This window comes from Maylandia zebra, linkage group LG23 (genome assembly GCF_041146795.1).
Source record: "Maylandia zebra isolate NMK-2024a linkage group LG23, Mzebra_GT3a, whole genome shotgun sequence".
In the NCBI taxonomy this organism is placed as follows: domain Eukaryota; kingdom Metazoa; phylum Chordata; class Actinopteri; order Cichliformes; family Cichlidae; genus Maylandia; species Maylandia zebra.
The window spans coordinates 40,703,742-40,977,431 of record NC_135188.1 but is presented as its reverse complement, the minus strand read 5'-3'; the positions used below and the strand labels follow the sequence as shown (position 1 = coordinate 40,977,431).

The 273,690-nt window shown below is 42.0% G+C and overlaps 12 protein-coding genes across 23 annotated transcripts; 4 read left to right on the top strand and 8 right to left on the bottom strand.

Annotated features, from left to right (window-relative positions):
- Positions 1-87,575: 87,575 nt before the first annotated feature.
- On the bottom strand, positions 87,576-91,835 carry cpb2 (carboxypeptidase B2 (plasma)). The gene is made up of 11 exons (XM_004552681.6): positions 91,708-91,835; positions 91,391-91,466; positions 91,182-91,306; positions 90,983-91,091; positions 90,114-90,215; positions 89,557-89,661; positions 88,808-88,918; positions 88,629-88,725; positions 88,322-88,524; positions 88,140-88,224; positions 87,576-88,055 (listed from the first exon to the last, which is right to left on the bottom strand). The coding sequence occupies exons 1-11, from the start codon at positions 91,782-91,784 to the stop codon at positions 87,844-87,846; spliced, it is 1,302 nt and encodes a 433-aa protein (XP_004552738.2). The 5' UTR covers positions 91,785-91,835; the 3' UTR covers positions 87,576-87,843.
- Positions 91,836-92,098: 263 nt separating this feature from the next.
- On the top strand, positions 92,099-96,299 carry alg11 (ALG11 alpha-1,2-mannosyltransferase). Its single transcript, XM_004552680.3, has 5 exons — positions 92,099-92,255; positions 93,802-94,023; positions 94,107-94,478; positions 94,587-95,152; positions 95,241-96,299. The coding sequence occupies exons 1-5, from the start codon at positions 92,209-92,211 to the stop codon at positions 95,522-95,524; spliced, it is 1,491 nt and encodes a 496-aa protein (XP_004552737.1). The 5' UTR covers positions 92,099-92,208; the 3' UTR covers positions 95,525-96,299.
- Positions 96,300-96,882: 583 nt separating this feature from the next.
- Positions 96,883-98,467, top strand: spp2 (secreted phosphoprotein 2). The gene is made up of 6 exons (XM_024799182.2): positions 96,883-97,220; positions 97,303-97,430; positions 97,507-97,629; positions 97,929-98,042; positions 98,136-98,184; positions 98,298-98,467. Exons 1-6 carry the CDS (start codon positions 97,169-97,171, stop codon positions 98,399-98,401), a joined length of 570 nt encoding a protein of 189 aa, XP_024654950.2. The 5' UTR covers positions 96,883-97,168; the 3' UTR covers positions 98,402-98,467.
- A 5,211-nt stretch (positions 98,468-103,678) lies between these two features.
- raph1b (Ras association (RalGDS/AF-6) and pleckstrin homology domains 1b) lies at positions 103,679-143,333 on the bottom strand. 7 transcript variants are annotated; one of them, XM_076879822.1, is made up of 18 exons: positions 143,046-143,333; positions 130,911-130,979; positions 120,417-120,536; positions 120,001-120,106; positions 119,724-119,918; positions 118,165-118,589; positions 117,583-117,669; positions 117,077-117,151; positions 113,314-113,391; positions 111,421-111,580; positions 111,093-111,214; positions 110,699-110,764; positions 110,449-110,592; positions 109,759-109,869; positions 109,036-109,134; positions 108,815-108,935; positions 108,220-108,356; positions 103,679-108,130 (listed from the first exon to the last, which is right to left on the bottom strand). In XM_076879822.1, the coding sequence occupies exons 3-18, from the start codon at positions 120,534-120,536 to the stop codon at positions 105,494-105,496; spliced, it is 4,683 nt and encodes a 1,560-aa protein (XP_076735937.1). In that variant the 5' UTR covers positions 130,911-130,979; positions 143,046-143,333; the 3' UTR covers positions 103,679-105,493. The 7 variants fall into 7 exon arrangements, with proteins under 7 accessions (XP_076735937.1, XP_076735938.1, XP_076735940.1 ...); XM_076879823.1 differs by lacking the exon at positions 143,046-143,333 and adding an exon at positions 142,528-142,687; XM_076879825.1 differs by lacking the exon at positions 143,046-143,333 and adding an exon at positions 139,324-139,342.
- A 1,422-nt stretch (positions 143,334-144,755) lies between these two features.
- On the top strand, positions 144,756-147,577 carry LOC101482322 (T-cell-specific surface glycoprotein CD28). The gene is made up of 4 exons (XM_004552672.2): positions 144,756-145,019; positions 145,827-146,126; positions 146,211-146,353; positions 147,245-147,577. Exons 1-4 carry the CDS (start codon positions 144,929-144,931, stop codon positions 147,353-147,355), a joined length of 645 nt encoding a protein of 214 aa, XP_004552729.2. The 5' UTR covers positions 144,756-144,928; the 3' UTR covers positions 147,356-147,577.
- An 802-nt stretch (positions 147,578-148,379) lies between these two features.
- fastkd2 (FAST kinase domains 2) lies at positions 148,380-158,259 on the bottom strand. The gene is made up of 12 exons (XM_004552671.3): positions 158,070-158,259; positions 157,205-157,854; positions 157,004-157,107; positions 156,797-156,905; positions 156,455-156,578; positions 154,964-155,103; positions 154,671-154,843; positions 154,233-154,390; positions 153,922-154,158; positions 150,817-150,913; positions 149,204-149,318; positions 148,380-148,803 (listed from the first exon to the last, which is right to left on the bottom strand). The coding sequence occupies exons 2-12, from the start codon at positions 157,823-157,825 to the stop codon at positions 148,678-148,680; spliced, it is 2,004 nt and encodes a 667-aa protein (XP_004552728.2). The 5' UTR covers positions 157,826-157,854; positions 158,070-158,259; the 3' UTR covers positions 148,380-148,677.
- Positions 158,260-158,553: 294 nt separating this feature from the next.
- Positions 158,554-161,233, top strand: mdh1b (malate dehydrogenase 1B, NAD (soluble)). 3 transcript variants are annotated; one of them, XM_076880237.1, is made up of 10 exons: positions 158,554-158,692; positions 158,782-158,894; positions 158,976-159,110; positions 159,195-159,337; positions 159,497-159,587; positions 159,662-160,004; positions 160,104-160,245; positions 160,567-160,739; positions 160,851-160,990; positions 161,111-161,233. In XM_076880237.1, the coding sequence occupies exons 1-10, from the start codon at positions 158,671-158,673 to the stop codon at positions 161,147-161,149; spliced, it is 1,341 nt and encodes a 446-aa protein (XP_076736352.1). In that variant the 5' UTR covers positions 158,554-158,670; the 3' UTR covers positions 161,150-161,233. The 3 variants fall into 3 exon arrangements, with proteins under 3 accessions (XP_076736352.1, XP_004552726.3, XP_004552727.3); XM_004552669.4 differs by having other exon boundaries at positions 159,419-159,587; XM_004552670.4 differs by lacking the exon at positions 159,195-159,337 and having other exon boundaries at positions 159,471-159,587.
- Positions 161,234-162,628: 1,395 nt separating this feature from the next.
- On the bottom strand, positions 162,629-172,576 carry retreg2 (reticulophagy regulator family member 2). The gene is made up of 9 exons (XM_004552668.6): positions 172,239-172,576; positions 171,698-171,801; positions 171,080-171,110; positions 170,593-170,722; positions 168,115-168,199; positions 167,868-168,005; positions 167,486-167,574; positions 166,831-166,966; positions 162,629-165,478 (listed from the first exon to the last, which is right to left on the bottom strand). Exons 1-9 carry the CDS (start codon positions 172,490-172,492, stop codon positions 164,712-164,714), a joined length of 1,734 nt encoding a protein of 577 aa, XP_004552725.2. The 5' UTR covers positions 172,493-172,576; the 3' UTR covers positions 162,629-164,711.
- A 964-nt stretch (positions 172,577-173,540) lies between these two features.
- On the bottom strand, positions 173,541-177,558 carry prkag3a (protein kinase, AMP-activated, gamma 3a non-catalytic subunit). Of its 3 annotated transcripts, none has more exons than XM_004552665.3 (13): positions 177,416-177,558; positions 177,273-177,312; positions 176,984-177,084; positions 176,784-176,865; positions 176,639-176,697; positions 176,261-176,321; positions 176,118-176,172; positions 175,908-176,034; positions 175,653-175,818; positions 174,384-174,421; positions 174,127-174,273; positions 173,847-174,039; positions 173,541-173,726 (listed from the first exon to the last, which is right to left on the bottom strand). In XM_004552665.3, exons 1-12 carry the CDS (start codon positions 177,431-177,433, stop codon positions 173,923-173,925), a joined length of 1,011 nt encoding a protein of 336 aa, XP_004552722.2. In that variant the 5' UTR covers positions 177,434-177,558; the 3' UTR covers positions 173,541-173,726; positions 173,847-173,922. The 3 variants fall into 3 exon arrangements, with proteins under 3 accessions (XP_004552722.2, XP_004552721.2, XP_076736464.1); XM_004552664.3 differs by having other exon boundaries at positions 173,851-174,039; XM_076880349.1 differs by having other exon boundaries at positions 173,851-174,039; positions 176,276-176,321.
- Positions 177,559-180,454: 2,896 nt separating this feature from the next.
- Positions 180,455-186,579, bottom strand: cnppd1 (cyclin Pas1/PHO80 domain containing 1). The gene is made up of 8 exons (XM_004552663.6): positions 186,371-186,579; positions 185,775-185,877; positions 185,407-185,488; positions 185,183-185,303; positions 184,932-185,060; positions 184,777-184,838; positions 184,536-184,653; positions 180,455-183,678 (listed from the first exon to the last, which is right to left on the bottom strand). Exons 1-8 carry the CDS (start codon positions 186,431-186,433, stop codon positions 183,034-183,036), a joined length of 1,323 nt encoding a protein of 440 aa, XP_004552720.1. The 5' UTR covers positions 186,434-186,579; the 3' UTR covers positions 180,455-183,033.
- A 168-nt stretch (positions 186,580-186,747) lies between these two features.
- LOC143412296 (ATP-binding cassette sub-family B member 6-like) lies at positions 186,748-197,888 on the bottom strand. Of its 2 annotated transcripts, XM_014413151.3 has the most exons (20): positions 197,723-197,888; positions 196,890-197,413; positions 194,716-194,856; positions 194,414-194,603; positions 194,146-194,238; positions 193,037-193,229; positions 192,702-192,823; positions 192,422-192,531; positions 192,234-192,299; positions 191,198-191,323; positions 190,780-190,856; positions 190,547-190,610; positions 190,362-190,447; positions 190,211-190,268; positions 190,015-190,119; positions 189,635-189,809; positions 188,962-189,074; positions 188,791-188,885; positions 188,624-188,692; positions 186,748-188,405 (listed from the first exon to the last, which is right to left on the bottom strand). In XM_014413151.3, exons 2-20 carry the CDS (start codon positions 197,403-197,405, stop codon positions 188,246-188,248), a joined length of 2,559 nt encoding a protein of 852 aa, XP_014268637.3. In that variant the 5' UTR covers positions 197,406-197,413; positions 197,723-197,888; the 3' UTR covers positions 186,748-188,245. The 2 variants fall into 2 exon arrangements, 1 of the variants encoding a protein (XP_014268637.3); XR_013095635.1 differs by lacking the exons at positions 186,748-188,405; positions 188,624-188,692 and having other exon boundaries at positions 188,867-188,885; positions 188,962-189,078.
- Positions 197,889-199,245: 1,357 nt separating this feature from the next.
- abcb6a (ATP binding cassette subfamily B member 6 (LAN blood group) a) lies at positions 199,246-210,486 on the bottom strand. The gene is made up of 20 exons (XM_014413149.4): positions 210,158-210,486; positions 209,278-209,801; positions 208,318-208,458; positions 208,025-208,214; positions 207,735-207,827; positions 207,408-207,600; positions 207,134-207,255; positions 206,861-206,970; positions 206,688-206,753; positions 205,993-206,118; positions 205,796-205,872; positions 205,635-205,698; positions 205,450-205,535; positions 205,299-205,356; positions 205,103-205,207; positions 204,727-204,901; positions 204,367-204,479; positions 204,196-204,290; positions 204,029-204,097; positions 199,246-201,717 (listed from the first exon to the last, which is right to left on the bottom strand). The coding sequence occupies exons 2-20, from the start codon at positions 209,791-209,793 to the stop codon at positions 201,558-201,560; spliced, it is 2,559 nt and encodes an 852-aa protein (XP_014268635.3). The 5' UTR covers positions 209,794-209,801; positions 210,158-210,486; the 3' UTR covers positions 199,246-201,557.
- Between the last annotated feature and the right edge of the window lie 63,204 nt (positions 210,487-273,690).

Genomic DNA, 273,690 nt, shown 5'->3' with positions numbered 1-273,690 from the left:
GTTAAGTTTCCCCAGATCTTTCATTTGGAATTTAGAAGAGAGCATTTCTTTCACGCCTGAAAGCACATTTTCATTGTTAGCTGCAATGAGTAAATCATCCACCCACACTATGATGATTACCTTTTCACTTTCAGTCTCTTTTGAATACACGCAATGATCAGCAATATTTTGTCTAAATCCACAACTGCTTAAATAGTCATGTAAGGTTTGATTCCAGTTACGACCTGATTGCTTCAGCCCATAAAGTGATTTCTTTAGTCTGTACACCAGTTTATTAGTCTCACTTGATTCTGTCTCAAAACCTTCTGGTTGTTGTATATATATTTCTTCATTTATTGGTGCGTGTAGATAGGCGGTTTTGACATCCATCTGGTGAACCAACATATCATCTTGAATCACTTTCTGCATCAAAACTCTCACACTCGATAAGTTAGCAGTCGGTGAAAAAGTCTCCTCATAATCAACTCCTTTTGTTTGACTAAACCCTTTAGCCACAAATCGAGCTTTATATCTGTCTGATCCGTCTGAGTTCTTTTTAACGGCATAGACCCATTTACCCCCCACTGCTTTCTTACCCTCTGGTAAAGTGGTTAAAGTAAATGTGTCATTCTCCTTAAGGGATTGAATTTCTTCATTCATCGCCCTTTCCCATTCTTTTGACTCACTTGACACAATAGCTTCACTAAATGATGTGGGTATTTCACACAACAATCTGTAGCAATAATCAACACTGGTTTGCATCTGTTCATTTTCACACTCTTTGACATCCGTGATATAATCACTCAAATAATCAGGTCTCTTTCTGATTCTGGATGGATAACGTGTAGCTCCAGCATCTACTTTATCATCAGTTTTAACCTCGGACTCAGTTTGACTGCTTTCACTACCATCTGGAATATCCTCATCCTTCGTCTGTTTGGGTTCACCATCTTTTCTGGATTCATAAACCTCATCTTCATACATTTTTAATCACTCTGTGTTTGTTGATCCATTGTCGCGGGATTTAGTATTTTTATCAATCTGTGCTTCTCAACCTTCCCGGTCTTTGGGAAATGGATCAAATATGCTGGACTATTTTTGTCATATCCCAAGAAAACACCTTTATCACATCTTGGATCCAGCTTTCCCCTATTTTGTTTATAAGCATAGCACAATGATCCAAATTTTTTCATTCTAGAAAGATCAGGTCTTTTTCCAGTTAACATCTTATACGCTGTCTGACCTGTACGTTTGTTAAAACATCGGTTCCGAATCACTCCCGCGGTTTGTACTGCATATGGCCATAAAGACTTTGGCAATTCGCTCTCAACTAACATGCATCTCGCCATGTCGAAAAGTGTACGCCAGTTCCTCTCTGCTGTTCCGTTTTGATGAGGCGAATATGGCGCCGAAGTTTCCTGCCTAATGCCATGTCTACTTAATAAATCTCTGAACTGTCTGCTTGTAAATTCAGTTCCATTATCAGAACGAATGCACTTGATTTTCCCATATGACGCCATCTCTGCAATAAATCTTTCAGTTGCTTGAGTTCTATCACTTTTGTGTTTCAGATTATATACAAATGTTGCACCTGAATAATCATCAACAAACGACAGAACATACTTAAACCCTTCTTTAGAGTTCGGCGTAATCGGACCAGCTAAGTCCGTATGTACCAACTCTAATGCTGCCCTGGCCTTTTCATCTGGTTCTCGATTCCTAGTTTGAATGAACTTCCCTTGTATACAGGTTTCACATTGCATATTTTTGTTGATTTTACCCTTAATTTCCATTCCATCAACGACATTTTGCAGATTTTGAACATCCTCATAATTACAGTGTCCTAGAATTTCATGCCACGTTTGCATATCAAAACATCCATTACATTTCTCTTCAAACTCTTGCACAGTGTTTATAAAGAACAGTCTCTCATGTTCATATATAGGGAATTTTGTTCCATCAACATGTTTAAGAAAACTGTCCCCGTGTTTGAAAACCACAGTGGCTCCGTTACTAGTAGCTGCTTTTACTGAAAAAATGTCCTGTGGAAACGATGGAATGTAGAGTGCTTGTTTCAATGTTACCTTGTGACTGCGTCCTTTACTGTCAATCATACTTATCTCAGCATCTCCACGCCGCTTTGCAGCTCCTCTGCTCCGCCTCCCGTCAGCCAACTCTACACAATGAGCCTCGGGTCGAAATGTGTCATCAAAAGTCTTAAAACTCTCGATCTTCGTAAAGATATGTGACGTCGCTCCCGTATCCACCAGTAGCTGGTTATCCAGCATCTCTTGGCCGCCGTCCGGGACCCTCAGAGGTTCGGATCCCGTCTTGAACGCGTAGTCCTTCTCCACAACCCCTCTCGCTTCATCCCGTCTTAGCTTCCTTCTACAGATCGCATCTTTGTGTGTACTACTCCGGCAAAAACTGCACCATACTCTGGATCGGCACGTTCTTGCAGTGTGTCCCTTTAGTCCACATTTAAAACACACAATCTCATTATTCTTTGATCTTCGGTCATCTGCTCGCCATGAAGTAGGATCCTGGTCTAATTGCACTTTTGTCCTCATTACGTTGTCATCCGTCACAGCCGCACGCATTCTCTCGGTTTCTTCATAACTTCTGAGTTTTACTTTAAACTCTGAAAATGTGGTTTTTGCTTCGCTCTGTGTAACGTGCACAATCAGAGGTTTAAACATCTCTGGTAGACCTTTCATTACCATTGCGATCAGAAGTCCATCAGTTAATGACTCGCCCGCATTTTTTAACGCTGTGATAATTGCTTCTGCTCGGATAATATAGTCCGTCACACTTTCATCCTTTTCATTTGTGAGAGAAGTAAGTTCGGTGTACAGACTTATGATCCTCGGCTTGCCCACTCCTGCATAATGACCTCTCAAAATTTTTAGGGCTTTCCGTCCGTCATCCACTGCATCTCTCATAACTAACGATAAACTTTTGTCATCTAGAAATTGTATCAACTCTGCATATGCTTCTGCATTTTTGTCATCATCTTCACCATCGGCTTCTTCATCACCCTCAGCCTTCAAGATGACATCTTTCAAACCTTGTAGCCTGAGATGACCAAGGAACTTTGTTTCCCATATCTCATATTTCCTTTCATCTCCATCAAACTGCAAACGGGAATATCGACTGCCCGACTCTGCCGTGCGTCTGCTCATGATGCACAAAAACGCTTACTCACTCGATCGTGCCAAACTGTTAACACCTGCCGGTAACTTGCGGTTTCAGGAAACGCTGCCCTTCCTTTGGCAGTTCCAGGATCTCTTTCCTGCTGCTCTGGGCCCATAACCTGTTAGCAGAGCGGCTCCTTACAACATTATGGCATAATAATTGTAAGGAAGAATAAAAGGTTGGCACACATATCTCATTCCTGACGGAGGACTCTACCACAACCCTTCCGCAGTCCACTCACAGAGTCGTTGCATGGTAAGACATGGATAGGTTATGGGCGGGGCCTTTTACCGTCATTTTATTACGATGCAAAGTACAAACACCTGTGGACACACAATCCAACAGTTTGTGTTATTACAAGTGCTAAACAAGAAGAGTCCCAGATGGTACAGTGGACACGTGTGACTGCTGTGATTAAAGCATCTTTCTTTCAGCTTAACGAGTGAACCGTCAGCTGGTTCAAACACACGTTAAAGCCCGTTTGGCTCGACACCACAGAGGCAGCAATATAACATAGCTAACATTAACAGTGCAGTGGATCCTGCTTGTGCCGTGATATTTGGCAGCATTCACTGATTTTCAGCTTGTTGTGTTTGTGGATATATGACTGACTTTAATTATCCATAAAAGTATCACATTTTCTGTAAGATTAATGTCAGGTATATATATAGCGGCGTATATTTTAAAGTAAAGGTTTTAAAACCCAGTTAGTACTAACATCGCTAATGGCACATAACTTTGCCGGCATGTAGGTATGTAAAGTTAGGGTATTATTGTTTTTAGCGTTGCTTTAATGAATTTTGTATATTACAGCAACTTGTTGTGGTATGAGGCCACTTGTATGTGACCGTTTGTGTGGTGGAACCACCGATCACTTGTGAATGTGATTATTCGTGGCTGCTCTGATTTTGTGTTGTAGCAGGTTGAATAATCGTTTTGGATTTGACCTTTGTACCCCTTTATGTTGGTCACATGTTAGTCTTTGTGCATTCAGTGTGGCAACTTTAAATCCTAAGGCATCCTTGCTTAAAGATGCCAACTCCAAGGTTTGGAGTCTTCTCTCACCCCCATTCTCTGCGGCCTACTGGAGCGGGGGGGCTAGGAGGAGTGGGCCGTCCGACTGCGGTCTGGGGCCTCCCTGCTGCTGCGGAGTCGGGGCGGTCTGCCTCTCCCCACCGCAGGGAAAAGGGTAACACCACCTGGGTCTGGGTGCAGTTCCCCCCTCCAGGGGCAAGGGTACCTAGACCCGGTTAGTAGAGTACGCTTGGGGAGTGTGATCGTGTATACAGCGTCTCGGGCCCTCCAAGGTTTGGAGGCCTATCTCCACCCACCACCACTTCCCCTGCCGGTGGCGGACTCCCTCAGGTATCGGTGCGTTGGTGGTTCTTTGTATCTGGGGGTGGGCGTCCGGGTACACACCAGCTCACTCCTTGGCGGCCGCTTATTGGGGCTCGCTCGGGCCACCTCGGAGGTGGGGTGCCCCCGGCCTCTCGGCCTGGGGCTCGGTCACTCAGGCGCAGCTGGCTGCCGGCGGAGCTCACGGGCGCGTCACTGCAACTCCCCCTGGCTTCTGCTCCACGGCTGCTGAATGAGCCCTCATCTGGGACTCTCCTTACTGGGACAGTGGCGCAGCTGCCCCTCTGTGGGTCTTCCTTGGTCTCTTGTGTTCTGCGGGCCTCTGGATGTCTGGAGTTTTGATCTCCTCCATACCTGCTTGATACCATAGAGGACAGGGCTGTGGCTCCCCACACTCTATAGCAGATCATTGCATGGAGAAACCTTTGGAATGCAAGCATGCTGATCCACACAGGTATGCACACAGGTGTACACATGGGTATTCACAGATGCGGACTACAGCTTTCTTGGCTGCTGCCTCAAAGCACACTGTGCGCTGTCTATCTTGCGTGCTGCACAATATCGTTTATTATTTAGTAACTATTGATATCTATGACTAGCTAGTTTATTGTGATGGTGCTTTTTTTTTTTTTTCTATTATTATGTTGCTCTTTGTTGTTTGCTGTCTCCCCTGTTTTTGTTTTTGTTTTTCTCTCTCTCTCTCTTCCCCCCCTTCTCACCGTCTCTTCTCCCCTTTGGTTTTCTTTCTTTCTCTCCCCCTCTTTCTTTCATTCTTTCCCCCTGTCCTAAAAAAAAAAAAAAAAAAGGATGAAAAAAAAAAAAAAAGATGCCAACTTAAGAAATGCGAGTATTTAGTTTTGTGTCAGGAGAGCCGGTAATAAACTGCTCAAGTTTTGGCTTTGGCTTAATAAATTTAGGGGTCCTAGAGGAACCCTTTTGAGTGAGGTGGTGTTACGCCCCTCTGCAGCCCCTAATCTCCTCAGTGTGTTCAGCTGTTGCTAATTGGCCACACCTAGTAAGGTATAAATAAACGCATACCTGTGGCAGGCTATTCAGGAAGCTCACTAGTCGTTGCCTTTGTGGCAACAGCCATTTGAGCCAACCTGGGATGTCATTTTAAGCTAAAACCTCTTCTCACTTACACTCTGATATTCGTCTCCTTTTTTATGTTGCAGCCTCGAGCCGGGTCATAACACCTCCCCTTAAGTTTTCCAAAAAAAAACAGATAGATGATCCTCAAGTACTTAGGGAAAATATTCTGTGGAGTCATGAGACAGTTTGTGGATAGTTTGAATTCTGTTATTTGTGGTAGTGAGATCATAAATGGTCAGAGGGCCCAGTGGCGCCAGTGTCCGGCAGCCTCGCCTCTGTCAGTGCGCCCCAGGGTGGCTGTGGCTACAATGTAGCTTGCCATCACCAGTGTGTGAATGTGTGTGTGAATGGGTGGATGACTGGATATGTAAAGCGCTTTGGTGTCCTTAGGGACTAGTAAAGCGCTATATAAATACAGGCCATTTACCAAAATACAGGCCATAAAGCTAACACAGTATTTCATAAAATGAACATCAAACAATTGATGGAACCATGATTCTGCTCCGTCTGAAAATCCTGAATGCTTTTCTGGGTTCTCCATTAGGTCATAGTAGTTCACAGCCCGGGATTCCAAGCATTCTGATCAGGTACTACACTGTGACGTCGTCAGACTACATGCCACCGATTGGCTGATAAGTAGCGTCAGTTAATGAGTCATTGAGCGCCATTTGCGAAAATTAAAACTGCAATTTTTGAATTTCGGTGATTATATTTGAATCAGGGAAATTTTGCCCCATACAGTCAGAAATATTGTATTTCTGATCACTTATCAGTACATATCCTTGTTTTTACATCTATAAAAACAAAGCTGACACTTGTGAGACTTGATCAAAGGTGTAAGCATCTCAGCAGATGCCTTTGTGTCAAAGTAACTGAGGATAAAACAGAAAAACATGAAGGAGATTTTCCTGGCCTGGGATTTTATAGCAGATAACCTTAAAAATATTCTGCAGTAGATACATTTGTTCAGTACTGAAGTGAAGAAATTAGGCTTACGTGTTGGAAATTTAAAAAACAAAAACCAGTGGCAGACAGCGCTGTAAACAACGGTAGCCTGGTGGGTAATAAGCAAGCGAATAACGCAGAAAACAGACTTTTTTTATGGGAATCTATTCCTGAGAGAGAGAGAGACGGAGAGCTCTGCATGACGTGTGATTTTTATCGTGGTGGAGTTAAAACAGCAAAAGTAAGAGGGAATTTAAGGTGTTTATTTAATGTTTATGTGAAGCGAAACGTGAAGCTAGTTTGGATCTTCTTTTGCTGCTGGTTCAGTCAATGTTGTTTGAAGATAGATCAAACCTGCAGCTTCAGAATCTAGCGCAAAAAAGACAAACACAAAGAGCGGAGCCGCCGAAGTGTGAAAATGTTTCACTCAGTACAGTGCGCTCCAGCTGTGAGGCTCCAGCTGCTGTTATGCAGCTGATGAATTGGTAATTGTGCACTAACTGGTCCTGGTATTCTCCTAACCCCAAAGCTGTTGCTGCTGAGAAAAATGTAATTTACACAGCTGGAGAAGCAATGTACAGGAAGTACCTCCCCACTCTGCTTTTTCTGATTTCACAGTAGTCCTCCAGTCTGACTCCCAGTCATTTTCACACATCTCCATAATGATGTTGGTGGTACAGGACCACTGTTTTATCTACTCAGACAATCACTATCAGACACGTAGTAGTAAACAAAACTAAAGTAAACAAAATCAAACATCAACATTTTTATGTATTTCAAGATTTTTATTATTTGTATTGTAATGGCTGATGGATGGTGAAGACTTTGCAATATAACTGTTGTTGTGAATATTTTCACAACAACAGTTATATTTTCACAACAACAGTTGTGAATATTTTCACAACTGTTGTTGTGAAAAAAAAAAACCCAACAATCAAATGACCCCCTATGAGCAAGCACATGGCGACAGTGGGAAGGAAAAACTCCCTTTTAACAGGAAGAAACCTCCAGCAGATCCAGGCTCAGGGAGGGGCGGCTATCTGCTGCAACCGGTTGGGGGGGGGGGGGGGGGGGGGGGGGGGTGTTATTTATATTTTACTGCTGTTAATATTTCCACGTCTCTAATATGCGTGGTGCATAAGGTGCAACAACCTCGTGTTGCTTGTTAATAATAGGGGCACGCTGTGTTTTCTGCGGTTTAATAGGAAGAGGAGGTAGGGGTGGAAGTACATTTTTATTTGTGTTTATGTCCCACGTCTCTAACATGCGTGGTGCATAAGGTGCAACAACCTCGTGTTGCTTTTTAATAATAGGGGCACGCTGTGTTTTCTGCGGTTTAATAGGAAGAGGAGGTAGGGGTGGAAGTACATTTTTATTTGTGTTTATGTCCCACGTCTCTAACATGCGTGGTGCATAAGGTGCAACAACCTCGTGTTGCTTTTTAATAATAGGGGCACGCTGTGTTTTCTGCGGTTTAATAGGAAGAGGAGGTAGGGGTGGAAGTACATTTTTATTTGTGTTTATGTCCCACGTCTCTAACATGCGTGGTGCATAAGGTGCAACAACCTCGTGTTGCTTTTTAATAATAGGGGCACGCTGTGTTTTCTGCGGTTTAATAGGAAGAGGAGGTAGGGGTGGAAGTACATTTTTATTTGTGTTTATGTCCCACGTCTCTAATATGCGTGGTGCATAAGGTGCAACAACCTCGTGTTGCTTTTTAATAATGGGGGCACGCTGTGTTTTCTGCGGTTTAATAGGAAGAGGAGGTAGGGGTGGAAGTACATTTTTATTTGTGTTTATGTCCCACGTCTCTAACATGCGTGGTGCATAAGGTGCAACAACCTCGTGTTGCTTTTTAATAATAGGGGCACGCTGTGTTTTCTGCGGTTTAATAGGAAGAGGAGGTAGGGGTGGAAGTACATTTTTATTTGTGTTTATGTCCCACGTCTCTAATATGCGTGGTGCATAAGGTGCAACAACCTCGTGTTGCTTTTTAATAATAGGGGCACGCTGTGTTTTCTGCGGTTTAATAGGAAGAGGAGGCAGGGGTGGGATTAAATTCTTAGCTGGTGAGTCTTTAGCTACAGACACAACCCTATTTGATTTATTAACAAACAGGCATTCCGTTTTAGGTGCTGTTTGTTCTGAGCTGCTCCGTTGCTGACAACGGAAGAAACCAACCCGATCACTACTGCCAGCCTCACCCCACTCCCGACTTACCCTTTGTACGTCCCGCACTCTCTCTGTCGTTGGTCGGATTGTGTGCTCCCAGCCGTTGTGGAGTGATGGGAGCGTTGCAAACCTGACGCATTTTTTCTCCTTTTTTGTGGCTTCTTTTTCAGCCCGCAATTCTTCAGTTGTGCAAACCTTTGCACGGGAAACGTGATCGTTAGCTCTACCATAAACGTGAGACATATTTAATAACGGTTGACTTTCAGCAGTATTTTAGACTCAGCGATACTTTAGACGGACCAACTTTGGAGTGCACTGGTGTAGAGTGTCGCCAAGGCTCTATTTATGCTATTTGGGAGCTCCTTCGAAGCACCTTTGTTGTGACGTTGCAAAGGCCTTTGATCTGTCCGAGCTTAAGCCCCGCCCCCGTTGTCTGTGACGGTTCTCAGGCTGTGGCAGGGTCTGCACGCTTGAAGTACGCGCACTACGTACGGTGCGTACTATAAGTACGAGACGTGCGGAAGTGAGAGGCTTGTGAAATGGGACGGTCTAGTCTCCGTCGCGCTTCCCAGGTTGCCTAGCAACCATGATACTAACTGCTGGAAACGTGTCATACAACTTTGTTTGACAGAAATGAAGGAGAACATATTTTGTTCATTTGTTTGTTTGTTTCTACAAGAGCTTTGTGTGATTTGATAAGTATCTGAGGCTGAGACCACAGGACAGTAAAACATGATTTTTGGGCTTCATTTCTGTACTGAACAGTCATTTAAGATTAGTTAGTAAATAAGAATTAGCTAATGTTGTTCATGAGACTAAAGTCATATCACTTTGGTAATGTAAATATAATATGGCCAATATTATAGTTATTATATTAATCATTATTAGCTATTACAGCAGTGAACATGAACTCTGTGTCAAATACTGAGCCTCAGTACAGATTCAAGTTGCAGTTATTTATGTCTTATCACCTTAAATCTTCACTCAAAGACAAGTATCTTTGACAGTGCATATATAGGTGTATCATATATAGGAGACAAATGTTGTTCCTTCAGTATGTTGGCATTACTAAATTTGGCTCATTGCTTACATACATTTATAAAAAGAAAATGTACAAGCTGTGATAACTGTTTCTGATAAAATGAAGAGTAGACTGATATATTAAATATTCCTTTATTGGGTGAGAAAATCAGACCATGTCATAACTGCTTTAAGTCATACAGAATAGATATCAGAGCCTTAAACAGGCTGGCTTCTGCTAAATGGGTCAAACTGGGCAGAAGTACATTTATTTTTAGGTCCATTCTGCTGCTGATACATACAAACCGGATTGCAAAAAAGTTGGGACACTAAACAAATTGTGAATAAAAACTGAATGCAATGATGTGGAGATGGCAAATGTCAATATTTTATTCAGAATAGAACGTAGATGACAGATCAAACGTTTAATCCGAGAAAATGTATCATTTCAAAGGAAAAATATGTTGATTTAAAATTACACGGTGTCAACAAATCCCAAAAAACTTGGGACAAGTAGCAATAAGAGGCTGGAAAAAGTAAATTTGAGCATAACGAAGAGCTGGAAGACCAATTAACACTGATTAGGTTAATTGGCAACATGATTGGGTATAAAAAGAGCTTCTCAGAGTGGCAGTGTCTCTCAGAAGCCAAGATGGGTAGAGGATCACCAATTCCCACAATGTTGCGCAGAAAGACAGTGGAGCAATATCAGAAAGGTGTTACCCAGCGAAAAATTGCAAAGACTTTGCAGTTATCATCATCAACTGTGCATAACATCATCTGAAGATTCAGAGAATCTGGAACAATCTCTGTGCGTAAGAGTCAAGGGCGTAAACCCATACTGGATGCTCCGGGCCCTTAAACGACACTGCACCACAAACAGGAATGCTACTGTAAAGGAAATCACAGAATGGGCTCAGGAATACTTCCAGAAACCATTGTCAGTGAACACAATCCACCGTGCCATCCGCCGTTGCCAGCTGAAACTCTACAGTGCAAAGAAGAAGCCATTTCTAAGCAAGATCCACAAGCTCAGGCGTTTTCACTGGGCCAGGGATCATTTAAAATGGAGTGTGGCAAAATGGAAGACTGTTCTGTGGTCAGACGAGTCACGATTCGAAGTTCTTTTTGGAAATGTGGGACGCCATGTCATCCGGACCAAAGAGGACAAGGACAACCCAAGTTGTTATCAACGCTCAGTTCAGAAGCCTGCATCTCTGATGGTATGGGGTGGCATGAGTGCGTGTGGCATGGGCAGCTTGCATGTCTGGAAAGGCACCATCAATGCAGAAAAATATATTCAGGTTCTAGAACAATATATGCTCCCATCCAGACGTCATCTCTTTCAGGGAAGACCCTGTATTTTTCAACAAGATAATGCCAGACCACATTCTGCATCAATCACAACATCATGGCTGCGTAGGAGAAGGATCCGGGTACTGTCTGCAGTCCAGATCTTTCACCTATAGAGAACATTTGGCGCATCATAAAGAAGAAGGTGCGACAAAGAAGGCCCAAGACGATTGAACAGTTAGAGGCCTGTATTAGACAAGAATGGGAGAGCATTCCTATTTCTAAACTTGAGAAACTGGTCTCCTTGGTCCCCAGACGTCTGTTGAGTGTTGTAAGAAGAAGGGGAGATGCCACACAGTGGTGAAAATGGCCTTGTCCCAACTTTTTTGGGATTTGTTGACACCATGACATTTTGTATCACCATATTTTTCCCTTAAAATGATCAATTTTCTCAGTTTCAACTTTTGTTCTGTGATTTACGTTCTATTCTGAATAAAATATTGACATTTGCCATCTCCACGTCGTTGCATTCAGTTTTTATTCACAATTTGTTTAGTGTCCCAACTTTTTTGGAATCCGGTTTGTACTTTAGGTTTCTGAATATTAAACTTGTTGCTGCCTTTCATAGTGTGTAACTTGAAGGCCCTGAGTACTTTCTCCCACACTGAAAACACTGGAATGATAAAATATTTTGAACATTACCTAATGAGACTGATTCAGGACAGGCAATTAGTTATTTTAAACTTTCCTAGCAGTCCTTCACAAACAGGGAACAGTCTGTCTATTCTCTCCATCTGTCAGCTGCTGCTGGCTCTTCCTCCTCCTCTTCCTCACTGCTGAGTTTGTCCTGGTGGATCATCAGGGGTGCAAAGCCTCACAGGTGATGTGCAGCAGTGGGTCCCTCAGTCTGTCCTCACTCTGGACACTTGCAGTTGTCACACATGGAAATCAAATGTGTGATAAGCTGCAGGATTCAAACACAAGTGTAACTTATAAATACATGTTCATACTTTTATTCCACAATCAGAGAGAAAGAGAGAGAGAGAGAGTGCAGGACAGACAGACAGGTGACAGTCTCAGGTGTACACACTGCTACAAAACAGCACAAGAGAAGGAGGATTTAGTGTTTGTGTTATTACGAGTGCTAAACAAGAAGAGTTCCCAGTGGACACATGTGTGACTCCTGTGATTAAAACATCTTTCTTTCAGCTTAACGAGTGAACCGTCAGCTCGTTCAAACACACGTTAAAGCCCGTTTGGCTCGACACCACCGAACAGAGGCAGCAATATAACATAGCTAACATTAACAGTGCAGTGGATCCTGCTTGTGCCGTGATATTTGGCAGCATTCACTGACTTTCAGCTTGTTGTGTTTGTGGATATATGACTGACTTTAATTATCCATAAAAGTATCACATTTTCTGTAAGATTAATGTCAAGTATTGAACGGCGTATATTTTAAAGTAAGGCTTTAAAACCCAGTTAGTACTAAAATTGCTAATGGCACTTAACTTTGCCGGTATGTGGCCAACAGTAATGTTTTAACGTTCTTCTTTATTAAACATTTGTGCGTAAATAAGTGACATAATATTCAGTACTTACTTTAAAAAAAGTTTACTCTTCGGGTGCCACGCTTCTGCCGTTTTTTTCCGGCAAAATTATCCACACCACCGCCGCGCTATAAAGTCTTGGATATGTTGGGCCATGGAGGATACACCAACCCATCCTTAAAATTCAGGAAAATGAGGGCCGCATTTGGAGCAGCCTTTGAATTGGGACAGGCTTCGTTGCATCGCTGTGACCTAATCGGCCTTAAAATGCGGCCTTTAAGGCTGCAGACCCTGAATACAGTGCACCTTAGCATATACTACTTCCGGTGGGGAAACTCCTGTAGGGCGCTTTGTTTTCCGGTGTGATACTTGCTCTTCAGCACACCACTGAAGACTATGTAAGTAAGGGTAGGGTTTTATTGTTTTTAGCGCTTTAGGCTGGGAGTTGCTCACAGTAAACTAGTGGCACCAAACTTGGCAAGAGGTTTGAATTAGGGGTGGGCGGTATAAATAGATTACTGTTATGCATTTTTGTGGATCACAAGGTTTAAAACTACTAATAAACACACACACACCCACACACACAAATTAATTTCACCAGAGTGCCAATTTCAGGTCACTTTTGCTGTTCCAAGCCCGGATAAAGGAGCAGGGTTGGAATTGTGACATTAAAAAACAATAATTCCTAAAAGAAATTTAATTTGTAGTTCTAAATAAATTCGAAATGCATTTAGGACATTTTTACTCACCTCCTCTTCCACGATGTTATTTCTCTCTCCAACAACGTAGGTTACAGGTCTGTAGACGACGCTATCAACATGGCTCTACACTTCATCCTGCAGCATCTGGACTCCCCAGGAACCTACGCCAGGATCCTGTTTGTGGACTTCAGCTCTGCCTTCAACACCATCCTTCCAGACCATCTCCAAGGCAAGCTTTCCCAGATGAATGTGCCTGATCCCATCTGCCGGTGGATCACTGACTTCCTGACGGACAGGAAGCAGCATGTGAGGCTGGGAAAGAATGTCTCGGACTCCCGGACCATCAGCACCGGCTCCCCTCAGGGCTGTGCCCTTTCCCCTCTGCTCTTCTCCCTGTGCACCAACTGCTGCACCTCCACCCACCAGTCTTTCAAGCTAATCAAGTTTGCAGATGACACCACCGTTATTGGACTCATCTCGGATGGGGATGAGTCTGCCTACAGGAGGGAGGTTGAACGTCTGGTGTCCTGGTGCAGCCACAACAACCTGGTGCTGAATGCCCAGAAGACAGTGGAGATTATTGTAAACTTCAGGAAGCACACAGCTCCACTCCCCCCATCATCCTGACTGACACCCTCATCACCTCTGTGGACTCATTCCGCTTCCTGGGTACCACCATCACCCAGGACCTGAAGTGGGAGCCCACCATCACCTCCGTCATTAAGAAAGCCCAGCAGAGGATGTACTTCCTGAGGCAGCTGAAGAAATTCAACCTGCCAACACGGATGATGATACAATTCTACACCGCAATCATCGAGTCCATCCTCACCTCCTCCATCACCGTGTGGTACGCTGGAGCCACTATCAGGGACAAACAGAGACTGCAGCGTGTTGTGCGCTCTGCTGAGAAGGTGATTGGCTGCAGACTCCCATCTCTGCAGGACCTGTACACCTCCAGGACACAGGTATGCACACAGGTGTACACATGGGTATTCACAGATGCGGACTACAGCTTTCTTGGCTGCTGCCTCAAAGCACACTGTGCGCTGTCTATCTTGCGTGCTGCACAATATCATTTATTATTTAGTAACTATTGATATCTATGACTAGCTAGTTTATTGTGATGGTGCTTTTTTTTTTTTTTTCTATTATTATGTTGCTCTTTGTTGTTTGCTGTCTCCCCTGTTTTTTTTTGTTTTTCTCTCTCTCCATACAGGTGACCCAGGAGTTTTTTTTTTTTTTTTTTTTTTTTCTCTCTCTCTCTCTTCCCCCCCTTCTCACCGTCTCTTCTCCCCTTTGGTTTTCTTTCATTCTTTCCCCCTGTCCTAAAAAAAAAAAAAAAAAAAAGGATGAAAAAAAAAAAAAAAAAAGATGCCAACTTAAGAAATGCGAGTATTTAGTTTTGTGTCAGGAGAGCAGGTAATAAACTGCTCAAGTTTTGGCTTTGGCTTAATAAATTTAGGGGTCCTAGAGGAACCCTTTTGAGTGAGGTGGTGTTACGCCCCTCTGCAGCCCCTAATCTCCTCAGTGTGTTCAGCTGTTGCTAATTGGCCACACCTAGTAAGGTATAAATAAACGCATACCTGTGGCAGGCTATTCAGGAAGCTCACTAGTCGTTGCCTTTGTGGCAACAGCCATTTGAGCCAACCTGGGATGTCATTTTAAGCTAAAACCTCTTCTCACTTACACTCTGATATTCGTCTCCTTTTTTATGTTGCAGCCTCGAGCCGGGTCATAACACCTCCCCTTAAGTTTTCCAAAAAAAAACAGATAGATGATCCTCAAGTACTTAGGGAAAATATTCTGTGGAGTCATGAGACAGTTTGTGGATAGTTTGAATTCTGTTAGTTGTGGTAGTGAGATCATAAATGGTCAGAGGGCCCAGTGGCGCCAGTGTCCGGCAGCCTCGCCTCTGTCAGTGCGCCCCAGGGTGGCTGTGGCTACAATGTAGCTTGCCATCACCAGTGTGTGAATGTGTGTGTGAATGGGTGGATGACTGGATATGTAAAGCGCTTTGGTGTCCTTAGGGACTAGTAAAGCGCTATATAAATACAGGCCATTTACCAAAATACAGGCCATAAAGCTAACACAGTATTTCATAAAATGAACATCAAACAATTGATGGAACCATGATTCTGCTCCGTCTGAAAATCCTGAATGCTTTTCTGGGTTCTCCATTAGGTCATAGTAGTTCACAGCCCGGGATTCCAAGCATTCTGATCAGGTACTACACTGTGACGTCGTCAGACTACATGCCACCGATTGGCTGATAAGTAGCGTCAGTTAATGAGTCATTGAGCGCCATTTGCGAAAATTAAAACTGCAATTTTTGAATTTCGGTGATTATATTTGAATCAGGGAAATTTTGCCCCATACAGTCAGAAATATTGTATTTCTGATCACTTATCAGTACATATCCTTGTTTTTACATCTATAAAAACAAAGCTGACACTTGTGAGACTTGATCAAAGGTGTAAGCATCTCAGCAGATGCCTTTGTGTCAAAGTAACTGAGGATAAAACAGAAAAACATGAAGGAGATTTTCCTGGCCTGGGATTTTATAGCAGATAACCTTAAAAATATTCTGCAGTAGATACATTTGTTCAGTACTGAAGTGAAGAAATTAGGCTTACGTGTTGGAAATTTAAAAAACAAAAACCAGTGGCAGACAGCGCTGTAAACAACGGTAGCCTGGTGGGTAATAAGCAAGCGAATAACGCAGAAAACAGACTTTTTTTATGGGAATCTATTCCTGAGAGAGAGAGACGGAGAGCTCTGCATGACGTGTGATTTTTATCGTGGTGGAGTTAAAACAGCAAAAGTAAGAGGGAATTTAAGGTGTTTATTTAATGTTTATGTGAAGCGAAACGTGAAGCTAGTTTGGATCTTCTTTTGCTGCTGGTTCAGTCAATGTTGTTTGAAGATAGATCAAACCTGCAGCTTCAGAATCTAGCGCAAAAAAGACAAACACAAAGAGCGGAGCCGCCGAAGTGTGAAAATGTTTCACTCAGTACAGTGCGCTCCAGCTGTGAGGCTCCAGCTGCTGTTATGCAGCTGATGAATTGGTAATTGTGCACTAACTGGTCCTGGTATTCTCCTAACCCCAAAGCTGTTGCTGCTGAGAAAAATGTAATTTACACAGCTGGAGAAGCAATGTACAGGAAGTACCTCCCCACTCTGCTTTTTCTGATTTCACAGTAGTCCTCCAGTCTGACTCCCAGTCATTTTCACACATCTCCATAATGATGTTGGTGGTACAGGACCACTGTTTTATCTACTCAGACAATCACTATCAGACACGTAGTAGTAAACAAAACTAAAGTAAACAAAATCAAACATCAACATTTTTATGTATTTCAAGATTTTTATTATTTGTATTGTAATGGCTGATGGATGGTGAAGACTTTGCAATATAACTGTTGTTGTGAATATTTTCACAACAACAGTTATATTTTCACAACAACAGTTGTGAATATTTTCACAACTGTTGTTGTGAAAAAAAAAACCCCAACAATCAAATGACCCCCTATGAGCAAGCACATGGCGACAGTGGGAAGGAAAAACTCCCTTTTAACAGGAAGAAACCTCCAGCAGATCCAGGCTCAGGGAGGGGCGGCTATCTGCTGCAACCGGTTGGGGGGGGGGGGGGGGGGGGGTGTTATTTATATTTTACTGCTGTTAATATTTCCACGTCTCTAACATGCGTGGTGCATAAGGTGCAACAACCTCGTGTTGCTTTTTAATAATAGGGGCACGCTGTGTTTTCTGCGGTTTAATAGGAAGAGGAGGCAGGGGTGGAAGTACATTTTTATTTGTGTTTATGTCCCACGTCTCTAACATGCGTGGTGCATAAGGTGCAACAACCTCGTGTTGCTTTTTAATAATGGGGGCACGCTGTGTTTTCTGCGGTTTAATAGGAAGAGGAGGTAGGGGTGGAAGTACATTTTTATTTGTGTTTATGTCCCACGTCTCTAACATGCGTGGTGCATAAGGTGCAACAACCTCGTGTTGCTTTTTAATAATAGGGGCACGCTGTGTTTTCTGCGGTTTAATAGGAAGAGGAGGTAGGGGTGGAAGTACATTTTTATTTGTGTTTATGTCCCACGTCTCTAATATGCGTGGTGCATAAGGTGCAACAACCTCGTGTTGCTTTTTAATAATAGGGGCACGCTGTGTTTTCTGCGGTTTAATAGGAAGAGGAGGTAGGGGTGGAAGTACATTTTTATTTGTGTTTATGTCCCACGTCTCTAACATGCGTGGTGCATAAGGTGCAACAACCTCGTGTTGCTTTTTAATAATAGGGGCACGCTGTGTTTTCTGCGGTTTAATAGGAAGAGGAGGCAGGGGTGGGATTAAATTCTTAGCTGGTGAGTCTTTAGCTACAGACACAACCCTATTTGATTTATTAACAAACAGGCATTCCGTTTTAGGTGCTGTTTGTTCTGAGCTGCTCCGTTGCTGACAACGGAAGAAACCAACCCGATCACTACTGCCAGCCTCACCCCACTCCCGACTTACCCTTTGTACGTCCCGCACTCTCTCTGTCGTTGGTCGGATTGTGTGCTCCCAGCCGTTGTGGAGTGATGGGAGCGTTGCAAACCTGACGCATTTTTTCTCCTTTTTTGTGGCTTCTTTTTCAGCCCGCAATTCTTCAGTTGTGCAAACCTTTGCACGGGAAACGTGATCGTTAGCTCTACCATAAACGTGAGACATATTTAATAACGGTTGACTTTCAGCAGTATTTTAGACTCAGCGATACTTTAGACGGACCAACTTTGGAGTGCACTGGTGTAGAGTGTCGCCAAGGCTCTATTTATGCTATTTGGGAGCTCCTTCGAAGCACCTTTGTTGTGACGTTGCAAAGGCCTTTGATGTGACGTTGCAAAGGCCTTTGATCTGTCCGAGCTTAAGCCCCGCCCCCGTTGTCTGTGACGGTTCTCAGGCTGTGGCAGGGTCTGCACGCTTGAAGTACGCGCACTACGTACGGTGCGTACTATAAGTACGAGACGTGCGGAAGTGAGAGGCTTGTGAAATGGGACGGTCTAGTCTCCGTCGCGCTTCCCAGGTTGCCTAGCAACCATGATACTAACTGCTGGAAACGTGTCATACAACTTTGTTTGACAGAAATGAAGGAGAACATATTTTGTTCATTTGTTTGTTTGTTTCTACAAGAGCTTTGTGTGATTTGATAAGTATCTGAGGCTGAGACCACAGGACAGTAAAACATGATTTTTGGGCTTCATTTCTGTACTGAACAGTCATTTAAGATTAGTTAGTAAATAAGAATTAGCTAATGTTGTTCATGAGACTAAAGTCATATCACTTTGGTAATGTAAATATAATATGGCCAATATTATAGTTATTATATTAATCATTATTAGCTATTACAGCAGTGAACATGAACTCTGTGTCAAATACTGAGCCTCAGTACAGATTCAAGTTGCAGTTATTTATGTCTTATCACCTTAAATCTTCACTCAAAGACAAGTATCTTTGACAGTGCATATATAGGTGTATCATATATAGGAGACAAATGTTGTTCCTTCAGTATGTTGGCATTACTAAATTTGGCTCATTGCTTACATACATTTATAAAAAGAAAATGTACAAGCTGTGATAACTGTTTCTGATAAAATGAAGAGTAGACTGATATATTAAATATTCCTTTATTGGGTGAGAAAATCAGACCATGTCATAACTGCTTTAAGTCATACAGAATAGATATCAGAGCCTTAAACAGGCTGGCTTCTGCTAAATGGGTCAAACTGGGCAGAAGTACATTTATTTTTAGGTCCATTCTGCTGCTGATACATACAAACCGGATTGCAAAAAAGTTGGGACACTAAACAAATTGTGAATAAAAACTGAATGCAATGATGTGGAGATGGCAAATGTCAATATTTTATTCAGAATAGAACGTAGATGACAGATCAAACGTTTAATCCGAGAAAATGTATCATTTCAAAGGAAAAATATGTTGATTTAAAATTACACGGTGTCAACAAATCCCAAAAAACTTGGGACAAGTAGCAATAAGAGGCTGGAAAAAGTAAATTTGAGCATAACGAAGAGCTGGAAGACCAATTAACACTGATTAGGTTAATTGGCAACATGATTGGGTATAAAAAGAGCTTCTCAGAGTGGCAGTGTCTCTCAGAAGCCAAGATGGGTAGAGGATCACCAATTCCCACAATGTTGCGCAGAAAGACAGTGGAGCAATATCAGAAAGGTGTTACCCAGCGAAAAATTGCAAAGACTTTGCAGTTATCATCATCAACTGTGCATAACATCATCTGAAGATTCAGAGAATCTGGAACAATCTCTGTGCGTAAGAGTCAAGGGCGTAAACCCATACTGGATGCTCCGGGCCCTTAAACGACACTGCACCACAAACAGGAATGCTACTGTAAAGGAAATCACAGAATGGGCTCAGGAATACTTCCAGAAACCATTGTCAGTGAACACAATCCACCGTGCCATCCGCCGTTGCCAGCTGAAACTCTACAGTGCAAAGAAGAAGCCATTTCTAAGCAAGATCCACAAGCTCAGGCGTTTTCACTGGGCCAGGGATCATTTCAAATGGAGTGTGGCAAAATGGAAGACTGTTCTGTGGTCAGACGAGTCACGATTCGAAGTTCTTTTTGGAAATGTGGGACGCCATGTCATCCGGACCAAAGAGGACAAGGACAACCCAAGTTGTTATCAACGCTCAGTTCAGAAGCCTGCATCTCTGATGGTATGGGGTGGCATGAGTGCGTGTGGCATGGGCAGCTTGCATGTCTGGAAAGGCACCATCAATGCAGAAAAATATATTCAGGTTCTAGAACAATATATGCTCCCATCCAGACGTCATCTCTTTCAGGGAAGACCCTGTATTTTTCAACAAGATAATGCCAGACCACATTCTGCATCAATCACAACATCATGGCTGCGTAGGAGAAGGATCCGGGTACTGTCTGCAGTCCAGATCTTTCACCTATAGAGAACATTTGGCGCATCATAAAGAAGAAGGTGCGACAAAGAAGGCCCAAGACGATTGAACAGTTAGAGGCCTGTATTAGACAAGAATGGGAGAGCATTCCTATTTCTAAACTTGAGAAACTGGTCTCCTCGGTCCCCAGACGTCTGTTGAGTGTTGTAAGAAGAAGGGGACATGCCACACAGTGGTGAAAATGGCCTTGTCCCAACTTTTTTGGGATTTGTTGACACCATGACATTTTGTATCACCATATTTTTCCCTTAAAATGATCAATTTTCTCAGTTTCAACTTTTGTTCTGTGATTTACGTTCTATTCTGAATAAAATATTGACATTTGCCATCTCCACGTCGTTGCATTCAGTTTTTATTCACAATTTGTTTAGTGTCCCAACTTTTTTGGAATCCGGTTTGTACTTTAGGTTTCTGAATATTAAACTTGTTGCTGCCTTTCATAGTGTGTAACTTGAAGGCCCTGAGTACTTTCTCCCACACTGAAAACACTGGAATGATAAAATATTTTGAACATTACCTAATGAGACTGATTCAGGACAGGCAATTAGTTATTTTAAACTTTCCTAGCAGTCCTTCACAAACAGGGAACAGTCTGTCTATTCTCTCCATCTGTCAGCTGCTGCTGGCTCTTCCTCCTCCTCTTCCTCACTGCTGAGTTTGTCCTGGTGGATCATCAGGGGTGCAAAGCCTCACAGGTGATGTGCAGCAGTGGGTCCCTCAGTCTGTCCTCACTCTGGACACTTGCAGTTGTCACACATGGAAATCAAATGTGTGATAAGCTGCAGGATTCAAACACAAGTGTAACTTATAAATACATGTTCATACTTTTATTCCACAATCAGAGAGAAAGAGAGAGAGAGAGAGTGCAGGACAGACAGACAGGTGACAGTCTCAGGTGTACACACTGCTACAAAACAGCACAAGAGAAGGAGGATTTAGTGTTTGTGTTATTACGAGTGCTAAACAAGAAGAGTTCCCAGTGGACACATGTGTGACTCCTGTGATTAAAACATCTTTCTTTCAGCTTAACGAGTGAACCGTCAGCTCGTTCAAACACACGTTAAAGCCCGTTTGGCTCGACACCACCGAACAGAGGCAGCAATATAACATAGCTAACATTAACAGTGCAGTGGATCCTGCTTGTGCCGTGATATTTGGCAGCATTCACTGACTTTCAGCTTGTTGTGTTTGTGGATATATGACTGACTTTAATTATCCATAAAAGTATCACATTTTCTGTAAGATTAATGTCAAGTATTGAACGGCGTATATTTTAAAGTAAGGCTTTAAAACCCAGTTAGTACTAAAATTGCTAATGGCACTTAACTTTGCCGGTATGTGGCCAACAGTAATGTTTTAACGTTCTTCTTTATTAAACATTTGTGCGTAAATAAGTGACATAATATTCAGTACTTACTTTAAAAAAAGTTTACTCTTCGGGTGCCACGCTTCTGCCGTTTTTTTCCGGCAAAATTATCCACACCACCGCCGCGCTATAAAGTCTTGGATATGTTGGGCCATGGAGGATACACCAACCCATCCTTAAAATTCAGGAAAATGAGGGCCGCATTTGGAGCAGCCTTTGAATTGGGACAGCCTTCGTTGCATCGCTGTGACCTAATCGGCCTTAAAATGCGGCCTTTAAGGCTGCAGACCCTGAATACAGTGCACCTTAGCATATACTACTTCCGGTGGGGAAACTCCTGTAGGGCGCTTTGTTTTCCGGTGTGATACTTGCTCTTCAGCACACCACTGAAGACTATGTAAGTAAGGGTAGGGTTTTATTGTTTTTAGCGCTTTAGGCTGGGAGTTGCTCACAGTAAACTAGTGGCACCAAACTTGGCAAGAGGTTTGAATTAGGGGTGGGCGGTATAAATAGATTACTGTTATGCATTTTTGTGGATCACAAGGTTTAAAACTACTAATAAACACACACACACCCACACACACAAATTAATTTCACCAGAGTGCCAATTTCAGGTCACTTTTGCTGTTCCAAGCCCGGATAAAGGAGCAGGGTTGGAATTGTGACATTAAAAAACAATAATTCCTAAAAGAAATTTAATTTGTAGTTCTAAATAAATTCGAAATGCATTTAGGACATTTTTACTCACCTCCTCTTCCACGATGTTATTTCTCTCTCCAACAACGTAGGTTACAGGTCTGTAGACGACGCTATCAACATGGCTCTACACTTCATCCTGCAGCATCTGGACTCCCCAGGAACCTACGCCAGGATCCTGTTTGTGGACTTCAGCTCTGCCTTCAACACCATCCTTCCAGACCATCTCCAAGGCAAGCTTTCCCAGATGAATGTGCCTGATCCCATCTGCCGGTGGATCACTGACTTCCTGACGGACAGGAAGCAGCATGTGAGGCTGGGAAAGAATGTCTCGGACTCCCGGACCATCAGCACCGGCTCCCCTCAGGGCTGTGCCCTTTCCCCTCTGCTCTTCTCCCTGTGCACCAACTGCTGCACCTCCACCCACCAGTCTTTCAAGCTAATCAAGTTTGCAGATGACACCACCGTTATTGGACTCATCTCGGATGGGGATGAGTCTGCCTACAGGAGGGAGGTTGAACGTCTGGTGTCCTGGTGCAGCCACAACAACCTGGTGCTGAATGCCCAGAAGACAGTGGAGATTATTGTAGACTTCAGGAAGCACACAGCTCCACTCCCCCCATCATCCTGACTGACACCCTCATCACCTCTGTGGACTCATTCCGCTTCCTGGGTACCACCATCACCCAGGACCTGAAGTGGGAGCCCACCATCACCTCCGTCATTAAGAAAGCCCAGCAGAGGATGTACTTCCTGAGGCAGCTGAAGAAATTCAACCTGCCAACACGGATGATGATACAATTCTACACCGCAATCATCGAGTCCATCCTCACCTCCTCCATCACCGTGTGGTACGCTGGAGCCACTATCAGGGACAAACAGAGACTGCAGCGTGTTGTGCGCTCTGCTGAGAAGGTGATTGGCTGCAGACTCCCATCTCTGCAGGACCTGTACACCTCCAGGACACAGGTATGCACACAGGTGTACACATGGGTATTCACAGATGCGGACTACAGCTTTCTTGGCTGCTGCCTCAAAGCACACTGTGCGCTGTCTATCTTGCGTGCTGCACAATATCATTTATTATTTAGTAACTATTGATATCTATGACTAGCTAGTTTATTGTGATGGTGCTTTTTTTTTTTTTTCTATTATTATGTTGCTCTTTGTTGTTTGCTGTCTCCCCTGTTTTTTTTTGTTTTTCTCTCTCTCCATACAGGTGACCCAGGAGTTTTTTTTTTTTTTTTTTTTTTTTTCTCTCTCTCTCTCTTCCCCCCCTTCTCACCGTCTCTTCTCCCCTTTGGTTTTCTTTCATTCTTTCCCCCTGTCCTAAAAAAAAAAAAAAAAAAAGGATGAAAAAAAAAAAAAAAAAAGATGCCAACTTAAGAAATGCGAGTATTTAGTTTTGTGTCAGGAGAGCAGGTAATAAACTGCTCAAGTTTTGGCTTTGGCTTAATAAATTTAGGGGTCCTAGAGGAACCCTTTTGAGTGAGGTGGTGTTACGCCCCTCTGCAGCCCCTAATCTCCTCAGTGTGTTCAGCTGTTGCTAATTGGCCACACCTAGTAAGGTATAAATAAACGCATACCTGTGGCAGGCTATTCAGGAAGCTCACTAGTCGTTGCCTTTGTGGCAACAGCCATTTGAGCCAACCTGGGATGTCATTTTAAGCTAAAACCTCTTCTCACTTACACTCTGATATTCGTCTCCTTTTTTATGTTGCAGCCTCGAGCCGGGTCATAACACCTCCCCTTAAGTTTTCCAAAAAAAAACAGATAGATGATCCTCAAGTACTTAGGGAAAATATTCTGTGGAGTCATGAGACAGTTTGTGGATAGTTTGAATTCTGTTAGTTGTGGTAGTGAGATCATAAATGGTCAGAGGGCCCAGTGGCGCCAGTGTCCGGCAGCCTCGCCTCTGTCAGTGCGCCCCAGGGTGGCTGTGGCTACAATGTAGCTTGCCATCACCAGTGTGTGAATGTGTGTGTGAATGGGTGGATGACTGGATATGTAAAGCGCTTTGGTGTCCTTAGGGACTAGTAAAGCGCTATATAAATACAGGCCATTTACCAAAATACAGGCCATAAAGCTAACACAGTATTTCATAAAATGAACATCAAACAATTGATGGAACCATGATTCTGCTCCGTCTGAAAATCCTGAATGCTTTTCTGGGTTCTCCATTAGGTCATAGTAGTTCACAGCCCGGGATTCCAAGCATTCTGATCAGGTACTACACTGTGACGTCGTCAGACTACATGCCACCGATTGGCTGATAAGTAGCGTCAGTTAATGAGTCATTGAGCGCCATTTGCGAAAATTAAAACTGCAATTTTTGAATTTCGGTGATTATATTTGAATCAGGGAAATTTTGCCCCATACAGTCAGAAATATTGTATTTCTGATCACTTATCAGTACATATCCTTGTTTTTACATCTATAAAAACAAAGCTGACACTTGTGAGACTTGATCAAAGGTGTAAGCATCTCAGCAGATGCCTTTGTGTCAAAGTAACTGAGGATAAAACAGAAAAACATGAAGGAGATTTTCCTGGCCTGGGATTTTATAGCAGATAACCTTAAAAATATTCTGCAGTAGATACATTTGTTCAGTACTGAAGTGAAGAAATTAGGCTTACGTGTTGGAAATTTAAAAAACAAAAACCAGTGGCAGACAGCGCTGTAAACAACGGTAGCCTGGTGGGTAATAAGCAAGCGAATAACGCAGAAAACAGACTTTTTTTATGGGAATCTATTCCTGAGAGAGAGAGACGGAGAGCTCTGCATGACGTGTGATTTTTATCGTGGTGGAGTTAAAACAGCAAAAGTAAGAGGGAATTTAAGGTGTTTATTTAATGTTTATGTGAAGCGAAACGTGAAGCTAGTTTGGATCTTCTTTTGCTGCTGGTTCAGTCAATGTTGTTTGAAGATAGATCAAACCTGCAGCTTCAGAATCTAGCGCAAAAAAGACAAACACAAAGAGCGGAGCCGCCGAAGTGTGAAAATGTTTCACTCAGTACAGTGCGCTCCAGCTGTGAGGCTCCAGCTGCTGTTATGCAGCTGATGAATTGGTAATTGTGCACTAACTGGTCCTGGTATTCTCCTAACCCCAAAGCTGTTGCTGCTGAGAAAAATGTAATTTACACAGCTGGAGAAGCAATGTACAGGAAGTACCTCCCCACTCTGCTTTTTCTGATTTCACAGTAGTCCTCCAGTCTGACTCCCAGTCATTTTCACACATCTCCATAATGATGTTGGTGGTACAGGACCACTGTTTTATCTACTCAGACAATCACTATCAGACACGTAGTAGTAAACAAAACTAAAGTAAACAAAATCAAACATCAACATTTTTATGTATTTCAAGATTTTTATTATTTGTATTGTAATGGCTGATGGATGGTGAAGACTTTGCAATATAACTGTTGTTGTGAATATTTTCACAACAACAGTTATATTTTCACAACAACAGTTGTGAATATTTTCACAACTGTTGTTGTGAAAAAAAAAAACCCAACAATCAAATGACCCCCTATGAGCAAGCACATGGCGACAGTGGGAAGGAAAAACTCCCTTTTAACAGGAAGAAACCTCCAGCAGATCCAGGCTCAGGGAGGGGCGGCTATCTGCTGCAACCGGTTGGGGGGGGGGGGGGGGGGGGGGGGGGGTGTTATTTATATTTTACTGCTGTTAATATTTCCACGTCTCTAACATGCGTGGTGCATAAGGTGCAACAACCTCGTGTTGCTTTTTAATAATAGGGGCACGCTGTGTTTTCTGCGGTTTAATAGGAAGAGGAGGCAGGGGTGGAAGTAAATTCTTATTTGTGTTTATGTCCCACGTCTCTAACATGCGTGGTGCATAAGGTGCAACAACCTCGTGTTGCTTTTTAATAATGGGGGCACGCCGTGTTTTCTGCGGTTTAATAGGAAGAGGAGGTAGGGGTGGAAGTACATTTTTATTTGTGTTTATGTCCCACGTCTCTAACATGCGTGGTGCATAAGGTGCAACAACCTCGTGTTGCTTTTTAATAATGGGGGCACGCTGTGTTTTCTGCGGTTTAATAGGAAGAGGAGGTAGGGGTGGAAGTACATTTTTATTTGTGTTTATGTCCCACGTCTCTAATATGCGTGGTGCATAAGGTGCAACAACCTCGTGTTGCTTTTTAATAATGGGGGCACGCTGTGTTTTCTGCGGTTTAATAGGAAGAGGAGGTAGGGGTGGAAGTACATTTTTATTTGTGTTTATGTCCCACGTCTCTAATATGCGTGGTGCATAAGGTGCAACAACCTCGTGTTGCTTTTTAATAATAGGGGCACGCTGTGTTTTCTGCGGTTTAATAGGAAGAGGAGGTAGGGGTGGAAGTACATTTTTATTTGTGTTTATGTCCCACGTCTCTAACATGCGTGGTGCATAAGGTGCAACAACCTCGTGTTGCTTTTTAATAATAGGGGCACGCTGTGTTTTCTGCGGTTTAATAGGAAGAGGAGGCAGGGGTGGGATTAAATTCTTAGCTGGTGAGTCTTTAGCTACAGACACAACCCTATTTGATTTATTAACAAACAGGCATTCCGTTTTAGGTGCTGTTTGTTCTGAGCTGCTCCGTTGCTGACAACGGAAGAAACCAACCCGATCACTACTGCCAGCCTCACCCCACTCCCGACTTACCCTTTGTACGTCCCGCACTCTCTCTGTCGTTGGTCGGATTGTGTGCTCCCAGCCGTTGTGGAGTGATGGGAGCGTTGCAAACCTGACGCATTTTTTCTCCTTTTTTGTGGCTTCTTTTTCAGCCCGCAATTCTTCAGTTGTGCAAACCTTTGCACGGGAAACGTGATCGTTAGCTCTACCATAAACGTGAGACATATTTAATAACGGTTGACTTTCAGCAGTATTTTAGACTCAGCGATACTTTAGACGGACCAACTTTGGAGTGCACTGGTGTAGAGTGTCGCCAAGGCTCTATTTATGCTATTTGGGAGCTCCTTCGAAGCACCTTTGTTGTGACGTTGCAAAGGCCTTTGATGTGACGTTGCAAAGGCCTTTGATCTGTCCGAGCTTAAGCCCCGCCCCCGTTGTCTGTGACGGTTCTCAGGCTGTGGCAGGGTCTGCACGCTTGAAGTACGCGCACTACGTACGGTGCGTACTATAAGTACGAGACGTGCGGAAGTGAGAGGCTTGTGAAATGGGACGGTCTAGTCTCCGTCGCGCTTCCCAGGTTGCCTAGCAACCATGATACTAACTGCTGGAAACGTGTCATACAACTTTGTTTGACAGAAATGAAGGAGAACATATTTTGTTCATTTGTTTGTTTGTTTCTACAAGAGCTTTGTGTGATTTGATAAGTATCTGAGGCTGAGACCACAGGACAGTAAAACATGATTTTTGGGCTTCATTTCTGTACTGAACAGTCATTTAAGATTAGTTAGTAAATAAGAATTAGCTAATGTTGTTCATGAGACTAAAGTCATATCACTTTGGTAATGTAAATATAATATGGCCAATATTATAGTTATTATATTAATCATTATTAGCTATTACAGCAGTGAACATGAACTCTGTGTCAAATACTGAGCCTCAGTACAGATTCAAGTTGCAGTTATTTATGTCTTATCACCTTAAATCTTCACTCAAAGACAAGTATCTTTGACAGTGCATATATAGGTGTATCATATATAGGAGACAAATGTTGTTCCTTCAGTATGTTGGCATTACTAAATTTGGCTCATTGCTTACATACATTTATAAAAAGAAAATGTACAAGCTGTGATAACTGTTTCTGATAAAATGAAGAGTAGACTGATATATTAAATATTCCTTTATTGGGTGAGAAAATCAGACCATGTCATAACTGCTTTAAGTCATACAGAATAGATATCAGAGCCTTAAACAGGCTGGCTTCTGCTAAATGGGTCAAACTGGGCAGAAGTACATTTATTTTTAGGTCCATTCTGCTGCTGATACATACAAACCGGATTGCAAAAAAGTTGGGACACTAAACAAATTGTGAATAAAAACTGAATGCAATGATGTGGAGATGGCAAATGTCAATATTTTATTCAGAATAGAACGTAGATGACAGATCAAACGTTTAATCCGAGAAAATGTATCATTTCAAAGGAAAAATATGTTGATTTAAAATTACACGGTGTCAACAAATCCCAAAAAACTTGGGACAAGTAGCAATAAGAGGCTGGAAAAAGTAAATTTGAGCATAACGAAGAGCTGGAAGACCAATTAACACTGATTAGGTTAATTGGCAACATGATTGGGTATAAAAAGAGCTTCTCAGAGTGGCAGTGTCTCTCAGAAGCCAAGATGGGTAGAGGATCACCAATTCCCACAATGTTGCGCAGAAAGACAGTGGAGCAATATCAGAAAGGTGTTACCCAGCGAAAAATTGAAAAGACTTTGCAGTTATCATCATCAGCTGTGCATAACATCATCTGAAGATTCAGAGAATCTGGAACAATCTCTGTGCGTAAGAGTCAAGGGCGTAAACCCATACTGGATGCTCCGGGCCCTTAAACGACACTGCACCACAAACAGGAATGCTACTGTAAAGGAAATCACAGAATGGGCTCAGGAATACTTCCAGAAACCATTGTCAGTGAACACAATCCACCGTGCCATCCGCCGTTGCCAGCTGAAACTCTACAGTGCAAAGAAGAAGCCATTTCTAAGCAAGATCCACAAGCTCAGGCGTTTTCACTGGGCCAGGGATCATTTCAAATGGAGTGTGGCAAAATGGAAGACTGTTCTGTGGTCAGACGAGTCACGATTCGAAGTTCTTTTTGGAAATGTGGGACGCCATGTCATCCGGACCAAAGAGGACAAGGACAACCCAAGTTGTTATCAACGCTCAGTTCAGAAGCCTGCATCTCTGATGGTATGGGGTGGCATGAGTGCGTGTGGCATGGGCAGCTTGCATGTCTGGAAAGGCACCATCAATGCAGGAAAATATATTCAGGTTCTAGAACAATATATGCTCCCATCCAGACGTCATCTCTTTCAGGGAAGACCCTGTATTTTTCAACAAGATAATGCCAGACCACATTCTGCATCAATCACAACATCATGGCTGCGTAGGAGAAGGATCCGGGTACTGTCTGCAGTCCAGATCTTTCACCTATAGAGAACATTTGGCGCATCATAAAGAAGAAGGTGCGACAAAGAAGGCCCAAGACGATTGAACAGTTAGAGGCCTGTATTAGACAAGAATGGGAGAGCATTCCTATTTCTAAACTTGAGAAACTGGTCTCCTCGGTCCCCAGACGTCTGTTGAGTGTTGTAAGAAGAAGGGGACATGCCACACAGTGGTGAAAATGGCCTTGTCCCAACTTTTTTGGGATTTGTTGACACCATGACATTTTGTATCACCATATTTTTCCCTTAAAATGATCAATTTTCTCAGTTTCAACTTTTGTTCTGTGATTTACGTTCTATTCTGAATAAAATATTGACATTTGCCATCTCCACGTCGTTGCATTCAGTTTTTATTCACAATTTGTTTAGTGTCCCAACTTTTTTGGAATCCGGTTTGTACTTTAGGTTTCTGAATATTAAACTTGTTGCTGCCTTTCATAGTGTGTAACTTGAAGGCCCTGAGTACTTTCTCCCACACTGAAAACACTGGAATGATAAAATATTTTGAACATTACCTAATGAGACTGATTCAGGACAGGCAATTAGTTATTTTAAACTTTCCTAGCAGTCCTTCACAAACAGGGAACAGTCTGTCTATTCTCTCCATCTGTCAGCTGCTGCTGGCTCTTCCTCCTCCTCTTCCTCACTGCTGAGTTTGTCCTGGTGGATCATCAGGGGTGCAAAGCCTCACAGGTGATGTGCAGCAGTGGGTCCCTCAGTCTGTCCTCACTCTGGACACTTGCAGTTGTCACACATGGAAATCAAATGTGTGATAAGCTGCAGGATTCAAACACAAGTGTAACTTATAAATACATGTTCATACTTTTATTCCACAATCAGAGAGAAAGAGAGAGAGAGAGAGTGCAGGACAGACAGACAGGTGACAGTCTCAGGTGTACACACTGCTACAAAACAGCACAAGAGAAGGAGGATTTAGTGTTTGTGTTATTACGAGTGCTAAACAAGAAGAGTTCCCAGTGGACACATGTGTGACTCCTGTGATTAAAACATCTTTCTTTCAGCTTAACGAGTGAACCGTCAGCTCGTTCAAACACACGTTAAAGCCCGTTTGGCTCGACACCACCGAACAGAGGCAGCAATATAACATAGCTAACATTAACAGTGCAGTGGATCCTGCTTGTGCCGTGATATTTGGCAGCATTCACTGACTTTCAGCTTGTTGTGTTTGTGGATATATGACTGACTTTAATTATCCATAAAAGTATCACATTTTCTGTAAGATTAATGTCAAGTATTGAACGGCGTATATTTTAAAGTAAGGCTTTAAAACCCAGTTAGTACTAAAATTGCTAATGGCACTTAACTTTGCCGGTATGTGGCCAACAGTAATGTTTTAACGTTCTTCTTTATTAAACATTTGTGCGTAAATAAGTGACATAATATTCAGTACTTACTTTAAAAAAAGTTTACTCTTCGGGTGCCACGCTTCTGCCGTTTTTTTCCGGCAAAATTATCCACACCACCGCCGCGCTATAAAGTCTTGGATATGTTGGGCCATGGAGGATACACCAACCCATCCTTAAAATTCAGGAAAATGAGGGCCGCATTTGGAGCAGCCTTTGAATTGGGACAGGCTTCGTTGCATCGCTGTGACCTAATCGGCCTTAAAATGCGGCCTTTAAGGCTGCAGACCCTGAATACAGTGCACCTTAGCATATACTACTTCCGGTGGGGAAACTCCTGTAGGGCGCTTTGTTTTCCGGTGTGATACTTGCTCTTCAGCACACCACTGAAGACTATGTAAGTAAGGGTAGGGTTTTATTGTTTTTAGCGCTTTAGGCTGGGAGTTGCTCACAGTAAACTAGTGGCACCAAACTTGGCAAGAGGTTTGAATTAGGGGTGGGCGGTATAAATAGATTACTGTTATGCATTTTTGTGGATCACAAGGTTTAAAACTACTAATAAACACACACACACCCACACACACAAATTAATTTCACCAGAGTGCCAATTTCAGGTCACTTTTGCTGTTCCAAGCCCGGATAAAGGAGCAGGGTTGGAATTGTGACATTAAAAAACAATAATTCCTAAAAGAAATTTAATTTGTAGTTCTAAATAAATTCGAAATGCATTTAGGACATTTTTACTCACCTCCTCTTCCACGATGTTATTTCTCTCTCCAACAACGTAGGTTACAGGTCTGTAGACGACGCTATCAACATGGCTCTACACTTCATCCTGCAGCATCTGGACTCCCCAGGAACCTACGCCAGGATCCTGTTTGTGGACTTCAGCTCTGCCTTCAACACCATCCTTCCAGACCATCTCCAAGGCAAGCTTTCCCAGATGAATGTGCCTGATCCCATCTGCCGGTGGATCACTGACTTCCTGACGGACAGGAAGCAGCATGTGAGGCTGGGAAAGAATGTCTCGGACTCCCGGACCATCAGCACCGGCTCCCCTCAGGGCTGTGCCCTTTCCCCTCTGCTCTTCTCCCTGTGCACCAACTGCTGCACCTCCACCCACCAGTCTTTCAAGCTAATCAAGTTTGCAGATGACACCACCGTTATTGGACTCATCTCGGATGGGGATGAGTCTGCCTACAGGAGGGAGGTTGAACGTCTGGTGTCCTGGTGCAGCCACAACAACCTGGTGCTGAATGCCCAGAAGACAGTGGAGATTATTGTAGACTTCAGGAAGCACACAGCTCCACTCCCCCCATCATCCTGACTGACACCCTCATCACCTCTGTGGACTCATTCCGCTTCCTGGGTACCACCATCACCCAGGACCTGAAGTGGGAGCCCACCATCACCTCCGTCATTAAGAAAGCCCAGCAGAGGATGTACTTCCTGAGGCAGCTGAAGAAATTCAACCTGCCAACACGGATGATGATACAATTCTACACCGCAATCATCGAGTCCATCCTCACCTCCTCCATCACCGTGTGGTACGCTGGAGCCACTATCAGGGACAAACAGAGACTGCAGCGTGTTGTGCGCTCTGCTGAGAAGGTGATTGGCTGCAGACTCCCATCTCTGCAGGACCTGTACACCTCCAGGACACAGGTATGCACACAGGTGTACACATGGGTATTCACAGATGCGGACTACAGCTTTCTTGGCTGCTGCCTCAAAGCACACTGTGCGCTGTCTATCTTGCGTGCTGCACAATATCATTTATTATTTAGTAACTATTGATATCTATGACTAGCTAGTTTATTGTGATGGTGCTTTTTTTTTTTTTTCTATTATTATGTTGCTCTTTGTTGTTTGCTGTCTCCCCTGTTTTTTTTTGTTTTTCTCTCTCTCCATACAGGTGACCCAGGAGTTTTTTTTTTTTTTTTTTTTTTTTTTCTCTCTCTCTCTCTTCCCCCCCTTCTCACCGTCTCTTCTCCCCTTTGGTTTTCTTTCATTCTTTCCCCCTGTCCTAAAAAAAAAAAAAAAAAAAAGGATGAAAAAAAAAAAAAAAAAAGATGCCAACTTAAGAAATGCGAGTATTTAGTTTTGTGTCAGGAGAGCAGGTAATAAACTGCTCAAGTTTTGGCTTTGGCTTAATAAATTTAGGGGTCCTAGAGGAACCCTTTTGAGTGAGGTGGTGTTACGCCCCTCTGCAGCCCCTAATCTCCTCAGTGTGTTCAGCTGTTGCTAATTGGCCACACCTAGTAAGGTATAAATAAACGCATACCTGTGGCAGGCTATTCAGGAAGCTCACTAGTCGTTGCCTTTGTGGCAACAGCCATTTGAGCCAACCTGGGATGTCATTTTAAGCTAAAACCTCTTCTCACTTACACTCTGATATTCGTCTCCTTTTTTATGTTGCAGCCTCGAGCCGGGTCATAACACCTCCCCTTAAGTTTTCCAAAAAAAAACAGATAGATGATCCTCAAGTACTTAGGGAAAATATTCTGTGGAGTCATGAGACAGTTTGTGGATAGTTTGAATTCTGTTAGTTGTGGTAGTGAGATCATAAATGGTCAGAGGGCCCAGTGGCGCCAGTGTCCGGCAGCCTCGCCTCTGTCAGTGCGCCCCAGGGTGGCTGTGGCTACAATGTAGCTTGCCATCACCAGTGTGTGAATGTGTGTGTGAATGGGTGGATGACTGGATATGTAAAGCGCTTTGGTGTCCTTAGGGACTAGTAAAGCGCTATATAAATACAGGCCATTTACCAAAATACAGGCCATAAAGCTAACACAGTATTTCATAAAATGAACATCAAACAATTGATGGAACCATGATTCTGCTCCGTCTGAAAATCCTGAATGCTTTTCTGGGTTCTCCATTAGGTCATAGTAGTTCACAGCCCGGGATTCCAAGCATTCTGATCAGGTACTACACTGTGACGTCGTCAGACTACATGCCACCGATTGGCTGATAAGTAGCGTCAGTTAATGAGTCATTGAGCGCCATTTGCGAAAATTAAAACTGCAATTTTTGAATTTCGGTGATTATATTTGAATCAGGGAAATTTTGCCCCATACAGTCAGAAATATTGTATTTCTGATCACTTATCAGTACATATCCTTGTTTTTACATCTATAAAAACAAAGCTGACACTTGTGAGACTTGATCAAAGGTGTAAGCATCTCAGCAGATGCCTTTGTGTCAAAGTAACTGAGGATAAAACAGAAAAACATGAAGGAGATTTTCCTGGCCTGGGATTTTATAGCAGATAACCTTAAAAATATTCTGCAGTAGATACATTTGTTCAGTACTGAAGTGAAGAAATTAGGCTTACGTGTTGGAAATTTAAAAAACAAAAACCAGTGGCAGACAGCGCTGTAAACAACGGTAGCCTGGTGGGTAATAAGCAAGCGAATAACGCAGAAAACAGACTTTTTTTATGGGAATCTATTCCTGAGAGAGAGAGACGGAGAGCTCTGCATGACGTGTGATTTTTATCGTGGTGGAGTTAAAACAGCAAAAGTAAGAGGGAATTTAAGGTGTTTATTTAATGTTTATGTGAAGCGAAACGTGAAGCTAGTTTGGATCTTCTTTTGCTGCTGGTTCAGTCAATGTTGTTTGAAGATAGATCAAACCTGCAGCTTCAGAATCTAGCGCAAAAAAGACAAACACAAAGAGCGGAGCCGCCGAAGTGTGAAAATGTTTCACTCAGTACAGTGCGCTCCAGCTGTGAGGCTCCAGCTGCTGTTATGCAGCTGATGAATTGGTAATTGTGCACTAACTGGTCCTGGTATTCTCCTAACCCCAAAGCTGTTGCTGCTGAGAAAAATGTAATTTACACAGCTGGAGAAGCAATGTACAGGAAGTACCTCCCCACTCTGCTTTTTCTGATTTCACAGTAGTCCTCCAGTCTGTCTCCCAGTCATTTTCACACATCTCCATAATGATGTTGGTGGTACAGGACCACTGTTTTATCTACTCAGACAATCACTATCAGACACGTAGTAGTAAACAAAACTAAAGTAAACAAAATCAAACATCAACATTTTTATGTATTTCAAGATTTTTATTATTTGTATTGTAATGGCTGATGGATGGTGAAGACTTTGCAATATAACTGTTGTTGTGAATATTTTCACAACAACAGTTATATTTTCACAACAACAGTTGTGAATATTTTCACAACTGTTGTTGTGAAAAAAAAAAACCCAACAATCAAATGACCCCCTATGAGCAAGCACATGGCGACAGTGGGAAGGAAAAACTCCCTTTTAACAGGAAGAAACCTCCAGCAGATCCAGGCTCAGGGAGGGGCGGCTATCTGCTGCAACCGGTTGGGGGGGGGGGGGGGGGGTGTTATTTATATTTTACTGCTGTTAATATTTCCACGTCTCTAACATGCGTGGTGCATAAGGTGCAACAACCTCGTGTTGCTTTTTAATAATAGGGGCACGCTGTGTTTTCTGCGGTTTAATAGGAAGAGGAGGCAGGGGTGGAAGTAAATTCTTATTTGTGTTTATGTCCCACGTCTCTAACATGCGTGGTGCATAAGGTGCAACAACCTCGTGTTGCTTTTTAATAATAGGGGCACGCCGTGTTTTCTGCGGTTTAATAGGAAGAGGAGGCAGGGGTGGAAGTACATTTTTATTTGTGTTTATGTCCCACGTCTCTAACATGCGTGGTGCATAAGGTGCAACAACCTCGTGTTGCTTTTTAATAATGGGGGCACGCTGTGTTTTCTGCGGTTTAATAGGAAGAGGAGGTAGGGGTGGAAGTACATTTTTATTTGTGTTTATGTCCCACGTCTCTAATATGCGTGGTGCATAAGGTGCAACAACCTCGTGTTGCTTTTTAATAATGGGGGCACGCTGTGTTTTCTGCGGTTTAATAGGAAGAGGAGGTAGGGGTGGAAGTACATTTTTATTTGTGTTTATGTCCCACGTCTCTAACATGCGTGGTGCATAAGGTGCAACAACCTCGTGTTGCTTTTTAATAATAGGGGCACGCTGTGTTTTCTGCGGTTTAATAGGAAGAGGAGGTAGGGGTGGAAGTACATTTTTATTTGTGTTTATGTCCCACGTCTCTAATATGCGTGGTGCATAAGGTGCAACAACCTCGTGTTGCTTTTTAATAATAGGGGCACGCTGTGTTTTCTGCGGTTTAATAGGAAGAGGAGGTAGGGGTGGAAGTACATTTTTATTTGTGTTTATGTCCCACGTCTCTAACATGCGTGGTGCATAAGGTGCAACAACCTCGTGTTGCTTTTTAATAATAGGGGCACGCTGTGTTTTCTGCGGTTTAATAGGAAGAGGAGGCAGGGGTGGGATTAAATTCTTAGCTGGTGAGTCTTTAGCTACAGACACAACCCTATTTGATTTATTAACAAACAGGCATTCCGTTTTAGGTGCTGTTTGTTCTGAGCTGCTCCGTTGCTGACAACGGAAGAAACCAACCCGATCACTACTGCCAGCCTCACCCCACTCCCGACTTACCCTTTGTACGTCCCGCACTCTCTCTGTCGTTGGTCGGATTGTGTGCTCCCAGCCGTTGTGGAGTGATGGGAGCGTTGCAAACCTGACGCATTTTTTCTCCTTTTTTGTGGCTTCTTTTTCAGCCCGCAATTCTTCAGTTGTGCAAACCTTTGCACGGGAAACGTGATCGTTAGCTCTACCATAAACGTGAGACATATTTAATAACGGTTGACTTTCAGCAGTATTTTAGACTCAGCGATACTTTAGACGGACCAACTTTGGAGTGCACTGGTGTAGAGTGTCGCCAAGGCTCTATTTATGCTATTTGGGAGCTCCTTCGAAGCACCTTTGTTGTGACGTTGCAAAGGCCTTTGATGTGACGTTGCAAAGGCCTTTGATCTGTCCGAGCTTAAGCCCCGCCCCCGTTGTCTGTGACGGTTCTCAGGCTGTGGCAGGGTCTGCACGCTTGAAGTACGCGCACTACGTACGGTGCGTACTATAAGTACGAGACGTGCGGAAGTGAGAGGCTTGTGAAATGGGACGGTCTAGTCTCCGTCGCGCTTCCCAGGTTGCCTAGCAACCATGATACTAACTGCTGGAAACGTGTCATACAACTTTGTTTGACAGAAATGAAGGAGAACATATTTTGTTCATTTGTTTGTTTGTTTCTACAAGAGCTTTGTGTGATTTGATAAGTATCTGAGGCTGAGACCACAGGACAGTAAAACATGATTTTTGGGCTTCATTTCTGTACTGAACAGTCATTTAAGATTAGTTAGTAAATAAGAATTAGCTAATGTTGTTCATGAGACTAAAGTCATATCACTTTGGTAATGTAAATATAATATGGCCAATATTATAGTTATTATATTAATCATTATTAGCTATTACAGCAGTGAACATGAACTCTGTGTCAAATACTGAGCCTCAGTACAGATTCAAGTTGCAGTTATTTATGTCTTATCACCTTAAATCTTCACTCAAAGACAAGTATCTTTGACAGTGCATATATAGGTGTATCATATATAGGAGACAAATGTTGTTCCTTCAGTATGTTGGCATTACTAAATTTGGCTCATTGCTTACATACATTTATAAAAAGAAAATGTACAAGCTGTGATAACTGTTTCTGATAAAATGAAGAGTAGACTGATATATTAAATATTCCTTTATTGGGTGAGAAAATCAGACCATGTCATAACTGCTTTAAGTCATACAGAATAGATATCAGAGCCTTAAACAGGCTGGCTTCTGCTAAATGGGTCAAACTGGGCAGAAGTACATTTATTTTTAGGTCCATTCTGCTGCTGATACATACAAACCGGATTGCAAAAAAGTTGGGACACTAAACAAATTGTGAATAAAAACTGAATGCAATGATGTGGAGATGGCAAATGTCAATATTTTATTCAGAATAGAACGTAGATGACAGATCAAACGTTTAATCCGAGAAAATGTATCATTTCAAAGGAAAAATATGTTGATTTAAAATTACACGGTGTCAACAAATCCCAAAAAACTTGGGACAAGTAGCAATAAGAGGCTGGAAAAAGTAAATTTGAGCATAACGAAGAGCTGGAAGACCAATTAACACTGATTAGGTTAATTGGCAACATGATTGGGTATAAAAAGAGCTTCTCAGAGTGGCAGTGTCTCTCAGAAGCCAAGATGGGTAGAGGATCACCAATTCCCACAATGTTGCGCAGAAAGACAGTGGAGCAATATCAGAAAGGTGTTACCCAGCGAAAAATTGAAAAGACTTTGCAGTTATCATCATCAGCTGTGCATAACATCATCTGAAGATTCAGAGAATCTGGAACAATCTCTGTGCGTAAGAGTCAAGGGCGTAAACCCATACTGGATGCTCCGGGCCCTTAAACGACACTGCACCACAAACAGGAATGCTACTGTAAAGGAAATCACAGAATGGGCTCAGGAATACTTCCAGAAACCATTGTCAGTGAACACAATCCACCGTGCCATCCGCCGTTGCCAGCTGAAACTCTACAGTGCAAAGAAGAAGCCATTTCTAAGCAAGATCCACAAGCTCAGGCGTTTTCACTGGGCCAGGGATCATTTCAAATGGAGTGTGGCAAAATGGAAGACTGTTCTGTGGTCAGACGAGTCACGATTCGAAGTTCTTTTTGGAAATGTGGGACGCCATGTCATCCGGACCAAAGAGGACAAGGACAACCCAAGTTGTTATCAACGCTCAGTTCAGAAGCCTGCATCTCTGATGGTATGGGGTGGCATGAGTGCGTGTGGCATGGGCAGCTTGCATGTCTGGAAAGGCACCATCAATGCAGAAAAATATATTCAGGTTCTAGAACAATATATGCTCCCATCCAGACGTCATCTCTTTCAGGGAAGACCCTGTATTTTTCAACAAGATAATGCCAGACCACATTCTGCATCAATCACAACATCATGGCTGCGTAGGAGAAGGATCCGGGTACTGTCTGCAGTCCAGATCTTTCACCTATAGAGAACATTTGGCGCATCATAAAGAAGAAGGTGCGACAAAGAAGGCCCAAGACGATTGAACAGTTAGAGGCCTGTATTAGACAAGAATGGGAGAGCATTCCTATTTCTAAACTTGAGAAACTGGTCTCCTCGGTCCCCAGACGTCTGTTGAGTGTTGTAAGAAGAAGGGGACATGCCACACAGTGGTGAAAATGGCCTTGTCCCAACTTTTTTGGGATTTGTTGACACCATGACATTTTGTATCACCATATTTTTCCCTTAAAATGATCAATTTTCTCAGTTTCAACTTTTGTTCTGTGATTTACGTTCTATTCTGAATAAAATATTGACATTTGCCATCTCCACGTCGTTGCATTCAGTTTTTATTCACAATTTGTTTAGTGTCCCAACTTTTTTGGAATCCGGTTTGTACTTTAGGTTTCTGAATATTAAACTTGTTGCTGCCTTTCATAGTGTGTAACTTGAAGGCCCTGAGTACTTTCTCCCACACTGAAAACACTGGAATGATAAAATATTTTGAACATTACCTAATGAGACTGATTCAGGACAGGCAATTAGTTATTTTAAACTTTCCTAGCAGTCCTTCACAAACAGGGAACAGTCTGTCTATTCTCTCCATCTGTCAGCTGCTGCTGGCTCTTCCTCCTCCTCTTCCTCACTGCTGAGTTTGTCCTGGTGGATCATCAGGGGTGCAAAGCCTCACAGGTGATGTGCAGCAGTGGGTCCCTCAGTCTGTCCTCACTCTGGACACTTGCAGTTGTCACACATGGAAATCAAATGTGTGATAAGCTGCAGGATTCAAACACAAGTGTAACTTATAAATACATGTTCATACTTTTATTCCACAATCAGAGAGAAAGAGAGAGAGAGAGAGTGCAGGACAGACAGACAGGTGACAGTCTCAGGTGTACACACTGCTACAAAACAGCACAAGAGAAGGAGGATTTAGTGTTTGTGTTATTACGAGTGCTAAACAAGAAGAGTTCCCAGTGGACACATGTGTGACTCCTGTGATTAAAACATCTTTCTTTCAGCTTAACGAGTGAACCGTCAGCTCGTTCAAACACACGTTAAAGCCCGTTTGGCTCGACACCACCGAACAGAGGCAGCAATATAACATAGCTAACATTAACAGTGCAGTGGATCCTGCTTGTGCCGTGATATTTGGCAGCATTCACTGACTTTCAGCTTGTTGTGTTTGTGGATATATGACTGACTTTAATTATCCATAAAAGTATCACATTTTCTGTAAGATTAATGTCAAGTATTGAACGGCGTATATTTTAAAGTAAGGCTTTAAAACCCAGTTAGTACTAAAATTGCTAATGGCACTTAACTTTGCCGGTATGTGGCCAACAGTAATGTTTTAACGTTCTTCTTTATTAAACATTTGTGCGTAAATAAGTGACATAATATTCAGTACTTACTTTAAAAAAAGTTTACTCTTCGGGTGCCACGCTTCTGCCGTTTTTTTCCGGCAAAATTATCCACACCACCGCCGCGCTATAAAGTCTTGGATATGTTGGGCCATGGAGGATACACCAACCCATCCTTAAAATTCAGGAAAATGAGGGCCGCATTTGGAGCAGCCTTTGAATTGGGACAGCCTTCGTTGCATCGCTGTGACCTAATCGGCCTTAAAATGCGGCCTTTAAGGCTGCAGACCCTGAATACAGTGCACCTTAGCATATACTACTTCCGGTGGGGAAACTCCTGTAGGGCGCTTTGTTTTCCGGTGTGATACTTGCTCTTCAGCACACCACTGAAGACTATGTAAGTAAGGGTAGGGTTTTATTGTTTTTAGCGCTTTAGGCTGGGAGTTGCTCACAGTAAACTAGTGGCACCAAACTTGGCAAGAGGTTTGAATTAGGGGTGGGCGGTATAAATAGATTACTGTTATGCATTTTTGTGGATCACAAGGTTTAAAACTACTAATAAACACACACACACCCACACACACAAATTAATTTCACCAGAGTGCCAATTTCAGGTCACTTTTGCTGTTCCAAGCCCGGATAAAGGAGCAGGGTTGGAATTGTGACATTAAAAAACAATAATTCCTAAAAGAAATTTAATTTGTAGTTCTAAATAAATTCGAAATGCATTTAGGACATTTTTACTCACCTCCTCTTCCACGATGTTATTTCTCTCTCCAACAACGTAGGTTACAGGTCTGTAGACGACGCTATCAACATGGCTCTACACTTCATCCTGCAGCATCTGGACTCCCCAGGAACCTACGCCAGGATCCTGTTTGTGGACTTCAGCTCTGCCTTCAACACCATCCTTCCAGACCATCTCCAAGGCAAGCTTTCCCAGATGAATGTGCCTGATCCCATCTGCCGGTGGATCACTGACTTCCTGACGGACAGGAAGCAGCATGTGAGGCTGGGAAAGAATGTCTCGGACTCCCGGACCATCAGCACCGGCTCCCCTCAGGGCTGTGCCCTTTCCCCTCTGCTCTTCTCCCTGTGCACCAACTGCTGCACCTCCACCCACCAGTCTTTCAAGCTAATCAAGTTTGCAGATGACACCACCGTTATTGGACTCATCTCGGATGGGGATGAGTCTGCCTACAGGAGGGAGGTTGAACGTCTGGTGTCCTGGTGCAGCCACAACAACCTGGTGCTGAATGCCCAGAAGACAGTGGAGATTATTGTAGACTTCAGGAAGCACACAGCTCCACTCCCCCCATCATCCTGACTGACACCCTCATCACCTCTGTGGACTCATTCCGCTTCCTGGGTACCACCATCACCCAGGACCTGAAGTGGGAGCCCACCATCACCTCCGTCATTAAGAAAGCCCAGCAGAGGATGTACTTCCTGAGGCAGCTGAAGAAATTCAACCTGCCAACACGGATGATGATACAATTCTACACCGCAATCATCGAGTCCATCCTCACCTCCTCCATCACCGTGTGGTACGCTGGAGCCACTATCAGGGACAAACAGAGACTGCAGCGTGTTGTGCGCTCTGCTGAGAAGGTGATTGGCTGCAGACTCCCATCTCTGCAGGACCTGTACACCTCCAGGACACAGGTATGCACACAGGTGTACACATGGGTATTCACAGATGCGGACTACAGCTTTCTTGGCTGCTGCCTCAAAGCACACTGTGCGCTGTCTATCTTGCGTGCTGCACAATATCATTTATTATTTAGTAACTATTGATATCTATGACTAGCTAGTTTATTGTGATGGTGCTTTTTTTTTTTTTTCTATTATTATGTTGCTCTTTGTTGTTTGCTGTCTCCCCTGTTTTTTTTTGTTTTTCTCTCTCTCCATACAGGTGACCCAGGAGTTTTTTTTTTGTTTTTTTTTTTTTTCTCTCTCTCTCTCTTCCCCCCCTTCTCACCGTCTCTTCTCCCCTTTGGTTTTCTTTCATTCTTTCCCCCTGTCCTAAAAAAAAAAAAAAAAAAAGGATGAAAAAAAAAAAAAAAAAAGATGCCAACTTAAGAAATGCGAGTATTTAGTTTTGTGTCAGGAGAGCAGGTAATAAACTGCTCAAGTTTTGGCTTTGGCTTAATAAATTTAGGGGTCCTAGAGGAACCCTTTTGAGTGAGGTGGTGTTACGCCCCTCTGCAGCCCCTAATCTCCTCAGTGTGTTCAGCTGTTGCTAATTGGCCACACCTAGTAAGGTATAAATAAACGCATACCTGTGGCAGGCTATTCAGGAAGCTCACTAGTCGTTGCCTTTGTGGCAACAGCCATTTGAGCCAACCTGGGATGTCATTTTAAGCTAAAACCTCTTCTCACTTACACTCTGATATTCGTCTCCTTTTTTATGTTGCAGCCTCGAGCCGGGTCATAACACCTCCCCTTAAGTTTTCCAAAAAAAAACAGATAGATGATCCTCAAGTACTTAGGGAAAATATTCTGTGGAGTCATGAGACAGTTTGTGGATAGTTTGAATTCTGTTAGTTGTGGTAGTGAGATCATAAATGGTCAGAGGGCCCAGTGGCGCCAGTGTCCGGCAGCCTCGCCTCTGTCAGTGCGCCCCAGGGTGGCTGTGGCTACAATGTAGCTTGCCATCACCAGTGTGTGAATGTGTGTGTGAATGGGTGGATGACTGGATATGTAAAGCGCTTTGGTGTCCTTAGGGACTAGTAAAGCGCTATATAAATACAGGCCATTTACCAAAATACAGGCCATAAAGCTAACACAGTATTTCATAAAATGAACATCAAACAATTGATGGAACCATGATTCTGCTCCGTCTGAAAATCCTGAATGCTTTTCTGGGTTCTCCATTAGGTCATAGTAGTTCACAGCCCGGGATTCCAAGCATTCTGATCAGGTACTACACTGTGACGTCGTCAGACTACATGCCACCGATTGGCTGATAAGTAGCGTCAGTTAATGAGTCATTGAGCGCCATTTGCGAAAATTAAAACTGCAATTTTTGAATTTCGGTGATTATATTTGAATCAGGGAAATTTTGCCCCATACAGTCAGAAATATTGTATTTCTGATCACTTATCAGTACATATCCTTGTTTTTACATCTATAAAAACAAAGCTGACACTTGTGAGACTTGATCAAAGGTGTAAGCATCTCAGCAGATGCCTTTGTGTCAAAGTAACTGAGGATAAAACAGAAAAACATGAAGGAGATTTTCCTGGCCTGGGATTTTATAGCAGATAACCTTAAAAATATTCTGCAGTAGATACATTTGTTCAGTACTGAAGTGAAGAAATTAGGCTTACGTGTTGGAAATTTAAAAAACAAAAACCAGTGGCAGACAGCGCTGTAAACAACGGTAGCCTGGTGGGTAATAAGCAAGCGAATAACGCAGAAAACAGACTTTTTTTATGGGAATCTATTCCTGAGAGAGAGAGACGGAGAGCTCTGCATGACGTGTGATTTTTATCGTGGTGGAGTTAAAACAGCAAAAGTAAGAGGGAATTTAAGGTGTTTATTTAATGTTTATGTGAAGCGAAACGTGAAGCTAGTTTGGATCTTCTTTTGCTGCTGGTTCAGTCAATGTTGTTTGAAGATAGATCAAACCTGCAGCTTCAGAATCTAGCGCAAAAAAGACAAACACAAAGAGCGGAGCCGCCGAAGTGTGAAAATGTTTCACTCAGTACAGTGCGCTCCAGCTGTGAGGCTCCAGCTGCTGTTATGCAGCTGATGAATTGGTAATTGTGCACTAACTGGTCCTGGTATTCTCCTAACCCCAAAGCTGTTGCTGCTGAGAAAAATGTAATTTACACAGCTGGAGAAGCAATGTACAGGAAGTACCTCCCCACTCTGCTTTTTCTGATTTCACAGTAGTCCTCCAGTCTGACTCCCAGTCATTTTCACACATCTCCATAATGATGTTGGTGGTACAGGACCACTGTTTTATCTACTCAGACAATCACTATCAGACACGTAGTAGTAAACAAAACTAAAGTAAACAAAATCAAACATCAACATTTTTATGTATTTCAAGATTTTTATTATTTGTATTGTAATGGCTGATGGATGGTGAAGACTTTGCAATATAACTGTTGTTGTGAATATTTTCACAACAACAGTTATATTTTCACAACAACAGTTGTGAATATTTTCACAACTGTTGTTGTGAAAAAAAAAAACCCAACAATCAAATGACCCCCTATGAGCAAGCACATGGCGACAGTGGGAAGGAAAAACTCCCTTTTAACAGGAAGAAACCTCCAGCAGATCCAGGCTCAGGGAGGGGCGGCTATCTGCTGCAACCGGTTGGTGGGGGGGGGGTGTTATTTATATTTTACTGCTGTTAATATTTCCACGTCTCTAACATGCGTGGTGCATAAGGTGCAACAACCTCGTGTTGCTTTTTAATAATAGGGGCACGCTGTGTTTTCTGCGGTTTAATAGGAAGAGGAGGCAGGGGTGGAAGTAAATTCTTATTTGTGTTTATGTCCCACGTCTCTAACATGCGTGGTGCATAAGGTGCAACAACCTCGTGTTGCTTTTTAATAATGGGGGCACGCTGTGTTTTCTGCGGTTTAATAGGAAGAGGAGGTAGGGGTGGAAGTACATTTTTATTTGTGTTTATGTCCCACGTCTCTAACATGCGTGGTGCATAAGGTGCAACAACCTCGTGTTGCTTTTTAATAATGGGGGCACGCTGTGTTTTCTGCGGTTTAATAGGAAGAGGAGGTAGGGGTGGAAGTACATTTTTATTTGTGTTTATGTCCCACGTCTCTAATATGCGTGGTGCATAAGGTGCAACAACCTCGTGTTGCTTTTTAATAATGGGGGCACGCTGTGTTTTCTGCGGTTTAATAGGAAGAGGAGGTAGGGGTGGAAGTACATTTTTATTTGTGTTTATGTCCCACGTCTCTAATATGCGTGGTGCATAAGGTGCAACAACCTCGTGTTGCTTTTTAATAATAGGGGCACGCTGTGTTTTCTGCGGTTTAATAGGAAGAGGAGGTAGGGGTGGAAGTACATTTTTATTTGTGTTTATGTCCCACGTCTCTAACATGCGTGGTGCATAAGGTGCAACAACCTCGTGTTGCTTTTTAATAATAGGGGCACGCTGTGTTTTCTGCGGTTTAATAGGAAGAGGAGGCAGGGGTGGGATTAAATTCTTAGCTGGTGAGTCTTTAGCTACAGACACAACCCTATTTGATTTATTAACAAACAGGCATTCCGTTTTAGGTGCTGTTTGTTCTGAGCTGCTCCGTTGCTGACAACGGAAGAAACCAACCCGATCACTACTGCCAGCCTCACCCCACTCCCGACTTACCCTTTGTACGTCCCGCACTCTCTCTGTCGTTGGTCGGATTGTGTGCTCCCAGCCGTTGTGGAGTGATGGGAGCGTTGCAAACCTGACGCATTTTTTCTCCTTTTTTGTGGCTTCTTTTTCAGCCCGCAATTCTTCAGTTGTGCAAACCTTTGCACGGGAAACGTGATCGTTAGCTCTACCATAAACGTGAGACATATTTAATAACGGTTGACTTTCAGCAGTATTTTAGACTCAGCGATACTTTAGACGGACCAACTTTGGAGTGCACTGGTGTAGAGTGTCGCCAAGGCTCTATTTATGCTATTTGGGAGCTCCTTCGAAGCACCTTTGTTGTGACGTTGCAAAGGCCTTTGATGTGACGTTGCAAAGGCCTTTGATCTGTCCGAGCTTAAGCCCCGCCCCCGTTGTCTGTGACGGTTCTCAGGCTGTGGCAGGGTCTGCACGCTTGAAGTACGCGCACTACGTACGGTGCGTACTATAAGTACGAGACGTGCGGAAGTGAGAGGCTTGTGAAATGGGACGGTCTAGTCTCCGTCGCGCTTCCCAGGTTGCCTAGCAACCATGATACTAACTGCTGGAAACGTGTCATACAACTTTGTTTGACAGAAATGAAGGAGAACATATTTTGTTCATTTGTTTGTTTGTTTCTACAAGAGCTTTGTGTGATTTGATAAGTATCTGAGGCTGAGACCACAGGACAGTAAAACATGATTTTTGGGCTTCATTTCTGTACTGAACAGTCATTTAAGATTAGTTAGTAAATAAGAATTAGCTAATGTTGTTCATGAGACTAAAGTCATATCACTTTGGTAATGTAAATATAATATGGCCAATATTATAGTTATTATATTAATCATTATTAGCTATTACAGCAGTGAACATGAACTCTGTGTCAAATACTGAGCCTCAGTACAGATTCAAGTTGCAGTTATTTATGTCTTATCACCTTAAATCTTCACTCAAAGACAAGTATCTTTGACAGTGCATATATAGGTGTATCATATATAGGAGACAAATGTTGTTCCTTCAGTATGTTGGCATTACTAAATTTGGCTCATTGCTTACATACATTTATAAAAAGAAAATGTACAAGCTGTGATAACTGTTTCTGATAAAATGAAGAGTAGACTGATATATTAAATATTCCTTTATTGGGTGAGAAAATCAGACCATGTCATAACTGCTTTAAGTCATACAGAATAGATATCAGAGCCTTAAACAGGCTGGCTTCTGCTAAATGGGTCAAACTGGGCAGAAGTACATTTATTTTTAGGTCCATTCTGCTGCTGATACATACAAACCGGATTGCAAAAAAGTTGGGACACTAAACAAATTGTGAATAAAAACTGAATGCAATGATGTGGAGATGGCAAATGTCAATATTTTATTCAGAATAGAACGTAGATGACAGATCAAACGTTTAATCCGAGAAAATGTATCATTTCAAAGGAAAAATATGTTGATTTAAAATTACACGGTGTCAACAAATCCCAAAAAACTTGGGACAAGTAGCAATAAGAGGCTGGAAAAAGTAAATTTGAGCATAACGAAGAGCTGGAAGACCAATTAACACTGATTAGGTTAATTGGCAACATGATTGGGTATAAAAAGAGCTTCTCAGAGTGGCAGTGTCTCTCAGAAGCCAAGATGGGTAGAGGATCACCAATTCCCACAATGTTGCGCAGAAAGACAGTGGAGCAATATCAGAAAGGTGTTACCCAGCGAAAAATTGAAAAGACTTTGCAGTTATCATCATCAGCTGTGCATAACATCATCTGAAGATTCAGAGAATCTGGAACAATCTCTGTGCGTAAGAGTCAAGGGCGTAAACCCATACTGGATGCTCCGGGCCCTTAAACGACACTGCACCACAAACAGGAATGCTACTGTAAAGGAAATCACAGAATGGGCTCAGGAATACTTCCAGAAACCATTGTCAGTGAACACAATCCACCGTGCCATCCGCCGTTGCCAGCTGAAACTCTACAGTGCAAAGAAGAAGCCATTTCTAAGCAAGATCCACAAGCTCAGGCGTTTTCACTGGGCCAGGGATCATTTCAAATGGAGTGTGGCAAAATGGAAGACTGTTCTGTGGTCAGACGAGTCACGATTCGAAGTTCTTTTTGGAAATGTGGGACGCCATGTCATCCGGACCAAAGAGGACAAGGACAACCCAAGTTGTTATCAACGCTCAGTTCAGAAGCCTGCATCTCTGATGGTATGGGGTGGCATGAGTGCGTGTGGCATGGGCAGCTTGCATGTCTGGAAAGGCACCATCAATGCAGGAAAATATATTCAGGTTCTAGAACAATATATGCTCCCATCCAGACGTCATCTCTTTCAGGGAAGACCCTGTATTTTTCAACAAGATAATGCCAGACCACATTCTGCATCAATCACAACATCATGGCTGCGTAGGAGAAGGATCCGGGTACTGTCTGCAGTCCAGATCTTTCACCTATAGAGAACATTTGGCGCATCATAAAGAAGAAGGTGCGACAAAGAAGGCCCAAGACGATTGAACAGTTAGAGGCCTGTATTAGACAAGAATGGGAGAGCATTCCTATTTCTAAACTTGAGAAACTGGTCTCCTCGGTCCCCAGACGTCTGTTGAGTGTTGTAAGAAGAAGGGGACATGCCACACAGTGGTGAAAATGGCCTTGTCCCAACTTTTTTGGGATTTGTTGACACCATGACATTTTGTATCACCATATTTTTCCCTTAAAATGATCAATTTTCTCAGTTTCAACTTTTGTTCTGTGATTTACGTTCTATTCTGAATAAAATATTGACATTTGCCATCTCCACGTCGTTGCATTCAGTTTTTATTCACAATTTGTTTAGTGTCCCAACTTTTTTGGAATCCGGTTTGTACTTTAGGTTTCTGAATATTAAACTTGTTGCTGCCTTTCATAGTGTGTAACTTGAAGGCCCTGAGTACTTTCTCCCACACTGAAAACACTGGAATGATAAAATATTTTGAACATTACCTAATGAGACTGATTCAGGACAGGCAATTAGTTATTTTAAACTTTCCTAGCAGTCCTTCACAAACAGGGAACAGTCTGTCTATTCTCTCCATCTGTCAGCTGCTGCTGGCTCTTCCTCCTCCTCTTCCTCACTGCTGAGTTTGTCCTGGTGGATCATCAGGGGTGCAAAGCCTCACAGGTGATGTGCAGCAGTGGGTCCCTCAGTCTGTCCTCACTCTGGACACTTGCAGTTGTCACACATGGAAATCAAATGTGTGATAAGCTGCAGGATTCAAACACAAGTGTAACTTATAAATACATGTTCATACTTTTATTCCACAATCAGAGAGAAAGAGAGAGAGAGAGAGTGCAGGACAGACAGACAGGTGACAGTCTCAGGTGTACACACTGCTACAAAACAGCACAAGAGAAGGAGGATTTAGTGTTTGTGTTATTACGAGTGCTAAACAAGAAGAGTTCCCAGTGGACACATGTGTGACTCCTGTGATTAAAACATCTTTCTTTCAGCTTAACGAGTGAACCGTCAGCTCGTTCAAACACACGTTAAAGCCCGTTTGGCTCGACACCACCGAACAGAGGCAGCAATATAACATAGCTAACATTAACAGTGCAGTGGATCCTGCTTGTGCCGTGATATTTGGCAGCATTCACTGACTTTCAGCTTGTTGTGTTTGTGGATATATGACTGACTTTAATTATCCATAAAAGTATCACATTTTCTGTAAGATTAATGTCAAGTATTGAACGGCGTATATTTTAAAGTAAGGCTTTAAAACCCAGTTAGTACTAAAATTGCTAATGGCACTTAACTTTGCCGGTATGTGGCCAACAGTAATGTTTTAACGTTCTTCTTTATTAAACATTTGTGCGTAAATAAGTGACATAATATTCAGTACTTACTTTAAAAAAAGTTTACTCTTCGGGTGCCACGCTTCTGCCGTTTTTTTCCGGCAAAATTATCCACACCACCGCCGCGCTATAAAGTCTTGGATATGTTGGGCCATGGAGGATACACCAACCCATCCTTAAAATTCAGGAAAATGAGGGCCGCATTTGGAGCAGCCTTTGAATTGGGACAGCCTTCGTTGCATCGCTGTGACCTAATCGGCCTTAAAATGCGGCCTTTAAGGCTGCAGACCCTGAATACAGTGCACCTTAGCATATACTACTTCCGGTGGGGAAACTCCTGTAGGGCGCTTTGTTTTCCGGTGTGATACTTGCTCTTCAGCACACCACTGAAGACTATGTAAGTAAGGGTAGGGTTTTATTGTTTTTAGCGCTTTAGGCTGGGAGTTGCTCACAGTAAACTAGTGGCACCAAACTTGGCAAGAGGTTTGAATTAGGGGTGGGCGGTATAAATAGATTACTGTTATGCATTTTTGTGGATCACAAGGTTTAAAACTACTAATAAACACACACACACCCACACACACAAATTAATTTCACCAGAGTGCCAATTTCAGGTCACTTTTGCTGTTCCAAGCCCGGATAAAGGAGCAGGGTTGGAATTGTGACATTAAAAAACAATAATTCCTAAAAGAAATTTAATTTGTAGTTCTAAATAAATTCGAAATGCATTTAGGACATTTTTACTCACCTCCTCTTCCACGATGTTATTTCTCTCTCCAACAACGTAGGTTACAGGTCTGTAGACGACGCTATCAACATGGCTCTACACTTCATCCTGCAGCATCTGGACTCCCCAGGAACCTACGCCAGGATCCTGTTTGTGGACTTCAGCTCTGCCTTCAACACCATCCTTCCAGACCATCTCCAAGGCAAGCTTTCCCAGATGAATGTGCCTGATCCCATCTGCCGGTGGATCACTGACTTCCTGACGGACAGGAAGCAGCATGTGAGGCTGGGAAAGAATGTCTCGGACTCCCGGACCATCAGCACCGGCTCCCCTCAGGGCTGTGCCCTTTCCCCTCTGCTCTTCTCCCTGTGCACCAACTGCTGCACCTCCACCCACCAGTCTTTCAAGCTAATCAAGTTTGCAGATGACACCACCGTTATTGGACTCATCTCGGATGGGGATGAGTCTGCCTACAGGAGGGAGGTTGAACGTCTGGTGTCCTGGTGCAGCCACAACAACCTGGTGCTGAATGCCCAGAAGACAGTGGAGATTATTGTAGACTTCAGGAAGCACACAGCTCCACTCCCCCCATCATCCTGACTGACACCCTCATCACCTCTGTGGACTCATTCCGCTTCCTGGGTACCACCATCACCCAGGACCTGAAGTGGGAGCCCACCATCACCTCCGTCATTAAGAAAGCCCAGCAGAGGATGTACTTCCTGAGGCAGCTGAAGAAATTCAACCTGCCAACACGGATGATGATACAATTCTACACCGCAATCATCGAGTCCATCCTCACCTCCTCCATCACCGTGTGGTACGCTGGAGCCACTATCAGGGACAAACAGAGACTGCAGCGTGTTGTGCGCTCTGCTGAGAAGGTGATTGGCTGCAGACTCCCATCTCTGCAGGACCTGTACACCTCCAGGACACAGGTATGCACACAGGTGTACACATGGGTATTCACAGATGCGGACTACAGCTTTCTTGGCTGCTGCCTCAAAGCACACTGTGCGCTGTCTATCTTGCGTGCTGCACAATATCATTTATTATTTAGTAACTATTGATATCTATGACTAGCTAGTTTATTGTGATGGTGCTTTTTTTTTTTTTTCTATTATTATGTTGCTCTTTGTTGTTTGCTGTCTCCCCTGTTTTTTTTTGTTTTTCTCTCTCTCCATACAGGTGACCCAGGAGTTTTTTTTTTGTTTTTTTTTTTTTTCTCTCTCTCTCTCTTCCCCCCCTTCTCACCGTCTCTTCTCCCCTTTGGTTTTCTTTCATTCTTTCCCCCTGTCCTAAAAAAAAAAAAAAAAAAAGGATGAAAAAAAAAAAAAAAAAAGATGCCAACTTAAGAAATGCGAGTATTTAGTTTTGTGTCAGGAGAGCAGGTAATAAACTGCTCAAGTTTTGGCTTTGGCTTAATAAATTTAGGGGTCCTAGAGGAACCCTTTTGAGTGAGGTGGTGTTACGCCCCTCTGCAGCCCCTAATCTCCTCAGTGTGTTCAGCTGTTGCTAATTGGCCACACCTAGTAAGGTATAAATAAACGCATACCTGTGGCAGGCTATTCAGGAAGCTCACTAGTCGTTGCCTTTGTGGCAACAGCCATTTGAGCCAACCTGGGATGTCATTTTAAGCTAAAACCTCTTCTCACTTACACTCTGATATTCGTCTCCTTTTTTATGTTGCAGCCTCGAGCCGGGTCATAACACCTCCCCTTAAGTTTTCCAAAAAAAAACAGATAGATGATCCTCAAGTACTTAGGGAAAATATTCTGTGGAGTCATGAGACAGTTTGTGGATAGTTTGAATTCTGTTAGTTGTGGTAGTGAGATCATAAATGGTCAGAGGGCCCAGTGGCGCCAGTGTCCGGCAGCCTCGCCTCTGTCAGTGCGCCCCAGGGTGGCTGTGGCTACAATGTAGCTTGCCATCACCAGTGTGTGAATGTGTGTGTGAATGGGTGGATGACTGGATATGTAAAGCGCTTTGGTGTCCTTAGGGACTAGTAAAGCGCTATATAAATACAGGCCATTTACCAAAATACAGGCCATAAAGCTAACACAGTATTTCATAAAATGAACATCAAACAATTGATGGAACCATGATTCTGCTCCGTCTGAAAATCCTGAATGCTTTTCTGGGTTCTCCATTAGGTCATAGTAGTTCACAGCCCGGGATTCCAAGCATTCTGATCAGGTACTACACTGTGACGTCGTCAGACTACATGCCACCGATTGGCTGATAAGTAGCGTCAGTTAATGAGTCATTGAGCGCCATTTGCGAAAATTAAAACTGCAATTTTTGAATTTCGGTGATTATATTTGAATCAGGGAAATTTTGCCCCATACAGTCAGAAATATTGTATTTCTGATCACTTATCAGTACATATCCTTGTTTTTACATCTATAAAAACAAAGCTGACACTTGTGAGACTTGATCAAAGGTGTAAGCATCTCAGCAGATGCCTTTGTGTCAAAGTAACTGAGGATAAAACAGAAAAACATGAAGGAGATTTTCCTGGCCTGGGATTTTATAGCAGATAACCTTAAAAATATTCTGCAGTAGATACATTTGTTCAGTACTGAAGTGAAGAAATTAGGCTTACGTGTTGGAAATTTAAAAAACAAAAACCAGTGGCAGACAGCGCTGTAAACAACGGTAGCCTGGTGGGTAATAAGCAAGCGAATAACGCAGAAAACAGACTTTTTTTATGGGAATCTATTCCTGAGAGAGAGAGACGGAGAGCTCTGCATGACGTGTGATTTTTATCGTGGTGGAGTTAAAACAGCAAAAGTAAGAGGGAATTTAAGGTGTTTATTTAATGTTTATGTGAAGCGAAACGTGAAGCTAGTTTGGATCTTCTTTTGCTGCTGGTTCAGTCAATGTTGTTTGAAGATAGATCAAACCTGCAGCTTCAGAATCTAGCGCAAAAAAGACAAACACAAAGAGCGGAGCCGCCGAAGTGTGAAAATGTTTCACTCAGTACAGTGCGCTCCAGCTGTGAGGCTCCAGCTGCTGTTATGCAGCTGATGAATTGGTAATTGTGCACTAACTGGTCCTGGTATTCTCCTAACCCCAAAGCTGTTGCTGCTGAGAAAAATGTAATTTACACAGCTGGAGAAGCAATGTACAGGAAGTACCTCCCCACTCTGCTTTTTCTGATTTCACAGTAGTCCTCCAGTCTGACTCCCAGTCATTTTCACACATCTCCATAATGATGTTGGTGGTACAGGACCACTGTTTTATCTACTCAGACAATCACTATCAGACACGTAGTAGTAAACAAAACTAAAGTAAACAAAATCAAACATCAACATTTTTATGTATTTCAAGATTTTTATTATTTGTATTGTAATGGCTGATGGATGGTGAAGACTTTGCAATATAACTGTTGTTGTGAATATTTTCACAACAACAGTTATATTTTCACAACAACAGTTGTGAATATTTTCACAACTGTTGTTGTGAAAAAAAAAAACCCAACAATCAAATGACCCCCTATGAGCAAGCACATGGCGACAGTGGGAAGGAAAAACTCCCTTTTAACAGGAAGAAACCTCCAGCAGATCCAGGCTCAGGGAGGGGCGGCTATCTGCTGCAACCGGTTGGGGGGGGGGGGGGTGTTATTTATATTTTACTGCTGTTAATATTTCCACGTCTCTAACATGCGTGGTGCATAAGGTGCAACAACCTCGTGTTGCTTTTTAATAATAGGGGCACGCTGTGTTTTCTGCGGTTTAATAGGAAGAGGAGGCAGGGGTGGAAGTAAATTCTTATTTGTGTTTATGTCCCACGTCTCTAACATGCGTGGTGCATAAGGTGCAACAACCTCGTGTTGCTTTTTAATAATGGGGGCACGCTGTGTTTTCTGCGGTTTAATAGGAAGAGGAGGTAGGGGTGGAAGTACATTTTTATTTGTGTTTATGTCCCACGTCTCTAACATGCGTGGTGCATAAGGTGCAACAACCTCGTGTTGCTTTTTAATAATGGGGGCACGCTGTGTTTTCTGCGGTTTAATAGGAAGAGGAGGTAGGGGTGGAAGTACATTTTTATTTGTGTTTATGTCCCACGTCTCTAATATGCGTGGTGCATAAGGTGCAACAACCTCGTGTTGCTTTTTAATAATAGGGGCACGCTGTGTTTTCTGCGGTTTAATAGGAAGAGGAGGTAGGGGTGGAAGTACATTTTTATTTGTGTTTATGTCCCACGTCTCTAATATGCGTGGTGCATAAGGTGCAACAACCTCGTGTTGCTTTTTAATAATAGGGGCACGCTGTGTTTTCTGCGGTTTAATAGGAAGAGGAGGTAGGGGTGGAAGTACATTTTTATTTGTGTTTATGTCCCACGTCTCTAACATGCGTGGTGCATAAGGTGCAACAACCTCGTGTTGCTTTTTAATAATAGGGGCACGCTGTGTTTTCTGCGGTTTAATAGGAAGAGGAGGCAGGGGTGGGATTAAATTCTTAGCTGGTGAGTCTTTAGCTACAGACACAACCCTATTTGATTTATTAACAAACAGGCATTCCGTTTTAGGTGCTGTTTGTTCTGAGCTGCTCCGTTGCTGACAACGGAAGAAACCAACCCGATCACTACTGCCAGCCTCACCCCACTCCCGACTTACCCTTTGTACGTCCCGCACTCTCTCTGTCGTTGGTCGGATTGTGTGCTCCCAGCCGTTGTGGAGTGATGGGAGCGTTGCAAACCTGACGCATTTTTTCTCCTTTTTTGTGGCTTCTTTTTCAGCCCGCAATTCTTCAGTTGTGCAAACCTTTGCACGGGAAACGTGATCGTTAGCTCTACCATAAACGTGAGACATATTTAATAACGGTTGACTTTCAGCAGTATTTTAGACTCAGCGATACTTTAGACGGACCAACTTTGGAGTGCACTGGTGTAGAGTGTCGCCAAGGCTCTATTTATGCTATTTGGGAGCTCCTTCGAAGCACCTTTGTTGTGACGTTGCAAAGGCCTTTGATGTGACGTTGCAAAGGCCTTTGATCTGTCCGAGCTTAAGCCCCGCCCCCGTTGTCTGTGACGGTTCTCAGGCTGTGGCAGGGTCTGCACGCTTGAAGTACGCGCACTACGTACGGTGCGTACTATAAGTACGAGACGTGCGGAAGTGAGAGGCTTGTGAAATGGGACGGTCTAGTCTCCGTCGCGCTTCCCAGGTTGCCTAGCAACCATGATACTAACTGCTGGAAACGTGTCATACAACTTTGTTTGACAGAAATGAAGGAGAACATATTTTGTTCATTTGTTTGTTTGTTTCTACAAGAGCTTTGTGTGATTTGATAAGTATCTGAGGCTGAGACCACAGGACAGTAAAACATGATTTTTGGGCTTCATTTCTGTACTGAACAGTCATTTAAGATTAGTTAGTAAATAAGAATTAGCTAATGTTGTTCATGAGACTAAAGTCATATCACTTTGGTAATGTAAATATAATATGGCCAATATTATAGTTATTATATTAATCATTATTAGCTATTACAGCAGTGAACATGAACTCTGTGTCAAATACTGAGCCTCAGTACAGATTCAAGTTGCAGTTATTTATGTCTTATCACCTTAAATCTTCACTCAAAGACAAGTATCTTTGACAGTGCATATATAGGTGTATCATATATAGGAGACAAATGTTGTTCCTTCAGTATGTTGGCATTACTAAATTTGGCTCATTGCTTACATACATTTATAAAAAGAAAATGTACAAGCTGTGATAACTGTTTCTGATAAAATGAAGAGTAGACTGATATATTAAATATTCCTTTATTGGGTGAGAAAATCAGACCATGTCATAACTGCTTTAAGTCATACAGAATAGATATCAGAGCCTTAAACAGGCTGGCTTCTGCTAAATGGGTCAAACTGGGCAGAAGTACATTTATTTTTAGGTCCATTCTGCTGCTGATACATACAAACCGGATTGCAAAAAAGTTGGGACACTAAACAAATTGTGAATAAAAACTGAATGCAATGATGTGGAGATGGCAAATGTCAATATTTTATTCAGAATAGAACGTAGATGACAGATCAAACGTTTAATCCGAGAAAATGTATCATTTCAAAGGAAAAATATGTTGATTTAAAATTACACGGTGTCAACAAATCCCAAAAAACTTGGGACAAGTAGCAATAAGAGGCTGGAAAAAGTAAATTTGAGCATAACGAAGAGCTGGAAGACCAATTAACACTGATTAGGTTAATTGGCAACATGATTGGGTATAAAAAGAGCTTCTCAGAGTGGCAGTGTCTCTCAGAAGCCAAGATGGGTAGAGGATCACCAATTCCCACAATGTTGCGCAGAAAGACAGTGGAGCAATATCAGAAAGGTGTTACCCAGCGAAAAATTGAAAAGACTTTGCAGTTATCATCATCAGCTGTGCATAACATCATCTGAAGATTCAGAGAATCTGGAACAATCTCTGTGCGTAAGAGTCAAGGGCGTAAACCCATACTGGATGCTCCGGGCCCTTAAACGACACTGCACCACAAACAGGAATGCTACTGTAAAGGAAATCACAGAATGGGCTCAGGAATACTTCCAGAAACCATTGTCAGTGAACACAATCCACCGTGCCATCCGCCGTTGCCAGCTGAAACTCTACAGTGCAAAGAAGAAGCCATTTCTAAGCAAGATCCACAAGCTCAGGCGTTTTCACTGGGCCAGGGATCATTTCAAATGGAGTGTGGCAAAATGGAAGACTGTTCTGTGGTCAGACGAGTCACGATTCGAAGTTCTTTTTGGAAATGTGGGACGCCATGTCATCCGGACCAAAGAGGACAAGGACAACCCAAGTTGTTATCAACGCTCAGTTCAGAAGCCTGCATCTCTGATGGTATGGGGTGGCATGAGTGCGTGTGGCATGGGCAGCTTGCATGTCTGGAAAGGCACCATCAATGCAGGAAAATATATTCAGGTTCTAGAACAATATATGCTCCCATCCAGACGTCATCTCTTTCAGGGAAGACCCTGTATTTTTCAACAAGATAATGCCAGACCACATTCTGCATCAATCACAACATCATGGCTGCGTAGGAGAAGGATCCGGGTACTGTCTGCAGTCCAGATCTTTCACCTATAGAGAACATTTGGCGCATCATAAAGAAGAAGGTGCGACAAAGAAGGCCCAAGACGATTGAACAGTTAGAGGCCTGTATTAGACAAGAATGGGAGAGCATTCCTATTTCTAAACTTGAGAAACTGGTCTCCTCGGTCCCCAGACGTCTGTTGAGTGTTGTAAGAAGAAGGGGAGATGCCACACAGTGGTGAAAATGGCCTTGTCCCAACTTTTTTGGGATTTGTTGACACCATGACATTTTGTATCACCATATTTTTCCCTTAAAATGATCAATTTTCTCAGTTTCAACTTTTGTTCTGTGATTTACGTTCTATTCTGAATAAAATATTGACATTTGCCATCTCCACGTCGTTGCATTCAGTTTTTATTCACAATTTGTTTAGTGTCCCAACTTTTTTGGAATCCGGTTTGTACTTTAGGTTTCTGAATATTAAACTTGTTGCTGCCTTTCATAGTGTGTAACTTGAAGGCCCTGAGTACTTTCTCCCACACTGAAAACACTGGAATGATAAAATATTTTGAACATTACCTAATGAGACTGATTCAGGACAGGCAATTAGTTATTTTAAACTTTCCTAGCAGTCCTTCACAAACAGGGAACAGTCTGTCTATTCTCTCCATCTGTCAGCTGCTGCTGGCTCTTCCTCCTCCTCTTCCTCACTGCTGAGTTTGTCCTGGTGGATCATCAGGGGTGCAAAGCCTCACAGGTGATGTGCAGCAGTGGGTCCCTCAGTCTGTCCTCACTCTGGACACTTGCAGTTGTCACACATGGAAATCAAATGTGTGATAAGCTGCAGGATTCAAACACAAGTGTAACTTATAAATACATGTTCATACTTTTATTCCACAATCAGAGAGAAAGAGAGAGAGAGAGAGTGCAGGACAGACAGACAGGTGACAGTCTCAGGTGTACACACTGCTACAAAACAGCACAAGAGAAGGAGGATTTAGTGTTTGTGTTATTACGAGTGCTAAACAAGAAGAGTTCCCAGTGGACACATGTGTGACTCCTGTGATTAAAACATCTTTCTTTCAGCTTAACGAGTGAACCGTCAGCTCGTTCAAACACACGTTAAAGCCCGTTTGGCTCGACACCACCGAACAGAGGCAGCAATATAACATAGCTAACATTAACAGTGCAGTGGATCCTGCTTGTGCCGTGATATTTGGCAGCATTCACTGACTTTCAGCTTGTTGTGTTTGTGGATATATGACTGACTTTAATTATCCATAAAAGTATCACATTTTCTGTAAGATTAATGTCAAGTATTGAACGGCGTATATTTTAAAGTAAGGCTTTAAAACCCAGTTAGTACTAAAATTGCTAATGGCACTTAACTTTGCCGGTATGTGGCCAACAGTAATGTTTTAACGTTCTTCTTTATTAAACATTTGTGCGTAAATAAGTGACATAATATTCAGTACTTACTTTAAAAAAAGTTTACTCTTCGGGTGCCACGCTTCTGCCGTTTTTTTCCGGCAAAATTATCCACACCACCGCCGCGCTATAAAGTCTTGGATATGTTGGGCCATGGAGGATACACCAACCCATCCTTAAAATTCAGGAAAATGAGGGCCGCATTTGGAGCAGCCTTTGAATTGGGACAGCCTTCGTTGCATCGCTGTGACCTAATCGGCCTTAAAATGCGGCCTTTAAGGCTGCAGACCCTGAATACAGTGCACCTTAGCATATACTACTTCCGGTGGGGAAACTCCTGTAGGGCGCTTTGTTTTCCGGTGTGATACTTGCTCTTCAGTACACCACTGAAGACTATGTAAGTAAGGGTAGGGTTTTATTGTTTTTAGCGCTTTAGGCTGGGAGTTGCTCACAGTAAACTAGTGGCACCAAACTTGGCAAGAGGTTTGAATTAGGGGTGGGCGGTATAAATAGATTACTGTTATGCATTTTTGTGGATCACAAGGTTTAAAACTACTAATAAACACACACACACCCACACACACAAATTAATTTCACCAGAGTGCCAATTTCAGGTCACTTTTGCTGTTCCAAGCCCGGATAAAGGAGCAGGGTTGGAATTGTGACATTAAAAAACAATAATTCCTAAAAGAAATTTAATTTGTAGTTCTAAATAAATTCGAAATGCATTTAGGACATTTTTACTCACCTCCTCTTCCACGATGTTATTTCTCTCTCCAACAACGTAGGTTACAGGTCTGTAGACGACGCTATCAACATGGCTCTACACTTCATCCTGCAGCATCTGGACTCCCCAGGAACCTACGCCAGGATCCTGTTTGTGGACTTCAGCTCTGCCTTCAACACCATCCTTCCAGACCATCTCCAAGGCAAGCTTTCCCAGATGAATGTGCCTGATCCCATCTGCCGGTGGATCACTGACTTCCTGACGGACAGGAAGCAGCATGTGAGGCTGGGAAAGAATGTCTCGGACTCCCGGACCATCAGCACCGGCTCCCCTCAGGGCTGTGCCCTTTCCCCTCTGCTCTTCTCCCTGTGCACCAACTGCTGCACCTCCACCCACCAGTCTTTCAAGCTAATCAAGTTTGCAGATGACACCACCGTTATTGGACTCATCTCGGATGGGGATGAGTCTGCCTACAGGAGGGAGGTTGAACGTCTGGTGTCCTGGTGCAGCCACAACAACCTGGTGCTGAATGCCCAGAAGACAGTGGAGATTATTGTAGACTTCAGGAAGCACACAGCTCCACTCCCCCCATCATCCTGACTGACACCCTCATCACCTCTGTGGACTCATTCCGCTTCCTGGGTACCACCATCACCCAGGACCTGAAGTGGGAGCCCACCATCACCTCCGTCATTAAGAAAGCCCAGCAGAGGATGTACTTCCTGAGGCAGCTGAAGAAATTCAACCTGCCAACACGGATGATGATACAATTCTACACCGCAATCATCGAGTCCATCCTCACCTCCTCCATCACCGTGTGGTACGCTGGAGCCACTATCAGGGACAAACAGAGACTGCAGCGTGTTGTGCGCTCTGCTGAGAAGGTGATTGGCTGCAGACTCCCATCTCTGCAGGACCTGTACACCTCCAGGACACAGGTATGCACACAGGTGTACACATGGGTATTCACAGATGCGGACTACAGCTTTCTTGGCTGCTGCCTCAAAGCACACTGTGCGCTGTCTATCTTGCGTGCTGCACAATATCGTTTATTATTTAGTAACTATTGATATCTATGACTAGCTAGTTTATTGTGATGGTGCTTTTTTTTTTTTTTCTATTATTATGTTGCTCTTTGTTGTTTGCTGTCTCCCCTGTTTTTTTTTTGTTTTTCTCTCTCTCTTCCCCCCCTTCTCACCGTCTCTTCTCCCCTTTGGTTTTCTTTCTTTCTCTCCCCCTCTTTCTTTCATTCTTTCCCCCTGTCCTAAAAAAAAAAAAAAAAAAAGGATGAAAAAAAAAAAAAAAAAGGATGAAAAAAAAAAAAAAAAAAAGATGCCAACTTAAGAAATGCGAGTATTTAGTTTTGTGTCAGGAGAGCAGGTAATAAACTGCTCAAGTTTTGGCTTTGGCTTAATAAATTTAGGGGTCCTAGAGGAACCCTTTTGAGTGAGGTGGTGTTACGCCCCTCTGCAGCCCCTAATCTCCTCAGTGTGTTCAGCTGTTGCTAATTGGCCACACCTAGTAAGGTATAAATAAACGCATACCTGTGGCAGGCTATTCAGGAAGCTCACTAGTCGTTGCCTTTGTGGCAACAGCCATTTGAGCCAACCTGGGATGTCATTTTAAGCTAAAACCTCTTCTCACTTACACTCTGATATTCGTCTCCTTTTTTATGTTGCAGCCTCGAGCCGGGTCATAACACCTCCCCTTAAGTTTTCCAAAAAAAACCAGATAGATGATCCTCAAGTACTTAGGGAAAATATTCTGTGGAGTCATGAGACAGTTTGTGGATAGTTTGAATTCTGTTATTTGTGGTAGTGAGATCATAAATGGTCAGAGGGCCCAGTGGTGCCAGTGTCCGGCAGCCTCGCCTCTGTCAGTGCGCCCCAGGGTGGCTGTGGCTACAATGTAGCTTGCCATCACCAGTGTGTGAATGTGTGTGTGAATGGGTGGATGACTGGATATGTAAAGCGCTTTGGTGTCCTTAGGGACTAGTAAAGCGCTATATAAATACAGGCCATTTACCAAAATACAGGCCATAAAGCTAACACAGTATTTCATAAAATGAACATCAAACAATTGATGGAACCATGATTCTGCTCCGTCTGAAAATCCTGAATGCTTTTCTGGGTTCTCCATTAGGTCATAGTAGTTCACAGCCCGGGATTCCAAGCATTCTGATCAGGTACTACACTGTGACGTCGTCAGACTACATGCATGATTGGCTGATAAGTAGCGTCAGTTAATGAGTCATTGAGCGCCATTTGCGAAAATTAAAACTGCAATTTTTGAATTTCGGTGATTATATTTGAATCAGGGAAATTTTGCCCCATACAGTCAGAAATATTGTATTTCTGATCACTTATCAGTACATATCCTTGTTTTTACATCTATAAAAACAAAGCTGACACTTGTGAGACTTGATCAAAGGTGTAAGCATCTCAGCAGATGCCTTTGTGTCAAAGTAACTGAGGATAAAACAGAAAAACATGAAGGAGATTTTCCTGGCCTGGGATTTTATAGCAGATAACCTTAAAAATATTCTGCAGTAGATACATTTGTTCAGTACTGAAGTGAAGAAATTAGGCTTACGTGTTGGAAATTTAAAAAACAAAAACCAGTGGCAGACAGCGCTGTAAACAACGGTAGCCTGGTGGGTAATAAGCAAGCGAATAACGCAGAAAACAGACTTTTTTTATGGGAATCTATTCCTGAGAGAGAGAGAGACGGAGAGCTCTGCATGACGTGTGATTTTTATCGTGGTGGAGTTAAAACAGCAAAAGTAAGAGGGAATTTAAGGTGTTTATTTAATGTTTATGTGAAGCGAAACGTGAAGCTAGTTTGGATCTTCTTTTGCTGCTGGTTCAGTCAATGTTGTTTGAAGATAGATCAAACCTGCAGCTTCAGAATCTAGCGCAAAAAAGACAAACACAAAGAGCGGAGCCGCCGAAGTGTGAAAATGTTTCACTCAGTTCAGTGCGCTCCAGCTGTGAGGCTCCAGCTGCTGTTATGCAGCTGATGAATTGGTAATTGTGCACTAACTGGTCCTGGTATTCTCCTAACCCCAAAGCTGTTGCTGCTGAGAAAAATGTAATTTACACAGCTGGAGAAGCAATGTACAGGAAGTACCTCCCCACTCTGCTTTTTCTGATTTCACAGTAGTCCTCCAGTCTGTCTCCCAGTCATTTTCACACATCTCCATAATGATGTTGGTGGTACAGGACCACTGTTTTATCTACTCAGACAATCACTATCAGACACGTAGTAGTAAACAAAACTAAAGTAAACAAAATCAAACATCAACATTTTTATGTATTTCAAGATTTTTATTATTTGCATTGTAATGGCTGATGGATGGTGAAGACTTTGCAATATAACTGTTGTTGTGAATATTTTCACAACAACAGTTATATTTTCACAACAACAGTTGTGAATATTTTCACAACTGTTGTTGTGAAAAAAAAAAAACCCAACAATCAAATGACCCCCTATGAGCAAGCACATGGCGACAGTGGGAAGGAAAAACTCCCTTTTAACAGGAAGAAACCTCCAGCAGATCCAGGCTCAGGGAGGGGCGGCTATCTGCTGCAACCGGTTGGGGGGGGGGGGGGGGGGGGGGGGGTGTTATTTATATTTTACTGCTGTTAATATTTCCACGTCTCTAACATGCGTGGTGCATAAGGTGCAACAACCTCGTGTTGCTTTTTAATAATAGGGGCACGCTGTGTTTTCTGCGGTTTAATAGGAAGAGGAGGCAGGGGTGGAAGTACATTTTTATTTGTGTTTATGTCCCACGTCTCTAACATGCGTGGTGCATAAGGTGCAACAACCTCGTGTTGCTTTTTAATAATGGGGGCACGCTGTGTTTTCTGCGGTTTAATAGGAAGAGGAGGTAGGGGTGGAAGTACATTTTTATTTGTGTTTATGTCCCACGTCTCTAATATGCGTGGTGCATAAGGTGCAACAACCTCGTGTTGCTTTTTAATAATAGGGGCACGCTGTGTTTTCTGCGGTTTAATAGGAAGAGGAGGTAGGGGTGGAAGTACATTTTTATTTGTGTTTATGTCCCACGTCTCTAACATGCGTGGTGCATAAGGTGCAACAACCTCGTGTTGCTTTTTAATAATAGGGGCACGCTGTGTTTTCTGCGGTTTAATAGGAAGAGGAGGTAGGGGTGGAAGTACATTTTTATTTGTGTTTATGTCCCACGTCTCTAATATGCGTGGTGCATAAGGTGCAACAACCTCGTGTTGCTTTTTAATAATGGGGGCACGCTGTGTTTTCTGCGGTTTAATAGGAAGAGGAGGTAGGGGTGGAAGTACATTTTTATTTGTGTTTATGTCCCACGTCTCTAATATGCGTGGTGCATAAGGTGCAACAACCTCGTGTTGCTTTTTAATAATGGGGGCACGCTGTGTTTTCTGCGGTTTAATAGGAAGAGGAGGCAGGGGTGGAAGTACGTTGTGCGAACCTTTGCACGGGAAAACGTGATCGTTAGCTCTACCATAAACGTGAGACATATTTAATAACCGTTGACTTTCAGCAGTATTTTAGACTCAGCGATACTTTAGACGGACCAACTTTGGAGTGCACTGGTGTAGAGTGTCGCCAAGGCTCTATTTATGCTATTTGGGAGCTCCTTCGAAGCACCTTTGTTGTGACGTTGCAAAGGCCTTTGATGTGACGTTGCAAAGGCCTTTGATCTGTCCGAGCTTAAGCCCCGCCCCCGTTGTCTGTGACGGTTCTCAGGCTGTGGCAGGGTCTGCACGCTTGAAGTACGCGCACTACGTACGGTGCGTACTATAAGTACGAGACGTGCGGAAGTGAGAGGCTTGTGAAATGGGACGATCTAGTCTCCGTCGCGCTTCCCAGGTTGCCTAGCAACCATGATACTAACTGCTGGAAACGTGTCATACAACTTTGTTTGACAGAAATGAAGGAGAACATATTTTGTTCATTTGTTTGTTTGTTTCTACAAGAGCTTTGTGTGATTTGATAAGTATCTGAGGCTGAGACCACAGGACAGTAAAACATGATTTTTGGGCTTCATTTCTGTACTGAACAGTCATTTAAGATTAGTTAGTAAATAAGAATTAGCTAATGTTGTTCATGAGACTAAAGTCATATCACTTTGGTAATGTAAATATAATATGGCCAATATTATAGTTATTATATTAATCATTATTAGCTATTACAGCAGTGAACATGAACTCTGTGTCAAATACTGAGCCTCAGTACAGATTCAAGTTGCAGTTATTTATGTCTTATCACCTTAAATCTTCACTCAAAGACAAGTATCTTTGACAGTGCATATATAGGTGTATCATATATAGGAGACAAATGTTGTTCCTTCAGTATGTTGGCATTACTAAATTTGGCTCATTGCTTACATACATTTATAAAAAGAAAATGTACAAGCTGTGATAACTGTTTCTGATAAAATGAAGAGTAGACTGATATATTAAATATTCCTTTATTGGGTGAGAAAATCAGACCATGTCATAACTGCTTTAAGTCATACAGAATAGATATCAGAGCCTTAAACAGGCTGGCTTCTGCTAAATGGGTCAAACTGGGCAGAAGTACATTTATTTTTAGGTCCATTCTGCTGCTGATACATACAAACCGGATTGCAAAAAAGTTGGGACACTAAACAAATTGTGAATAAAAACTGAATGCAATGATGTGGAGATGGCAAATGTCAATATTTTATTCAGAATAGAACGTAGATGACAGATCAAACGTTTAATCCGAGAAAATGTATCATTTCAAAGGAAAAATATGTTGATTTAAAATTACACGGTGTCAACAAATCCCAAAAAACTTGGGACAAGTAGCAATAAGAGGCTGGAAAAAGTAAATTTGAGCATAACGAAGAGCTGGAAGACCAATTAACACTGATTAGGTTAATTGGCAACATGATTGGGTATAAAAAGAGCTTCTCAGAGTGGCAGTGTCTCTCAGAAGCCAAGATGGGTAGAGGATCACCAATTCCCACAATGTTGCGCAGAAAGACAGTGGAGCAATATCAGAAAGGTGTTACCCAGCGAAAAATTGCAAAGACTTTGCAGTTATCATCATCAACTGTGCATAACATCATCTGAAGATTCAGAGAATCTGGAACAATCTCTGTGCGTAAGAGTCAAGGGCGTAAACCCATACTGGATGCTCCGGGCCCTTAAACGACACTGCACCACAAACAGGAATGCTACTGTAAAGGAAATCACAGAATGGGCTCAGGAATACTTCCAGAAACCATTGTCAGTGAACACAATCCACCGTGCCATCCGCCGTTGCCAGCTGAAACTCTACAGTGCAAAGAAGAAGCCATTTCTAAGCAAGATCCACAAGCTCAGGCGTTTTCACTGGGCCAGGGATCATTTCAAATGGAGTGTGGCAAAATGGAAGACTGTTCTGTGGTCAGACGAGTCACGATTCGAAGTTCTTTTTGGAAATGTGGGACGCCATGTCATCCGGACCAAAGAGGACAAGGACAACCCAAGTTGTTATCAACGCTCAGTTCAGAAGCCTGCATCTCTGATGGTATGGGGTGGCATGAGTGCGTGTGGCATGGGCAGCTTGCATGTCTGGAAAGGCACCATCAATGCAGGAAAATATATTCAGGTTCTAGAACAATATATGCTCCCATCCAGACGTCATCTCTTTCAGGGAAGACCCTGTATTTTTCAACAAGATAATGCCAGACCACATTCTGCATCAATCACAACATCATGGCTGCGTAGGAGAAGGATCCGGGTACTGTCTGCAGTCCAGATCTTTCACCTATAGAGAACATTTGGCGCATCATAAAGAAGAAGGCGCGACAAAGAAGGCCCAAGACGATTGAACAGTTAGAGGCCTGTATTAGACAAGAATGGGAGAGCATTCCTATTTCTAAACTTGAGAAACTGGTCTCCTCGGTCCCCAGACGTCTGTTGAGTGTTGTAAGAAGAAGGGGAGATGCCACACAGTGGTGAAAATGGCCTTGTCCCAACTTTTTTGGGATTTGTTGACACCATGACATTTTGTATCACCATATTTTTCCCTTAAAATGATCAATTTTCTCAGTTTCAACTTTTGTTCTGTGATTTACGTTCTATTCTGAATAAAATATTGACATTTGCCATCTCCACGTCGTTGCATTCAGTTTTTATTCACAATTTGTTTAGTGTCCCAACTTTTTTGGAATCCGGTTTGTACTTTAGGTTTCTGAATATTAAACTTGTTGCTGCCTTTCATAGTGTGTAACTTGAAGGCCCTGAGTACTTTCTCCCACACTGAAAACACTGGAATGATAAAATATTTTGAACATTACCTAATGAGACTGATTCAGGACAGGCAATTAGTTATTTTAAACTTTCCTAGCAGTCCTTCACAAACAGGGAACAGTCTGTCTATTCTCTCCATCTGTCAGCTGCTGCTGGCTCTTCCTCCTCCTCTTCCTCACTGCTGAGTTTGTCCTGGTGGATCATCAGGGGTGCAAAGCCTCACAGGTGATGTGCAGCAGTGGGTCCCTCAGTCTGTCCTCACTCTGGACACTTGCAGTTGTCACACATGGAAATCAAATGTGTGATAAGCTGCAGGATTCAAACACAAGTGTAACTTATAAATACATGTTCATACTTTTATTCCACAATCAGAGAGAAAGACAGAGAGAGAGAGAGTGCAGGACAGACAGACAGGTGACAGTCTCAGGTGTACACACTGCTACAAAACAGCACAAGAGAAGGAGGATTTAGTGTTTGTGTTATTACGAGTGCTAAACAAGAAGAGTTCCCAGTGGACACATGTGTGACTCCTGTGATTAAAACATCTTTCTTTCAGCTTAACGAGTGAACCGTCAGCTCGTTCAAACACACGTTAAAGCCCGTTTGGCTCGACACCACCGAACAGAGGCAGCAATATAACATAGCTAACATTAACAGTGCAGTGGATCCTGCTTGTGCCGTGATATTTGGCAGCATTCACTGACTTTCAGCTTGTTGTGTTTGTGGATATATGACTGACTTTAATTATCCATAAAAGTATCACATTTTCTGTAAGATTAATGTCAAGTATTGAACGGTGTATATTTTAAAGTAAGGCTTTAAAACCCAGTTAGTACTAAAATTGCTAATGGCACTTAACTTTGCCGGTATGTGGCCAACAGTAATGTTTTAACGTTCTTCTTTATTAAACATTTGTGCGTAAATAAGTGACATAATATTCAGTACTTACTTTAAAAAAAGTTTACTCTTCGGGTGCCACGCTTCTGCCGTTTTTTTCCGGCAAAATTATCCACACCACCGCCGCGCTATAAAGTCTTGGATATGTTGGGCCATGGAGGATACACCAACCCATCCTTAAAATTCAGGAAAATGAGGGCCGCATTTGGAGCAGCCTTTGAATTGGGACAGCCTTCGTTGCATCGCTGTGACCTAATCGGCCTTAAAATGCGGCCTTTAAGGCTGCAGACCCTGAATACAGTGCACCTTAGCATATACTACTTCCGGTGGGGAAACTCCTGTAGGGCGCTTTGTTTTCCGGTGTGATACTTGCTCTTCAGTACACCACTGAAGACTATGTAAGTAAGGGTAGGGTTTTATTGTTTTTAGCACTTTAGGCTGGGAGTTGCTCACAGTAAACTAGTGGCACCAAACTTGGCAAGAGGTTTGAATTAGGGGTGGGCGGTATAAATAGATTACTGTTATGCATTTTTGTGGATCACAAGGTTTAAAACTACTAATAAACACACACACACCCACACACACAAATTAATTTCACCAGAGTGCCAATTTCAGGTCACTTTTGCTGTTCCAAGCCCGGATAAAGGAGCAGGGTTGGAATTGTGACATTAAAAAACAATAATTCCTAAAAGAAATTTAATTTGTAGTTCTAAATAAATTCGAAATGCATTTAGGACATTTTTACTCACCTCCTCTTCCACGATGTTATTTCTCTCTCCAACAACGTAGGTTACAGGTCTGTAGACGACGCTATCAACATGGCTCTACACTTCATCCTGCAGCATCTGGACTCCCCAGGAACCTACGCCAGGATCCTGTTTGTGGACTTCAGCTCTGCCTTCAACACCATCCTTCCAGACCATCTCCAAGGCAAGCTTTCCCAGATGAATGTGCCTGATCCCATCTGCCGGTGGATCACTGACTTCCTGACGGACAGGAAGCAGCATGTGAGGCTGGGAAAGAATGTCTCGGACTCCCGGACCATCAGCACCGGCTCCCCTCAGGGCTGTGCCCTTTCCCCTCTGCTCTTCTCCCTGTGCACCAACTGCTGCACCTCCACCCACCAGTCTTTCAAGCTAATCAAGTTTGCAGATGACACCACCGTTATTGGACTCATCTCGGATGGGGATGAGTCTGCCTACAGGAGGGAGGTTGAACGTCTGGTGTCCTGGTGCAGCCACAACAACCTGGTGCTGAATGCCCAGAAGACAGTGGAGATTATTGTAGACTTCAGGAAGCACACAGCTCCACTCCCCCCATCATCCTGACTGACACCCTCATCACCTCTGTGGACTCATTCCGCTTCCTGGGTACCACCATCACCCAGGACCTGAAGTGGGAGCCCACCATCACCTCCGTCATTAAGAAAGCCCAGCAGAGGATGTACTTCCTGAGGCAGCTGAAGAAATTCAACCTGCCAACACGGATGATGATACAATTCTACACCGCAATCATCGAGTCCATCCTCACCTCCTCCATCACCGTGTGGTACGCTGGAGCCACTATCAGGGACAAACAGAGACTGCAGCGTGTTGTGCGCTCTGCTGAGAAGGTGATTGGCTGCAGACTCCCATCTCTGCAGGACCTGTACACCTCCAGGACACAGGTATGCACACAGGTGTACACATGGGTATTCACAGATGCGGACTACAGCTTTCTTGGCTGCTGCCTCAAAGCACACTGTGCGCTGTCTATCTTGCGTGCTGCACAATATCGTTTATTATTTAGTAACTATTGATATCTATGACTAGCTAGTTTATTGTGATGGTGCTTTTTTTTTTTTTCTATTATTATGTTGCTCTTTGTTGTTTGCTGTCTCCCCTGTTTTTTTTTTGTTTTTCTCTCTCTCCATACAGGTGACCCAGGAGTTTTTTTTTTTTTCTCTCTCTCTCTTCCCCCCCTTCTCACCGTCTCTTCTCCCCTTTGGTTTTCTTTCTTTCTCTCCCCCTCTTTCTTTCATTCTTTCCCCCTGTCCTAAAAAAAAAAAAAAAAAAAAGGATGAAAAAAAAAAAAAAAAAGGATGAAAAAAAAAAAAAAAAAAGATGCCAACTTAAGAAATGCGAGTATTTAGTTTTGTGTCAGGAGAGCAGGTAATAAACTGCTCAAGTTTTGGCTTTGGCTTAATAAATTTAGGGGTCCTAGAGGAACCCTTTTGAGTGAGGTGGTGTTACGCCCCTCTGCAGCCCCTAATCTCCTCAGTGTGTTCAGCTGTTGCTAATTGGCCACACCTAGTAAGGTATAAATAAACGCATACCTGTGGCAGGCTATTCAGGAAGCTCACTAGTCGTTGCCTTTGTGGCAACAGCCATTTGAGCCAACCTGGGATGTCATTTTAAGCTAAAACCTCTTCTCACTTACACTCTGATATTCGTCTCCTTTTTTATGTTGCAGCCTCGAGCCGGGTCATAACACCTCCCCTTAAGTTTTCCAAAAAAAACCAGATAGATGATCCTCAAGTACTTAGGGAAAATATTCTGTGGAGTCATGAGACAGTTTGTGGATAGTTTGAATTCTGTTATTTGTGGTAGTGAGATCATAAATGGTCAGAGGGCCCAGTGGTGCCAGTGTCCGGCAGCCTCGCCTCTGTCAGTGAGCCCCAGGGTGGCTGTGGCTACAATGTAGCTTGCCATCACCAGTGTGTGAATGTGTGTGTGAATGGGTGGATGACTGGATATGTAAAGCGCTTTGGTGTCCTTAGGGACTAGTAAAGCGCTATATAAATACAGGCCATTTACCAAAATACAGGCCATAAAGCTAACACAGTATTTCATAAAATGAACATCAAACAATTGATGGAACCATGATTCTGCTCCGTCTGAAAATCCTGAATGCTTTTCTGGGTTCTCCATTAGGTCATAGTAGTTCACAGCCCGGGATTCCAAGCATTCTGATCAGGTACTACACTGTGACGTCGTCAGACTACATGCCACCGATTGGCTGATAAGTAGCGTCAGTTAATGAGTCATTGAGCGCCATTTGCGAAAATTAAAACTGCAATTTTTGAATTTCGGTGATTATATTTGAATCAGGGAAATTTTGCCCCATACAGTCAGAAATATTGTATTTCTGATCACTTATCAGTACATATCCTTGTTTTTACATCTATAAAAACAAAGCTGACACTTGTGAGACTTGATCAAAGGTGTAAGCATCTCAGCAGATGCCTTTGTGTCAAAGTAACTGAGGATAAAACAGAAAAACATGAAGGAGATTTTCCTGGCCTGGGATTTTATAGCAGATAACCTTAAAAATATTCTGCAGTAGATACATTTGTTCAGTACTGAAGTGAAGAAATTAGGCTTACGTGTTGGAAATTTAAAAAACAAAAACCAGTGGCAGACAGCGCTGTAAACAACGGTAGCCTGGTGGGTAATAAGCAAGCGAATAACGCAGAAAACAGACTTTTTTTATGGGAATCTATTCCTGAGAGAGAGAGAGACGGAGAGCTCTGCATGACGTGTGATTTTTATCGTGGTGGAGTTAAAACAGCAAAAGTAAGAGGGAATTTAAGGTGTTTATTTAATGTTTATGTGAAGCGAAACGTGAAGCTAGTTTGGATCTTCTTTTGCTGCTGGTTCAGTCAATGTTGTTTGAAGATAGATCAAACCTACAGCTTCAGAATCTAGCGCAAAAAAGACAAACACAAAGAGCGGAGCCGCCGAAGTGTGAAAATGTTTCACTCAGTTCAGTGCGCTCCAGCTGTGAGGCTCCAGCTGCTGTTATGCAGCTGATGAATTGGTAATTGTGCACTAACTGGTCCTGGTATTCTCCTAACCCCAAAGCTGTTGCTGCTGAGAAAAATGTAATTTACACAGCTGGAGAAGCAATGTACAGGAAGTACCTCCCCACTCTGCTTTTTCTGATTTCACAGTAGTCCTCCAGTCTGTCTCCCAGTCATTTTCACACATCTCCATAATGATGTTGGTGGTACAGGACCACTGTTTTATCTACTCAGACAATCACTATCAGACACGTAGTAGTAAACAAAACTAAAGTAAACAAAATCAAACATCAACATTTTTATGTATTTCAAGATTTTTATTATTTGCATTGTAATGGCTGATGGATGGTGAAGACTTTGCAATATAACTGTTGTTGTGAATATTTTCACAACAACAGTTATATTTTCACAACAACAGTTGTGAATATTTTCACAACTGTTGTTGTGAAAAAAAAAAAACCCAACAATCAAATGACCCCCTATGAGCAAGCACATGGCGACAGTGGGAAGGAAAAACTCCCTTTTAACAGGAAGAAACCTCCAGCAGATCCAGGCTCAGGGAGGGGCGGCTATCTGCTGCAACCGGTTGGGGGGGGGGGGGTGTTATTTATATTTTACTGCTGTTAATATTTCCACGTCTCTAACATGCGTGGTGCATAAGGTGCAACAACCTCGTGTTGCTTGTTAATAATAGGGGCACGCTGTGTTTTCTGCGGTTTAATAGGAAGAGGAGGTAGGGGTGGAAGTAAATTCTTATTTGTGTTTATGTCCCACGTCTCTAACATGCGTGGTGCATAAGGTGCAACAACCTCGTGTTGCTTTTTAATAATAGGGGCACGCTGTGTTTTCTGCGGTTTAATAGGAAGAGGAGGCAGGGGTGGAAGTACATTTTTATTTGTGTTTATGTCCCACGTCTCTAATATGCGTGGTGCATAAGGTGCAACAACCTCGTGTTGCTTTTTAATAATAGGGGCACGCTGTGTTTTCTGCGGTTTAATAGGAAGAGGAGGTAGGGGTGGAAGTACATTTTTATTTGTGTTTATGTCCCACGTCTCTAATATGCGTGGTGCATAAGGTGCAACAACCTCGTGTTGCTTTTTAATAATAGGGGCACGCTGTGTTTTCTGCGGTTTAATAGGAAGAGGAGGCAGGGGTGGGATTAAATTCTTAGCTGGTGAGTCTTTAGCTACAGACACAACCCTATTTGATTTATTAACAAACAGGCATTCCGTTTTAGGTGCTGTTTGTTCTGAGCTGCTCCGTTGCTGACAACGGAAGAAACCAACCCGATCACTACTGCCAGCCTCACCCCACTCCCGACTTACCCTTTGTACGTCCCGCACTCTCTCTGTCGTTGGTCGGATTGTGTGCTCCCAGCCGTTGTGGAGTGATGGGAGCGTTGCAAACCTGACGCATTTTTTCTCCTTTTTTGTGGCTTCTTTTTCAGCCCGCAATTCTTCAGTTGTGCAAACCTTTGCACGGGAAACGTGATCGTTAGCTCTACCATAAACGTGAGACATATCTAATAACGGTTGACTTTCAGCAGTATTTTAGACTCAGCGATACTTTAGACGGACCAACTTTGGAGTGCACTGGTGTAGAGTGTCGCCAAGGCTCTATTTATGCTATTTGGGAGCTCCTTCGAAGCACCTTTGTTGTGACGTTGCAAAGGCCTTTGATGTGACGTTGCAAAGGCCTTTGATCTGTCCGAGCTTAAGCCCCGCCCCCGTTGTCTGTGACGGTTCTCAGGCTGTGGCAGGGTCTGCACGCTTGAAGTACGCGCACTACGTACGGTGCGTACTATAAGTACGAGACGTGCGGAAGTGAGAGGCTTGTGAAATGGGACGGTCTAGTCTCCGTCGCGCTTCCCAGGTTGCCTAGCAACCATGATACTAACTGCTGGAAACGTGTCATACAACTTTGTTTGACAGAAATGAAGGAGAACATATTTTGTTCATTTGTTTGTTTGTTTCTACAAGAGCTTTGTGTGATTTGATAAGTATCTGAGGCTGAGACCACAGGACAGTAAAACATGATTTTTGGGCTTCATTTCTGTACTGAACAGTCATTTAAGATTAGTTAGTAAATAAGAATTAGCTAATGTTGTTCATGAGACTAAAGTCATATCACTTTGGTAATGTAAATATAATATGGCCAATATTATAGTTATTATATTAATCATTATTAGCTATTACAGCAGTGAACATGAACTCTGTGTCAAATACTGAGCCTCAGTACAGATTCAAGTTGCAGTTATTTATGTCTTATCACCTTAAATCTTCACTCAAAGACAAGTATCTTTGACAGTGCATATATAGGTGTATCATATATAGGAGACAAATGTTGTTCCTTCAGTATGTTGGCATTACTAAATTTGGCTCATTGCTTACATACATTTATAAAAAGAAAATGTACAAGCTGTGATAACTGTTTCTGATAAAATGAAGAGTAGACTGATATATTAAATATTCCTTTATTGGGTGAGAAAATCAGACCATGTCATAACTGCTTTAAGTCATACAGAATAGATATCAGAGCCTTAAACAGGCTGGCTTCTGCTAAATGGGTCAAACTGGGCAGAAGTACATTTATTTTTAGGTCCATTCTGCTGCTGATACATACAAACCGGATTGCAAAAAAGTTGGGACACTAAACAAATTGTGAATAAAAACTGAATGCAATGATGTGGAGATGGCAAATGTCAATATTTTATTCAGAATAGAACGTAGATGACAGATCAAACGTTTAATCCGAGAAAATGTATCATTTCAAAGGAAAAATATGTTGATTTAAAATTACACGGTGTCAACAAATCCCAAAAAACTTGGGACAAGTAGCAATAAGAGGCTGGAAAAAGTAAATTTGAGCATAACGAAGAGCTGGAAGACCAATTAACACTGATTAGGTTAATTGGCAACATGATTGGGTATAAAAAGAGCTTCTCAGAGTGGCAGTGTCTCTCAGAAGCCAAGATGGGTAGAGGATCACCAATTCCCACAATGTTGCGCAGAAAGACAGTGGAGCAATATCAGAAAGGTGTTACCCAGCGAAAAATTGCAAAGACTTTGCAGTTATCATCATCAACTGTGCATAACATCATCTGAAGATTCAGAGAATCTGGAACAATCTCTGTGCGTAAGAGTCAAGGGCGTAAACCCATACTGGATGCTCCGGGCCCTTAAACGACACTGCACCACAAACAGGAATGCTACTGTAAAGGAAATCACAGAATGGGCTCAGGAATACTTCCAGAAACCATTGTCAGTGAACACAATCCACCGTGCCATCCGCCGTTGCCAGCTGAAACTCTACAGTGCAAAGAAGAAGCCATTTCTAAGCAAGATCCACAAGCTCAGGCGTTTTCACTGGGCCAGGGATCATTTCAAATGGAGTGTGGCAAAATGGAAGACTGTTCTGTGGTCAGACGAGTCACGATTCGAAGTTCTTTTTGGAAATGTGGGACGCCATGTCATCCGGACCAAAGAGGACAAGGACAACCCAAGTTGTTATCAACGCTCAGTTCAGAAGCCTGCATCTCTGATGGTATGGGGTGGCATGAGTGCGTGTGGCATGGGCAGCTTGCATGTCTGGAAAGGCACCATCAATGCAGGAAAATATATTCAGGTTCTAGAACAATATATGCTCCCATCCAGACGTCATCTCTTTCAGGGAAGACCCTGTATTTTTCAACAAGATAATGCCAGACCACATTCTGCATCAATCACAACATCATGGCTGCGTAGGAGAAGGATCCGGGTACTGTCTGCAGTCCAGATCTTTCACCTATAGAGAACATTTGGCGCATCATAAAGAAGAAGGCGCGACAAAGAAGGCCCAAGACGATTGAACAGTTAGAGGCCTGTATTAGACAAGAATGGGAGAGCATTCCTATTTCTAAACTTGAGAAACTGGTCTCCTCGGTCCCCAGACGTCTGTTGAGTGTTGTAAGAAGAAGGGGAGATGCCACACAGTGGTGAAAATGGCCTTGTCCCAACTTTTTTGGGATTTGTTGACACCATGACATTTTGTATCACCATATTTTTCCCTTAAAATGATCAATTTTCTCAGTTTCAACTTTTGTTCTGTGATTTACGTTCTATTCTGAATAAAATATTGACATTTGCCATCTCCACGTCGTTGCATTCAGTTTTTATTCACAATTTGTTTAGTGTCCCAACTTTTTTGGAATCCGGTTTGTACTTTAGGTTTCTGAATATTAAACTTGTTGCTGCCTTTCATAGTGTGTAACTTGAAGGCCCTGAGTACTTTCTCCCACACTGAAAACACTGGAATGATAAAATATTTTGAACATTACCTAATGAGACTGATTCAGGACAGGCAATTAGTTATTTTAAACTTTCCTAGCAGTCCTTCACAAACAGGGAACAGTCTGTCTATTCTCTCCATCTGTCAGCTGCTGCTGGCTCTTCCTCCTCCTCTTCCTCACTGCTGAGTTTGTCCTGGTGGATCATCAGGGGTGCAAAGCCTCACAGGTGATGTGCAGCAGTGGGTCCCTCAGTCTGTCCTCACTCTGGACACTTGCAGTTGTCACACATGGAAATCAAATGTGTGATAAGCTGCAGGATTCAAACACAAGTGTAACTTATAAATACATGTTCATACTTTTATTCCACAATCAGAGAGAAAGACAGAGAGAGAGAGAGTGCAGGACAGACAGACAGGTGACAGTCTCAGGTGTACACACTGCTACAAAACAGCACAAGAGAAGGAGGATTTAGTGTTTGTGTTATTACGAGTGCTAAACAAGAAGAGTTCCCAGTGGACACATGTGTGACTCCTGTGATTAAAACATCTTTCTTTCAGCTTAACGAGTGAACCGTCAGCTCGTTCAAACACACGTTAAAGCCCGTTTGGCTCGACACCACCGAACAGAGGCAGCAATATAACATAGCTAACATTAACAGTGCAGTGGATCCTGCTTGTGCCGTGATATTTGGCAGCATTCACTGACTTTCAGCTTGTTGTGTTTGTGGATATATGACTGACTTTAATTATCCATAAAAGTATCACATTTTCTGTAAGATTAATGTCAAGTATTGAACGGTGTATATTTTAAAGTAAGGCTTTAAAACCCAGTTAGTACTAAAATTGCTAATGGCACTTAACTTTGCCGGTATGTGGCCAACAGTAATGTTTTAACGTTCTTCTTTATTAAACATTTGTGCGTAAATAAGTGACATAATATTCAGTACTTACTTTAAAAAAAGTTTACTCTTCGGGTGCCACGCTTCTGCCGTTTTTTTCCGGCAAAATTATCCACACCACCGCCGCGCTATAAAGTCTTGGATATGTTGGGCCATGGAGGATACACCAACCCATCCTTAAAATTCAGGAAAATGAGGGCCGCATTTGGAGCAGCCTTTGAATTGGGACAGCCTTCGTTGCATCGCTGTGACCTAATCGGCCTTAAAATGCGGCCTTTAAGGCTGCAGACCCTGAATACAGTGCACCTTAGCATATACTACTTCCGGTGGGGAAACTCCTGTAGGGCGCTTTGTTTTCCGGTGTGATACTTGCTCTTCAGTACACCACTGAAGACTATGTAAGTAAGGGTAGGGTTTTATTGTTTTTAGCACTTTAGGCTGGGAGTTGCTCACAGTAAACTAGTGGCACCAAACTTGGCAAGAGGTTTGAATTAGGGGTGGGCGGTATAAATAGATTACTGTTATGCATTTTTGTGGATCACAAGGTTTAAAACTACTAATAAACACACACACACCCACACACACAAATTAATTTCACCAGAGTGCCAATTTCAGGTCACTTTTGCTGTTCCAAGCCCGGATAAAGGAGCAGGGTTGGAATTGTGACATTAAAAAACAATAATTCCTAAAAGAAATTTAATTTGTAGTTCTAAATAAATTCGAAATGCATTTAGGACATTTTTACTCACCTCCTCTTCCACGATGTTATTTCTCTCTCCAACAACGTAGGTTACAGGTCTGTAGACGACGCTATCAACATGGCTCTACACTTCATCCTGCAGCATCTGGACTCCCCAGGAACCTACGCCAGGATCCTGTTTGTGGACTTCAGCTCTGCCTTCAACACCATCCTTCCAGACCATCTCCAAGGCAAGCTTTCCCAGATGAATGTGCCTGATCCCATCTGCCGGTGGATCACTGACTTCCTGACGGACAGGAAGCAGCATGTGAGGCTGGGAAAGAATGTCTCGGACTCCCGGACCATCAGCACCGGCTCCCCTCAGGGCTGTGCCCTTTCCCCTCTGCTCTTCTCCCTGTGCACCAACTGCTGCACCTCCACCCACCAGTCTTTCAAGCTAATCAAGTTTGCAGATGACACCACCGTTATTGGACTCATCTCGGATGGGGATGAGTCTGCCTACAGGAGGGAGGTTGAACGTCTGGTGTCCTGGTGCAGCCACAACAACCTGGTGCTGAATGCCCAGAAGACAGTGGAGATTATTGTAGACTTCAGGAAGCACACAGCTCCACTCCCCCCATCATCCTGACTGACACCCTCATCACCTCTGTGGACTCATTCCGCTTCCTGGGTACCACCATCACCCAGGACCTGAAGTGGGAGCCCACCATCACCTCCGTCATTAAGAAAGCCCAGCAGAGGATGTACTTCCTGAGGCAGCTGAAGAAATTCAACCTGCCAACACGGATGATGATACAATTCTACACCGCAATCATCGAGTCCATCCTCACCTCCTCCATCACCGTGTGGTACGCTGGAGCCACTATCAGGGACAAACAGAGACTGCAGCGTGTTGTGCGCTCTGCTGAGAAGGTGATTGGCTGCAGACTCCCATCTCTGCAGGACCTGTACACCTCCAGGACACAGGTATGCACACAGGTGTACACATGGGTATTCACAGATGCGGACTACAGCTTTCTTGGCTGCTGCCTCAAAGCACACTGTGCGCTGTCTATCTTGCGTGCTGCACAATATCGTTTATTATTTAGTAACTATTGATATCTATGACTAGCTAGTTTATTGTGATGGTGCTTTTTTTTTTTTTTCTATTATTATGTTGCTCTTTGTTGTTTGCTGTCTCCCCTGTTTTTTTTTTGTTTTTCTCTCTCTCCATACAGGTGACCCAGGAGTTTTTTTTTTTTTCTCTCTCTCTCTTCCCCCCCTTCTCACCGTCTCTTCTCCCCTTTGGTTTTCTTTCTTTCTCTCCCCCTCTTTCTTTCATTCTTTCCCCCTGTCCTAAAAAAAAAAAAAAAAAAAAGGATGAAAAAAAAAAAAAAAAAGGATGAAAAAAAAAAAAAAAAAAGATGCCAACTTAAGAAATGCGAGTATTTAGTTTTGTGTCAGGAGAGCAGGTAATAAACTGCTCAAGTTTTGGCTTTGGCTTAATAAATTTAGGGGTCCTAGAGGAACCCTTTTGAGTGAGGTGGTGTTACGCCCCTCTGCAGCCCCTAATCTCCTCAGTGTGTTCAGCTGTTGCTAATTGGCCACACCTAGTAAGGTATAAATAAACGCATACCTGTGGCAGGCTATTCAGGAAGCTCACTAGTCGTTGCCTTTGTGGCAACAGCCATTTGAGCCAACCTGGGATGTCATTTTAAGCTAAAACCTCTTCTCACTTACACTCTGATATTCGTCTCCTTTTTTATGTTGCAGCCTCGAGCCGGGTCATAACACCTCCCCTTAAGTTTTCCAAAAAAAAACAGATAGATGATCCTCAAGTACTTAGGGAAAATATTCTGTGGAGTCATGAGACAGTTTGTGGATAGTTTGAATTCTGTTATTTGTGGTAGTGAGATCATAAATGGTCAGAGGGCCCAGTGGCGCCAGTGTCCGGCAGCCTCGCCTCTGTCAGTGCGCCCCAGGGTGGCTGTGGCTACAATGTAGCTTGCCATCACCAGTGTGTGAATGTGTGTGTGAATGGGTGGATGACTGGATATGTAAAGCGCTTTGGTGTCCTTAGGGACTAGTAAAGCGCTATATAAATACAGGCCATTTACCAAAATACAGGCCATAAAGCTAACACAGTATTTCATAAAATGAACATCAAACAATTGATGGAACCATGATTCTGCTCCGTCTGAAAATCCTGAATGCTTTTCTGGGTTCTCCATTAGGTCATAGTAGTTCACAGCCCGGGATTCCAAGCATTCTGATCAGGTACTACACTGTGACGTCGTCAGACTACATGCATGATTGGCTGATAAGTAGCGTCAGTTAATGAGTCATTGAGCGCCATTTGCGAAAATTAAAACTGCAATTTTTGAATTTCGGTGATTATATTTGAATCAGGGAAATTTTGCCCCATACAGTCAGAAATATTGTATTTCTGATCACTTATCAGTACATATCCTTGTTTTTACATCTATAAAAACAAAGCTGACACTTGTGAGACTTGATCAAAGGTGTAAGCATCTCAGCAGATGCCTTTGTGTCAAAGTAACTGAGGATAAAACAGAAAAACATGAAGGAGATTTTCCTGGCCTGGGATTTTATAGCAGATAACCTTAAAAATATTCTGCAGTAGATACATTTGTTCAGTACTGAAGTGAAGAAATTAGGCTTACGTGTTGGAAATTTAAAAAACAAAAACCAGTGGCAGACAGCGCTGTAAACAACGGTAGCCTGGTGGGTAATAAGCAAGCGAATAACGCAGAAAACAGACTTTTTTTATGGGAATCTATTCCTGAGAGAGAGAGAGACGGAGAGCTCTGCATGACGTGTGATTTTTATCGTGGTGGAGTTAAAACAGCAAAAGTAAGAGGGAATTTAAGGTGTTTATTTAATGTTTATGTGAAGCGAAACGTGAAGCTAGTTTGGATCTTCTTTTGCTGCTGGTTCAGTCAATGTTGTTTGAAGATAGATCAAACCTGCAGCTTCAGAATCTAGCGCAAAAAAGACAAACACAAAGAGCGGAGCCGCCGAAGTGTGAAAATGTTTCACTCAGTACAGTGCGCTCCAGCTGTGAGGCTCCAGCTGCTGTTATGCAGCTGATGAATTGGTAATTGTGCACTAACTGGTCCTGGTATTCTCCTAACCCCAAAGCTGTTGCTGCTGAGAAAAATGTAATTTACACAGCTGGAGAAGCAATGTACAGGAAGTACCTCCCCACTCTGCTTTTTCTGATTTCACAGTAGTCCTCCAGTCTGTCTCCCAGTCATTTTCACACATCTCCATAATGATGTTGGTGGTACAGGACCACTGTTTTATCTACTCAGACAATCACTATCAGACACGTAGTAGTAAACAAAACTAAAGTAAACAAAATCAAACATCAACATTTTTATGTATTTCAAGATCTTTATTATTTGCATTGTAATGGCTGATGGATGGTGAAGACTTTGCAATATAACTGTTGTTGTGAATATTTTCACAACAACAGTTATATTTTCACAACAACAGTTGTGAATATTTTCACAACTGTTGTTGTGAAAAAAAAAACCCAACAATCAAATGACCCCCTATGAGCAAGCACATGGCGACAGTGGGAAGGAAAAACTCCCTTTTAACAGGAAGAAACCTCCAGCAGATCCAGGCTCAGGGAGGGGCGGCTATCTGCTGCAACCGGTTGGGGGGGGGGGGGGGGGGGGGGGGGGGTGTTATTTATATTTTACTGCTGTTAATATTTCCACGTCTCTAACATGCGTGGTGCATAAGGTGCAACAACCTCGTGTTGCTTTTTAATAATAGGGGCACGCTGTGTTTTCTGCGGTTTAATAGGAAGAGGAGGCAGGGGTGGAAGTAAATTCTTATTTGTGTTTATGTCCCACGTCTCTAACATGCGTGGTGCATAAGGTGCAACAACCTCGTGTTGCTTTTTAATAATAGGGGCACGCTGTGTTTTCTGCGGTTTAATAGGAAGAGGAGGCAGGGGTGGAAGTACATTTTTATTTGTGTTTATGTCCCACGTCTCTAATATGCGTGGTGCATAAGGTGCAACAACCTCGTGTTGCTTTTTAATAATGGGGGCACGTTGTGTTTTCTGCGGTTTAATAGGAAGAGGAGGTAGGGGTGGAAGTACATTTTTATTTGTGTTTATGTCCCACGTCTCTAATATGCGTGGTGCATAAGGTGCAACAACCTCGTGTTGCTTTTTAATAATAGGGGCACGTTGTGTTTTCTGCGGTTTAATAGGAAGAGGAGGTAGGGGTGGAAGTACATTTTTATTTGTGTTTATGTCCCACGTCTCTAATATGCGTGGTGCATAAGGTGCAACAACCTCGTGTTGCTTTTTAATAATGGGGGCACGTTGTGTTTTCTGCGGTTTAATAGGAAGAGGAGGTAGGCGTGGAAGTACATTTTTATTTGTGTTTATGTCCCACGTCTCTAACATGCGTGGTGCATAAGGTGCAACAACCTCGTGTTGCTTTTTAATAATAGGGGCACGCTGTGTTTTCTGCGGTTTAATAGGAAGAGGAGGTAGGGGTGGAAGTACATTTTTATTTGTGTTTATGTCCCACGTCTCTAACATGCGTGGTGCATAAGGTGCAACAACCTCGTGTTGCTTTTTAATAATGGGGGCACGCTGTGTTTTCTGCGGTTTAATAGGAAGAGGAGGCAGGGGTGGAAGTACGTTGTGCGAACCTTTGCACGGGAAAACGTGATCGTTAGCTCTACCATAAACGTGAGACATATTTAATAACGGTTGACTTTCAGCAGTATTTTAGACTCAGCGATACTTTAGACGGACCAACTTTGGAGTGCACTGGTGTAGAGTGTCGCCAAGGCTCTATTTATGCTATTTGGGAGCTCCTTCGAAGCACCTTTGTTGTGACGTTGCAAAGGCCTTTGATGTGACGTTGCAAAGGCCTTTGATCTGTCCGAGCTTAAGCCCCGCCCCCGTTGTCTGTGACGGTTCTCAGGCTGTGGCAGGGTCTGCACGCTTGAAGTACGCGCACTACGTACGGTGCGTACTATAAGTACGAGACGTGCGGAAGTGAGAGGCTTGTGAAATGGGACGATCTAGTCTCCGTCGCGCTTCCCAGGTTGCCTAGCAACCATGATACTAACTGCTGGAAACGTGTCATACAACTTTGTTTGACAGAAATGAAGGAGAACATATTTTGTTCATTTGTTTGTTTGTTTCTACAAGAGCTTTGTGTGATTTGATAAGTATCTGAGGCTGAGACCACAGGACAGTAAAACATGATTTTTGGGCTTCATTTCTGTACTGAACAGTCATTTAAGATTAGTTAGTAAATAAGAATTAGCTAATGTTGTTCATGAGACTAAAGTCATATCACTTTGGTAATGTAAATATAATATGGCCAATATTATAGTTATTATATTAATCATTATTAGCTATTACAGCAGTGAACATGAACTCTGTGTCAAATACTGAGCCTCAGTACAGATTCAAGTTGCAGTTATTTATGTCTTATCACCTTAAATCTTCACTCAAAGACAAGTATCTTTGACAGTGCATATATAGGTGTATCATATATAGGAGACAAATGTTGTTCCTTCAGTATGTTGGCATTACTAAATTTGGCTCATTGCTTACATACATTTATAAAAAGAAAATGTACAAGCTGTGATAACTGTTTCTGATAAAATGAAGAGTAGACTGATATATTAAATATTCCTTTATTGGGTGAGAAAATCAGACCATGTCATAACTGCTTTAAGTCATACAGAATAGATATCAGAGCCTTAAACAGGCTGGCTTCTGCTAAATGGGTCAAACTGGGCAGAAGTACATTTATTTTTAGGTCCATTCTGCTGCTGATACATACAAACCGGATTGCAAAAAAGTTGGGACACTAAACAAATTGTGAATAAAAACTGAATGCAATGATGTGGAGATGGCAAATGTCAATATTTTATTCAGAATAGAACGTAGATGACAGATCAAACGTTTAATCCGAGAAAATGTATCATTTCAAAGGAAAAATATGTTGATTTAAAATTACACGGTGTCAACAAATCCCAAAAAACTTGGGACAAGTAGCAATAAGAGGCTGGAAAAAGTAAATTTGAGCATAACGAAGAGCTGGAAGACCAATTAACACTGATTAGGTTAATTGGCAACATGATTGGGTATAAAAAGAGCTTCTCAGAGTGGCAGTGTCTCTCAGAAGCCAAGATGGGTAGAGGATCACCAATTCCCACAATGTTGCGCAGAAAGACAGTGGAGCAATATCAGAAAGGTGTTACCCAGCGAAAAATTGCAAAGACTTTGCAGTTATCATCATCAACTGTGCATAACATCATCTGAAGATTCAGAGAATCTGGAACAATCTCTGTGCGTAAGAGTCAAGGGCGTAAACCCATACTGGATGCTCCGGGCCCTTAAACGACACTGCACCACAAACAGGAATGCTACTGTAAAGGAAATCACAGAATGGGCTCAGGAATACTTCCAGAAACCATTGTCAGTGAACACAATCCACCGTGCCATCCGCCGTTGCCAGCTGAAACTCTACAGTGCAAAGAAGAAGCCATTTCTAAGCAAGATCCACAAGCTCAGGCGTTTTCACTGGGCCAGGGATCATTTCAAATGGAGTGTGGCAAAATGGAAGACTGTTCTGTGGTCAGACGAGTCACGATTCGAAGTTCTTTTTGGAAATGTGGGACGCCATGTCATCCGGACCAAAGAGGACAAGGACAACCCAAGTTGTTATCAACGCTCAGTTCAGAAGCCTGCATCTCTGATGGTATGGGGTGGCATGAGTGCGTGTGGCATGGGCAGCTTGCATGTCTGGAAAGGCACCATCAATGCAGAAAAATATATTCAGGTTCTAGAACAATATATGCTCCCATCCAGACGTCATCTCTTTCAGGGAAGACCCTGTATTTTTCAACAAGATAATGCCAGACCACATTCTGCATCAATCACAACATCATGGCTGCGTAGGAGAAGGATCCGGGTACTGTCTGCAGTCCAGATCTTTCACCTATAGAGAACATTTGGCGCATCATAAAGAAGAAGGTGCGACAAAGAAGGCCCAAGACGATTGAACAGTTAGAGGCCTGTATTAGACAAGAATGGGAGAGCATTCCTATTTCTAAACTTGAGAAACTGGTCTCCTCGGTCCCCAGACGTCTGTTGAGTGTTGTAAGAAGAAGGGGAGATGCCACACAGTGGTGAAAATGGCCTTGTCCCAACTTTTTTGGGATTTGTTGACACCATGACATTTTGTATCACCATATTTTTCCCTTAAAATGATCAATTTTCTCAGTTTCAACTTTTGTTCTGTGATTTACGTTCTATTCTGAATAAAATATTGACATTTGCCATCTCCACGTCGTTGCATTCAGTTTTTATTCACAATTTGTTTAGTGTCCCAACTTTTTTGGAATCCGGTTTGTACTTTAGGTTTCTGAATATTAAACTTGTTGCTGCCTTTCATAGTGTGTAACTTGAAGGCCCTGAGTACTTTCTCCCATGATGATTTTTAGTGCTATCATCTAGTTCTGATTGTGGTTCTGTCTTGGTTAAGTCCTCAGTAGTCCTGATTTTGAACTGTTGTAGTCCTGTTTTAATTCTGGATCAGTTCTGGGTCTGGTTGAATTGGGGTTTAGTCCCTGTGTCTTGATACAGCCCTGACCTTGTTCTGCCTCGCTGCTTAATTAAAAAACTAGTTTAAGGTGTCCTGCACATGTGATATATATTTTTCCCTATATGAAGTCATTCTTTTTTGAACAAAACTCAAAACAGAGCCTATTAATCTTTCAGTCATTTCTACCCCCCCCCCCCCAAAAAAAAAAAGAAAAAGAAAAATCCCACATGCATACTACCCTTTGGGCTAAGCCCCGGGTGTTTCAAATGTCTGGCTCCGCCTCTGCAGACTATCACCAAAAAAGAATAAACAAATTAAATTGCTGCACATTTTGTAGAATAACATTTTAAGATTATTTAAAAAATAAAATAATGTAATGATATGTTTATTATGAAAAGCAGATGTTTTGTTAAGACATTTTCAGATAAAATAAGTACAAAATCAACTCAAAATGCTCCCACATGACAGAACCTCCTCTCTTCCTCGCTGGCTCCATATCTCTCAACCTCCTACTAGACCTCCTACTACAATCCTTCTTCCCATCATTAAGCATTAAACAGCCAAAGAACTACAAGGGAAATGAACACGGTCGACAGCTGCCAGGCAGAAAAGGAATCATCAAATGTGATCCAACAGCTAATCTAGATTGATTAACTCTACATGTCTGTGACCAAGATGAACTTAAACATGCCAAATGACACTGAACAGTTGGTGGAATTCACAAGCAATACACACAAGTGTAATATTTTCCACAAAGAAGTCCTTACTACACCTGCCTAAAATGAATTTCTTTGACAGTACTCATTGGATTGATGTTACTCACAACAACAGGAAGATCTGAGAAACTCATTGTGTGTTTATAATAGTCTAAATGACTTTTGGAGCCATTTATAAGAAAGTGTGGGGTCAAAAGTTCAAACAGTTGTACATAAACACAAATCCTCCCAATGTGTCATTAATTTGCCATAAGAGGAAATTAATTAGGACGATAAGGAACAATCGATTGGCATGATTGAGCAAGACCTCGTACATTGTCAGCGGCCACAGTAGTCTGGGTAACAACCCAAACTGGAAGCACCAGAGCTTCAGTTTCCCTGGGAGTGCAGTGTTGTTAATCCGCCTGAGGTCATTAGCCATGTTCTGCCTTAGTTGTTCAAGTTGCCAGGTATCACTGAGGTCTGCATTATACCACCGTCCCAGGCTCTTGATGGAATTGGTCACCCAATCAACACCCACAGGTTAACAGGGACGAAACTGGTGGAAGATTGTGTGACAGAAAGTCTCTGTGCTCAGCCAATGGAAAGCCTTTCCACAGGCTGAGAGAACATTTATCAATAAAACATATTAAAATACTTCTCTGAATGTAATAAACTAACTGGTGATGGTAAAAAACACAGGCCTTTTCCGCAGTGCCACGGCGCCGTGATCCCAGCCACCATCGATGAGTCGGAGGCCCTCAGGAGAATCAGTGTGGGCGCGGGAGATTCCGTCGGTCAGTCGGGAACTATCGCCTGGATGCTGAAGGTCCTAGTAGCCAGGAGAATGCAATGCGTTTCTTCTGCGAGTGAGCGGTAATCCTTCGCGGCCAGCAGCGGGGAGCTGTGGCCTAAACCCTTCATCCCTCTGTGACCTCATTTACACCAGAGTTCAGATACTGGCATAAATGATGTATAGGTTCACACCAATAGTCCCAACATCAGTGGCATCACTAAAGTTGCCAGGTGAGTTTATAAATAGAACCCATGACATGGAGCAGGTACTGCTGTTTTGGACAAAAGGAGATGACACAATGGGCAATTGCATAGGTAGGAGTGATCCAGACCCAATGCAGACAACTGTAATGGACATTCATAATCACAGCTGTACCTGCTGCAACTGTAACAGACAAGGTCTTTTCCTCCATTCGCAGACGCTGAAGACCCCACAAGGCCCCCAGTGTCCGTACTCGCAGGAGAAGACACCGTCACAGACACCAGACATGTGGTTGTGGCTCTCCTCCTGAGACACAACTAACCCTGAGTAATTTATATATAGATTGATGGTTCAATCCCTGCCTTTATTCCTGTATGCATGCTGTCTTTGTGGATATTCTAGATGTCAGTGATCTCTTTACTCATCTGTTTCTTTAGATTGTGGTATGATGCATTGCTTTTTGAGATCTACTTCACTTTGTCAGAGATGTTCTGTGTGAGTGATTTCTTGATTCGACAGGTCTGGTAGTAATCAGGCCCGAGTGTTTGATGATTTGAAATATTTCAGTGTGACAAATATGCAAAAAAAGAAGTTGGGAGGAGATCAAATACTTCAGGAAGAGCTCAGCGGCCCACACCTCACTGCACATCAATGGATGTGATGTGAGATGGTCAACAATGTGAAGTTCTTGGGTGTGCACATGTCAGATGACCACCACCATCACGAAGAAAGCCCAACAACATCTTCACTTTCTTCGGAAGCTGAAGAAGACCAGTCTGCTTCCTCCCACCCTCCCATCCTTTTACCAGGGAAAGAAGTCTCTGCAGCGGCTAGTGAGGGCAGCAGACAGGATCATTGGAGGCCCTCTCCCACCCATCTCCCCCCTCTACATAATGCTATATTTGCATATTTTGCACGTCTTTGTTTCGTCTTGTCCACAATATCCTGACCATCACTTGAACCTGGTATTCAATAATAACTGCACAACATCTCACTTCACTGTAACTGCACACGATCACTTTGTATTGTCTTTTGTCCTGTCCTTGTTTATCATGCATTCTTATAAATGCACCATAAATACTTTCATTTTAAAAGATTAAAACATTGGTATAAAATTAATATTAGTATTAATAGTAAGAAAAAGTGTTTTTCATATTATGAAATTAAATTACAGAGAAGTTGATTTTCTATGGATCATGTTTTATTCAGGGTAAGTACATCATTAACACCATTACTTATTTTTTCTACTTCTTTTAAAACAGTTTTTCTGTCAACTAATGTTTTTGGATCCATACATTTCAGTTCCACTCAATCTCTGCAAGACAGACGTTATGTTAGAGGACTCCAGAAACAGAAATACCACAAATAACAGCTGTGCTGAACACAGGTTACAAGTTAACTGATCCTCAAGTGAAACTACAAAATTTGTTTAGTTACAATCACAAAACTGCTTAGATCGTGTGATGGTTTGCCGGAGCTTGTGTTTTCTCCAAAACCTTGACAGCAATGGTCTTGACCGCAAGCAGCGCTTCGTTGCAGGCCCCGGATATGTGAGAAGGTGGTAACAGGAAGCCGTATTCCCCACGGTCCTGGAGCTCAAACGTAAAGGAGTATTTGATGCCAAGTTTGTACGCCCAGTCGTCAGAGCCGCCAGAACATGGGTCTGAAGAAAGAATAGAAACACTCACACATTCAAGTTACAGTGACTTTGCTTTAAAAAAACGAAAAAGAAAAAAGGCTGTCTTACATAATGTGGCTGCTCCAGGACCATATGTGTAGGTGTTCCTGTAATATCGTTTGATCCTCTGGGCAGCTTCTTGGACCATCTCAAGCTTATGAACAATGTGTGTTCACAGAGGTTTAGACACAACAGTTGAATAAGTCTTTCACTGCTGTTGGATAGACTCGTGGATCATCCAGACTACTCACCAAATCGTTGTGGTTCTCCGCTTGATCAAAGGTGTAGGAATATGGGAAGATGAACATCTGGGAGTAGGAGTGGATGGTGATGTAGAGTTGAACTGTGTCCTTGTGTCTGCGCAGGAAGTTGGCCACAGCCTGCGCCTCGGGCTCAGACTCAGGAAACGGCCCGCAGTTGATTTCCTCACAAGGATTTTGAGAGGATCCCTTAACTGGGAACAACAGCGACACGTGACCTTGTGGAAGCTACAGAGACCCTTGCATGATCAACGAGTGCGTCCACACATGAGAAAAAAAAAGGGAAAGGAAAACTTACTGCCCCAATCAACATCAAAGTTTCTGTTGAGGTCAACGCCAACGCAAAAACCCGACTTACTGATGGAACGGTTCTTCCTCCACCACCTTCTCTTAATCTGAAAAATAAAAATAAGGAAAAATCATACATCTATTTAAAATGACTTCTTTTACATTGAAAAAATGATTCGGAGTTCTTACTGCCGTCCACGTGTATTTGTATCCATCAGGATTCATCACAGGCAGGACGTAGACATCCATGCTGTCCAGGATGCGAGTAATTTCCGAGTTTTGCTGATAAAATGACAAAGACTGACGGACAGATGGCGGAGCGTTCGTGAAACTGCTCCGAGAGAGAGCAGACTCCATTGCATTTACAACAAAGAGCATTTAGAGAGCTCGACTCCCCATCAAAGGCAAGGGCTAAAATAAAGTTTGATGTCAGCATTGTCAATATGGAAATCTAGTGTAGTGTATTAGTCTTTTTCTGTCATTGTGAAATTATACGTCTTCATTTGTTGCTTTAAGTTTGGAGATGATCCAGTGGAAACTAAAGCTTTTTCATAAAGCTTCATTGGATGTGATCCTGACCTTTGACCTATGACCTTGACGCAGTACATACTAAAATGGTGTATTGTATTGAACCCATATGATTGGAACTTTGGCTTCTATAGGATAATGCATTGTGATCCATAAGAAGCTGTGGGTAATATACAGTTTTGAATGACTTTCACATTTGGTGTGACCGTGGGGTTGACCAGATTAGCACCAAAATTAAATCATCTTGAGCTGTTACTGGTATCTACCATCAAACAAAATTTGAAAATGATATCTTGAACACTGTGGTGACTAGAAACTGCTAACAAAAAAACAGACAGACGAACAAACAAATGTAATCGATTACAGAGAACAGAGAACAAACGCAGACACCGCAGCTCAGTTGGACTCACGTGGTGCACAAACCACAAGCAGAAAGCCGGAGAGATCCACTCTCTTGCGTGGATCCCACAGTCAATCCACATGGCTTTCCTATTTGGCCTGTCATTGAAAGACAGCTGAGAAAAAAAGAGGCCATACACATGAAACTGTGCTCAGGAAGTAAACTGAGCTGTCAACACTGAACACTTTACAGCTTAAAGTATGTTTAATGGGATAATCAATGTTGATTATTTACCCCTATAAGTGTACAAAGAGTAAAAAAAAAAGGTCTGTGAGTGTTAAACATAAGGTTCGAGGGCCAAAATTAGCCCAGCAAAAGACTCCAACCCAGCCCACTGGATGGCTTTGGAAAATCTGATGGAGGGCATACATTTTAGACTTTTAACTGCATTTTCTTAACAATACCAAAGTAATTAAGTAATACATAATCAATGAAATGACAGAAATGTTCCTGGGTTTTTTTTCTTACCATGATCTGTTTTCTGTGAATGAACAAAAACTTTCTGTTTTGTAAATATGGGACAGTCTTATCATTCCTACAAGTTCAAGTTGACGGATGCAACTTTACCTTGAGAACGTATAGCGGCCGCTTCTCGTATGAAGAACCAATAAGGATGGCTTTCACTGTTCTGGGGTTGTCTTGTGCAGTTCTGTTAATCCAGTCATAAATCTACAATGGAGACGGCGTACGTGGTTGTAAGCTGTAATATAGTATAACATACAGGGTAGCTGTGCATTTCCATGTAATCTAAAACAACAGCTCTGTGATAAACGGTGGCTGTGAAGTTTAGAATATCCTAATAAAACTACTGTGCGAAGTTGAAGAAAATATAAAAAATATCGGCAGCCCATCATCATCATCGTCACTAAACATGCTTAAAGCGGACTTATTATTCATCCAATCCAAACTGTCTATCCAACCTGTCTTAGGCCAAGAGGCAGAGGACGCTCTGGACAGCTCGCCAATCTATCGCAGTATCCCTCTAAACTATTTGGCAAATGTACAATGATTCAGCACATAAATCATAACATGCTGCTCTCCCCTGCATAACCTTTATAGGTTAAAAGTATAAGTATCAGTATTGGTATCGGCAATACTGCTCTTGATTTACTTGGTATCGGATCGTCACCAAAATTTGCAGTATGACACATCACTAATGGTCACAGCTCTGGCTGTGAACTCCACCCACCTGCCATTCAAATCTTTTGTTCACATGGGGCAGCCAACCAGAAGAAAGCTGGCTTAAATGGATGGGGTGGAGTTAAGTGATGAACCAATGGGGAGCACCAAGGCCCAGAATAAGGCTGATAGGGATTATATCGAACTGTGACCAATGAAAAGCTACTCTAGCAGAGGCTGAAAACAAAACTACAGAGCTGAAAATGAGCACATCAGGACTCCTTTCAATCTCATTCTTTTAAATAGGAAATGTATACCCCCTCAAGGGTGTGATATCTCTCATAAAAAGTTGAACCGCTTCGTGGGTCAGTGGAGTCATTCTTCATCTGCATTTCGGTCAGCACATTAGGATTAGCCAGTAAGACCCTAAAATAAACATGCAAACACAAATGATTCACTTGGAATGAAATGTGACTCGATGCTTAGTGAATGGTGTGCGTGCATTAAGCAGCATACTTGTGTGTTATGCCATGTTTCTGCAGTATAGCCTTGACTGTCACAGAGCTGTTTCCAGGGACATAGAGGTGGACCTGCACTTGTGTACTGATGTACTCATTTGAAACAGGCTGCCACAGGACTGTCTGTGAGAAAATATCTGATGTAATGAATCACAGAAGTAAAAACAAAACATTACAGGTGTATGATCACTTAACTTTAATGCCTACCTCATAGTGTGTGGATACATTCCTCAAGGTGTCCACTTGTTCTTGTGTTTGTGGGGTGATTGATAGAACTTGGTCACTAAATTTAAAAAATAAAAAATACTCATGCAGTTAAGATACAGCCATATAGTACCGATCTCACTCGGTTACCCATAGGGAGTGTATTTGCATGTGTCACAATATGGTTGCAGGTATTTACACAAGAGTGTCATAACCATTTTTAAACGGTTCAAAATGAGAGTAAAGACTTATAATCTAAAAAAAAAACAACCCAAAAACCAAAACAACCACAGACAGAAATCTCTGCTAAGATGCCTCACCTTGTTTCTGTGCAGTATCCTGGCTTCAGTAGTATGCTCAAATTCATGAAAACAAACCAAATCAAAGGAGTCGACATGATGTCAGGGTCCAGCTGGACTGGAAAAGGCAGAGATCCGCTCAAAGTATGAGGGCAGGGAGATGATATTGATTGAAACTGTGTTTATTTAGAAGTTGAACTTTACTTTTAGAGAAGAACAAGGGCACGGGTCAGCTGAGGCAGAGCCCTCTGCTTAGTTAACTGCTACTGTTACATTGTAAACAACTTTATTAACTTATGTAGTACAAATCGCAAAAATCTAAAGTAACGTCAGCTTTGCACTTCTTCTTTTTAATCGTAGAAAACCCCAGTGGCGTAACACCTCCTCGCCTGTGGGTGGCGCCAGATAAAAGGGAAATACTATAGAGTTTGAGGTTCACGTGGGGGGGAAACGGGAAGAAAACAGCATAGGGGGAAAGTGGAAGCGATTTTTGTGATGTGTTGTTAAATTTCCATTGCCAAGATGTCGGGCCACGATCAGCTGGCCCACTATTTGTGTGAGTTAACAAGGTAGGATATATTTGTTTTTAAAGCACACGCTCAAACCGGGATAACAGGATAAACGGTCGCGTGGGGAAACCGAGTTAGCTTGTGTCGTTTTCTTTTCGGGTGCTGCTGCTAGTTCTGTAGTAGCAGAGACGATCTTTGGTCAAAGACAAACGATTAAGAGCGGTGAAATATTGCACAAAGCTCTGGTTATTTAGCTGTTGAGCTAATTTCCCTGTACGGGGGGAAATGCATGTGCACAGACCGGGGGGGGGTTCCGATTTGTTAACAATATAATATAACGTCTCTATAAAATCCAAAAGGGGACTGGTGGACAGTTATTTAATCCAATAAGATTTTTTTAATAAGCTTTAATTATAACAATATATTATATTAACCTTATTTAAAAATGTAATGCAAGTTGAACACTCATTATAAATATGTAACACGGTTTCTTTAACCCTCATAAAACTGTTCGCGTCAAATTTGACCTGTTTTGACATTTGATAGCAGTAAAAACAACCTAAACGTCATTTCTTTAACTTCAAATTCGATGTTATTTCTTAAACTAACCCCGAAATACAGAAAGAAGAAGAATAAAAGCATTTAAAAAAGTATTGTTCGTGTGCTACATTTTTTTTTTCTATACTGAGGCTCTTCCGGGTTAAATTTGACCCATATCTGTTGAATTTTAGCTCCACCAGCGGGTTAATAGTGACAGAGGTCGAGAGGAACCTGTTGTTCTAAAAAGTGATTGCCTGCCAAAAAATATAAACCAAACATATCTCGTTAATGATGTCAAATCATTTTGAGCCAGAAAAAAACATTCCTGATACAAGGTAGATACTGCAATCATTTTTTTCCCTGCAAAGTCAAGTCTCATTGACATTAAAACCAATGCGTTTTTCACAGTTGTATCAAGTTGTCTAAAAAGGACTGGATTGATTATAATATAGTTACAATAATGCAGGGTTATAAAGATACTTGCCAAACAAATCTTTTTATTTATTTTTTCATTTTATATATAACCCCTTTGTAAATCCTGTTGACTAACCAAAAGTAAACAAATATTACATGTAGAAAGACTTTATCACTTTATGGCAAAACACCTTGACACTATCGCGAGAACTGCCTGTGTTTCACATTTGCTCAGGTTCCCGCAGAACCTGCTTTTCATTGGAAAATCTTCAAACAGTGTAAAGTAATACAGGTGTGATCATACATGGTGCATAAAAGAAACAGGGGTCATACAGGGGTCACAGAGTGCCTTGACGCGGACAAGAGAGCATGTCGGTGGAGGGGTTACCACTGTCACGTCACAGCTGGAGCCTTTCTGTGTGGTTTGACTGCTCTCCATGTCTCTGTGTGGGTTTCAGCTTCTCTTGCACAAAGGTTTATACCTTGTTTTCTGATGTCTTTTACTTTGTGGATTTTACCATGTATTGTCTTCTCTATCTCCTGGATGTATTTTCCTTTCTGGTTCTTTCTCTAAAGCTTCATCTTCAGTGTGTTTATGAATTATAACCCAGGTTAACAGAACTACTCAGCATTTTCTTCCCATGTTTTTCAGTTTACTGTGGAAGTTGTTGCTGCCTCTGCTGTTCCTCTGTGTTCTGCTCGTTGCTGTCCTGGTCCTGCTGGTGCTGGCAGTGCGTTTCTGGCTGCAGAGCAACAGGACTGTGCGGCGAGCAAGGGACGGACGTCCCACTGTGGCCTTCTTTCACCCTTACTGTAATGCTGGGGGAGGAGGAGAGAGGGTGCTTTGGTGTGCTATCAGAGCGCTGCAGAACAGGTAGAGCTGGGTGTCTTTTTGCTTTTCCTGCACAATTTTAAGGTGATTCTCAAAAGTCCTAAAAGACCTCGATGTCTCCACAGGTATGCAGATATCAATTTTGTGGTGTACACAGGGGACCTGGGGGTGACAGGCCAGCAGATTCTGGAGGGAGCACGACGTCGCTTCAACATCCTGCTCCCCCGCCCGGTTCACTTTGTGTTCCTGAGGCACCGGCTGCTCGTGGAGCCCGGACTGTTTCCTCACTTCACCCTGCTGGGACAGAGCGTGGGATCTGTCTTCCTGGGGTGGGAGGCACTGACAGAGTTTGTCCCAGACATTTACATCGACTCCATGGGTTATGCCTTTACTCTGCCTCTGTTCCGCTACCTGGGAGGCTGCAGCGTGGCTAGCTATGTTCACTACCCCACCATCAGCACTGACATGCTCTCTGTAGTCAGAGAGAGAAACCCCAGGTATACGCTGTGTTTAAAGAGCACGCTAACTGATTGTGTTCTTAATTAATTAATTAATTAATTTTTAAACAGCTGTTTTCTAACCGTCTCACACTGTTAATGTCTCAGGTTCAACAACCCAGACTACATCTCCAACAGCCTCTTCCTGAGTGCCTTTAAGGTGGTCTACTACTGTCTCTTCGCCCTGCTCTACGGCATGGCCGGCTCCTGCAGTGACCTGATCATGGTCAACTCCTCCTGGACCCTCGATCATATCCTATCACTGTGGCGCTCCCCCAACCGCACCTGTGTGGTCTACCCGCCCTGTGACGTCAGCGCTTTCACAGACATCCCGCTCGAAGAGGACGGGGACAGGAAGTGCCACTCGATCATTTCTATTGGGCAGTTCAGGCCGGAGAAAGACCACCGGCTGCAGATTCGAGCCTTTAAAAAGGTGCTTGATAGGAGGAGGGAGGGGTTAGGGGGAAGAGAGGCACTGAAGTTGGTTCTGATTGGTGGATGCAGGAACCAGGAAGATGAAGACAGAGTGCTCATGTTGAGGGGGCTGTGCCAGGAGCTGGGCGTGGCTGACAGGGTGGAGTTTAAGCTGAACGTACCCTTTGAGGAGCTGAAGAGAGAGATGGGGGAAGCTACAATTGGACTTCATACCATGTGGAATGAACACTTTGGAATAGGTAATCAATCCGTTTGACATAATGTCTATTTTAAAACGGGATTTTCTTGAAAATATCCAACTTCTTTCTCTTTTTCCCCCCCTTCTAGGTGTCGTGGAGTGTATGGCAGCAGGGAAGGTGATTCTGGCTCACAAGTCTGGCGGCCCCAAGTTGGACATTGTTGTACCTTTTGAGGGGGGTCAGACTGGCTTTCTTGCTGATGACGAGGACGGCTATGCAGAAGCCATCCAAAGGATTCTGGCTATGTCGCCAAGCAGCCGCCTGCAGATCAGGCGCAACGCGCGTCAGTCTGTGGCTCGCTTCTCAGATCAGGAGTTTGAAGCCTGCTTTCTAGCCGCTGTTGAGCCACTCATAGGAACACTCGAGCGATGAGAGGAGGAATTATTCTACATGTGTGTTTGTGCACGTGTTGTGATGTTTGATACTTGGAGCACCTTTCCCCTCATGCACTTAGGGCTGCAGATCAGTCATGAGCTCAAGCAGAGAGCTGTGGATAAAAGACTCCCAAATACAGGTATTGAAAGGTTAGTTCCAGGATTTCTCCTAAAAGTAGAAATGAGAGAGGATAAAGTTTGAATCAGAACAACTGAAGGCTCTAATTTGGGGTGAAAAACCCACAAAACAGAACAAAACTAAGTGATGTTTTGAGCACACTGCTCAACTCAAGGATCAAAGTCATTCCCATAAAACGTGAATATGACTCCGATAGTAAATCTTAATGTAAGTAATGAAAATGTTCTTCATGTAGTGGGTGTGAATTCATCCACAATCCTGTGTTTAGAAGTTGTAGTTAATCGTTGTCTGTTGTTCCAGTTTTGTTAACGTGGTGCGTGTTAATGTTTCAGTGCTGCTTTTTATTTCTAACGTGATCGCTGCACATTAGTGCTCTGAAACTTTAAACGATACTCCCCCACATGATTAAAGCGAAATTAATTTGACTGAACATTTATTCTTTGTGTGTTAGATAGAATCAAGTCATTTTGGGGTGAACTGTGTCTGAAGGGGAACAAATCGTGTGCTAAACTATGCTGAAAAGGGAGCAAAATAACAGGAAACATTCATTGTTTACAAGAGTTCCAGTTCCTCACATTTCCAGAATGTATTTTTGATATCAAGGATGAATGTAATAAACATACAGTGAGTGGGAGGGATTGTTGCTTTTGTGTCTCACTATATAAACTGCTAACAGCTGAGAACTACAGTCTGGACTGTTCTTATCAGGCCTATAAATTGTCAAAGTGCCCGAACCTGACCTGAAGTTGAAATGTGCTGTGACAGATGGGGTCAGTGATCTGTAAAGATGAAGAAAACCGAGGGGAGATTAACATGACTGAAATAAAAACCACTTTATGCAAAAGCATTTCTCAGAGCTGTTATCAGTCTCGTCATCGCTGCAGAACAAGTGGATATTTAAGGTGGATTGAGACAGTTTTCCTTAAATTGCATCATAAGTTTGCAAATATATATTATAAAGGGTCTCGAGTAGCTTCTAAATCATCAGAATTTTTCTCATACATTTAAGAAAGTCTCATATAGAGGATGCACAAATATTTACTAATTTAATTTAGCACATCAGCCTGGGCTCACCTTATTTTCCTTTCTTCTCTTTTTGTTTTTACACTCAGTACACATTTCTATCATCCTTACAATGGGCATGTGACTGGGACATACTGCTTTATCATATTGAACTTTGAACCTCCTACCATTCATGTAGAGGACTCAGGATCAGAATGACCCTAAAGCATGCCTAACATATTGCATGCAGCAGGACATCCCGGTTATTTGTCACATTGCATTTGACGTACAGTGTATTAGGACATCGTATGGTAGTGTGGGTACTGGAATGCACCCAAAGGACATAAAAGGAAGCTGGGCAGACAGGACAGTGCAAGAGAGGGAGGCTTTTTTTTAAGGGGTTATGGAGTTTAAGAGGCGGTGCACAGGTTCAGTGCTGAGTATATTTAGAGAGAAGTAGATGAACCTTTGAGGCATTTTGGTTTGGTGCCCATCGTCAAGATGAAGTCATACGTGCTCCTCCCAGCCCTGCTGCTGTCTCTTGGATGCACAGGTGAGTAACTTTCTGTCCTGATCACTTCAAAATAAGATTCAGTAACTTCACCTTTCCCTCCTCCTCGTCTGTGACTTTGAAGGCATCCCACTTCACAACTCTGAGCTGCAGTCTGCAGCAGACAGCGCCCTGGGAGCAGCTTTGGCAGAGGTCAACTCTGTGTATGCTGCCAGCCACCTTTACCGGGTCACTACAGGCTCTGTCGCAAAGGTGAGCCTGTTGTGTGCTTAATGCATTTAACAGTATGGCAACAGCTGATTTGTCCTGAATATCCCACGTGTGACAGGTCATCCCCACGGGCCTGGACACCGTCGACCTGCTGATGGTTTTTCGGATTAAGGAGACTCAGTGTGCAAAGACTTCCCAAGACGACCCTCAGGCCTGTGCCTTCAGGCCCGGCTTCTTTGTGGTGAGACATTTAAACCAATGCTTTCCAAATACTTCAGTGAGATAATAAATAAATTAGCCACGTCAGAAGCTGGAATATTATGTGGATGGTTCCCTGTGAAGGGCTGATATCTGTATCCTGGTGTGGACACATGTTGACTCAGTGCTACAGCCTGTTGTTTACATTGGCACGAGTTTACTGGGCCAGAATGTGCCCCTGTGTGATTGACGGGACAGCGGCCACCAGGTATTTAAAGAAATATCACACAGACTAATAAAGCAGGGTTTTTTCTTGTTTCTTTCTCTTTTACCCACCTTCAGCCCTCCTTCACCTGTTCCACCCGGGTACGAATGATGGCCAGGTCTCCCCAGGTGGTCTCTCTGAGGTGCGGCCACGATGGCAGCTCCAGCTCCAGCTCAGAGAGCAGCGAGGAGGTGAGTCAAGAGTCAGAGCGGCACAAATTAAAGAGCCAAACAGTTGTTGCCCTTTATGCACAGCGCATGAATACCCAGGCTTTGTTTCCACAGGTGTTCTTGAGAAGGAGACAGCAGTTCAATGCCCCATTTGCTAACAGAGGTAAGCACATTTTCACATTTTCTTTTGTCTTTTTCTTACAGTGATCTTTATTTAAAACGTTTTTGGATGTTAAGTGCAAATAAGTGGACTAACAACCTCAAAACTTTTGGCAGTCCCAGCTCCAGCTGCACCTTCAGCCCAGCCTGGCGGCTCCCGGTACAACCAGTTGGCAGAAGACCGACCCAGAGGAGACACTTTCAGCAACTATGTAGTGTGAAAGTTCAGCTATCCATGACTTTCTTTTAGGTGCTGATCATATATATTAAAAAAAAAACTGAATTAAGATATTTTGCAAAAATTTTTTTGTCCCCCTTTAATTCTCATTTAATTTACAGAGCTGCTGAATGATTATTGAAACACAAAGAAAATATACCTGTTTTTCTGTCTGTGAAGGTTCTCAGTCATCCAGGTCCTCGTAGTCAAAGGAGCTTGCAAAGAAAAGCGTCTGGACTTCTTTAAGTTACTTGAAGTTACGAGAAGCTTCAGTTCTAAGGTCAAGTGGCGGAGAGTCCCAGATATAAACCTAGTGGGAGTTTCCCCCCACAGAGGGACAAAAGGACCCCCTGATGATCCTCTAATCGCCTGAGCCAAGGTGTGAAACTGGGTGTGGGTCCCAATCAGCCAGAGTTTTGGGTGAGTTCATTGTGGGACTCTGGGACTCTCCACCACTTGACCTTAGAACTGAAGAAGCTTCTCGGATGAGAGGTGAAACGTCTTCAAGTAACTTAAAGAAGTCCAGACGCTTTTCTTTGCAAGCTCCTTTGACTACCTCTTTTTCTATTTTTAATTTCCATTCGTCAAACGTTATATTGAGCACCAATAAGTTTAGAGTGTAAGCAGGGGCGGTCCTAGCCTGTTTGGTGCCCTGGGCGAACACTCCCTCTGACCCCACACATAAAACATATTAAGGATTGTACATTAACATATTTTATTGTAAAAACTGTTTCGGAACCATGCTGATTTTAACCAGATAAACATACAAACGCACACATACAGTGGGGCAAAAAAGTATTTAGTCAGCCACCGATTGTGCAAGTTCCCCCACCTAAAATGATGACAGAGGTCAGTAATTTGCACCAGAGGTACACTTCAACTGTGAGAGACAGAATGTGAAAAAAAAAAATCCATGAATCCACATGGTAGGATTTGTAAAGAATTTATTCGTAAATCAGGGTGGAAAATAAGTATTTGGTCAATAACAAAAATACAACTCAATACTTTGTAACATAACCTTTGTTGGCAATAACAGAGGTCAAACGTTTACTATAGGTCTTTACCAGGTTTGCACACACAGTAGCTGGTATTTTGGCCCATTCCTCCATGCAGATCTTCTCGAGAGCAGTGATGTTTTGGGGCTGTCGCCGAGCAACACGGACTTTCAACTCCCGCCACAGATTTTCTATGGGGTTGAGGTCTGGAGACTGGCTAGGCCACTCCAGGACTTTCAAATGCTTCTTACGGAGCCACTCCTTTGTTGCCCGGGCGGTGTGTTTTGGATCATTGTCATTTTGGAAGACCCAGCCTCGTTTCATCTTCAAAGTTCTCACTGATGGAAGGAGGTTTTGGCTCAAAATCTCACGATACATGGCCCCATTCATTCTGTCCTTAACACGGATCAGTCGTCCTGTCCCCTTGGCAGAAAAACAGCCCCATAGCATGATGTTTCCACCCCCATGCTTCACAGTAGGTATGGTGTTCTTGGGATGCAACTCAGTATCCTTCTTCCTCCAAACACGACGAGTTGAGTTTATACCAAAAAGTTCTACTTTGGTTTCATCTGACCACATGACATTCTCCCAATCCTCTGCTGTATCATCCATGTGCTCTCTGGCAAACTTCAGACGGGCCTGGACATGCACTGGCTTCAGCAGCGGAACACGTCTGGCACTGCGGGATTTGATTCCCTGCCGTTGTAGTGTGTTACTGATGGTGACCTTTGTTACTTTGGTCCCAGCTCTCTGCAGGTCATTCACCAGGTCCCCCCGTGTGGTTCTGGGATCTTTGCTCACCGTTCTCATGATCATTTTGACCCCACGGGATGAGATCTTGCGTGGAGCCCCAGATCGAGGGAGATTATCAGTGGTCTTGTATGTCTTCCATTTTCTGATGATTGCTCCCACAGTTGATTTTTTCACACCAAGCTGCTTGCCTATTGTAGATTCACTCTTCCCAGTCTGGTGCAGGTCTACAATACTTTTCCTGGTGTCCTTCGAAAGCTCTTTGGTCTTGGCCATGGCGGCGTTTGGAGTCTGACTGTTTGAGGCTGTGGACAGGTGTCTTTTATACAGATGATGAGTTCAAACAGGTGCCATTCATACAGGTAACGAGTGGGGGACAGAAAAGCTTCTTACAGAAGACGTTACAGGTCTGTGAGAGCCAGAGATTTTCCTTGTTTGAGGTGACCAAATACTTATTTTCCACCCTAATTTAGGAATAAATTCTTTACAAATCCTACCATGTGAATTCATGGATTTTTTTTCCACATTCTGTCTCTCACAGTTGAAGTGTACCTCTGGTGCAAATTACTGACCTCTGTCATCATTTTAAGCGGGGGAACTTGCACAATCGGTGGCTGACTAAATACTTTTTTGCCCCACTGTATATATATGGAGAGAGCGAGTATGCATAGTAGTACGGCTAACAAACAGCCATTATAATTCGTCATACGATGAGAACAGGACAAATCAAAGTTGACAATGACTAATTAATATTGTGCCGAACACAGTCCAAAAGATTCAATAAGCTACATCAGTGTCTACTGTTTACTATCATAACCAAGTGGCTAACAAACATCACTATACCTACTAATTAATGTTGTGGTCAGTGCTATCCTCTTTGCTGTTGCATGCCGGGGCAGCAGGTTGAGGGTCACAGACGCCAACAGACTAAATAAACTTATCCACAAGACCAGTAATGTTGTGGGGATGGAGCTGGACTCCATTAGGGTGGTGTCTGAGAGGCGGATGTTGTCCAAGATAAGGAAAATCATGGATAATACCTCCCACCCACTCCATGACATGCTGGCTAATCACAGGAGCACGCTCAGAGAGACACTGATATTACCAAAAAGCACCACTGACCGACACAGGAAACCATTCCTACCTGTGGCCATCTCCCTGTACAACTCCTCCATCTAATACACTCTTTTTGCACACGTTTTTTTCTACTCTGTAATATTCTTGTCAATTTTCTTGATATTTATTTATAATCACCTCTGTTAATCCTTGATATTTATAATTGAGTGATCTGTATATATTAGTGCTATTTCTTAAAATCTGTAACATAATGTATTATTTGGAGTTTAGTCTGTTACTGTTACTATTTTTACCATTTCTTCTTGGAGCAACTGTAACTCAAGTTATTTCCTTAGGGATTAATAAAGTATTGTGATTCTGATTGTTTCAGGATGACCTGCCATTATCCAATGACACATCTGCTTACCTGTATCTTTTGCTCGTTTCTCCTCCTCTTCTTTTCTCTTTTTTCTAAACTGAGCACCTGATGGCTTTGAACTTTTCTTGTCCATCTTCCTTTGGTTTTAATTTTGCACTCCAGTATGAACACCCATCCCCCAGCCCGAGGATCACCACAACATAATCTAACACACCTACACCTTAGTTCACAGATTCACTTTAGTTTATTTCTGGGATTTCACACAACCCAGGAACAAATCATGAATACATAATGGGCTCTGATTTACATTATGAATGAAATGTGCTCTATTTGGAAGCAGCCGCCCCCCTCCCCTTTTGACAGGTTGTATGTGAGACTTTAGATCATTAAACTGTAAATTATAAATTTTAACTTGTTATTGATCCCTTTACCCCGAGTCCTAAAACGTATATTTATTTTCTTACTCTTCTTATATTTATTGTTTGTTTTCGTGCACTGCTGTAACTGGAGCCTCGTTGTCTCGTCTCTCTATATACTGTTCTGTATGTAGCGGAGATGACAATAAAGTTTACTTTGACTTCAGCAGCAGCAGCGAGCATGCGCACCGAGGGCTCTGACGCTCACTTTTCGCGTATAGAATTTAGAAAAAAACATTAAATGCAGTGCAAATTATAAGTCTGTATCATAATGTCTGCTGTTTTCGTGTTTGTTGGTTTGTTTTTATTTTTTTATTTTGCGAGCTGGTTATTAAATCCCCCGCCGCCCCGTCCTGTCCTCCCTGCCGCAAGCAGAAGGCGCACGTCGCAAACCGATGGCGCCCTTAGTCCTCGCAAATGGGCGATAGAAAACCGACCGGTGCCCATGCAATCCCCAAAATGCGCTGTCATGATGTCGGGGCAGCATGGGTGCAAGCAACTTTCTTTTGCCCGTGTCGCCCATATCAAAAACCGCTACTTAGTGTAGTGTAGGGTAGGATAAAACCACTAGAGGGGGTGTGTGACCTACCAATCAAACAAGTCGGTTGTAAATTGCACTTGAATATAACACATCAAACAAACATCCAGAGATGTGCAAAGGTCTTAAGTGACCCCTCATTTCTTTATATTATGGTAGGAAAATTGGAAGTAGGTGCAATTATTTATTAAAAAGTATGCAAAGATACAGGGAAATACAGTATGTAAGGCAAGAACAGAGTTTGTACAATTCTAATGAGCTTTAAAGTCAATATTTGGCATGACAACCTTTATTCTTCCAGTCTGAACCCTCTAAGGGAGCTTTCATGTCATGTCTTCAGGAATAGTTCTCCAGGCTTCTTGAAGGACATTCAGAGCTTTCTTTGGATGTTTCTGCCTTTTGTTCTGTTCTCTGTTAACATGATCCCACACTGTTTCAGTAATGTTGAGGTGCAGGCGCTGGGGAGGCCAATCCAGGTATGGTTCTACTGTGTTGTTTAGGATCACTGTCCTGGTGAAGACAATGAAGCTGCTGCCAATCAGAAGCTTTACAGATGGTACTGCACGATGGATCAAAGTGTTATGTGCTTTGTATGTTCATAACTTCCATCAGTTTTCACTCCAACACCACTGGCTGAAATGCAAACCATGACACAGCTTTCATCATGTTTTATATGTGGCTGTCCATACTCACTGTTGTACCTCTAATAATAAATAAATTACCATTAAATATTGCCATTATCTGTGGCATTTTTCATAAATTCAACTCAAGAAATGGAAACGATGATGCGTTTTTGACAGGCTGCTAGCAACAAAGAGAATTTAAAAGTGGTTCCAATTTGTTTTTTGTGTAGACACAAACACTGGCTCATCCCACGAGTTAGTTGCTTTTTTTATACTTCAATGACTCATAGGTTAGTGTTGGTGGCTTAACAAAAATATTCTTCAGAAAAATGGTCAGATACAACAACTGGAATGAAAATGAGTGAAGAAATGAGTGAAGAAGGAGCCAACATCCAAATAAAAACTTTGAAGAAAGGCTCATTGGAAACAAAATAAAAAGAAATGAGGGGTGACTCAAGACTTTTGCACTGAACTACACATAATCTTTAAATTAATTGAACAAACGACACAGAGACGGGTTGAGGTCTGGTTTAAACATTTATATTGTGATTTTCAGTTTATATGCAAGAGGAAACATTTACTCTCATCTGCAAACATTTTTCTTCATCTGGCCCCACGTGTTCGCCTCAGCACATCGATATAACTTACATACTGTACTGCAGCAAACATCCCGGTAAGGACAATGACGCTCAGTTATAAGAAAGAAAAAAAAAAGATACACTGTCTTCAAGGCCTTGTATGGAATCTACACCACCCCACACCAAAGCCAGTCTAAATGATCTGAAATATTCATGATATGTCATCCTGGCACACACGGACATGTCGAAGGACAGCACTAGCACCCTAAAAACGAAGGCATCGCTGCTAGAAATGGAAACCCTTCATAGTCGACCCTCTAGATAACCTCTGACCCTGTGCACCAAGAGATGGAGCAGCAATGGCACCACGAGGAAACGAGATTCCATAGACACAAAGTTGAGTTGAACATTCAGATGATTTGTGTTATAATAAACTACATGATTCGATGCTCTGTACATTAACCGGATAAAATGCATCTCTCCTTCGATACTTCACGTGGCTGAATCCAGCCGGTGCTCGCCACTTCCTGGACGGGGAACTTAAGAAGGCGGCGGGGGAACCAACGGTAACCGAGCAGCAGCTGCAACTGTACAGATACAAACTGAAGGATAAGGTCCGAAATCAAGCCAGCACACAGGGAACTCACACAGTCCACAAAGATAACCACCCCAGGCCTCCTCCTCCTCTCTCCTTTTCTACAAAGTCCAGTACAAGTTTTGCATTAAATTAAATCCAGCTGCACAGTCCATGCCATTTTTTTTGGAAACCTTTAGAAGATACTTCCTTTCTGTTTCGACCTCTGTGCAAGACTTTAAGAGTAAGGCTTCCTTCTGATTTGCATTTGTCAAGTGGTGAAACAGTCTAGAAACGCTTAAGACAAAAGATTTTACTGAATCATTGCCTTTCTTTTCTTCCAGATACATTCCATTGTGCGCTAATGTTGATCTGCTCCTCTCTAGGCTTTAATCTATTTAAAAGACACTTACACATATAAAAAAAAATCCTTCCATTTACCAATCTTTAAATAATTTTATATAAAAGCAAACCTGACAATCCCTGTTCCATGAAGGCCCTCCCTAATGATGATTAACTACTACCACCATACCATCACATACGCATGCATGCACTCAATGCATGGATGCACGTTCAGTCCATTTCTCTCTCTCTCACACACACACACACACACACACGCACGCACACACATGCACGCACACAGCTTCATGTTTTACAGCTTGTTGTTTACATGTTGTCCATGCAGTACCAAAGCAGAGAGATCATGATGAGTTTTTGTTGTTTTCTGTGTTGCGTCTCCAGTAACGTGGCACAAACTTGTGGCAAAGAAGCAGATGCATGATTTGGCTCAGACCTGGATCCAATAATATTTGCACAAAGTCTTATTATTAGTGTTTACTCAGAGCTGCTTGGTGTACCAGACAAGTGGGGTTATACCGTACGGGGCAAAAACTTCATGTTCCAGAGAGCTTGGATAGTTTAGACACCTCCAACTTAACCTGTTTGAGTCTAAAGTGTCCCAGTATTGTAAACCTCACTCATCCAGAAAGCCAAGCAATAAAAAAAATGAAGAACTAGCAAACACTAATTGAAGATGGTCTGGTTTGGCTTTTAGTATATACACAGTCATTTATTATCGTGTCCCCAGGAGAAGAAAAGAGTAGTCCACTAATGCATTTTTACTTCACTATATCATTTCATTGTCTATTCATTAGTCTTCATCGTGTCCTTATCGACAAGTTCAACTACTATCCAGTAAGCTTGGTGCCATCCCCTCTTTTGGGTGGGGCAGGAGGGGGTCCTCGTCGTAGTGTTGCATAGCCTGAGATGTTTCCGGACATATAGCCACCGTTTCCTCCGTTGCTTTGCTTTCCTTGGTCCAGGAGCAGCTCAGGAGGCGGCGGGGGCAGCGCCATGTCGTCCATGGTCCCCGCGGGGTCCAACTTGCCTGAGAGGCCGGCGGAGTTGGTGGAGCCCTGGCGTCCCACTGACTTTCGCCTCAGTGTCCTGTTCAGATCCTCCAAGAAGTTGGGCTGGCCTGAGCTACCTTTTGGGGAAGTCGGTGGAGGTGGCGAGAGCGGAGGTGGTTCTGGGGTGTTGTTACTACGCCGCCCGAGCGTGGGCGGAGGAGTCTTTTTCAGGGAGTTCTTTCCCCATGTTGAGTTACTGACGAGGGAGATGGGTGGTGGTGGAGGAGGAGCCTGGGGCTGGGGATTCACCACTGCTACTCGAGGAGGTCCGCCCGTATGGGCGTCATTACCTGGAGGTGGTGGAGGGGGGAAGAGCTCGGAGGCAGGTGGAGGAGGTGGGAAGTAGGCGCACTCAGGAGGTGGGGAAGGGAAGTCGCCACCAGACTGCTTTGCCTGGCTTACCTTGGCCTGCAGTGCCAGGGGCAGGTTAGCCAGGTTGAGCTTTCCTGGTTTTGGGGGAGCAGGAGGTCCATTTGAGGGCTCCTTTGAAGGCGATCCATTGGAGGGAGGACATGAGGAGGGAGGGGCGGTGTTGCCTTGGGGAGCAAACTTGCTGAGCAAATTTCTCCTGGATTCCTCGTAGGAGTTTGAGGCGTTGGACTTGATGCTGGAGTTCCTCTGGGGGGTGGGAGGAGGTTTCTTGCCTCCAAAACTAGAGGAACCAGAGGGTGACCTCCTTATGGGGGAGCCCATGTTTCCAGAAGGAAGGGGAGGAGGAGGTGGCGTCGGACCTGTGACTGGTGCTGGGGGAGGTGGAGGAGGAGGAGGAGGTGGTGGTGGTTGAGCAGGGAAGCCGGTGTTGCTGTCTGGAGGAGGAGGGGGGAATTCGGGAGACTGCAGCTGCTGGCCACCCCCACGCTGCCATTTTGGTTTGGTTTTAACTGCAGGGGGAGAGAGTGGGGCTTTCGAAGCCTCCATTTGATTGCCTGCTTGGGATGAAGCTCCTGGGAACTGACTGGCTAGCTGTTTCACCAGAGACATGGTGGGAGGGGCTCCTGTGGAAATGGTTGGTGGCTTAGACAAACTATGCTGCTTAGGCAGAGTTGGAGGGGGTTGAGTGGAGGTGTGGCCTGTCTGGAGGCTGAACTGCTTCTTAAGGGGTGCAGGTAGAGGAGGGGGTGGTGGTGGAGCTGGGGTCGGGCAACTCATTGTAGCAGGAGGCGGGGCAGGAGGGAAAGGGGAGACTGGTGACATGGGCTTGGGGGCAGTATGAGGGAGAAAGCCTGGGTTGAAGTTTTTCAGTGGTGCTGCCAGGGGTGCAGGAGGAGGTGGAAACTGGGCCGGTACTTGGAACTGTTGAGGAGGAGGAGGTGGTGGCGGCGGTGGCGGAGGTGGAGGAGGCGGGGGTGGTGGTGTGGGGGCAGGTGGTGGGGAATACTCGAGCCCGCCGTTTGGAGACGGGAGGTCCCGCGGCGGGCTGGGAAACCGCTCCTTCAGCGCTTGCTTGAGTCCACTGTGGTAGACAGGCTGACTCACGGGAGCAGCTGCAATAGCTGGTGGCGGTGGGGGCGGCGGAGGGGGAGGAAATGCAATTCCATTGGTCTGTGGAGCAGGCAGAGGAACTGGCGGTGGAGGGATGAAAGCCGGTGGAGGGATGAAAGCCGGTGGAGGGATGAAAGCCGGTGGAGTAGCCGGACTGGGTGGGCCCAGTTTCAGCACAGCCATGGCAGACCCGGGGGTTGGCATGGACGGTGGAGGGGGAGGTGGTGGTGGAGGAGGCGGGGGCACATTAGTCCTTGCGGCAATGTGATTGACGTTTGGTTTGATGGCCTGCAGTGCAGGTGGTGTCAGAGTCGTGGGCAGAACCTGCTGGGCTGTAGCAGGGAGGTGAAAAGGTATCTTGCCTCCTTTCTGGTTCTGCAGCCTGGTGATGGTGCTGTATTTGTACATTGTGAGAGCCGGCGACTGATATGACACCGTCTGGACTGGTGGAGGGGGTGGGGGAGGCGGTGGTGGAGGTGGCGGAGGTGGAGGGGGTGCGGGAGCTGGTTGCTGCTGCTCCTGTGGGGGCATGTGGTTGTAGTTGCTGAAGGCCTGTGACTGTTGCTGCTTCTGCAGCTGCTGTTGATGTAGTTGAGCAGACTGTGGTGGTTGTAGCGGTGGCGGTGGTGCTGCCTGCGGTGGTGGTGGCGGAACTGCCTCCTGAGGAGACGGATGCTGGGGAGGCGGGTGCTGGTGCTGCTGCTGCAGCTGAATTGGCGTCTGGGGTTGCACCAATGGGTGCTGATGCTGTGGGGGGTGCTGCTGCTGCTGATGTTGGGGGTGGGGCTGAGACTGAGGCCGTGATGGAGGCTGCGCCTGAGGCTGCTGCGGAGGCGGCGTCAGGGCTGAGTGGTCAACTGAATGCTGGCTGTGATGCCGGTGGCTGTGGGAACCGTGCGGCAGCGTGGCCCCTCTGGATGCCTCCATTCTCATCTGCGGAGAACAGAGCGAGTGTTAGGCTTTGTCACGTGACTCACACATCCTCCTGCAAACACGCGACTTTAACACGCTGAAACTCATACCTTTGAGTTTTCCTCAATCTGGGTACCCCTCTTCCAGGCCTCTGAAAATATGGAGCTCACCACGCTCTGGGAACGCCCATGAGAGGAGCCCGTATCCACCCCGCTGTCAGAATGGCCCGAATGATTCGACTGGGACTCTGAAAAAACAAATGAAAAACTGTAAAAAGGCCTCTTATCAATTAGTAATATTGGAAATACATCATAGATGAGTCACAAATCCTTCTTAAAAATTTAAAAGATTTGACATAGAATATTTATTATGTACATCTTTTTGCTGTTTCTCAGCATTCTCCAACACAAATGTGTTTCTTTTTAGTGAATCAAGCGAGTTAAAAGTCTAGTGCCTGTTTGCATTCTTGTTCTGTGTTCAGAGTGACCTCTAACAGTAGTGAGCATGTCTGAATACACTTTACAATACGCTCCACTTCTATCTGGTAGCATAACTAGCATAACTTAGCATTGACTTAGTAAAAAAAAATGGAAGTGCTTTTGTTTTTAAAGCTAAATTGCTTCCATGTTGAATTAACTATACACTGGACATGATGATGCGTTTAAAGGAGCCATTAGTGGTGCTTAGCCTAGCTCGTGAGCGAACCGGGTATGCTGGCGGAGCTGGAGCCAGATCTGATGCTAGACGTAGAGAGAGAGGACCAATCGTAGGCTGCCTCTGTCCTCTTCATGGCTTCCTGGTAGTTCAAATACAGCTGCTTCCCATACTGTATGAGATCGAAGAACACAGATGCATTTCATAAATTAAAACAAAACATTTATCTGCTTATTTCTTTGCCTTGAACAGTAACTCTGCTTCAAACCAACCTTTGCGATGCGGATTCCATTCACCCACTGGTGCAGCGTCCTCACATCATCGCAGCACAGATACTTGATGTACTGGGACTTCTTCTGGATTTGTGGATGCTGCAAATAAAACAAGTATTATGAACATTAAGTGCTCTGCACAGACACTGCAAAACGATTCAAAATAAAAGGATTTTTTTAAACAAATAACATGTGCAATTGACATCGAAGCATCCTCTTGCAATTTATTAGACAAGTGCTTATTCATTACATTAAATGCAGTCAGTAAATAAACTTTCTATTCTGATTAAACTAATCCAATCAGCTTCTTTGGAAAAGATCTCCAGAGACATTTTCTAATAGCAGACTAATGGTACTAAGTGCATGGGGGTAACAGTGAAGCGCTAAGACTGCATATCTCTGGGGACTACAAGAACCATTTGATGTGTTCAAACCTCTACTTTAAACAGATGCAAAGGAGGACACGTGTACATCCCACCCATGTTATAATGCCTCATTTCTCTTGTTATAAATTTCTTCAGATATGCAGACATCTAATTATTTGACTTGCAAAATGTGTTTACAAGATCTGTATCACACACAGAACTGGACATCATCTGTAGCTTTCTTAGCCAAGTGCTCATTTGTGCCGGTTTAGGTCTCTGGAGGAACATTAAGACCTGCTGTTATTTGCAGGCCAATCAGGACAACGCAACGTTTCACCATGCAGTTACAGGGATTCACCTTCAAGGCCAGGCAGTAGTCAGTGGGAGCTTTGTATTTGCTGCGGTAGTCCTGCCCGTAATACACGTTAACATGGTCCAACTGCAGGAAGCACACGAGATCTCTGGATGCCTGTGGAGAAAGAGAGGCAGGGGACGGTGTCATGTACTGATGCGTGGTTGACCTAAAAGAGACCGCTGTTGGCTGCTGCTGCTCTGTGTGAAGAAACTGAATTTTACCCACCACGTTTGTGCTGTCGTTGTATAGAAACATGGAGCTTCACTCAAGCTGTTTTAGTGCATGAGTGAAGCAGTTGCAGAATGGCTTGAAATAATTATGCAAAGTCCTTCATTTGTCTACGTTTTGTGTGTATATGCTATTAAAGGTCTAACTTACATCTAGAATGCCCTATTCAGTATCAAAGCTGGGACTGAAATGTACTATGGGACTTCTACATGTCTCCATGGTGCCACAGTGAACTGCAAGTGTTAAAATTTGAAAATTACTTGGGAGGATGGTGGTGTTAAAAAGGGAGCATGTGCACTCAAACGCCACGCACACAACTGCTGTTCTTCAAAGTGATCAAAACCAAACAGGAAATGCCACAAATCATGAGTGGATCTGCTTCTCATAACCCTAAATGCCACATTTCTGTTCCTAATCTTCATTTCTGCGTCCGAGTAGCATGATCGTACACCAGCCGTCACTGACCTTGGCTTTGCCTTTGGGGACATAGTAGATCCCCGAAGCCCTGAGGAGGAAGTAACGCTTCTTCCATGACTTTTTCCCATCTTCTTTGAGCCACAAGATGCCCTCGATCTCTGGCACAGACACTGAGCCACCACAGAAACATTCCTGAAGTAATGCACAAAAACCCATTAAATAATTCATCTAAGTAACGCTCCAGATTAGCAGGAATGATAGAAACGTCTGCAGTTTGCTTTATAAAACACCATCTTACCTCTAATAAAGCCTCTTTGTTCCTGTCGGCCATTTCTGATGTCTCCTTCCGCCCCAGCAAATAGTTCTGGAAGCAATTGAGTAAAACAGTGAAGTCAGTGGAGGGATGGGAGGGGGAGAAAGTCTCACCTTATCCTATGTGTAAATAAATTATTCACTTTCACTTGCTTTGACCTACTTCTGACACTCCTACACAAACACACACACTGTTATTCACTCTCTGGCTCTATGCAGGCACTCAGCATGCATAAACAATGCTTCTGCGCGTATAACATACACAGTCGGCATTTGCACACCGAACGCAGAGCAGTTAAAAGAGGAGAGGATGTTATCTGCCCCTCGGTCTGTTGAACACGCCACCATACGTGTGCAGCTTTAACGTAATGGGCGGTCACCTGAGGGTTCTTGAAGAGGGCGTATTTCTCAATGCGCTCTATGAACATGAGCTTGTTGTGGCTGTCCCGGGTCCAGTTTAGCAGATTCTCCACCAGGTTCTCGTGGTCCTCAAAAATACGCTCTGAGAAAAAGGAGGAGCGAGAACAGGTAATGAAGAACAGGCGAGAACAGGTTTCTTTTGCCGCCCTGGAACTGGGGCCGTGACTATTACATATTACTTTGTGTATTATGCCGCGAGAACCCCTGAACTTCGACCCTATGCTACAAGCGCAGATTAAAGCAAAACCATAAACAATGTTTATTCAACTCAGGCGATTGCTCCCTTACCCATCTGCAGCTCAGTGATGGTTTCCACCAGAGACCAGTCAGGGCTGTATCCACAGTGGGACTTATCCAGCAGGCTGTCTAGCACCTGCCTGACTGTCTGCCGCTCGTCTACCATCATGGTCTTTGAGCTCTCGTCGGACATGTGGACCCTGATCACCAGCTGAGGAAGGCCAAGAGGGAAACGCTAAAACATGATATCAATATGTAAGATTTATCGTCATGCATGCGTTAGATCGGGAGGGGGTCAAACATAAGGCTTGGGGGCCAGAATTAGCCCAGCAAATACTCCAATAAGGCTCAGCTTTGGAAAATGCGGAGGGAACGGTAAACCTCAGCCTCCTAGTAGATGCTAAGAATTTGGAAGTGTTAGGTGATCTTCAGGAAATTTGACCTTTAACCTTCATGTCAAGGTCACTGGAATTCAAACTCTTCTGAGATTTTTAAATGGTAAACAGGATGATTCCTATACGGCGCTCTTCTACTCTCCCGGAGCACTCAAAGCTCTTTAACATGCCTCATTCAATCATTCACACTACCATTCTTAAAAGCTTGTAAGTGCTTACTATCCAACATTCACACACATTCACACTCTAGTGGATACATCGGTTAGTATCTTGCCCAAGGATATTTGGCATGCAGACTGGAGCAGATAGGGATTAAATCGCCAACCTACTGATCAGTAGACCCACCCCACATTTTGTATTTTAGTAGATACACCTATGGTATCAATTTGAAAATATTTTTTTTGTGTAAAAAGCTGAACATTTTCCAATTTGTAGCTTCAGTTTAGTGAAAGAATGACATCTTATCATGTGTTCATGAAGATCATGACCATGTCCCACATATGGCCACTAAACATGACTACGAATATGGCTGTAGTTTGGGCATCTTTAAGCAACCAGAACACGAAAGCTTAAACTAATCTGAACGCGACACACTCGCACACGTGCCAAATCCTGGATCACACAATCGCAGCCTCGATGTGTGAAACCAAATAAAGCCCCGGATTCCTTGACCCTCCTGCATGTCACCTCCCACCGCGACCCCGACGTCCAATCGCGTGCCAGTACGGATGATTGAAGTGAAGCGCAGACCAATGAGAACGCAGGGACAGCGATGAGTCTCAGACATGGGGGGAGTCTGACCTACATTTCTCACAGGAGACCCCCCCCCAACCACTCAGAGGGAAAAAAGTTAAATTAAATCTAACATCTAAATCCTTTAAGATCCATTTCTTATCCAGATGAAGTCAAACTGCTTCGGTGAAATTCAAATCATTGCTGGTCGTGTAAAACGCCGACAACAGGGCACGAATAATTTAGCACGTCAAAGCTCTCCTGTGTTAGCTGAGGTTTTTTTTCCTTCGCGTGTCCTGTCTGTACCAGTACCCTTTATCTAGCCATACTCTAGCTCTGTTGGCTGTAAAACTATTGGGCTTCAACCATTCATTGCATGCAAAAAAGGACACCATTCTGTTAAATGGCATTGGTCTCATTCAAAGAGACTGTTCATTCACCGGCCTGGGGGGGAAAAACAAAAGGCCTGCCTGTGTGAGGAGTCCCGTATCGACCTCGCAGTGGAAGCAAACTGTCAGTGTGGCAAGGCGCTCCTGTTGTTCAGCTGATACGCGGGATAAATAACATGTCTTATGTGGATCTGCGTTATATTTCTGAAGCCCGTCTCCGCTTCCTTGCTCCCTCCTCCAGCAGACGCACACACATAATCAAACACTGCAATGACCTATTTTCTGCATGCTTCACTGCCTCGCTGTGAATGAAGTTCACAAAGAAATGCGGCGTGCACGAAATATGACAAGACGGCAATTATTCAAAGTCAGAAGGGCTTCATATCCCTGCACTTTCTAAGAGTCAGCGAGTTAAGAGGTGGTTCTACCTTTTTGACTTGTGCCTCCTTGATTTTCTCCAGGGCGACTCTGATCTTCTCCGCCTTCAGTTTGGCAGCTTGCTCCTCCTAGATGAACGCACAGGAGTGTGTTAATACAGCACGCACATTAAAAATGCCTTTTGATTTTATAGCCTCATCCTCGTCATACATCCGTCACTCCTTTGGCAGGAATAACACATGCAGCTATGCACAACTTCATGAAAAAAAGCATCTGGAATGATGGCGCCTTGTGTCACGGGGAGAAATCTAAATTTCCCCCATGCTCCAGGCTGCTTACCTGCCCCCTCCAACAAGATGCCATCACCTCCATTCCTACAGGTTGTGTAAGCTTCCACGTGTGTTTTATTACTTTAGCGTGAGTGTTCAATTAGACAAATAGACGGAATTATGATAAAAGACGCCGTGGCGGCATTGGCTCCTCAAAAATGGTGCTCCGCTTGCTGTATATGGTTTCATGCCGGATTCATGTGGAGCTGCGGCGGTTTCTTTTGATCATGCTATACAGCAGAAGGGGAGACAATAGTAGAAGATCCCTCAAGGGTGAGAGGCTGCAGATGAATGCAGAATCAGCTCAAAGAGCATCCATGCAGCCAACTTAAAGATGCGAACCCCCCCCAAAAAATGCTCAAAATGGGAAATATCCAGATGTGTCCGTAACTTGATTTAAAAATATGACAAAAGCGGTTTCTTCTATTCAAATGAACAAAAATCTGTTTGCCACCTTTCACACCAAGATTAAAAAAACAAAAAGTTATTCCAGCGTGATTCCCAGTCGATCAAAGTCCGCCTTGCATCCACATCTGCCGTCACCCAGAGATGACAGCGGTCGAGCTAGCTGAGACGGTGCTGAGCGAGGACTTTAGTGATGGCATGGGTTCACTCACACGCAGACATGTGTGGCCAAGACGAGCACAATTTGACTAAAACGCCAAGTGAGACAGTAGGGAGGAAAATGCCCCTCCCCCTTCCCGCTTCCTCCCCTCTCCATCACTCGTTTCCTCTCTTTACAGCAGATGCAGGGGTTTGGGAGCGTACCCAATCGAGGGGAGCATAATCCCCACAAAAAAAAGGTACCAGGAGGAAGGGCCGCCCAACCAGCAAACTCCGTTTAAAGGACCCTGAACCCTTTAGCCAATCGGGACGAGGCGGGGGAAGACCATGACCGACTATGGCCCTGAAGCTAACTCACAGAGACAAGGACGGAGAGAGTGGGTGAATGAGAAGCTGAGGTGCTGAATATTTGAAGTCATGTGTACACACGAGCATGTGTGTTCAAAGAGAGAGGGTGAGGGGTATTAACAAGTGCTCCCCAAGCCTCTTATCTCAAGAAGCCCCTGCCCACTCCTTGACCCAGACTGCCTTTTCCACATGACCGACTCTAGGGCACACACACATTAAAGCTTTAAAACCAAGAGTGTGTTTGGCCAACACATAGTGGCAGGCTTTTACCCACCCCAATGTGTGTGTGTGTGTATAAGACTGAGTAAGAGCAACAGTGACCAAGAGGTCACGCGAGTTGTACAGATTACAGTCGGGAGTCAATTTGAGTCCCACTGTGGGTTCAGCCCCAGAAATGTCAGCGTGGACAACCCGCCCCCCTCGCTCTCTCATCTATTATTCCCTCTCTACACGACACATACTCCCTGCTTTTTATTAGACATTAGACCGACTCCGATTCGACAGGCGTTTACCCTTCCACTTTCACAGTGAGCCACACCAGAGCCAATTTAAAAAAAAGAAAAAGCTCTTCTGCCTAGTCTGTAAAAAAAAAAAAAGAAAGAAAGAAAAAAGAAAAAAATCTTGGCAGCCACTTCCTTTGATGTTTTTCCACTCTCTCCCGCCTCGCTTGTTCCCAAGCATCCCGCGCTCATTCAATATTCTGATTCACGAGCGAGGAGAGGGAGAAAACTTGTGAGTCCAGGCGATCGCGGCTCGCCTTCTTCTGTTCTCTGGTGGAAAGTGTAACACTAACACATAAACCCCCTCACAGCCTGTAAAGATGCAGGCTATCACTCCTCTCCCCTTAAAAAAACAACATCATAATATACAGCTGAGTGCTCTGTTTACAGCAACAGGCACCAATGTTTTGAACCACTGACTCAATCCAAAAGATTTGGTGACTATGTCCGTGTAGCATCTCAGTTATCGTGGTATTCTAAGGAGCTTGGTGGATGTCACTAGGGGGACATGTCCTTGTCTATGGCACAACATAGAAGAGCCACCTCGAGAGGACAAGACTCAGCTGTACGTCTGCATCTAAAGGACAAAGGTCACTCTTTCAAGGATCCCAATATCCACATTTTGGACAGAGAAGACAGATGGAAGAGGAGCGAAAGAAGCCATCTATGTCCAATGTGAACGACAATCCTCGAACAGAGGGGATGGCTTACAGCACCAACTGTCTAACACCTAAAATTAAGGACGGCTTAACGCCCACTCATATCTTGCGTCAGTCGATCGCAACAGGTCACATGATAGGGTGAGGCAAGGTCCACCCAAAACCTCTGCTGATAATAACCCTTTTTCACACCTTAGCTCATGTGACGATGAACATGATCATCAAGAAACTTAAAGAAGTCCAGTCGCTTTTCTTTCCCAGCTTCTTAGATAAGGTGACTGCAAATCTTATATCCAGCTCTAAAACTTGAGGGCAGATGAGCTGACAGTGTCGCTGCCGGCACCCATTATATTCAAATAATAAAGGACATCACTGAAAGGGCTATTTTACTGCCAACAGCCACTAATGGAGATCTCTGTGTGGAAAAATGCACTGTAAACTTTCAGTTTCTAAAGACACACACTGTAACATTCTCTTCTAGTTAATCAGCATTATAGAATTTAAGGATTTAATATCCAACCAACTTGGAATCAGCTGATTTGTACTTTCTTGCTATGCATTGTGTATTAAAGGTGGGATAACTCACAAGCAATGAGCTCCAAACTACAAATATACACACATATGCTCAGCATAAACTTTGCAAAGAAGCCAAAGGCAGCGGCCAAAGCATCTACTCAGAGGTTAAAAGAGGTGATGGGAGCATCAGACACGACTTGGATTATAGAGACATTTGAATAACAAAACTAAGCTGGAGTCCAACTTAGATTTGTTTTTTCAGTTAAACACAAATTCCACTTTTGGCTAGCACGTAGGGTTATTATCTCAACTATGGGTGAATCAAGTAATGGTTTAGTCTCTATAATGCGAGAAACTCATTGTGAGCAAGCTCCATCTGCTGAAGACTGTGACATGTGACCAAAACCCACAGAGAAATCTATCAAGTAGACTTTGTTCACATTTGTTTTGCCTCTTGTGTAACCAGTTTTTCTAAAGCACAGATGAACCTTTCAAAATAAGACAAAGGCAACAAATCATGTCATTTAAAGCCCTGCAAGCCCTGGTTTCTGTTTCAGACTTCTAAACAACTCAAAATATTAAAAGTAATGATTTAATACTGTGTAATAAATGCTAATACATTAAATTTTCCCCTTGTAAGCTTTTATTGCTCAAAGACTGAGTGCAAATCAAAAGCCAGCAACATGAAGTTAGAAAGAAGGATCGAACAAAATGAAGGCCCACAGACAAAACACCACATGTGGAAGCATGTTTGAAAAAAATCCTCTGTTCTATAATCACTCTCAGCATGGACTTTACCAAAAAGACGAGCAGAGCAGAAGACAGGAGCAATGCACACAGACACAAACACGAATGCACAGGAGAGGAATGAAAGCAAAAAGTGTATGAGGAAGTCACCTTGGTCAGGAGGTGAGAAGGCTTTCCAGCTATGCTTTTCAGAATGAGCGAGGTTTCTTGGTCCAGATAGGAGTGCTTGGGTGGAGGAGAAGATGGGGGAGGAGGATAAGAGCAGAAGAAGAGACAAAATATAGAGAAGTCAGTGCCAGGTGATTCTGTGAGGCTTATTAATCACAAGTGTTTTGATCTGTTTTTGTACAGAGAAGCGTGGAAGCGAGAGAAGGTTTCATTAATGCGCAGCAGCGATGGTTGTCATTAGATACAGCTGTTGGAAAAGAGGCAATGATTATGAGAGAGAAAAGCGTGAATACACGGTATATTCTCTGAAACCTAGACTCCACAGCTACGCTATCACACCACACACACACACACACACACATCAAACACACACACAACAGCTCAATTGTAAAAATTCTGTTGCACCTAACGTCCATTAACCTTGAAACAATTAACTGTGCACACCAACTGGAGAAATTGCTCAATCATTCACAAACACACACACTTACGGTGGCCCGATCCACTTCGCCCTCTCGCGAGGTGAAGTCAAGCTGCCGTCTGGCCGGCTTACTGTTGGCTCGTCGCAGCGTGACATGCTGGAAAAGTCGGGTGGGTGCAGGCAGGTGGGGTGTGTGCGTGTGTGAGGACAGAGGCCGTGGATATAAGAAAGGATGCAAACACAGACAGTGTAAACACATGCAGGCGAAAACAGGGGGGACATGCGAGAGACTGTCATGGCCGTCCGACCACGGCATTGCTTTTGTTAGTGAACAATAGGTAGGTGTTGACATTGTAATCCGAGTCACACTTGAGATTGCAATGCATTCACCGACAGCATCGAATGCACAATACAGAGGCTGCATTGTGCATTTACTTTGGATAGACTTCAGGCATGCAGTTCCTTCCAATCAGTATGTGTGTATAAACATGCTTGGCTTCATTAAGGTCTATGCTTAGTACTTTCTCACTTCTCCTGACTTACAAACTGAACTGACCGCAGTCCTTGTGTACATTACACTTACCGTCACATCTGGAAAGACTCATTTAAACCGTCTGATACGTCTATGTGTGTGTTTCAGTGTGGCTCGTACCTCTGTATTGGTTTGGTTTTGTCCTTGTGAGATTGGGCTGCCCTGGCTCTCCACCTCTCCTCCTGTCACTTTATCCGTATCCAGGGAGTCCATGCTCGAAGCTGAGGCACATGCTGAGTTCACACTAGACCGCTGGGATGGTGCGTCCTGCTCGGTGACAGCACCGACCGAACCAGTCCTCCGATGCTGCCCTCCGCCGCCGGACGATCCGGACGAGGGCCGCCGGATGGTGCTGGAGGAAAATGAGGACGAGGAGGAGGAAGAGGAGGACGTCTGACGTGCCGCTTCATCCATGCTCAGGGAGGCCTTCTCTAGCTGAGAGGTGATGTCATCTAGGGAGATGTTAGAGGCCGCGGGGCGAGCAGTGGCGCTGCCACCTCGTACCGTGTTGGCCGGTGATGCTCGAGTACTGCTGCTTGCACTTCCTGTTGGGGCGGGTTTCAATTTGACAGTGAAATTAATATTTGATTGAATTAAATATTGACACAAGAAAGATCTCAACAAAACTGACTGTTTTCTACAAAGCTTCACCTTTTCTCTCTCTGTTATAACTTTGCAGGTGTTTATTTCTCTCAACCCCAGTTTTACACTTTTGTTTCATCCCACAAAGACTTCCTTCTTTTTGATGCACAGCAGTGTTTCCTAACCACAGGGGGTATATTTGTGTTGCAGCTAGGGGGGACATGGAAAGATTACCAATGGTATCAATTTCAAAATCCTAAACATGAAAAAATGGTTGATATAGGTAGCCTAAAATGTGGATAAGTAATTGAACTTGTTTGCTAAATGCAGTATGTATATGGAATACAAATACAGCTGCTGAATAAACAGCAAAAACTACAAGCTAGCTAAGAGCATGAATAAAAAGGTGGAAACCAGCAGTGTAGAGCAGGGGTGTCAATATAAGGCCAGGGGAACAGAATTCCCCCCCCAAAGACTCCAATCTGGCCAGCTCGATGGCTTTTGAAGATTTCAGACTTTAGTTTTACAGCTCATACTGCCCTACTTTTTCTTACATTAAGATATTTCAGGGATTTTAAATGTGTAGTTAAAGAAAGGGGAGTTCCACAGGTCCAGCGCACCTAAGATCAAAGTGGGCTGCATTGTATATATTCCTCCTGATTGCTATTTATTCCTGCTGTCTTACTATTTATATTTTATTCCTGCACAGTTGGTGTGGAGAACCCATAATATGATTGTACATGGACAATGACAATAAAGGGTTATTCTTATATTCTATGTGGGCCACCCATGGTGTAAAATATGGCTAGCAGGTAAGCTGAATGTGATGGTTCAATAACAGATGAAACATTCCCGATCAAGTTTAAAATTAGGTTAAATGAAGATGAGGTGGAAGTGATGGAAGGGCTCTTGAGCTCATCTGAATGGGCTGCAAGCTGGAAGCCACTGCTGCACAACAATCTCAGACATCATGCCTTACAATTGACTACTATCTGAAAGGATACCAAATGATAACAGTCTCACTTCTTCACATTGAGTATCAAATTGTTTAGGAACTGCACTTTTTGTTTTAAAAGCCCATAATTCAGCAGGACTACCTCCGCTGCTTCCTCCTCCACTGGTGCCTGTGTGCTTAGTGCTAGCACTGCGCCCTCCAGCTGCCCTCTGCTGGCCTTTGCTCTGGCTGCGAGAAGTTGAGTTTGGTTTGGAAATGGTATTCAACTCCTGCTCGATGGAGCACAGGTCAGCCATCAGGGCATCCAGGTCCACTGTGTCACCTTGGTTCAACGCCTCTGCAAGGAGCAAAGCAAGAGTTATTGGGTTATACTAATAAGTGCATCTCTGTTCTGTTGTTATACTGAAGTGAGATCTTACCATTTATGTTATACATTGAGAAGCGGTAGGAAAAGTTGGCCATGTTCGTCTCCTGCCTGAGAGGAGGTTTCTGCAGTGCTTTCTGCGGCCTGCCATCATCCAGACTCTGCAATGTGCGCACACACACGAAACTCATAAGATGCACATTTGCAAAACACACATTCACACTCTGACACTACAGTCAAAGCGCATCGTAACAACCTCGTCTGCCTGCCAGACTCCTCAGTTACCCACAGACCTGCACAAATACTATGTGGTGGTGGTGGGAGTGGAGTTGCTAGGATACAGTAAAGGGAGACAGGATTAGCAGTGTTAAGGTTGCTATGGATACAGCCCCATCCTTTCTCGTGGTGCTCTGTCTACGTCTGTGTAACAAACCACCCCCTTAGTGTGTGTGAGAGTATTTGTATTTTAACCTGTGTGAGCTTGTCCAGCTCTCCCAGCCAGGCTCCAAACATCTTGTCCAGGTCCTGGTCCTCCTTGTCACTGTCTTCCTCTGCTCCATGGTCCAACTCATCATCAGATACCTGGTCCATCTACACACACACACACACACACACACACACACGCAAAAGAAGCAGAAAATTTCACATGATTACAAGTCACACCCACATAGCAGGAATGATCTAAATGAGGAAAGAGGGGGAAAAAAACAAAACAAAACGCAAAAACAACTTAATCTCATGCCAACCTCACTGCCTGTTACCATGACAACCGTTCGCAGACCCCTAGCGGGCACCCTGTGCTGTGCGATCACCCTGTGGTGTCTTGTGTGCTGTGCACCACTGACACGCCCAGGACCTCTACTACCAGCTCAAGAGCCAACACAGAGGGAGGAGCAGAGCATCTTCCTCATGTCTGCAGAAAAAAACCCCCCACTCTTTTCTTTGGAGGCCCACAGATCACTGTTAAATTAAGATATTAATCAGACCACACGGAGCAATAGCATGTGCTGTTAAAGGCCGGTGGATAATAGGATGGAAAGCATAGCTGGCTCGCTGAGAATGCCCAGCTGTTTTTAGTCAAAGGTGATGGCAGAGCTCCCTCTAGTGGGTTAAATGGAAAGTGGCGCAACACCAGCATGCATCTGTTTGCCTGGCCGACTTAAGTCTCATATATCTAACAATTAAACAGAATCAGAATAAAATCAGGAGGAAATCTGACGCTCTAGAGTCAAAGCTAAAATGTCTAACCCAATCCTTTTTCATACACACAAGGACGCCACAGTAGACAAAACACTGAATGAATGATATGAAGGAGGCAAACATAACAGAAAATGGCTCCAACTGACAACGCAAAACAATCTGCAGCCTTGATGTGTGCCTACATTCATCCTCATTTCCTAATGCGATGGTCTCCGGTCCATGTGAAAAAAATATGTTCACCCAAATGCCGATGTGCACCGAGGAAGATCGTTCACCAATCTGGTGACAGACCTGTCAAGTGGAAGCAAAGTACGGTTGAGCACAGGAGGAGGAGGAGGTCATGGCTCTGATACCCTGTCAGATGCCAGAGGAAGTGCCGAGTGCAGAAACACATTTTCTTACTGCACACTTTCAGCTTGGCACACACAAAGAAAAATATTACACCACTGTATATTCAACACTGGATATTAAACAGACTAAAGCAGAACGCTCAACCTGTTTTTCCCTTGGTGTGCACTCCTGTCTTGGCATAGTCCGGAGTCCCCAAAACAGGCGAGTCAGATGGAATATTCCAGAGTAATCCCACTGATGTTTTCAGAGGGTGTCATTCCATGTTATCCCAGCTATGTGGTGTCAGTCACTAGAGGGGACTGTACCAAACTGGGATTAACCCCGCTGACGACCCCTGTTCTTTTGATCTAGCAAAACGTCTGCTTGTATGTGCGAGTATTTGTGTGCCGTTGCCTTTATGGCTAAAATGAACACTTGGTGATCTGAAAGCTATGCTTTGTTGTTAGAATGTGATGAAGGTCGTAGCAAACCAGATAAAAGATGAAAAGCTAAGCAGCTGAGGGGTGCTTATTTCAGACAAATTCCAGCATGCTTACTACTAGAAATCACTGTATGTGGTGCATGTAGAAGACGTACCCTGAAGCTGGTGCTACAAGCTTGTATTACGGACCAAAGCTGTCACTGCAGAGTGTTTATTATACTTTAGATGATGGATAGCTTCCTTCTTCCGGCACTCTCATTAAAAACACATGAGAAACATGAACTTGTCATCTTGTGGAGGAAAGAATGGAGTCAATGAGTATGTAAACAAAAACAACCCAGTGTGTATATATGTGCGCTTAAAATTACATCCATGCACTCATGAACGTGTGTGGCAGTCACAACAGGAAATAGCCAGGATGTGCAAAATTCCTAATTTCCCACATGGCCTTTTTCCTTGCAGGAAGCTCCAGCTGTCCTCCAGCTTATCCATACCACTTATAGTGGCGGTAGTGGTGGGGGTGGCACTTGTACATTTGTAGGAATGGGGGGGAAGAAACTTGAGGTGTTGAAAGTGAGATCCAGACCTCACCACCCTTATGCCCACACATGTTACATCGTAACACAATTTGAATCGTTTGTCTCCTTGGCTACCATGAAATGTGGCTCCATATGGGGACCCTTCAGTCACAGCCATGATTTTGTAAAATCAGGTGAGTATCTCAAGCTATGGCATCAAGACGAGCGCAAGAGGAAATGACTAAAAATCAAATGAGCCTGCACTGCCATTATTCCCCAAGGTTATTCCATGTGTAAATACACATACAGGAAATGAGTCGCACTGCAGGACACTTAACAGCTGTGTGTAAACAGCCTGGAGTCCTTTATAAGAGTCTCTTCCACACACATACTCACACAGACTTGTGGTCAGGACAAAAAACAAGTACAAATATATATAGATATGCTGTAGGTGTGTATTCAGTCCAGATGCAGAAAGAGTAAAAATAGAGCAAAAACGATGCAGAGCCAAAAACAAAGAGCACTTTGGAAATAGCTGCTGTCATTCTAATGGAATCACGGCCTTAACAGAAGATGCTGCTGCAGGTTTAAGTGAATTACCACCTGAGGCCCTGCTTTTAAGCTTATGGAGCATGACCTGAGAGAGACACGGGGATAGGAGGTTGTGTTTGTGTATATATGCGTGTGTATGTAGTCTGCAAATGCACTCCTACAGGCATCATCGCAAACTAAACACCGGCCGTGGCCTTTTCCCTGCTGATGCTGCACGGTCCCGTCTGTCTTGTCTGAGCATGACCGCCATTCATCTGTCTCCTGTGACTACTGGGCAGCTCAGAGATCTGGGGTGAAAGAATAAAGGTCAAAGGCCTTTTCCCGTGGAGTCTCCTTCTGGAGTCTCTCTTTTTTTTTGGTTTTCATGTAAACTCGCAGTGGCTGCTCATCTATTTATGCAGCGTGTTTTCTAAGAACAAAAATCTCAAACTGTTAAAGAAAACGCAGTAAGCACCCAGCGCTGAGGAGGTTGAGTATGTGGGAGGAGGAGGAAGACGTGTCTATCTTTAGTCCAAGTCATCCAGATCAGAGCGTATCGAGAGGATTAGAAAGGGAGCAATATGAAAACTCGATGTTAAACTGTTGTTTAATTAACAATATTAAACCCTGTAGGGAAGCACAAATATGCAGGAATAGCTGCAGTCTTGGGTCTTTATTCTCTTAATATTCAGATGAAAATGTACTACGGTATATTAAGATCAAGAGTTATTTTGTGAAAGTTATGAATTCATATGATCTCAAAGTACGAGAGAAGGGGAAAACAAGTGCCGACTGTAATGCACCGACAGCTTCAGCAGCACCTGTTCTGCCTGCAGTCGACATACAAATGATCAACTACTCTTAACATTTGAGTTACAAATAAAGCCTCTCATATTTCCATCGCACAGGAAGTCAAGAGGGCTGGGTGGTGGAAAATGACTCGAGCTGTGTAAACACTGTTGTGACCAGATACTCCACTGACTGAATGTTTCCCCAAGTACTTCTAAATATGCTATTTTTGGACAAAAAACTCCACCAAGCCTCAACTGTATGTGTGCTGAAATGTTGCAGTGAGGAGTGTAGGGGTCATCTCCAAAGCCACCTATTCCTCACCGCTATTTTTCGCTTCTCTCAAACGATCTTTGCAAAAATAGCTTAACGCCAGTGTCTGACACCTCTCATCTAAAAATATTCTCAACAACTTATATCACCATTTCAAAATACGGCAAAATGAGAAACATGAGGCAATAAAACCAGAAACAGCGTGACAATAACAAACTCTGAATTTCTGCGATGCCCACACTGTCGTGGTGCTTGGCTCTAAATGGAGAGTGGGAATTCTTGAGAGTTTAATGGGACACAAAATGCTCATGCCGATAAAGGTCTCTGGGGGCAGATGCAAACAAAGCTGAAACAGAGGAAGCAGACAAAGCATCTACAACACCCATAGACAGGAACAGCTCCAAACACACACATATTAATGCATGTCCCATGCTGTAAATGCTGCTGATAACCTCTGGGGAATGTAGTGTGTGGAAAAAAAAGTGAAGGAATCTAGAGGGAAAAACAGACAAACAAAACCATGTGATTATGCATATCTGATAGGCCACTTTTAAATCCACCTTATTTATATCGATATGGATTGGGCAATCTCTTAGAAACGAAAGGATACCACATCAGTTAATGGAAATTAAACTTATCAACCTACAGAGGGCTGAATTCAAAGACATCCTAAAAATCAAACCCCATGGTGCCAGGCAGTGAGCATAGGGGCCCATAAGAGGAAGTCAAGCCCTCAGGCTGCACTGCTACTGATTGTTTGGTCAGAGACAGTCACACCAGCATCTTGCTGGAGGTCATTTTGTAGCTCTTGCATGTCTGCTCACTAAGGAGCAGACAGCAGTCCTGGTGATCGGTTAAGGGTCTTCTACGGCCCTGTCAGGCTCTCCTAAAGTAAATGCCTGTCTCCTGAAATCTGTCTCCTGTGCTGGGAGAAACTGCAAGCCTTCAGGCAATGGCACAAATTGATGCACCATCCTGGAGGAGCTGGACTACCTGTGCAGCCTCTGTAGGGTCCAGGTATCGCCTCGTGCTACCAGTAGTGACAATGACCGTAGCTAAACGCAAAGCTAGTGAAAAAATAGTCAGAAAAGATGGAGAGGGAAAAAAGTCAGTGACCTCTAACTGTAAAAACCATTCCTGTTTTAGTGGTCGGGCCATTGTTGTCCTTCTAGTGCACCTGCTGTTAGTCTCATTAACACCAAAGCAGCTGAAACTGATGAGCAAACCCCCTCTGCTACTTACCAGATCAATATCCCACAAGTTTAACTGACTTGATGTTGCACTCTGATTAAAAAAAAAAGTTTCTTTTTTTAGCAATGTATTTATAAAATAAGTGCTGTATATTCTAGCACTGTAGTGTATAAAAACATGCAAATCTATAAACACAAAAACAGCCTCATGCAGGTTTCCTGGTGATCGCCTTCCTTGTTAAAAATTCAGCAGTTGTAAGGCCCGTCTGTTCCATGTAATACAGCTCATTTGCAAACTCTTGGTAGTTACAAAGGGAAACTACATGTTAATTGAAAATCAATTCAATCAATTGTTTCTGAAAATCACCCTCTCCTTTAAAATAAATTTCATGCAAACATCTCTTCTTTTTCTCATGTCAGACCATCATCTGGTGCAAGCTGCACTTCTAACCTGTCAGACTATGATTCACCTTTCACACATGCATGTGTTTGTGTCATCACAGTAAAAACACCACGCTGAAAAGCCAAGTGTCAAAATATCATAATGACATCCTGTAGCCGTTTGAAGGCAATAGGCGCTTTCGAGCGCGTCTTGTAATCTTGTTTGTGGCTTGACAGTTGAAATAAGGTCTTCTGTCAAAGAACAAAGCCTGGAGCAGACAAATGCTTGGTTTCACTACCTTTAAGATATAAAAAATAGATACGATCTCTTTGTAAATGTGCGAGTGCGTGTCATTTCCAGGCTTGCATTTGCCATGCAGATGGTGATTATTTGCTCATTTCCACTCCCATCCCTGCTTTCTGTCCCTGCCTTGCCTTTTTACCCCCGGTCCCCTCCCTTCATATACAAAGTCACACCAGGAGACGAGAAATGAAAGCCAGAAGCTGCCATCCCTGCGTCAACATGTGGGCATTATGCAAGTAAAAAGAAGGAAAAGAGGAAACTTCTAAGTGCCAGTAAAAGAACTCTTTGAACAAGGGAGTGGCTGGACCAAAAGTCCAACTAGGTGTGGCTGGTTTGTCAGCCTTGGCTGACCTGTAGTAGCCTGTAATGTCTGACTCAGAAAATGACATAACACACTGTGCTTGTTTGCCCATGATGAATGGGAAAATTTAGCGTGGCTGCAGCCCTAAAGGTTAATGAAGAAAGCTTGTGACAAGATGATTACAGGTTTAATTTAAGAAGGGGTGAGGGACATACAGTATGGGTGGAGCTCATTCCTTATTTGTGGCATGGGGAACACTCAAAGCTGTACACTACACAAGGAAGATACATTAAAGTAAGAGCCATGCCAAAATAGAAATAAGCCTCACTTGTGATAGTTTCTGTTTTATGCTACACAAGGTGTGTTTACATACTGATGTCATGACCAGCAGCACCAGTAATACCTGAAAATGAAACTAACACTCCCACCGCCTGCTGTCGATTGATTCGTCAGCACTGCCAGATGTGTAAGTTAGACTACCACATCATTACGTTCTATATTGTTGTTTTTAATGAAGTATTTTTTTCATATTTTGCCCTGAGTCATCCAAACGCCTGTATTCAAGCTGTAAATTCCTAAAATAAATGTAAAAAAAAAGTAAACTTGCACTTGTATGTTAAATCTACGGCCTGTGTACATAATGGTAAATTTTAGGCTTTAAAACTAGTGGGGCTACAGCCTTCTTTCACACACAACTACGGCAGCACTAAACACAAGATAGCGTTGATGGAAATGTGCACCGAAATCTCAGCATTGTCTCAAATGTTGAGACAGTCCTGTAAACATAAGTCAAAAACAGAACACGAATAAGAAGTGGCATGTGTCACATGAAAGCAAGCACATCAAGGGGACGGACTACTTGGTTGGTTGGTTGGGGGTGGGGGGCGGGGGGGTTATATGAGATATTTAACAGGCTGGAGAGAGAGCAGAGAAGGAATGATGGATGGGTACAATAATAATGGAGGAACGGAGCCAGCTATTAGATTGTGGAGGGGGGGCTGGCCGAAACAACAGCTCCCATGTTATTAGTCAAGCACGAGCAACAGCTTGTAAGCAGGGAAGAAACACACACACACACACACACACACACACACACACACACGCTTGAGTGCATTCAGGATCACTCAACCACTCCGGCTTACGCAGCCAGTTAGGAAGGAGGGGCAGAGAAAGAGATGGGGGACAGAGAGAGGAGAAAGATGGGGAGGATGTCAGAAGCAGACAGATGGAGAGAGGAAGAGCAGGAGAAAGTGAGACTAGAAAAGAGAGGGAGTGTGAAAATGCACGGTCACACTGGTGGGCGGTAAGGTGCGAGGACTCAACAGCTCACCAGCATCAGAGCGAGCCAAATTTCAGCTGCCCTGCATCTATTCAAAGAGAAACTGCCATGGCAACACACAAGCACACACGCACATCTCTGTGCTGACAGCCCTCACATACACTGTAACAACCTACATTGTTAGTACAGTGTTTGAACATCTGTTTGTAGCCATGACCACAAAGCATACAGTCGATCAGCACTTCATAATATAGTCATTTATGCGCTTGGTGAAAAAGCTGACGTCACTTTGAAGCAGCGAGCACGCACATGGGCAAGTCTCTTCTTATTTGTCTGTGTCACTCTCGCTTACACAGAAACACAGCAACGATGTGTCAGCGTCCCTGCTTCCTTCAGGGCATCGGCCCAAATGTGAAATCCATAGTCTTGTCCATTCCCTCAAGAGATCAGGTTACGTCAAACACTTCCAACTACACACACACACACACACACACACATAGATGAAGGGGCTCAGGTGGTCTGCTGCAGTGGGCTCATACACACCCACACAAACTTTGTAAAACATGATGCAGCACTGCAGCAGCAGACAGCAGAGGCTGACGAGTCGAGAAGTATAAGCCAGACATTAAAAAACAAAAAACAAACAGCCAGTGCTTAAAAAAATAGATGAGACCCATTGATCTGGTAGCATATAAAGAGCTGCAAAGCCACGGCGTAAACACTCTACCGATTTCCTTCTCTTGTTTTCTTTTGGTTGAATTGATGCTCGCTGGTTGGCATTGCATGCAGTCTTATTTTGTGCTTGCTCAGACACAAATATGAACCTGGGGCAAGTCATTTCAATAAAAAAGGGGTGTGTTTGCATCATGAACTCATCAAGAGTAGGAGTTTTTAATGCCACACTATATCCTAGAGGTATTCTTTAAGGCCCTTCCAGCAGAATATAACAATAATTCTTACTTATGTAATTAATTATGGGCCGATTATCCGCCAATGCCAAAATGTCAGCCTTCAAAATGCTCTAAACACTTGGTTTCTGATGCTTCTTCTAGAGTTCTACTATTCAAGTAGAGTGAAAAAACAAAAATGCAAAGCCAGAAATTAGCATTGTGGTGAAGTAAAGGAAAAAAAAAAAACCAAACATATTGCCTGCTGTCTACAACAGACCATTTTTGATGAAAATAGATGCAGATGACCCCCAAAGAACCCCAGGCTCCAAAATGAAAATGGATATATGCAAAAGCCTCATTTAAGTACTTTTCCATAATTAAATCATCCACTTTAGACAAATGAAATCATTATAGTGCCAATCATTTTTCCTTCTTCATTATCATTTGGTTACTCGGTCAAGCTGAACAGTACGTTTACATCTGCCACCTGTTAGGGAATAATAAAAAAAAAGCCCACAGTGGGTGCAACAAATTGCACGAACACCACATGCTAAAACACACACAGACACACAAACCAGCCATGTGTGATGCACCCTGCACGAAGGCTGAGAAAAAACTACATATGCATCCCCCGACCCCACTGGCAGCTGGGAATGGCTTCCTCCGTTACTACATTTCCCATGTCTCCCTTGGTCTTTGCTTCTTGGTCTTTGCTTCTGTCCATAACCCCTGCAGCTGGTGTGCGTTTGCCTCTCATGACACAGACCCCTCTTCCTGGCACGCCAGCTCCTGCATTCCTGCTGTGTCATTAACGCGCACACGTTTAAATAATTTTTTTCATTTCAGAGAGGTCTCCGTGGCTGCAGCCTGCATGTCTTTGGGACAAGTCGGAGAGACTGTTTCAAGGACGTTTCTTTTTAAGAACATCCGCCTTCCACGAAGGCGTTGCCAAGACAACTGTGACCCAGAACAATCACTCGTTAACCGTGCCCCCAAAGCACGTGATGGACATGTTGGAAGGAAACTGACAGCTGAGTGTGAACTTTAGAGGCAGCCCCACTCTAAACACAAGACAGTGACACACACTGTGTCACCACTCCCTGACAGACACAAAAGCATCCCTACTTCCTGGAACAGTTTAATTCCAGGGCGAGGACACTTCCTTCTTTAGGCCCCAGGCTGCATCTCTGCAAGGGGCCCTCTTAAATATCCAGCTCTCACATACATTTGTGTCTGGCTCTTTCTCTCTTCATATTTTCCTCCCTTTTTTTGTTTAGACATTTTTTCATTTTTCAAATACATTGACCAGACCTCTCTTTTCACATCTGATTTAAAAAAAAAAACATGAATAGGAACACTGTATGCAATCCTTTGGACAAATGGAAAACACATTAGGTACTAAATTTGGAAGGGCTTCAGGTAATAGACAGTGCCATGAGTGGATAAAGGGCATTACTGTACAAATAACAGCATCAACAAAGAGGAGATTGTTTCTGTCCTGTGTCCCACTCTAGCAGAAATCATCTGCAATCAACAATAACCCAACCAGACTGGGATCAGAAGATTTGAATTAGCTTGTTTTTGTGAATCACTTCAATAAACAAAAATAATAAAAACCAGTGTGGAAAATAGCAGCCAGCAAGCCGTAATATTTGCAGAGCGGCTTTTCTTTTTTTTTTTTTTTCCCCTTACAAAGCTGTTCTTAAACTTCCTGGATCTTGTTGTTTTATTCCAGTTATGGAAAAAAAATCAGAGGTGTGAATGTCTGTAGTCATCTGTGCATTTACTAACATCTGTGTGGTTAACACAGTAGCTAAAAATAGATTAGTTTGCATATGTGCAACTTTTCAGAAAATAAGTACAGTACTTGATCTGTGGGGGTGGGAGAGTAAAGTCAACAATCTCAGTGTAAATTAGAGTGGAAACTTTTGAGACCACAGATTGCAAATTCAACACAGATCTGCGACAGTGAGAGAAATAAAAGCTTACTGTGAGGAGCATCTCTTACTACAGACCCCAGCCGCGGCTCGACTCACATGGTTCCACTTAAATCGGGAATTATCTCCTTCGGCGAGGAAGACTCTCCCCTGACAAGATCCTCCGAGGCTTTACTTCTCTTTGATTTGGCTTTGATTTTCAAGGTCCTCTGAATCAAGGCTTTGAGGAGGGGCAAAGCCTCCCTCTGTGCACCCCCACTTGCTCCAGCTTTGTGAAATAAACATGGCCCCACACTGTTAACTTAGAAAAAACTGTAAACCAGTGACACGACAGGCGATATGATGGTTTGAGCACATGGTGCGCCAGACATGCATGTCAGGGGCACTGCAATAAAACAGGCATTTGAAACCACCTTAAACAGAACTTCTCTTTGAGTTTGCTACGCCAACACAAAAAACAACAATCTGCGTGTGTGATGTGTGCAAAGAGGTTTCGCAAAGCTTACTGGCAGCAGCGTCAATAACAGTTTTTCCTTTTTCCTACACTCAAGAGTTTATAACCCACAAAAAGTAGTCACTCTGCTTTACAGGAAGTCTTACCTCTGAAGTGGCTTTTCCTTCTTTCTATTGAGGTTAAAGGTCAGATGACACTGCCACTTCACTCTGGGGCTGTGGAAACAAAGAGAAGAAGAAATTCGATTAGATATGATTTAGTGCCTATTTTGAGTTGCAATGGCAAAATACAATCCCCGCTTTTGGTCACCTCATCGAAAGCTATTAGTCAGTGAAACCCCAAACTTGTGGATCGCCTCCTATTGCTCTCACTGCGCTGCAGGAGGATCGAGAGGCACGGCTGCCAGCAGCTGGAGACGAGCAGGGTGATTTCACTGTCACAAGAATGCAGGGGATTAACCGGAGGGTGCTCGAGAGCGAGCGATTTAACCAAGCACAGACTTAAACGCCGCGCGTGGCCAGAGAGACACTTATCATAAAGCTCTGAAAGCAATCAAGTGCGGTTCGCTCTCCATCATAAACTCTCTCCATCATTACGGCGAGATTAACAATGTGACATTTGAGCTGTGGAGTCCGCCTTCATTTTACTACAAAGCATTTCCCGCCAGCACACGCATGAACACACGTGCGCAGCTAAAACCTAATAAGCATGTCTAACCGCCACAGGCTAATCATTTCACAGCGTGAGTCAGAGTAGAAACCTTGTCAAAACTCTTAGGTGTGCACCGACTGTGACTCACCAGTCACCGGCGACAACGCTGACTAGGCTTTAACCATTTCATTCGCAACACCGTTGAGTCACACCAGCCCATTTTTCCCCCTTTTTTAAGATCTAAAAATCAATCTAGATGTTGAATCATAATCTGACAATGAAAAATAATGGTAGTATAAGGTTAGAACATGCTGAGCAAGACAGGAAATATAAATGCTGTATATTGGTGTACATTACTGTGTGTGTGTGTGTGAGAGAGAAAAAGAGAGGCCGGCAGCTGATGTTATGGCTATTCCCGCTGGTCTCAGCTGTTCCTTCATTTTTCTACGCACCAACTGTTGTTGAGCCACAGCATGAGGCCCCTCCCGGGAGCAAAAACAGAAAGAGGAAAAAACCTGGCCTGTGTAACTGTGTGTGTGTTTTCACAGCAAACAGACTTCATGTAACAAGGGAAGCGTGTTAAAGGGGATGAAAGATCTCATGGGTGCGTTGTGCACATGCACGGCATTACTGACACTTGCATCTTAAAAAGACAAACAAACAATAAAAAACATTACAAATTACAGATCACCCTCCCCCCACCATTTCTGTGTAATTTGCACACAGTCGACATGTGATATCACTCAGTCAACACAGGGCCATTGAACAGGTGCGGCAGTGACACACGGGCCTGTGCAGCTGCAGGGGGGGGACACACAGTTGTTTCAGTCACAACAGCACGGCGGCTGGTGGGGCAGCTGCTCCACGGCTGAAAACAAAGGCAGGCCTGCGTCACATGCACAGACAAACATGACCAAGTTATGATGGAGATGCACTGTATGGAGGAAGAGGAGGGTCTTTCTGATGTGAACAGACAGTGTTGTTGTAGAGTTGAACCACGCATTTAAACAGATGTTGCTATGAGAGGTATAAAATGGTCAGGTAAGTGTGCCGTTATGGACCCAGTGTATTAAAAAAAGCAAACAAAGAAACCTCCCCAACAAACACTGTCTTCCTTTGACTGGAAACTCAAGTTGTTAACTGGGCACTACAAAAAAACCCAAACAAAAACCCCCACAACTGTCCCAAAAAGGTGCTCTGTGCCTCGCTGTCAACAACATCAGCAGATTTTTTTTTCCTTTCATTATTTTTTAATGTGCTTTACTTTGGTGCCCCATTCAACACCAGACTGAGGGGAAACACAGAGTCCAGTGTAGTGGACACAGGTGTGTCCTTGTCCACCCACACTTCCCCGATTAGCAGCACTCCTCTGGGGCGGCTCATTTCCTATCGGGCCAGGAAGTGGGAAGAAGGGCAGTGCAGTCGGAGAGCATGGAGTGATGATGTCACAGCAGGAAATAAAGACTCAGATTGTTGTAGGTGAAATGAGCAAGCGGGCGAATGAGTTAGAGGGCAGGGATAAATGCATGACACATGTGCACTACGCTTCATGGTAACTATATCAAAGCCACAATCTGTGACTCCAGCATGAGCAACAATCTGACTCTGACATGCAAACTTTGACACACAAAGACAGCTGAAGCAGACTGTTCAAAGTTTTGGTGGACTACGTGCAAACTTGTGTCATATTTAAACAGCCGAATGGTGTTGACAAAACAACACCACTACATTCAAAGCAGCACGCTATCCAGTGTAAAAACATTAACTTTAACATAAGATTAATACATTGCATTGGTATCCAGAATTTGCTGCGTGTCTCACTAGTCAGGCCCCATCTGCTCTGGTTGTAGTGGTATATAATCACACGCTGACCTATCAACTCACCTAACCTCAGCTTCACAAACAAAATGTCAAGGTGACACAATACAAACTAGAGATTACTTGTTTTTTTTTTTTGTTTTTTTTTTTAAAGCATTAGACTCATTCGTGTGGGTTGGATGACAAGCTATTTTCTGGAAAATTTATTTACTGTATAAAATTTAACTGTTGCAGAATAGATACACACCTTCATCTGATCTCAAAGGACCCCGAGCGTTCTTGTGAGGGCAGATGATCAATCAATTAGCTGCCTTCATGGTTTGATCCAGTGCCGATTCTCACTGGTAAGGCATTAGTAATGGTATAACTGCATTGCATTGATCAAGTCAAGTGCAATTCTGAGAAGTAGCTGCTTTCCTTCTTGCACAGAGGCCAGCATGACCTCCTCAGTGGGTCAGGACTAAAATTACAACTTTTATGTCAGCCGAGGCTGGGAAAGAAAAAAAACCCCAAAAACCTCAAATTACCTTCTTACTACCTTCAAAACTCTATTCATATCACCCTTTTACTCTCAGTACAGGGCGCTGGGAAGACTGCTTTCTAATATTAAAATACTACCCATGTGGGTCCCTAATTTTACTTTTTCTATTTAAACAGCTAAATCCTTATTCAAATTACGGCACCAAGACTCTACTGAAGCTAGAAACACAACCTGCCCTGCTTAGCAGCTTTTCCCAGTGGTTACTATCACTCACAGGCTTCTTTAGCAATACCCACTCGCACACGGCCAAGTCTGGTTGCAATTACAAGGAGCTGATCTCCTCTCCTCTGTGGGATTCTCCACGGCCCATGCAGTGAGCACTGGGCTCTGGAAAAACCACACATGGTGGGAATTATGGAATAACGCTGCGTCAGGAATGTTCCCACGATGGCCACTGGGATCTGATGGAGGTCCCACCGGCTGGCTAGCTGCCGACAGGGTTTATTGGCAAATGTAATGTAACACTCACACACATACAGAATTACATGATGAAATGCCTCTTGTGTTAGCGCACAGCTGGATCAAAATGTCTCTTTGTTTCAAAACGTTTTTGCACACTTGTCATTTAAGTGCAAACAAATCCGTGTGCTCTCAGACTTCATCATTAGCACAGCTTGATCACAGCTGATCAGCTTAAAGCCTGAAATCTCACTTCTTATTTACACCATTTCATCTGAATAATCTCTTGATGGGGATGACCAAAAAGCAGTGAGGGGTGAAGCTGACAAATCAAACATGACAGTGACCCTCCCTGTCACCCCAAAGGCATGTTGCGGTGACAATCTCAGGGGCAGCTCTCGACTCATACACCGAGTATGGTTGACTGTGTGGCACGTGGGTCAAAATAATCAGGACTCTCTAGAGAGTGAAGATCAACGGAGCAGAGAGAGATTAGCAAGCTACTCAGCCACGAACTTAACCCAGAGATGCAGTCAATAGGCGCTTGCGCTCCCTTGCTGAGCTGCCGGGGTATTAGTGAATGAGATTTGCCAAGAGGCAGTCACACAAGCACCCACACACACACACACACGTTATTTTGTGAGATTAAGCCTGTAGGTTTGACTAACCGTCCGGGGATTCTCTCAGAAAAATGAGTCAATCCACTTTTACCGCACAGAGCACGGCTGTTTTCACTCACTGCGCTGTAGCTGTAGGTCACTGCAGTTACTAACTGAAACTCTAGATTCCTTCAGTGTCCTACATGAACCCTGATGTTAACACACGCACAAAAAAAAAAAAAAAAAAAAAAAAAAGAGGAAAAAATGGAACAGCCTGCCAAGATCAGTCGGTACAGTAATGCAGAAACTGAAGCCAAGCGTTGTGAAAAAGTGACTTCCAGACATTGGCAAAGGACGCGAGGATAGGAAGACTGACCTCAGTGTTTCCAGGCTGTCGTATTTCATATGACATCAGCTCCACTGATATTTTATAGGTTCTCATGAACCCCTCTCATCTGTCTTCATCCTCCATATGCTACTTCTCTCCTTCAACTCTCTTCCTCACAGGTGTTTCTTTGACTTCCCAAAGTCTTTTTGGCAGCCTGTATAATTGTGAAGTAAGTGTCACGGGGATGTGTGGTGAGCCCTGTGGCAATGAGACAAGGACAGGCTGCTTTCCAGTCCTTTTGTAAGTACCACTTGCAGAGAGTAGTTACTTACTAAAAAGACATGAGCTGGGGTAACTTTCATGATTACGGAGGAGGGTGTAGCTACAACATCTGAGAAGGGAAAGTAGGCTACAGTGCATATTTAATGGTAAAGCAGGACTTTTAAGCCCCAGTTTTTGCTGCGCTGCTTGTTTGCTGCTTGAACAGAAACACTTGAAAGAGTTGGAGCATTTCAATAATGTAGGGGTGCATCTGTTTCTGCTTTTACTGTATGCAATGTAAACAATATCCTTACTTAATATAAACTAGTGGGTTCCACTTAACTAATGCCTATGTGAACATTTTGCCCACAAACTGAGCAGTTAGTTGTAAATACATGTTTCATTTAATAACTTTTGCCTGACTGTACAGAACTCTTCTGCAAGAGCAGAGACTTGTGAGTCTGTTAATGTTTAACTTTAAATTTATAATTTAGTAGTGCTGTAATCATGATGTTATTTATGTTGTGTTTAGACTTTGATTTCTCAGGATTTGTACTGCGGTTTTAGTGTTTGTGAGAGTTCAGCTTAGCAACAGGCCACCAAATGTTCACAATTATTATAAACCCATTGTTCTTGTACTCGTGCGGTGTATGGGTCACAGGAACAGAAGAAAACCTGAGTTTATGGTCTCTTAAAACCAAATGTAAATATTGCAAAACTTTCTAAAAACTAATTAAGCTATTCATAGTGATACTTTCCAAGTCTATGCAACCACTTTGTCAGGTAAACCTGTTCAACTGCTTGTTAATGCAAATAGATAACTGGCCAATCACATGGTAGCAGCTGAATGCATTTAGGCATGTGGACATGGTGACGATGCCCTGCTGAAGTTAAAACTCTGCAACAGAATGAGGAAGAAAGTTAATTTAACTGGGTTTGACCATAGCAGTTGATGCCAGACAGACTAGTCTGAATGTTTCATAAACTGAAAACAAATACCCAGTGAGTGCCAGTTCTCTGGCTAAAAATTTATGTCACTTGCTATAATCAAGGTAAGCAGAAGCGCGTCTAAACTCGCAACGTGTTCAGCTTTGAAGCAGATGGGCTAAAGCAACAGAAGAGCACACTGGGTGCCACTCTTGTCAGCTAAGAGCAGGAAACTGAGGCTACAGTTTACACAGGCTCACCAAAACTGGACAATGAAATAAAACGTAGCCTGGTTGAATGAGTTGATTTCTACAGAGACACTCAGACGATAGGGTCAGAATTTGGCATAAACAACGGATCCATCCTGGCTTGTATCAACAGTTCAGGCTGAAGGTGACAGTATGTTGGTGTAGGGGATATTTTTTTTCACACATTTTGGGGCCCTGTAGCAGCTGAGGATCATTTAAGCATCATAACCTACCTGAGTGCTGCTGCTGACCAAGTCCATCCCTTTATTACCACAGTGCATTCATCTTCTTACAGCTGCTTCCAGCAAGATAACACGCGATGTCACAAAGCTCAGAAACTATTTTACTTGCTCATCTGATATCAATCTACATGCATTTAAGTTTTTTTTGCTATCAACTCTATTCTGATTTTCTGTTACATTTTAATGTTATTATTCCTAAATTATTATTTTAATTCTACAGCACTTTGTGAGTACATGTCTGTGAAAAGTGGTCTATAAATAAACTTCAATTCAATTAAGATATTTAAGTGATTCAGGGCTGTATTTAAATAAAGTTAAATGTTATTTGATGCATGCCCCTGGTAAATGCAAAGTACGTTCTTTTATACTAAAACATCATTAAGCAACAAGGTCTCAACTGTCCGCCTCTCTGTCTCCCTTGGGTGTGCGGTGTTGCTGTTATTTAATAATTTTGAGGCAACGAGTTTGCATTTTCTTTTAATATGAAATCAACTTATCAGATTTTAACAGTGTGTGTGTTTGGAGCAGAATACTATTTGGAGCTCAAGTGGATGACAAATTAAATCGCGTGCATGCCTGAGTTTGGAATATATTTTCTATTTGCAGCAAGATTTTGTTTTTTTCCCAATGCTTCAGACATACCACAACTGCCACTGTAACCATACACACAAATCTGACACTCCATCACAATGCAAAGCCATCCTTTACCTCCCAAAGGAGACTCCAAGAAAGAACACTGTATCTGCTGTAACTACATCCTTGGTTTTCTCTGACAGTCTTATAATGCCAATATTGTTAGTGTTTTCAAAGTGGTAAATAAACCCAGATCCTCAGTGGATTTCCCTGGTATGTAACCCGGAGGTCGATGGTTAGAAAGCAACTGTACAAGCAGGCGTGTGCTCCTCCAAACAGAGGCAATCTAAACATTTCAGGCCCAAAAGGAAGGCATTTCACAGCTGGGTGAAGGGACACGGTGCAGATGAAATGTGTTTGCATTTGCGTGCGATGCTTCAAACCTCTCAAACCACATCTATGCTGAACAGTTATCAGCTAGAATGCAAACAAACACATCAAGCCTGCATGCACGTGACCACGAGGACACGCACGCTGCTGTCACGGCTTCATGAGAACCAAGTGAACTCTGATCAGACGGGGAGCAGAGAGGAAACACTGAATGGCTCTGCTGATGTTTATCCCAGGCTAGAAATCATGCTGCTAAAAGATATTTGACTGTTTAATTTAATTCACTTGCAAAATTGTGAATTGCTTTCACATGCACTGAGTAGGAAATAAATCCACCTTCTCCTTCCATATGTAATTTTTAGGGCAGACAGATCATACGTCACTCCAAGTCTGCACTTTGCACAGTATTCATACTACTCCCGCTCGTCTGAAGCATTTTTTGTCTTCTTGTCTAAGAGGCATTATGAACTTCTAAAGGCTGTCCATCCACACAGACCAGCCATCTCATCCATCAAACAGTCCCGTGACTGTTGTGGCCTTTGGAATCACCCTACGATACGATATTATCACACTACTTCACTCCCGATACAATATATTTGTGACAGCATTTTGCAGAGAGTATTGCAGTAAGATATATTGTGACTTATCTTTTTTAAATTGCAAAATATGTGCTCAAAGTTAAACTTTGTCAATATCTGTTTTAATCAATAAGATGAATTTCTCTCACTAAAACCTGCCATAAATGTTGCCATAAGATGGATCTGATATCAGTCTGTCGTTGAATTGTGTCAAGTTGGCAATTACAAGCAATTTGTTTCTGATAATACAGCAATACACGTGTCCAACACCCTCAAGCTCTGGGCAACCATTTAATCACCACAAGTTGCAATCGGTTGCAGAATGTGAAAAATATCAAACAAGCTCCACCCCAAATGCCCCCCCCATTACACAATGCAACGTAAAGTTAACAAAGCAGTGAAATAAACCATCTGCAGTACAGTTAAGAGGGGAGGCGGGGTCGCCACCAGCCACCCAGCTGTGAGAATCAGCCACCTGCCATTGTCAAAGTCATAGTGATTAATAGCTGCATAAGCTGCTTAAACAAATTGTACAGTAAAAGAGGCAACAACAAAGAGACAATTAATGACTGAAGGATACAAAAGGCTAAACACGTATCATAGCAGAGCAGATGAAATATCGGAAATAGGTCAGGAAAGAGGCTCTGTGACCATAAAGACTAAGTAGTTATATAGACTAACCAGAGTAGCATGGTCTCAGTGACTTGCCCTTTGAAACAACAAAAGTTGGCAAGCATCTGCCCGCTTATCGAATAATGCAATGCAATCTTTTTTTTAAACAATCCCAGGAAACTTACCCTTTTTGCCCACTTGGCTATAAATAACAATGGTTTCAAAAATCTAAAATCTGCCATATAGATTAAAAAACATTTGAGAAAAAAGATCTGATGCAGGATTTACAACAAACTCGTCAACATCACACGCTGACATGCTTTGGCCTCAGGAACAGCCACAGTCTTGCCAAACACATCGACAGTTACAAAGCAAAACACATCATGACTTACTGAAGCCCCCTCCCCCTTCAATAAGTGAAGGGGTCCAAGTGTTTCCCGAGAAAAGGCATCGTCAGTTCAAATACAAAGTTCGGTTTAGATAAATCAAGCTGCTGCTTCCTTGACTTGTGATTGATGGAATATAGCGTGAGCTTCAGCGCCTCAGAGTGCGCTTTTCCTTTAAGAGCTGAAATCCCACCAGAACTGACCCGTACTAAAAATGCATACTCGTGATACTGCACTCATCCATTAGCACAGATAAGACCCAACATGGAAAAGAGATACGACTGTAGGTCAATTATAGCTGTGTATTTTGTCTGTGCACTTGAGCTGCCGAACGAGGACCAAGACCACGCACTACCCGAGAGGAGAGCAGGAGGAGAGGCTGATGCCCTCCTTCTGCCTCCTCCAATCAGTAGTACAGCATACAGGGAGCAGGCTGCACTGTCTATGTGCTGCTGTAGCACAGGTGGGCTACAACAGCTGAGTGCTGAGCTTTGAGATAGTAAGAGTCTATGCTTGTTTTAAAGCATGCAAGGCCTTGTAATCAATTTCCATGTAAGAGAATAAAAAACAATCGACAAAAGAAAATATGATCAGAATCTCAGTTGATTTCCAGCCAAAGAAAGCACTGACACAAGTCTCTACATTTATATAAAGGCTAACAGGCACAGCCTCTTGCTATCTGGAACAGCAGAGTGTTTGCAGGCTGCAGACAGGCTGGCTAGCCATTTGTCTTTGTCTGTAAATGGAAGGGGCAGCTGTCACCAAAGGTCAGCAAAATGTTACCAGAACAAGGCCCTATAGAGGATAAGCCCACGTGCCTGCAACAAGGAGGGGGGACACACCCAAGTGGAATGAGACCTACACACTTTCTCCTTCTGCGCATTCACTCAAATGCAACACACCCACAACAAGGCATCCTGCTGGGATCATTGGGCAAGTCTCCGATGCAGCTGGTGGCCTTTTCAAGTTTACTCTGGGCTGTCCAACCCGAGCAGTGGTGCCTCTTACTGGCGTGGTTACATCGGGTTACAGTCTTCCCCTCCAGCTCTCCATCAGGGTCAGCTGAAAGATACGTTTGAAGTGGCATCCACCCCGCCCGACCCTCCATTACCCACTTACACCTGCGGCTGTAACACAACCTGGGTAAACTTACACCATCTTTGAGCTTTCGTGCAGGGAAGTTTCCTGCTCGGGGACACGGGTGAGTGGATGGATGGATGAGTCGCAGCTTGCACGACAGACCCAGAAAAGTGCTGACAGACAAATGGACGAGCATGCAAGAGATGGTAACACACACACATACACGCCAAGAATAGCTTTCAAAACTTTCCCGTCTCTGGAGATCAATCCTCAAGCCTGAATTTTCTTTGACAACTGTTATTCCCATCTAATCAACTATATCCTGGGGAAATCAAGCAAAAAATAAAAAAGGCTGAAAAGCAGCAGAGGGACAGCAGGGGAAAAACATAAGAGGTTCCCCCCCCCCTTCATCTTTGGCAAAACAAGACAGCATGGACCAATAGGAAAACGTGTTTTATGTTCTATATTTTTGTTGGAAGCTGATGGTTTTTCTAAAATATAACCTTCTCTCTCACTATGTCCTGTTTTTCTCCAAAAAGACAGCTTGCACTGCAGTTAAAGAAAAAAAATGCTTTAAAACAAGGATAGTAAAATGACACAGTACCTTAAAACATGGTTTAAAATTTAATCCACAACTGGTGGGGGTTTTTTTTTTATTACTAAGCAGTATGCCATACTGCCAATACACTGTGGCTTTGGAAGCAAGTTTACCATCTCATAGTACAACATGAAAGTCTGCATTAATTTTCTCTTGACACAAGCCTTTGTGTTAGAACACCTCCTTTTGTTTATAGTTATGACTTTGACATGAATAATAACACTGAATTAAACAGGTTGTGTATGTTTTTTGCTGCAGCTATAAAAAAAAAAATGTGGCTGGCCACCCAAAACATCCAAAACAACAGAACAAATATCTTTTGGGCCTTCCATTTTACATAACCAGCTGATAATTAAGTTCTCCAGAAGCACATTCATAACAGGAAACAGAGCCTCAGTTGAACTGCCCAAAGGAATATGCTGGGTTTTCCAGATGTGTTTTGGACATCATTCATTTCAGGACTGCTTTTGTGTCACTGACATGACAAGGGAGTGAAATTTGACTCTGGTCTGCTGCCAAAAATCCCCATCCTTAAAGGCATGTATGTGCCTGACAGCGAGAAACCAGAAGTCCAGTAGTTATTTTCAACTCATTGACTGCACTGTAAGCAAACGGCCTGCATTGTTGCTGCACTGTCTCAATGCCCGGAATAATAGTACTTCCAGTCTAGTGCTTTGTGGATGCAAATCAGGCGTGCCTTAAGGACACAAACGGTCTATTATAAAGCCACTGTGGGGAATAAAGACTGTCGGGGGGCTGCTTTAGTGGCTCATTTTGGAAAAGAAAAATGCTGCTTGTTTTTGTTGTGTGTTCAGAAAAAAACAAGGGAAAAAAGCTGTCCTCAATTGGCTTTGGTAACATGCTTTTTTTTTTTTTTTTTTTAAAAAGAAAAAGGCATACGTCTGCCAGCCAGCCTCTGCCAATGACCTTTGAACCTTCCCAGTCAACGGTTCATTATCTTTGCACTATTAGCATCTGGCTGCAAGCTAATTGTAAGAGTAAAAATTCAAAGCCATGCGTGCGAAAAGGCTTGTTATGAAGCTAAATTAGTGTAAGCACAACATGTGTCTGAGCTCTAACTTTTCCCACAGACTTCAACTAAGACTCCACGAACAGCGCTAGTTTTTTTTTCCCCCTTCGTCCCCCCACCCACACACCAAGGTGTCCACTAGCTAAGGTGGATGCTAGCATAAAACTGGCGATAGCCACTGGTCAAACTGGCTGCATGTTTTATCCAATCTGCTGCCGGCGGCGTCACCCAACAAAGGGAATTAAAGCTGTGCCCATGAGCTGCAGTGGGGAGGCAGGCGACAATGGGCTGAAACCAGCAACAATAACACACCTCTCCCCCTCATTTTACCTGGTTTTAGGTAAACTATCGTATTTCATTAGGGGGAAAAAAAGAAGATAAAAACATTAGCGCGACAATACCGTCGGCCATTGTAGCCTCCTCCCCGCTAAACAGGGTGGAGACTAGCCACACATCTTTCTGTTCAGCTGAAGGCAGAGGATGAAAATGAGGCTGGAAATACCTGTAGACGTCCACGACAGAGGCGCAGGGTTCAGCTTTGGCAACAAAACATCACACCAGTAACGGGCTCGTGTTCAGCTGGCACTCCCATTTAAAAAAAAAAAAAAAAAATGCGGCTCTTTTCCCAGTCGGCGCAAACGCCGCACACCCTTCCTCCCCAAGAAAAGCAGCGTTCAATGGCCGCATAAAGGGGGGGCACACAAACCTCCCCCCTCCCATTCAAACAAACGCCCTACCACAACAAACACTTTAACAAACAGCTAACGACGCATTCACAAGTGAATGTCTTCTTTCCCAATATCTAGCGGTTCATCTTTTAAAGAAGTGCGTCCGTTCCCTTTCCCCGAGGATACAGTCTAGGATGGGCTGGAAACATTAACTGACATTTAGGTTTTTTTATTCCCTACCATGGTTGACATTTTCTCTGTATAAGTTAATAAGTTAGAAGTGAAGGAAGGGGAGGGGGATATCATTTTTAAAATGCCAGAGTAGTGAGGTGGGGAAAAAAAATCCACTTACAGTGAAACAGGATTCACAAAGAGGCTCCTCTCCTCTGGTCTGCGCTCCAATGGGAGTAAACGTCCACAGCGAGAGGGGAAACTCCTGATATGTGTATTTATCTATTTTTAAATAAAATCTATTTAAATTCCGCCCATTATCCTCATCTTTTTTTCCACGCGTTGCCCTCGTCTACACGAACACACAGAGTCCACTACTCTATCCCCTTTTACCATTCTTCTCAGCCGGAGACACGCTGCGCGTCTCCGTCGTTTCCTGTCCAGCCCAGGATCCAGCGTTGCCTTCAGGATCTACCGGGAATATTGTGGATTAGAGATGACGAGGAATGGCATAGCTAAAAGGCAGACGAAAGGAGACACGATAAGCTCCTCTGTTTGGCCAATAAGCATGGTTTTATGCTTAATTCTTCAATATAAAGTTATCATTTGCCCCTAAATTAAAAATAAATAAATAAAAATGACAGGCTATACAGTTTTGCTTTTCTAGGGTCGGTCACTAAAGTATTATTATTTACAGATTGTAAAGGCAACATCAGCATTCAAGAGCTATTAAATAATAATAATAATAATAATAATAATAATAATAATAATAATAATAAATAATTACGCTTTTCAGTGCGTCTGAAGAGAAATTCAGGTGAAACATCTAAAAGTCTGAGGCGGCCACAATGCACCGATTTAATTGTACCCACCTAAAGCCGCCACGACCACCACCATCAGACATAGGGGGCATGTTCCAGATTAGGGGATTATTTTTATCCATATGGATGTATTACATTCCCAATCCGTCCACCCTTCCAGCCTCTCAGTCATCTTTTGAGTTAAAATTCCTAATTCATGTGAATATTGTCAAACAAAATAAATAGTTACCATTGTGCCATTAACGCCTATTAATGCCTAGAAGCTATGCTTATCTGCATATACAAAAAGAAAAGCAACTTAATAACTATTTCCCATAACCTGTTACGCTGGGAGAAGATTGGGGTCGGATTTAAATGTTATGTGGCCATCTAGTGGACAAGAGAATACATTGCACCCAAATTACAGCTTCTGTGGATGTGCGGCTTTTTAAAAAAAATGAATCTCAGGTCTTGGTAATCCCTTTTAGGAAACAGTTACAATGTACTGACAAGAAACCTGTATGGCACAGCACATTCACACGTTTTTTCCCTCCTTAAAACAGTAACTGTGTCACTGACTGTGCCATACACAGACTGTGACTCATACAGTGTACAGACTTCTCCTAAGTGCCTTTTTCTCTGCCAGTCAGCCTTTCCTGTAATCACACTTTGGCTCTCACACGAACCACTTCAGTACCTGCCAGTGCATTTTAATTAAAAAAAAAAATCCTGTTCAGTAAATTTTCTCAGGTGAAACAAGGTCATCGCACCATTGAACGCTCCGCCTTCACAAGAGGAGCAGCACAAGTCTTATTAAAATCTGAACTGTAGTAGGATAATGTTAACACCCGTTCCATGTTATTGTTTAAAACACAAAACCTGAGTTTAGCTCGCTCTACACGACCAACAAGACTAAAGTTAAGCACGCTGATGGCATAAAAGGTCACAAACTGGGAAACAGCAGAAACTTCAGTGGAGGAGGCAGGTTTTTTTTCTTTTTTTCGCCACAGGATGTTTTCTGTCAAGAGAGGGTGTGTTTGTGAGCCTCAGTCACTGCTGCACTGTGTGGGAGTGTTTTTAGTCAGAAGCAGAGAGGATCGAAGGCATTGCCGTCAAAAGAACACGTGCGTGATGTTATCGGAGTAACGGATCAGATTTTTTTTTGTGCAGGTTCGCTTGGAGGAGCTCGGAGGTTTTAGGTGATGAGGGGAAGCCTTGGGGGCATCATTCTACTGGAGGCAAATTCCCGCTCTTGCTGCAGAAAATGAGGATTTCATGGATGTTCATGTGCCTTCTGGTTTGCAAGTCATCGTATGGTACTCAGGATCAAAGTGACTCCAACTGTGATTGGAGCGGTAAGCGGACTTTATTATGATTACACCATGAGCATTATTATTATTAATTATTGCAGGTTGATCTGTGCATACGTAGGGACAACAAAATTGCTTGTTTTCATTTGTAAACACTGAGGTTCAAACTCTGAGTACTGCAGTAGTACTTGAGTATTTAATGCCTTTAGATTGCTGAACTACATCAGTTGTGTAAGTACATATCCTGGCTTGAGATTTCAGCCGCTCTCGAGTTTGTTTTGTTTTGTGGTTAAGACACATAAAACACATAGGGGTTAAATTTAAAAACAACACACATTTATCCATGTGGCGCCCGAGATCGTCCTTAAATCGACAAATGCCGTAGTTCAGAAAGCGTGTGTTTCAACATATATCCATGCAACAGATGGATACGTCACCAAAACTGCATGTGGTTCATGTGTTACAGTGCTAAATGTACGTCTGACTCAAGTCTGCCATTTGTATCACACATCTTGTTTTTCATGTGAAATGTGAGTTTGGCCGAAAGAGGTAAATGTGCTGATATCAAACAAATTCCATGCGGGGGAGGAGCTGCTCTGAAATGACTGGTTTCAAAGCCTGAATTTCAGTAAGGGGAATTAAATGCAAATGTCTGAATCTTTGCAGGAGCTCTGGCTCTATGAAGCCTCTGCCAAGCGTTTGGTGCTGGTTACTGGCGGTACTTTTCCAAGCCTTAGATGAAGTTAACTTTTGGAAAAAAAAAAGCAAACAAATGATTTTTTTTTTAAAGTATAACATGCCACGTGTAATAGGCATTTATGATCACACAAATTCTCACAATTGTCTCTCCAGGATTGACGCTTCATGACTCTTCAAATGACAACGTGACTGTAACGTGCCCGTTGATACTGCCCAAGGATGAAGAAATTTCGTTTTACCTTCTGAAAGATAAAGACATGATTTACAGCCATACATGCAAACAGAATTGCACTGGGATGAAGTGGGATGCTGGGGAACTGCACACAAATGGATCACATTGGTTTTTCACAGTCAAATTAGGACACAATATCAGAGGACTGTACAGATGCAACATCACAAGGGCGTACCCTCCTCCTCTTACGAAAGACTATGGCGATCCTGTGCTCGTAATAGGTAAAAGAGTCCTAAAAAAGGTTTTAAACAGTCTGTAATTCATAGTGCAGTACACTAAACACTTCCTGAATATGCTTCTTGCAGAATTCCCTCACCAGTGCCCGAAACCCCCATGCAATCCCACAGGAGACGCACCAAACACATGCCAAGAATGGATTTGGATAATGGTGATTGCAATTGTCAGTATCTACGGTGTAACAGTCAGCATCATTGCAATGTGTAACTGGGTAAGATATCCTTGATCCACAAGGAAGAGAAAAAATAGAGCTCAAAACAGTCGTTTGTAGCAAATTATCTTAATGTTTACTGAAGCCTGGCCAATACTGCAAGTTTATGAGTGAAAATGTACTTTCTTTACATGTAAATATACACAACAGCAACGCCAAAACAGGGAAACATTGAGGTTTGCTAGTCTGCCACACACAAACACTGACGACCCATTTGAATTTGCTCCGATGCTACTCTGCTACATGTGCTGCAGACAGTGCTGCAGGTGTTGCAGGGGATGAACTATCATGTAACACTATTTCTAAATGACTATTTCATAAGTGTTTGTTTTAAAGAGACAAAAACAAGTAGATTTTTTTGTGTCAGAGAAAAAAAATACATTGATTTTGATGTATCTACAACGGCAGATGCATGTGTGTTATATTCACCTAACACACAAAAGACTGGGAGGAGAACCAAATCCCTCGGTATTTGGGTCAGGAAAGATATCAATCATAAAATTCTGCCAAATCAAATACGCAGAGCTTTTCACTGTGGCAACGCCTTGTTAGGGCCGATACGGTCTGCTAACCTTGGCATATTTATTTAATGTTCAACATTTATCGTCTTTTATCAACTGTAAGAGAAACATTTTGTTGTGTTCTTGTTAGTTTTACACATTTCTATACAGCCAATAGACAAATCCTAACCCCTTTGTACATTTTAGAATCGACTACTTTTTGTCAGATTTTAGGAAAAAAGGCACAACCCTCCCCCCCTGCATAGTATGAAGAAGATTTTTTTTTCTTTAAAATGTTCAAATTGAAGGTGTTCTCCATTAACATGGTATGACATTCGTTTCCCTTTCCGTCTCTGAGACAGTTGCTCATCTCTCTTCACGTGTCTTGCAGCTCAAGTTGAAGAACACAGAAAACCAGAGTGACTACATGAACACAAAACCCAGAGCGCCCAGGGACCGCAAGAAGAAAAAAGGTCTTCAGAATATACAAAGACACTTCTAATGACTTCATCGGATCATTTTGCACAGCTTTAGTTTAGACCTAAACATTCAGGCTGTCCTCGCTGTAGCTTATTTTTGTCAAACACATAATTGTGAGGTTTGTTTTTTGTGTTTTCATATTTCGTTGTCAACACTGTAGTAAATCTGTACCTACACAGCAAAAGTAGCATTTTTCTTTAAAGCAATGGCTGTATTAAAACTAAAAAAACAACAACACACACACTCTGGGTTTCTGGTTTTGCTCACTTCCTGTTTCAGTTACTAAGTCTGCCTGTCTCTTTTTCTCACACACACACACATACATGTAATTGGGAACCCCTATCTTTGTGGTCGAAACAGAAGGTGGTGTCTGATTGAGGGGACTTAACCACATTTGAAGCATAAATGAATGTGCTACAGTATGGACGCTCAATCTGTTAAAGAGAACTCACAAAACCACAGTATCAAGAATCTAAATGTCATGCGAGCTGTTATTAAAGTGTTTGACTTCTCTTTCACTTCAGCGAGCTCTTACATCTCTCTCAAAGAGCTGATATCGCTGGAGCTGATGAAAGCCAGTTACTTGAAACAATAACAACGTGCACAATTTCCTGCCTTCCTCGCTCTTAGTTTTTCCTTTTTTTTTACCCGTCGTGCACTCTGCAGATGTAGCAGCTTCAAAGGGACGCCACCTTTACCTTGCTCACCTTGCACTTTCTGTGCAGTCACTGCAGGCGCTCGCACCGGGTTTCACTGGTTTTATTCAGTAGCAGGGTTTTACGCAACAGCTACCGCAAGCATGAGCGAGATAGACATAGTTTCTGTTAGGCCTTGAAACAATTTTTAGGGCTTTAAGCAATGATTAAAAACGAATGCTGACTATAAAAGATTTTTTTTTACCTCCCACACACTCAATTCTCCTATGAAGAAGGGCACCCTTTAAAAAAAACTGGAGGCGTAAGCACAGAAAAGTTCAGGTTTTCAGTAAAAACTTATCTGAAATCTGCAAAGTTACTTTCATGCAACCAGAGAATCACTTTTAACTCTTTTCAGCATCTTTTTAATTAAAAAAAAACAAAACAAAATGATGTCCTACTATGTGCGCACAGATGAAACAATCTACTAATGGACACAAAAGAGTTTTACTCTTAATTTTGAACGACCGTTCAAAGTGTGTATTTGCTCTTCACGTGTCCCTCATCTTTCTTTAGCTAAATGCATCCAAAGCTAAACAGTCATTTTAAAAAGTTTCATATATTTTCTCCTTCTTAAATACTACCACAAAACCTGTCTGTCATCATGAGGATTAGCCTCTTTCCTTCCATTTAACGCTGACATCTGGCTCTAAGATCGCAGGTGCTCCTTTTCATCAGGCTGTGTTTCGGGTCTGTGGTGTTGTGGAAAAATCCGTTCCCTGAGGAAATCTATCCTTGCTTCCTCGGATACAGACTGCAGGTCCTGCTCCGTTACCTGGAAAATAGGATTAGGATCATGTAAATCATCCACTCTGATACTTCTTCCAATACTTGCACTACAATCAAGAGAGAATAACCTACCATTAAAATCTACAGGGAGCAAATCTGAAGACATAATATTTGAGTTTCTCTTCTTAATTTTAGTAGTTTAAACATATGATACAAGTATAGGATATAAGAGACCTGAATTCTAATAAACAGGTAATGCAGTGCAGCCATACATTAGCAATGTTCTGCTTTTTAAACCACATATCCAAATCTAACGTATCCGTTAGATTTGGATATGTAAACACAGGCATTAGTCATGAGCTGCAAAAAGGTTTAGAAGTGAAATAAGCAGAGATTGTGCAAAAATGTGAGTGCGACATTATTTTCTGAAGGTGCCAAAGTCTCACCAGGACAGAGTTATATCCCAGGATCTTCAGATGGCGAATCTTCACAGCCAGCGGACCACGGGGATTGGACGTGCCGTAACAAAAACCAGATTGCGGTGCATACATTACTGCAATTCTGGGAAATAAAGAGAATGATTTGTAAGCTTTACCAAAAAGAAAAAAAAAAGGTCAAAATTTGAATAAAATTACTGGGAGACAAAAATCTGAAAACTGACAGATGGAGAAGATTGTGGGTTTATTGTCACTGATGAAAATCAATGTGTTCTTTCTGACTTTATCTGCTTTACTCAGCATGAATCTGATATTAGGATTTTACTTTTCATTGATGTTGACATCTATTTTTTCCTTTAATTACTTTACAGATGGTTTATTTAGTCAGTAAAGTCCAGACAAAAAATTTCAACGAAGCAGAATTTAAAAGAGCTGATTCATTTTTAATCAGTAGTTTGACTCAGTTCCAATAAATGAACGCGCCTGTGCTGTATGGAAATAAATAACAGATGGATAGTTCTGATTACGCTCTGATACTTTCAGTAACATCGATTATGTCAGCAGAAACACATAACCTTTACATTGTACCAAAAAACCTATATGCATTTCTTAGACTTCTACCTGTAAAACCCCTCATTATATACATTTTTATGTTTATTTCTATTTATTTATTTTTGGACAATATTGAGGTTGTCTGTCTTTTGACAAATTTATTTTTAGCTGTGCTGTTTTACTGGAAGAAGGTTTTGGCTGCAGCAACACAGTGGAAAAAAAGATGATAGAAAACTTATTCTGCACATTTTACTATAAAATGAAGAATATTATAGTAATATAATATTCCCCCCCCCCCTTTAGGGCTAAACAAAAATAGACATTAAAACATGCATCACCATAAAGAAAGTGGACATTAAAAAAAAAAAAAAAAAGCTCAGATGGGCATAAAAATATCAAAAACACAAAAAATGTCAATGCAAAGTTAAACTTCAAGTTTCAAACTTCAAGTTTTAATAAAAATATTAATATTAATCTACATGTATCCTACATGATTGAACACATGCAATTTTAGGAAAGTCTGTAGTCCATGTAAAAAATGTTGAATACAGTAGTTGCACACATTTTTCCAACAACGTGTCCAATTTAAGAAGGTGAAGTTTTCCACAACACATATTTTTCAGTTTCAGCTGCTTATTGCAAAGAAGTGCCTGAAAGCCAAGAATGGAAATATGTTTAAAAGAGGCGGTAAAGTATCGCCTGTAATACATAACGGTGTTCAAAGAGAGCAAAAAAGCATGCACTCCTGCTTGATGTGTTTGCTTTCAAAGGCTGCTTTTGCATGCCTGAATGAGGTCTTTACATGCTTGTCTTAGTTTGAAAACGAGATTCACGGTGCTTTGCTGCAAGCTCAGTCAGATATTACCAATCACGCAATATAGTTACATCAGTGCCCGACACTGGAGGAACAGAAAAGTCCCAACATCCTCTTCAACTACCTTCATTTCAAAAAATGTTGCATAAGCACAATTAAATCAAGAACAATATGAGGAACTTAAACACGACTTTACGTGCGTTCGAGACATGCATGCAGTGATGCTGTCAGCAGCAAGCTCATGCTGATATCTTACCGCTCACTGCTCTCTGCTGGAGAACACCCTTCCCCTCCACCGCTGCGTGCTTCACACACAGAGGTTTGGTTTGGCGTAGGTTTGGTTACAGCAGCGTCTGGGAGACAGCAGACACAGACGTTTGCTATCATCACAGTTTCAAAAGCAGGTTAAACCGAGAATATAGAGAAGCTGGTTGTGACAAAAAAGTCAGGGCTTTATGTCTGATGGAAAAAAAAAACCCCAACATGTCAGATACTGAAATTTTCAAATTGAATAGTTTTCTTAGTTTTGTTTTTTACATTTAAGAGAATTTTGAATTTGTGGATTCTGCCACACAGTTCTGTCCCAGACTTTGTAAATATGTTTCTCACTGTTTTGCTTCAAACACTTCTTTAATGACAACCTGCAAGAATTTGGGCCCTGAGGAGACCACATACTGTCGTTTTTAAGAGCCAGTGTTTTTCTGTCTTGCTTAATTTCATCTGCTCAAAGGTTTGGATCCTTTTTCTGTCAAATTTTACTCCAGTTCTTGTGTTTCACTGGCTTCCACTTACACACAGAAGTTAATTTAAGGCCTTCTGTTCGTCTATAAATGTCTCATTTATGAAATGAAAGCCTACCGAGGCTCTTAGATCAGCAGGAAATGCTTAGCTGGTGGTGCACTAACATCAAACTTGACATGATCTAATGGGTTTTTGCCATTATGCTGCCATCTACTGAAATCAGCTCCCATTTAAACTCAGGGTTTTATGACTTTCCTCGTTTCTTTCTGCCACTTACTCTGTAAAATCTGATTTAAAGTGACAGCAGTAATGACTCAAGAAGAAATGTCTCCTATCCTTGTTGCGAGCATTTTCAAGTTGCAATTCTTTTCTGTATGATCTCTCTCATTCTGAACATTTAGCTTTTTAAGAAACCATCATGGCTCAACATAACAATGAAAGATGGAAAAAACACAACAGAAATAAAAACAACAGAAGTTACAAATAAATAAGAAAAAAAGAACAGAGGTTGAACAGGAGAGGTCAAACATCCTTTAACCAAAACCTGAAAAACAATGTTGAACAAAACACAATGGAAATAGAAAAAAGCAAAAGTTCAATAACACATAACAGAAACTGAAACAAAAACAAGTTAAAAACACACACACACACACACACACACACACACACACACACACACACACACACACACACACACAACGGAAAGTGACAAGAGTACCCCCCCCCCTAAAAGATAACAACAAAAAACACAAAAACAATGGATTTTGAATAAAACATAGTAGAAAAAAAAATCATAAAACTGATTGGAAATAAGAAAACACTACAGAAATAGAAAAACAAACAACAGAATTAAGGAAAAAAAAATAACACAAGTCAAATACAAATAGGAAAAAACTACATAAATAAGAAAAAACGAGCAAATTTAAAAAATTGAGAATGTCAATTAGAAAAACACAACAAAAGTAGGAAAAAATATAACTGAAGTTGACAAAAACAATGAAAATAGAGGGAAGACCCCACAATTGAATTGTGGAAAGAAAATCCTAACGCAAGTAGAAAAATACAATGAAAGTTGAATAAAACAGAATAGAAATAAGAAAAACAGAACAGAATTTAATGGAAGTAGAAAAACAAAACAAAACAATGAAAGCTTAATGAAACAGCAAAAGTATAAAAGGCACAACAGAAATAGAAAAAACAACACTATGGCAATAAAAAAACAAGTTAAACAAAATGCAAGGGAAATGGAAATAAAAACAACAAGTTGAACAGAACACAATAGTAACAGGATAAACACAATATAGATAGAATAAAAACAAACAGGTTGAAAAGAACACAATGGAAGTCTGAAGAATAGAATGAAAGTTAAAAAAATAACATAAATAGGAAAAAATCAAGAGAACTTGAATAAAAAAAACAATGAAAATAGCAAAAATGAAAATAAGTTGAATAAAACTAACAGAGGTTGAATAAGACCCAACGCAAGTAGAAAGAACAGAACAAAAGTTAAAAAGACACAATGGAAATATTGAAAAACAATAATGGAAGTTGAATAAAACCCAGTTGAAATGGAAAAAACTACAGAAACAAGGAGAAAAAAGGAAAAACAAAAAACAATGAAACTTGAAAAAAGCGCAACAGAAATGGGCTGAACAGGAGAATGTTCAGGACAACAGCTTTAACAGCCTCCTTGGCTGAGCTGCAAGTTTCTTCTGGCTGGTGCATGAATACGTTTCTATGTAAAGTGCTCACAATGAGCTCTGTAGAATCATTTGCATTAATGGGTCATTTTGTCTGGAAAGACACATTGTTGCTTTAATTCAGAATCTAAATTTAAATGGGAACCAATTTATGTAGTGAACAGCAAACTGGGTACAAGCCATCACACTAGGCCTTCTTTTTTTATAATGGCCCTTTGAGCCCATCAGTTCCATTATATTCAAGAAAAAATTGATTTTTCTAAAGATGATATCTCTAAAAGTGACCATTTCATACAAAAACACTTTGAAAAATTGTGTCAAACACAAGGCAGAGAGGCCGGAAATGCTCTCTGCTTTGAATTCACAAAAACGTTCATAATTTTAGTTATCACATTTATTTATTACAATTCAAGCCCGATTTTCTTTACAGCAGTACTTTTTTTTATTGTGTAAAACAGCTGACACGTATATTTGAAATTGCACTTCTTCTTTAGGGATTAAACATAGTTACACTTCATTCAAACAACAAAAGGGGAGTTTCACTGGTCTGGACTACTTGGGATCAAAGTGGGCTGCAAGTGGCCCACAATGTAAAATGAGTTTCACATCCCGCTCTAGAAAGATTAAACTGTATAGAAGAAAAATAAGCAAGTCTGCATTTAGATTAAACTGCCACTTTAGACTTACCTGTAATTTTTGTTTGTTTGTTTTATTTTTTTGCACCATCAAATTTCCATTTGCCTTTTTCGCAACATTTTAATACAGTATGTCAAATACTTTGAGTTTCCTTTATGGATACAATATGTTATAATAAGAAAACTGCCTTCACTTGAAAAGCTTTTCTATAGCAAGACAGTTCAAGTATCCAGTATGCTGCTGAAATGTTCATTTTTTAAATTCTTTTCTCAAATTTTTCTTACCTATGAAGTACAAATTCTCCACCATCACCCCCTCCTGTAGCATCATATGCACCTGATCCTCCAGCAGACTCTGCAAGTCCAGCAAGAGCCTCGGGTTGACCGATGGAGTGCTGGGGGTGGGGTCTCCCAGGACTGATGCAGGAACAGTTAGGGGCTGAGGAAGAGGAGGATGGTCAACACGCAGGCACACGTCCACCGTCTGAAACATTCTCTCCTGGCTCTTTGGAAACTTCGAACCTGAGGAGAAAAGGAGCAGGTGAAGACCACAAACCCAGGTGTAAGACAAGAGCAGTCAAAGTGAACTGTTTTACCTGCAAGCTTTTCCAGCACACTGCTCTGCAGAAGCTGCTCCAGTGGTGCGTAAGGGAAGTGGCCCAACAGACAGAGGCAGTAAACAGCCTTCAACAACTCAAACGCAGATATTTTGGGCAAATAGGAGATCAGGACTCGGCTCAGACTATCGAGAAACCTGCAGCAGCAAGAAACCCAACAAAGACAAGCAACAGTAATTCAGTTACAGACGAGGAAAATGTGTTTATTTTACAGTTCAAAAACCAGCAAACTAACAGCTGTGCCTGTTTTCAACTGTGATCAGCCTATTAGCGTTCTACTTCTGCTGCTGTCTGTGTTCGCTGATCGGCCTCGGCGTTGACAGATGTGGGATAAACATGCACACTGTTCTCCCTGAACCTCTACTCCATGTCTACAGCCACAGGGACACATTTAGATGAGACAAATGGTTTACGTACTGTTGTCTTCTGTCCTGCAGATCGTAGCTCAGAGAGGAGTACACCTTGAGGACACAGAGCAGGTCTTTAAGTGTTAGGACGTCAGGGTTGGCGATCACTTTGTCAGCATAAGCATCCATCAGAGCAGCAGGGCAGAAGATGAGGTTCTCGAACACAGACAGAAAGAGAAGCAGCTAAACAGAAAGAAAGAAGTGGAGCAGTAATAAATGTCATGTGTGATGTTTTTAGTTCCTCCTCCTGAAACCTCGTATTTACTATTTGGACAAGAAGGCAGGTCAGAGGATAGTTGTCACCTGTTTGTTGGTCCAAATGTCCAGTGAGGAAGCGACATAGTCCGAAATGCTGGTGAGCAGATGAACGTCTCTGTAGCGGAGCTCCCTACAGGACTGCAGCAATTTAAATATTCTGTTGAAGGGGATACCATGGATGTTCTCTAACACAGAAGTCGGGAGTAGGAAAAGGAAAATCATTAAATTAAATTTAAGGCGCTTTTTTAATTAATCCACAATAAATATAATTCTTGTAATTTCTACAATCATCACCTATTTACAAGCTATTTCTGGTTATTAGCAGGTTCAAATGAAGACTGATTTGACATCACTGTTAATGAAAGTGAAGGTATATATTTTTCTATTTAAACATATTGACTTCAAGAATTTTGCCCATGTATTGGAAGTACTCGTGTTAAATTACAACACAGTGTCGAAAATCTGAAACGCCTCACAGTGTATGCTGTGTTTTGTTTAATAAGCATTTCCAAACACTGACTTTAATGGCCGAGAGTAGAAATTTATCTTATGATGTTTCTTTAAACCAGCAGGATGGTTTATCCATCATCGTCGTCTTCTGTATTGTAAAGTTGGTCCAGGCACTGGTGCAGGTTTCTTTCTCTCATATTTAAGCATTTTATTTTTAATTGGCCTACAGCAGTGTATCTCATTGTAGATCACGGCTCTTCTTCTCTCACATCAGCTCCTTTTAAAGTCCACCACAGCAGATAACCTGCCTCCGTCTCACTCTATCCCTACCATCCTCCTGTGTCACAACAACCCTCTGCGTGTCCTCCTTCACTGCATACATGTATCTTGCCAATGGTCTCCTGTCTGGCAGCTCCATCGTCAGCATCCTTTGTTTCTCCTCTGCACATGCCCAGATCATCTCAGTCTTGTCTATCTATCTTTGTCTCCAAACTGCTCAGCCTGAGCTGTCCCTCTGATGTGCTCATTTCTAACCCTGTCCATTCTGATCACTCCAAATGAAGATATTATCATTTTCAGGTCAGCTGTCTGTCTTTTTGTCAGAGACGCATCATAGCAGGTCTCACTGCTGTCTCATAAATCTTCCCTTTCAACCATTGCTGCTTTCTGACCACAAGTATTTAAACTCATCTATCTTCACTACCTCAGCTCCTTGCATTTTCACCTTTCCACCTGCCTCAGTCTCACTCAAACATGTATGAAAATTTGATTACAGGTAAATAAAGATTAAAAGCTAAGTTGAATAAAGACGACCTGTATTCACTTATCTGCCTGCTTTCCTAGGCGATCAAATCTATTCTTTATCCTTCGTTCAGTTTTTCTTGTCCACCTTCTGTAGGCCAGTCGCCCTGTTTCCTGTGCTTTAATTGTTTGTTCTCTTCTGCCACTTCACCTTTCAGGCTCTCACTAATGTAACCTACACCCCATCCAAGCCCCCATCTGCTTCATTCCCACCACCAACAACATCTAGACGCTGGGGCAGGGTGACACTGTCTGGACATTATTTTCTTGTGGAGAAGGATTTACCCGTGATTTTTTTACTGCAGACATCCAGCAGTGGCTTAGAGAAGAAGCCCATTGTGGCCATAGTGGAAATCATGTATTGGGCGTTGGGCAGGCTGAAGTGGTCTGTCATAGATAAGGCCTTTTTCTGGAGGAAGCACAGACACGGAAAAGATTCAGCAACAGCAGTTTTTAAACATTAACTACTTTTGAACAATTGTCTGTTAATTCAGCTGTGCATTACACAGGTAAGCAAATATCATGCAAAAAGCACAGCTGAGGGCAGCTGCACACAAGGGCTCAGTCATAAATGTGGAGAATATTTAAAAACAGCGAGACAGAATGCCAAATGAGATCAAAACTAACCTCTAGTTTCCATTTGAGGTCCTTTGGGGCATCGTTTCCCAGCAGACGCATCATGGTCTGGAGAGCCATTACATTCTTTATGCCTGGAAGACGGGCCTCCACCACCAGCCTAAGACGCACAAAAAAAGAAAAATCAATGTAACACGTGACTTTATGATACAAGGCATCTTTGAGGCTAGACTTTTTTTTCTTCCCATGATCTCATACCTCATGCCCTCCTTGAGCGCACGAACATTGGCTCCATCCTCCATTTGCTCCAGGCTGGAGGCCAAGATGGACAGACTCTTCTCATCAAAGTCATTCAGTTTCTCCTGTTAGTGAACAAGAAGACACATTTGAGTGCACAGAAAAAACAAAAACATCACCAAGATGAAGAATAATTTGTGCATGAGGTCGTGGACCGTCTACCTGGCAGGTTCGGAGAAAAGTCTGGACCACTCGGCTACGTTGGGGAACGCCCAGGTTGACCATACTCAGGAGAGAGTAAGTCACGTCCTCGTCGCGAATGTGCACCAGAGTCTTCATGGCCCTCTGCAGCAGCTGGTCAAAAGCGGGATGCTCAAACATCAGCTGCAGCTCGTAGCGGCGCTGCTCATCTGTCATCTTCTTAGTGGTGGCCCACATGTGGGTCAGGCAGTGGCTGACCTGTCGGGCTGTGGGCGAGTACTTGCCGGTGAGGTCTAACACGTCTGACGGGGAGCCGCAGCTCTCCAGGAGCTCCAAGAAAGGAGACTTCCTCTGTCTCTCAGCTGATGCTGTGTCAGCAGGTTGAGAGGGAAGACTCTCCCCATCTTCCAGATCATCTCCATGATTGGCTCCCTGTGAATAGAACCTCACTGAACTGACAGGACTCCTAGAAAGCCACGTCTGACTCTGTCTTGGGCTCCAAAGGTGGAAGAACTGTTTATCTGGAGAACACGAGTCCTTGATTGGCGCAGACAACAGGAAGTTGCGCTGTTGCCAAAGAGATCCGCGGCTGCAAAAGCGCAGGCCCCGTCTCATGACCTCCTCTGTCACCCATACAGACATGGTTCTTTAATAACACAGAGCGCTAGCAACTATTGAAAAAAATAAACAGAGACAGAGCCAAATAAATTAGAAATAATACCACTGCTCTTACAAATTAAATGGCTTGACACTTTACATTCATAGCCACAAATGCTCTTAAATTATGCGTGGCTACCAATGTTGCTTAATTACAAAGTCAACAAGGTCAATAAACTGCCAAGTTATGAAAACATTGACTAGCTGCTTTTAGCTAAGTGATGCTAACCTTAGACGCATACAAACACGTATAACGAAGCGACGCATTGTAGTTTCCAGACCGTGAAAAATCGGAGAGAAACGTAGTTCAGCAAAGAGATAAACAGCTACATGACACCACAGAGTTCATCAGTGCTAGGCCAGTCCATTGAAGTTTTCTCACACATGCTAGTAGGCGCCGTGTGCACCGCCATAATTCGTCCCCCCCCCCAACATGTACTGTCACGATAGTAGAAAAAACCCCCGCAAATATACAAATTATTAATATATTTCTATTTTAAACGAGCGGAGTAGAAATATGTTTAACGGAAAATATAACACTTTTATATGTGTATTTATTTATTGTCATTGCATTTTGTGTGGCGGTATTCATATTTGTTTGACAAGCAAAAGGTCGCTGGTCCGATTCCATCTGAAGACACAAATCCCTTAGGACTTGCATCGGGAAGGTAATCCAAAGTAAAACTCAACCCGCTGTGGTGATCTCTAAGGACAAAGGAGTAACAAAAAGTGGCTTTGGTATTCTGGGGTTTGCCATACACGGACTCAAATAAGTGCAACGCCGTCCATCCGTCTCCTAGCAACAAACCTTTTTCACCTAGACGCACAGCATGGCAAAATTTGTACTCGCCGGTAGAGCTTTAATTTCATTTTAATCTAATATTTGCCAGTATTTCCGGTACATACACGTGCATTAATTTGTGCAATTTTACCTCGAACAGGAAAAACAGACTGCCCTTATTATGCCAAAGCAGAGCTTTTAGCAGACACCCTCCAGCAGTGTTTGCCAGACTTCAAGATCCATAAGATCTCCATCCTCCCAGATGAATGGAAGGTATCATATTTTCAGGCGATCGTTTTAGGCATATAAATTTAAGGACGTATTGTCACCTCAGCATGACCTCTCTCTGGGCAGGAATGGCTGGGGGCCACGTGTGAAAAAAATAACTGGAAACATGAGGGCTCCCCTTTGGTTTGGAGGGAACTAGTGGAGCAAGGGGGCAAAGGGATGCTCTTGGGGGGCTTCAATGACTTCCTAGAGCACTGCCAGGTAAGCAAAAAATAGATTTTCTCAGCTACAATAACGTAAACTTTTAAAACTGAAAATGTCATCAATTGAACAATGGTTGTGTAGGATTACTACGGCATCACGTCAGACATGACCACAAATGTGATGCTGAGTGTTGCAGCAGAGAATCTGGAGGCCAAAATGAATCTCATCAAAGAAGAGCAGCATCGCGCCAGTCTTATTCAACCACTTCATGTTTGGATAACTGGGTGGGTCTGTTGTAAAAGCTAAAGAGAAAACTCTATTTCCTCTTTTAGGAAACTTTTAAGGACTTTAGCGTGTCTTTATAGTGCTCTCAACCCAACATGCCAAGTCCTGATCCCCAGTCTGCTCTCCCCCGAGGTGTTTCCCAACGTTTCTGCAATCAGCCTCCGCTTGCTGGACCTGGAGGGAAACGAGGAGCAGTTACAGAGCCTGAGGTTGGAGATCGAGGAGCTGGCAATCAGCATGCTCCACCAGGTGCACTAAGACTTACTTATTTGTTTGGTCACATCGAGAGGAAAGCAAAACCATGTCATTAAATTTATTTACAGGTGACTACTGGCACAGATCTGGAGCGAGCCTTCAGGAAGGCGGATGTCATCCTCCTTCTAGATGACGGTGGGCACGATGGAGAAAATGAGGGTGAGGAAGTAAAGAAGAAGAAGGTAAAGGTGATCTCAGAGCGCTACAAAGAATACGGGCAACTGATCGATGCAACAGCCAAGGAGACGGTGAAGGTGATCGTGTCCGGCGACTCGTTTCTCAACCTGAGGTGCTCGCTTCTTGTGGACAGTGCACGCTCCATCGACAGCCACCAGTTTATCGCTGCTGCAGCTCAACTGGAAAACGAAGCCAAGGCTGTACTTGGGAAGAAGATGAGAATGAGGCCGTCAGGTATCTCGTGTGAATTGGTTGACTCATGTTCATGTTGCATTTTAGCACCAGCCCCTGAAATAAAAGACGAATCAATTCTTATGTCTTCTCCTTCTGCAGATATTACAGATGTAATAGTGTGGGGAAATATCAGCGGTACTTTCTACATTGACCTGCAGAGGGCAAAAGTTTTCAACCATGATGGGCCAATCACAGGACCAGCTTTCTTTTCCCAGCCACTTCTAAGCATTTTTCCTGACAGGTCTGTTACCACGGAAACATAAAGACCTTAATTTGTATTTTTTTCAGTGCACTTTTAATTCTCCAGACTCCTTGTTCAAACGTGAAGGTGGTTATTTCCTGGTGCCCTAGATTTACCGCATTGGTAAGCTCAACCCAGCTGGGGCTTTGGCAGGGTAAACAAATATAATATGATAAAGTCTGACACTGGCCAGCCACTGGCATGATTTCAGTCTGTGCAAATATTGATTGCACAATACATCTGTCCAGAAAGCTGCCTGCTCTGATGGGAAAAAACCCCATCCTGTGTTGGCACACAAGATAATCTTCTTCTCCTTTTCAGGAAATGGTTGGAAACAGACTTTCAGCACTTGGTACGCAGGCGGCGTCTAGCTGTGACTTCAAAGACAGGCCAAGTAGCCGCCACATCAGCTGCCAATGGGATCCTCACTGTCTTGAAAGCTTGGAATGGTGCTAGTGATCCAGATGTTCTGTCTTCGGGTGTAGCTTGCCCAGGTTGAGAATTGGTTTTCAGTGTGACAGAATGATTTTTAAATGCGATTCAGAGTCTCTGATTCAGTGTGATCTAGCTTGTTTCAAAATGTGATTGTTTTGGGGTTATTTTAGGTCATTACAGTCTCCCTGATGGCATTGTCTTCTCAGTTCCATTAACCTTCACAGATGGCAAATGGTCAGTAGTGTCTGAGTTGACTGTTGAAAATGAGCTCAAGTACAGGCTTGAGCTCTCAGCAAGTGAACTGCAGCAGGTAAAGTTAAACCAATAATATTAGATGTAGCGCATTCTCGTTGCTTGAAATGTTGCTAACATTTTGACATAATTTAGATAATTTAAGAAAAATGTATTAATACTATCTTTTCTTTCTCAGGAAAAGCAGTTTGGATCAGACAGCGGCACAACTGAATAAAGCTGTTGTTTAAAGCAAGCATGCTCTGCTCATTTCCACGTCTATATTTTATATTTTTATCACGGGACTTTTCATCATTCAAATGTTTTTTTTAAATCCATGTTTACATTATCCTGGCCCTTGGTTTTTCTCTCTGAAACAAGCTGTTTTAGCTCATTTTCTTCAAATATTCTGGCAAATCAGTTAGCTAGTAAGCCCCGCCCACTTTGACCACCAAATAGGGAAATCTGTGTAAAGCTTACATCATCGTGGCACAACAGTAAGTGAATTCAGAGCAGTCTGAAACCAGACCTTTGGCTTCAAGCAACTCCTTTTACATATGCTTTGACTATGTTGTTTAATATGAATATGATTCTCCTGTAATCATAAAGCAAGCTCTTGCATATATACAGTACTGTGCAAAAGTCTTGAGCCAACCCAAATTTCTTTATAAAATATATATGTGTGTATTATTTATTTCCCCAAAGGGGCCAGAGTTTCTTCAGCACTAGTATTTTTGCACCAACAATGTGATTCCCAAAGGAATATTAGCCAAAAACATGGCATAACTTGAGGAAAATGTAAAATTTCTTTCAAATATTTGAGGAAACTCGATAAGTGAATGACAAAAGGAAGAAGTGACAGGCATAACAAATATCTACAGGCGATGAACAGTACCATAACCTTAAGAAATAGGAAAAATCAAGCAATGACCTGCAGAAATACATCTGGCTCTTCAGTCCAAAACATCTACTGTTCACTGAAGCCTCATCAGAAATGTCTCAGTGGAAGGCCGGCCTCATTAAGCCATTCTTAATAATGAGAAACAGGGGGAAAGGATGAGGTATGCCACATTACACAAGAACTGGACTGAAAATCAGTGGCAACAGGTCTGATAGAGTGATGAATCCAAATGTGGAATTATGGTAAAAATGATCAATAATATACAGTATACTTAAGGTCACAATGAGTGTTTACACTTATCTGTAAAACACAGCGGAGGTTCTGTCATGGTTTGGGCTGCATTTCGGCCAGTGGTGTTTGAAAGCTTGTTAGAAATTTTGGAATTATGAACGCAGAAAACTATCATGAGATTTTGTTCCACCATGCAATACCATCTGGAAAGTATCCGATTAGCGAAAACAGCTTCATTTTTCAGTGTGACAATGATCCCAAACTTGGATCGGCCTCCCCAGAGCCATGACGTCAACATTACTGAAGCAGGATGGGATCATCTTGGTGACAAATGGAAGTGCTTTGAATGTCCTCCATTGGAGAACTATTCCTGAAGACTAAAGAAATAACAAGAAAGCTGTCTAAGAGAGTTCAGCATGTGCAGAAGAATAAAGGTGGTCATACCAAATATTGACGTTCAAGCTTGTTATATACTGCATTTCCATTTATGTTTGCACAATACTGTAACAGACACTCTTAAAAACAGAATTTGAAGACCAGTTAATGATTAAAGGTAGTAATCCAGATACGTGTCATTGCAACATATTAAGTTTGTTTCAGTTTGTTCTTTTATTTTCACATGTGCAGTTGCAGTTTTATATCACAGTCTGATCACATTAAACCTGTCCCGCTTTGTGAAACACGTCCAGAGGTTATATTTTTAGACATAAAAGATCAAACTGAGTACTTTATGGAAAAAGGAGAAATTAGAAAATATATTCCTTTTTTTAAATTTTTACAGTTCAGTAAGTTACTTTTTTTTTTTTTTTAAACGTTTAAGCAGGATTTTAAACATAAATCACAGTACTACCGTACACAAACTAGTCAGTTAATATCGTTCTCTAAAGCCGACGTCACCGCTCACCGTCCATCTCCACGTACAGATGGTTGGCCTTTTAAAAGTAAGGACACATCAAAACGTTTACTCTCCTCACTGATAATGAAATATTAAACAAGCTGAATTTAATGCACTCTTTAAACCTGAAACATTCAAACTGATTTTTTTTTTTCTTCTTCACAAATTGTGCAGTACTTTGTCAGCCGACAAGGAGAACTTGAACAGGGTGCCGTTTTTACATGCAGAATGTACACTTTTTGCATTTCTACACTATGCACAAGGAGGCGCTGACTGAAAAAGAGGAGGAGGTTAGTACAAATGCAGTGCACTACGACAAGTTGGGGGAAACAGACACATTTTGCGCAATGGTATGTTCACTTTGTACAACCCAACCCTGAGACTTGGATGCTGAGTGGTTCACAAGAGCAAAATCGGCTTTTCCATACAGTCGAACAAGGTGCTAAATTTCTTGTTGATGATCTTTTTTTTTTTTTTTTTTTTCCCCCATCTTGTTTTTGAATACAGATCCCAAACATTGGCCCAGGTACATGACGCAGAATGACAGTATTATTCCCTACAAGAACAGAAAAAAATTCTGCTCTAGTAAAACGGAAAAATCAACCTCAAATATTGATGTTAAATACATGCGTGATGCATGGCATGCATGAACTTGTCATGGTACAAAGGAGGTTATTTGGTAAATATACAGATCCCAGTAATCACTGTACAAACAGTACACGGGCATATCTAACAGGTCTGTAGATAAATAACAAATTCAATTACACGTGGATGTATGAAATTAAATCCTACTTACAAATGTAAATAAAAATGAGGCATTGATCACACAGAGGAAACTTGGGAACACTTCTCTTATCGTGTCACGTTAAAGAACTCGCATGTGGGTAAAGATCTACTAGCTGTCAACATCCAATGAAGTCAGAGAATCCGTTTTCAGGCAACGAGTGAAAAAACCAGCAACGACTGAATGGGAATTTCTAACTTTGAACCCTAAAGGTGTGGACGCGGATCGGTGTCGTTTTACTCGTCTAACTGTGGGAATGTGCAACTACGATTCAAACCTGGTGTTGTCGTTAAAACATTTACATACAATCTTTATATGGATAACCAAAGGGATAAAATAGACTCTTAAATTCCCCCTCTGCTTTAGTTATAAAGTTTCATCGACTGACCATTAAATTAAATAATTTATAGCATATATTAACAGTTAATCCAACATTCCAACTCTTCCTAACGCCACCTATATAGATAGACATCTGCCTCTGAATGAAAAAACAAGGTGGATGCTTTTAGCCGTGGTACAAAATAAAGGCATCACTGTTGTACTAAAGAGACTGAAATCAAACGGGTTCTTAAAAGAAAAAAAAAAAGTTTCTAAACTTTTAATTAAAGCCACAAACCTGCTTTTCATTGAATACACTCCTGTCAGGGGAGCACTCAGCATAACACAAAACCTCTTTACTATAAATGCAATATGAAATGGTGCATTTAATTGTAAAGTAAAGCTGTGTAATTATGAACGCTGCCCGATAGAAGCTAATGATGGTCCTGGTGTAGACACGACTCCCAAGACTTTAACAGACTCTTCTGACGTGAGGCTATAAAAGCAGAACGCACCGAGTATCTCAACCATCTGCCACACAATCACTGACCAACACCCTTTAACTCCAAACTCATTGATAAATGGGTTTTGTATAGCTGTATGCATGAATATAATGTTGTTTTAACATACAAATAAAAGCAAAACATTGGGGGAGGGGCGCAGCAGGGCAGCTATGACTGTGGTTGATGCTGAGGGGATGGAGGTGTGTCTGGAGTTTCTCCCGCCACCTGTCCTTCAGGGCTGATGTCCAACTCCTCATCCAGTTCACTTTGGTCCAAAAGCTCAAAGTCCTCTTCCTCGGTCGGAACTAGTGTGTCGTCGGGGAACTCCTCGCCGGTGCCACTTTCCGTTGTGATCGCCTCATCTGGTTCCTCGTCAGGACCGAGCTCCTCTGCCGTGGTAACTGTAGTGTTAGCAGTGGTGTCGGCAGGTGTCTCCAGAGCGCCCGGTGGGGTTTCGCTGGGAAGAAACTCAGCCAGAGAGGGCTCCTCGCTGGCCTCGCTGGAACGCAGCAGGGCTGACAGAGTGTTCTGCACGACAGTGGAGATGGCAGTGCTCACTATCTCCTTGCTCAGGGCCTCCAAGGAACGTTGTGCACCCTGGGTGACTGCAGGCTCTGTCTTCTCTCCTCCCCCATCCACGCCCGCCACAGGCACCGCGCCCTCTTCGCCCCCAGGTGGTCGACCGTGTCCGTTGAAATGTGTGTTCACAAAATGGAGGGGGGATGCTAGGTGCTGGATAAGGAGGCTGGCGGGGCTCAATGGTTCCCCTTCGGACTGAGTGTCAGCCTGGGCTCCCTCTGCCTGGCCTGAACCTCGCAGAGGAAAGTGAAGCAGACTTTGCTCAATGGAGGGGAACTCCTCCACTGAGGGGAACTCAGGGAGATCCCGCAGGTACGACTCCTCTGGGTCACTTTGTAAACTCTGCTGGTCCAAATCTGCAGTAGGCAAGAGACAGTATAAAACCATAAATAAATGCAAGTCGTGCACATTTAATTTTCACAGTGATATCTTAACGATGAGAGGATGAGGTGACATTGCCCTTATGATAACAATCTGATGCACAGAAGCACGACAATCCAAAAGGAACACTCGCCCACATACTGTCATACTTTCTTTGAAAAGAGCAAAGGAAAGACACTCGGTCTGGCCAAGAGAGAGTTTTGTTGTTTTATTTCGCTAATTCTGTTGGTCTGCATCTCTAAAAATTTGATACTGGTGAATGACATTGCACAGAGCAGCACACACACCTCTGCACACACTCACTATCCAAATTTATTTCTTATATAGACCTCTTCAACTGCTTGTTGACCTAATTATCTAATCAGCCTGTCCAACAGTATCAACTCAATGAATTTAAGCGTACAGACATGACCAAGACAACCTCCTAGAGTTCAAACTGAGCAGAATGGGGAAAGAAGGTGATTTAAGTGACTTTGAACATGGCTGTTGGTGCCAGACGGGCTGGTCTATTTCAGAAACAGTTGATTTACTGGGATTTTCCCAAACAATCAGAGAGTGGGCTGAAAATGAAAAAAAAAATCCAGTGAGCGGCAGTTCTGAGTGAAAAAAGAAACTTGAGGACAGATTCCTTTGAGCTGATAAGGAGGCAACAGTAACTCAAATGACCTCTCGTTACAACTAAGATATGCAGAAGTGCATCTCTGAAAGCAAACATGTTTAGCCTTGAAGCAGATGGGATACAGCAGCAGAAGACCTCGTCAGGTGCCTCGGCAGGTTGACTGATATAGAAGATTAGAAAAATGTTCCCTAGTCAAATGAGTTTTGATTTCTAGTGCCACAAATAGAATGGTGGGGTCATAGTTCATGTGAAAGCATAGATCCCACATGCCTTTTATCAGTGGTTCAGGTCAAAGATGGTGGTGTAACGATAATATTTTATTAGCACGCTTTGTGCCCCTTAGTATCAACTGATCATCATTTAAACACCACATCCACATGTGAGTACTGTTGCTGACAATGTCCATCGCTGTGTGACGACACTGTACCCGTCTTCTGATGGCCATTTCCAGCACGATAACTCGCCATGCCACAAAGTTGAAATCATATCAGACTCAGTTCTTGAACATGACAGTTCACTGAACTCAAACGGCCTCCACAGTCACCGGATATCAAACCAACAGAGCACCTTTGGGATGCAGGGGAACGGGAGATTCAGATCATGGATGTAGCAGCTGTGTCGTGCTGTCAACTTGGATCATAAAAAAAAATATATATATTTTTTTAAACAAGCTTTAATCAAAGTTCAACATTGACACATGACAACTACCTTCAGAGACGTCGGTGAGTTGAGGAGTGGTGGCTCTGGACACCGAGAAGCCTCCACTCTCCAAGATGGATGCCTCTTCATCTGACAGCTCAGAGTCTGTGATGGCCATAGCCAGAGCCGTAGTTTTCACATCCACCTGACCAAAGAAAACAAAATAAATAAAATAATGACGCATTATTTTCCACATTTCAAAACCTGAAAAAGATAAGTATAACCAGACTCCTCTGGTTACTCCACATGCAACAAGTTTGAATTTATTACAAGGACTATAACCTTCATAGCTCGTAGAAGTAATCCAGATTATACTAGTTTGTTTATTTTATTACGTTTGCACCATGCCCTGCAAGTGTTCATTCACAGCATAGCGACTGAATACCTGACATGACACTGTCAGTTACTGAACTGAACCGTGTACTTTCTGCTGTTGCGCAAATGGAATGCAGTTGTACTGGAAAGATAATCCTTCAGGTCATTTGGCACAGCGCAGAGCTCCATTCCCATCAACACGTCACCACATTCATAAAGGTCGGTGCTGACTTCAGCACACTGTGCTGCTGCTGCAGCTTCCTCTGCTAGTCTTACACTTTAAAGCGGCACCCTTGCATATACGTACTCTCTGTGCATTGTGGGTTGTGTTGCAGGTGTGGGTCCTTACCGTTGGAGCAAAGCAGGACAGCTCCTCCTCGCTCTCGCTCTCCGTTTCAGCTCTGGGCTCGTCCCCCTCCTCTACCTCCTTCTTTATCTCTGTTTAAAACCCCCCACACACAAACACGTGTTTTCAACATGCCATGAAGGACACCACAACAACAACAACAACAACAAACCACTAAAGGAAGTGATTCAAAGACAGCGGTATGAGAATCAAGTAACCAAGGGAAACTGCGGCTTTACAATGGCTCCTTTTTTTTGTGTGTGCAGAGCCCCTGATGTTGGGTATCGCTGAGAGGACAAAGAAAGGTGAGCTACATCGATTCTTGCGCAACGACGCCGACTTCACTTGAAAGCACGTTGCGGCTGAAAGTGGCTCTCTCACTCACTCCTCTTGTCGTGTTTGCGGTGCTCCGTGTCTCCCTTCATGCTGTAGTCCAGTTTCATCAGGATCGGTTCCAGACCGGTGTACATCCTCTGGATCAGCTCATGGTACACCACCAGCGGCCACAACAGAACGCTCAGCGCTGAAAAGCAGCGTGGAGAATGAACATGGGTTTTTTTGTTGTTGTCGTTTTAATTACTGCACTGACTCCTATTATTACTCACTGCCAGACACCCTCTGTTATGGCTCACCTATAATATAGGAGATCATGATTCCTGGTACGTAATGTCCAACCACAGCCAGAACAAAACAGCCACTGCACATCATCACACAGAACTGGAAAAAAGAGAAAGCGAGAGATATCTTCAGTGTGTGCTGTATTTATGTCATAGAGAACACTTTACTATAGCCGTTTCTAAAAGTGGGATAGTTTATATCACTAGCATTACCAATCGGTTAGTGTGATGCTATTTATATAGTTGACTTTTCCCCCAAAACACCGCTGAAAGGAATAACAGCACTACTCATGAGTTTTATTTTTTTAAACCCATGATTAAAAGGTCCTGCATCCGACATGTACTTATGGAAATGCATCCAAACACTAGTAAAGCTGTGCAAAGGAATCAGGTGATTATTAAAGTGCAGCTCAAAAACACTGGCTGTGTGTGTCACTTCACTCGCCTCACACAACGCCCACAATCCTATTTACAATTCAGTCTTTATGATGGATATTAAGTTGTAACGACTGAAGATAATTCACTGTAATTAATGAGGTTATCGACTTTGTGCCACGTGTGCAAATACCTACAACTCAAAACTAAAGAGAAAGACTTCTGCAAACAGCTGGAAGCAACAAACTAACTTCACCACAGGGTAACGGTCTCATTTTCATTAGACACATCTCTCTGTTATCTGAGCTCTGTTATCAAAACATGTAAAGTTCTGGGTGAAATGTGGCCAAAGCCTAATATTGGAGATGTCATGTTCACTGCAGGGGGGAAAAAAAAATCTGTTTACCACAAAGGACTGACTCTACGAGACAGGTTTGGGCAGAGTAGAATGATGAGAAAGAAACTGGAAGCTTTTTCAGTTATTTCTCCAAAAGGATCCAGTTTTTCAGTTAGTTGAGCAACTCGCTCAAGAAGGGAGAACAATCACAGTCTAATCTCGTGCGTGTCTATTAACTGACACAATGGCATTCTTTAAGAATTGTGCCGTGTTGAAAGTAATGTGTAAATGTGACTAGATTTACCTTGGAAGTCCGCCATTGTGAGTTTTCCAAAAAGTAACCAAGGTGCACTTTCAGACATATTCTAATTCTGTCATATGATCGAAAACACTTTAAAAGGACATTTAAGGAGTTGTTTAATGTGTTGTTAAGCCTACATTACTTGTTTGAGATTCCCAAAGTCTAATGTCCAAGTCATGTGTTCGTTTTTTTTCTTGCTGTAGTCTTGCACTACAATCAGACTCATTTAGCGAGAGGAAAACGGTGAAGGGGAGGAGTGGAGATGTGGACGTTACTTTTATTTTTAATGTACAAAAGCACAAGAACATGATAGTGAAGTGGGAACTGTCTCCAGGACAGAAACAATTGCATTATGCTGCTAATGCAACATTGTCTCTTTGCAAGACCTGCACATACAGCATGTTAACACAAAGCTAGCCAAGAACCCAGAGGGACGTTATAGCTGAGTATATGCAGACCTCAGCCCAGCAGCTAAAACCTGAACTTCATCAGGTAACAAAGGCAGCAGTCAGGCTTGCATCTGGACACATTTCTACAGAGGAATCATTGTGGCAGTTGCTTAAAAGTCTCTTTGGGCTGGTTTTCAACTTTTCTTTGTGTTGTTGGCTTTGTGTTTACACATAAAAACTAAAATATAAAGATTGTGTGTGTTTCCTTATTCGGACAGGGATCTGGGCTGATGTGATGAACTGTATCCTCACCTTTACATTGTAAGTTGCTGATTATGAGTGTGTGTTTAGGGGCGTTTTATGGAGTAACAAGAAAGTTAAAATAATGAGTAGTGTAATGAATTACTTTCTTTGAGGAATAATCAAGTAATATGCTGCATTACTAAAAGTAATAAGCAATTCCTAATACATTACTTTTGTTGTGTAACAACCCCAGCACTTCTCATGACTACGCTAAATTTGCCTCTCCTTATTGACAGTCTTAGCTTAGTTCATCTTAAACCTGAATATGAATCTCAATCCTTCAAGTAATGAGGCCAGCATATATACAAGTAGTCCCATTGAGCTTCAGACTCCACTAATCACTCAGATACTGAGCGGATATCCCTGACAAGGTCATCTCAGGGATACAGCTCTCAGAGGGCCCCACGCACCTATTGTTCAGAGATTTTTTCAGTTCAGGGTTTTCAGTCAGAAAGTTGGCTTGAAGGGTGGGTGGCTCTAAAGTAAGTAAAGTTTCAGTGCACAAACTGAGAGGAACTAAGAACTAAGTCCCACTGTAATACATTATACAAGTACTATTCTGAACTTTGTAAATAATCATGCAAAGCTCGTCTGTTAAAGTCTGAGAATAAAAATACAGAGCTGGAAAGATGGCTAGAAGAATTGGCTTTTTTCTTAAAAAGAAAGAAAGAAAGAAAAAAAACACAACCTGACAACAATCGCATAAACATTTATACTTGGACTATTAGAGATTCACCCCAATAACATGTGTGCATATGCGTTTCCATGGTCACACCAAAGCACCGTACCTTGCCATGGTTCTGTCGTTTGTACTGCAGCATCTCCTGCAGATACATGCAACAGGTCAGATAACTCTCAGCCAGGTGGTGGCTGAGCTCGGGGATGCTGAGCAGACGCTGCTCCGCGCTCATTGTCTCACTATGATCAAACAAGAACACACACGCACACACGGGAAGAAAAAAAAATTCAACACCTGTGACGGACACAGATCTGTATTTGAAGCAGTTCAGGCTGTACTTATGTTAGCAAAGGTGCAGGTTAGGATTTCATGTTTGCGTAATGATGATGGAGGGAGACAGATGCACACAAGTGAACACAAACACAACACACTAAATGAGGCAGGGAGCCTGAAATTAATTATAATCACAGAGTGTTGTGTGACAAACGGGTCATAACATCCTACATGGACAGACTTTAATGGATGACTTTTACACTACATTAACACAGGAAAAATCACTGCTTAAGAAAACAAAATCAACTTATTACACTACAAACCTTTGTGCAGGATGAGCGTCTACATGTTGAACTGTAGAAGAGACACAAAAAACAACCCACAATTAGCAAAGAATCTGTCGAAACATCTTTTTTTTCTCCTGCAACCCCAGTTCCACAAAAAGTTGGGCCGCTGTGTAAAATATAAACCGAATGCAGCGAGTTGCAAAAAGTTCCTCCAGCTGTTTCTTTTTAAGGACCGCTTCCTTTTAAAGCCTTTTCCTTCCCCTGTCCCAACAGTTGTGAGACGCGTCGCTGCCATCAAACTCAAAAGGAGCTCATATTTTTCCTAAACATGTTTCTACATTCTATTGTGAATAAAATTGGGCAGATTTGCAAATCACTGCATGCAGGTTTGGTTTGCACTTTCAAACAGCATCACAACTTTTTCAGATTTTAATGATTCTCACATTGAATATTAACAGAATTTTTTCAGCCTTGTAACATATTTTGTGGATGTTTGACTACTCAGTTAAAATAATACCAGAAATCACACGATGTGTGTGAGTGGAGGAACAACTTCAACTTGAATAGAATTTTAGCTTTGTCAGCAATACCTGACAGACAACATTACGCGAACTATTAGAGGAAGGCATCATTGTGATTACTTTGAGACCTTACCAGTAATGATGGGTAACTTGGGCTTCCATCTCTCCAGCAGCATGAGCCCCAGCAGGGACACGCTTATCAGAAACAGAGGCCGCAGGGAGGTGGAGGACAAGATCCTGCAGAAACACAAACACACTCATGTATATAAATTCAAATACGGGGAATCTATTAAAGCCCTATTGCTGTGGTTGAATATGAGCCAAGGGAAAGTAATCAGACAGCAAACTGACAGCTGGTCAACCAGGCCTGAGCCACTCATCTTTACGTCTTCTCTTGAATTGCGGTATTAACAGGTGTGACACCTCAAAATAACCTTTATCTATATAATATAATTCCTTATAGTTAGCAGGGAACATATGCCGTGCCGAAAAGGAAGTTTAAACTGGCTTGCAACCTTCGTTAGCATTAGGCTAAAGACGTGGGATTAGCTAACTTATCTTGACATTCACTCGTAATACCCTCGCTGACGTTAGCCAGATAGCTAACAATGCACTCCAAAGCAGCCTTATCAGTGTGAGAGACAAGCGTGATTAAACGCAGACTCGACGTTTACCAGAATAATGTGTTCAGTGTCAGGGCGACAAAGATGCTGTACAGCGGCCTCTCCCAGACCAGCAGCCTCTGCACCCACAGCAGCAGGAGTTCATACTGCGATAGCCAACCCTGAAGACGCTCCCGCAGGCGAACGAGCTCCGGGTTTCCGTCCCCGCACGCCTGCTCCGACGTCCCCGCAGGGAACAGGGCCTCCAGGCCGACCGAAGAGGAGGTAACCGAGGGGCGTCTTCTGGCCTCCTCTCCGCTCGCCATGTTTTCCCCACTTTGTTATGTTGTTTTGGAGATCACGGGGTATATGGAAAGATGAGGGTCAAGCAGGGCAGAGTGAAAACGATAAAGCTTCCGGTTAAAACTTTCAAAATAAAGTGGGTTGATAAAGAGCAGCGAGTACAGTCGCGTCTTTCTGTCAAGTTTATGTTAAAAGAAAAATTGACCTTGCTTCCGAGAAGACCGCCATAAGATATTCTAATAATAATAAAATGACTAAAATAAAGGTGATACTGAAACGTGCCGTGAAACTCTGATAGCTAAATTTAACTAAACGGAATAGAAAAATGCAAAACTGCAAAAATAAATAAAAAAAATACATAAATAAACGCCAACTTATACCTGAAGTTATACAGATGCATTTCCATTTCCTATAACAATTGCACAAACACTTGATTATGTTTTGTGTATGTGTGTGTGTGTGGGTGCAGACTGTGACCTGCGAGTGTATTTTATTTTGAAGGTAACTCCTCTTCCGATCCCAGTCCGTCGCAAAGACGGGTACACAGATGGGCGGACGGATCATACGGCCCGTCAACAGAAAAAATAGAGTCACGTGTTTCCTTGTTTACTGTGTAGAGAAGACGGGGTTAAAGAAAGCCAAAGAGTACCACCCCGTGGTTAGAGATACTGATTGTTATGCAACATTTTATACAATTTTAAACTATTAAATTTAACGTTTTTTTTATCAAGATTTCCTCACGCACGTGCTTATTTTCGTTTCATATTAGTTGTTTTTAGAAAACAGATTATTTGTATTTGCACATGACAGAATTCTTTTTTAAATAGCAACGCTTATAAAGATTAAACAGATTTAAAATTTCATTAAGAAAAAACCCAAAGGAAATTAGACTTGAGGAAAAAGAGCTTTTGATGCTCACAAAGCAGGAGATGGATATACAAAGTTATCAGAGCTTTTTCAAGTATCAAAAACTGGAGTGACTTGCCACTGAAAATCTGTGAGATAAATTGAAGGCCAAATACTTGAGGTTTTTTTTTAGAGGCGAGGCACTGAAAAGACAACACAACAAGCTTAAATACAAATTTAATTGAGAAATGTTATCAAAATCAGTAAACATTTACTGATCAAATGCTGCTTTGTGTTGTGGAGCTGTGCAGATGCATTGAGGCATTAGGGTCCAGAAAGCATATAAACAGCAGTAGAGTTGGGGATTATTTCTTCCTGGTATGAGGGCTCATTTCAGTCACATGCCAATTTCTGTAAAACAAAAAAGAACATTTGTAATCACACTACTTAGAATTGATCTTGGGAGTATGTAGAAAATGAAACAAAGCATCAGTCAAACAGCACAAACACAAAAGAGGGTCATGAGCCAACCTGCCTGGGTGCACTGCCAAGACTCAAGCCTACACAGGTGCTAAAGGAGGGGAGGGGGGCCCTCTTTCCCCTGGTGCTAGGACAAGAGGGCATCAATACCTGCAGGGGTTAAGACCATTGCCTGCAGCAGGTCAGACAGAGAGATGATGCCTTTCACCACATCAGCCCTGTCCACCAGGACCAGCCGATGGACCTGGGATAAGCACAAAGGACTTTTCTTTTATTATCCTTTGACCTCATAATTTCACGATAAATCTTAAAGAGGCTGAAAAAAGTCTACCTCAGCTTTAACTATACGGTCTATAATGGTTTCCAAGGTTTCATATGGATAGCACTTAATAACTCCCTCAACGCAACATATCCGCTTTTCAACAGCCTCCTGCATCGTCATGTCCAGATTGTTGTAGGTCTTCTGGGCTGCTAGGTTCTGCAATGGATCAAAAACGGTATCTGGGAAAGTGTGTGTGTGAACAGTGCTTTGATATTTAAGGAAAATAAGTGGAGTGATAAATATAGTCACGTTAGATTTGTACTTACAATGACATCAAATCTTGAGTAGAGTGCCACCACTTTGCCTGGGAAAACAAATAGTTTGACAATGTAATAACCGGGTTACAAGTCTAACAGTCTTTATTGTTATAGTTTTTTTCTGTCATGTGTACACTGTTTCAGTGGTGGATACACATTAAAGCATGGCCAAAGTGTCAAATGAGGGGGGTGTCATGGTCCCTGGGTCTTGGATCCAGGGCTTTGTGTTCTTGGTGAGGATCACTTATGTTTTAATCGAGCTGTTTTGGATATTGGTATAGTCAATATTTTCCTTTGGAAATTATTATACCATCTGTTTAGTCTCTGTTTATCTTCTTGTTCTTCTAGGTTACGCAATGTTTTGTTATCGTGCTTTGTGCTCCCTTCCTGTTCCTCCGGCATGTCCCTGGGTCTGCCTTGTCACTCTGTGTTCCGTCTCCCTGGCTTTCTGATTTCCTCTTTTGTATTTCCATTTTGTTCCTTCTACCTTATCTCCATGTTTGTTTATCTTCTGTCTCTTTGTCAAGTTCCTATGGGTCTCTCTGTGTGTGCCCGCGTTTATTTTGATAGTGTTTTGTGTGCTTCATATTGTTTTAATTCCCCTGCTTTGTTATCCTGATTTGTTGCGGCTGTCTTCCCTGGTGTTTCCCCATCTTCCTAATTACCTGGTGAGTATTTAAGTCCTCGGTTTCCTGCTGGTCATTGTGTCCTCCCTTGCACACTTCCTTGAAGGTTTGTAGTGGTTGGTTTTGATCTGGATTATTTTGTACTCAGTTTAAGTTCTGCAGTAAAGCTGTTTCTTAGAGTAAACGTAGTTTCCAAGTCCTTCATTTGGGTCCAACACACAGTCAGCCTTGATAAGTGTATATACAAGTGATCACTGTGAGCCAAAAGCTCAGGCTTCAGACTGGCGTAAATTATTCTTTCCAGTAGGTTTTTCTTCACGGTATGACATCATATACAGTGGATGTCCCTCAGGACTTACCCATCTGCTGTTCAAGCTATTGTTTACAAGGGGCAGGCAATCAGAAGCATCAATCTATCTTTGGATTGTGGGAAGCACAGGGAAAGCATGCAAACTCCAAACAGAAATGCCTCTGGCTGACTGCTCACTTCAAACCTAAGACCTTCTGGCTGTGAGGCAGCAGTGGTAATGACAACGGCACCATCTCAATATAAGGCAGATAAGCATTATTGTGACCAGTGAATCGTGCAGAGCTACTCTTGTGGTTTTGTAGAATATATACATGGTGACAGCGACAGCTGAGTATAATGTACCTTGTTCATCCACCACTGGCAGCGCAGACACCCGCCTCTCCACAAATATAGAGAGGGCATCATAAAGCGATGCAGTTTGCTGGACAGTGGCGATGTTCCTGAAAGTTCCTATCCCAAGTTCCTGGATCGGCCTCTTTGTGAATGCAGGCTTGGGAGGTTTTTTCCCCTAAAAAAATCCAAACACCCATATTTGAAAAACAAAGTATCATGGTACTCAAGGCTACAAAAAACATCATAACTAAAGCTTTTGCTCACAAATATATGGAGGAACTTGAGGATTCTTTTGTGGGTCAGAATGTGCAGGACATTCCCAGACTCTGGATCGATTACGGGCAGCCTGTGGATTTTGTATCTGAGTAAGGAATAGATGGCTTCGAAGAGGCTGGATGGAGAAGAGATAAGAAGAGGAATGCCTGCCAACTGGAATTTGAAACAGAGGTGCCTCAGAGTGTTGTGTCCACTCACCTGGCCTCTGGAGAGATACTAATGAGGAAGTTATTGGAATACTGCAAATAAACATCTAAACAGAAGAGGAGAGAAACGGCTCAGATGAATTTCATAGACCTCTGGGCACAGATGATGCCATTCATTCCTGCTTGCATATTTACTTCGAAGGGAATCACCTCTCCATGTTTCTATCTTGTGGCTCTCAAGCTCATACATCTGAACCTTAAAAAAACAAAGACGACAGGCATTTTTATAGTTGCTAGCAAGAAAATAGGAACTTTTCTGTCATTTAATAGTTTATCTGTCACATGGGTGTAGTATGAATGGCTGTGCGGGAGGTCTTTATCCGTAGGACAAGTTGTAAAATTTACGAAAGTTAAAAGTCAGAAATGTATGCCCTCTTTCACATGTTTCTAAAACGTCCAGTGGGCCAGATTGGAGTTTTTCCTGGGCTGATTGTAGCCCCGAGTCCTTTGTTTAACTCTACAGTAGGGGCGTCCAACCTGAGTGGCTTCAAACTGTGGGAATTTAGTGCTCACCATGGGGGACTTGTAATAGCAGTGAAGGATGTTGATGAAATCTGTAATAGTCAGCATACCTGTGGCAGAGGAGGATTCACATTCCCATTATTACCAGTGAGTGAGCCCAGTCTACCATATCTGTCCCATTAATCCGTCATCTTACCCACAAATCTCTGCAGCTTGCTGTCCCATAGTGGTGCAGCCCTCAAGCCATTTGCCACCAGTGCATAAAAGGCTTTTTTCACCTTTTGGGGTTAAAGATTTTTCAGTCAGTGATGTTTTACAGGTAAATAACACTACTCTGTGACAATTCAATATGAAAGTCTAGATGTGCAACAGCTCATGGAAAAGCTTCAGGCTCACTTGTAGTGTGGTATCAAATATGACCAGTTTACAGCTGGTTGGAATGGCATCATAACAGCGGTGACTTTTCATGAATTTCATGTAGACTGTGGCATCAGCCTCTAGGAGAAAATACACCAGCTGGTCACAACACACTGTTTGAACAGGGTTCAGCAGTTATAGACGAGGACATATTCATGCGTGCACACACACAGCTATAAAACAAAGGAAAGTGCTAACAGCACAAAGCCAACAAATGCAAATACACATATGCACAGATCCAAACCCAGACAACTGCCAGGCATTGTACCTTGACTCTGTATTTCCTGCTTCTTTTCTGGGAATGACACCTATAACATATATCACTGTCAACAAAATCCCCATGGCTACTCATTTCCTTGGTTTCAAAAATATTATCAACCTCCCAGACACCCCCAATCATATACATTTCACCTGTGAACGAGGCTCCATGACTCTGTCTTGTGTCCATGAAAAAGTGGTTTTCAAAGCAGGAAACTGAGACCGTTTGTTAGCCTTTTCTACAAAGCAGCTGGGTCTATATTAGGAGTTCTCAAATGGTATGTGTCAAGCCAGGAGTGTAGGGGAGGGGTAAGAGAAGCTTGGCATAGAGTCAGGGGGGAGGGACATCCCATATTCAACCAAAACCAGACATCTGTTTTCCCCCTCTGTAAAAATGCTCATCCAAAACGTTTATCCTGGCCCTTAAAAACATGGAATAGCTTTTCAACTGTTATGGGATCACTTAGTGCAATCCCATAAACCCTCATTTCTTCATATTTTGCCAGGAAAGTGTGATATACAAACATACTTATATATATATATGGAAATACAGAATATAAGGCAAAAATAGTTTGTACAATTCTAAGAAGCTCGAAAGTCAATATTTGGTCAGTATTAGACTACCGTTTATTCAGTCTGAACTCTCTTAGGCAGCGTTCTTGTCATGTCTTTATGTAGTGTTCAGGAATAATTCACCAGGATTCTTGAAGGACATTCAAAACTCTTCTTTGATTGTTTCTGCCTTTTCTTCTGTTCTCTGTCAACATGATCCCACGCTGCTTCAATAATGTTGAGGTCCGAGGTCTAGGTAGGCGAATTTATCCGTGTGTTTTCCTACCCAGGTACGCTTTTACTGCATTGGCAGTGTGTTTGTGATAAATGAACCCACTGCCAATCAGACACTTTTCAGATGGTATTGCACGGTGGATTAAAATATGTTCCATCAATTTTCACCACATATCCAACACCACTGGCTGTAATGCAGCCCCAAACCATGAGTGTTCTGCACATGGCTATAGATACTAACTGTTATACCTCTTTCCTGACCTCCTCCATAAATACTGAGGATGAGTTGAACAAAAAATAAATAAATAATTGAAAAATCAAATTTGTTCCCCTTCACTTGTCAAGTTTCCTCAAATTTTTAAGGATACACTGCACCCCCTGCCAAGACATTTCAGGTAAGAGCTCTTTGGGAATTACCCCAAAATACCATTTAATACTAGGGGTGCAACGATACACAAAATTCACGGTTCGGTTCGGTTCGATACTTTGGTGTCACGGTTCGATATTTTTTCGATACAAAAAAATGTTCATGCATTTTTAATTTGTCATTTATTAAAATTATAAATATATATTTTAACTCAAAAGTACAGTTTTTAAATTTAACCCTAACCCTTGTGCGTGTTTTTTATTTTGACAGTGAATGCGCACCTGCGGACCACTTATGTGCAGCCCTGGTTATTTAGCTCATCATTTTGCAGCCACAGAAATTCTTTTGTCCATGAAACCATAAAGCTGCACTTTCTTTTTGCCTTATAGTCTGATTTGTCATAACTTCTCCGTTTTGTGGTAAGCTTTTCTTTGGCTGTCACTTCTTCACCCTGACCTGTCTTATTTGGCTCAGCAGAACTGAAATATATATTCTGCTGCTTTTACACGCTCACTCACATAAGCTCAGCGATTCTCTGCGCGATCAACCTCTCACATGTGTAAGCTGCGGGAGATTTCACTTGTCATGTTTGCATAGTAAGCTAACGATTAATAAGACGATGTCAGAGGAATTGGTGCACAAATTATCATCACTCACAGATCAGTGCTGTCGCTCTCTATACACAGTTCGCACGATTGCAAAGTGAAAGCAAAAAAACAAGCGCAAATTCAAACGCGATTTCAATATGTCACATATTGACAGTGGCTCACCGATGCCAATGACATAATTACCCAGCTACATTTCTGAAAGAATGCAAAAGCATTGACATATATTTTTCCTACAATAGCCCGACGGGCAGGGAAGAGAAAGATTTTGGTAGCCCGACTGAAAAAATCGCTAGCTCCAGGACGTCGGGCTAGCGATATTGCGAGCCCTGTATCTGATTGAGGAATCACTCATCTTTGGAAAAGAGAGTTTATTACAGAGAAATGGCTCTTTCCAAAATAAAAGCTATACTATCCGCTTCTTCTGGGCTATATTCTCAGCAGCATAAGGAGAATCATGTGCTAACAGCTGTCTAAATGACTCGGCTAAAGTTAGTAGCATGCTTGCTTTTTTTTGTCTGCTTCCACTTGTCTTTGCACTAGGATGATGTCGGCGTAAATGTGCAGTCATATTCGTTGTGTTCCCACTAGTGCTTTCAGGTTAATCTCGTTGAAATGACCTTAACGCCACAACACGGCAAATCTCCGTTAACGAGCTACCGCCGATCACTCCGTGCATGGGGCTAGACAGCCAACACGTTAACGAGCTAACTGCGCTAACACACTAGTTCACACCAATGTAATTGAGCATTGCATGGCACATCCAACATACTGTTTTACTTTAGTCCATGACTCGCTTACCTTCAGGGTCATACGTCACATGAAAACCAAAATAATTTCAAACGCCAGATCTGAATGAGGTTCAATTTGCCTGTTGCAAGTAGAGCTTAACTTCTGTCTGGCTAGCTTGCCCTGCGCTCTTCCTTCTGACTATGCTGTCTGTGTTGAGCGCTCAGTGGATCTGCGCTCGACAGTGCAGCCTAGGCGGAGTAGTCGAACACAGATTCACTGAGCGCTCAACACAGACAGCATCGTCAGAAGGAAAATTGATAAAAGAAATTACAAATGTTGTATTGTTCGATACATATGCGTACCGAACCGAAAGCACTGTATCGAACGGTTCAATATCGATACGAATATCGTTGCACCCCTATTTAATATCTGTAAGAAGAAATGGGAATAAATAGTGTGTTTTTGCAGTAGGCTGCAAACAAAGTGACTCAAGTTGTCTGTTATGTCTAGATACAACATTTGTTAATTCCTTGAGTTTGGTGCCCTTATTTAATGCTTGGGACATTGGTCAGAAGTGGTTTAGTCTGTTTTCTCTCATTTAAAGGTTAAAAGTTCAAACATACAACAAACATACTGTTTCACATTTACTGAGATTCAGCGTGGCTTCATTGTATGTTGACACAGAATTATATACAAAGTATCTCAAACAAATGCGGTCTTTATTCTTTTTTTTGCTACACATTTTACATTATTTGCATTTTATAACATGTACAAAATTTAAGGGGTTCACGATCCAAAGTGTATCAAATTCAAAATTCAGATCAATTTGTTAAAGGTTCAATTACAAAGGAAATGTAGATTTGTAGCGGTGTAGATAAAAATAACCATTTCCCCTCTGGTGTTGAAAACATGACAATAATGCAGTAACAATGCAAGATGATGTTCTACATCAATGAAAATGGAGCCAAAAAGTGCAAATCTCCCGCAACAAAGGAAGGTTGACATTTTCCTTTAAGACATTACATGCAAACAAAAAAAAAGCTAGAGACTGCATGAAATCACAGGAACACATCCTTTACAAAGGTGTTCCACCTGGCTAAGACCCTGTTACAGGAAAGTGACGTAAGTATTATATTTTGTTGCCATATCACATCTGGTAAAACAGAAAAAAGACAAAAATCAGCCACCATAACCAGAATATGTGGAAACGGTGTGGCATGTGACAGTAACACAAAGACACGGTTTCAACTGTCTGGTCTCCTGTCCAACCATTTCTCTTCCATGATGTGGAACGTTCTCAAACCTAGAAGACAACCGGATTTTATAACTAGCTATCAGTGCCAACAGTATGTGTATGTGAATGACCAGTGTCTATTGCAATCCTCAAGCTGCATCAAAGAAAGGTATATGGCTACACGAAACGAATATGAATAAGAAAATTTAGCCTGGTTTAAGTCCCTTCTTCATTAAAAAAATAAAACAACTTACTATGAAACTTTCAACTTTCATATATGCTTGGTAACCACCACACACATTCATTAACCTGCCAAATGTGAACAGCTTAACGTGGACATGAAACACTACATATATAAAAGCTAATTTACACCATTGAGCCCTGCTCTCAAAAACTGACGTAGATTTAACTCTGTCTGTGAAACTGGCTTTAAAAAAAAAAGTGCCCAAATTGAAAGTTTTTAGAATATGTTTAGCGCCATCTTGTGTGAGTACAGAACGTTGTGTCACTGTAGTTCATGTAAGCTAACTGGTAACAGAAACAGTAATTCAGGGGAAAATAAGGACACTTAAAATAAAAATCAGTTTAAGGGGATCACTTTTGTGCTGCCCCTGGCTGTAACAATGAGATTTATGTTAGAAATGAGGCTATACTTTCTACTTTAACTCTCCATCTCTTAAGATGTAAATGGCTCGTTGTTGTTTGGCTAGCTGCACCGAATGGGAAAATCCACCTGCTAGCTGTAAGGGCAGGTTTTTAAAGCTCTTTATAAACGAGAATAGTGTGGAGGAGAGCCTGTTTGAGTCAGCTGGAGGGTGTTTCAGCAGACCAACGACCGGAAGTCAGAAACTCTGATTTTTCCTCGTCTGGTCGTGTGTACCAAGCTGCACAATCAGCTGATGTGATCAGCGTTATTTTATGCATTTTTTAAAATCTTACAAGTGAGGAAAAGTAAGTGAAGGAGATTGTAATGTGGATGTAACCTGTGATATAAACTGTTTAACTGTGCTTGGGAAAAGACAGGACATTTTATTAGATAAAACAGCGCTGATCACATCTTGCAAACATCTGCTTTGTCAGCTGATTGCACAGCTTGGTGAGAAAAAGCTGTTGTGTTGGACTCCAGTTTGTCAGTCTGGTGATTCAAACAGGCTCTCCTCCACACTGTTCTCATTTATAAAATGCATCAGAAACCAAAACATAACGACTAACAGGTGGAGTTTCCTGTTTTGCGTGCAGCTAGCCAAACTACCTAAAACCACTTACTGCTTAAGAGACAGAGAGTGACAGTGGAGTCGATTTGTTAGCATGAAACTCATTGTTGCAGCCAGTGGCAGCACAAAAGTAACCCCCCAAACCGATTTTTAGTTTTAGTGACCCTGTTTTCCCCTGAGTTATTGGTTCAGTTATTAGTCAACTAACATAAACTAATGTAAGTCTTTTTTACTGCAACCAACCCGACGATATCACGGTCTATATTGACACAAGATGGCGCTAAACATGTTTTATAAACTTTAACTTCACTTAATTCGTAAATCCAGCTTAACAGACAGTATTACATCCATGTCAGTTGTTGAGAGCAGGACTCCATCATGTAAATTAGCCTTTACACATATAGTGGTTCATGTCCACTTTAAAAATTACCGCTGTGACACAGCAACTCGGAACACATTCAATTCAAAAGCCCTACAACAGCAAGCGACAGTGGCGAACTCTTAAAACAGAAGGGTGATAATGTGAATTTAGTTGCTGCAGAGAATTAAATGAACCAAACTTTACAACACTTGTGATTAATCAAGCATTGTGGTATTTGAATTGAATCAAATTTACCCTGCAGTATTTAACTATATAGAAATTTCCTCCCTGTGAACCTCTTGGAAAAGTGCCCAACTCCTCTCGTCTTTTCTCCTGTATTCTAGATCTGGAAATGTAAAAAAACAAAAAAAAACAAAAAAAAAACAAGCCTTGAAGCAGTAGATGAGTGACAAAAACAATGCTGGTTTCATTTCCAGAGTCCATTACTACAGGATGAAAAGCTCTGCCATTTCTAGCCAGGCATAAGCAGAGCTTGGACTTTGTCAACTGGCAGCATAGACTTTGGGTGGCAAGGTCGCAGCTGTACAGGAGGAAAAATATCTAGATGAGAGTCCACACTTGGCTTGGTAGCACCGAGGAGGCTGGAGGAGAACCACGACAAATGAGGCTGATGGTTTTCAAAGGGGCTGTGAGGGAGGACTGATGAGGTGTTTCGAAGCCCGCAAGCAAGAGGAGGGAGTGTTGCGAGACAGCCAGGACAGATGAAGGACACAGGAGACCAGGTCTGGGAGGCTTCCACATCAGGTTTCGTTTCAGGATGTATATGACCCATCGAGGCAAGCAGGGAACCCCAGAGACACAATACAGATGTTTGTGTGGAAGATAATGGAGGCCTTTGACTGTGGTGTTGCCTGCTTCCAGGTGAGCCAGTCTGACGGTTAACACTCTTGTTGGCCAGAACACAACAAGGGAGGCGGCGGGCTGAGGAAGAGGTTTCTGGACTCAGGTTGGAAGCCAAAAAGTGGGTCAGGCTGATCTCATCTGGTGGAAGAAGAGACTGGCCTCCTCTAGAGAGACTGAGCTGGTGAATCACAGCACTGGTGGCAATAAGGCCAGCCACACTGGTTAGATAGACCAGGCCAAGCATACAGGATACCTGAAAATGAATTGAGATGAAGTCTTATGATGAAACGCAGAACTGCATTAAGGAAAACCCATTATGTTTTCTTTATTTTCTGTCACATATACACTGCTACAATGAAGAACGCTGATATTTAATAGGCTCAAAGTTTAAATAATGAGGTCAACCTATGTATATTCACTATGAACCAAAAGAGACGGTACTCTTGGATGTCTACGATGGCAAAGAAAGATATTCGTCAGCTCAGGCACACAGCTCAACGAAGCCCCACCTACCTTTTCTTCAAACCATTTGTTTGAGAGGTGCAGCCAATCAGACAAAGAGTGGATTTAAGGGACAGCAAGCTGATGGCTTATTTCAGACAAGAAATTGACTGAGTGCCCACATGATGGCCCATAAGAAGGTAAAAAATATCCAAATAGCTTTTGCCCCCTAAAGAGCAAGGGCTATACTAAAACGTTGATGTTTTATGATGTTTTTATTGTAATACGTCAGCCTGTTATGGGATCATTGTGACATCGCAGGGCATTGTATTGAAAAAATAAAAAGTGTGTTAAAGAGCTCTCTCCATGCCCTTTAACTTTGGGGGGAAAAAACAGCTCAGAGAAACCATAATGAGTAATGCGTTATATTAAAGTTGACCTTGGGGAAAAAAAAACAACCGGGACAGACAAACAAACAAACTGATCCTAATATGTACTTCCTTCCCTTCGAGGAAGAGAAAATATGGAACTGGAAATGGGCATAAAAGGTCTCCTTCAATACTTTGTGCACTTTGCTTGGTTGTAAAACTATAAAATGGATCAATTAAAAAAGCACTTAAATATAAAGGCTAAATATTAACGTTGTAAAAATATGTGTCCTCTTCCTACCTTAGTAAAGTGCTGGTAGATGGCTGTGAGGGCTTGACTCCATACAGAGTGCTCTAGCAGCACACAGAGGTCAGTGTAGCTGAACCAGCCGCGTTTCATCCCCTGCCGCTCTGCAATGCTGGAAATACACATCACAAACAGATATATTTGAAATGAAAGGCTTTAATCAATCCTGTTGTGTTTTGTAGGCTAAATGTAAATTCTTGTAAATGCTGGATTTTAGTGTTGAGTTACAACAAACCTGGTCTCCAGTTGACTTAGTAAATCAAAGAAGTCATTCGGGTCAGCGAAGAGGCTCCACTCCTTGAAGATATGACAGGAAGGTTTGGACACATCATTTGAAGCAAATGTTCGTGCAGGCACACCTTATTTACACACGCACACACAATCACTTACAATGGCGTTCAAGAAGTTCATCTCCAGGTTGTTGACAGTTTTGACATCCAACTTCCCAGCTGCTCCCCATTCATCATTGAACACCTCCTCTTCTTCACCTTCATCATACAGGTACTTGCTGGCAACCATCTAAAGCATGAATAAAAGTTTACAGTATTTCATGGCACTATCTCGACATTATGCTGGCTTAAAAAAATAATAAATCATAACAAAATCTCACTTAGAATGACATCTGAACCCTAAAAACATACCATGGAGATCAAGAAGAGGTCAGAGGAGGAGATCTTTTGGAGGTATTCAGGGTTTCTATGTCTAAGCCTTTCTATGTAAACAAGAGCCAGCATCATGGCACACGGAGAAATGCAGGCCTCCCTGAAACAAAAACAAATTGTTTTAGGGACATGATTTAGGGACAATCGCCCATTTCTAAAAGAATGAATAATATCTGTCTACCTTTACTTAGTACAGCACAAACCTGGCAACATGGGCAGCATACTTCTTCTGGAGCTTTCGTATTGGGCTTGGGGCAGACTTTTGGAAGATTTCGACGGCAATATCTGAAAGCAGAAAGTCAGAAAAAGTCAAAAAGAAAGCGGGCTCCAAGTGTGGTTTTTATAACCCTCTTTTATCAGTGGTTCTGATCATTTAAAAAAAAGACATTGTTTAATGTACAAACTATGCTTTAAGCACCTGAAATAATATTAACAACAACATTAAACTGTCTTATAATAAGTCAGAAAGAAGAATTCATCCGGAACAGATTACTTCTAAAGCAGAGCCAAAAACTTTATATGTATAATAAATTTGGCTAAAGCTTTAAGTGACAGTAGACGCTTTGCTTACCTGTAACAGGGCAGGAAAGGGCATCTAAAGAAACATCATTGTCCAGGCCATAATATAATCGCTTTCTCACTCTTTCGGTCAATTTCTGGTGTCCAGGAAGAAACTATACGAAACACAAAATCCCAAATTAGGTATATTAGCTTGACTATTATGGAAACTGTTGGGTGAACTTAAGCTGCTAGGCGATATCAACAAAGAAAAATAAAACAATTAAAAATGATACAAAAAATTAAAAAAACAAGCTTAGCATATTTAAACCAATGCTAAAATGCTAACAGCAGAGAGTAGCTCTTGTTTACCATAACTGCTGCTAGGCTTGGGCTGGCCCGCAGCTCGTCGGCGGAAGTCTAAAATAACAGCTACCACTAGCATTATGCTATCAACGGACGCTTGCTTACCTTAAGGTTTTTAAGATTTACACATGGTAAGACTATTTGTACAGGTGAATACGTATCACACAGAAGAGTAAAGCATTTGTCTTCGCCTACTCGGCCAATATTTTGGGACAGGAGCTTCAAAGTTTACTCGCATAAGTCAGCTAACGCTAGCTAAAGCGCCTAGCCTTAGCCTAGCGTGGTGTTAGCTCAACAACTTACCGTGAACTCTTGGAAATCCGAGAACTGAAATGTATTCTCGTTAAATAAAGCGTCGAAATCCATATCTACGACAGGTTAAACATTAGTCCGCCAAATAATGAGAAAAGGACAACTTGGCCTGGCTCCCTCCTGTTTGGTAAAGCTTGCAACGCCCTGACTGAGGGACACAGACGGTGACAGCTGAAACCTCCAGCTGTTTCCCTCTCTTTCCGGGCACATACAGATGCTGGGACTCCAGGGGGCGCAGTCTGCCGCTGTTACGCGAAAGTTAAATGCAGGTCAAAAGTTTTTCTTCCATTTCGTCCTATTTTATTTCAATTTTTTGAGTATATATGGCCCATTTAACCCTTCGATGAAACCACAGCCTCAGAAACTTAAATTGTTGTTATTGTAACGGAGCAGAATTCACTGACATCAAGCCATCAGTTGCAAAAAATTCACATGGTATGGCATGACTTACCAAAGATATACAACTCAGTTAATTCATTATAACACACAGTCCAGCCCATAATAATAATTTCCTGAATCTATCAGTAATGTGATATACTACCACCTTAATATTAAAAAAAAAAAAATCTAAAATGGACAGGAAATTGTTTTAATTAAAAAACCAAAAAAGTGGAAAACATATCATTTATTGCTCATGTGTACACAATGAAATGTAATATGAATATGAAATAGTTCCACAAAACTATAACTATGAACAACATACTTCGTGAGGTAGATACAAGACAGCACATTAACTTACTTAGAAGTGTATGGCTGTTCTTACTTAATAATTAAACATCTGTTACTGCATAGACATTTGATTTTAAGACATCTTAATTCAGATATTTTCACTTGTTAATTCAGCACAGGCACATATAAATAATGCTATTGCTATGTCATCATTAAAGAAAATAAAATATTTATTTTTAATCAGTGTCACAGGAAACACTGATGATAAGTGCCCGTTGTTTTATTTCCTTAATAAATGGAGATGTACATCAATGCATTACCAGCTCTTCTATCCTGCTTTATCTTCTGCCTAGCTGATGACCTAAAGCCTCAATGTGCAAATACGCTTTTCTAAAAGACTAGTGTCACTTTAAAGAACACAAATTCAGCAAACAAAAACTTAAAATAACAAAAAAAAACTAAATCCCTGATGGCATGCATGTAATCTATTCTTATCCACAAATCATTCACAAGGTTCCATTAGTATCTCAGTGCACTAAGATGTAGTGTCAAGGCTGAGTTCCCTTTCATATGCCTCAGGTCATATTATTGCTCCAGAGTCGAGGCAGAACTATATGATCACTGCAGTTTTTCATTAAAAATAAATAAAAATTAGTAAGGTGATTTTCATGAAACTGGCATCATAGAGCCATGAATAGAACAAAAAGTCTCAAACTGAGCTGAGCAGTCTGAAGCCTGTGCTTTTGGTCTCCTGTATACGTTAATCTCTGTCTGTCTTTACATGAGCATCCACAAATAGTATATCTATGAAAGAAAAAGCGCAATAGGTCCTCTTTTAAAACTGTGAAAAAGAAAAAACGAAGTAAAGTAAAATAAAGTAAAATAAATGAAGGTAAGTATAAAAATAAATATGAGGAATGTCAAATAATTGGAGGTGATTTGTAGGGTTAGGAGGATTATACTAAAAAAACAAAACAAAAACGAAATAGAAAACAACCTCAAAGCTAGGCATGATTCAAGCTCCACTCCTGTTTAGCAGTTTGGTTTTTAAAATGTCAAATCATTTGTCCCTCACTTTGTAAAATCTATCAAAAATATTACTTCCACCTTGCTGAATGCTTAAATCAAACATAACCTTTTCACAATCACAACAAAGAATAAAAGTGCTAACAGTTTTTTTTCTTAAAGCAAATACATTCAGTGCCCGTGGTGTCCTGAGGACGTCGATGGTGGCTGCAGTTTCTCAGACTTGCGATCTTTGGTTTCGGTGTCTGATGATGAATCTGAGTCCTGAGCCTGTTGTTGCTTCATCCACATGTTTGCATATAAACCTCCTTTTTGTAGCAATTCCTCATGTCTGGGATGGAGAAAATGTTGTTATTTACTAACTGTTCAGTGAACACAGAGATGTGCTAATGCGAAACACAAAGATTACTCAGTACTCATTGTAAGTCCTGTGAAAAACTAAGTACGCCTTTACTGTTTCCACAGGAAATTAAGTCCACCATGAGAAAGATTGTATGTTACTGGATGTTGTTTACAGGAGTTTCATTCAAAACAATCAGGCACACTTACCGTCCACGCTCAGCAATCCGCCCTTCATTGACAACCAGGATCTGGTCTGCTGCGATGATGGTGGACAACCTATTACAGAGCAATAACGGACCCACAACTCATCGGTGAAATAAATGAAGATGGATAAATTCACTTAAAAAAACCTGACAGTACATGAATTTATTTACCTGTGAGCTACAACCACTGTAGTACGATTGGCACAGACTTTGGCCAGAGAGGCCTGGATGTTGCGTTCTGTCTGTGTGTCCAGGGCAGATGTGGCCTACAGAGAGATAATATTAGAAAACTGCAACTAACAGCAATGAGTTTACACTTGAGATGACAGTTCAGTCACATACCTCATCCAGCAGGATGATTTGTGGTGCTTTGAGGATAGTTCTGGCGATAGCCACCCTCTGCTTCTCTCCTCCACTCAGCTTCAGTCCTCTTTCCCCCACCTGGGTATCATAACCTGCCTGACAAAAACACAGGAAGAGGCTGAAAAAACTTCTTGCAAAGTATTAAAATACAACAGTCACCTCAAAGGCACTTTATATTGTAAGCTAAAGACCAAACAATAACAGAGCGAAAACCCCAACAATAACATCAAATCCCCTACAAGCATGGACTTAGCGACAGGGGGAAGAAAATATTCTTTTCAAAAGTAAGAAACTTCCGGCAGGATTGGCTGCAATCAGTTGGGGGTGAGGAGAGGGAGACAGAACAAAAGACACACTGTTAAAAGAGGTGAGTAAAGAAGAAGCATAAGAGGGGCCTGAAAGTTAAAGGCTCCGCCTCCCATTCTAATTTTAAATACTATAAGAACCACAAGTAGGCCCGGAGTCTGAGGACATGTGGTACTATAAGGACTTTCAGATAAGACGGGGCCTTATCTGAAAGCTTTGTTCAGAAATATGCATGTAAATGGTATAAACATAGATACATAGAAACACCCACAATGTTTTCAACAGTATGAAACAAATCTTTGAAGTCACAATGCTGAATAAACCAAGGGATTAATGTGCACATTACCATCAGGGAAGGTCATGATTTTGTCATGGATATCAGCAGCGAGTGCAGCCTCCTCCACCTCCTGGTCATTAGCAGTGGTGCGACCGTAGCGAATGTTATCCCGGATGGTGTCGTTGAACAGCACGGTATCCTGGGGAACCACGCCGATATGAGATCGCAGAGATGTTTGTTTCACCTGAGGAAAGATGATGAGAAAGTAATAAGCAGTTTAGACTCCGTGTATGTGTGTGTGTATATATATATATAAGCATGCAGTTACAGTAATATTAAAGACAAGACTTTATGACTTCTGCTTATATTATTAATTTTACTGGTTGTTTGTTAATGTCTTGAATTTCCAAATATTTCTCACACAGTAGCTCTGGTGCCAAACCTCTTACCTTTGATATATCCTGGCCATCAATGCGAATGCAGCCTCCCTGAACATCATAGAAACGGAAAAGCAGTCGAATGATTGTGCTTTTCCCAGATCCCGACGGCCCAACCTGAAGGTATGTTAGTAATCCGTAATGTTAGCAACACCTTAACTGCTCAATGTAATGCTGGGAAGCAGGAAACATCTCGCCTCAGACTCACCAGTGCAACTGTCTGTCCTGGAAGAACTGTGAAGGACACATCCCTGAGAATCTCCATGCTGCAAAGCAGTAAAGAAATCTAAGAATGAGCCATGCAAGAACACACTGAGACTGAAGTTTAATAAAAGAAATCAACGCAAAAATAAACCAACCCGTTTATGTAGCTGAAGTAAACGTTTTCAAACTCCACTTTCCCCAGTTTAAAGAGAAGGCTTCCTGCATTTACTTCATCCTTCACCTGCATCAGGCAACATATAAAGACCACAAAAAACTCAAAACACATAAAAACCCCCCACTGATATCACCGCTGCAAATATTTACCCATCTATAAACATACCTCTTGATCTTCTTCGAAAAGTTGGAACATGTTTTCCATGTCAATAAAGGAAGTCTGGATCATTCTGCAGGGAAAGAAGAGAGAAACCAACAGTTGGCAAAAGGAGTCAAACAGAGTGTGGTTAAATAGCTTACAGTATATAATGTGTTATCCTCCTTAAAAATACATAAAAAAGCAATATCTTTAAAACAGCAAACTATTTATAATCTAATGACTTATCTGTATTTTCTTACCTGTAGTATGTTCCAAACCAGTTGAGTGGAATGTACATTTGGATGATGTAGGTACCGAAGAGAACATAATCTCCAACCTGAGGTTAGAGTTGTTTTTATGGTCAAACTGAATTGGACAATTCCAACTAGCATTGTATTTCTTAATGTTCTGAGTATCTATTAAACATAAAGTTCATCCACTTTCTGAAATAAGCAAATCAGCTCTCTGCCCCGCCTTTTAAAACAACTTTCTTTTAATCGGCTGCCCCTCCCAAATGAGTGGATGGGGCTGTCTGAGATAACCATATTAGCGATATACTAAGGATTTACTTGCACAGATGATGATCCTAGTATTTGAAAGTTTGGGCATGTTCATTATCAGTGTCTACCAACCAAATGTGGACAAGCATAGTGTGTGCCATTATTACAAAGTCAATACCTGAAACTTGCCCTCTGTGACAAAGTATGCACAGAGCAAGGAGCCTGCTAGCAGTCCTAATCCAATGACGACATTCTGGGTTTGATTGAGCAAGGCCAGAGATGCCTGCGCCCTCCACTCTGAAGCCTACAAACAATCAGAAACATGAGTCAAGACTTCAAAATATAGACTTCCAATATACAGCTACTGGTATCTTTGCAAAAATGTCTTATTCTCTGATGCTAACAAAAGCCAAGAACCATTAAGTACACAACTCCAGAACTGAGACCACTAAATAAAACACTTTTGTCCAGATCAGACAACAAGTGTAAGTTTTGTTTTTGGTGAAATTATGCTGCTGCTTTTCTGATTTTTATCAGTATGTTCAAGGACCCCTGATGCCAGCACGTTACATGCAAAGGATTAAACTGCATATAAATTGTGGTAAGAGACAGGTATGGATATCAGGCTTTTGCACATGCATACAATCTCACAATGACTGGGATCCATAAAGAAAGGACCATGTGTATGCACAGCTTTATGAATATGACAAAAGGAAAGTCCATGTTTATCTGCTTTTGTGTAGACATGCACACACATACAGGCTGTTGTCTATGTACATTGAGCTTTATGGGCCCAGAATTTCCCAGTGAGCTAACAGGTTTGCTCTACTGGCGAAACAGCAGCAGAATATTATGGATTGTCCAAATATTGTCCCAGGAAAATCAAAGCAGTAAAATCACACAAAAAACACTGAATTCCAACATCCAGTTATTTCATTTTGTCTTTGTTTTGAAATCAAACCTGACATAAATACTCATATTTTCTGGGTTGGCCACCTGGTGTGAGGCAACCTACTACATTTGCTTCCACTCAACATCTTAATACTAAAAGCTATCTGAAAGGTAGCAATAACTAGAAAGACTGTAGCAGAGCAGGTTTGCTCTGACTCCTGTTAAAGTAAACAAAGACATTTTCTAGTGATACAGCTGAAGAAAGAACAGCAGGGGAAGGCGTGGCAAGCCTTGTAATGCTTTATCTGCCTGACCTGACTTACCTGATAATTTAAGATTGCACCCTCAAACCGGCCGACCTCATAGTTCTCTGCATTGTAGTATTTTACCTTTTCAACAGGAATAAAAAGCACAAACAGTGACAAACTGTAATTTAGGTGCATTTTAGGATGAAAGAATAAAAAAAACAACAACAACAAAACTTTGTGAACCACAAACTTATTTAATGTACCGTCTCAAAGTTTAACAAGGAGTCCACAGCCTTGGCCTTGGCAGCGTTATCCATCCGATTCATTTCTCGTCTGTACTTGGTTCTCCATTCAGTGATGATGATAGTCATAGCTGGCAAACACATTAATGTGAAATTACTACACAGTCAAAGAGGATCTGAAAAATCTATCTCAGGCCATGCGGAACTACACAGAAGATTAGCACACTTGAAGGTTTTCATTATTAAACTGGGTCAAAGCAAAGCTAGTTGAGGTTCAAAAGGTTCAACAGGCATAACTTACTGAGGTAGAAGGTCATGCAGATGAAGATAATAAGGCCAAGCCAGGCATTGAAATAAGTGATGAAGTAGATGATGGCGATGATAATATCAGCAATGGTTGGAAAGATGCTGAACACTATGTAGCTGTGGAAAAACACCAATACCTGAGTTTAATTTTTCTTCAGATTCTAACATGAGAGAAGCATTTATGGATAAAAAAAAACCATTTATGTTGGGCATAAATGTTTTGGGCATTTATGTTGTAAACCTTGTTGGTTGGTATATTTTGTCAGCAGGTTCGTTTATGAGTTACTCATTTATTTATAATTGTTATGATCCTGACCGTTACTATCTCACCTGACCAAGTTGTTAACGGAAGATGTGCCACGGTTGATACTTCTCAGTACTTCACCAGTTTTGCGGCTCAGATGCCAGCGCAGAGAGAGGGAGTGCAGGTGGCCAAACAGATTGACTTGAACCAGTCGATTGGTGTACTGCTGCACGCGGATCCAGACGAAAGTGCGTACGTTACTCAGAAATCCAGAGGAACCTGAGAAGAAGAGAAGATGACGGCATTGTACTGCAGTGATTTGAATCATATCTGCCTAACAGTTTGTTCACGTTAATGGGAAGTCTTCTTCACAAACCAAGGTTAATTATGGCGTTCCACAGGGTTATTTGCTACGACCGAATCTGTTTACATTATACTTGCTTCCCTTAGGCTATATTATTAGAAGACATAGCATACATTTTCACTGCTATGCAGATAACACCTGGATTTATCTATCCATGAAGCCTGATGACACACAAATTAGTTATGCTAAAGGAATTTCTAAAAGACAATTTTTTCTGTTTGTAAATTCAGATAAAACTGGCGTTATCATACTCTGCCTTAAAAAACTTTATGGTGTCTAACCACTGTGAGGAATCTTGGAATAATTTTTGTCCAGGATACTTCCCTCAATGCACATATTCAGCAAATATGTAGAACTGCTCCATTGCATTTGCACAACATCTCTAACCTTAGACACAACCTGTCTCAGAGTGATGCTGAAAAACTAGTTTGTGCATTTATTACTTCTAGGCTGGTTGTTCTTAAAACTCCCTGAAAAGCCTTCAGTTGATCCAAAATGCTGCAGCAAGACAAGTGACAGGAACTAGAAAGAGAGAGCAGATTTCTACCATAATAGCTTCTCTTAACTGGCTCCCTGTTAAATCAGGAATTAGATTTAAAACCCTTTTCCTTAAAAACAAGGTCTTGAATTATCAGGCCTCATTTGATCTTATCTTTAAGTCCTCACAGTACAGTATCAGTACAAAAGTGGAGCACTTCGCTCTGCTGGGTTACTTGTAATTCCTTGAATTTTTTAACCTTAACTCTATTTGATGTGACATGTGAGGCAGAAATTCATTGTGCAGCTCTCTACAATGTTCACTGTCTACACTGGGCATCCATGAGGTCCTACCTGCTCCTCCACCCTGCATGAGCTTGAGCAGGACATAAATACACACTGTAACAGCTAAAGTGTGCCAGCTGCTGCCATCAGTCAGTTCATCCACTGAAAACAGATGAGACAAAATGAGGCTTTCAAGCTGTGGTGAAAAGATTCAATGAATAAATAAAAAGCATTATGAGATTTTAATTTGACTGCAACAATGTCACTGCAGTACCATCAGTGTGAGTGACTGAACATTTGAGTCTATAGTGCATGATGATGAAGACACATCACTCACCAATATACTTGGAGTAAATAGGTACAAAGATATTAACAGCCCTCTCCACTCCCAGCAGCCCCAAACAGAAGAGGACCAGCAGCTGGAGAAACTTGTTGCCTTGTGGCCACATGTAAGGAACAAGCAGACGGACCTTTTTCCAAAATCCCTTCCAGGTGGACTGGTTCTCCTCTGATCTTCCCAACAGGCTCTGACCCAGAGAAAGATATGAAACCATTAAAACAGCGTTAATAGAGTATAAAAGCATAGTTGCTGATGTGTTTCAATATACAGTGGAAGTGCTGCAAGTGCCCTGTCACTACCTGTCTACTGTTTTCTACGTCACGCTCATCTTCATTTATCAGTAGCATGTAAGGTCTCCTTGGCAACCCTGGAGCTTTGAGACCGATGAAGAAGAGCAGCCCAGTGCTAATGTAGCGCATCATCCACAGGAACAACTGCACCTGAAGTTTTCATAGATGTTTACACACACATCAGCATGGATACAAAACAGCGTTTAACACAATGGTAACACAATGCTAACTAGAAAAATTTGCATTTCCTGCGAAAATGCAGTGTGGATGCTTTAAAGCTGAAGCTGTATGCAAAAACTAGCTGAAAAGTTGCAGAAATTGTAAAAACTTTGCAGAAGCAAAGGAACTTTGCTAAAATGGAATAACTTAGCAGAACTGCAACATCTTAGAGGAAACATAATACTTGGCAGAAATACAATAGCATAGCAGAACTTAGCAGAAATATTGTAACTTACCAGAAACATGATAACTTCTCAAAAATACAAGAATTTAGGAAAAATAGTATAAGATAACAGAAAGAATATATTTAGCCAAAAATACTTAAACATTACGGAAACACTATGATTTAGAAAAATAGTACAACATAGCAGAAATACTGTGATTTACCAGAGACACTGTGATGAACTATGAATATTGTCATTTTAAATTAATACTATGGTTTAGCACAAATATTATCATTTGACAGAAATACTATCATTTGGCAGAAATACTGTGTTTCAGCACAAATACTCTGGTTTAGCACAAAGGAGATTAAGGAGATATGACAATTCGAAAATGCCTCTCATTACAGAAATCAAGCGGTGATTTTGAACAAACTCTCCATTGACTTTCTATGGAGAGTTTTCCGACTTTCTGTTGGTCTGAGGAGATTTGCCAAAATTCTATAAATTCCACAACAATGATAGTGACATTTTCAGAAAGCCAGCAAAAATACCTACGTTTTGATGTATAATTTGTGGAAGTTGAGTGAAATTTGAGCAAGTAGCAAGAAGTTGTTCGGACATGAAGAGAAGACTGCGAAACCTTCAGTGGCAACAATAACAACGCATGTATTTTGTGAGAAATCACAATTTTGCAACTCAAAACTTTAAGAAGCATAAAAGTAAAACGGTAAAAGATTTGAAAAAGCTGATTTATACCTGAATAGCCCAATAATTTGAGAACATTTTAAAGTTTGAATGGTTGTTCTACGTGAAAATATGAGGAAGTAGTTAAGTTTCAAAAACAAGCTAATTTTAGCAGAATTGCAAAGTTTCCCATTCATTTCAAATTAAAGGAAAAAAGCTTAATATTTTAAAAAGTATAATAGTGAAAAATACCAAAAGACATAGCCGTTATTAGCAGAAATAGCAGAATAGTTTAAAATTTGAACGGTGAAAATCGGCTGAAAATTGTGGAAGTAGATCCACGGCGAAAAGTGTACGGAAACACCAAGAAGGAACTCAATAGTGCGGATGCTTAAAGCATCCACACAATAACACAGTAATGTGAATATGCTGAAGACTGTTAAGTGTTTTATTGAACAGTTACCACACATCTAGGTAGTTTACTATTATAATATCATTTACTATTAAAATAGCACTTTCATAATGTTGACTTTATGGGATGAAGGATGCAATACAATAACATTTTGCATTTGGCTTAGGATCTGAAAGTCAACTGATCAGTGACTCAGCAGAAAAGGCTCAGGCATGCTTATCTTCCATGGCACTTTGTTTTCTTTTGTTTACTGAGCAGACACTTGATACATGAGCCTGACTGTACTACTCTGAGGAGTGGCGCTAAAAGCAGACTCATTTTTAATATATAACTAACCTTTGGCTCATAAAGACTATTTAATCACACACCGAAGAGCTTTATTAATATGCTGCAAACACACTCTGATCAACTTATCTTAACGCTAAATAAATAGAAATGGAGATTTGAAGGGATTCATTCTAAATTCATGAGAATGTACTTTGCAATTACACAGTAATCATCGTATATTTATAAATACATTATTTGTTTTCTACTAAATAGTATTAAATCACTGTACTGTTAACCCTAAACAGATAGGAATGGAGATAAACTGCATAATGCAAGGTAAATGCAAGTATCAGCATGAATATTTTGAAAGTAGTCTTCACTTCTCTGTTAGGTTCCTGGAACACAATGTTAAAAAAATATCTTATGTGAGCGTTCACCTGTTGTGGTTTGTTCTCCAGGCCCCACCACCACTGAGGACTGTACCAGGAGACAAAAGCCAGGTTCTCAGCACAGAAAGCTACAGCCCAGAACAGCAGCAGGACGGCACTGTGTCCTCTTGTCCGATCCGACACCAGGACCCTGCACCTCTCCACCCTGAGTAGAGCCATAGCCCAGGCCCATCCCAGGATGGAAAAGCAGCCGTACAGCACCACATACCCTGGAAGTTCATCTGCATTAGTGGCTCTCCAAATCATTCCACCCAGAAACTGGATGATCAGAAAGATGTGGAGGATCTGCTGAAAACCATAGAGGCAGGAGCGAGGAATGAACTTGCGCTCCATTTGCGTGCCATACTTTTGGTAGCATATGCAGTGGATGGTGCCAAGGAGGAAGGAGAGGGAGAGCAGGATGGTGGGGACCAGTGTGAAGTAGAAGCAGGGGGCGATGCCTTCATCCACCCAGGTTATGGAGATGAAGGAATTTGCTTCACAGTAGCTCTGCACAAACACCATGGCTGCAGCTAGGAGAGAGAAATCATTTTAAAATCCTAGCAGCAAATCCTAACAAAGACATCCCGCCTGTACGAGGTGTTTTATAGTATACCTAGAAAGAGGAACTGCTTTGGCTCTTTTACATTAGGCACTGATTTATGCGATAGTAGTAAATAAATACCGACATACAGCTAAAATGTGTGATAAATACTGTAGGCAGATAAAGAACAAATAGTGTAAGCAATTATAATTATTACCTTATAAACTTATAACTATTAGACTACATTTCAGAGAGTCTAGAGATGAAACCGGCTGTTGTTGTTAGTTTTTAACATTACCTTTCCCAGGCAGGCAGCTGTGAAGTCCAAACACTGTACACAGTCCACTTGTTAGTAACCGAGGCTACTCCAGGGAGACGAGCGAGTCCTCCGAGCTGTTATTAGCTTGCTTATCGTCTCTAACTGTAGTTCAAACGACATTTAGGAATGACACCCAGAGCACAATAACTCAAGAGTCTGTCATTACTACCACCAGCTGTGTTACACTGATGAAGCCGGTGTTCGGAGTCCTCCCAGTTCTTCTTCTTCTTGTCAAATTTTCCTGGCGAAACCGTGGAGTAACGCTACCAGCTGGCACGGAGTGTGAACACACACAGACACACCAAATAAAAAAACAAAAACAAAACCCTTTTAAATCAAATTAGTTTGTCTTAAAAACAATGTATTAGAAATTGTACACGGACCGCTAGCTTTTAAATCAGGTCCAGTATCATTTTCATCTTAATTAGGATCAGTAGTTTCTTCTTCTCCACTGCTGGAGCAAATTTAGCTTCACACCTTTGCCATTGCAGTGCACTGCAATTCATACATTAAAAAGCAAGAATAGTTAATACATTACTTTCAATTAGTGCACCTGTTTTAAGGTGCACCCTTGAGGTATCAAACCTGAGACAAAGGCTCAATACTGTTAGTTAAAGAACAATTTGCAGCCAAGGACATACGAGCAGAAACAAGGACACAGTCAGTCTTAAACACAACATCAAGCAACTGAGGCAGCATTATTCAGTGCAGACACTCGGAAAAAGAAATCACACTGCCACTGCAATCACCTGAACAAACGGCTAAGAAAGCTGCCTTTTTACATTAAAGCTTATGCATACAAACCTTTATTTTAGTGTAAAGACTCGACAGAGACACAGAGGCATTCCAGTTCAAGAGTGCTGCTATAAAAGCACACAAAGCATCTATGAAATGCATGTCATTATTTTTCATTTACACTATCAGTTAATAAGGCAAATAAGTATTTGTGACATAGGTTACTATAAAAGCAGGCTGGGGAGAATCCACACTTGATATGAGTGTAACACTGCTTACTTATGTGAAATCATCATCAGTGAATGCTTGCAAAACAGAAACTACCTTGGTATTATAACAAACGGCTTGACATTGGCCACACATCCACACTTGCAGGTTTCTTTTTCCTCTCTCTTTTTGCTATCTTCACACCGATGTCTCTCTTTCTTGCCTGGCTCTTCTCTCAGTCTTTGTGCTGTCATCCAACGGGTCGGTGTAACACTGAAGCAGGGTTCAGTTATCTATATCACCTATCCACCCATATCAATTGCATTATTCAAGCTGAGTATCAGGCTTCTACTGCTGGCGGTTGACATAAGCAGTTCTTTTCACCTTTTTTCTTACCTTTTTAAATTCTTTTTTATTATTATTTACGTCTTTTTGAAGAGATCTGGCCACGAAGGCAGCTGAAATAGCAACATATGCAACATCACAGGTTTATCAAGGTATTTTAAGTAGCCATAAAAGACTGGATTGATTATAATGTAGGTGCAAACTTTAGTCATGGAGATACTTGCAAAGCAGGTCATTTCTTTATTTTATATATAACCCTTAATAATAATAATAATAATAATTCATTTTACAAATATAAGCAAAGAAATTACATATAAAAGAGTTGTTGGCACAACATCATCTCCAATAGATAGTTTCCCTGAATATGTAGCATTAGAGGAAAATGAAAAAATAATACAAAAATACGTTATTGTTCTGGCTATTAGTAAAGTTATTTTTAGGGGTGCTAAGATGAAATTTAGGGATGCTTGAGCACCTCTGAAAAGGGTCTAAACTCACCAATGTCCACCACAGACACAGTTTCCAGTATGGTGTCTTACTATTATAAATAAATTCAGTGTATCCAGGTCCGAGTTGTGAAATGATCATCTCCTGTCTCAGCAAATCTTCTTGAAACAAACAGTATTTTAGTCCAATTTACAGACACAGTTTGCTGCTATTACACAACAGGTCTAAAGTTTTACTGCTGGATGGCTTCAGGTTTCGGCACTTTAATATCCCATAAGTGAAACATGCACAGAATTAATTAACACCAGACCATCCCTATTACCAATAAATTAACGTGGTATTACACGACTTATCACAAGATATAACAATTCAGATTGTAAACTCATTATGATGCAGTTTTGCATCCATGGACTAAGTAAAATAATAGTTTGTTAAATGCATCAGTGATGTGAGATACCATCACAATAACATTTCTTCAAAGTCTAAACTGGACAGGATGTTGTTTTAATGTAAAGACAGAAAAAGGATGGAAATAATGCCATTTATTGCTCATGATTACATGATAAAACAGTATTTCCAAAACCTGTAACTATGAACAACACCTTTCGTGAGGTAGATATAAGACAGCAAATAACTTATTTAAAATTGTATGGCTGTACTTAGATCTATGGACGTTTAATTTCTAGACATTCTTTTTCATGCAGATATTTTGACTTGCTAACTGAGCACAAGCGCAGATCGATAACTTGGCCCCATTACATCCACATACCGAGTGGAAACCTCTGCCGTGAGAAATGTCTGTGGTCTTTCTGCCAATGGAAGGCTGGACTGTACAACTTCAGGCATGAATCAGTATGTCTAAAGATAACTGAATGATGAAAAACAATCAACAAACCCTGACACAACAATGCTATTATCAAAGAAAATGAAAAAAATATATATTTTTGTCAGTGTCACACAGAAAATGATGATGAATGCCCATTATTTTACTACCATAAACATGGAGATATATATTTATGCACTACCAGCTCCTCTCTCCTGCTCCAAGAATGTACAAATACATACAGCTCAAAATTCAGCTAACAAAACTTTAAATAACAAAACAAAATCCCTGATGACATTAACACCATTCTATTCTTAAGCATATAGTATTCAGCAGGATTCAGAATTAACAGTCTGAGCACACCAAGATACAGTGTCAAGACTGATTTCACTTTTCATGTGTCTCAGGTCATATTATTGCTCCACAGCAGAAGCAGAAATATACAACCCCCATAGCTTCTTTCTCATTAACAATAAAAACGAATAAGCTGGTTTTTCATGAAACTTGGTAGAGAGGTGGAGGAAAGACGGGAACCCCCCCACCACCACCACCACATTTTATTCAAAGGGGACCCATTATGCTTTTCTTGCACCTCCATATTTGTATTCTAAGACTCTAATAGCTCCAATAGTCCAACTCTTTAGTCTAACTTTCCTCTGCCCAGCAGGTGGAGCAGGTGGGTGGGGTTTCAGTGCTTACTGTGAGAGTTGTGTGACTGAGATAATTAGGGATTTCCCCTCTCTTCGACATCATAGAGAGTCACAACAAGAAAAAAAAAAAAGTCTCAAATTGTGAATTTAAGCAGTCTGCAACCTGAACATCTGGCTCACAGGAATAATTATACATAAACTGATCTTTTTGGATCTTTGGCGGTCTTTAAATGAGCATCTGCACATGTAACAGTACATCTATGAGAGAAAAAGCACAGCAGGTCCCCATTATGTTTAGTTTGTGAGCACATAGTATCATCTGTCTCTTCTCCTGTGCCAATTCTTTTTAGTTTTAGATCTTTTGTTAACTCCTGGCATCAAAACCGTAGCTGGAATCACAACTATTGGATAAAGTCTAAAAGGTGTGAATACCTCTTCAGTTTCATTAGGCACCTTAGCCTGACCTGTCATTGCACATTCACTTTAGAAAATCTAGCAATAAATAACACTTTCACCTTGCTGAGTGTTCAAAACATTTAAAATCACACATTGCCTTTTTACAACCATAACAAAGAATACAAAAAGATTTTTCTTAAAGCAAATACATTCAGTGCCCGTGGTGTCCTGAGGAGGTCGATGGTGGCTGTAGTTTCTCAGACTGGCGATCTTTGGTTTCAGTGTCTGATGATGAATCTGAGTCCTGAGCCTGTTGTTGCTTCAACCACATGTCTGCATACAAACCTCCTTTTTGTAGCAATTCCTCATGTCTAGGATGGAGAAAAGATTGATATTTATTTGTTTATTGGTTTGCTGGTCTGTAGCATTCAGGTGAGTGCTAACACAAGGCCACGGAGGAAGGACATCAGCAATCATCTTAAAGAAGCAGCTGCTGCTGCCAAGCAGTGTTTATAGGGATATTTCCAAACAACTTGAAAACCATAATTCTACAGTGGAAAACCTTCAAAACAGCTGCCCATTCATGCAAGGAGTGGACGTCGCAGTATATTCACTCTAACGTAAGACTGTGCAATGCTTAGAGAAACCACAAAAAGAGCTGCATCTCAGACTCTACAGGCATCCGTTAGCATGTTAAATGTTTATGTTAAAAGTTCATGTTAAAAATTCATGACATTGTGATTACAAAAAAAAAAAAAAGAAAAAAAAGAAAAACGCAATCGACAGATGAAAACAAAGTGGAGATATTTGGCCATAATGCACAGCACCACATTTTGCAAAAAACAATATTGGCAAAAGACCTCATAACAACTGTCAGCACCATAGCAGTGATGACTTGGGCTTGTTTTGCAGCCACATGACCTCAGTACCTTGGGCATGAATTACATGGTCATGGAAAACTTTTCTTTTTCCAGGGTAGAATGATGGACGGCATAAATTTTTAGTGACTTTAAATCACAACAATTGGGTGCACGTTTGAATTTAATTTGAATTTCCTCTAATCCACTCAGCAGCAAATTTATGGACTATCTCCAAATTCAACTTTGCGTTAAATGAACAGACAGGACACAATTTGATGTTCCAGCAGAACAATGATCCCAAGCACACATCGGTGTTTTTTTTAATGGATAAAGCAAGCAAACATTAAGCTTTTGAAATGGCCTTTCCAAAGTTCTGACCTCAGCCCAACTGAAAATTTATAGACTATCAGGGCTCTAGACTAACTTTTTGCCACGGTTGCACCAGGCGCACCAGCACAAAAGTTAGGTGCGCCCACTGGTGCGACCAAGGTTTTTATTTAGTCGCACCATTGAAAAATTTGGTCGCATTTGCGACCCGAGGTCCCGATTCACAAGGTCCCGATTCAATTCGAGTCAATTTTGCCTCAGACAGTCAGAAATATTATAACTCTGATCATATGTGAGACTTCATCAGAGGTGTGAGCATCACAGCAGATGCATTTGTGTCAAAGTAACTGAGAATAAAACACAGAAAAACATGAAGGAGATTTTCCTGGCAGATAACCTTAATTAGCCAAATTTTAAAAAATTTACATTTCTTCAGTATTGAACAGCAGAAATTAGGCTTTCTTGGCCGAGGACATTTAAGTTTAAAAAAAAAAAAAAAAAGCGCTGCAAACAATGGTAGACTGGTGGGCAATAAGCGAATGAATAATGCTGAAAACATGCTGGTTCAGTGAATTTTGGTTGGAGAGAGACAAAACCCACACCTCAGAATCTAGCGCAAAAAAGACGTAAACACAAAGCGCAGACCCGCCGACGCATCAGAATCAGTGAGCTGTCGGCGGTCAGCCCCAACGGCGTGTCCGTGTACGTGCCGTCGGGTGAGAAAGCCGAGAAAGAGAAATCTGATTCTGATGCGTCGGGTCCGCTCTGTGTTTACGTCTTTGTGTGGAATCTGTTTAGCTGCTCTCATTTACTGTTTCAGCTGTTTGGTGGTTGTTAAAATAGTTTTGAGAGCTTTAACCTGAGATTCTGGCGTTTCTGGCAAAATACATTTATATTTAAAAGTCTTATAAAAGTTTTTATATTAAAAAATTCAGGATTTAATGAATTGATATCGCTTTATTCAAGCTACTCACCTCCCTCTTCCACCTGCACTTTCAAACGTACACACAAAGGACTACGGGACAACTACAGGACCACGGTCAATCATAGAGGTCCTGCTCCTGACTATCTCTGATTGGGACACACGATAGGGGCATGATGTCTGTCAGTTGTCAACACGGAGACTTTCAGAGTTGCCGGGACTTTTTTTTTTTTTTTTTTTTTACTGGAACAGCTGGTCGCACCGGTGTGACAGGATTTTATTTAGTTGCACAATTGAAAAATTGGTCGCACTCTAGAGCCCTGACTATGCTTAAAAGTTGTAACAAAACTAAACAGTTTCAATGATATCGACCAATTCTGCCAAGAAGACAGTGAGCAAAAATCAAGCCAGAATAATGCCAGAAGCTTGTTGATGGCTAGCCCCAAATTATCATGAGATTAATGCTCATGATGACCCTCTGTAAACTTTTCACAGATTCCTATGAATGCTTTATTTTTCACAACTGTATGCGTTATGGCAGGAGTTTCATTCAAAACAATCAGGCACACTTACCGTCCACGCTCAGCAATCCGCCCTTCATTGACAACCAGGATCTGGTCTGCTGCGATGATGGTGGACAACCTATTACAGAGCAATAACGGACCCACAAGTCATCGGTGAAATAAATGAAGATGGATAAATTCACTTAAAAAAACCTGACAGTACATGAATTTATTTACCTGTGAGCTACAACCACTGTAGTACGATTGGCACAGACTTTGGCCAGAGAGGCCTGGATGTTGCGTTCTGTCTGTGTGTCCAGGGCAGATGTGGCCTACAGAGAGATAATATTAGAAAACTGCAACTAACAGCAATGAGTTTACACTTGAGATGACAGTTCAGTCACATACCTCATCCAGCAGGATGATTTGTGGTGCTTTGAGGATAGTTCTGGCGATAGCCACCCTCTGCTTCTCTCCTCCACTCAGCTTCAGTCCTCTTTCCCCCACCTGGGTATCATAACCTGCCCGACAAAAACACAGGAAGAGGCTGAAAAAACTTCTTGCAATATAGAAGAGACTGCAGTTACACAGTGATCATCACTAACTACACTTTAGAACATTTTAAAAATATGGCTAACTTCAGAAATATACATTTAAAAGATATAAACTTAGATTCAATTTAAACACCCACGATTTTAGTAAAAGTATGGAAAACAAATCTTTGAAGTCACAATGCTGAATAAACCAAGGGATTAATGTGCACATTACCATCAGGGAAGGTCATGATTTTGTCATGGATATCAGCAGCGAGTGCAGCCTCCTCCACCTCCTGGTCATTAGCAGTGGTGCGACCGTAGCGAATGTTCTCCCGGATGGTGTCGTTGAACAGCACGGTATCCTGGGGAACCACGCCGATATGAGATCGCAGAGATGTTTGTTTCACCTGAGGAAAGATGATGAGAAAGTAATAAGCAGTTTAGACTCCGTGTATGTGTGTGTGTATATATATAAGCATGCAGTTACAGTAATATTAAAGACAAGACTTTATGACTTCTGCTTATATTATTAATTTTACTGGTTGTTTGTTAATGTCTTGAATTTCCAAATATTTCTCACACAGTAGCTCTGGTGCCAAACCTCTTACCTTTGATATATCCTGGCCATCAATGCGAATGCAGCCTCCCTGAACATCATAGAAACGGAAAAGCAGTCGAATGATTGTGCTTTTCCCAGATCCCGACGGCCCAACCTGAAGGTATGTTAGTAATCCGTAATGTTAGCAACACCTTAACTGCTCAATGTAATGCTGGAAAGCAGAAAACATCGCGCCTCAGACTCACCAGTGCAACTGTCTGTCCTGGAAGAACTGTGAAGGACACATCCCTGAGAATCTCCTTGCTGCAAAGCAGTAAAGAAATCTAAGAATGAGCCATGCAAGAACACACTGAGACTGAAGTTTAATAAAAGAAATCAACGCAAAAATAAACCAACCCGTTTATGTAGCTGAAGTAAACGTTTTCAAACTCCACTTTCCCCAGTTTAAAGAGAAGGCTTCCTGCATTTACTTCATCCTTCACCTGCATCAGGCAACATATAAAGACCATAAAAAACTCAAAACACATAAAAACCCCCCACTGATATCACCGCTGCAAATATTTACCCATCTATAAACATACCTCTTGATCTTCTTCGAAAAGTTGGAACATGTTTTCCATGTCAATAAAGGAAGTCTGGATCATTCTGCAGGGAAAGAAGAGAGAAACCAACAGTTGGCAAAAGGAACAGGAGTCAAACAGAGTTTTGGTAAAAGCAATACATAATCTCTATATTTTTTTACCTGTAGTATGTCCCAAACCAGTTGAGTGGGGTGTACAGCTGGATGATGTAGGTACCGAAGAGAACATAATCTCCAACCTGAGGTTAGAGTTGCTTTTATGACACTTATAATAATATAATAACAACAATAATAACATAATTGCATAGTTTTGGAAATGTGGAGAGGCATAATGCAAACCATTATTACAAAGTCAATACCAGAAACGTTCCCTCTGTGACAAAGTATGCACAGAGCAAGGAACCAGCCAGCAGTCCTGCTCCAATGATGGCGTTCTGTGTTTGATTGAGTAAGGCCAGAGATGCCTGGGTTTTATACTCTGATTCCTACAACAGGAGAAGGAAGCAACAATTAAATATATGACTCCATTCCTGAGACCACTAAATTAAACATTTTTCTCTACCTCTGTGATCAATGTCTCAGTTTTAGTTTTGGTGAAATACAGGAACAAATATCTACATGCAAACCCAATAACAGTTGGTTAAATGTCTCTTAGCAAGTGATTTTGCTTATTTTGGAGCCATGATTTAGTGACATAACACCCAACGATGTCCAAGAATTTAGAGGTAGTCCTCAGCAGCAGAATATTATGGATTGTCTAAATATTGTCCCAGGAAAATCAAAGCAGCAAAATCACACAAAAAAACACTGAATTCCAACATCCAGTTATTTCATTTTGTCTTTGTTTTGAAATCAAACCTGACATAAATTTGCTTCCACTCAGCATCTTAATGCTAAAAGCTATCTCAAAGGTAGCAATAACTAGAAAGACTGTAGGAGAGCAGGTTTATTCTGACTCCTGTTAAAGTAAACAAAGACCAGCTTAGGAAAAAAAACAGCAGGGGAAGGCGTGGCAAGCCGTGGAGTGCCAAAACCGGTTGATAAATGCACTTACCTGATATTTTAAGATTGCACCCTCAAACCGGCCGACCTCATAGTTCTCTGCATTGTAGTATTTTACCTATGGAACCAGAAAAAACTAATTGTATTTTAAAGTGCATTTTAAGATGAAAGAATAATAAAAAGAAAAGTAAACTTCTTTATGAACCACAAACTTATTTAATTTACCGTCTCAAAGTTTAACAAGGAGTCCACAGCCCTGGACTTGGCAGTGTTATCCATCTGATTCATTTCTCGTCTGTACTTGGTTCTCCATTCAGTGATGATGATCGTCAAGGCTGGCAAACATTTGAATAAGGAATTACTACACAGTCAAAGAGGATCTGAAATCTATCTTAGCCAATGCTGAAGTACAGAAATGTTTTTCACACTTGAAGTTTATTTTTCATTATTAAACTGGGTCAAAGTGAAGCTAGTTGAGGTTCAACATGCATAACTTACTGAGATACAGGGTCATGCAGATGAAGACAATAAGGCCAAACCAGGCATTGAAAAGAGCGCTGAAGTAGATGATGGCGATGATAATATCAGCAATGGTTGGAAAGATGCTGAACACTATGTAGCTGTGGAAAAACACCAATACCTGAGTTTAATTTTTCTTCAGATTCTAACATGAGAGAAGCATTTAAGGATAAAAACATTGCCTAACAGAATCATTATTTGAGTTATTACTAATTGTTAATAATTATTGTGATCCTGTTTGATGCCATCTTACCTGAGCAAGCTATTAATGGAAGCTGTGCCACGATCAATACTTCTCAGTACTTCACCAGTTTTGCGGCTCAGATGCCAGCGCAGAGAGAGGGAGTGCAGGTGGCCAAACAGATTGACTTGAACCAGTCGATTGGTGTACTGCTGCACGCGGATCCAGAAGAAAGAGCGCATGTTACTGACAAATCCAGAGGAACCTGAAAAGAAGAGAGGTTGGTGGTCAGAATAATGAAGCAGCCTTAATGCTAGTGTGGCATGTGAGGCTGATGCTCATTGTGCAGCTCTCTGTGGTACTACAATGTTCACTGGGCATCCGTGAAGTAAGTCCTACCTGCTCCTCCACCCTGCATGAACTTAAGCAGGACATAAATACACACTGTAACGGCTACAGTGTGCCAGCTGCTGCCATCAGTCAGTTCATTCACTGAAAAAAGGACACAGACATCAAGGAGAATGAGACAAAATGAGGCTTTCAAGCTGTGGTGAAAAAAAAAATCAATGAATAAATAAAAAGTATTATGAGATTTTAATCTGACTGCAACAATGTCACTGCAGTGCCATCAGTGTGAGTGACTGAACATTTGAGTCTATGGTGCATGATGACGAAGGCACATCACTCACCAATATTCTTGTAGTAAATGGGTACAAAGACGTTAATAGCCCTCTCCACTCCCAGCAGCCCCAAACAGAAGAGGACCAGCAGCTGGAGAAACTTGTTGCCTTGTGGCCACATGTAAGGAACAAGCAGACGGACCTTTTTCCAAAATCCCTTCCAGGTGGACTGGTTCTCCTCTGATCTTCCCAACAGGCTCTGACCCAGAGAAAGATATGAAACCATTAAAACAGCGTTAATAGAGTATATAAGCAAAGCTGCTGATGTGTTTCAATATACAGTGGAAGTGCCCTGTCACTACCTGTCTACCGTTTTCTACGTCACGCTCATCTTCATTTATCAGAAGCATGTAAGGTCTCCTTGGCAACCCTGGAGCTTTGAGACCGATGAAGAAGAGCAGCCCAGTGCTAATGTAGCGCATCATCCACAGGAACAACTGCACCTGAAGTTTTCATAGATGTTTACACACACATCAGCATGGATACAAAACAGCGTTTAACACAGTGGTAACACAATGCTAATAACACAGTAATGTGAATATGCTGAAGACTGTTAAGTGTTTTATTGAACAGTTACCATATATCTAGGTAGTGTACTATTACAACATAATTTACTATTAAAATAGCACTTTCATAATGTTGACTTTATGGGATGAAGGATGCAATACAATAACATTTTGCAAAGCAAGTACAAGTAAAAGCACTTTAAGTTTAGGAAAAATCAACAACTACATTAAAAAACTTTGCAAAGGAGAAAAACTACAAGTCATGCTTGCAGTTATGTAGTCAAAAAACTTTCACTCAACTCAACTCCTCCCCATGTGGGAGGAGCAAGATCCTGTCTTCTGATTTGATTGGTTAAGAGTGCAGGGTTTAGGAACTGAAAGTCAGACAAGCAGTGACTTAGCAAAAAAGGTTGTAGCGTGCTTACTGCCAATTTGTTTTGCTTTGTTTACTGGGCGGAACCTTGATACATGAGTCAGATTACACTGCTCTGTGGAGTGGCTCCGAAGGCAGACTTATCTTTAACCTTTGGCTCATAAAGGTTTAAACACACACTGAAGTTTAAACAGTTAAAATGCTGCATACAGGAATGAACTCTACCTACAATCTAAGATCAACTAAATGGGTAGGAATGGGGATAAACTGCATAATGCAAGGTAAACACAAGTGTAAGCACACATATTTTGAAAATAGTCTTCACTTCTCTGTTAGGTTCCTGGAACACAATGGTTAAAAAAATATCTTATGTGAGTGTTCACCTGTTGTGGTTTGTTCTCCAGGCCCCACCACCACTGAGGACTGTACCAGGACACAAAAGCCAGGTTCTCAGCACAGAAAGCTACAGCCCAGAACAGCAGCAGGACGGCACTGTGTCCTCTTGTCCGATCCGACACCAGGACCCTGCGCCTCTCCACCCTGAGTAGAGCCATAGCCCAGGCCCATCCCAGGATGGAAAAGCAGCCGTACAGCACCACATACCCTGGAAGTTCATCTGCATTCGTGGCTCTCCAAATCATTCCACCCAGAAACTGGATGATCAGAAAGACGTGGAGGACCTGCTGAAAACCATAGAGGCAGGAGCGAGGAATGAACTTGCGCTCCATTTGCGTGCCATACTTTTGGTAGCATATGCAGTGGATGGTGCCAAGGAGGAAGGAGAGGGAGAGCAGGATGGTGGGGACCAGTGTGAAGTAGAAGCAGGGGGCGATGCCTTCATCCACCCAGGTTATGGAGATGAAGGAATTTGCTTCACAGTAGCTCTGCACAAACACCATGGCTGCAGCTAGGAGAGAGAAATCATTTTAAAATCCTAGCAGCAAATCCTAACAAAGACATCCCGCCTGTACGAGGTGTTTTATAGTATACCTAGAAAGAGGAACTGCTTTGGCTCTTTTACATTAGGCACTGATTTATGCGATAGTAGTAAAAAAAATCACCGCGGTACCTGTTACTGCGCTAAATATTGTAGGCAGAGAACTGCGCAAACACACGAGAAAACAAAGTGTGAAAGGTTAGCGCACCAGCTCAGTGGCACAAGAAGCTAATGTGGCTACAAGAAAAGGAAACTTATAACTATCAGACTACATTTCAGAGAGTCTAGAGATAAAACCGGCTGTTGTTGTTAGTTTTTAACATTACCTTTCCCAGGCAGGCAGCTGTGAAGTCCAAACACTGTACACAGTCCACTTGTTAGTAACCGAGGCTACTCCAGGGAGACGAGCGAGTCCTCCGAGCTGTTATTAGCTTGCTTATCGTCTCTAACTGTAGTTCAAACGACCTTCAGTAATGACACCCAGAGCACAATAACTCACAGCTATGTGTCTGTCATTACTACCACCAGCTGTGTGTAGCCATACTTACAAAGCGGTTGTCCTTGTAATGTGTTCACAAGTTAAACAACCGCTACCATGACTCGACAGCATTACGTTACACAACAGCGCCTGCTCGCTCTACCTGAACCTCAGCGCCCCCCAGAGGACATCCACGGAACATGCAGACCAACAGGGGAACGACAGGCTTAACCTGTATCAAGTAGCTTAAAATGATATTTTGAGATATTCAAGTAATTAGCAAGTATTAAAAGGCTACAGCAAGGGTGTCAAACGTCACACTGGATTGCTCTGGAAAGTGTGAAGGGCATAAATTTTGCACTGTGCCCAGTATTTTCATAGGTTTCACACCTTTACCACTGATACAGTCTTCTCCTATGACCATTCATACTACATCAACATAATTAAGTTACAGATAAGCAAATAAATGCTAAAAAATGAAAGTGTTTTTTCACTGTGTAATGTGTCAATAATAATAATAATAATAATAATAATAATAATAATAATAATAATAATAGTTTAAAAAGGACATTTCCTTTTAATTAACTAAAACTTTCAGTTTTAATATTACAGGACAGTCTGGACAGTGAGCTACCAGAACTTTTTCTTTATTTTGATTGATTGATTTTTTTTAAATACAATGTTGTTTTTTTAATTTACTACATCAGCATTTCTCAATCTTAAGTGTAGAAAAAAATGCTGAAATTGCACTTCCTTGTCTTATATCAAGACTATCTCTGGGATTAAATTAGTATTTAAACTTCTGTACAGTGACATAGGGGAATTTCTCTGGTCTGGCCCATTTAAGATTCAAGTGGACTGTATGTGGCTCATAACCACAATTTAGGATGAGTTTGATCCCTAAAGTTCTGTCTAAAAATGTGAAAATAAAATGAAAAACCTTTTTTCAGTACAGTTGTACTTCTTCGAAATGCACAACATGTATGTAATAAAGAAAGCTATTATACAATTTTTAACCAAAACAAAACAAAATGAACCTGAAATTAAAAATAAACCACATTTTAAAAAAACTGTTTATAAGACTAAACTAAACTAAAATCAAAATTGATAAGAAATGTAGAAATTCCTCATTAGGTTTAGCTTATGTGTAATGATTCAAACACAGAAAGTTACTACGAAAATGTACATCTCTGAGAATAATATAGCTATAGTATGAGAAAATTCACAAACTACTCCTTGTCTTGTACAAAAAGAGCTTTCATGAGTACTGTGGCGAGGATGAGCTGACCCTGGAAACGGCACGTAATAGCAATACGTGCCACATTATTAATATCAACATGCAGCAGCAACAAGTGTGTTTATTTCACTTGAAAGTGTAGTTTAAGGTGGTCTGAAAAGCTTACAGGGTCCAGCAAAAAAGAAAAGTCTCAAAAGGAAACAGTCCACATGACACCAAATAAAACTTTCAATACATCTGCAGAGAAATGATGAAAAAATATGGAGCATATCCTGATGGAGTGTGCAAAAGAAAGAGCTTGTGATAGCTTATACTTGTGCAGCCATACACAGAACAGAAAAAGGATGGCCGAGGGGATGAAAAAGAGGTAAATCTTATCAAATGGAGCCTTCAGAATGGGCACAAAGAGATGCTAGAGACAGGCAGAGGTTTAGTATTCTGCATGCTCCTCAATGTAAAATTGCAAAGACTTTGTATATCTTACTATCTACAGTGAACGATATCAGCAAAGCATTCAGAAAACAATCAGGAGAAATCTCTGTGTGCACAGGACAGGGTCAAAAATCAGTGTTGTATCTGTGATCTTTGGGCCCTCAGACAGCACTGCATTAAAAACAGGAATTCTGTCATGGAAATCGCTGCATGGGCTCAGGAATGCTCTGTTTGCGAACATCAACAAATGCTCAGAAGATCATCGGAAGATATGATCCAGAAAGGGAGCCATCTACTCCAGCCTAATGCTCATTTAATATGGAGTGAGGCAAAGTGGAAATGTGTTCTGTGTCAGACAAATGTGATGTGAATTTCCTTTTAAAAAATATGGATGGAGAGGGACCATCCGGCTTGTTATCAGTGTCTCTGATGGTATGGGGGTGCATTAGTGTGCAACTGTTTGCCCTGGAAGAGCAGAACAAACACCTGCACTGTTCGTTCAGAGTCGCCTTGCCTTAAAACAATATCAAAATGCAAAAATGCTTCATTTTCCCTGTTAAAGCTGAGATTCCCCACATGTACTTCATCTTGAATCCTTCACAAAGGAACAAATAAAAACATTGCTTGTCTGTTAACAATGCTCCTCTTGTTCTTCTTCAGAAAGTTTGAACATGTTTTCCATATCAATGACAGATGGCTCTGTATTCGAAAAAAAAAAATCACAGCACTTTAGTAAACACCAATACATCTGACAATCTGTGCTACTAACATTTTTTCTGTATTTTCAATTTTATTTTAAACAACAAAGATGACATTTTAAGACAGAATATGTTTTTTTTCTTCTTCTGTTATTTTTCTACCACATCGCATTATAGTCTTGTTGAATCTTTGTCCTGCACAGCTGCTGTACACTGCTTTTCAGTGTGTCACATGATGACTTTGCAGTAAACAATACAGTGAATGACATTTCCGCCTAAGTTTTTAAACAAGTCTAAGAATGGCTAACTTGTCTGCCTTTCTCATTTTGCACTTGGCACTGCCTTTTAATGGCACCACGTTGAGTCTGTTCGGCCTGTTCCTGAGTCTCTGCCTCAACACCAGCCCCAGGCCCCCGTCACAAAGACTGTTTCTAAATCAGCTGCAGTTTTATCTCTTCCTGAATCAAAGAATGTACTTCCTGCTCTACAAATTGTTTCTGAATCACAGCCTACAAACAAAGTCGGACAGGTTTGAGTCACCTGACCTTCCCTATCTTCCTGAATTTCACTGACACCTCCCATCTTCTTGAGTCAGAGTCTGCTGCCGTCCTTGTGGCTGTTACAGAAACTGCTCCTAAATAAGATTTCTTTTACAAAAGGCCCTTGGGTTGACTGACATGAAGACAGCTTCTTCGTCTGTTCATCATTTAGCTTCCAGCCTCCTTCACACATGCCATGATAGTCAATGCAACTGCCATTAACTCCCAGCACAAGGTGCTTCTGTCATTCACACTAATGTATTATCCTGTTCCAGGGCCATCTTAGCCATTATTGGAAGAGGTACCATGGCCACTGCCTTCTAGTACATCCCCAGTTTTACATCCCAGATACCAGCACAGAGAAAGGGTGTGCAGATGGGCTAACAGATTCACTTGAACCAGCCAGTTGGTGGAGTGATTTATCTTCTTAACTCTGCCTCAACTGCATGAATAATCACACGTTTGCCAAACTGTAGGGAACAATCAGAGGTACCTTCTCCCAAAAACCCTGCCAGGTAGACTAGTTCTCTTCTGATCTTCCCAACAGGCCCTGTCACAAACGTATTAGTGCTTAAAACTGCATTAGACAGAGTAAAGCAGCAATGAAAATACAATTAACTTGGCATCTGTCCACTGTTATCTGTCTGCTACATATCTCCCGCTCGTCTTCGTCTCCTTGGCAAGCCCGGAGCTTTGAGACCAGAAGAGCAGAAAAGCAGGCGCATTAGCTACAGGAACAACAGCACCTCAGGGGTTCAGAGACGTTCACGCACAGATCTGTATAGATACAGAACAGCAGTTAAACCGCGTGTTAACAGAGGACAGATGTTAATGCAATGCTCATAATGTGTGTGATGTGCAATATGGGACAGTAAAAGCATTATGAGCATGGGAAAAATCAAACAGTAGAAAAACAACAACTCATAAACTACAAGTCATGCTTAAAGTTATGTAACCTTCAGGTTTCACTTAAGGCTTGAAACTCAGTGTTCAGGGAAAAGGTCCTGTCCTCTGATTTGATTGGTTAACAGGGATTTAGGACCTGAAAGTCAGACAGAGCAATGACTCAGTAAAAAAGGCTCCAACGTGCTTATTTTGCATCACACTTTGATTTGCTTTGTTGGGCTGATACTTCATACATAAGACAGGTTGCACCAGCTTTGACGAGTGGCTCCACAGGGGACACTTTTATAAAGGCCTTTAATAAAGAACATTTGACCAATTAAGACCATTTAAACACACACTGACAGATTTCATTATTATGATGCATATAGGTGTGTACTTTCAGATCAATTTGACAAACAAACCTAGCTTACCTGATAATCTTAAAAGGCTAGGAGTGCTACTGTAGTTTGCATATTTTGACCAAATCCTTTTAGTAAAAGTCTTCACTCTATTTTTTGGGGATTTTTAAAAAATGAGCAAATAAGAGCATTCACCCCTGTTCACACTGGTCTCCGATTGATCACCACCATTGGACTGTACCAGGAGATACAAATCAAAAAACTTAGGAGGTGATGAGACACACCTGGAAATGAAAGAAATAAAATTACAAGACAGATTGCTCCAAAGATGCAAGCTCTTGCGTTCTTATATTATGCCAGGTTACATGTGCAGTGAGTAATGAAAGCAGTTGCAACATAATCTTATCATGTGACCTTGTTAGATAAATGTCTGCACTGAAAGGCAGCAACAAAGTAGAGAATCAGTAGGTAACCTTGTAAAAATAGTGAGTGTCTATGCTGCCATGCCATCCCTCTGAACCTGCCACAGAGGAAGAGCCTTGACACAGACAAAACTATCATGAATCGTGTAGTCATAACCAGCAGTCATAACAAAGGCTTATGAGCTGCAACTGAAAAAAGCAACATTACAAGCAATATTTCTGTCACCACAATCCAAGACGGATAAAAAATCGTTTCCCTCTAATGCATCCTTTTACAGTGTAGAGCAGGGATGGGAAACATAAGGCCCAGTCTTGACCCGGCCTGACAAAGACTCCAATCTGGCCCACTGGACAGCTTTGAAAAATATGAAAGAGGGCATAAATTTTGGAAATTTGACTGTATTTTTATAAGCTTTACAGCTTTTTCTACTGATAAAGACCTCCCCCCATGACTATTCTTAATATGCCAACACAATTAAAACACAAGTAAAACAGTTAAGAAAAGTTTTTTCACTATCTAGAAATTTCAGGGTTTTTTCTTTCTTTTTTTTTTAACATTTTAATGTACTTTTTACAGTGGCCCCACATAAAAAACAAAAACAAAAACATATTCTGTGAATTACAGGACAGCCTGGGCAATGGTACTCAAGGAGTCTTACTCATTTCTTTCTTACAAGTTAAGCCCGAATGTTGACACATTCATGACAAATCACGAGCAAGAGCCGAAGTTTTGTCTGTTGCTTACAGCTGTTTGCAGGAGTCTTTACACAGAGATCATCATATTTGCTGTATTAGACAGCAGCAGAAGTCTCCCCTGAGCCTTTCTAAAGTGAGAGCGTTCTTGGAGTTCATGCTCAGTGGTTCGTACATTATTGAAAACTATGACATGATTGGTCGACGTGAAAATGACACACTAACTGAAAACAAATAAACAAACAAAACACCAAAATAGCAACAGTTTTTGATTTTTTCAGTATGTGACTTGGATAGGAGAGTAACCTTTATTAGAAACTCTGTTTCATGGTTTCCAGATGCTGAGCGTGTCTCACATTACAAAGATTTGAATGATTTCCTGCAATGTTACAGGGTGGTCAGTAGATGGCACTAAATACAAAGGTATAATCAGGAAGCTCGCATCATCAAGTGTTCAAAACTTCGATGATGATGCTCACATAGGGTGAAAAAACACTTTGTGGGAGATACTGGGTGACTGATGGCATTATGTCAGCATGTCTCTTCAGACTAAAAGAATATTGTGAAACTTTAATACTTTAAAAAGGAGCAACATCTTGTGGTGATGAGAGGGTCAAAGTAAAGAGTCTTTCTCCTCCAACCATATATTCAGAATTTAATAAAAAGTGGAGGAGTCCCTAAACATCCACCTGGCTCTTGTGACCTTCCTATGGGGATGAATAGAAGACTCTTAAGAATAAGGGCCTGTGTGTGTGTGTGTGTGTGTGTGTGTGTGTGTGTGTGTGTGTGTGTGTGTGTGTGTGTGTGTGTGTGTGTGTGTGTGTGTGTGTACCCCCATATGAACGCAGAAAAAAAGGATTTCCTGATGGACTCTGCAAAAGAAAGCAAAAAAGATGTGAAGTGATATTTTGGTTGGGGCTCACACTCACACACGCACACATGGAGCAGAGGATGAAAAAGGGGTAAATCTTATCATTTAGAACCTTCACAATGGGCATAAAGAGCTGCTAATCTGCTTCATCTCCCCGGTCCCTTTGTGCGAGTGGAAATGGACCTTCTGTCCACCGGCAGCTTGTCACCCCGCTCTTTTGTCCTCCGGTGGATGTGATGGCCTGCCCATCACAAACCTCATCTCTCTCCCCCTTTTGTGGGGACCCGTGCATACAGCCCTCAGCTGGAGTCCTATAAGTCCTTTAGGTGTCTTTTCTTTTATTAAATCCTACCTTTTCTCTCATTCTCCTTTATTCTTCTTTGTTTGCCAGAGGCTGCCTGACACGTATGGATTGTAACAGGCGGGGATAAGACGGATGTGTATGCCAATCTAAATCCGTTGATTTAGTGAGAAGAGAATATTGGTGGTGTTAGGAGTGCTACATCCGATCTCATTAGTACTAAGGGCGATCAATAAAGCTTTTGGGTCTGCTGAATGCAGCGTTCACTGAAGGACTGTGCTTTGTGAGTTTGTTCTTTGCCTTGTGCTCACTGGCAGATGACCTTTGCTACCTTTAATACTCACAAATCACCCGTGATCTATTGGGTGGCAGGACTGGCAACCAAGACAGCCTCTTCATATAGTGGATTTAGTCTGGCAAGCATCTACTTTGCTTTTCAGCAAGGTGCTTACTCCAAATTATATACTTACAGCACCTGATGACTATGAGCCTGTTTTTAAAGAGGCAAGCACTTCTGTCAGAACCAACACTCAGTTAAAAATCACATGCAAATATACAAATACAGGATATTTACATGCAGAATTTCTCCCTGAAAAGACAAGCGTGCCAAGTTTTTTTTATTTTTTTGGTTAAAACATCTGGTCCAGAGGCTTCCTTGCTGACGCTAGTCTGCAGGGAAAAAAGGGAACTTTTCATTCATGAAGTTTTCAACCTGCTCCCTCACTGTGGTACTTGAGCAAACAGCCCCGCCTACAGTTTCTGTGCTGAGTTGTGGTTTGCTTGTGTCACGGATTCTTTGTCATTTTTTTTCTGATGCTTTATAAATGTAGCTCAAGCCTTTTACACAGATGACTAGCTTCCCAGCGCTTGGGTTGATGACCTCCAGAGGAAGCAATGTTCGAAAAAGAGCTTTCCACTTGGAAGGACCTGGACTGAGCTTGACATTGTGTCTCCGAGGTTGAGCTTGAACTATCTGACCCTTGCGGTCCACTGAGAGCAGTTCAGCCACCTTTTCTACAGTGAGGAGAACAGCGCAGAGGATAAGATCTGCTGTCAAACTGCTCTTGACAAACACAAAGGGACTCACTCCACTGCTACTGAACTGAACCCTAGCTACAGTCCTCTATTTAAGGCAAGGGTGGATAGGGTGGATGGGGAGGGGGGGGTGAAAGCCAGCGTGTGAGTGAGAAGTGGTGGAGAAGGACAGAGGAGAGACAGAGAGAGAGGCATTGTGTGAAAGATAACTCAGGTTAAAGGAGCAACAGTGAGCCAACAGTGTGGAGGATCTGTCAGAGACACAGTGACAAACAGGTTGAGGCAGAGATGCGTCTTTAGAGAAGATGCACAATCCCAGAAGTAGTCTGTTTACACATTCCTGGTACAACGGAATGAAAAACTACAGCAGGATCTTGTTTCTCCACCCCCCTACACACAAACACATGGATATGCAAGATATGGATGGATATGCAAGCATATTTAGACGTGGTTTCTAAGCTGAAAATGATGTAAATGGCAATCTGTGATGCTGACAGGCACCTTTAAAAAAATCATCTTAGAGTCCTTTTACCACAAGGGGCAGTCCCAGATTGTGGCAACAGGGCAACACATGTAGCTTCCTTAATATGCAGATTATCAGTGCATTAATCAATGAAATGGCTTATCGTGTGTGTTATGCACTCAAACCTCAAGGCTGACATGCATTATGCATAAGATTTTATGACAAACAGTAGAATAAATATTATTGTGTAAGACTCACTGGAGACTATACTGTAGCCATAGTCAATGCTTTGTAGCAAGTAGCAGAATCAATCTAATGAAACCCTTTCCTGCAAGAAGCAATGGTCTGTTTCAGCTTTCTACTAACTATAATAATTATTTTAAAGATGAATTAAAGTGCAGCTGAAAATTGAAGACAAAATAAAAGTAAGATGCAAATACAAAAACACTAAACTAAACACCCCTCAAGTGGTAAACAAAGACACTGAACCATTTAATGGAGATTACATGTCCAAGGTGGTCCCAGTCTCCACAGCACAGATTGAACAGTCGTCTGCTTTCCCCTCCTTACAGTCACAGATTTCTGGGGGGGTTTCGACATTTTAGCTCTTTGATGAGTAAAACCAGCTCCTCGTGCGCTCCAATGGCCTGCTGCAAATGTCGTGAGGTTGATGTGTTTGACCTTCAGATAATGCAACTTCTGCCAAATCCGCAACACCACAGTGAACAGCAGAGGCTTTAACGTGACCGTGTCTGACTCCGAACGTCACGAGATGGTTGGTGAAGCAGAAAAAAAGGGGGAAAAAAAAAGGAAAACCCACATCTTCAATCTCAGTGACTGTGAAATAACTATGGCATGATCCTGGTTGGGTAGCCCTAAACACCCTCAGGTCAACTAATAAAAGAGGTTGGGCATTTATATCATATCATATTTAATAATTATATTAAATATATTAATATTATATTTGTCACATAACTGTCAGGGACTGGGTCTCTGACCCAATGTTTCGAGTTTAGTTTGCATTGTTAGATTACAATAATGTAAAGTTTTTGTGTTAGTATTTATTTAGGGTTTAGTTGAGTGTTATTCTACTAGTTAGTCTTGTCTTTTGTCTAGTTTGTCTTGTCCTCTATGTTGAATGTTTAAGTTATGTCGGTGTCTTCGTCTTCCTTATCTGTTCCCGTTTGCCTTGTGTGTTTCGCGCCTTCCCAGTCTGTCATGTGTTGTATGTCTGTGTGTTCCATTTCCCATTGTCAAGCTTGTGATGGCCAAACCCTTGGCCACACTCTAAAGGTGGTAACTATATTTTTATTTCTTCATTTGAAAACAGTAACACACTATAGTTTCCAGGAACTTTATTGATTGGTTTGGATACATTTCTTCTATTTGTAACATTGCACATTTAGTTTACTTATGTATTCATACCAGTTCATTACTTTGATTTTTGACTAACTTTTGTCTTTTATTTCTTACCCGCCATCATCCCTGGGAGTTGCTGGACAAAAGATGGAAGCCAGGGTTTGAAACCATTGAATGCAAAGAGGGATAATTGGACCGCACCACCACTTCCTGCTGAAGGGAGAATGTGTGTTTTCTTTAATTAAAAACAAAGTAGTTGTACTTAATTAAATATTTGAGTTTAGGGTTTAGTAGTTTTGATTTCCTTCTTTGGTGTTTAGTTTATTAACAAACCAGACTATACTGCATTGTTTGTTGTTTACAATTGTGTTTTGTTTAGTTACCCCTCGTGTGTCATAGTGGTCTGATCAGCCATTACATATACCCTTATGTGTCATTTCATGTGGAGGTCAGTTAAGGCAGCCAGCTGGTTTGTTAAGTTGCAGTTTTGCCTGACTTCAGTTTTGTTTCTTTGACCTCTTTTATAAGCTCAACATTTATGACCTTTATAAATATAATTTTTGGGTTAAATAAATGAAAACCCTATTTGTGTAATAATTCCTGTGTGTAATAATGTGTAATGATTAAATTGAATTGAACTGGAGTGAATGGAAGAGAATTAAATAATGGATTTCATGTTTATGTTTATCTGTGTTGTAACAGTGACGACTTGAGACATCTGTTTGGCACTATATGAAGAGAATTAAATAAAATTTAAATGAAAATGATATTAACTGTATTTATACATTTTATATTTTTGTATGAGACACTGTCAGTGTGCTGTTAAATAACTCAGGTATTTTTAAGGCCTGACTGGTGGCATTGGTGCCCATTGCTTTACTGTGCTGTTGGATGTGTATGTGGGCTATCCCTTGTACCTGACATTTGACTGGGCATCACTGTGTTGCTATGGCATGATCCTGGTAGTTGTTGTTAATAAAACAATAACAAATTCAAATTCAAACATTGCTGCATTCTTCTGTCACTGAGGATTCCAAACCTGCACTCAGTCTCCTCATTACTTTGGTACTGAACAGACAAACTTTGGAGCTCCTGCAAACTTTATTCACAAACTGCAACTATTTTACACAAATCTGCGACTGACAACAAGCACAGAGACTTCAAACAATCACTGAAGTAAGGTCTGAAAGATTTACTTTTAAACAATAATGATTAAGACCTTTTTCGTAAGGTTGTTTTCCCTTGATTGCCAGCTGTTACTGTTTTTATCTTCATATCTTTCATATTTGTCCACCTAAACAATGCTTTAATGATACAGTTTGAGAAGTTTGATATGAATTTATCCAACTGACTTGAAAATGAAACTGACAACTGTCCTGTAATCTTACACAGAGAAACCAAATCCTGCGTCTTTGCCTTGACAGACGCCTAAAATGGCTCGAGCTGTGGTAAGTTACCCTTCACTGTGTCTGTTTCTAAACATTCAATCGTGTGAATTTTTAAAGAAAAATCCAACAACAACAATAATAATATGTAACAGAGCAAAACGTCAGATGACTTGAATGTTCCTCTGCAACACAAGATCCCTTTGGCTCAAAGTCTGCCTCCTCCACAGGCAAAGGAGAAGCTCCCACACTCATCCAGTGGAGACCGTTGTGCTCTGGACAATGAAGTTCCCGCTTTCATGTTCAGACCTATCAGTGCACCTGCATGTGAGCTCCCAAGTCCACCACCTGCTGATGCCAGCTTTCATTCAAAGGACACAAACAAGATCATGCATCCAGATTTGAAAAGTGATCGTTCATCCCTGGATGATGAAGTGGCGTTTTTCATGTGTCCTGCTGATGTTCCTCTGCCTCCGAGACCTCCACCCACTGCAGAGTTACGTCTCTGCAGAAAGCGCAGACATTCTGCTGTTTTTTCTGTGGAGGATGAAGAGGAACATTTGATGCCTAAACGCATGAGGCTGATGAGTTCTGATGTTCCAGTTTCTTCAAGTCCTCCACCTGCTGATGCCAGCTTTCATTCAAAGGACACAAACAAGATCATTCACCCAGATTTGAAAAATGATCGTTCATCCCTGGATGATGAAGTGGCGTTTTTCATGTGTCCTACTGATGTTCCTCTGCCTCCGAGACCTCCACCCACTGCAGAGTTACGTCTCTGCAGAAAGCGCAGATATTCTGCTGTTTTTTCTGTGGAGGATGAAGAGGAACATTTGATGCCTAAACGCATGAGGCTGATGAGTTCTGATGTTCCACTTTCTTCAAGTCCTCCACCTGCTGATGCCAGCTTTCAGTCAAAGGACACAGACAAGATCATGCATCCAGATTTTAAATATGATTGTTCATCCCTGGATGATGATTTGGCCTTTTTAATGTCTCCTCTGCCTCTGACACCTCCACCCATTGCAGAGTTAGGTCTGGGCAGAAAGCGCAGATATTCAAGCGTTTTTTCTGTGGAGGATGAAGAGGAACCTTTGCCTCAGCCTAAACGCATGAGGCTGATGACTTGGGATGTCTCTAAGTCTCCAGCTGCTGAGAAGGAGTATGTTTTCTTTACGTGTCCTGAAGATAAGAGGTCTGAGTTACCTCTCAGCTCCCCCCAAGGCCATCCACCATCACCGGTCAATAATAATGACACTGACCAGTGTACCATTCTGCTGCCTCCTGAAATCCCAGTACCTCCAAGTCCTGCCCCTGTTGGAGTGCTAGAAACTGTTGATTTTCCTTGTCTTGATAATTAAATACGTGTTTGTAATAAATTTTTGAGCAAATACATGTTGAGATGATTCGGTTGCTTATGATGGTTATAATTATCCAAACAGTATTATTCCTAAGAAGATCTTTACTTTTTCTACTTATTTTCTCCATGAACTATTTTGATGTCTATTTTGAAGATCCACTCATATCATGACAGTATGCTTATTCTCAGTAGAGTGTATAGCCACATCTGAAGAAAGAATAAATTAAAGTCACTCATTAACAACTTACCACATACGCCGGAGCTGAATTCAAGATGTAAGCAGACGTTTCACAGATATCTTGGTTGTCTTTCCATTTCCTACACTAACAGTATCCTGAGAATTGTCTTATACAGCTGATATAAAGGTGAAATTTGATGACTTAATCTAAGCATCATCAGCTTAAATGCAAATGAATCCACTGTACTTGAGGTAACCTAACACTGACCATGAACGCCACAATCACTGTGCGCCAGTCCAACACAGTGCTTTACTGTGAACTCACCACAGTACTGCAAACTAAAGTGTTTATCTTCCAGTCCAATCCAATCCATCTTTATTGAGAAAGCACTTTAAAAAACCCAGGACAAAACCAAAGTGCTGTACAGTAAATGAGTTAAGAACAATAGAATAAACTTAACAGTAAGAAAAGAAAACACATAATACATAAAAAAAATTTAAACAGCCCTATATTTAAAAACAAGATAAAACAGCAAAAATAAACTAAAAAACTCAAACTAAAAACCAACATCTTACAAGGTGTCAAAGGTCAGGGTGAAGAGATGAGTTTTCAGGAGTGATTTAAGAACAGGCAGAGAAGAAGCCTGTCTAATCTCTAAAGGCAGATCGTGTCACAGTTTCAGAGATGCTACAGCAAAAGCACGATGTCCTCTAAGTTTGCGCTCAGTCCTGGGAACATTCAGGAACAGCTGATCAGCTGACCTGAGACAGCGGGTGGGTTTATAAGACTGTGGCAGCTCAGAGAGTTAAGATGCAGCTAGGTCATGGAGAGCTTTAAAGGCAAATAAAAGAATTTTAAAATGAATGCCAAAAGAAATGGGCAGCCAGTGAAGTGAAGCTAAATTAGGGGAGATGTGCTCAAACCTTCGAGTGCCAGTTAAAACACAAGCTGCAGCATTTTGCACCCTCTGTAAACGAGTAATGTATGAAGCACTGATCCCTATATAAAGTGCATTACAGTAATCCAGCCGAGTGCTAACAAAGGCGTGGATAACTGTCTCAAAGTGCTGCTGTGAAATAAATGTCTTTATTTTATCAGCTGCCTGAGCTGAAAGAAGCTTGATTTTACCACTGCCTTAATCTGACTGTCAAGCTTCAGGTCAGAGTTCACTTTGACCTCCATGTTTGTCACAGCTGGTTTAACGTACTGTGTCAAGGTATCTAAATACACATTGGGGGTCTCAGTAGGGCTGCCAAGAGATTTGAACCCTGGTGGAGGAGACCTTCTCAATAAAAAAGTGTTTAAAAAAACGTTTACAGGCTGCAGTCAGTATGTGGTGCACTAAGAACAGAGTTAATGGTTTTAAATAAAACATGCAGGTTGTGACAGTTTGATGAAATAATGTCAGATAAGTGTTGTCTTTTGGTATCTTTTACAGGTTTTTGATATTGATGCCAACAGTCCTTTAGCATCTGGAATGACACTTGTAGCTTGTTTCCATTCACGCTCAGCTCGACAGCACTCGCGTCTGACAGCCTTCAGCCAGGGGTCAGATTTAGTTTTAGGCTGCCTGGTTCTTAACGGAGCCACAGTGTCCAAAGCAATCTGGTAGGTGGAATAAAACCATGAGCTCAGTTCCTCAGTCTGGCTGCACAAAAACTCCGGGATTTTACAGTTCTGCTTAAAAACTGTTAAAAACTGCTCAGCAGTGGACGGGTCAAAAATACGACAGCGGCGAGCAGCAGCGCGGTTTAACTGAGGTACGGGCAAGAGGAACTTGAAGCATCACAGGACTTTCACAATATGAAAATAAATAACTTATTAAAACAGATCATATACACATCCAATAACTAAGTGAAAATGATTGTTTTTGTTTTTTTATTTGCTAATAAAAGTGTTAGTGCAGTCAACCATCGTTTTTGTCCTCGTGCATTAGTTTTGATTTAGTTATCAAGTAAAATTTAATAGTAATTTTTTTACTTTGATTTTTGGGATGTAGGATGATTGTGTCAGTGTGTTTCCACTTCCCCTTTTATTTTCTGTGTATTTAAGTCTGCTGTCTTCCTCTGGTCAGTGCTGGTGCGTCTGTTTTCCTCTGTTCACGTTATTCCCGGTTTCAGGTTATCTCCTGATTCTGTTTAGGTCCATGTTCATGTTCATGTTTTTTCATCAGAGTTTCTCGCATGCACCTCCTCGGATTCATGTTCATGTTTTTCCTGTCATAGTTGTCATAGTCATACCGAGTTATTCCCAGTGTAGGTTTTAGTTTTAGTTTTCGCCCCTGTTTGCTGGGCCTTGTTTTGTGTTCATGTTTTTTCAATCTAATAAATGATTTGCTTTTTGTTAAGATTCAGTTCCATCTCTCCCTTGTCTGCTTTTGGGTTCATACTGCAATCACATCAGCCACCGTGACAATAAACTTATTTTGATTTTTAACTTTCTTTATTTTTTCAAATTTATTATCTATATATAAACATTTTGCATCTTACAATATAAAGCCTGGATCCTGCACATATTGCACTTTGAACTTGAAGTGTGTTGTCTGTTTATTGGAGATTGTACTACTTGAATTCATTATCCTGGTGATATAACACATTAATTCTCCATTTGGAATCAATATAGTATATAATACAGTATCTGTCTATCCATCTATATAGCTATTGAATTGAACTGGAGTGAATGGAAGAGAATTAAATAATGGATTTCATGTTCATGTTTATCTATGTTGTAACAGTGACGACTTGAGACATCTGTTTGGCACTATATGAAGAGAATTAAATAAAATTTAAATGAAAATGATATTAACTGTATTTATACATTTTATATTTTTGTATGAGACACTGTCAGTGTGCTGTTATATAACTCAGGTATTTTTAAGGCCTGACTGGTGGCATTGGTGCCCATTGCTTTACTGTGCTGTTGGATGTGTATGTGGGCTATCCCTTGTACCTGACATTTGACTGGGCATCACTGTGTTGCTATGGCATGATCCTGGTAGTTGTTGTTAATAAAACAATAACAAATTCAAATTCAAACATTGCTGCATTCTTCTGTCACTGAGGATTCCAAACCTGCACTCAGTCTCCTCATTACTTTGGTACTGAACAGACAAACTTTGGAGCTCCTGCAAACTTTATTCACAAACTGCAACTATTTTACACAAATCTGCGACTGACAACAAGCACAGAGACTTCAAACAATCACTGAAGTAAGGACTGAAAGATTTACTTTTAAACAATAATGATTAAGACCTTTTTCGTAAGGTTGTTTTCCCTTGATTGCCAGCTGTTACTGTTTTTATCTTCATATCTTTCATATTTGTCCACCTAAACAATGCTTTAATGATACAGTTTGAGAAGTTTGATATGAATTTATCCAACTGACTTGAAAATGAAACTGACAACTGTCCTGTAATCTTACACAGAGAAACCAAATCCTGCGTCTTTGCCTTGACAGACGCCTAAAATGGCTCGAGCTGTGGTAAGTTACCCTTCACTGTGTCTGTTTCTAAACATTCAATCGTGTGAATTTTTAAAGAAAAATCCAACAACAACAATAATAATATGTAACAGAGCAAAACGTCAGATGACTTGAATGTTCCTCTGCAACACAAGATCCCTTTGGCTCAAAGTCTGCCTCCTCCACAGGCAAAGGAGAAGCTCCCACACTCATCCAGTGGAGACCGTTGTGCTCTGGACAATGAAGTTCCCGCTTTCATGTTCAGACCTATCAGTGCACCTGCATGTGAGCTCCCAAGTCCACCACCTGCTGATGCCAGCTTTCATTCAAAGGACACAAACAAGATCATGCATCCAGATTTGAAAAATGATCGTTCATCCCTGGATGATGAAGTGGCGTATTTCATGTGTCCTACTGATGTTCCTCTGCCTCCGAGACCTCCACCCACTGCAGAGTTACGTCTCTGCAGAAAGCGCAGACATTCTGCTGTTTTTTCTGTGGAGGATGAAGAGGAACATTTGATGCCTAAACGCATGAGGCTGATGAGTTCTGATGTTCCACTTTATTCAAGTCCTCCACCTGCTGATGCCAGCTTTCATTCAAAGGACACAGACAAGATCATGCATCCAGATTTTAAATATGATTGTTCATCCCTGGATGATGATTTGGCCTTTTTAATGTCTCCTCTGCCTCTGACACCTCCACCCACTGCAGAGTTAGGTCTGGGCAGAAAGCGCAGATATTCAAGCGTTTTTTCTGTGGAGGATGAAGAGGAACCTTTGCCTCAGCCTAAACGCATGAGGCTGATGACTTGGGATGTCTCTAAGTCTCCAGCTGCTGAAAAGAAGTATGTTTTCTTTATGTGTCCTGAAGATAAGAGGTCTGAGTTACCTCTCAGCTCCCCCCAAGGCCATCCACCATCACCGGTCAATAATAATGACACTGACCAGTGTACCATTCTGCTGCCTCCTGAAATCCCAGTACCTCCAAGTCCTGCCCCTGTTGGAGTTCTAGAAACTGTTGATTTTCCTTGTGTTTAAATTTAAATAAGTGTTTGTAGTAATAAATAAATTTTTGAGCAAATACATGTTGAGATGATTCGGTTGCTTATGATGGTTATAATTATCCAAACAGTATTGTTCCTAAGAAGATCTTTACTTTTTCTACTTATTTTCTCCATGAACTATTTTGATGTCTATTTTGAAGATCCACTCATATCATGACAGTATGCTTATTCTCAGTAGAGTGTATAGCCACATCTGAAGAAAGAATCAATTAAAGTCACTCATTAACAACTTACCACATACGCCGGAGCTGAATTCAAGATGTAAGCAGACGTTTCACAGATATCTTGGTTGTCTTTCCATTTCCTACACTAACAGTATCCTGAGAATTGTCTTATACAGCTGATATAAAGGTGAAATTTGATGACTTAATCTAAGCATCATCAGCTTAAATGCAAATGAATCCACTGTACTTGAGGTAACCTAACACTGACCATGAACGCCACAATCACTGTGCGCCAGTCCAACACAGTGCTTTACTGTGAACTCACCACAGTACTGCAAACTAAAGTGTTTATCTTCCAGTCCAATCCAATCCATCTTTATTGAGAAAGCACTTTAAAAAACCCAGGACAAAACCAAAGTGCTGTACAGTAAATGAGTTAAGAACAACAGAATAAACTTAACAGTAAGAAAATAAAACACATAATACATAAAAAATTTAAACAGCCCTATATTTAAAAACAAGATAAAACAGCAAAAATAAACTAAAAAACTCAAACTAAAAACCAACATCTTACAAGGTGTCAAAGGTCAGGGTGAAGAGATGAGTTTTCAGGAGTGATTTAAGAACAGGCAGAGAAGAAGCCTGTCTAATCTCTAAAGGCAGATCGTGTCACAGTTTCAGAGATGCTACAGCAAAAGCACGATGTCCTCTAAGTTTGCGCTCAGTCCTGGGAACATTCAGGAACAGCTGATCAGCTGACCTGAGACAGCGGGTGGGTTTATAAGACTGTGGCAGCTCAGAGAGTTAAGATGCAGCTAGGTCATGGAGAGCTTTAAAGGCAAATAAAAGAATTTTAAAATGAATGCCAAAAGAAATGGGCAGCCAGTGAAGTGAAGCTAAATTAGGGGAGATGTGCTCAAACTTTCGAGTGCCAGTTAAAACACAAGCTGCAGCATTTTGCACCCTCTGTAAACGAGTAATGTATGAAGCACTGATCCCTATATAAAGTGCATTACAGTAATCCAGCCGAGTGCTAACAAAGGCGTGGATAACTGTCTCAAAGTGCTGCTGTGAAATAAATGTCTTTATTTTATCAGCTGCCTGAGCTGAAAGAAGCTTGATTTTACCACTGCCTTAATCTGGCTGACAAGCTTCAGGTCAGAGTTCACTTTGACCTCCATGTTTGTCACAGCTGGTTTAACGTACTGTGCCAAGGTATCTAAATACACATTGGGGGTCTCAGTAGGGCTACCAAGAGATTTGAGCCCTGGTGGAGGAGACCTTCTCAATAAAAAAGTGTTTAAAAAAACGTTTACAGGCTGCAGTCAGTATGTGGTGCACTAAGAACAGAGTTAATGGTTTTAAATAAAACATGCAGGTTGTGACAGTTTGATGAAATAATGTCAGATAAGTGTTGTCTTTTGGTATCTTTTACAGGTTTTTGATATTGATGCCAACAGTCCTTTAGCATCTGGAATGACACTTGTAGCTTGTTTCCATTCACGCTCAGCTCGACAGCACTCGCGTCTGACAGCCTTCAGCCAGGGGTCAGATTTAGTTTTAGGCTGCCTGGTTCTTAACGGAGCCACAGTGTCCAAAGCAATCTGGTAGGTGGAATAAAACCATGAGCTCAGTTCCTCAGTCTGGCTGCACAAAAGCTCCGGGATTTTACAGTTCTGCTTAAAAACTGTTAAAAACTGCTCAGCAGTGGACGGGTCAAAAATACGACAGCGGCGAGCAGCAGCGCGGTTTAACTGAGGTACGGGCAAGAGGAACTTGAAGCATCACAGGACTTTCACAATATGAAAATAAATAACTTATTAAAACAGATCATATACACATCCAATAACTAAGTGAAAATGATTGTTTTTGTTTTTTTATTTGCTAATAAAAGTGTTAGTGCAGTCAACCATCGTTTTTGTCCTCGTGCATTAGTTTTGATTTAGTTATCAAGTAAAATTTAATAGTAATTTTTTTACTTTGATTTTTGGGATGTAGGATGATTGTGTCAGTGTGTTTCCACTTCCCCTTTTATTTTCTGTGTATTTAAGTCTGCTGTCTTCCTCTGGTCAGTGCTGGTGCGTCTGTTTTCCTCTGTTCACGTTATTCCGGGTTTCAGGTTATCTCCTGATTCTGTTTAGGTCCATGTTCATGTTCATGTTTTTTCATCAGAGTTTCTCGCATGCACCTCCTCGGATTCATGTTCATGTTTTTCCTGTCATAGTTGTCATAGTCATACCGAGTTATTCCCAGTGTAGGTTTTAGTTTTAGTTGTCGCCCCTGTTTGCTGGGCCTTGTTTTGTGTTCATGTTTTTTCAACCTAATAAATGATTTGCTTTTTGTTAAGATTCAGTTCCATCTCTCCCTTGTCTGCTTTTGGGTTCATACTGCAATCACATCAGCCACCGTGACAATAAACTTATTTTGATTTTTAACTTTCTTTATTTTTTCAAATTTATTATGTATATATAAACATTTTGCATCTTACAATATAAAGCCTGGATCCTGCACATATTGCACTTTGAACTTGTGTGTCTTCTGTTTATTGGAGATTGTACTACTTGAATTCATTATCCTGGTGATATAACACATTAATTCTCCATTTGGAATCAATATAGTATATAATACAGTATCTGTCTATCCATCTATATAGCTATTGAATTGAACTGGAGTGAATGGAAGAGAATTAAATAATGGATTTCATGTTCATGTTTATCTGTGTTGTAACAGTGACGACTTGAGACATCTGTTTGGCACTATATGAAGAGAATTAAATAAAATTTAAATGAAAATGATATTAACTGTATTTATACATTTTATATTTTTGTATGAGACACTGTCAGTGTGCTGTTATATAACTCAGGTATTTTTAAGGCCTGACTGGTGGCATTGGTGCCCATTGCTTTACTGTGCTGTTGGATGTGTATGTGGGCTATCCCTTGTACCTGACATTTGACTGGGCATCACTGTGTTGCTATGGCATGATCCTGGTAGTTGTTGTTAATAAAACAATAACAAATTCAAATTCAAACATTGCTGCATTCTTCTGTCACTGAGGATTCCAAACCTGCACTCAGTCTCCTCATTACTTTGGTACTGAACAGACAAACTTTGGAGCTCCTGCAAACTTTATTCACAAACTGCAACTATTTTACACAAATCTGCGACTGACAACAAGCACAGAGACTTCAAACAATCACTGAAGTAAGGACTGAAAGATTTACTTTTAAACAATAATGATTAAGACCTTTTTCGTAAGGTTGTTTTCCCTTGATTGCCAGCTGTTACTGTTTTTATCTTCATATCTTTCATATTTGTCCACCTAAACAATGCTTTAATGATACAGTTTGAGAAGTTTGATATGAATTTATCCAACTGACTTGAAAATGAAACTGACAACTGTCCTGTAATCTTACACAGAGAAACCAAATCCTGCGTCTTTGCCTTGACAGACGCCTAAAATGGCTCGAGCTGTGGTAAGTTACCCTTCACTGTGTCTGTTTCTAAACATTCAATCGTGTGAATTTTTAAAGAAAAATCCAACAACAACAATAATAATATGTAACAGAGCAAAACGTCAGATGACTTGAATGTTCCTCTGCAACACAAGATCCCTTTGGCTCAAAGTCTGCCTCCTCCACAGGCAAAGGAGAAGCTCCCACACTTATCCAGTGGAGACCGTTGTGCTCTGGACAATGAAGTTCCCGCTTTCATGTTCAGACCTATCAGTGCACCTGCATGTGAGCTCCCAAGTCCACCACCTGCTGATGCCAGCTTTCATTCAAAGGACACAAACAAGATCATTCACCCAGATTTGAAAAATGATCGTTCATCCCTGGATGATGAAGTGGCGTTTTTCATGTGTCCTACTGATGTTCCTCTGCCTCCGAGACCTCCACCCACTGCAGAGTTACGTCTCTGCAGAAAGCGCAGATATTCTGCTGTTTTTTCTGTGGAGGATGAAGAGGAACATTTGATGCCTAAACGCATGAGGCTGATGAGTTCTGATGTTCCACTTTCTTCAAGTCCTCCACCTGCTGATGACAGCTTTCATTCAAAGGACACAAACAAGATCATTCACCCAGATTTGAAAAATGATCGTTCATCCCTGGATGATGAAGTGACATTTTTCATGTGTCCTACTGATGTTCCTCTGCCTCCGAGACCTCCACCCACTGCAGAGTTACGTCTCTGCAGAAAGCGCAGACATTCTGCTGTTTTTTCTGTGGAGGATGAAGAGGAACATTTGATGCCTAAACGCATGAGGCTGATGAGTTCTGATGTTCCACTTTCTTCAAGTCCTCCACCTGCTGATGCCAGCTTTCAGTCAAAGGACACAGACAAGATCATGCATCCAGATTTTAAATATGATTGTTCATCCCTGGATGATGATTTGGCCTTTTTAATGTGTCCTCTGCCTCTGACACCTCCACCCACTGCAGAGTTAGGTCTGGGCAGAAAGCGCAGATATTCAAGCGTTTTTTCTGTGGAGGATGAAGAGGAACCTTTGCCTCAGCCTAAACGCATGAGGCTGATGACTTGGGATGTCTCTAAGTCTCCAGCTGCTGAAAAGAAGTATGTTTTCTTTACGTGTCCTGAAGATAAGAGGTCTGAGTTACCTCTCAGCTCCCCCCAAGGCCATCCACCATCACCGGTCAATAATAATGACACTGACCAGTGTACCATTCTGCTGCCTCCTGAAATCCCAGTACCTCCAAGTCCTGCCCCTGTTGGAGTTCTAGAAACTGTTGATTTTCCTTGTGTTTAAATTTAAATAAGTGTTTGTAGTAATAAATAAATTTTTGAGCAAATACATGTTGAGATGATTCGGTTGCTTATGATGGTTATAATTATCCAAACAGTATTATTCCTAAGAAGATCTTTACTTTTTCTACTTATTTTCTCCATGAACTATTTTGATGTCTATTTTGAAGATCCACTCATATCGTGACAGTATGCTTATTCTCAGTAGAGTGTATAGCCACATCTGAAGAAAGAATCAATTAAAGTCACTCATTAACAACTTACCACATACGCCGGAGCTGAATTCAAGATGTAAGCAGACGTTTCACAGATATCTTGGTTGTCTTTCCATTTCCTACACTAACAGTATCCTGAGAATTGTCTTATACAGCTGATATAAAGGTGAAATTTGATGACTTAATCTAAGCATCATCAGCTTAAATGCAAATGAATCCACTGTACTTGAGGTAACCTAACACTGACCATGAACGCCACAATCACTGTGCGCCAGTCCAACACAGTGCTTTACTGTGAACTCACCACAGTACTGCAAACTAAAGTGTTTATCTTCCAGTCCAATCCAATCCATCTTTACTGAGAAAGCACTTTAAAATACCCAGGACAAAACCAAAGTGCTGTACAGTAAATGAGTTAAGAACAATAGAATAAACTTAACAGTAAGAAAAGAAAACACATAATACATAAAAAAAATTTAAACAGCCCTATATTTAAAAACAAGATAAAACAGCAAAAATAAACTAAAAAACTCAAACTAAAAGCCAACATCTTACAAGGTGTCAAAGGTCAGGGTGAAGAGATGAGTTTTCAGGAGTGATTTAAGAACAGGCAGAGAAGAAGCCTGTCTAATCTCTAAAGGCAGATCGTGTCACAGTTTCAGAGATGCTACAGCAAAAGCACGATGTCCTCTAAGTTTGCGCTCAGTCCTGGGAACATTCAGGAACAGCTGATCAGCTGACCTGAGACAGCGGGTGGGTTTATAAGACTGTGGCAGCTCAGAGAGTTAAGATGCAGCTAGGTCATGGAGAGCTTTAAAGGCAAATAAAAGAATTTTAAAATGAATGCCAAAAGAAATGGGCAGCCAGTGAAGTGAAGCTAAATTAGGGGAGATGTGCTCAAACCTTCGAGTGCCAGTTAAAACACAAGCTGCAGGGGTGACGTAGGAGCAGCGACATGTAAAGACGCGTGGCTGAGTTGCTCTGTGGGGATACGCTATTTTTTCAAATAAATACTGCGACATTGGGCACTAACGCGTTATCTGTCGTTAGCTGAGTTATCACTGCAAACGTGCGCATCACCTAAGGGAAGTTTGCAACAATGTCAGGATCCAAACACAATAGAAAGACTGATGGAGCCAAGGCAACTGATAGCAATGCTACATTCCCGGACACGGCCGCGCTAATGGCTGCCATAGCTAACTCGGAGAAGAACGTAGTCGCCAAAATTTCTACGCTGGAAGCAAAAGTCGAGACCAAGTGCCAAGCTCTTAATGAGCTGATCGATTCGCTTCGCAGCAATGTTTCTGACCAAATAGATGAAGTGCGGACTGAACTTTGTGCTAAGATTGATGCTCTAGCTACTACCTGCACTGACCACCATAGCCGGCTAACTAGCCTGGAAGAAGATGCAAACACGTATTCGGACCGGGTTGTGGACTTGGAGAAGCAAGTTCACGATCTGAAAGAAGTTGTGTCAGCTCTTTCGGACAAGACCGAAGACCTTGAGGGGAGACAGCGCAGATGCAACATTCGAATACTTGGCGTGAGGGAGCACTTTGAGACTGCCCTGTCACCTCTGTGGCCCAGCTACTAAAGGAGGTTTTGGCTCTGGATACTGCTCCGACACTGGATCGGGCACATCGCAGCCTCCAGCCCGTGCCTGCGAGAGACCAGAGACCCAGGCCACTTATTGTCAAATTTCACTACTTTCAAGAAAAGGAGGAGGTACTTCGCAGGGCCGCGTTAAACAGTCCCCTGACGCATAATGGAGACAGAATCCTAATTTTCCCTGACCTGCCATCTGCAGTCGCGAAGAGACGGGGGACCTTTAAAGAAGCTAAAGATCTACTGAGCGGATGTCGGGGTGTGAGATTCGGGATGCTATACCCAGCGAAGCTAAGGATTTCTTCCCCTCTTGGTGAGGAAATATTTACCAATCCGACGGCTGCTAACCCATATGGAAAAGATATATATAAATCTTACAAAGTTTGTATCTGTCTTGTGTGAAACTTGTATGAAAAGCATATAAGTGTGAAAACAGATATAAGATCCCTTGAAAAATTATATAATGAAACTTGTATGTTTTGGATACTTACTAAAACAATGTATGAAAGTAATGCGAAAGTGGCCACTTTCATGAGTAAATCATGTAAGCCTTATATGATTTACTCATGAAAGTGGCCACTTTCATGAGTAATCACATATAAGTTTTTACTATTTCTTTTCTGTATGGGAAAGACTACGTCAAGAATCGCATCTTGGCTGTGTGTGGGAATCAAGACACGGACTGAGTGGACTGTGGAACCTCAATTGCTTTTTGACTCTATTGTTCACTGACTCAGACTGCACCTTAGATGGAGGTTTGTACTTTTGCTACTTTCATAATTTAATAGGTCTGCATATAATTGTTTATCACTGAGCGAAGTAAACAACCAAGAGAAGTAGAGCTGGGCGATATGAGATTTTTTCATATCACGATATGTTTTTTTCATTTCAGGCGATAACGATATCTATCACGATATAAGCCAAATAACTATATTTGTAAGATTTAAATGTGCCGTTGCTCACAAGTAAAATGTGAAATAATCAGCAGCTTGTTTTTATTTAAATATTTATTTCCCATAATAAGTTCAACAGGGTAGATGTACTTAAGGAACATGAGACTTTTTCAGATAAATAAAGGCAAATATTGCAAACTACACAAAAGGCAGCCGCTAAAGCGTTTAAGTTTCAAAATAGAACAAACGAAACAGACTAAATTGTCAATTCCACTTAGAAACAAAATATTAATTCTAAAAATAAATCTTAGTTTGTTTTACAGAAGAACAGACAAAACTGACTAACTTTTGTCAATATCAAATAAACTGAGAACTAAAAGGAAATTCTCAATCTCTCCTTGTTGTATAGCTGAGCTTTTCAAACAGTTTTAACAGTTACTTTAGTCTGACAAAAGCCGAATGACGAATTAGCGCTTCCAGTCAGAGACTGAGGCTACGTCCACACGTACACGGGTATTTTTGAAAACGGAGATTTTCAGTTTTCGTTTTAAAAAATAATCCCGTCCACACATAAAGGCAGAAATGAAGGAAAACGCTGCTATGAACATGCCAAAGCAGCAGGTGGAGCTAGATTCCTAACCGTGTAGAGATGTTGGCCAATCAGAAGTCTAGAAGCCTCGGTGGGAAAAAGTAAACAAAGCTGGGGCATAGAAGCAGAACCGAGTCGTATGTGTGGAGGGACAGTAACTGTGTGTGTCATGGTCCGCGGCCCGGCGTCCGGGGTGCTGCTGGGATGTCCACGCCCACGAGCGTGGCTGCTAACCCCACACCTGCATCCCATCCCAGGCGATCACCAGGTGGACTATTTAATCCTGCCCTACCTGCTGCTCCACGCCAGTCCGTAGTCACCTCTCAGCGATCACAACTCGGCGTGTTTTTGTTTTCGAGCCACCTGCCTGTCCACCTGTCCACCTGTCCGCCTGAGATTTGGTTCACATTCAGCTTCGCCGTCTCGACCCCTTTTGGAGCTCCACCCCCCTCTGGTTCACTCGGCCCGGCTATCACCGTGAGACGCACACTCCACCTTCCCTCGTATGCTGCCTTTTTTCCGCACCCCAGTAAACTGTCTCTCTTTTTGTTTTACAGCCTCTCACAGCCCCGCTCTCGGCGTTCCCTGTGCGGTCCCTCGGTTTCTTCTGGTTTCATACGTTGTTTTTCTGGCTACCCTCACGGGACACCTTTAGTTGCAATAAAAATTACTTTCTTTATTCGCTCCTACCCTAGTGTGTGTGTTCTGCTACTGGGTCCTGCCTGCGCTCGGAACTTCGGTTCATGACAGTGTGTATATGTAAGCATTTAAACACTGCAGAGAGTAGAATTAACAGTATTGTAGAAATTCATTTCACCGAAACAATAACGTGGCGCACAGTGTGACGCATGCACCAGTTTATTGGATTTCCAGACTTGCTTTCGGCACAATTTACAGTGCACGCTACTCTGTTTTTTGTCAGACTTGAAATAGCCGAAATACCTTCACACTACGGAACTTCTATGGCTCTTCCGTTCGACAATCTCTCCGGCATTGGAACCATCATCTGTTTTCTCTTCGGTCACGCTCGGTTGATTTTTCTAGTCGGCACACTCATTTCCTCCATTACGCGCTGGCTCCATTACCCGCTGGCTGCTTCCCAAACAAACACACGTGCGGCTTGGCACTTGTGCTGTACGTAACAAGTCACGCGACGTGACGCTGCGGCTGTGATTGGCTCGGCTCTGCGCTATTTAATTTGGATTGGCTGACCTTTTTTTTTTTTTTTTTTTTTTAAAAGAGGACAAGAGCGGCGAGGTCTATCGCGATAGCTTAATTTCTCTATCGAGTAAAAGTTATATCGCAATACATATCGTTATCGTTCTATCGCCCAGCTCTAAAGAGAAGTCACGTGTGGCTTTCCAATCTGCCAGATGTCTAAACATTATATCATAGTTGGCGTTCCCTGCTAGGGGCAACTTTTGTTCTGGGGAGCGAAGAGACATGTTGGATATAAGCTCTTTTGGGGGGGAGGGCGTAGTTTGCTCCCGGTTTGTGGGAGTTACGTTTATAGTTACACTGGGTTTTTACTTTTGTTCTTTTGTTTTTTTATTTTCTTTTTCTTTTTTCTCTTGTTGGCTGCAGTTCTGTGTGTATACTTACCCCAAATTATTGTTCGGCTTGCCTGTCATGATTGTCTTGAAAGTGTGAATATGGCTTCCAATGTAACCAACAGTGCTACACCTGATTCTACTAAATTTGTTACATGGAATGTGAAAGGCCTAAATAATTTTAAAAAACGTAAAAGGATATTTACTCATCTGTCAACTTTCAAACCGGACATTGTCTTTCTACAGGAGAGACATCTGTGTTCCACGCAAAGCAATAGGCTGACACAAAGTTGGATTTAACTCTAAATCGCGGGGGGTTGCCATTCTTGTTAGGAAAAATTTTCCGTTCATCACCTCAAATGTAAAATGTGATGTGAATGGTCGCTTTCTGATAGTTACTGGTAAGCTCCACAACACTCCAGTTATCTTGGTAAATACTTATGCACCAACTTGGGACAATCCACAATCAGGGCTGGACTGGGATAAAAAATCGGCCCGGGCATTTTGACTAGAGACCGGCCCACCAAAAATGTGACGTCATTCAGGGGTAAAACCGCAAAGGATTCTGGGAACTTGTGGCAAGAGGTACTAGCGCATGCAGGCTTTCAATTGAACTCAGTTACACAGCGATAAAAAGAAACACAAAAAATGGCAAGAAGCTGTTGTATTATTAACTGCAATAGGCGGTGTTGTGCCAAAAAGTGATTGTCTGCCAAAAACTGATTGCTCGTATTTAAATTGCTATAAGTAACTTGTTGGGCTATAATATGTGAAACATATTACACATTTTGAGGAGTTTGAGAAACTAATCTTAAGCATAAAATAAAATTTACTATCAGTAACTTCATAGCACCCGCCCAGCAGTATATAAACTCCGTCATGCTAGCTAGTACGCAGTACCAGTTATTCTAAGCGACTGTAAAAAGTCAGCACAACGAAAACAAACTACAACTAAACTTGGTTTATATCTGACACAGATAGACAGCAGGTCATAACTTCTTACCTGAAGTTCAGTTCCTCTGCCACTATGACCGGCGGCCGCCTCGGGTCTCTACTCCTCTTGCCTCCCCTTTCCCTTATCCACCTGCCGGCCTCCACCACTTGCTGATGTTGCTAAATCTGTGGAAGCTATGCCATAGCTACCGCCAAACAATTCAGTTATTTTTACACATTTGGCAGCGTCTGCCTGAAGGGCTTGTTTCTTTTTGGCCCTAATTTTTTCTGCACCTCCTTTCCTTTTTTTGTTCTCCATTTTCTTTAGTTGTCTATAAGATTGCTAAACAAGGGGGAGAGTGCATCCAACCTCCTCGGCTGTAATTGGTCCAGCCCAGAGTCGATCATGATCAATTGGCCAATCCAACACCTTTCATTATTTATATCCTTCCAAAAAAAAAAAAAAAAAATCAATCGGCCCATAAAAACAAAAAATCGCCAGCGGCCCACCGGACAAATACCCGGTATGCCCGATGGCCGGTCCAGCTATGTCCACAATTCTTTATAAAGCTAATTGGCCTGCTGCCAGACTTAAATACCCATCACCTGATTATGGGTGGGGATCTGAATCTGGTATTCGATCCCAACCTTGACAGGTCTAAGCTGCGTCAGTCTACTGGGACCTCCAGATCAGTGTCCGTTCTGAATACATTTCTTCAAAACTATGACATTTCAGATCCACTGCGTATCACTGAGCCCTTAGCAAAATACTATTCCTTCTTCTCTCCCGTGCATCATTCGTATTCCAGGATTGATTATTTTCTTCTGGATAATTTCCTTATCCCAAGGGTCACCATGTGTAAATACCATGCAATTGTAATTTCTGATCATGCACCAGTACAGGTTGATATCACATTTCCAAACGTATGCGCAAGGCAGCGGTTCTGGAAATTTGACTCAGCATTAATGTCAGATGAGGAGTTTTTTCAAGTTCATTGGACACCACATCGAGCTTTTTCTAGAAACAAATAACACTCCAGATGTTTCAAAATCTATAAATTGGGAGTCGCTAAAAGCAATTCTGCGGGGCTAAATTATTTCTTTTTCGTCTTATAAGAATAAAAAGCGAAACGAACGGCTTGGAGAGCTGACAGAGCTCATAGCTAACATTGACACACAATATGCTACCTGTCCAACCGCTGATTTATATAAGCAGAAGGTACTGCTGCAGTCTGAATTTGCTCAGCTCAGTCTATACCCGACATACAGTTAGACTCCGGTCAGGTGGTAACACACCCTGATGGAATTAATGCTGCTTTCAAACTATTTTATCAGGACCTCTATATTTCCCGCACTGATTATTCAGAGGCTGACTTGGATTCCTTTTTGAGGAACATAGATACTCCCACTATTAACCCAGACCAACGTGAGCTACTAGAAAGACCTATTACCTCTGCGGAAATATTGCAGGCAGTTAATTCTTTGCGAAATGGCAAGGCACCAGGCCCAGATGGCTTCTCGTGTGATTTCTATAAACGCTTTGCCGGCAAGTTAGTTTCTCTAATGTCTGAGGTTTTTTCAGAAATTCAGGCAACAAGCACATTGCCACATACTCTGTCCCAAGCCACAATCTCTGTAATACTCAAAAGAAGACAAGGATCCTCAAAAATGTGGATCCTATCGCCCCATTAGTCTACTGAATGTGGATTATAAGATCCTCACAAAAGCTCTCGCACTTCGTATTGAGAAGGTAGTACCTTCTATTATACATGAGGACCAAACAGGCTTTATGGTGAACCGCCAGTCATATTTCAATATCAGACGGCTGTTAAATATCCTATATTCTGACCACTCTGTTGATCACCCCGAGATAATAGTCTCACTAGATGCCGAGAAGGCTTTTGACTGTGTGGATTGGCAATATTTGTTCTCCGTTTTGAAAAAATTTGGCTTCGGTTCTAATTTTATTTCATGGATCAGGACTCTGTACTCAGCACCCCTGTCTTCAGTCCGCACCAATAACACTATTTCAGAATACTTTTTCTTACATAGAGGCACCCGACAGGGATGCCCCTTAAGCCCCCTGCTATTCAATCTGTCAATAGAGCCACTGGCGGCAGCATTGAGAATGGACCCCAGAATAAGGGGGATCACTAGGGGAAACACTATTCATAAGTGCTCCTTGTATGCAGATGATCTCCTTCTGTATATTACAGACCTGGAGGCATCAATTCCTTTAGCTCTGGACCTCATTGGATCCTTTGGCCGCCTGTCTGGTTACAGATTGAACCTGGCTAAAATCACACTGTTCCCTGTTAACAGTCTGGCGAAGGAGGCTGACTACTCAGCCTTTCAGTTTAGACTGGAACACTCCTCATTCACCTATTTGGCTATTCAAATCACAGACACTTATCAGGATCTTTTTAAACAAAATTTTACCCCTTTATTAGAGAAAACAAAATCAGATTTGGCACGCTGGTCGGTATTACCCATCTCTCTTGCTGGGCGGGTCAACACAATTAAAATGGTAGTCTTGCCTCGATTCATGTACCTCTTCCAGATGATACCCCATTTTCTTCCTAAAACCTTTTTCACCCAGTTAGACGGACTCATATCATCTTTTATTTGGGACAAAAAAGTTCCAAGAATCCGTAAATCCCTGTTACAGTGTTCTAAGTCGGAAGGCGGCCTGGCCCTACCAAACTTTATGTATTATTATTGGGCTGCCAATATTGTGAAACTATCCACCTGGATGCGGGCTTTTAGGGAGGGCAGAGGGCCGCCTTGGTCCACTATGGAGCTAGACGGTAATCTCACCATATCCCCTGTTGCAATAATGTGTTCAGGTCTACCAGTCAGTCGCAATGTTCATTTTAAAAATCCTGTGGTTAAGAACTCTCTCAATGTCTGGTTTCAGTGTCGACGACATTTCGGGCTGAGGCGGTCACTTGTCTGCTCCCCTATTGCCTATTGCGTCAAATCATCTTTTTTTACCAGCTCAGAGCGATGCAGGGTTCAAGGTTTGGTACAGCAGAGGAATTATCTGCTTCTCTGATCTGTTTGTTAAAGGGTCATTTCTATCCTTTGAAACATTATCTAAAGATTTTGGAATCCTGAAGAACCACTTCTTTAGATACTTACAAGCGCGTAGCTTTGCAGTTAAACACTTCACTTCTTATCCAAGTCTACCTAATGACTGTCCACTTGAGGACTGTCTGCAATTTCGATCTATGGCTAGAGGCCACATCTCTCAAATATATAGCACATTGCAGCATATAAAGGCAGACTCTGTGTCCAAAGCCAGAAATGCCTGGGAGCTGGACTTAAACCTCCAGATCCCAGACGACCTATGGGACCTTAGTGTTAGCAGGATCCATGAATCCTCAATCTGTATACAGCATTGTATAATACAGTTTAAAATTCTTCACCGGGCGTACCTAACCAAAGCTAAACTAGCCAAAATATACAGTACCTCCGATGATAGATGTCCAAGGTGCAAGCAATCACCCGCCACTATGAGCCATATGTTCTGGACCTGCTCTGATTTGAACCGGTTTTGGGAATTAGTTTTTAAAGCTCTTTCATATGTGTGTGGGAAAACAATTGATCCTAATCCAATGACAGCAGTCTTTGGTGTACTCCCAAACCAACACGGGATAACTTCTTATCAAATGAATGCAGTGGCTTTCTCATCTCTCCTGGCACGCAGGCTAATTCTTCTTAAATGGAATGATTCAGGTCCGCCAGTGTTTGTTCAGTGGGTGAGAGAGGTGATGAGGTGTTTGCAGATAGAGCATTTGAGATACAGTTTGAGAGAGTCTCAAAGTAAATACTACAAAACCTGGTCATCCTTTGTTGAATATGTGGAGAAGTTGTCATTTACTAAAGTATGATGTAATACTGCTTTTATCTGTGTTTGGGTTTTTTTCTCTTTCTTTCTTTAAAGCCACCTACTATCTGTAGCAAGCCAAAAAGAACTGCGCACAATGCAGCCCCCCCTTTTATTTATGTATTTATTTTATTCTATTTTTGTTTGTTTTGTTTTTTTTGGTGGGTTTTGTTTTTTCTTTTTTTTCTGTTCGTTTGTTTGTTTGTTTGTTTTTTTGCCTTGTTCAAGTGATAGTACTTTTTTTTGTATGTGCCCATAGATTACACATTTTTCTGCATCCAACTGGTTTGGCACTGCGTGGCTTAACCAGTTTCACAATGGCAGTGTTTGTAATCGCAATTCGAGTTATATTTTTCTGTACTTTTGTCATATTGGAAAATTATAAATAAAGTTGTCAAAAAAACCCCACAAGCTGCAGCATTTTGCACCCTCTGTAAACGAGTAATGTATGAAGCACTGATCCCTATATAAAGTGCATTACAGTAATCCAGCCGAGTGCTAACAAAGGCGTGGATAACTGTCTCAAAGTGCTGCTGTGAAATAAATGTCTTTATTTTATCAGCTGCCTGAGCTGAAAGAAGCTTGATTTTACCACTGCCTTAATCTGACTGTCAAGCTTCAGGTCAGAGTTCACTTTGATCTCCAGGTTTGTCACAGCTGGTTTAACGTACTGTGCCAAGGTATCTAAATACACATTGGGGGTCTCAGTAGGGCTGCCAAGAGATTTGAACCCTGGTGGAGGAGACCTTCTCAATAAAAAAGTGTTTAAAAAAACGTTTACAGGCTGCAGACGAGGCTGCAGTCAGTATGTGGTGCACTAAGAACAGAGTTAATGGTTTTAAATAAAACATGCAGGTTGCGACAGTTTGATGAAACAATGTCAGATAAGTGTTGTCTTTTGGTATCTTTTACAGTTTTTTGATATTGATGCCAACAGTCCTTTAGCATCTGGAATGACACTTGTAGCTTGTTTCCATTCACGCTCAGCTCGACAGCACTTGCGTCTGACAGCCTTCAGCCAGGGGTCAGATTTAGTTTTAGGCTGCCTGGTTCTTAACGGAGCCACAGTGTCCAAAGCAATCTGGTAGGTGGAATAAAACCATGAGCTCAGTTCCTCAGTCTGGCTGCACAAAAACTCCGGGATTTTACAGTTCTGCTTAAAAACTGTTAAAAACTGCTCAGCAGTGGACGAGTCAAAAATACGACAGCGGCGAGCAGCAGCGCGGTTTAACTGAGGTACGGGCAACAGGAACTTGAAGCATCACAGGACTTTCACAATATGAAAATAAATAATGTATTAAAACAGATCATATACACATCCAATAACTAAGTGAAAATGATTGTTTTTGTTTTTTTATTTGCTAATAAAAGTGTTAGTGCGGTCAACCATCGTTTTTGTCCTCGTGCATTAGTTTTGATTTAGTTATCAAGTAAAATTCATAAGACCCTTATGAAAAGGACACCGAGGGAACAGTTTACCCTGCCCGGGATAGGGTCACCGGGGCCCCGCCCTGGAGCCAGGCCCGGGGAGGGTGCCCGAGGGCGAGCGTCTGGTGGCCGGGCCTTAGTCCATGGGGCCCGGCCGGGCACAGCCCGAAGAGGAGACATGGGCCCATCCTCCCGCAGGCCCACCACCCGCAGGAGGCGCCATAGGGGTCGGGTGCATTGTGTGTCGGGTGGCGGCCAGGAGCGGAGGCCCTGGCGGACTGACCCCCGGCTGCCAAGACTGGCAATAGGGACATGGAATGTCACCTCTCTGGTGGGGAAGGAGCCTGAGTTAGTGCGTGAGGTTGAGAGGTACCGGCTAGATATAGTCGGGCTCACCTCTACACATGGCTTGGGCTCTGGAACCAGTCTCCTGGAGAGGGGCTGGACTCTGTCTCAGTCTGGAGTTGCCCCTGGTGAGAGGCGGCGGGCTGGGGTGGGTATCCTAATATCCCCTCGGCTTGCTGCCGGTACGTTGGGGTTTTTCCCGGTGGACGAGAGGGTTTGTTCCCTGTGCCTTAGGGTCGGGGAACGGGTCCTGACTGTCATCTGCGCTTATGCGCCGAGTGGCAGTTCAGAGTACCCAGCCTTCTTAGAGTCCCTGGGGGGGGGGGGGGGGGGGTGCTGGAGGGTGCTCCACCTGGAGACTCTGTTGTCCTGCTGGGAGACTTCAATGCTCACGTGGGTAACGACAGCGAGACCTGGAGGGGCGTGATTGGGAGGAACGGCCTCCCTGATCTGAACCCGAACGGTGCTCTGTTATTGGACTTCTGTGCTAACCACAGCTTGGCCATAACGAACACCCTGTTCGAACATAAGAGTGTCCATAAGTGCACATGGCACCAGGACGCTCTAGGCCGTAGGTCGATGATCGATTTTGTAATCGTATCAGCAGACCTGCGACCATATGTTCTGGACACTCGGGTAAAGAGAGGGGCTGAGCTGTCAACTGATCACCACCTGGTGGTGAGTTGGATCAGGTGGCGGGGGAAGACGCTGGACAGACCTGGTGCACCTAAACGCGTAGTGAGGGTGTGCTGGGAACGTCTAGCAGAGGCCCCAGTCCGCGAGATCTTCAACGCACACCTCCGGCAGAGCTTCAACAGCATTCCGAGGGAGACCGGGGACATTGAGTCCGAATGGACCATGTTCAGCGTCTCCATTGCCGAAGCTGCTGCATTGAGCTGCGGCCGCAAGGTGGTGGGTGCCTGCCGTGGTGGTAATCCCCGAACCAAATGGTGGACACCAGAGGTGAAGGGAGCCACCAGGCTGAAGAAGGAGTCCTATCGGGCTTGGTTAGCCTGTGGGACTCCGGAGGCAGCCGACAGGTATCGACAGGCCAAGCGGAATGCGGCTCGGGCAGTGGCTGAAGCAAAAACTCGGGTGTGGGAGGAGTTCGGAGAGGCCATGGAAAAAGACTTTCGGACTGCCTCGAAGAGATTCTGGCAAACCGTCAGACGTCTCAGGAGGGGAAAGCGGTGCTCTACCTGCACTGTGTATAGTGCTGGCGGAGCGCTGCTGACGTCGACTGAGAAAATTGTCAGGCGGTGGAAGGAATACTTCAAGGACCTCCTTAATCCCACTGACATGTCTTCCGAGGAGGAAGCAGAGTCTGGGGATGAGGGGAATGACCCGCCAATTTCCGGGGGCGAGGTCACTGAGGCAGTTAAACAACTCCTTGGTGGCAGAGCCCCTGGTGTTGATGAGGTCCGCCTCGAGTTCCTGAAGGCTCTGGACGTTGTAGGGCTGTCCTGGTTGACACGCCTCTGCAATGTTGCGTGGAGATCAGGGGCAGTACCTGTGGACTGGCAGACTGGGGTGGTGGTCCCCATCTTTAAGAAAGGGGACCGGAGGGTGTGTTCCAACTACAGGGGGATCACACTCCTCAGCCTCCCTGGGAAAGTCTATGCCAGGGTGCTGGAAAGGAGAGTTCGTCCGTTAGTCGAACCTCGGATACAGGAGGAACAATGCGGTTTTCGTCCTGGTCGCGGAACACTGGACCAGCTCTTTATCCTCTCCAGGATACTTGAGGGTGCATGGGAGTTTGCCCAACCAGTCTACATGTGTTTTGTGGACTTGGAGAAGGCATTCGACCGTGTCCCTCGGGGTGTCCTGTGGGAGGTGTTGCGGGAATATGGGGTGTCTGGCCCATTGCTACGGGCCATTCGATCCCTATACAACCGTTGCAAGAGCTTGGTTCGCATTGCCGGCAATAAGTCGGACTCGTTCCCGGTGGGTGATGGGCTTCGCCAGGGCTGCCCTTTGTCTCCGGTTCTGTTCATAATTTTTATGGACAGGATTTCTAGGCGCAGCCAAGTGGCGGAGGGCTTTCGCTTTGGTGGCCTCAGAATCTCATCTCTGATTTTTGCAGATGATGTGGTTCTGTTGGCTTCATCGGGTGAAGGCCTCCAGCTCGCACTGGAACGGTTCGCAGCCGAGTGTGAAGCAGCGGGAATGAGGATCAGTACCTCCAAATCTGAGGCCATGGTTCTCAGCCGGAAAAAGGTGGAGTGCCCACTCCGGGTCGGGGATGAGTTCCTGCCCCAAGTGGAGGAGTTCAAGTATCTCGGGGTCTTGTTCGCGAGTGATGGGAGAAGGGAGCCGGAGATCGACAGACGGATTGGGGCTGCAGCTGCAGTAATGCGGACGCTGCACCGGTCCGTCGTGGTGAAGAGGGAGCTGAGTGTAAAAGCGAAGCTCTCAATTTACCGGTCGATCTACGTCCCTACCCTCACCTATGGCCACGAGCTGTGGGTAGTAACCGAAAGAACGAGATCGCGGATACAAGCGGCAGAAATGAGCTTCCTCCGAAGGGTGGCTGGCCTCTCCCTTAGAGATAGGGTGAGAAGTTCGGCCATCCGGGAGGGGCTCAGAGTAGAGCAGCTGCTGCTCCACATCGAAAGGAGCCAGCTGAGGTGGTTCGGGCATCTGACAAGGATGCCCCCTGGGCGCCTCCTGGGTGAGGTGTTCCAGGCATGTCCCACTGGGAGGAGGCCCCGGGGCAGACCCAGGACACGCTGGAGAGATTATATCTCTCGGCTGGCCTGGGAACGCCTTGGTATTCCCCCGGACAAGCTGGAGGAGGTGGCTGGGGAGAGGGAGGTCTGGGCCTCTTTGCTTAGGCTGCTGCCCCCGCGACCCGACCCCGGACAAAGCGGATGACGATGGATGGATGGATGGTAAAATTTAATAGTAATTTTTTTACTTTGATTTTTGGGATGTAGGATGATTGTGTCAGTGTGTTTCCACTTCCCCTTTTATTTTCTGTGTATTTAAGTCTGCTGTCTTCCTCTGGTCAGTGCTGGTGCGTCTGTTTTCCTCTGTTCACGTTATTCCCGGTTTCAGGTTATCTCCTGATTCTGTTTAGGTCCATGTTCATGTTCATGTTTTTTCATCAGAGTTTCTCGCATGCACCTCCTCGGATTCATGTTCATGTTTTTCCTGTCATAGTTGTCATAGTCATACCGAGTTATTCCCAGTGTAGGTTTTAGTTTTAGTTTTCGCCCCTGTTTGCTGGGCCTTGTTTTGTGTTCATGTTTTTTAAACCTAATAAATGGTTTGCTTTTTGTTAAGATTCAGTTCCATCTCTCCCTTGTCTGCTTTTGGGTTCATACTGCAATCACATCAGCCACCGTGACAATAAACTTATTTTGATTTTTAACTTTCTTTATTTTTTCAAATTTATTATCTATATATAAACATTTTGCATCTTACAATATAAAGCCTGGATCCTGCACATATTGCACTTTGAACTTGTGTGTCTTCTGTTTATTGGAGATTGTACTACTTGAATTCATTATCCTGGTAATATAACACATTAATTCTCCATTTGGAATCAATATAGTATATAATACAGTATCTGTCTATCCATCTATATAGCTATTGAATTGAACTGGAGTGAATGGAAGAGAATTAAATAATGGATTTCATGTTCATGTTTATCTATGTTGTAACAGTGACGACTTGAGACATCTGTTTGGCACTATATGAAGAGAATTAAATAAAATTTAAATGAAAATGATATTAACTGTATTTATACATTTTATATTTTTGTATGAGACACTGTCAGTGTGCTGTTATATAACTCAGGTATTTTTAAGGCCTGACTGGTGGCATTGGTGCCCATTGCTTTACTGTGCTGTTGGATGTGTATGTGGGCTATCCCTTGTACCTGACATTTGACTGGGCATCACTGTGTTGCTATGGCATGATCCTGGTAGTTGTTGTTAATAAAACAATAACAAATTCAAATTCAAACATTGCTGCATTCTTCTGTCACTGAGGATTCCAAACCTGCACTCAGTCTCCTCATTACTTTGGTACTGAACAGACAAACTTTGGAGCTCCTGCAAACTTTATTCACAAACTGCAACTATTTTACACAAATCTGCGACTGACAACAAGCACAGAGACTTCAAACAATCACTGAAGTAAGGACTGAAAGATTTACTTTTAAACAATAATGATTAAGACCTTTTTCGTAAGGTTGTTTTCCCTTGATTGCCAGCTGTTACTGTTTTTATCTTCATATCTTTCATATTTGTCCACCTAAACAATGCTTTAATGATACAGTTTGAGAAGTTTGATATGAATTTATCCAACTGACTTGAAAATGAAACTGACAACTGTCCTGTAATCTTACACAGAGAAACCAAATCCTGCGTCTTTGCCTTGACAGACGCCTAAAATGGCTCGAGCTGTGGTAAGTTACCCTTCACTGTGTCTGTTTCTAAACATTCAATCGTGTGAATTTTTAAAGAAAAATCCAACAACAACAATAATAATATGTAACAGAGCAAAACGTCAGATGACTTGAATGTTCCTCTGCAACACAAGATCCCTTTGGCTCAAAGTCTGCCTCCTCCACAGGCAAAGGAGAAGCTCCCACACTCATCCAGTGGAGACTGTTGTGCTCTGGACAATGAAGTTCCCGCTTTCATGTTCAGACCTATCAGTGCACCTGCATGTGAGCTCCCAAGTCCACCACCTGCTGATGCCAGCTTTCATTCAAAGGACACAAATAAGATCATGCATCCAGATTTGAAAAGTGATCGTTCATCCCTGGATGATGAAGTGGCGTATTTCATGTTTCCTACTGATGTTCCTCTGCCTCCGAGACCTCCACCCACTGCAGAGTTACGTCTCTGCAGAAAGCGCAGATATTCTGCTGTTTTTTCTGTGGAGGATGAAGAGGAACATTTGATGCCTAAACGCATGAGGCTGATGAGTTCTGATGTTCCAGTTTCTTCAAGTCCTCCACCTGCTGATGACAGCTTTCATTCAAAGGACACAAACAAGATCATTCACCCAGATTTGAAAAATGATCGTTCATCCCTGGATGATGAAGTGGCGTATTTCATGTGTCCTACTGATGTTCCTCTGCCTCCGAGACCTCCACCCACTGCAGAGTTACGTCTCTGCAGAAAGCGCAGATATTCTGCTGTTTTTTCTGTGGAGGATGAAGAGGAACATTTGATGCCTAAACGCATGAGGCTGATGAGTTCTGATGTTCCACTTTCTTCAAGTCCTCCACCTGCTGATGCCAGCTTTCATTCAAAGGACACAAACAAGATCATGCATCCAGATTTTAAATATGATTGTTCATCCCTGGATGATGATTTGGCCTTTTTAATGTCTCCTCTGCCTCTGACACCTCCACCCACTGCAGAGTTAGGTCTGGGCAGAAAGCGCAGATATTCAAGCGTTTTTTCTGTGGAGGATGAAGAGGAACCTTTGCCTCAGCCTAAACGCATGAGGCTGATGACTTGGGATGTCTCTAAGTCTCCAGCTGCTGAGAAGGAGTATGTTTTCTTTACGTGTCCTGAAGATAAGAGGTCTGAGTTACCTCTCAGCTCCCCCCAAGGCCATCCACCATCACCGGTCAATAATAATGACACTGACCAGTGTACCATTCTGCTGCCTCCTGAAATCCCAGTACCTCCAAGTCCTGCCAATTGGAGTGCTAGAAACTGTTGACTTTCCTTGTCTTGATAATTAAATACGTGTTTGTAATAAATTTTTGAGCAAATACATGTTGAGATGATTCGGTTGCTTATGATGGTTATAATTATCCAAACAGTATTATTCCTAAGAAGATCTTTACTTTTTCTACTTATTTTCTCCATGAACTATTTTGATGTCTATTTTGAAGATCCACTCATATCGTGACAGTATGCTTATTCTCAGTAGAGTGTATAGCCACATCTGAAGAAAGAATAAATTAAAGTCACTCATTAACAACTTACCACATACGCCGGAGCTGAATTCAAGATGTAAGCAGACGTTTCACAGATATCTTGGTTGTCTTTCCATTTCCTACACTAACAGTATCCTGAGAATTGTCTTATACAGCTGATATAAAGGTGAAATTTGATGACTTAATCGAAGCATCATCAGCTTAAATGCAAATGAATCCACTGTACTTGAGGTAACCTAACACTGACCATGAACGCCACAATCACTGTGCGCCAGTCCAACACAGTGCTTTACTGTGAACTCACCACAGTACTGCAAACTAAAGTGTTTATCTTCCAGTCCAATCCAATCCATCTTTATTGAGAAAGCACTTTAAAATACCCAACAATAGAATAAAACTTAACAGTAAGAAAATAAAACACATAATACATAAAAAATTTAAACAGCCCTATATTTAAAAACAAGATAAAACAGCAAAAATAAACTAAAAAACTCAAACTAAAAACCAACATCTTACAAGGTGTCAAAGGTCAGGGTGAAGAGATGAGTTTTCAGGAGTGATTTAAGAACAGGCAGAGAAGAAGCCTGTCTAATCTCTAAAGGCAGATCGTGTCACAGTTTCAGAGATGCTACAGCAAAAGCACGATGTCCTCTAAGTTTGCGCTCAGTCCTGGGAACATTCAGGAACAGCTGATCAGCTGACCTGAGACAGCGGAGGGGTTTATAAGACTGTGGCAGCTCAGAGAGTTAAGATGCAGCTAGGTCATGGAGAGCTTTAAAGGCAAATAAAAGAATTTTAAAATGAATGCCAAAAGAAATGGGCAGCCAGTGAAGTGAAGCTAAATTAGGGGAGATGTGCTCAAACCTTCGAGTGCCAGTTAAAACACAAGCTGCAGCATTTTGCACCCTCTGTAAACGAGTAATGTATGAAGCACTGATCCCTATATAAAGTGCATTACAGTAATCCAGCCGAGTGCTAACAAAGGCGTGGATAACTGTCTCAAAGTGCTGCTGTGAAATAAATGTCTTTATTTTATCAGCTGCCTGAGCTGAAAGAAGCTTGATTTTACCACTGCCTTAATCTGACTGTCAAGCTTCAGGTCAGAGTTCACTTTGACCTCCAGGTTTGTCACAGCTGGTTTAACGTACTGTGCCAAGGTATCTAAATACACATTGGGGGTCTCAGTAGGGCTACCAAGAGATTTGAGCCCTGGTGGAGGAGACCTTCTCAATAAAAAAGTGTTTAAAAAAACGTTTACAGGCTGCAGTCAGTATGTGGTGCACTAAGAACAGAGTTAATGGTTTTAAATAAAACATGCAGGTTGCGACAGTTTGATGAAACAATGTCAGATAAGTGTTGTCTTTTGGTATCTTTTACAGGTTTTTGATATTGATGCCAACAGTCCTTTAGCATCTGGAATGACACTTGTAGCTTGTTTCCATTCACGCTCAGCTCGACAGCACTCGCGTCTGACAGCCTTCAGCCAGGGGTCAGATTTAGTTTTAGGCTGCCTGGTTCTTAATGGAGCCACAGTGTCCAAAGCAATCTGGTAGGTGGAATAAAACCATGAGCTCAGTTCCTCAGTCTGGCTGCACAAAAGCTCCGGGATTTTACAGTTCTGCTTAAAAACTGTTAAAAACTGCTCAGCAGTGGACGGGTCAAAAATACGACAGCGGCGAGCAGCAGCGCGGTTTAACTGAGGTACGGGCAAGAGGAACTTGAAGCATCACAGGACTTTCACAATATGAAAATAAATAACTTATTAAAACAGATCATATACACATCCAATAACTAAGTGAAAATGATTGTTTTTGTTTTTTTATTTGCTAATAAAAGTGTTAGTGCAGTCAACCATCGTTTTTGTCCTCGTGCATTAGTTTTGATTTAGTTATCAAGTAAAATTTAATAGTAATTTTTTTACTTTGATTTTTGGGATGTAGGATGATTGTGTCAGTGTGTTTCCACTTCCCCTTTTATTTTCTGTGTATTTAAGTCTGCTGTCTTCCTCTGGTCAGTGCTGGTGCGTCTGTTTTCCTCTGTTCACGTTATTCCCGGTTTCAGGTTATCTCCTGATTCTGTTTAGGTCCATGTTCATGTTCATGTTTTTTCATCAGAGTTTCTCGCATGCACCTCCTCGGATTCATGTTCATGTTTTTCCTGTCATAGTTGTCATAGTCATACTGAGTTATTCCCAGTGTAGGTTTTAGTTTTAGTTGTCGCCCCTGTTTGCTGGGCCTTGTTTTGTGTTCATGTTTTTTCAACCTAATAAATGATTTGCTTTTTGTTAAGATTCAGTTCCATCTCTCCCTTGTCTGCTTTCGGGTTCATATTGCAATCACATCAGCCACCGTGACAATAAACTTATTTTGATTTTTAACTTTCTTTATTTTTTCAAATTTATTATGTATATATAAACATTTTGCATCTTACAATATAAAGCCTGGATCCTGCACATATTGCACTTTGAACTTGAAGTGTGTTGTCTGTTTATTGGAGATTGTACTACTTGAATTCATTATCCTGGTGATATAACACATTAATTCTCCATTTGGAATCAATATAGTATATAATACAGTATCTGTCTATCCATCTATATAGCTATTGAATTGAACTGGAGTGAATGGAAGAGAATTAAATAATGGATTTCATGTTCATGTTTATCTATGTTGTAACAGTGACGACTTGAGACATCTGTTTGGCACTATATGAAGAGAATTAAATAAAATTTGAATAAAAATGATATTAACTGTATTTATACATTTTATATTTTTGTATGAGACACTGTCAGTGTGCTGTTATATAACTCAGGTATTTTTAAGGCCTGACTGGTGGCATTGGTGCCCATTGCTTTACTGTGCTGTTGGATGTGTATGTGGGCTATCCCTTGTACCTGACATTTGACTGGGCATCACTGTGTTGCTATGGCATGATCCTGGTAGTTGTTGTTAATAAAACAATAACAAATTCAAATTCAAACATTGCTGCATTCTTCTGTCACTGAGGATTCCAAACCTGCACTCAGTCTCCTCATTACTTTGGTACTGAACAGACAAACTTTGGAGCTCCTGCAAACTTTATTCACAAACTGCAACTATTTTACACAAATCTGCGACTGACAACAAGCACAGAGACTTCAAACAATCACTGAAGTAAGGACTGAAAGATTTACTTTTAAACAATAATGATTAAGACCTTTTTCGTAAGGTTGTTTTCCCTTGATTGCCAGCTGTTACTGTTTTTATCTTCATATCTTTCATATTTGTCCACCTAAACAATGCTTTAATGATACAGTTTGAGAAGTTTGATATGAATTTATCCAACTGACTTGAAAATGAAACTGACAACTGTCCTGTAATCTTACACAGAGAAACCAAATCCTGCGTCTTTGCCTTGACAGACGCCTAAAATGGCTCGAGCTGTGGTAAGTTACCCTTCACTGTGTCTGTTTCTAAACATTCAATCGTGTGAATTTTTAAAGAAAAATCCAACAACAACAATAATAATATGTAACAGAGCAAAACGTCAGATGACTTGAATGTTCCTCTGCAACACAAGATCCCTTTGGCTCAAAGTCTGCCTCCTCCACAGGCAAAGGAGAAGCTCCCACACTTATCCAGTGGAGACCGTTGTGCTCTGGACAATGAAGTTCCCGCTTTCATGTTCAGACCTATCAGTGCACCTGCATGTGAGCTCCCAAGTCCACCACCTGCTGATGCCAGCTTTCATTCAAAGGACACAAACAAGATCATGCATCCAGATTTGAAAAGTGATCGTTCATCCCTGGATGATGAAGTGGCGTTTTTCATGTGTCCTGCTGATGTTCCTCTGCCTCCGAGACCTCCACCCACTGCAGAGTTACGTCTCTGCAGAAAGCGCAGATATTCTGCTGTTTTTTCTGTGGAGGATGAAGAGGAACATTTGATGCCTAAACGCATGAGGCTGATGAGTTCTGATGTTCCAGTTTCTTCAAGTCCTCCACCTGCTGATGCCAGCTTTCATTCAAAGGACACAAACAAGATCATTCACCCAGATTTGAAAAATGATCGTTCATCCCTGGATGATGAAGTGGCGTATTTCATGTGTCCTACTGATGTTCCTCTGCCTCCGAGACCTCCACCCACTGCAGAGTTACGTCTCTGCAGAAAGCGCAGACATTCTGCTTTTTCTGTGGAGGATGAAGAGGAACATTTGATGCCTAAACGCATGAGGCTGATGAGTTCTGATGTTCCACTTTCTTCAAGTCCTCCACCTGCTGATGCCAGCTTTCAGTCAAAGGACACAGACAAGATCATGCATCCAGATTTGAAATATGATTGTTCATCCCTGGATGATGATTTGGCCTTTTTAATGTCTCCTCTGCCTCTGACACCTCCACCCACTGCAGAGTTAGGTCTGGGCAGAAAGCGCAGATATTCAAGCGTTTTTTCTGTGGAGGATGAAGAGGAACCTTTGCCTCAGCCTAAACGCATGAGGCTGATGACTTGGGATGTCTCTAAGTCTCCAGCTGCTGAAAAGAAGTATGTTTGCTTTATGTGTCCTGAAGATAAGAGGTCTGAGTTACCTCTCAGCTCCCCCCAAGGCCATCCACCATCACCGGTCAATAATAATGACACTGACCAGTGTACCATTCTGCTGCCTCCTGAAATCCCAGTACCTCCAAGTCCTGCCCCTGTTGGAGTTCTAGAAACTGTTGATTTTCCTTGTGTTTAAATTTAAATAAGTGTTTGTAGTAATAAATAAATTTTTGAGCAAATACATCTTGAAATGATTCGGTTGCTTATGATGGTTATAATTATCCAAACAGTATTGTTCCTAATAAGATCTTTACTTTTTCTACTTATTTTCTCCATGAACTATTTTGATGTCTATTTTGAAGATCCACTCATATCATGACAGTATGCTTATTCTCAGTAGAGTGTATAGCCACATCTGAAGAAAGAATCAATTAAAGTCACTCATTAACAACTTACCACATACGCCGGAGCTGAATTCAAGATGTAAGCAGACGTTTCACAGATATCTTGGTTGTCTTTCCATTTCCTACACTAACAGTATCCTGAGAATTGTCTTATACAGCTGATATAAAGGTGAAATTTGATGACTTAATCGAAGCATCATCAGCTTAAATGCAAATGAATCCACTGTACTTGAGGTAACCTAACACTGACCATGAACGCCACAATCACTGTGCGCCAGTCCAACACAGTGCTTTACTGTGAACTCACCACAGTACTGCAAACTAAAGTGTTTATCTTCCAGTCCAATCCAATCCATCTTTATTGAGAAAGCACTTTAAAATACCCAACAATAGAATAAAACTTAACAGTATGAAAATAAAACACATAATACATAAAAAATTTAAACAGCCCTATATTTAAAAACAAGTTAAAACAGCAAAAATAAACTAAAAAACTCAAACTAAAAACCAACATCTTACAAGGTGTCAAAGGTCAGGGTGAAGAGATGAGTTTTCAGGAGTGATTTAAGAACAGGCAGAGAAGAAGCCTGTCTAATCTCTAAAGGCAGATCGTGTCACAGTTTCAGAGATGCTACAGCAAAAGCACGATGTCCTCTAAGTTTGCGCTCAGTCCTGGGAACATTCAGGAACAGCTGATCAGCTGAGCTGAGACAGCGGGTGGGTTTATAAGACTGTGGCAGCTCAGAGAGTTAAGATGCAGCTAGGTCATGGAGAGCTTTAAAGGCAAATAAAAGAATTTTAAAATGAATGCCAAAAGAAATGGGCAGCCAGTGAAGTGAAGCTAAAATAGGGGAGATGTGCTCAAACCTTCGAGTGCCAGTTAAAACACAAGCTGCCGCATTTTGCACCCTCCGTAAACGAGCAGTGGCGTGTCTAGAAATCTTTTGTTGGGGGGGCCAGGTAGGGGCACAGATTTGGAGAAGGGTGGCAGATGTAATTGTCAGATAATGTTAAAAACAATTCTACCAACCGTTAACCATAATTCAATAACCCTATAAACCTAATAAGCGAATGCGCTTTTAACTCTTATTAGAATGAGATTTTAACCACTACGGTGCAAAGTTTTTAGATACTGCGTTGATAAAGTACAAGAGATACAATCAGTCAGTGTTTATTCAGCAGTCAAGGACATCAATATTTGCATAGTATTTTTACTGACATGTAGTGCACATATGTTTTGGGCAAAAACATTTTTTAATATTAAAATACGAACATTTTAACATACAATTGGCAAATTAGCCAATGCCAATGCAAAACCAATGCCTATTAAAAAAAGAAGATAATCTTCTCACAAACTGGTGTTTGATTTTGAAACAGGAAAAAAGTGTGGAAACAAATGAAAAGACTAACATTTGAATAACACCTGAAAGCAAGTAAATACTTTCTATGCTGCCTTATGGTAAACTTTGGTAATATTGATGTATAAAGAACAACACTGGCTGATGATGAAATACAGTCAGCTGGCATGGTGACACTGCCAGTATTAACCTGCAGGGCTGGACTGGGACAAAAAATTGGGCATTTTCACTACAGACCGACCCACCAGGTATTAAAGCCATAAAGCCTTTGAATGAAAACAAACGCTGTTGTGACAGTGATGTACACTGTCTTTTTGGTATATGTATGATCTCTATACATTTTACGTCAGATAAAAACTTTGTTCGCAAGATTCAGATAATTATTTAATAAAAGCTAAATATTTGAAATGAGAATAAGAAAGAAAAGTATTTCTTTGTGCCCCCCTCTCCCTGTTAATGCCCTACCTGGCCCCTGGCAACACTTTGCTAGACCCGCCCCTGCACAGTTACCAGCTGTCAGCTACTTAGAAAAAGGATGCTGGTGTTATTTGTCTCTCAGAAACAGTTCATAACTTCCCTTCAACTCATTCATGTCACCTAAAAGGTAAACCTGTTTCTCCATCACTGTTCAGCTCTGATGATTCAGTAAGGACATCTCCTGGTTTCATCTTCATGTTTCCCTCTCACCACATATACAAACCGATATCATGACCAGCAGCTTTACAGCTGTGGCTCCAGCAAACATCAGCTGATACTAGAAATTAATATTAAATAAATTCTAACAACAGCTGATCAAGCTTAAACGTGCTGCTGTTGTTTAGCGTGACATCCGCTGGTTTCCAATGATCAGCTGATCGGCTTTTCTCTCTTGTTTATTTATCTCCCACTTTGCGCCAGAAACAGGAATCAGAATCAATAAAGTATTCTGATTCCTGTTTCTGGCGCAAAGTGGGAGATAAATAAACAAGAGAGAAAAGCCGATCAGCTGATCATTGATCAGTTTCATGATCAAAGTAGCAACAGAAGAGGGAGGGAGGGGGGGGGATAAGAGAAGAGGCAGCTGTGCAGCGTAAAGACAGAATAACTCCAGCTTTTTGTCTTTTCCCATTCTAGCTAAAGTACGGGACAAACTGTGTCTCTTCTCAGCTCAATACAAAACGCATAATATTTTCTCTGAATGAGGGACCATTCCATTTTTTAAGGAGCCGTTGGCAACTCTACTAACTAACCTTATGAATAAAATAAAGTTCACTATCAGTAACATCATAGCAACCGAACAGCTGTATAGAAACTCCTTCATGCTAGCTCACGCAGTACGAGTTATTGTAACTGACTGTAAAAAGTCAGCACAACGAAAATAAACTCCACCTAAACTTGGTTTATATCTGACCCAGATAGACTGCAGGTCATAACTTCTTACCTGAAGTTCAGTTCACCGCCTCCGGCCTCTGCTCCTCGTGCCTTTCCGTCATCCACCTGCCAGCGTGTTGCATCTGCTGGCCTCCACCACTTGCTGATGTTACTGAATCTGTGGAAGCTCCGCAATAGCCACCACCAAACAATTGAGTTATTTTTACACATCTCCCAGCATCTGGCCAATCCACCACCTTTCAGTGTTTATACTGTTACGGGGAAAAAATGAAAAAAAAACCCATTGGCCCATAAAAACGAAAAATCACCATCGGCCCACCGGGCAAATGCCCAGTATGCCCGATGGCCAGTCCAACTATGTCCTCTGGGCTGGAGGGTGGCGGATTAAAAGCTTTGGTGCATTACCGTGATGCGAAGGCCATCCATCACAGCTTTTTTGGGTTAGATAAATGAAAACTATGTTTTTGTAATAATTCCTGTGACTCCTCCTGCTTTTTCAACTCAGCCCATCACACGTCTATGTCTCTCCTTGTTTCGTCTTTTATTATGAAAGGGTTGTGTTTCCATGTTCAGTGTGTTTCATTTTGCTTCCCCTGTGGTGTCAGGTTCATTTGTGTCAGCTGTGTTTCCACTTCCCCTTTTATTTTCTGTGTATTTAAGTCTGCTGTCTTCCTCTGGTCAGTGCTGGTGTGTCTGTTTTCCTCCGTTCACGTTATTCCGGGTTTCAGGTTATCTCCTGATTCTGTTTAGGTCCATGTTCATGTTCATGTTCATGTTTTTTCATCAGAGTTTCTCGCATGCACCTCCTCGGATTCATGTTCATGTTTTTCCTGTCATAGTTGTCATAGTCATACCGAGTTATTCCCAGTGTAGGTTTTAGTTTTAGTTGTCGCCCCTGTTTGCTGGGCCTTGTTTTGTGTTCATGTTTTTTCAACCTAATAAATGATTTGCTTTTTGTTAAGATTCAGTTCCATCTCTCCCTTGTCTGCTTTCGGGTTCATATTGCAATCACATCAGCCACCGTGACAATAAACTTATTTTGATTTTTAACTTTCTTTATTTTTTCAAATTTATTATGTATATATAAACATTTTGCATCTTACAATATAAAGCCTGGATCCTGCACATATTGCACTTTGAACTTGAAGTGTGTTGTCTGTTTATTGGAGATTGTACTACTTGAATTCATTATCCTGGTAATATAACACATTAATTCTCCATTTGGAATCAATATAGTATATAATACAGTATCTGTCTATCCATCTATATAGCTATTGAATTGAACTGGAGTGAATGGAAGAGAATTAAATAATGGATTTCATGTTTATGTTTATCTATGTTGTAACAGTGACAACTTGAGACATCTGTTTGGCACTATATGAAGAGAATTAAATAAAATTTAAATGAAAATGATATTAACTGTATTTATACATTTTATATTTTTGTATGAGACACTGTCAGTGTGCTGTTATATAACTCAGGTATTTTTAAGGCCTGACTGGTGGCATTGGTGCCCATTGCTTTACTGTGCTGTTGGATGTGTATGTGGGCTATCCCTTGTACCTGACATTTGACTGGGCATCACTGTGTTGCTATGGCATGATCCTGGTAGTTGTTGTTAATAAAACAATAACAAATTCAAATTCAAACATTGCTGCATTCTTCTGTCACTGAGGATTCCAAACCTGCACTCAGTCTCCTCATTACTTTGGTACTGAACAGACAAACTTTGGAGCTCCTGCAAACTTTATTCACAAACTGCAAATATTTTACACAAATCTGCGACTGACAACAAGCACAGAGACTTCAAACAATCACTGAAGTAAGGACTGAAAGATTTACTTTTAAACAATAATGATTAAGACCTTTTTCATAAGGTTGTTTTCCCTTGATTGCCAGCTGTTACTGTTTTTATCTTCATATCTTTCATATTTGTCCACCTAAACAATGCTTTAATGATACAGTTTGAGAAGTTTGATATGAATTTATCCAACTGACTTGAAAATGAAACTGACAACTGTCCTATAATCTTACACAGAGAAACCAAATCCTGCGTCTTTGCCTTGACAGACGCCTAAAATGGCTCGAGCTGTGGTAAGTTACCCTTCACTGTGTCTGTTTCTAAACATTCAATCGTGTGAATTTTTAAAGAAAAATCCAACAACAACAATAATAATATGTAACAGAGCAAAACGTCAGATGACTTGAATGTTCCTCTGCAACACAAGATCCCTTTGGCTCAAAGTCTGCCTCCTCCACAGGCAAAGGAGAAGCTCCCACACTCATCCAGTGGAGACCGTTGTGCTCTGGACAATGAAGTTCCCGCTTTCATGTTCAGACCTATCAGTGCACCTGCATGTGAGCTCCCAAGTCCACCACCTGCTGATGACAGCTTTCATTCAAAGGACACAAACAAGATCATTCACCCAGATTTGAAAAATGATCGTTCATCCCTGGATGATGAAGTGGCGTTTTTCATGTGTCCTGCTGATGTTCCTCTGCCTCCGAGACCTCCACCCACTGCAGAGTTACGTCTCTGCAGAAAGCGCAGATATTCTGCTGTTTTTTCTGTTAATGATGAAGAGGAACATTTGATGCCTAAACGCATGAGGCTGATGAGTTCTGATGTTCCAGTTTCTTCAGTTCCTCCACCTGCTGATGCCAGCTTTCAGTCAAAGGACACAGACAAGATCATGCATCCAGATTTTAAATATGATTGTTCATCCCTGGATGATGATTTGGCCTTTTTAATGTCTCCTCTGCCTCTGACACCTCCACCCATTGCAGAGTTAGGTCTGGGCAGAAAGCGCAGATATTCAAGCGTTTTTTCTGTGGAGGATGAAGAGGAACCTTTGCCTCAGCCTAAACGCATGAGGCTGATGACTTGGGATGTCTCTAAGTCTCCAGCTGCTGAAAAGAAGTATGTTTTCTTTACGTGTCCTGAAGATAAGAGGTCTGAGTTACCTCTCAGCTCCCCCCAAGGCCATCCACCATCACCGGTCAATAATAATGACACTGACCAGTGTACCATTCTGCTGCCTCCTGAAATCCCAGTACCTCCAAGTCCTGCCCCTGTTGGAGTTCTAGAAACTGTTGATTTTCCTTGTGTTTAAATTTAAATAAGTGTTTGTAGTAATAAATAAATTTTTGAGCAAATACATGTTGAGATGATTCGGTTGCTTATGATGGTTATAATTATCCAAACAGTATTATTCCTAAGAAGATCTTTACTTTTTCTACTTATTTTCTCCATGAACTATTTTGATGTCTATTTTGAAGATCCACTCATATCATGACAGTATGCTTATTCTCAGTAGAGTGTATAGCCACATCTGAAGAAAGAATCAATTAAAGTCACTCATTAACAACTTACCACATACGCCGGAGCTGAATTCAAGATGTAAGCAGACGTTTCACAGATATCTTGGTTGTCTTTCCATTTCCTACACTAACAGTATCCTGAGAATTGTCTTATACAGCTGATATAAAGGTGAAATTTGATGACTTAATCTAAGCATCATCAGCTTAAATGCAAATGAATCCACTGTACTTGAGGTAACCTAACACTGACCATGAACGCCACAATCACTGTGCGCCAGTCCAACACAGTGCTTTACTGTGAACTCACCACAGTACTGCAAACTAAAGTGTTTATCTTCCAGTCCAATCCAATCCATCTTTATTGAGAAAGCACTTTAAAAAACCCAGGACAAGACCAAAGTGCTGTACAGTAAATGAGTTAAGAACAATAGAATAAACTTAACAGTAAGAAAATAAAACACATAATACATAAAAATTTTAAACAGCCCTATATTTAAAAACAAGATAAAACAGCAAAAATAAACTAAAAAACTCAAACTAAAAACCAACATCTTACAAGGTGTCAAAGGTCAGGGTGAAGAGATGAGTTTTCAGGAGTGATTTAAGAACAGGCAGAGAAGAAGCCTGTCTAATCTCTAAAGGCAGATCGTGTCACAGTTTCAGAGATGCTACAGCAAAAGCACGATGTCCTCTAAGTTTGCGCTCAGTCCTGGGAACATTCAGGAACAGCTGATCAGCTGAGCTGAGACAGCGGGTGGGTTTATAAGACTGTGGCAGCTCAGAGAGTTAAGATGCAGCTAGGTCATGGAGAGCTTTAAAGGCAAATAAAAGAATTTTAAAATGAATGCCAAAAGAAATGGGCAGCCAGTGAAGTGAAGCTAAATTAGGGGAGATGTGCTCAAACCTTCGAGTGCCAGTTAAAACACAAGCTGCAGCATTTTGCACCCTCTGTAAACGAGTAATGTATGAAGCACTGATCCCTATATAAAGTGCATTACAGTAATCCAGCCGAGTGCTAACAAAGGCGTGGATAACTGTCTCAAAGTGCTGCTGTGAAATAAATGTCTTTATTTTATCAGCTGCCTGAGCTGAAAGAAGCTTGATTTTACCACTGCCTTAATCTGGCTGACAAGCTTCAGGTCAGAGTTCACTTTGACCTCCAGGTTTGTCACAGCTGGTTTAACGTACTGTGCCAAGGTATCTAAATACACATTGGGGGTCTCAGTAGGGCTGCCAAGAGATTTGAGCCCTGGTGGAGGAGACCTTCTCAATAAAAAAGTGTTTAAAAAAACGTTTACAGGCTGCAGTCAGTATGTGGTGCACTAAGAACAGAGTTAATGGTTTTAAATAAAACATGCAGGTTGCGACAGTTTGATGAAACAATGTCAGATAAGTGTTGTCTTTTGGTATCTTTTACAGTTTTTTGATATTGATGCCAACAGTCCTTTAGCATCTGGAATGACACTTGTAGCTTGTTTCCATTCACGCTCAGCTCGACAGCACTCGCGTCTGACAGCCTTCAGCCAGGGGTCAGATTTAGTTTTAGGCTGCCTGGTTCTTAATGGAGCCACAGTGTCCAAAGCAATCTGGTAGGTGGAATAAAACCATGAGCTCAGTTCCTCAGTCTGGCTGCACAAAAACTCCGGGATTTTACAGTTCTGCTTAAAAACTGTTAAAAACTGCTCAGCAGTGGACGGGTCAAAAAATACGACAGCGGCGAGCAGCAGCGCGGTTTAACTGAGGTACGGGCAAGAGGAACTTGAAGCATCACAGGACTTTCACAATATGAAAATAAATAACTTATTAAAACAGATCATATACACATCCAATAACTAAGTGAAAATGATTGTTTTTGTTTTTTTATTTGCTAATAAAAGTGTTAGTGCAGTCAACCATCGTTTTTGTCCTCGTGCATTAGTTTTGATTTAGTTATCAAGTAAAATTTAATAGTAATTTTTTTACTTTGATTTTTGGGATGTAGGATGATTGTGTCAGTGTGTTTCCACTTCCCCTTTTATTTTCTGTGTATTTAAGTCTGCTGTCTTCCTCTGGTCAGTGCTGGTGCGTCTGTTTTCCTCTGTTCACGTTATTCCCGGTTTCAGGTTATCTCCTGATTCTGTTTAGGTCCATGTTCATGTTCATGTTTTTTCATCAGAGTTTCTCGCATGCACCTCCTCGGATTCATGTTCATGTTTTTCCTGTCATAGTTGTCATAGTCATACTGAGTTATTCCCAGTGTAGGTTTTAGTTTTAGTTGTCGCCCCTGTTTGCTGGGCCTTGTTTTGTGTTCATGTTTTTTCAACCTAATAAATGGTTTGCTTTTTGTTAAGATTCAGTTCCATCTCTCCCTTGTCTGCTTTTGGGTTCATACTGCAATCACATCAGCCACCGTGACAATAAACTTATTTTGATTTTTAACTTTCTTTATTTTTTCAAATTTATTATGTATATATAAACATTTTGCATCTTACAATATAAAGCCTGGATCCTGCACATATTGCACTTTGAACTTGTGTGTCTTCTGTTTATTGGAGATTGTACTACTTGAATTCATTATCCTGGTGATATAACACATTAATTCTCCATTTGGAATCAATATAGTATATAATACAGTATCTGTCTATCCATCTATATAGCTATTGAATTGAACTGGAGTGAATGGAAGAGAATTAAATAAAATTTAAATGAAAATGATATTAACTGTATTTATACATTTTATATTTTTGTATGAGACACTGTCAGTGTGCTGTTATATAACTCAGGTATTTTTAAGGCCTGACTGGTGGCATTGGTGCCCATTGCTTTACTGTGCTGTTGGATGTGTATGTGGGCTATCCCTTGTACCTGACATTTGACTGGGCATCACTGTGTTGCTATGGCATGATCCTGGTAGTTGTTGTTAATAAAACAATAACAAATTCAAATTCAAACATTGCTGCATTCTTCTGTCACTGAGGATTCCAAACCTGCACTCAGTCTCCTCATTACTTTGGTACTGAACAGACAAACTTTGGAGCTCCTGCAAACTTTATTCACAAACTGCAAATATTTTACACAAATCTGCGACTGACAACAAGCACAGAGACTTCAAACAATCACTGAAGTAAGGACTGAAAGATTTACTTTTAAACAATAATGATTAAGACCTTTTTCGTAAGGTTGTTTTCCCTTGATTGCCAGCTGTTACTGTTTTTATCTTCATATCTTTCATATTTGTCCACCTAAACAATGCTTTAATGATACAGTTTGAGAAGTTTGATATGAATTTATCCAACTGACTTGAAAATGAAACTGACAACTGTCCTGTAATCTTACACAGAGAAACCAAATCCTGCGTCTTTGCCTTGACAGACGCCTAAAATGGCTCGAGCTGTGGTAAGTTACCCTTCACTGTGTCTGTTTCTAAACATTCAATCGTGTGAATTTTTAAAGAAAAATCCAACAACAACAATAATAATATGTAACAGAGCAAAACGTCAGATGACTTGAATGTTCCTCTGCAACACAAGATCCCTTTGGCTCAAAGTCTGCCTCCTCCACAGGCAAAGGAGAAGCTCCCACACTCATCCAGTGGAGACCGTTGTGCTCTGGACAATGAAGTTCCCGCTTTCATGTTCAGACCTATCAGTGCACCTGCATGTGAGCTCCCAAGTCCACCACCTGCTGATGCCAGCTTTCATTCAAAGGACACAAACAAGATCATGCATCCAGATTTGAAAAATGATCGTTCATCCCTGGATGATGAAGTGGCGTTTTTCATGTGTCCTACTGATGTTCCTCTGCCTCCGAGACCTCCACCCACTGCAGAGTTACGTCTCTGCAGAAAGCGCAGATATTCTGCTGTTTTTTCTGTTAATGATGAAGAGGAACATTTGATGCCTAAACGCATGAGGCTGATGAGTTCTGATGTTCCAGTTTCTTCAAGTCCTCCACCTGCTGATGCCAGCTTTCATTCAAAGGACACAAACAAGATCATTCACCCAGATTTGAAAAATGATCGTTCATCCCTGGATGATGAAGTGGCGTTTTTCATGTGTCCTACTGATGTTCCTCTGCCTCCGAGACCTCCACCCACTGCAGAGTTACGTCTCTGCAGAAAGCGCAGACATTCTGCTGTTTTTTCTGTGGAGGATGAAAAGGAACATTTGATGCCTAAACGCATGAGGCTGATGAGTTCTGATGTTCCAGTTTCTTCAAGTCCTCCACCTGCTGATGCCAGCTTTCAGTCAAAGGACACAGACAAGATCATGCATCCAGATTTTAAATATGATTGTTCATCCCTGGATGATGATTTGGCCTTTTTAATGTGTCCTCTGCCTCTGACACCTCCACCCACTGCAGAGTTAGGTCTGGGCAGAAAGCGCAGATATTCAAGCGTTTTTTCTGTGGAGGATGAAGAGGAACCTTTGCCTCAGCCTAAACGCATGAAGCTGATGACTTGGGATGTCTCTAAGTCTCCAGCTGCTGAAAAGAAGTATGTTTGCTTTCCGTGTCCTGAAGATAAGAGGTCTGAGTTACCTCTCAGCTCCCCCCAAGGCCATCCACCATCACCGGTCAATAATAATGACACTGACCAGTGTACCATTCTGCTGCCTCCTGAAATCCCAGTACCTCCAAGTCCTGCCCCTGTTGGAGTTCTAGAAACTGTTGATTTTCCTTGTGTTTAAATTTAAATAAGTGTTTGTAGTAATAAATACATTTTTGAGCAAATACATGTTGAGATGATTCGGTTGCTTATGATGGTTATAATTATCCAAACAGTATTATTCCTAAGAAGATCTTTACTTTTTCTACTTATTTTCTCCATGAACTATTTTGATGTCTATTTTGAAGATCCACTCATATCATGACAGTATGCTTATTCTCAGTAGAGTGTATAGCCACATCTGAAGAAAGAATCAATTAAAGTCACTCATTAACAACTTACCACATACGCCGGAGCTGAATTCAAGATGTAAGCAGACGTTTCACAGATATCTTGGTTGTCTTTCCATTTCCTACACTAACAGTATCCTGAGAATTGTCTTATACAGCTGATATAAAGGTGAAATTTGATGACTTAATCTAAGCATCATCAGCTTAAATGCAAATGAATCCACTGTACTTGAGGTAACCTAACACTGACCATGAACGCCACAATCACTGTGCGCCAGTCCAACACAGTGCTTTACTGTGAACTCACCACAGTACTGCAAACTAAAGTGTTTATCTTCCAGTCCAATCCAATCCATCTTTATTGAGAAAGCACTTTAAAAAACCCAGGACAAAACCAAAGTGCTGTACAGTAAATGAGTTAAGAACAACAGAATAAACTTAACAGTAAGAAAATAAAACACATAATACATAAAAAAAATTTAAACAGCCCTATATTTAAAAACAAGATAAAACAGCAAAAATAAACTAAAAAACTCAAACTAAAAACCAACATCTTACAAGGTGTCAAAGGTCAGGGTGAAGAGATGAGTTTTCAGGAGTGATTTAAGAACAGGCAGAGAAGAAGCCTGTCTAATCTCTAAAGGCAGATCGTGTCACAGTTTCAGAGATGCTACAGCAAAAGCACGATGTCCTCTAAGTTTGCGCTCAGTCCTGGGAACATTCAGGAACAGCTGATCAGCTGACCTGAGACAGCGGGTGGGTTTATAAGACTGTGGCAGCTCAGAGAGTTAAGATGCAGCTAGGTCATGGAGAGCTTTAAAGGCAAATAAAAGAATTTTAAAATGAATGCCAAAAGAAATGGGCAGCCAGTGAAGTGAAGCTAAATTAGGGGAGATGTGCTCAAACCTTCGAGTGCCAGTTAAAACACAAGCTGCAGCATTTTGCACCCTCTGTAAACGAGTAATGTATGAAGCACTGATCCCTATATAAAGTGCATTACAGTAATCCAGCCGAGTGCTAACAAAGGCGTGGATAACTGTCTCAAAGTGCTGCTGTGAAATAAATGTCTTTATTTTATCAGCTGCCTGAGCTGAAAGAAGCTTGATTTTACCACTGCCTTAATCTGGCTGACAAGCTTCAGGTCAGAGTTCACTTTGACCTCCATGTTTGTCACAGCTGGTTTAACGTACTGTGTCAAGGTATCTAAATACACATTGGGGGTCTCAGTAGGGCTGCCAAGAGATTTGAGCCCTGGTGGAGGAGACCTTCTCAATAAAAAAGTGTTTAAAAAAACGTTTACAGGCTGCAGTCAGTATGTGGTGCACTAAGAACAGAGTTAATGGTTTTAAATAAAACATGCAGGTTGTGACAGTTTGATGAAATAATGTCAGATAAGTGTTGTCTTTTGGTATCTTTTACAGTTTTTTGATATTGATGCCAACAGTCCTTTAGCATCTGGAATGACACTTGTAGCTTGTTTCCATTCACGCTCAGCTCGACAGCACTCGCGTCTGACAGCCTTCAGCCAGGGGTCAGATTTAGTTTTAGGCTGCCTGGTTCTTAACGGAGCCACAGTGTCCAAAGCAATCTGGTAGGTGGAATAAAACCATGAGCTCAGTTCCTCAGTCTGACTGCACAAAAGCTCCGGGATTTTACAGTTCTGCTTAAAAACTGTTAAAAACTGCTCAGCAGTGGGTCAAAAATACGACAGCGGTGAGCAGCAGCGCGGTTTAACTGAGGTACGGGCAAGAGGAACTTGAAGCATCACAGGACTGTGGTCAGAAAACACAGCATCACAAATCTCTACGTTAAAAACAGAAACAAACAGAAGAACTATGAGATAAAACAAGATCAAGTGTGTGTCCATGTTCATGTATGGGACTGACTGAATAGCACAAAGTTAGAATGCTTAGTCTGTTTTTTAGGCTATTTCACAATATGAAAATAAATAACTTATTAAAACAGATCATATACACATCCAATAACTAAGTGAAAATGATTGTTTTTGTTTTTTTATTTGCTAATCAAAGTGTCAGTGCAGTCAACCATCGTTTTTGTCCTCGTGCATTAGTTTTGATTTAGTTATCAAGTAAAATTTAATAGTAATTTTTTTACTTTGATTTTTGGGATGTAGGATGATCATTTTCATTTCTGTCTAATGCTGTGACATCTTCTTGTTCCAGCATGATTTCTTTCTCATTGACATTTGATGGGTTTTCAAGGTGTTCCATTAACATTACATCTTATTTATTATAATTTTATATGTGCGTGACTTGGAGCATGAACCAGAAATATGCAAGCCTCGTGGAGGTTTTTTTGTCTCTAAATGATCGAAATTAAAAATCTCGGTATCATCGGGACCTCATCCATCTAGTCGAGGAGCTGACCGCGGCCTAGACTACACTAAGCGGCAGCAGTGTACTCCTAGTATGTACAATGCACCACTATGAGACATAAATGCACACTTAGTGTGATGTATTCTTAACAACTTTGAATGATGGGGTATGAAGTGAGAGGCATTTAATGAACTGGAAGTGCTTCTCTGAGCCCTCACACGCCCAAGACAGATTAGGAAGAGAGGGGAACCACCTTGCTGCATGAGTAGCTCCGTGGTCAGGTTGACTTCCACATGGTTTGCTGGGGACGCTGCCAGGGAGGAGAATGTCAATTTTAAAAGAGCGTCTCGTTCCTCTGGGCTGGAGGGTGGCGGATAAAGCTTTGGTGCATTACCGTGAGGCGAAGGCCATCCATCACAGCTTTGTGTGTATGTGTGTGTGTGTGTGTGTGCACAGTATCTGCATGTGCTGACTGCATGCAGGTAGTGCTGCACTCCTCTAGGCTGTTGTAGTGTGGTTATAGGAGTGGATGAGGGAGGGGAGTGCTGGGCCTGGTGGATAGATGCGGATCCAGAGCATCTGGAGACAAGGACTCTCACTGGTGTTGAGTGGGGGCAGGTTATTTATTCAGCTGGGGGTTGTGGGAATACTTGAAGCATCTTCCCGCTGATGAAGAACTGTTGCTTTCAGTTACATTGCAACGTGGTGGAACATATTTGGTGTCAGAGGCTGCTTTGTCTTGCACCACACATAGCTATAATAACGCAGAAAGAGACCTGCACACATGCTTATACCATACATTTACACACAGAACATATAATTTAATATTCATGAGTAGCTGGGGTTTCTCAACAGATTCAAGACTCAGCAGTAGACAAGACGGTGCAACACTTTGTCTCCCACTTGAAAATACCAAGTTAAAAAATATATATATTTTGGACATAAATGGCTGTGAAAGCAGCTCAGAGCTAAATTTATATGCGCATAATTTGCAGAACCTTTTGTATTTTCGCTTCTGTTGGAGGTGATCCACTCAATACAGAAGCACACAAGTGCAGAGGCGCTTCTCCTTCTTGGCAAGGTGCTGCGAGAGAGAGAGATACTGTAGTTTGACCTGCTGAACTTGTGCTGCTTAGCATACCATGCTCTCTGGGGCTAACATACAATACCCATGCAAATTCTGTTCCCGCACAGCCCCACGCCCCCTCTTGTTTCCATAACAACCGAAGGTGCGGGAGAAAGGCCTCGGCCTGGGTGGGAGGACACCTGGGGGACTAAAACCTGTGCGTGTGCGCGTCCACAGCTCCAACAAGCAGGTCTGTACATGCAAAAAAATGAAAGAACATAAACTAAACGCAACGCGTGCAGGTGGAGTTGTGCACGCCCACCCACTCATCCAGCTACTCTTGTTGTTATCCCTTCCCCAGGTGGGTTAGAATTGGAGGCAGGTGGCGCATGCTCCCCAGTCCCCATCCTCTAAGGTGTTATTACTGTTACAAATAATCCCATGATGACGCCAAGTCCAAACTGTATCAAAAATAAAGTGGGGATATTGATTTGATTTCTGCAGCGTTTGGATTTGCCTGCTATTTGTTGTTCTTTCCTCTGTATATATGAACACTGCAGCGCTGGTTCATTGTGTGTGGCCTTGGTCATGGGAGGAAGGCCTTTTTTTGTGCAGCTTGCTTATTCTACTACAATGTGTTTACTTGACTTGATACTCCCAGTGGCCTGATGGTTGTTATGTCTCAAAGGGCTCCAAACTGCACTTTGAGGGGGAGTGATAAGCAAATCGAGCCGGCCTCTTTCCTCCCTCTTTTATTTGGTTACATGCAGAACAATTGTTCCATTTGTGTAAACTGTTTTTTTCTGCTTTTTCTCTTCCCTCTCGAAGTCACCGCACGAATATTTGCGAGCACGAAAGCTTGTGTGGGAGCGTGGCGGTTTGAAGCCGGTGCAAATGTGAGATTCGCTCCGTGATGTAATAATTCAGGTGAAAAACAATGCAGAGAGGAATGCAGCGAGCTAAATCTCTCCCGTGGATCTGCCGCCGTGGCATCATTCGGGGAGAGCCCGTGCGACGCGCGTGCTGGTATGAGGGAGGGTGTTTGTGAGGGGAGATAGGAGAAAGAGAAAGAGAGAGGGGGATAGCTAAGCTTGGTGGTGTGAATGATGTTTAACTGGAGCTCAGCAGAGTTGAATGAGGCTGTAAATCTGCTCTCCTCCTGGGTGCAGTTTTTCTAGAGCGCTATGGTACAGAGCTATCACAGAGAGACGGATGTCACCACATTACAGTCCTACACACACACACACACACACACACACAAACACACGCACACTTTTTTCCTCACCTCCTACAAGGCATAAAATATAACCCATACCATCAACAGCAGCCCACTCAGAGGATTGAGGGCATACACAGAGCACAGAGCTCCATCCCACATTAACCAAACAGTGAGAGCTCTCCCTCTCGAGGCTTCACATCGACACCGGCCTCGCTGCCACATAATCTTTCTCTGCCACATCGCTTTTCCTCACAGCTTACACTGTCTATGATGAAATCGTAAAGAAGGAAAACAACAGTCGCTGAGTGACAGCTGCAATTTCATGCCATAATGGAAATCAGTGTATTGGATAGATAAGATGAAGGATGGGAATAGTTGTTGTAAGGTCAGTGTTTTTGTTGCTTTTTTCTCCCTGTTGAGAGAAATGTATCTATTATATGTCCAAGTGTGTTATTTACAGCATGACTGTGGCCATGGAGTTATCACTGAAGGGGGACTGAATGTGGAAAGGCATTAATGCAAACATCTGACAAATAAAACATAATGAAGATATTAAAGTTAGTTGAATGTGAGCACTACTGGGTACATGTGAGCATAATTAGGTTTACATAACTTAACAATCATGGCTTCTGATAGATTTGGGAATTTTTTTTGTTTTTTCTGTGCTTTTTGTGACTGGTTTGACTGAAGTTAAGATTTTCCACTAATATGGAATCTTGAATGAGCCTAAATTTAGGAAAAATAAACTGATCTGCGAGGATTTTCACACACAACCATCTCCAGAGTTTACCATCTGAAAACGAGAAAATAGCCAGTGAGCGGCAGTTCTCTGGGAGAAACTGCTGTGTTGATATCAGAGGGCAGAGTTGACATCAATGGTCAGGCTGCTTCAAACTGATTGAAAGGTAACAGTAGCTCAAATAACCACCTGTTACAACCAAGGTATGCAGAAAATGCGCAGTGCATCAAATCTTAAAGCAGATGGGCAACAGCAACAGAAGACCACAGCGGGTGCCGCTCCTGTCAGCTAAGAACAGGAAACTGGTGCTTGAGTTCACACTGGCTCAGGTCTTGAGTTCTGTGCAACAATCTGATAGTAGGACCTGAATTTGCTGTAAACAACATGAATGCATGCATCCTGCTTTGTATCAATGGTTCAGACTGCTGCTGGTGATGTAACGGGGTGGAGGATACATTCTTGGCACGCATTGGCCCCCTTAGTACCAACTGAGCATTGTTTAAATGTGGCAGCTTACCACATTGTTGCTGACCATGTTCATCCCTTTATGACCACAGGGCACCCACCTTCTGATGGCTGCTTCAACAGAACAACACCCCATTTCAAAAACCTAAAATCCCCTCGAACTGGTTTCCTTAACTTCATATGTCCACAGTGACCAGTTCTCAAACTAACAGAACTCCTTATGGATGTGGTGGAACGGGAAATTCACATGATGGATATTCAGCCGAGAAATCTGCAGCAACTGTGTGATGCTGTCATGTAAATATGGATCAATCTGAGGAAAGTTTCCTCCTTGTTGAATCTATGCAACACATAATTTTGGTTCTGATGGGAAAAAAAGCTCCAACCATGACCAGCAAGGCGCACCTAATAAAGTGGCTGTATGCTTCTTTTTGTTAAACATATGAAACACGCAGTAAGGCATTTGACAAATATTAGACCCGCCCCCAGCAGTCAAGCATGAGCTTCTGCTGGTGTATGGGAGCACCATTTGGACAAACCACATGCAGCACACCGTGATACTATAAACAGTGATAACAATAATGACACGTTGTTACGGTTATGATTACATTTGCTAATGATTATTTTGAACAACGCAGCAAAATATGAGGGGCTGAGAGGTGATCATATTATCTATATATGGCTATGTTAGTAGGATGTGGCCCCTGGGAGATTTATAGTAAATGTGGAAGTTTTAAATATTTCAAATATTTTATCGCAAATACCAAACGGGAGCATTTACAGAACAAAACTTTGATGCTTTTACAGTTTACCTTTTTATTTACTGCATATCTGCCCACATCACACCATCGTCATCAAAGGAAAAGTGTGGTGGGTGTTCCCGACACAGCTGCTTGGTAAGCACACGTTACTTACTAATTTGATTCAGGTGAGGAGATTTAAGTGCAGAGCCGGGGAGACTTGGGCGGTTGTTTTTTCGACGGGTAAAATCGTCAATTATTTTGGAACAGATTGGTCTCAAAGTGCAATTGAACTTGATAATTGGCTCAATGGAAAATGTAATGAAAAAGCCCTGATTTGAAAGGAAAGTTATGAGAAGGCTATTTCAATTACTCTAGAAAGCCTAAACTGGGATACCAGCACCCCGCACCAAACACACTCAACAGGCTCAGACACTCTGACGTTTTCTTTATTTCTTTATTTTCTTTCTTCTTTTTTTCCCTTTTAATGACAGTGAGCGCGAATCGTGATGAGCACAGCTGTTTATTTGCCTTTTCCCCCTGAAATCCGCTCCAGCTGCATTCTTTAAAGCGTCATGCCTTTGTCACTGTTAATTGATTACCACTTCTCATGAAATACAACTTTGTTTTTTTCAATTCTATTATTGACACGCTTGTTCAAATAATTACAGTCTTAACTGCTCAGCTTTGTTGAAATCATTTGACAGATACAGAGTGAAGAAACAGTCTACGGTGCCAGCATCGAACAGATTATTACAGATGCTTTTAAGATTATCCAAAGGAAGAAAAAAACCCCACTCAAATCCTGACAGCCTGTCAGGGATGATTGCTCAACTAACTGCTTTCCTTTTTGTGACTGACAGATACGTTTTAGCTGTTTTTTCCCCTCTCGGGTTCAAGAGTTCACAGCGATTAAGGTTTCACAGAACTTACTTGAACTGTTTTAAGAGCTAAGTTAAAACTTAAACCATCATCATCATCCTGCAGTTTTCGAGTATCAATGGTGATCACTCTTCTATTCAAAAGTCATTTTGGTTGGACCAACCAACTAAAGTAAGTTATTGGTTGCTATAATTGATAGAAAATTTGCCAGACCTCTGGGGTCTGAATTGATAGTAAGGCTGACCCCAATACAAAAATAGAACTTTTATCTAATTCAACATAATATCAATCATATCAAAGATCTCCTTGGGCAAAGTGAACTTACTCATTTAAATCTATTTGAGCCAGACAATAGGTCTACAGACTCAAAGTTCCACTGATTTCATTTAATAAATTGGGCCAAGCATCTTCCATACACTGTATATAAGAGATGGAGGTATTTCTGAACTCTTCATTTTGTAGCCTCCACTTTTACAGCTGGCGCCAACTTGTTATTTTGGACACAGAAGTGACCACATTTAAATTCAGTCCAATTTAATTAAAATTTATTTATATAGCACCAAATCACAGGAACAGTCACCTCAAGGCCACAATCACACGATCTCCTGTGAGCACCCACTTGGTGACAGTGGGAAGGAAAAACTCCCTTTTAACAGGAAGAAACCTCCAGCAGAACCAGGGGCAGGGAGGGGCAGCTATCTGCTGTGACCATCTGGTTATTAGAAGAAGGATGCAAGTTATCAAGTAGCTAGCTAACACCAACTTTGAGGCTTCTTAATACAAAATCCACACAATCAATGTGTGGGGTCCATCTTTTATTTACAGTTCATAGGTGAAACCTAGGTTACGGTTTTTGGTCTAAGTGACCAAAGTAGCCTACCTCACTCAAAGAGCTAATAATGTAAAACTCTAAGGGTTAATACCCTCTCTACAGCTGTTATGAAGAGGAACATCAGGAATAGAGATCAAAGTATTTCATGTACCAGTCAGTAAACGTGTATTTCATCTGTGAAGCTGGTTATGGTAACATTAGAGTCCATAGGGCATCAACTTGCCTTTGGAGTC

Excerpts from the sequence above, each read along its gene's own strand:
- cpb2 (XM_004552681.6), bottom strand. The coding sequence starts at position 91,784 with ATGTCGACTCCTTTGATTTGGTTTGTTTTCATGAATTTGAGCATACTA. Across the intron at positions 89,662-90,113 it reads GGCCGCTATACGTTCTCAAG|CTGTCTTTCAATGACAGGCC; the intron begins GTAAAGTTGCAT and ends TTTTTTTCTCAG. Across the intron at positions 88,726-88,807 it reads ACAAATACACGTGGACGGCA|ATTAAGAGAAGGTGGTGGAG; the intron begins GTAAGAACTCCG and ends TTTATTTTTCAG.
- alg11 (XM_004552680.3), top strand. The coding sequence starts at position 92,209 with ATGTCGGGCCACGATCAGCTGGCCCACTATTTGTGTGAGTTAACAAG. Across the intron at positions 94,024-94,106 it reads ATCAGAGCGCTGCAGAACAG|GTATGCAGATATCAATTTTG; the intron begins GTAGAGCTGGGT and ends ATGTCTCCACAG. Across the intron at positions 95,153-95,240 it reads GAATGAACACTTTGGAATAG|GTGTCGTGGAGTGTATGGCA; the intron begins GTAATCAATCCG and ends CCCCCCTTCTAG.
- spp2 (XM_024799182.2), top strand. The coding sequence starts at position 97,169 with ATGAAGTCATACGTGCTCCTCCCAGCCCTGCTGCTGTCTCTTGGATGC. Across the intron at positions 97,221-97,302 it reads GCTGTCTCTTGGATGCACAG|GCATCCCACTTCACAACTCT; the intron begins GTGAGTAACTTT and ends GTGACTTTGAAG. Across the intron at positions 97,431-97,506 it reads CTACAGGCTCTGTCGCAAAG|GTCATCCCCACGGGCCTGGA; the intron begins GTGAGCCTGTTG and ends CACGTGTGACAG.
- raph1b (XM_076879822.1), bottom strand. The coding sequence starts at position 120,536 with ATGGACCAGGTATCTGATGATGAGTTGGACCATGGAGCAGAGGAAGAC. Across the intron at positions 119,919-120,000 it reads CTCAATGTATAACATAAATG|AGGCGTTGAACCAAGGTGAC; the intron begins GTAAGATCTCAC and ends TGCTCCTTGCAG. Across the intron at positions 111,215-111,420 it reads CATCACTGAGCTGCAGATGG|AGCGTATTTTTGAGGACCAC; the intron begins GTAAGGGAGCAA and ends CCTTTTTCTCAG.
- LOC101482322 (XM_004552672.2), top strand. The coding sequence starts at position 144,929 with ATGAGGATTTCATGGATGTTCATGTGCCTTCTGGTTTGCAAGTCATCG. Across the intron at positions 145,020-145,826 it reads CTCCAACTGTGATTGGAGCG|GATTGACGCTTCATGACTCT; the intron begins GTAAGCGGACTT and ends TTGTCTCTCCAG. Across the intron at positions 146,354-147,244 it reads TCATTGCAATGTGTAACTGG|CTCAAGTTGAAGAACACAGA; the intron begins GTAAGATATCCT and ends CGTGTCTTGCAG.
- fastkd2 (XM_004552671.3), bottom strand. The coding sequence starts at position 157,825 with ATGTCTGTATGGGTGACAGAGGAGGTCATGAGACGGGGCCTGCGCTTT. Across the intron at positions 156,579-156,796 it reads ACCTCAAATGGAAACTAGAG|AAAAAGGCCTTATCTATGAC; the intron begins GTTAGTTTTGAT and ends TGCTTCCTCCAG. Across the intron at positions 154,844-154,963 it reads ACATTTGGACCAACAAACAG|CTGCTTCTCTTTCTGTCTGT; the intron begins GTGACAACTATC and ends CTTTCTGTTTAG.
- mdh1b (XM_004552669.4), top strand. The coding sequence starts at position 158,671 with ATGGCAAAATTTGTACTCGCCG. Across the intron at positions 159,338-159,418 it reads CTTCATGTTTGGATAACTGG|TGCTCTCAACCCAACATGCC; the intron begins GTGGGTCTGTTG and ends GTGTCTTTATAG. Across the intron at positions 160,740-160,850 it reads TTCGGGTGTAGCTTGCCCAG|GTCATTACAGTCTCCCTGAT; the intron begins GTTGAGAATTGG and ends GGGTTATTTTAG.
- retreg2 (XM_004552668.6), bottom strand. The coding sequence starts at position 172,492 with ATGGCGAGCGGAGAGGAGGCCAGAAGACGCCCCTCGGTTACCTCCTCT. Across the intron at positions 171,111-171,697 it reads CAAGTTACCCATCATTACTG|TTCAACATGTAGACGCTCAT; the intron begins GTAAGGTCTCAA and ends TCTCTTCTACAG. Across the intron at positions 167,575-167,867 it reads CCGCAAACACGACAAGAGGA|AGATAAAGAAGGAGGTAGAG; the intron begins GTGAGTGAGAGA and ends GGTTTTAAACAG.
- prkag3a (XM_004552665.3), bottom strand. Across the intron at positions 176,866-176,983 it reads TATTTGATACCACACTACAA|GTGAAAAAAGCCTTTTATGC; the intron begins GTGAGCCTGAAG and ends TAACCCCAAAAG. Across the intron at positions 174,274-174,383 it reads ACTCAAGATTTGATGTCATT|AACCTAGCAGCCCAGAAGAC; the intron begins GTAAGTACAAAT and ends GATCCATTGCAG.
- cnppd1 (XM_004552663.6), bottom strand. The coding sequence starts at position 186,433 with ATGGATTTCGACGCTTTATTTAACGAGAATACATTTCAGTTCTCGGAT. Across the intron at positions 185,878-186,370 it reads CGGATTTCCAAGAGTTCACG|TTTCTTCCTGGACACCAGAA; the intron begins GTAAGTTGTTGA and ends TGTTTCGTATAG. Across the intron at positions 183,679-184,535 it reads TCTACCAGCACTTTACTAAG|GTATCCTGTATGCTTGGCCT; the intron begins GTAGGAAGAGGA and ends ATTCATTTTCAG.
- LOC143412296 (XM_014413151.3), bottom strand. The coding sequence starts at position 197,405 with ATGGTGTTTGTGCAGAGCTACTGTGAAGCAAATTCCTTCATCTCCATA. Across the intron at positions 193,230-194,145 it reads CATGCAGGGTGGAGGAGCAG|GTTCCTCTGGATTTCTGAGT; the intron begins GTAGGACCTCAT and ends TCTTCTTCTCAG. Across the intron at positions 191,324-192,233 it reads GTGCAATCTTAAATTATCAG|GCTTCAGAGTGGAGGGCGCA; the intron begins GTAAGTCAGGTC and ends GATTGTTTGTAG.
- abcb6a (XM_014413149.4), bottom strand. The coding sequence starts at position 209,793 with ATGGTGTTTGTGCAGAGCTACTGTGAAGCAAATTCCTTCATCTCCATA. Across the intron at positions 208,215-208,317 it reads ACGTAGAAAACGGTAGACAG|AGCCTGTTGGGAAGATCAGA; the intron begins GTAGTGACAGGG and ends TCTCTGGGTCAG. Across the intron at positions 205,536-205,634 it reads TTTTCGAAGAAGATCAAGAG|GTGAAGGATGAAGTAAATGC; the intron begins GTATGTTTATAG and ends TGCCTGATGCAG.